At 49.9% G+C, this 283,751-nt stretch overlaps 6 protein-coding genes and 1 long non-coding RNA gene across 14 annotated transcripts; 4 read left to right on the forward strand and 3 right to left on the reverse strand.

The window, feature by feature from the left end:
* The first annotated feature begins 6,968 nt into the window (after positions 1–6,968).
* SLC19A2 (solute carrier family 19 member 2) lies at positions 6,969–24,830 on the forward strand. The gene is made up of 6 exons (XM_053915603.2): positions 6,969–7,356; positions 13,654–14,274; positions 18,966–19,188; positions 19,942–20,134; positions 20,701–20,842; positions 22,685–24,830. Exons 1-6 carry the CDS (start codon positions 7,159–7,161, stop codon positions 22,811–22,813), a joined length of 1,506 nt encoding a protein of 501 aa, XP_053771578.1. The 5' UTR covers positions 6,969–7,158; the 3' UTR covers positions 22,814–24,830.
* Positions 24,486–27,382, reverse strand: LOC139440376 (uncharacterized). Its single transcript, XR_011650585.1, has 2 exons — positions 27,274–27,382; positions 24,486–24,778 (listed from the first exon to the last, which is right to left on the reverse strand). It is a non-coding gene; the product is annotated as an uncharacterized lncRNA (long non-coding RNA).
* A 104-nt stretch (positions 27,383–27,486) lies between these two features.
* On the forward strand, positions 27,487–42,771 carry CCDC181 (coiled-coil domain containing 181). Of its 7 annotated transcripts, XM_045189812.3 has the most exons (7): positions 27,487–27,611; positions 32,246–32,385; positions 33,468–34,079; positions 34,356–34,406; positions 37,059–37,205; positions 40,409–40,563; positions 42,365–42,770. In XM_045189812.3, the coding sequence occupies exons 1-7, from the start codon at positions 27,581–27,583 to the stop codon at positions 42,525–42,527; spliced, it is 1,299 nt and encodes a 432-aa protein (XP_045045747.1). In that variant the 5' UTR covers positions 27,487–27,580; the 3' UTR covers positions 42,528–42,770. The 7 variants fall into 7 exon arrangements, with proteins under 7 accessions (XP_045045747.1, XP_024409408.2, XP_024409400.2 ...); XM_024553640.4 differs by having other exon boundaries at positions 33,468–34,406; positions 40,412–40,563; positions 42,365–42,771; XM_024553632.4 differs by having other exon boundaries at positions 33,468–34,406; positions 42,365–42,734.
* A 5,035-nt stretch (positions 42,772–47,806) lies between these two features.
* On the reverse strand, positions 47,807–62,811 carry BLZF1 (basic leucine zipper nuclear factor 1). The gene is made up of 7 exons (XM_024553681.3): positions 62,464–62,811; positions 61,215–61,290; positions 57,643–58,064; positions 56,200–56,399; positions 54,368–54,496; positions 51,962–52,181; positions 47,807–49,162 (listed from the first exon to the last, which is right to left on the reverse strand). The coding sequence occupies exons 2-7, from the start codon at positions 61,243–61,245 to the stop codon at positions 48,977–48,979; spliced, it is 1,188 nt and encodes a 395-aa protein (XP_024409449.2). The 5' UTR covers positions 61,246–61,290; positions 62,464–62,811; the 3' UTR covers positions 47,807–48,976.
* A 142-nt stretch (positions 62,812–62,953) lies between these two features.
* On the forward strand, positions 62,954–161,001 carry NME7 (NME/NM23 family member 7). Of its 2 annotated transcripts, XM_053916041.1 has the most exons (12): positions 62,954–63,101; positions 84,795–84,902; positions 85,573–85,739; positions 86,551–86,661; positions 89,241–89,291; positions 92,129–92,336; positions 98,643–98,748; positions 113,607–113,671; positions 116,377–116,445; positions 119,568–119,669; positions 134,681–134,788; positions 160,681–161,001. In XM_053916041.1, the coding sequence occupies exons 1-12, from the start codon at positions 63,099–63,101 to the stop codon at positions 160,711–160,713; spliced, it is 1,131 nt and encodes a 376-aa protein (XP_053772016.1). In that variant the 5' UTR covers positions 62,954–63,098; the 3' UTR covers positions 160,714–161,001. The 2 variants fall into 2 exon arrangements, with proteins under 2 accessions (XP_053772016.1, XP_053772017.1); XM_053916042.1 differs by lacking the exon at positions 89,241–89,291.
* Positions 160,776–179,242, reverse strand: ATP1B1 (ATPase Na+/K+ transporting subunit beta 1). The gene is made up of 6 exons (XM_024553694.3): positions 178,689–179,242; positions 174,491–174,619; positions 165,757–165,912; positions 164,220–164,404; positions 162,667–162,747; positions 160,776–162,186 (listed from the first exon to the last, which is right to left on the reverse strand). Exons 1-6 carry the CDS (start codon positions 178,783–178,785, stop codon positions 161,923–161,925), a joined length of 912 nt encoding a protein of 303 aa, XP_024409462.1. The 5' UTR covers positions 178,786–179,242; the 3' UTR covers positions 160,776–161,922.
* Positions 179,243–219,291: 40,049 nt separating this feature from the next.
* LOC123479024 (uncharacterized) lies at positions 219,292–277,915 on the forward strand. Its single transcript, XM_071220108.1, has 8 exons — positions 219,292–219,457; positions 219,785–219,836; positions 220,408–220,566; positions 220,920–221,112; positions 221,234–221,326; positions 270,294–272,186; positions 277,114–277,602; positions 277,747–277,915. Exons 1-6 carry the CDS (start codon positions 219,292–219,294, stop codon positions 271,200–271,202), a joined length of 1,572 nt encoding a protein of 523 aa, XP_071076209.1. The 3' UTR covers positions 271,203–272,186; positions 277,114–277,602; positions 277,747–277,915.
* The last annotated feature ends 5,836 nt before the right edge of the window (positions 277,916–283,751 follow it).

Below are 283,751 nucleotides of genomic sequence, written 5' to 3' on the forward strand. Positions count from 1 at the left end.
AGGACACACCCTGAACCCTGGGCCACAGGAACTCTAGTTCTCAGAGAAACACCCACCAGCAGAGCTAAGACAACCAGCACAGCGCTGGCAGGTTTGCTCTCTCATGAGTGAGCCCTTCTCAGGTTCGCACATTGCTTAAGCCCCGCTAGAGGGGCATCCCCACATCCCCACCCTCTCTTCTCTTCCATCTTGGTGGGAGCCCAGCTGCTGGAAGGCTGAGCGAGGCAGCTGTATCGATAGCAATGGGAAAGCAAATGGGATCTGAAGCCTGGGTCCAGGCTCTGCCAGGTGCCGGACTGTGTGGCCACATCCTCAGCGTACAAGGTCATTGGTGCTGAGAGACAACGCATTCCTTTCCCAAACTCCATTTATTTTTGCCACTTGAGTACATTCTCCCAGCTGAGTCTCCTGAGGGAACTTTACAGCCGGAAGGGCTTTTGGAGATCATCTAGTCCCAGTTCCCATGCTAGAGGAACCTGAGATGCAAAGTGCAACCATTCATCTGAAGTCAGTATCCTGTTTGTAGAAAAGCCCGAGCCAGGACTTAGGGCTGCTTATCCAGTGCTCCTTCCTACTACAGTGAGTTTTATCCTAGACTGGCTCCTAGAGGGTGGGTGCCATCCAAAGGCTCCGGTTGCCAGGCACTGCTGTAGAACGGCAAACAAAGACAAAGCCACTACTTTTCGGGAAGTCTCATTCTAGGAAAAAGGATAGTGCACCAAAGAAATACGTAATATCACAAGTGGGGACGCGTACTCGGGTGTCTACAGCCGGGTAGAGGGGCAGGGTGGTGCCAGATGAGGGGATGTGCTACTCTAAGTAGGATAAGGTGAGAATTAGGCAGAAACCCGAAAGTAGTGAGGGAGGACAGCATGCCAGTTTCTAGGAAGAAACTGTTCCGGGGAGAGAGACTGCAAGTGCAAGAGCCCTGAGGTGAGTGCCTGGTGCCTCCAAGGAACCCCGGGGAAGCCGCGGTGGCCGGCCCAGAGGGGGAAGCTGCAGAGTCATAGGCGATGAGGTCAGAGACACCCTGAGGTGGAGTGAGCAGACCAGGCAGGGCGGCCTTACAAGCCATGCTGAAATCTTAGGATTTAATTCCAAATACAGTGGGAAGCCATTGGGAGGACAGGGATTGGAGCAGAAGAACGGCGTTATTTGGTTTAGACTTTAGGAAGACCACTCTGGCCAATATGCTCATAGACTATAGTGAGGAAAGGCTAGGGTCAGAAAGACAAGTTGGGGGCTACTGGGGTATCTCAGTGAAGAAATGGCAACAGCTTGGGCTAGGGTTGGAGTGATGGAGGAGATAAGATATCTGAGCAGCATTTTGGGAAGTTGGTGGGCACCTCGTGGCTGAGCATAGGGAGTGTGTGGGCCGGCAGTGGAGACAAAGGCTGAAGGGGTTAGCAAAATTCAGAAATGTGATTTGACTTTATTCAGTAAGCACCCCAAATTCTTAAACAATCCGAGGTAAGGACGAGGGTCATATTCAACCGTAGGAAGATTATTCTGATTGTTCTATGGAGGCTGGCCTGAGCTAGGAAGACCAGAGGCAAGAAAACTACAATCAAATAAATGCAAGTCAGAGAATGACCGTAGCGGTGTAACGGCATCTGAATTGTCATCAGCAGTAGGTGTGTTCTTGTAGGGCGCGCCTTTCACAGGATGCAGTTGTTCAAGACCAGCGAGCAATCGCCGCATATTCCACTGCAGATGTCAAAGGAAGGCAGAGACAGGGAGAGGCGGGTCAGAGGATGGCTTCCATGAAATGTGTACTGCGCAACCAGTGCAGGGCTCTTTTCCAAAGGGCCCCGATGGTGTGGCAATGCCTTGCCTGTGTGGTCTCACATTCCCAGCCCACACAGGCTGAGTAGGCTGACGGGTAGGCAACCCTTTCGACGGGCTACACCATGACCCAGCTTACGTGGGGTGAAGTCTTGATGACTACATACAAAAATTCTGGGTCAAGCATTTAAGAAATGGGGAGGAGGGCCACATGTGATCTGACTTGGCCTTTTACTGACCAGCCCAGGACAGTCACTGAGTTATTGTCAGGATACAACTTGCTTCTGTTTGTGACAAAGGTCACCAATGTAGGGGCACTTCAGGGGCACAGCCTAAAGTGGGACTTGGATGACTGATTCATCATATGAGTACCCAGAGGTTGGGGGCTGTCTTATTGTTTTCCTGTGGCATCAAGAACCAGACCTTGGACAATAGGCACTCTATAAACTCATGGTGAGGGAATAAGTGTGACTTTGAAGGACTGAGATTCCCTATCCCTCAGGGTTCTCATCTATAATCTAAGAAAAAGCTCTGTTTATGCCTATCATTCTTGTAGAAATAAGAATAGAAGTTCTAATAAATACATTTGAAAGGCATTTCAATATTCTGCTTTCCAGGGGAACATCTTCGTGGTATATTATATTGAAAAATAAAGAAATAACAACAACAAAACCCAAACAATCCAATTAAAAAATGAGCAAAGGACCTAAATAAGCATTTCGCCAAAGAGGACAAACTGATGGTCAACAGACATAGGAAAAGATGCTCAACATCACCAATCATTAGCGAGATGCAAATCAAAACAATCAGATAGCACCTCACACCTGTCAGAATGGCTGTCATCAATAAATCAACAAATAGCAAGCACTGGCCAGGGTGTGGGGAAAGGGGAACCCTCGTACACTGTTGGTGGGATTATAAATTAGTGCAGCCGCTATGGAAAATGGTATGGAGGTTCCTGAACAGATTAAAACTGAGCACCGGCCAGTGTGACTCACTTGGTTGGAGCACCATCCTGTGCACCAAAAGGCTGCAGGTTTGATTTGCAGCGTGTGTGGGAGGCAACCAGTCGATGTTTCTCTCTCTCTCTCTCTCTCTCTCCCCCTCTTCCTCTGTCTCTAAAATCAAAAAGCATTTTTTAAAATTGAAAGTAGAATTGCCATATAATTCAATTAAATGGTTGGCCAAGGACTTGAATAGACATTTCTCCCAAGAAGATATGAAAACGGATAACAAATACATGAAAAGATGCTCAACATTATTTATCATTAGGTGAATACAAATCAAAACCACAATGAGATGCCACTTTACACTCCTTAGAATGGATTTTTTTTTAAAAAAAAAGGAAAATAACAAGTATTGGCAAGGACGTGGAGAAATTGGAACTCTCATCCATTGCTGGTGAGAATGTTAAAAGGTGCAGGGTCTGCGGCAAATAGTTTGACAATTCCTCAAATACTTAAACATAGACTTATAAAGTGATCTGGTAATTCTACTCCTACACACCACAAAGAATTGAAAACAGGTGTCCCAAGAAATACGTGCACACAAATGTTCACAGCGGCACTCTTCCCAACAGTCAAAAAGCAGCAACAACCCAAACATCCATTAGTTGATGAAAGAATAAACAAAGTGTATTATATAGATGGAATGGAATATTTTTCCGTCATAAAAAGCAGGGAAGTACTGATACATACTATAGTGTCAATGAACCTTGAAAATGTTACTTTAGATCAAAAAAGCCAGACACAAAAGGTCACATATCGTATTGTTATGGTAGAATGAGAGGCCAGAGGGGAAATAAAGGCAGGGCCCTCACCTTCGCCATTTAACGAAGAACTTAATACCGGAGGCTAGAAGCAAAGGCTCAACCGTTGACCCAGTGACTCAGTGATTCTGGTCTGATAAGGCTGTCAGGTGTCCCAAACAGCAAAATAAACTATCCTAGTGCAGCGGGGGAGCCCTGGAACATCTGTGTGTATCCTCTCTGCTAGCCGGGAAAAGGAAAACCTTGAGACTGTGTATTCGTCCCAAGGCCTAGAAGGGGAGGGGGACCACAGTGCCCAAAGAAAACTCATAAACAACTTTGGGTAACTGCGTGCCCCCTGTCAGTATGCAAAAGAAACAGAATCTGGAGCAAGATAAAGATTAGGGCTAACAGAGCCCCACATATACCTACATTTGGGTAGTCACGTATCCACTGGGGGGGAAAGATGGCACCACCTTTACCCGCCAATCAGTATGTAACTCCCTCACTCCCACCCCGCCAACTGTGTAAGTCCATGGAATAAAGGACTCGCTCTCTTGGCTCTTTTTGCTACACACAGGAGTCCCCTGGCCATTCGGCCTCTGGCTGGGGGGCCTCTAGCTACCCAGGTGCTGACCACCCGGCCTCTGGCCACCCTGCTTTTGCCTCCCTTTCTTTTGCTTTCCCATTACAACTTAGCACTAATAAACTTCACTTGCCTGCTAGTAGGCTTGCTGACCTGTAATTCTTTGCTGGCATCAGCAAGAAGAACCAAGTTTCTGGGAGTTTTTCCCATGATGGTATGATTCCATTTGTATGAATTATCCAAAACAGATGAATCCGTAGAGGCGGAAAGCACATTTATTTGCCAGGGGCCAGGGAAAGGGGAGAATAGGGGGTGATTGCTTCATGGGTACGAGTTTCCTGTTGGGGTGGTAAAATATCTTAGAACTAGAGGTTGCATGACATTGGGGGTGAACTAATGCCACTGGGTTGGACACTTAAGTACATTTAATGGGTAATCTCATATTATATAAATATTACCTCAGTATGTAAAGTATATTCTACTTGCCTGTTAGTGTCTTATCGCTGCATAAGTTAACAAACTTGTAAGTTAACAAACCACAAACTTAACATCACTAAAAAAATTATAACCACAATTTTACTCATAGTTCTGCAGATGGGAAGTCCAGGCGGGCTTGGGGGGCTTCTCTGCTTAGAACTTCACAGGCAGAAATTAAGGTGTTGGGCTCATCTGGAAGCTCTGAGGGAGAATCTACTTCCAAACTCCTTTAGGTTGTTAGCGGAATTCAATTCCTTGTGACTGTGGGACCGAAGTCCCCGATTCCTTGCTACCCGTCAGCCAAGAATCAGTCTCCACTGCTACAGGGGGCCCACGTCCTTGGTACGAAGTCCCCTCCAGCACCAGCACTCCAAGTCTTTCTTCAAGCATCTCTCTGACTTCACTTCTGCTACCAGCAGAAGAAAGTTCACTGCTTTTAAAGGGCTGGTGTGCTTCGATAGCCCACCTGGATATTCTCACTTTTGCCATATAATGTAACAACCACAGCTGTATTATCTCATCAGATTGGGTTCACCCCCCCACACACACACCAAGGGGGATTGTACAAGGGCAAGGGTCATTCTTAGAATTCTGCCTACCTTGACCTCTTAGAAGAAAATAGTGAAGAACAGTTTCTACCCAATTCAAGATCAATTATTTGTTAATGCCCAACATTGCAAAGGAGATTTGAGGTGCCTGAGTGATTTATACCAAGGAAAATGTTGACAACCAGTGATGAACACAGTTCAGGCCTGCAAGCCTCAGGCAAGGGACAGTAAGCCTGAGGCCTGTCCTGGTTTTCTTTTTCTTTCTTCTCTTTTACTAAAGCACTGAACGTTCATGCAAAGCACTGGCCAAGAGGACCGCCAGCGTTCTTGCCGTAGTCGAGATGAACGTTCTACGTAATTGTATTATGTATGTTAGAAGTTCTCACTTTTTGTTCTTAAGACTCCTAGTTTTGAGGCCTTCATTTTTGTGAGTTATATCTATTGATAAAGGCCATATTAGAAATTAAGTCTGGAAAGTTTTTAAACGCAAAAATATACAAGCACACATTCTCTGAGCCTCGAGTGATGATGCTATCACACATCACGTGGTTTCTAGAATGGACAAGGAAAGTCTTAGAATTATTATGAAAGGAGCTTGACCTTGAGGAACTCTGAAAATGTCCCAAAGAACCCCTTGGGCTGCCTAGACCACATTTTGAGACTCATTGCTAGATGTAAATACCAACAATTGCATTTCTTTAGCGAATAATCAATTCATATATTTTGGTGCATTCACTTGTACAGCAATCTTCTTTCCTTTTTACCAGCATTGTTCCCTCTGGGAGACTTTTTTGTGATTGATTTAAAAAAGTATCCTTTTTGCAAAAAAGTGTCATTTGCTTATGAAGGAGAAAAATTAACCTAGATGGGTTGTAGTATACATTGAAGCAAAACAGAGTTCTAAAGCGTTTTGCGTGGGCTTCTGGCAGGATCTGTTACTATGCAAACACTGCGCTGAGAAAACTGCTTTAAGTGCTGCAGCCTGTGGACGGATTGGGAAGGAGTCAGGCTGTGCGTCAGGCAGAAGGAGCCTTATGGAGAAATGAAAGAAAGAACTGGGGCTTCTTGTCATGCTTTGCCCTTGAAAACTATGCAAAGTCTTCTTTTTTTTTTTTTACGAACAGATAGGTGGCATTTCACAATTGCTTTACTGATTTAAATTTTCCTTTTAAAAACAGCCTTTAGTATCCTGCTTGCAAGAGACAACATAGAGCAAAATCCTTTTAACTAGCCCTCCATTAAGGTCCTTGTGTTCAAGGACTAGCTGGCTCATTCTTCTCACAATATTTTATGTACCTCCCTTTCTTCGGTTAGGTCTCTTGCTAAACGCTCCGGGGCTTCTAGAGTCTTTGTGTGGCAGCTGAACACTATCTAAAGCCCGAAAGCTGCCGCGGGATAGGTTAAGAGATGTTAAGGTCAGGCCTTGCCCACTAAGTCTCCGAGAAAGGAGAATCTGAATGGGCGTCCGGAGGGACGGGGACGGAGAAGGAGAGACGGGGACGCCTTCTTTCGGCGGGGATTCGACCCACACGGAGCATCCCTCCCGGGCGAGCGGCAGCAGGGACTGGGAGCAAGCCCACCGCGAGGGCAGGCCACCGCCCGTCGCACCCCCCCCCCGCCCCGCCCCGCCCCTAAACCCCTCGCCCTTGCCGCCGCCGCCAGGGCTTTCCGCCCTCGTCCAGACCGGGGGCGCCGCCACCGACCAAAGGAAAAGGAGCCGTATCCAGACGTCTTCTGTGATTGGCTCCCAGCCTGGAGGCGTTGCGGGGCGTCACAGGAGGGCACGCCCCTTTTCTTTTTTTTCTCTTTTGACAGCGCGCTGCGCTCGTACCCGGGAGGCGCTCTGCGCGGAGCAGGCCAGCGAGCCTCCCTGAACTGCAGGCCCTGCCAGGAGGAGGTGCCCCGCGTGGCGATAGGCGCGGGCGCTGGGGCAACATTTGAACCTCACTCCAGTTGGCGGAGGAGGAGAACGAGGAGGAAGGTACCGGGCCGGGTCCCCGCCCCTCGCGCCCCGGATGGTTGTTCCCGGCCCGGTGTCCCGGCGGGCGACGGCGGCCACCATGCTCCTGCGCACGGCTCGGGTCCCCCGTGAGGGCTGGTTCTTGCCCACCTCGCTGCTCTGCTCCTACGGCTTCTTCGCCAACCTCAGGCCCTCCGAGCCCTTCCTGACCCCCTACCTGCTGGGGCCCGACAAGAACCTGACGGAGAGGGAGGTACGCGGCGGGCGGGCCGGGCCACGTGGGAGCCTGCGGCCGGCGTGCGGCGGGGATGCGGATAGGGAAAGGGGGAGGGTGGGTTTGTGACTCTTCCCAGTTGGAAGGAGTCTCCGTGCCGTGCGCTAAATGAATTCAGGCCGTGTTTCTGTCGTTTGGTTTTACGGGGCGCGCTTTCTGCCAAGGACTCGAACGCGGGTCCGGAGCCCCGGTGCTGCCGGGCTTCAGGGTGGCGATGCCGTCACGGAGCTTAGACCCACTCTGCTCAGGCCGGTCCCGCAGTTCCTGCTAGGGGCCGGGGGGAGGGCAGGGGGACACGGGGGTGTATTGGGATTAAAAAAAAAAAGTGAAAACAGAAAGCTGTACTTTGGACATGGTAAAGGTTTAGTAAGTATTTATTGATTGAAAGTAGGGAACCAGATGCTGTATAACCCCTGGTTTTCTGAAAGGGTCCGCTCGCCCCTCCCCCCCACTGCACCCCCTTCCTTCTCACATCTTACTTTACCTTTGACGAGATGGATGTGCTCAAGCGGAACCCATCGTCTGAATTTGGCTTGATTCTTAGTTGGATGAGGCTGTGTCCGAGGATATGCTGTCCCCCAACCCCACCTCCCGGGATAAAAGCAGATACTTAGATGGTATCACAGAGTTGGCGTTTAATTACAGTTTTTCTTGCATGGGAATTGTTGCTTCACAGATGTTAGTTTTGCTCAATCACATGGCGAGATCTTGCAAAGCTCTGGCCCTCTGTGATGTTCAGAGTAATTGAGAGCCCACAGGCCATGCTGAAGAGCTCCTTGCTGGTGGATTTTCCTTAGATGGGGGTGTATGAGGACTTCAGAAGTGCACTGTGTACTTTAAAAATGTGTTTAACTCTTAAAGCTTATGGGCAATTGCAACACCTTGCTTCTGAGGCAGAAAGACATAACTGAAAAAGGAACTAAACTCAAGGTGCCCCCACCACAAAACCAAAATAAAGCAAGGTCAACGTCCTCTTCCTAGAACGGGGCAAAAGCCTGACAGCTCAGGTCTGGTGTTCTTCTCTGGGACGCTGCAGAGGGCGAAGGCTGAGTGGGCACTTGTTTGCTGGCCCTGTTTTCTCACGCTCTCTGTTCCTCCCGGCTGCTGTGAAATGCTCCTATCTAAACCTTACTCTTATCCCTGTGATTAGTCACCGATTTGGAGTAGCGACTCCGTGTCCCTGAATAACAGGTCAGATCAGGGTGTAATTACTCACCGCCCACTTTGTTGTTGCTTGGCTCCTCCATTTTCAAGGTCATTTCACAGGGAGTTGAAAGCTGGTGAAGGTTTCATTTGAGTTTCCCGTGTTGTCTCATCTCTAGCAAGTGTATCGGGGACTTTTCCTCAGTGTTGGATCTTCTCTCAGTCTTATGCCCCACTCCACAAAAGACTGTGACAGTTATTACACATTTGAATTTTAGGATTGGTAGTGAAATGGAAAGGTCTGACTCTTGTGAACAGAATGATTTTACAAGAAGAAAGTGACCGTAGTAAATGTGGAAATGATCCTGGACGCCCCACACAACCTAGGATCAGAGGTGCAGCCACAGGCTGAACTGACACCGCTGGGGAGCTGCCGGCAATTAAAGTTTCATGCGACCTGTGATGTGATCAGCGTGTGCACCTTGCCTGACTGAGAAGCGCCAGGGGGAGGACATTCTCCCAGGGTTGGTATTTGAAAGCTGATCTGTTTTGTCACGTGCCCTGGGCAGAGCTGCTGCGGGATGTTCCGTCACGCGCCCTGTCTTACCAGAAAGCTGCACAGGGGACATGGGAGTAAAGCACAGGTGCCAGGCCCAGGAAACACTTGCCGACTGTGTAACAAAAACACAGCGCATTCCTGTTCTGCAGAGTAGGTGAGGAGGGGGCAGGGTTTGAGGAGGAGGGAGAGTCTGGGAAAGGAGTGTCCTTGTCTCTGCGGGCTCTGCAATCAGGGCTGAGTCTGTTGGTTGTGGGCAGTGTGGCTCTGCCCGCCCTCTCTGGAATCCTAGGTTTTTAAAAATAGTCTGATAATGGAAATAAACAACAATTTGCTGTCCTTCCTGGCTGAGTGCGTGCTTTTGCCAGTGGACAGTGAAATAAAAAATACAAGATTTTTAGGCAAAGTGAATGTTTAATCATGGTCAGTGATATTTGTGCTGAAGCTTGTACTTCCCCCGAGAAGACTTCAGAAGTGTCAAGTTGGATCCCCACTGGATCGCCTTAAATAGAGCTATTGTGCCCCGTGCCCGGAGACAAAGGAGAAAAAGGATGGACAGACTCGCAAAGGATTTTTTTCTTAGACTTCAGCAAAAATATTAACCTCTTTTAGGTGCCACTTTTTAAGTTTTAAAAAGGTTAAAGTTTCACTGTATCCCCGTAGCGGAAAGCCCAACATTGAATAAAATAGAGCTCTTTATCTCCAACATCGTTTATCTTTTTGTCTTTTTTAGCAAGTGGTTTGACAGGCATTCAGTACTTTTCTTTGATTTTCTTAAAAAAATATACCCCCTGCTCTGCCTGATATTCAGAGCTTTACAGAATTTGGCTCTTACTTCCTCAACAGCCTTACCTCCCTCTCCCTGCATCGTCCTTCCACATGCCCAAGCTCCCTCCACATTCATCTCACAGTCGTAAGTCCAGCGTATTCTCAGGCTCATCCACTGGCCTGGACTGGAAGGTGACATCTCAGCTTGTAGTAACCCTCCCACACAGATCTGTTGATAGCTCTCTGTTAGCCTCCCACGTCCTCACCCTCCAGGGCCCGTCTCACGGAAGCAACTGCATGTTCCCTACCTCCCTGGTCTGTGATGTATGTGTGTGTGTTCCTCACCAGGCTTGGAGAACAGGCTTCATTTTCTTCCTCTTCGTTGTCCTTGTCTCCTCCTCCTCCTCCTCCTCCACCTCCTGTTCCTCCTCCTCCTTCACTCTCCATACAGCTTCAAGGCAATGTTACACAAATCATTGCTTATTAACTTGTTTAATTGCAGTTTGATTCTAAAACAAAACCTGAATCTGGATTAGAAATTAAAACCAAATGTGTTTCCCCTTGACTTTTTTATCTCAGAGGAAAGCACAAACCAGCTCTGATCCAAACGGTTGGGAAAGCTTCCTTAGGGTAGAGTGGGTTCCTTTTGCTCACGTAGCAGATTTTACCCGAGGTGAGGTGCTGCCCAGGGTCTGGACAACAGTCTGTAATTTGTCCATTTTTGCTCGTGGGAAGTTTCCCTTCAAGATTAAAAGTATCCATCGAAGAAGCATTTTCTGGTGTGACAGCTTCTCCTTGAAGCCACGGAGAGAGAACACTCCTCTTTTGGAGACCCAGTGGCCAGCCTCCGGAGGTGTGGTCTTTATCTCTCCATGAATGCCCTGTCAAAGCCCCCCAGGGCAGGTTGAAAAAGCTGCTGCAGGCATTAGCAGTAACCCTGGAACAGGTATGGGATCCATACAGTTTATCGATCGGAGAAGTGGGGCATCCAATTGCGGTGGATTCAGAATACCTGGGTTCAGTTCTTCCCCTGCCAAACCGTAGCTGTGATAACTTGGGACCGTTCACTTAACCTTCTCTGAGGCCGAGTTTCTCAGTTGTAAAATGGGGATGACAAGCATTTCCCTCCTAGGGTTGCTTGGATTAAATGGGGTCATGTCGGCAAGGTGAATCACACAGATATAGCCCCTCGGCAGCGGCAGAGATTTGCTGCTACGGTGCTGGTCATCCTGGGAGAGGGACACTCACCTTCGGTGGGTCCTCTTGCTTAGAGTAAGTCACTTAGAGCAAGTTAGAGAGAAGCCCTCTGGTTTCTTCCCCACCTCCCCACCTCCGCCCACTGGCCTTTTATTTTTGTTTGCACTTGGCATTGCAGGTCTGGCAATGTGACTTTTCCCCGTCTTCGTTATCTATGTTGTGGATTTGTATTAGGGGTAGAAACAGACTTGTAAGTATCGACACTTTAAATTGGTGATTAAAAGGATGAGATTTATGTAATGAAAACTTGGCAGTGAATCATTTTGGGACAACTATTATTGCTCTCAGTAATATGATGTGTCCCAGCACACTGTGCTACTAGAGTGAAGAAGTCAGGGACGGAAGGCACGAGGTGGGAAACAGGAAGGCTCTTCCGTCACAGAGGGTGCTTTAGAAGAATGGCGTGACGGCTCATACAGCTTTATGGTGCTGTGCTGGGGAGACGTGTCAGGGAAGTAGGCATGTCGAGCCAGACCGAGGAGGCACTTCCAGACCTAAGAAGGCTGTAGGAGAGTATCTGTAAACGACAGGCACGAGCAGGAGTGGGGAGTTGTTGATGGAACAAAACTATGAAGAGTCTGGAGGGAAGCCTTCACTGCGCCAGCCTTCATCTCAGTGTGCCCTTGGCCCCTTTGGTTTCCTACTGAGAGACCATCTTACACCGCGGTTCACCCACTGTAGTGCACTTGTTTCTCATCTGCTGCAGTGTCCACCCTTCGAGTAAGAATCACTTTCACAGTTCTTGATTATTCTTCCCTGCACGTGTTCAGGTGCCAGAACACTTCCTGATCCAAGTGACTTCCAAACACTAATTAGATCAAACTTCAGGAAGGCGAGGCCGTTCGAGGAGTCGCTTCTGCTGTTCGGCCAGTCAGAAACAAATCGAGTCTGGAATGTATTTCAGATTGTGTTGTACTTTTTTAGTTGTGGTATGCACTGGCAAAAGATTTTACAATAGTCGCTTACTTTGTTGTTCCTCTAAAACCTTAAAACAGCCCATTTTATACCTGGGTGAACTGAGGTATATGTAAGAGTTAAAAGGGAAGTCACCCGCAGACAAAGAGTAGGGTTACAGTGCTCCACTGCGAAGTATTTAGCTTGGTACCAAGAGTACCAAGCTAAAGGTAAAGTATTTAGCTTTACCTTTCGGAAAGCACTTAAAAATTGGGGCCACTGGTGCAGAATTTGAAATGATCTTTAAAAACTGGTCTAGACCATGCTAGACACTGGGCATGTATAAGAGTAGGGAAAAGTCCCCTAAAGGACTGTCATTGCAAAAATGGGGGTGACAGTTCAATTAATGTAGCTAATTCATTTTGTTCCAAGTGGTCTGTGTGTTCGCTTCAGACCAATGAATAAAGTGGAGTGAGTTACACGTATTCCCTCATTTAATCCTTAAAACAGACAACCCTCTGGTATTGGTCTTATTCCTCTTTTACTGATAATGCAGGTTAAGTCTGAGGAGAACTCAAAGAAACTTAGGATCACACAGCAAATGATGAAAATGAAATTCCAGCTGAGGTCTTAATGGTTTAAAGCTTGAAGATTATTTTTATTATATCTCAATTTTAAACATACATTAAAAAGAAAACAGCCAACACTGCTATTTTTTCAAGCAAAAAGAAGGATGTGGAAGTTGCCCATAACCCCGCGGCCACAGGTATCCCGTCAGGATTGTAAACAGATTCACCATTTTTTCTCTGGGCTCCCAAAGAAATGAAACTTAAAATCAGAGGAATTAAATCAGCCCTAATCAATCAAGCAGAGGGATCAAGGCTCCCTACACTGTGGGTAGAAGAAAGAATTGATGAGGATTCCAAAACATTTGTTTCCAAGACATTTATTGAGCCAAGTGTCTCCTAAACAGTATGCTGGCTATTCAGTTGTGCGGGTGAGTCACCCTTAAAGAACTTACAAGGCAGCGGTTCTCAGCTCTGGCTCATGTTAAAATCTCCTGGGAGGCTGTTAAAAAATGCCCGGCTAGGCTAGAATTTTTAGAGTCCCTTGGGAAATGTGCGCCCATGGCTGAGCACCAGTGCAATGGAGGCAGCTGGGGAGGTGACACACACACAAAGCAATAATCCAGGACAGTTCTGCAGGGAGGAGGTTGTGGTGGAGGGAACAAGTCAACAAAACTTAACTCACAGATACAGATAACAGAGTGGTGATCACAGGGGGAAGGGGGTATGGGAGGTTAAAAGGTAGTGGAAAAATACAATAAAAAATAAACTATTAAAAAATTAAAAATACACTAAAAAAGTAAAGAGAGCTTTGAATGTTGTGGTACAAAGACTGTAGCTCTGGCTGTCTTCCAGGATGAGGGAGCCTATGAACTAGGCCTTGAGGAATGGGGAGGATCTTAGGAAAAAGATGATGGAGTGGAAATGCGGAAGTATATTCTAAACAGTCGTCAGAACTGTTGTCCTGATTTCTCTGGTTGATCAGGTGATGGTTTTGAGGTGTCGGTAGGTTGTTTTATAAGAATAAATTGTTATGAACTTTCCAGGTCCTTTGATATCACTAATGGGTTTTTATCCTTCTTTTCCTGTCAGGTCTTCAATGAGATTTATCCAGTATGGACTTACTCTTACCTGGTGCTGCTGTTTCCTGTGTTCCTTGCCACAGACTACCTCCGTTACAAGCCTGTCGTTCTGCTGCAGGGACTCAGCCTTATTGTTTCGTGGTTCATGCTGCTCTATGCCCAGGGACTGCTGGCCATTCAGTTCTTGGAGTTCTTCTATGGCATCGCCACAGCCACTGAAATCGCCTATTACTCCTATATCTACAGTGTGGTAGACCTGAGCAAGTACCAGAAAGTCACCAGTTACAGTCGAACGGCCACCTTGGTGGGCTTCACAGTGGGCTCTGTCCTAGGGCAGATCCTCGTCTCTGTGGCAGGCTGGTCCCTGTTCAGCCTGAATGTCATCTCTCTTACCTGTGTTTCTGTGGCTTTTGCCGTGGCCTGGTTTCTACCTATGCCACAGAAGAGCCTTTTCTTTCACCACGTTCATCCCACCTGCCAGGGGGTGAATGGTATCAAGGTACAGAACGGTGGCATTGCACAAAATGGTGGTATTATTAATGATACCTCGGCTTCTCACCACCTTCCTGGCTGGGAGGATGTTGAGTCAAAAGTCCCCCTGCACGCGGAAGAGCCTCCCACGGAAGAGCCGGTAAGTTCAGCCTTAAATTAAGTCTTAAGGTTTCTACTCGGGGCCAGACTCACAGTGAAAGAACGGAACAGACAGGAAGCCCCTCTTGCAGGATGTTGTATTCATGTGGATTCAGGTTTTATCAGGAGTTGGTTGGTTGGCTGGTTCATTCATTCACTGATTCCAAACAAGGCTGATTTAGATTAGCCGTGGCAAATGTATTTCCCCAGAGCGAATGACCTTCAAGGTCAGACTGGCACAGCTTTCTGTTGTGTTTGCGTCAGAGGTGTCTCAGAAGCCATAGCAAGGGCTGCCTCTCCTTCATCTTTCGTTCCCCAGAACTTGGCATGGAAACAAAGCACTCGGGACATTTTTGCTAAATGAATAGATGAAACGATTCCAACAAATGAGAGTATCTACTTCCAGTTTCTGAATTGAAGCCCAGGTATTTAAGGATAGGTGGTGTTACCTTCCTCTTCTGTGCTAGAAATATCTTGATTTTAATTTCGAATACTTCACTGAAGTGGGATAGTAATGGATAATACAGAAGAAGAGACTCAAAAGGAATATTTAAGAAGGCGAAATGAGTATTAGAAGGGTGACTATGAAATTGCCTCCTGGAAGAGAGGTATGGCATCAGAAGAATTCATCCATGCATTCTCTCCAGCTGGGAAGATTCACTGCCTCCCCCCCTTTTTAAAAAAAAAATAAAAGCTTGTTATCTTCCTATCAGATTATAAGCTGTGAGGGGCAAGATTCATTCCAAACATACTGAATCAGTCTTCCCTGTCCTGGGACATGTTTGGACATGAGGCTGTTACCATTCCAGCTTTGCAGACGGGCTCTGTCAGACACGAAGCCGAGCTCCAAGAGCTTTGTAGGCTGGTTGTGAGGAAGAGACCCACAGGAATAGAGTCTGGCTCTCCTCCACCTGGAGTTAACCCACATCGTTTCGACGTGGCATCTGATGTCCTTATTGAAAATTATTCTGTTTGGCCTACCCACGTTCTTCACTTCTGCTGACTAGTGGAAATTTAGGTCATCATCCCAGAGCTTGGGTCACACTGCAGAGCCTGGGCGACGCTTACCGTGAAATGCACTCCGATAAGTAGGGCACATGTGGGCCGCTCAGTCAGGTTACTGGGGACTAAGTCGAAATGAAATGCTGATTCCCTCACAGCTTGTTTGGTGACCTCGGAGAGTCACAAAGGGTTGACAAGGGAGGGAAGGAAGTACGAATAATCATTTGATCGGTCTCATGTAGAAGAATTGGCATAAGAACTGTTTCTAAAAATCTGTTTTAAATGTTATAATGGCTTTAAGCTAAGATTGGTATGTATATACATACCTATAAAATATGTATTTTTAAATATTGACATATAGGCCATAGTTCTAAAGATTTTATAGACCAGTGAGTTTTAAACTTTTTGAACACAAACAGAAACCTGCTTAGTAAGAAACATTTTATACAGCAGCCAGTACTCAGCTGTGTGTATTGTGTGCATAACTGAAACAAGGTTTGTACAACGCAGTATTTTATCTTGATATATCCCATTCAATTTTTTTACAGTGCAATCATCACTCACTAAATTGATTTTCATTACCCACTGGGGTGAAACCTAAAGTCAGCTGATGATTTGAAATCTGTCATCACGGAGAAATTTGATATTTGTTGCTCATAGATATGCAAAATGCCAGTACTTGGCATGCTGAACAATTATAAAATTTCAGAGTTGGAAGTGATTCTAACCACAGGTCGTAGAACAATCGTAGCATCTTAAAGTTACAAGGGACTTCAGATCTCCTCACCCATCTCATTTTAGAGATGAGGACTGGGATCAGAGATGCAACTTGGGCAGAATCACACAAACACCCGCGTAAACAGAACTGAAGAGTGTATGTGAGGCTCGCTCCATCTCTGCTCGGCTCCGTGAAGTCTCTCATGGGGGACGGCGCGGTCAGAAGCATCACGTTGGCTACAGTGCGGCAAAAACCCGGTTCGGGTCAGCTCTGTGCTGTCCTTGGCTCTGCTGCCGACACTGTGACAGGCAAGCAGTGCTGCTCGGCTGCTGTACCGCCCTAAACACTCGTGTTTTTCTTTGACACGCTCGAAGGAAAGTCAGAATGTGGGTCCGGGAGATTGCAGTGCCATTTGACGGTGACAAAGCCCATAATTGAACCATAAATCGTAACTGCAGTAATTATGGTAAAGAAGAATATGTAGGCAGGTAGGTGGTTTGAACGTGATTTTATAGAAAGGGAAAATGAAGTAGGAGCCAAAATAAACAGCGTGATGGGCTAGCAAGTGACAGGTATGGAGAAGCAATGATTGCTAAGGGTAGGTATTGAATGGCTTTCTGAAAAGCTGATGTCTGAATTGAGACTTGAGTGACAATAAGGGACCAGCCATGAAAATCAGAATAAAGTACAGTCCTGACTGGTAGAACCATATTTTGACAAATAATAAGTTTGTCAAACTTACTCTCAAAAATTTCCATTGTAGCCAATGGTTTGACTGGGTAAGTCTCCCTGCGCATACAACTAAGCGGAGCAAAGAATGGCATTTAAACACCTCCCTGCACCTTCTAAAGGTTCTGTTTAAAGAAGAGGCTACGCGTTAACTCAAACTGGATGGAGACTTGAATGTAAGAACTAAAACCATAAAGTCTTAGAAGAACACGTAGTTAGTAAGATTCCCAACACTGGTCTTGGCAGTGCTTTTTTGAGCCTGACACCAAAAGCAAAAGCCATGACAGCAAAAATAAGCGGAGCTACATCAAGCTAAAAAGCTGCACAGCGAGGGAGACAATGAACACAATGAAAAGGCAGTCTGCTGAATAGGAGGCAATACTTGGAAACCATGTATCCGACAACAGGTTATAAAGAACCAATACAACACAATAGCAAAAAACCCCAGTTAAAAATGGGGGAATTTAAAATAGAATAAAATAAAATAGGGGAAAGATCTGAGTAGACATTTTTCCAAAGAAGACTTACAGATGGACATCAGATACATGAAGACATGCTCAACATTTCTCATCACCAAGGAAATGCAGATCAAAACCACAATGAGATATCGCTTCACACCTGTTAGAATGGCTGTTCTCAAACAGATAGCAATCGCAGGGCGGGCAAAGATGTGGCGAAAGGAGACCCTCTGGCACTGTTGATAGAAATGTGACTGGAGCGGCTGCCGTGGAGAACGGTGTGGAGGTTCCATAGAAGCACCATGTGACCCAGTGATCCCACTGCTAGGTGTTTATCTGAAGAAAACAAACACGCTAATTGAAAAACATCTTCCCTGCACATTCAATTCAGCATTATTTACAATAGCTGAGATATGGGAGCAACCTAAGTGTCCGCAAGTGGATGGGTGAATAAAGAAAATGTGCTGTGTATACATACATTGGGATATTACTCAGCCATAAAAAATGAATTCCCGCCATTTGCAACAACATGGGTGGACTTTGAGGATATTATGCTAAGTGAAATCAGTCAAAAAGAAGAAGACAACTACCATATGACTTCACTTATGTTTGGAATAGAAAAACAAAACACAAAACCACAAGCTCATAGATGCAGAGAAGAGATTGGTAGTTGCCAGAGGCAGCGATTGGGTGATAGGAGAAATGTGTAAAGGGTATCAAAAGGTACAAACTTCCAGTTATTAAGTAAGTCCTGAGGATGTAATGTGCAACATTGTGGTGACAGTTAAAAATACTATATTGCATATTTGAAGGCTGCTAAGAGAATAGATCTTAAAGAAGTTTGTAACTATGTATGGTTACAGAAGTTAACTAGACCTACTGTGGTGATCATTTTGTATTGTATACAAATATTGAATCATGTATACCTGAAACTGGTATGTTTTAGGTAAATTACACCTCAATTTTAAAAAGGATAAATAAAGGTAAAGGGGCTGACTGTGGGAAGAAGTAATCTTTTAACATCTGGAGGTTCTGATGCAAGACATGTGGCCGCCCACCAGGGGGGGCTGGATGGGAGGGTTGGGCCAGGCTGCTGCCATGGGATCATCGCCCTGTAACATGGCTCCGGTGGCACATCCTGGCGCCTGCGTGCCATGTGTGGTCAGCTTCCCTTTGGTCCCTTTGCCTCTGTCATTGTGCCTGTCCATGTTCACCGCCTAAGTAAAATCTCCTGTGCTCCGACCAAGGCTCAGTGATACGGCGCGTAGATGGGGGAGACTTCGGTACAGCTGGAGGGACCTCCCAGGGTGCCTGGGACTGCGTGCTGACTTCTTGGTCTGGGGATGGTGTGTGGCTCAGGAGTGTCTGACTCACTCAATTATAAGAGATAATAATCTCTTATATAATAATCACTCAATTATAAGCTGATAATAATCAGCCCTTGCTGGGCTGATTACATACAGCTGTGCTGACTTCCTAGCGCATTCAGAGCAAAAATTGTATGGAAATGTGTTTTTTCCCCCTGAGAAGATAAATATGTAATACAGGATAGGGCAAAAGTAGATTTACAGTTGTGAGTGTGCAAAACACAGAGCTTATTTGTATATTATTTATCATTGTATAACTTTCCGTATGAACAACTGTACACCTACTTTCGCCTCACCCTGTATATGTGTTTTCACAAGGAAAAAGTAGTATCTGTTGAATAGAAAATGGAGTCTGTACAATTGCTTCCTGTCCACTTGCTCTCGTGGTGGCTGAGCTTCCTTCCCCTCCGCTGTGCAGGAGCCCCAGGCAGACCGTCTCCTGGTGCTGAAGGTGCTGTGGAGTGACTTCTTGGTGTGCTACTCCTCTCGCCCTCTGCTCTGCTGGTCGGTGTGGTGGGCCCTCTCTACCTGCGGCTATTTCCAGGTCATCAACTACACACAGGGCCTGTGGGAGCAGGTGATGCCCTCTTGCCACGCTGCCATCTACAACGGAGGCGTGGAGGCCGTCTCCACGCTGCTGGGTAAGCAGTTAACGTGATTTATTTATTCTGAGCTCTGATTTCATGATTTATGGACATTAACTCAGTCCTCGCTGAATTCCCAAGGTAGGTGCAGTTACCGTTCCCATTTTATAGGTAATGAAATCGCAGAGCTTTGTGAATGACTTGCCCAAGGTCCTATAGATGGTAAGTACTAAGGTCAAGATTTGAACTCAGAGCCCATGTCATTGACCATTCTAATTTGTTGACATGTCTCGTAAGGTTTTTGGAAGGGTTTCGGAAGGCATTACGTGACTTCTGTGAACACTTAGAACTGTGCCTGGCACTGAGAACTCCCCCCACAGACTTTAGCTGTTGTTGTCATTGTCACCGTTTTACCAAAGGGCAGAGGTGCCCTTTTGCCACGTTCTTAACGGCTCCTCAGTGAGGAGAGGTGACCCGTCCTGCCGTGGTGCCCAGCTGGGAACAGTGGTTCTTTTGGACATTGCTTCTGCCTTGGCCGCACTTCCTTAGCAGCATCCCAGGGTCTGCGGCCTCCTTTACCATCTCATTGCCAACTGCCCAACCTCAGTCTCTCATCCTCACACCGACTCCATAGTATTCATGCTGTCAAGGCCGAATTCTCTGCCTGATTTCCAAGGCCCACAGTAATCTTGAGCTATCCTCTTTATAAATTCACAGCTTTTAAAATGTTACAAGCTGATTTTAAAATTATTTTAAAATGGTATTTATTTAGCAAAATAACTACATTATTTCCCTCTTTCTGTCTTGTAGGCGCTGTTGCCGTTTTTGCGATTGGCCACATAAAAATACCCTGGTCCACCTGGGGAGAGATGGCGCTGTCTCTGTTCTCCCTCCTGATCGCCGCCGCGGTGTATGTCATGGACACCGCGGGCAACATCTGGGTGTGCTATGCGTCCTACGTCGTCTTCAGAATCATCTACATGTTACTCATCACTATCGCCACGTGGGTATTTCACTCAAGGAATTGTTAGGAAGGTTTGTGATAGCATAGACCTTTTGGTCTCTCTACAGAGAAGTTAAAATCCCTGTTAAAGGAGCAGAGGGGGGAAGGTGTTGTTTTCTCCTAAGCAAGCACTTAGGCAGGGTTCATTTATTTCCTTGTTCACGTGTTCCTGCTATTTCCAGATGTTTGCATGAGATTTACATCATTTAAAGGTTTTATTTATTCATTTTTAGAGAAGGGGGAAGGGACGGAGATAGAGAGGGAGAGAAACATCAATGTGTGGTGGCCTTTCACACGCCCCCTACTGGGGACCTGGCCCACAACCCAGGCATGTGCCCTGACTGGGAATCGAAACCGTGACCCTTTGATTTGCAGCCCGTGCTCAATCCACTGAGCTGTACCAGCCGGGGCGAGAGTTCTATCATTTAGCAACAAAATACTTTTCACTTGGTTGGGAAAGGAATTGACAGTAGCAAGAGGGGGGTACCCTTCTGATTTACAGGTGGAATTGTAACTACCCAGGAAGAAATTCTCGTTTATTCCTTCTTCTTCCTTTATTCTTTAAGTTTTCAGATAGCCACCAACCTCAGCATGGAGCGCTATGCCCTGGTGTTCGGGGTGAACACCTTCATTGCTCTGGCTCTGCAGACGCTGCTCACGCTCATCGTGGTCGATGCCAGTGGCCTTGGCTTAGACATCACCACTCAGGTAAGGTCTGTTCTGGCCCTGGAGGCGTTAGGATTTGGTCAGGGTGGCAGAGTGGGGGGTGCCTAGTGAAAACAAATTCCAACAATATAGACAGATATAAAGTAAAAAGTTAGTGTCCCCTCCCATCAGCCATCTGCTGTCAGTGGCTCTTAGCTACCCAGAGTGTGTTGGGGCGATCCTCTTTTGATGAGGCCCTGCTTTTTATCTCAGCTAGGTCTCCTCCCTTCTTTATTTAATACCCCCCTCACGCAGATACCAAGGTGATGACTTGCTGTGATGAACAGCATTATGATTCTTAACACCTGACCTATTGAGAAAACACCTGCACAGACGCCCAAGACTCTGAACACTTTTCTTCGTTGAGGAATCATATGGTTGCACGGGCCTTTATGCATTGTGTTGATAGGTGGGGTTTGCTCTGTACTTTGACAAAACGGGCAGTTGAATCAAGTGCCTACCACTCCCCCAGCTCAGGCCAGATGACTGCTTCTCCGTTATTCCCTCCATACTTAGGCACTTGTTTTCTTAGAATACAAAGACCCAACGCACCAGCGGGAATTAACTTTATTTTTACTGACGAGATCTAAAAGAGAAAATAGTAATAGGTAAAGGGCACTGAGTGCTTTCTGAGCGCTGGGTACTTTGTACAGAATTCTGTAGCATTGTCAGGATTAGGGCTGAAATGAATCTGAGAGGTCAGCAGTGGTAAGATCACGGAGTCAGCTATAGTGTGGCAGAGCTCAGGTTCACACTGGCACCTAACTCAGAAGCCTGATCGTCTCCCACTGCATCGGGCTACCTCAGGAAGGGGGGGAGGTGGAGAATTGGGGTGGTGAGCTTGCTACTTCCTGTGAAAGTTTCCCAGTTACTACCCGCACTGAAGACCTGGAGTAGACCTCTCAGGAGTGAGGTGCTCACATCAGGGACGGAGGGTGGGACAGAAACGACGTGCCTGTTCTCCTGCTGTAGAGACTGTGGGTTTGACCGCGGGATGATGGAGTGCTGTGGGCTGTGCCAGCACTCCAACTGCCGTGACTGTCAACAGCTTTCCTATAGGAAAATGTATCCACATTTTTTGAACTCGGCTCAAAGACCTCTTATTGAACCCATGGACCAGCTTATAAGTATCCAGTAAGTTATTTTAAGAAGAATATGGTGGTGATGTTGTTGACAAACTATACAGTCACGTTAAAAATTTGGCTTAGAGGAGATCCATATAAAAAGTAACCCTATAATGGAACACACAGGGTGGGGCAAAAGTAGGTTTATAGTTGTGAGTACTCAAAACACAGTTTATTCTTGTCTTTTTCCATATAAACAACTGCAGAGCTATTTTAGCCCTACCTTGTAGTTGACCTTCTGTGCCCCCTTCTAGGGAAGAGTCAAAGTTCTTGCTCTTCGGAACTTGGACTGTTGGTCATACCCAGGTATTGCTTCTATCTGTCACCGTGAGGGTAGAGACCACGACCCTGACAACAGCCACAAAAGTGCCAGTAGTAGTATTGACAGCATCAGCACTGTTAACAGACACTTACATACCAATCTCATCCCTTCCCAACAACCCTTTAAAGCAGAAAACACAACATTACGAATTCCATTTTGTAAGGAAGTCAAGGTCACACAGCCAGTCAGGGACGTAGTCGGGATTTGTACTCAGGCTTCTGGACCACCACGCTCTACTGCCTCTGTATTTTCAGTGCCTGACACATGGGGTAAGCACACCAATTTCTGAAGTTTTATGGAGAAAATGAGTTTTAATTTTGAAGTATGTTTACACACATGTAATAAAACAGCTCACCTTCTTACTGATAATTCTGTAAATGTCTTCTTCTCCCGCTTTAGTTCCTGATCTACGCCGGTTATTTTGCACTTATTGCTGTGGTTTTCCTGGCTAATGGTACGGTCACTATTATGAAGAAATATAGGAAGCAGGAAGACCCAGAGTCAAGTTCTCAAGTAACCACTAAATAAGACACCGCCGACAGGCTGCTGCTTACAGCGAGAACTCCGCACAGCCACGGTCTCTGGATGTATTCAGTTTTTAAGGTGTAGACATGTATTGGTAGATGTGCATTTCACGGCTTCAAAGCAGCTAGCTGACTGTACGTGTGCTCCTAGAGTAACATAATAGTGTTCAGAGAGGCAGAAGTTTATTTTGTGGATTATTTAATGACTTTTCTGATTCAAAAGAACTTGATTTTGCAAACCAAGTTGTCGCAAACAGTCAAGCATCACATGCTGTTGTGTACTTGATAACAAGTGAGTTTGGTGTGTCATAGGTCAAGTACTTCTGTATCTGATGAGCCAGGTTGGCCCAGTGGGGACCAGGGCTTCACAGGGACCACAAGATGTTACAGCTCGAGGTAGAAATATGTTGTAACAGCACCTGCCTCTGTTCAACTTAATCCTTGTTTTGTGTTGCTCATGTGCGTTTGTGTTTCTACAGATGACAGTTCTTATCACAAGCAATATTTGCTCTGGTTAAGTGTCCTGTCCTATAAGGAGTATGTGTCATTTCTAATAAGTTATTTTTTAAAAATTCATTGTATGAATTCTCAGTTCCCATCTTGACAGTTATGTATTTATGTAGATTTTTGTTAGAAGTACATGTTTGCATCATTCATATGCTTCCCAGAGAAGCTCATTTAGTTAGAAAATAAGGCAAGTTTTGAAGCCTGCTAATAAGTTGAATGAAGAGACCTAATCCAAAAAAGTAATGTAGGTTTCCTCGTCTTTTATTCTTCAGTATGAGGGGCTGTTAATTCCTTGATGAAAAGTTAGAATATGGGCTAAAGATTCAACTAGCCCACTCTATATTTGCATTCCCTTTTATTTCCTAAATAAAACGAAAAAGTGTTTTTTTAAAGTAACTTCATCTCCTTTTAGAGCTTTTATATTTGTCCTTCACATCCAAGATAAGGGTGTCATTAGTGGTTGGATTATTCCAAGGCCTTTTCCACAAACTCACCCTCTTTTCGATTACTTCAATGGGACAGGAACCGGGATAGATGTGATCCCTGCATTTTGTACATTCAATCTGCCTTTGCTTCTAAGAGTGGATCATCTTGAATGTATGCCTAAAGTAACAACTGCTAGTGATTCCATTTCCAAGGTACTTGAACAAATATTATTCCGTATATATTTAGTCCTCAACTCAGTCTACCAGGTGGCTGCTAGAGTATGAGAGACATGAACACCTTTTTTAATTTAATATTTATTGTTTTTTTCCATTACTGTTTAGTCCCCTTACACTCCGCTCCCCTCTGCGATCACCACACTGTTGTCCATGTCCACGAGTCCTTTTCCCTTTTTGCTCAATCCCTCTATTTTAACACTCTTTTTATAGACTTTGTTGCCTAATCTTGAAAAGAATCTAGGTAGCCGTTTTCAGCTGGGGGTGTTAACTTGTTTAGAATAACACAGCTAAGTAGTGTAATAGTGACAAGACTGCAAAATTGATGTATTTATTTGGTTTAAGCGGAAGCTCTAGAAGCAGATGAATAGGATAAGAATTGGTCATTTTCCATGCACCTCTTTGCAGATACAGGGAAAGGAAAAACACTGAGGGCGGGAAGGGGATGTAATGTCATTAAAATGGCAGACTCTAAATTTATATTTTATCTTTCATTTTATTTTGCAACACAGGGAATTGTTTACTCAGAAAGAAATGGAAAAGTGGTATTCAAGGGTTTTATTTAATTTTGTAACATAACATGGACTGTGGTTCCATCAAATTGTCCGCGTTACCAAAGCATCCTTTGGCTGGAACCGAAACCAGAGTTGGCGGCACACAGTTGGAGTCTTTACGTAAGACACTAGTAGGTTCACCTCTCGCTGTGTGGCTGTACTTGTAGAATGCTGAACCCCATTTGCAAGGTGTCCTGTATGTAGTTTTGCAAATAATTGGAAACAATTTGTTGTACTTTTTGTTCAATTCTGTATAGATTATAAAATTATTTTTATTAAATGAATATTTTACAGTATCTTTCCCCTTTTTCATCAAAATTATTTTAAGTTAATAATTTCTCTTAAGTCAAATTTCATATTAAGCCTTCCCCTCGTAATTAACCTTGTATCCTGTTAATTCTTCCATTGCTTTGTGATCATTACCTTTGACTCTTCTCCTTATTTCTGTTGTTTTCCTAATTTTTCCTAGAACTACATTGCACTGTTTATTTTTCTTGATTTTGATACTTCTCACTTGTTTTTAAAGCATTCTCCCTTTTAGAAACCGAAAAGACCCACATTGCCTTTAATGTTAACTGGATTCTAAAAATAAAGTAAATTAAATCAAATCAAGGGCAGAAGCTACCATCTTGTTTTTGTTCCAGCCCCAAATATGCTGATACCCAGGGAAGCATCTTCTTGCCATCAGTCAAGAATCATTTGTTCATCATATCCCGGAAACCAAATCAATTTTTCCCCACAATACCCAAATAAGCACCTTCCCTTTAACACCCCTTTCCAAAACCTGCTTCATTGAGGCGTAGCATTGATTATCACCAAAAACTTGGAAGCTTTTAATGTAAAAAAAAAAAAAATTTAAGATAAAACTTTCTGTTCCTATAGTTTTATCCCCTGTACCTTAAAGCCTTTCAGATCGTATGCCCTCTGCCTAGGGGCTGTGTCTTATTTTTTGTCTTTTGCTGCAAAACACATCCACATGAATAACTGAGTTATACAAATATGTAATGGGCTCATTATAGCCCACCTGCCAGTGCACTAGCTAAATGCCTATTATTCTTTAAAACATAAAACATTAAGATCAAAATGCCTACCAATAATCTCCAGTCCACTGGGTGATTTATTCAAGGCACTGGGCCCGGATGATACAAACTGTTTCACTTACTCATGGCATCCTCATAATTAAACACCTAACATTTGTTTAGCATGATTTAGTATGGGAAAGGCATTTCGGGACATTGTCTCCTTTGTCTGGAAAATGATCTTGTAGTAGTCCTAATTCCTCTATTTTCATTAATGTGGATGGGAAGGAATTCAAAATGCTAGGTTTTCAAAAGAGTCAATTTTTAAAAAAGCAAATCATTGCCAACTTCCCGGTAATTTTGACCAGTATTTCTACTTCCTTCCGTGCTCAGGTTGCAGGCCAGTTACGGCTGAGCCCCTGACACACGTTTGGCTCACAGGACAAATCTAATGCCCCCTTTCATTGTACGCTTTGAATTTCTCCCTAATGTCTGGTTAACGCCCCCGAAAGTAAACCTCAATTAATGGAGGTCTGCAAAATACCTCAACAAACACAAAGGTATGAAAATACTGTATCTGTACAGGCTAGAAGAAACAGATGATACACTTAACTTGCCCAAAGATGGTACTGATTTGGATGGGAACGTTTATTCACGGGTCATACTGCAGTGGTTTTCACGACGTGTTTGAGGTATCTCAGAGGCTGCCGCGGGCAATCAGGGACAGACGGCATTTTAGGCCACCCCTTGCATGTTTTAAACCAGCAATTCTGAATCACCTGAAGATCCTGGGGTAGACTCAATGCCTCCATGCCTCCACAACCACTATCACCTGTCTCTACAAACAACACCCTGCCTGTCCTCTTGAGTAAGTCATTCTTCAGAAGTCAGTGTTGTCACATTTTTCAAATTGGTCCCTCCTTACTTTTTTGAGCTAAATGCATGTGTATGCATCACCCTGTGTTCCCTTTCCTTTTAAAGTGAGTTCCTTCGTGCAGACATTAGGAATATGTCCTAATGTTTCTCTGCCTTCTTAAATGAATGATGTGCAATAAGCCTTTTTCAGTGGCTCAGGTGTATCACGACAGACTGTACAGCAGGAAAACTATTAAGCTAGGAGTTCTGAAAACTAAGGTCTACTCCAGCTTTGGTAGTCACCCCACGTTCAATGAAGGAGATTTGACTAAAATTCCTTTGCCCTTCTGTAGTCAAAAAAATGCATTTTTATTTTTATTTTTATCTTTTTCAAGTGTGTGGCCTCAAAGTGAGTCCTGCAGCAGAAGAAACATTAGGTTACTCCAACCTAAAGTGCCACACGGCACCTAGGGAGTGCACTCATTACTGCCATTCATTTTAACCTTAATTTTTTAAACTTAGTGTACAGTCTGGATGATAATTAAAAATCCAATTTTATATTGCCCTTCTTTTGGAGAAACAGTGCTCTATTATATCAAATGATAAAAATCCTAAAGAATTTTTTTAAATAATCTGAAAACTGGATTTTTAAGTAATCTGAAAAGTGGAAAATACTTAATTTCTCAATTTCTCGTTTTTATTTATTTCTGGCGGGGAGTATATCATCCTAATATCTTGTCATTTGTCAACGCAATCTAAATTCAGGCCCCAAATCTGGTAACTTATTAGGAATTTGCCTATGTACTAGGGAAAACAAAATATTAATAGGTTTTGACGTTAACAGCGAGAAAATAACATACAGAAACATACTCGTAGATGTTCCAACAACTTTCAAACACTGGCGTGAGACAGAGGTACCCGCGGAAAATCAACCAGGAGAGGAGAGCAGCCCTAGGCCAGCACCCAACAGCTCCGACTTCCCGTGGGCGCCGCCGGAAGTCCGCGGTCGTCTCCGTGGAAACCGCAGAATGGCGGGTCCTCTGCGGACATTTAGAAGCAGGAGCTTCCGGGAGCTGTGTCGGTGCCGCAGGCTGCCATCTGCGCCTGCGCGCGCCCAACGCGCACCGGCTCCGGTTGTGAGACGCCCGCGTGGAGGACGCTGTGACGCGCCGTTGCCATGGCAGGGGTCCTGGCCGCCTTGGTAACAGGTGCTGGGTTCTCTCTCACTCCACCGTCAGAGCTTAGAAAGAGGAGGAGAGCATTGCTCCCCGGCCCGTCTCTGTGACCTCAACCGCTGCAGCTCACACAGGCAGGAGGGGCAGTAGAGGGACAGAGGGAAGGGTGGTGGGACTCTTTCATGGGGGGTGGGCAGCGAGGGGGGAGGGGGAACCGTCGGGGACCAGTGGGAGGAAAGGTGGGTAAAGATGGGAGGGAAGAGCCTTCCTGTTGGCAGCACATCCTTCCCAGGGTCGGGTCCGCGGAGCCCGGCGGCGGCTGGCTTAGCTTTGTGCGTCTGTCCTCACTATTGTCACATTCTTTCCCGTCCCCACGGTCTCCTGCCTGGGACCGGAAACGCACTCGTAAGACGTTAGCTTCCAAGCACTGAGGTCTTCATGGAATCGGTGGTACCTTGGATAGAAGTGAAAACGATCACCTGATGTTTGTTATTTATTTATCGCCATGCTTGGTGGCAGACATACGAGGGTTTTAAAAACATTTGCTCACGGGAAGCACAGTCTTGGCAGGCTGCAGCCGAGAGAATGGGCCAGGTGGTCTCAGGAGGTGACTACAGGTTCGATTTTGCTTCAGTACTTATTTTCTATTAAAAGGTGTTTCCTTTGACATTTTTTCAACTTTCTTAGCTTTTGGACAAGCATATGTTTAAAAGGTGATAAGACTAGAGTCAATGAATTAGATGAAACGATTTGAAAGTTCTGAATCCTGAAAGTTATCGAAAGTGTGTACATCTCTGGACTCAGCTTAGACTCAACACTAAAACATAAGCAGTCACGTACCCACTTAGGAGTTAGCAGACACCCAGGGGAAGGAGTTGATTTCTGTCCCTGCAGTTCTCTATGAAGGAGGTGGTTCTGGTCCAAGCCAGTTGCATGGATTTTTACTGAGAATAAACGTAGACATTTAACTGTGTGCAACTCACAAGAAATCAGCACTAAGCGATTTCGTTGTGTAAGGTGTGTTTTTGTTCAAGTGTTGACTGTGTACCACACGGCCAGTTCCCTGGGATGAAGATTAAAAGAACTGAAGGGGATTGAATATCCTGTGACGCATTTGGAAAAGGCTTAGGGGACTTGATAACAAGAGTTTATGATTCGTGTTCTTTGTTTACTTGGGAGCCAGCAATGAGCTTTCTGAAGTTATAGGAAAATAATAGCACTTCAAATTTGATGCATCTTTTCATTTACTTCTGAGTCACTGCAGCTCTGCCTTTCTTTTTAAGTAAGGCATGTTAGTGTGATTTCTTAACACCTACTATGTTTAATGTGTAATCATTTTTCTTTATTATGCTTACGCTATGTTTTGGTTTTAAATTTGAGGTTTCGCATGGTTGCGATTCATTGTAAATAATAAAGCATATCTATTAAAGTCTTCATGCAACCATTTATTTACAAGTTCAACTATGTTTATTAAATTGAAGGGAAAGCACTGAAGAGCTCCACAGAAATTTTATTCTAACGGTTATGTTACTTAAACATCTCGAAATAGTACATTTCAAGATCCCTGGTCTGGAAAGAAAGCTGATTATTGTAAGGCATTAGTGACTGTGAAAAAGTAGGATTACTTATGTATTTTGGATCACACTGAACTTTAATTTATTCAACAGGTCCGTGGCACCCTTATTTTAATTGGTAGGTGAGGAGACATAACAGTTAATGAGATTTAGCCTCTCTTGCAGGTAGGCAGTAGTAAATAAACGCACCCTGAAATAATCGATTTGGTTTGTTCAGGTCACCTCAGAGTATTATTGCTCTCAACCTCTGATTTACAAATTATTGTAGCTTTACTTTGAGTTTTTTGAGAAAGTCCATTTTATAATCTTAATTTAAGATTATGAACATCGAGAGGGAATTACAGTGTCAGGTGCACGTTCCACAACACATCATCTGTACACTGTATTGTGAGTTCACCGCTCCAGGTCAGGTCTCCTCCCATCACCGTGTATCCCCCCACCCCCCAGCAACCACCACAGTGTTGTCTGCGTTCGTGTGGTTTTTTCCTATCTCTTTTTTTTTAGTTTTTTGCTCTATCCCTCCACCCCTGTCTCCCCAGCCTGCCCTAACAGCTGACAGCCTGCTCTCTGTCTACAATGTTTTTAAATGTTGGACTTAGTTATTCCGACACTGATTATTTGTTTTGAAGATGCTTCGTCACGGTACTGTGGATTTGCTTCTACATTCTCTTGCTTTCCATGAGTTGGCAGTTGTTGGTTAATTTGCATCTTCCAGAAAAGGTTAAAAGCAACCTTAAGAGTCATCTAGCTCAACTTTTTCTGGAGCTACAATCTCCATTAAAACACTCATCCCTGCTCATCTTCTGGGCCCTTCAGCGGTCATCTCATCTCACTTCAGCACAAGTTTCAACATGGGCGTTCTCGCTTGCATTGTATCCAAATTTGCCCCCGATACTAATTTTACTACGTGAAGTGATACAAGTCCAACACTCTTTCCCACGGAGACCGTTTAAATACTTACAACTCTCGTTACCACTGCCCCATGTTTTCTCCAGGCTGTCATTCCCAGGAGGAGTTCAGGGCTCCTCAGTGGCTGGCTTTAAGGCATTTTACTCTCCCAAACTGCGGCCTTCTCCTCTTCATCTCTTTTGTCCATGCCTCCTGACTCGCTGGCCTGATGTGTCCCAGCTTGTCTTCTGTTCTTTAAACTACAGCAGGACAGGAAGCGGGGTGCAGGGTTCATGTGTTGTCTGCGCATCACCCACAGTTTCAGCCTTGGAGTTCATTCACGTTTTGAGTGTCTCCATTATTTTTAAACTCGTTTTGGACCCAGTGTTCATGAAAACCTATTGATGTGCTTTTTGCACGTAGGGCTGAAAAGCCTTAACACTTAGCTGGTACCAGTGGCAGCCGGAAGATGTCCACCCTCATGCTCCTACTATCGTCCATGGGCGAACAGTGGGAGGAACACGATAAATCTCACTGTAGGAAAATTGGCACCAGGCCAGGTGATCTGATCCAGTGTTTGGGGAGAGAAGAGTGAAGCGAATGGCCGAAACAAAGTTCGTGGGTAATTTATTAATTCAGGCAAAATAGCTCTCATTTGACACCTTTAAAAATGGGTCTGGGTCTCTCCAGTTCCGGACATCTGTACATTCTTCCAGAGAGGGTTTCAGGCAACTTGTTCTTGGTATAGGAGCCAGCGAAGGCAGGTAGGAGAACAGGCTCCCGGGTGTTTGGAGCCCTGAAGACAGGTTCCTACAGTTCTTTTGAAGGTGGATCTAATACTCCCTGCACGTGTGGAGAGCGTGGCTCTTTGTGTTTGTTCGTTTGTTCGTGTTTGTGTAAGTCAGTAGGGGAAGTGTGTGGAATATTGCCACAAAGTTCTGGCTTTGGCTATTTTGTGACAATTAAATCTACATAAACCATTTCCCCTCAAACCTTTTCTTTTTGGAAAGGCGATATGACATCAGACTGAACCCTCCTCACCCCTTGCCAATCTTTCTTCAGGAACACGTTTTTGTTCAGTTCCGGGCTCAGCTGCGTTTGTTTGCTCCTCCTCCTGCTGCTCTGCGAGTCAGGAGGAGCCCTCGGACCCTCGGACTTGGGCTCCGAAAGCCCTCTCAGCTCCCCGTGGCCCTTCCAGTTTCAGACTCCGTTAACGGCTTCTTTAATTCTTCCTGCCACAGGCCTTTGTACGTACATGTAGTACATCTGTGTACATTTTGTTTATGTTTTTTTCTACATTTTTAATGTATGTGTTGTGTTTATGCATGCCTTCTCTGCCGACTGCAAGCCCCTCGAGGGCCGCGGGTGTTCAGTGAATGTTGAGTGAATTGTACGTGTACGCTGTATGGTATACTCACGCGCATATGCGGGCACATCATCGGCAGAGAGTTATATGCTTCCTTTGTTTGAAAAATTATGTGCAAAAAAGTGTAGCCATGTTGGGCACTGAACTCAATTTAAAAATAACTTCAGCTTAACTCTCTCAAAAATGACTGAATTTATATACCATTTCACAGACTTTTATTAACTGTCATCTGACGTCCCTGTTCATTGTTACTGTTTTCTGGTATTAGGCATCAGAGTTGGCTTTCTTAATGAAAAAAATGTTTTATTTAGAGTGGACAATTGTCTGCCTTTGGGGAAGTCAGCATTTACCATAAATGAGAACCAGTTAGTACTCAGCTAAAAGGCTCTCAGACCACAGATTATAGTTACACCATGTAAATGACTAGCTCCTCCTTTGGGAAGGACTGAGAAGCTGAAGGTGGGGATTAACACACCTGTTTCCATTTGAACGTGGGGAAACGTGAGTGACTGAGACAAAGAAGCCAGTCGTGTGCTGTAGGGCAGTTTCCTGACGTGCAGGAAACCCCCAGAAGCCTCAGGTGGTCTCCCTACCTGCCTCCTCTGGTCTTCTTATCAATTTGGGTTTAGGAACTGCGGGGATGGGATGGTGGTTGGAAGTTGTATGCTGAGAGAGTGTCTGGCCATCGTAAGTCTCTTTTGGGGTGTTCAGGTACAGGTTAATCTGAACGCCCCAGGTTTTGTGTGTAGGGGTCGATGCGCTTACCTTCAACCTTAGTCTTTATTCACACTGCCCCTGAGTTGGACGTAGTACAGACCTTCTCTCTCCTCATCGTGTAGCATCATTCTTTAACACACGGACAATGGAGGGAAGCGGAGGTACCGATTCCAAAGAAACTGAAGAATATGAAGATGACTTTGAAAAGGACCTGGAGTGGTTAATTAATGAAAAAGAAAAAAGTGATGTCAGCATAATAGAGGTATATATAAATGCCAAAAGCCTTCATAATAATGATGTTAACTGAGTGCTTTGTAATTCTTGAGAAGTTTCATGCTATCTTATCTAAACCTCTCAAGATTTCTTTAATATTCTTTAATATGCATAGAACAAGTGATGTCATCCCTGCCTTGCGGATGGGAAGTGAGGCACAAGAGTTCCAGTGTTGTGTCGTAAGGCATCGGGCTAATTAGTGAGATGACAGGGGTTAGGGTAGCACTTAATAAACCTAAAATTATAATTTAACAATTGTATTTAATTTATGTAATATAAGTAGTATAATTAATTGCATCAAAAGTAATAATGAATGCAGTTTATTTCTGCTTTGTATAAACGGGTGAAATCATGGGGTTACACTCAATATAAATGAAAAATAAAGCAAACCCTCAAAAACATGGTCTTTCAGCTAGTAACTGAAACCTTAAAGAGAGATGAGCTCTTCAGGTTGAGAAACGAGTATTGAGAAAAAAGCAAAAGGTCTTTTACTTTTTTATCCTCGAGAAGATCTAGAGGTAAAAACTGATTTGGAATTTGGACTTGGCTCCTGCAGAAAATGGCAATAATAATCTCAAGAGATTCTAAGAACCTCAAAACAATTAGGACTTGACCAATGATAGTAACTTTAATGGTCTTGGGAATAAAGATGCTGTTTTGAAGAATACAAGTATTACCAAGATAAAACATTTAAAAAATATTTTCTGAAAATGTAAAGGGACAGAAATTTTATGGAGGGGGGAATATTAAAATAACATTGTAGTATTTATAGTTATCTTTTCATACATTAGCATAAAAATTTTAAATATCAATATAGCATTCAGTAACATCAAATACAAATTTAGAGTTCGATTTTTCCTGAATGTTGATGTCCCATGCTTTTCCCCTGAGGTGCTCACAAACATGAGTTAGAATATAACGAGCTAATTGAGCAAGAAGTACGTACATTTTCCCTTTTCTAAAATAAGTTGCATGAATCTGAAAAACCATTTCAGATTTTTTTTTTTTACATATAAATAGACAGAGCGTCTCATTTTTCACTGAAAAGAGGACCTCCTTTCTTTTTTTTAGATGGCTTGTGGGAACGAAGAGGACATCTGCCCAGAACTGCAAGAGCATGAAACAGAAGCAGAGCACACCACACGGCTTTCCGACCCTGGCAAAGCTCTGACGGATGAGGTGTCACCCAGGAGTGACTTCATTTCTGTACCGAGTAGTCAGCCTTTGGATCCCGCGTCAGATTCAGACAGTGAAAACTCTTTCCAGGAATCCAAACTGGACAGCCAGAAAGACCTGGAGGAGGACGAGGACGAGGAAGTAAAGAGATATATCATGGAGAAAATTGCGCAAGCCAACAAGCTTCTACAGACTCAAGAGCCTGTGGATGATAAAAGGGAGCGCAAACTTAAGTTCAAGGACAAATTAGTGGATCTAGAAGTTCCTCCGCTGGAAGACACTGACAACTACACATATTATTTTGAAAGTGAAAGCCACGTGTCTGGAAAACTGTCACAGCTGCGTATTTCCAGTGAATCTGGACGAGACAGTGTGCTCTTGTCAGTCACTGCTGGAAGTTGTGAGGAAAGCAAGGACAGGAAGATACTCGTCGAGAGAGACGGGAAGTTTGAGCTTCTGAATTTACAAGACATCGAGAGTCAGGGGTGTCTGCCCCCCATTCATAAGGTCAGTAGTACAGAAAATGGACCCCAGCAGTCGTCACCCAGATCTTCCAACTCACCTGTCAATGGTGTGAAGAAAGAAGAGCCCATAGCAAAGATCCACGGCTCATCAGCAGAGGAGCCGTGGGCTTCCATCCCTCAGCCCCTGCCCAACCCCAAGACTGCTCCGAGCTCCGCTGCCAACTCAGATTCGAATAAGGGCAGTGGGAAGCCTGATCACAGGACACAGTCTGCGAACATATCGCCAGTGACCTCAACGTATTGTCTTTCCCCTCGACAGAAGGAACTGCAGAAACGGCTAGAACAAAAGAGAGAGAAGCTGAAGAGAGAGGTGAGAGCCCAAGGGGGCGATAGTCTGGAAGGAGGACATGTTTTTCTGTCTTACAGGCTCAGTAGGAGTTGAGACGGTTCCCCAGAGCCTGGATATATTTGTGTGCTTGTTTCGTTTTCCTAGCGTTGAATTTGGTGGCTGAGCGTTAAGAACATGTGTTGATGGAACGCGCACCATGACCACCTGGGTGCTTTCGGGCACGGCCCACAGGGCACGGTGACGAGGCACTTGCGTTAGGGCTGGAGTAGGTCTCAGTGGCCACTAACCTGGTGCTTCCACTTTAAAGGTGAGGCTCGGAGAAGTTAGGTGACTACGGAAGGCGAGGAGGTAGGTGAAAATCAGACGTCAGATGGGAGAACGAAGGCGAAGTTGTTGGGGTTGAGGAGCAATGGGTAGAATGGGATGATCATTCTGGGATGTGTGTGTTTATATACCTTCCATCATACAGTTCCCTGATTTCAGGAATTTTAGTTTCGGATTAAGAATAGAATCTAATAAACTTAAGGAAGTGTTTCCAGAATGCCTAATGGAATCCCAAATTATTATTTTGGGTTTTTTTTTTTAAATAAAAGTAATTTATAATTGAAAAGTCCAGGTATCAAAACTGGTGAGTTTTTCCCAAATTACTGAAATCAGTGCCCCAATTCTCTGTTTTCCTGGGTACCTAATGGTATTCAGCTGAACCACACAAAATGTCTAAATACATGCCAAACCTCAGCAGAATCACAGGTTAAGTAGAATTTTACAGTTACAATCGCTTACAGAACATGTTACTCATAGGCGAACTATAGTGTTGAAAGTTTAAGTAACTTTACCAAAGTCATTCAACTTGTTTGCAGCCAAGTTGGAGTCAAAACTCCCAGTTTTCTTGGCATTCGATGACAAATGGTACATCTTCTCTTTGTGCAGGAAACTATGAGGGGGATTCCTGGCATTTATTGGGAACTCACATTAGCAGAGGAGGTGCAAAACAAAGTTGGCAAGAACACGTAACCCGTAGCACACGCAGGCTGGAGTCTGAAAGGACGCACACTTACCATTTTACTTGCTCGGCCACTAAAATCGGAGCTGTGACAGTCCGACCCAGTTCAGTCGGTTCACGTGTCTCACAGTACTTCAGAGGCTGTGTTAACCCAGCTTCATGGCAACACCGTGACCAGTCGAGAGTAACTGAACTGCGGGCCGAGTGCGCACATCCCTGTGCCTGTGTGTCTGTGCGTCTGTAAGAGTTACCCGGGAGGCTTTCTGTAGTCTCAGTGTCTTTCCACCAAGGAACGAGTGGTGGCTTTGACGGGTGGCCGGCAGCTGGTTCCCTTTCATCTTGATCCTCTTTTCTGGGTGCCACACTCTTTGTCAGCTCCATTGGGGCTTGGAAAATAGGCATTTGAAAACATACTTTATGCTGTTAAGAGGATAGAATTTTTCCTTTCCTTCCTATACTTTTTTCAACCAAAAGAAATGAGAAGGAGTTGCTATACTGTCAAAATGATGGAAAGTGCTCTGAATTCCATTCTTTGAAGAGAATTTGAGCATGGATTCTGTCATCCAGTTTATTTCAGTGACAACACTTGGATAGTGGAAGAGACTGAAGTTGTCCAAACTGACACAGTATGGTGACAGTGAGGTGGTTTCGCCCAGCCTGGGGTGGTTTCCGTGAGGCCATGCTGCTTTGCCCCAGGGACTGCTTTGTGGCCATGAGGAGCTGGGCCTCAAGGTCAGGCAGCTCCCGTTACAGCATCAGCTGGGGGAAGGCAGATTAAAAGAATCATTTTGTTCTTGCAGTTAACCAATTGTCTAGATGTTTCTTCTGTTAGCAAAAATGTTAACTTATGAGTATACACTGGCTGAAAACATTTTCAAACATAATACAAAGTTTTGAACACATGTAAAGGTACAACTAACCTCTGCCTCCCCATCACCCAGATTCCAAAGTCACTGAGATTTTGTCATGTTTTGGCTTCATCCTTCCTTTTTTGGTTGGAGTATTTTTTAAAGCAAGTCCTAGACAGCACACTTCAAAATACAGGGCTAGGGTGGGCCTCTGTAAGATTGACAGGGAGGGAAAACTTCGTACAGTGGCTGGTGGCAGTTGTGTGGCGGTTAAGGGCTGAGTCTCGGGCAAATGACGTCATCGAGGAGTACTTTGAGTGTAAGAAGTGAACAAACAAACTTGGCTTTTTGTTTTTCAAAAAAAAAAATACAGCTTTAAGCGATTATAGCATTTTCTTTTGCAACCACAATGCCATTTATCACAATTAACAAGTGTATCAGTAATATAAAAACACTGACATGCTTTAGTGCCTTTATAGATGCCACAGAGTGCTGCTTTTGCGTAGCTGCGGTTTGAGGGCCCCAGACTAAAAGTGAAGGAGGAAGCGGAGGGAGAGCCAAGGAGCTCCTGCGTGGTGTGTATGCCTCGCACATGCGTGCAGCCGTAGACTCCATCTCTGCAGTTAACTTACCTTGAAAACCTTCGCTTTCTTCCTAAGCAAATTAGAGGCCCTATTTTGTTGTTTTTTAAGAAGCCCCGTATTTAGATGGAAAGTTTTAGGGGCAGGGAATTCTAATTTTAGATCTCAGAATATCTCTCTCTAATAACTCATGTACGATCTTAAAATCCTTCATTGAGGCCTTTGACACTCTCCCCGCCAGGAGGAGCAACGGAAAATAGAGGAAGAGAACGAAAAGAAAAAGGAGAACGACGCGGTGTTCAAAGCGTGGTTGCAGAAGAAACGAGAGCAGGTCCTCGAGATGAGGAGGGTTCAGCGCGCGAAGCAGCTTGAAGACATGAGCAGCAGAGTAAGTAAAGCTTCCCTGGGAGACAGGTCTCAGACAGAGGGGAGCGCTGACTGCCAGCGGGGGGCGGTGTCCGGGAGCCGCCCTCGCCCAAGATGTGCCACGCAGGCAACTACCATCACGTTCTGAGAAGCCTTGCAAAAATCAGAGGGTTCCAACTCCACTCAGACAGTCACAGTGCCGAAAATGGAGAACTACCGATATCTTTAAGGTAGTGTGACTTTGACATTCAAATGAGGCAAAGGCAGCGTGCACACGCAGAGTATCCCCTACACCTGCGTGAGGAAGTGTGCGTTCAGGTGGGTCTATTTTTGCCAGTGTGGTAGGCGGGAAATATCGTTGGATTGCAGTGCTGTTTTCAGTGAGGCTGAACATCTGTGAGCTGTTTGAATAGTCTTTTCACAGAAAACATTCTTTGCCAGCTTCTCTGTTGGGAATAGTGGTTCATTCTTTTTGATCAGTGGGAACTCTTCATGCATTATGAAAACTACTTCTTCAAGAAATTCGCTGCATTAATTTTTTCTCTTGTTAATTTCCTTGTTTTGCAGTGCAGAAATAGGTGATTTTATGTGGTTGGATTTATAAAACTATAAAAACAGTCATTTAAAGCGCAGTATAAAACCCTGCATTCAAGCTACGGGCAGATGTTGTCAATTCTGTCTTTAGATTATACCGGAGTCCCAGCCCCCTGACCCAAACCACTGCCCTGTGTTGCCTGAGCTGCTGCAAACACCTAATCACCGGTACCCCCTCTTCCACCCGCTGCCCCCACCCCCCCGCTCCACTCCCCCTGGCACCTGAGCCAGCCCTCTGATGCACAACAGAGTGCGTCAGGTGGGCTTCGAAGCCTCGGAAGGAGTCCGGAGTTCCCACCACCACCTGCGAGATTGTAGGTCATCAGATCCCTGCTGCTTCTGGCCTCGTCTCCTCCCACTTGCCGGCCCCTTCGCTGCAGCTTCATTTTGGCATTTACTGAGCGTGCAGAGCACAAACCCGCCCCAGGTGCTTTGCTGTGTGGCAGTGCTCGAAACGCCCTTTCTCCAGGTGCTTGCTGCCTCACTGTCCAACTACCATCCTTTCTCCCCCGCATCCCGTGACTACTGTCTCTCCTTACCACACTCGTCTTTGTGTCTGGCGTATCAGTCAGTCAGTCAGTCAGTCATCCATTTTTTTCCTCCTCATCTGGAACAACACTGCCCAAAGCAACTCTCTGTGATGGTGAAATGCCCTGTGTCTGTGCTGTCCAATAAAGCGGCCACTGGCCACACTGTGGCTGTGAAGCACGGAAAATGGAGCTAATGTGGCTGACGTACCGAATTTTAAATTTTTCTCTAATATACGTAGCCACGTGGGACTAGTGGCTACTGTGTTGTGCAGTGCAGACTTAGAATGAATGGGAGAGGGGCCCTGTTTTTCCATTGCTGTGACCCAGTACCCACGTGCCTGTAGATGCTCCATGTAATAGATACCCTGTAGATATCTGTTAACTGAATCAGTGGACTGAGATTCCCATCCATCCTCTTCACCCCTGAATTCTTGACTCTTGATCTGTGATTCCAGATTGAACACTTTCTTGTCACCTGCAGCCACTCCCAGATTTCTAGGTGTTCGCGGTGGTCCTCGAGGCCCTCTTCACCAAGGTCCACGTGGTATGTCGGAGGCCCTCCGTTGCATGCAGTTTGCAAGTTAGACCGCAGTGCTCTCTGCCATGGGGTGCAGACGGAGGAGAATGCCAGGGAGAAGGCCTTCCCTGTCTCAGAGCTCATGTCCGGGGAAAGGGTCAGATGAGCGCCCTAACGGGGCTCCATGTAAAGGCTCCACATCTGTCCCTTTGCGCTCTCTGCTCTGCTTCAGCTTTCCAAAGCTCCTTGAAGACAGTGTCTGTTATGAGGTTCGGGGAGCCACATAGTACACTTCTCCCACCGCTGCTGCTTATGACAAAACCCTCAGGGCGGTGATGAGAAACCTCCACGGCTGCAAACGCTACAGCCACTGTCCACAGCAGTAATGACAACCTGGGACGTGGCCAGGCAGTCTGATGCTCCGAAGTTAGAATCCAAGAGAAAGGCTACATCACGTTAAGTGTTGAATGGTTGATTTTCAAACTGGTTCTTGGAGCTCCTTCAGATTGCCAAAAAGACCTCAGCTCTGCCCACACTGCCTTTCTCCAACCAGTCTGTGTGTGCCGTTGTGCGAACCTATTTTCCTTGTCGAAGGGTTCAGCTTTGCAAAGCTCGAATATCACCACATTTACACCGTCTTCATTTGTTGGTGACGGTCATCCCTCAGTATCCCTGTGAGATTCATCCCAGGATCCTCTGCGGTACCAGAATCCCTGGGCTCTCAAGCGTCTTGTCTAAGTGGTGCAGTGTTTGCGTGTAAGCTGCCCAACCCTCCCGTCTTCTTTAAATCATCTCTAGATTACTCGTGGTACCTAATATACTGTAAACGACATGTCCATAGCTGTACTGTATTGTTTCCGTCCACCTCTCCTGTGTGCGTGTGCACGTGTTTGTTGCTGAGATGACATTGGCTAGTAACGTTAGGCAGTCTCAGGGGCGCACAGTGTAATTGCATGTCTGTGCGCACTGCGGCCTGCTCCCCACGCGTCACCACGCCGTCGATTCCCTCATTCTGCCTTCTCCCCACTCCCCTCCCCTCCGGCACCCACCTGTCTGTTTTCTGTATCCAAGACACTGTCTTAATTTTGTTTTGTTGGTTCATTTGTTTCCTTTTTGTTTTACATTCCACACATAAATGAGAGAAATCACAGTTTCTGTCCTTTTCCACGTGACTTATTTCACTTATCACAACACCCTTGAGACCCATCCATGGCGTTGCAAGTGGCGACGTTTCCTCTTTTCGCTGAGTAGTGTGCCGCTGTACACACCTGCCGCCGCTGTACACACCTGCCGCCGGACCCTCGGGCTGCTCGCACGCGTGTCCTGGCTGCTGTGCGTAATGCTGCAAGGGGCAGAGGGGTGCTGTGTTCAGGAAGACTTTTGGAAGAAGACAGGTGGCGATGGATTCAGTGTTGAATTTTCCGGCAGAAGGGTGGTCAGCGTGCGGATGCAAAGGGGATGCGTTTGGTTTGGACCGAGGAGTGCAGGTGACGAGGTTGGCGTCGATGAGTGGGACATGTTCTTGTAGGGGCCCCCAGACGTCATCTTGGCTTCAGATGAAGCAAAGCTTGTTTTTGTAATCAGCAGGAAAACAGAGACCCACAGCAAGCTTTTCGACTGTGGCTGAAAAAGAAGCATGAGGAGCAGCTGAGAGAAAGGAAGACGGAAGAACTCCGGAAGCAGGAGGAATTCTTGTTCTTCCTCAAGGGAGCCGCAGGCCGTGACAGGGCCTTCAAGCAGTAAGTCAGAGGCCAGGTACTCCCCCATCCTCAAGGGCATTTTAGAAAGTGGTACAATCAATACAGCTTGGAAAAAAGTACCCAAATATTTGACCTTTGATGCTGCATGCCCGTTTGGTTTTAGACCCACACGATAAAGGTGTTGATAAAGGTGTGAGAACAGTCTTTAATGCCCATTCGCACAGTGTCGGTTCCATTCTTTCAGGGTGGTGTCCACACTGAAGTTGTTCCTTATGGCGCCCCTGGGACAGCCTACCATTCATTCATTCATTCATTCATTTGTTCATTTATTCGAGAAGTGGGCCAAAGGTTGGTTACAGCTTCTCCTGCAGAGTCCTCAGAAAAACAGAATAAAGAGTTGCATTTGCCTAGAAATGCTTTTCTGTAAGGAAATGCAGTCAGACGAGGAGGAAGATCTCTGTAGGCCAGATGAAAGGAGACTTGGGCACGTAGCCTGGGGGTTTGAGGCAGTCCGGACCTCTTCTCAGCTATCTGGGTGGGACCCCGTCTACCTGCTGATGCTGAGGAAGCACACCTGGCTTTGCGAATGGGCCAGTGAGCCCCATGGGGATCCTGGTGTTTGAAGTTTCTTTCTGTTTCTTTTTTTTTTTTTGCTCTATTTCTCTTTGTTTCTCTGCCTCTTCCTTCTCTCCTTGCTTCCTTCCTTCCTTTCCTCCTTCCTTGTTTCCATGTTTCCTTTTTGTAAAACATGTAACCCTTTATCACAGAAGCAGTAAATGTGCCTTGTGGAAATGGAGAGGAGAAATCACGTTTCCATCACACAGAATCACTATTGTTAGGACCTTAGTGCATATTTTTTAGATATTTCTTGTATTTATAATTTAAAAATAGAAATTGAGATCATACTCACAGACTGTCCTGCAACTGGCCTGTTTCCGTTAATGATCTCATCTATACGTAGCTCGTAACCATTTTTTTCCACTTGGCTCCCAAAATGGCTACAGTTAATTTACTCAAACTAGTATCGAATTCAGGACCACACAACTTTGGGTGATGATGCTTCTTAAGTCTCTTATTCTAATATAATTATCTGGTTGTTTAAGTTTATTTCTTTAAAAATCTTATGTATGTATATAATTTAATATGTGTCTATACATGTATTGTGTCTGTATACATGTATACACCCAGATATACACATATTTGTATACACCCCCCCACATACACACTTATACACCATATATGTGTGTATACAATTATTTTTGACGTTATTTTACCTAAGCAAGATTTATGGACTTAAACTCGCCAGCCCATGGCCTGTCGCTGTAGCTATGTTGGTGGTGTCTGTGCGCAGGCCTGTTTCCCACTTTGCAGAAAACTGTGCGTGCACTGGAGAGCAAGGGCCCTGTGATGTCCCCACCAGGGGGCCAGGCGACACCGATGCCTGTGTGTCGTTAGCCTGCTTACGTTTTAGCATGCAGCTGGTTGCAAAAGAGAAGCTATTTGGAACACATTACATACTTAGTTGCTTAAAAAAACATTTAAAAAAAAGGATAGGACCTATATCACACAAAAAAATAGTGTTTATCACTAAAACAACATTTTTGTTGGCAATTTCATTGTAAGGCAAACTTAATTTCAAACATTCCATATCAAGCGTAACTATGCTCTCTCGTGTGAGCCAAGGGGATAAGCCTGAAATTTTTCAGTCAGTGCTTCCATTTGTGTTGTGCCTACAGCATTTCCTTGTAAGAAATTGAGTTTCTTTTCATTGTCTGTAGTGGTAACTTTGTAGCGTGAAAAGCACGTTCAGGTTGATACAGATCTGATGATGTCTCTACAGGTGGCTAAGAAGGAAGCGGATAGAAAAACTGGTGGAGCAGCAAGCTGTCAAGGAAAGGGCCAGACAGCTCCGACTAGAAGCCAAGCGCTCCAGACAGTTGCAGAATCAACTGTACAACATGTCCGAAGCCCAGTCTTTTCGTTTCACCGACTATTACAGCTGAAGGTATCTATTAAATGCTTCACTTTGAAGCCACTATCCTCAGAATTTTGGATATCTTTTATGGCCCATGAGCTTTGGTTGTACTCTAAATTATGGAAATGGTATGTACTTTTGGTGATGTTGATAGTGATTTACCTTTTTTTTAAAAAAAAAACTAGAACAAAATAAATATTTTCTTGAAGTGTTGAAATGTGTTATATCATCACTTAGTCCATGCAACAAATTGAACTGTGAATGAACTCTGAATTCTTTATTCCCTTAACTTCTAGATTATTTGAACATTTCTAGCTGGAAAGAACCACAAGAAAAACACAGATTTCTATTATCATGAAAAAAATTGCAGTAGAACATTTCATAAGGCAGGAGGAGTGACCCCTTAAACAAGCCTTAATCAAATTTCTGTTTCCATCAGCTTCACATTGGAATGCCCGTGGCAAGCAGAAGTGGTTGGGTAGGCCTACTTCTTAAAAAAAGAAAAAGTAAAAATTATGCATAATGCTATTTTAGGTATGTTACAAAATTAGCCAGCTCTTAGTTTATCATGTACCTGGCATTGTTGTAAATACTTTATATAAGTCACTTGATATAATTCTCTTTTAAAAAATATATTTTATTGATTATGCTATTACAGTTGTCCCATTTCTCCCCCGTCACTCCACTCCACCCTGCCCACCCCCTCCCTCCCACATCCCCCCCCTATAGTTCATGTCCATGGGTCATACATATAAGGTCTTTGGCTTCTACATTTCCTATACTATTCTTACCCTCCCCCTGTCTATTTTCGACCTACCATTTGTGCTACTTATTCTCTGTACCTTTCCCCCCTCTCTCCCCTCCCACTCCCCTGTTGATAACCCTCCATGTGATCTCCATTTCTGTGGTTCTGTTCCTGTTCTAGTTGTTTGCTTAGTTTGCTTTTGTTTTTGTTTTAGGTGTGGTTGTTAATAACTGTGAGTTGGCTGTCATTTTTACTGTTTTATTTTTTATCTTCTTTTTCTTAGCTAAATCCCTTTAACATTTCATATAATAAGGGCTTGGTGATGATGAACTCCTTTAACTTGACCTTATCTGAGAAGCACTTTATCTTCCCTTCCATTCTAAATGAAAGCTTTGCTGGATAGAGCAATCTTGGATGTAGGTCCTTGCCTTTCATGACTTGGAATACTTCTTTCCAGTCCCTTCTTACCTGTAAGGTCTCTTTTGAGAAATCCGCTGACAGTCTTATGGGAACCCCTTTGTAGGTAACTGTGTCCTTTTCTCTTGCTGCTTCTAAGATTCTCTCCTTCTGTTTAATCTTGGGTAATGTAATTATGATGTGCCTTGGTGTGTTCCCCCTTGGGTCCAGCTTCTTTGGGACTCTCTGAGCTTCCTGGACTTCCTGGAAGTCTATTTCCTTTGCCAGATTGGGGACGTTCTCCTTCATTATTTGTTCAAATAAGTTTTCAATTTTTTGCTCTTCCTCTTCTCCTTCTGGCACCCCTATAATTCGGATATTGGAACGTTTAAAGATGTCCTGGAGGTTCCTAAGCCTCTCCTCATTTTTCTGAATTCTTGTTTCTTTATCCTTTTCTGGTTGGATGTTTCTTTCTCCCTTCTGGTCCACACTGTTGATTTGAGTCCCAGTTTCCTTCCCATCACTATTGGTTCCTTGTACATTTTCCTTTGTTTCTCTTAGCATAGCCTTCATTTTTTCATCTAATTTGTGACCAAATTCAACCAATTCTGTGAGCATCCTGATTACCAGTGTTTTGAACTGTGCATCTGATAGGTTGGCTATCTCTTTGTAGCTTAGTTGTATTTTTTCTGGAGCTTTGATCTGTTCTTTCATTTGGGCCATTTTTTTTTTTGGTCTTGGCGTGCCTGTTACATAAAGGGGTAGAGCCTTAGGTGTTCCCCAGGGCGGGGTAAAGCTGGTTGCTTCGCTGTGACGCTGTACGTGGGGGGGGGGGGGTGCCAAGAGGGAGCAATGGCGCTTGCTCCACTCTGCTGGCTCTCAATTACTCCCTCCGCTACCCACAATCAAATTGGGTCCCTCTGGTGCTGATTCCCAAGTGGGTGGGCTTGTGCACGCTCTAGGCCCCTGTGGGTCTCTCCAATGAACTCTCCTGTGAGGCTGGGAGTTTCTCCTGCTGCCACCTCAACCCCCACGGGTGTTTCTAATCAGTGGTTTGAGGCTTTATTTCCCTCCACGCTGGAGCCCTGGGTTGCACGGTCTGTCACCTGGTCCACCAGCTGCTGCCTCACCAGCCAGCTGCAGCTTTGCCCGCCCCGCTCCACAATCCGCCACCTTGCTGGGTCCGCCAGCTGCCGCCTTGCTGTGAGTGCTCTCCGCCCCTCCTACTGGTCTGATGAATGTTTCTTCTTTATCTCCTTGGTTGTCGGACTTCCATACAGTTCGATTTTCTGTCGGTTCTGGTTGTTTTTTGTTTTTAAATTGTTGTTGTCCTTCTTTTGGTTGTCCGAGGAGGCCCAGTATGTCTACCTACGCCTCCATCTCGGCCAGAAGACACTTGATGTAATTCCTATAACAACCCTATTAGTCTTGTTTGGACGATGAGGAAGTGATAGAGGCAAGTAGTTTGCTCAGACTCTAATCCGTACGACTGCAGAATCCTTTTGCTCGGTTACAAAGCTTATATGCGTTGGTGGGCATTTGGGAAGTATCTAAGGCTACATCGGAGTTGGGGTGTGGGGGTTCTGTACCCAACACTGTAAGAGGTTTTAAGAGGCGGAGGACAATGGTACCCATACAAGTGCGAGGGAAAGTGGAGCATCTTTGTAGGAGTTCCGGTGAAGCTTTGAAACACGAGGTTCTGGTCCCCTGCAGATTTGTGCTTTAGTCACTGGATCCTAGTCCTGTCTCGACCGCCTGCAGTCCTCTCTGCAACAAGTGAAATGGTCGTGTGGTTTTGTCCTTTGTTCTGTGAATGCACTACATTGCATTGGTTAATGATAAATACCACTTGGTTGTGGCGTGTAACCCCTTCACTATGCTGTTGCATTCAGTTTGCTAGTGTTTTGCTGAGGACTTCTTTCATCTACACTCAGGAGATACTGGTCTGCAGGAGTCTTTTCCTGTGGTGTCTTTTTGCAGTGTTGGTGTCAGTAGTACTGGCCTCAGAGAGTGAGTTGGAAAGTGTTCCCTGTGCCCTCCCCTTTTATGTACTTAGGTTTTTGGGTGTTTTTTTTGAGGATACTGAGAAGGATCGGTATTAATTCTTTAAGTAGCTGGTAGAATTCATCAGTGAAACTTTCTGGTCCTGGACTTCTACGGGAAGGCTTTTCTTTTTTAGTAGTCTATTTTTAAGAGCAGTTTCAGGTTCACAGCAAAACTGAGCAGAAAGTGTGGAGTCCTCATATTTCCCCTGCCCCGCAACCTCCCCCACCATCCCTGCATCTCTGGCCAGCATCCCTGACCGAGGTGGTACCTTTGTTACCATCCAGGAACCTGCGTCGGTACACCACCACCACCCAGTGCCCGTGGCTTACCTCAGGGTCCACTCCTGGTGTTAGGAGGTGTTTGATTACTGATTTAATTGCTTTTGTTGTTACAGGTCTGTTCACATTTTCTGTTGCTTTTTGAGTCAGTTTTGGTAATTTTTGTGTTTCTAGGAACTTGTCTGTTTTATCTAGGTTATTTAATTTGTCAGGCACAATTGTTTCTTTTTTTTTTTTTTTTAATCTATGAGGTTGGTAATAATGTCCCCACTTTCATTTCTGATTTTAGTTATTTGTGTCTTTTTCTTTCTTTGTCTGGCTACAGATTTGACAATTTCATGAATATTTTCGAAGAACCAACTTTTGGTTTCTTGATACTCTCTTGCTCTTTTATTCTCTATTTTATTTCTGCTCTAACTTCAATTTCCTTCCTTGTGCTACCTTCTTTAGTTTAGTTTGCCTTCTTTTTCTGGTTCCTTAATGTGTAAGGTCAGGTTGTTGATTTGAGATCTTTTATTCTGTTTAGTTCAGTCAAGTGTTAACATTATTGTTATTATTATTGACACTCTTAAATCAACCATCACATAAGTGTGCTGCCAGTTTGAGGTTACAAGTGGGTACAATTTTTTTTTTATTATGGTAAAATATACATAAATGTACATAAAATGACCATTTTTAAATGTGCGACTCAGTGGCATTAAGTACATTTATGCTGTTGTACGGCCACCGCTGACTTCCATCTCCAAGACTCCTCGCCATCCCAAGGGGAGCTCTGTGCCTGCCAATCAAAAGCTCTCCCCTCTATCTTCCCCTGTCACTTGGCAACCGCTGCTCTGCCTCTGTCTGATTGGATTATTTCAGCTGCCTCTTGTAAGTGGAATCATACACTGTTTGCCCCTTTCTTTCTGACTTATTTCACTTAGTGTAATGTTTTAAAGATTCTTCTATGCCCTAGCAAAATCAGATTTTCATTCTTTGTTAAGGCTGAAATTCCATTTTATTTATACACACACACACACACACACACACACATTTTGCCCGTCCATCCAGGGACACCTGTATTACTTCCACCTTTTGGCTATTGTGAATGCTGCTGCTGTGAACACTGGCGTACAAATATCTGTTTGAGTCCTTGCCTTCAACGATTTTGGGTACCGACTTACATGTGGAATTGCTGGGTTATAGGTAACTTTGTGAACTTTTCTGAGGGACCGCCACCCTGCCTTCAGCAGTGGCTGCACCATTTTATATCCCTACCAGCAGTGCACAAGGGCTCCAGTTTTCTCACACCCTTGCCTTGTTATTTTGCTTCTTTGAAACAGTCATCCTAACAGGCAGGAAGTGCTCAATTTGCATTTCCATAATTATTAGTGATGTTGAACATCTTTTGATGTGCTTATTGGCCGTTAGTGTATCTTTTTAGGAGAAATGGCTATTCATGTCCTTTGCCCAGTTTTTAGATTGGGTTGTTTGGTTTTGGTTGTTGAGTTGTAGTTCTTACTTATTCTGGATCCCGGACTCTTATTAGATATGTGATTTGCAAATATTTTCACCCACTCTGCGGGTGCCTTTTTATTCTGTTGGCAGTGTCCTTTCATGTACAAAAGGTTTTCATTTTGATGAAGTTCAGTTTATCTTCCTTGTTTTTTTTTGTTGCCTGTGCTTCTGGATCGATCTCACATGTAAGAAGTCACTGCCAAATCCAATGTCATGAAGCTTCTCCTCTCAGTTTTCTTCTAAGTAAAACTAGAGGGAAGGCTGAAGAAGCGGTTGTAAGTAGCATAAGCTAGATGGAATTTGAACTGAAGCACGTCATTCTCGGGGAAAAAAGGCAATGCTAAATAAAGAATACAGAGAAATTTATTGCCACTCGAAGTTATAAATATAATTCAGATGAATGAGACCAAAAAACACCAAAACCATTGGGTTGACATTAAAATGTATTGTACTCTGACCAGATTTGTTTCTTGAAGGTTTCTCTGTTGATACGCACTTCTGTAACTAAGTAGTGTGATTTGGTACAAACATTTTATGGATAGTTTTAAAGGCCTACAAGAGGGTGTTTTGTGATTGTCCATCATAAACAAATAGTAACAGGTATTACATAATGTGAATTAATTGATGGGTTGCATGTTCGAGTTTGCACAGTATTCCACAACTATCCTACTGGCTCCACCACATTCTGTAAATACCGAATTGGACATTCCGGGCGCGTTTGTCAGCGGGAGCTCAGTTGTCAGGATCTGTGTCTTCCACACACGTCAAGGTGTGCCGCTCACACTGGGGGCCCTGCACCAGACCGGCATGAGAACATGTTTGCTGGGGCACTTGCTCATGTGGCTGTAAGATACTCTTAGTTTTCCCAATACACAGCGTTTATTTTAAAACCTTCACCTATATAGTATTTCCTAAGCCTCCTTTGTAGCCCCCCAAAAATCACCAAAAAGGGAAAGGACACTCCTTCCCCCCAATATTCCCTGCCAACTACTACTTTACAGTAAGGGTCAGAAAACCAGGAGGAGCGAGATGGTCAGTATTCCGGGCTTCGTGGCCCTGTTCCGTGTGCTCGGCTCCGCGGTGGCACTACACAGGACGCGCAGACGGCAGTAAGTGCTGGGTGTGGCTGCATGAGACCCGGGCTGTCCTGTGCCCATCCCTGTCTCCATGACCAAAATTGTCTGCTGACATAAAACACAGAGCAAGATAAACAGTGACTTAGAGCCTAATAGAAGGTATGTAACTCCTTTCCTGTTAGATGGAGGGAAAGCATCATGTCACCTCTGGGCAGCATTTCGCACTTGAGACATATCTGCAGCTTCATTCTTTCCTGACCCTGAGACCGTTGTTAGGGAAGGGTGGTCTGGAGTCTAGCCCGTGGAACGTCTTGGGGGGCGCGTATTACTTAAATAGGAAGTGAGAGCACTTCTAGCATGGTAGGAGCCCCGCTCCCTAACAGTGACAGCTGCTGGGGAGCAGCGCATGCCTGCGGCAGGCTGCCCACGCTGACGTTCGTTACAGGACAATGAGCTCTCCCTGGCAGCGATTGCAGCAGTTGAAAGTGATATTTTCGTATCGAGTGTAGGGATGAAATCGCCCAATGTTTTTCTTGGTAGCGAGTAAGGTGGTTGGTGAAGACTCAGAAAATGGATTATCAGGTGGGCTTTCTGTACAGGTAACTGGGTCCAAGTTGCGTAAGACCTAAGGAAAATACGAAATAATGTCAGATGGATACAGTGGCGACTGTAAACCCCTGGGTTTTATTGAGGTGTAACTACCCATAAAGTTCCATTTCACTAATATATAACTACCATAGAAATCACATCTGAGTAACAAATCTGGCTGCAAGAGACCTTACCCTGAGAGAACTTAACCCTCTTCTCAAAAAGCTCTAAATTTAACAATGATGTGTAATTATTACACTACCTAGTTTACCTATTTTTAAAAAATGAAGAAATTACTGTTCTATGGATGCTGAAGAAAAAACATGAAAACACAGAAGGCATGGTTGTATCGATTCTACTTGATGTTCATTTTTACCCTACACCAAAAAGTTCCCACTACCTTCCTCCTTCAGCCTTTCCTTCAGCTGCGTGGAATCAGGATTCCACCTTGATTCCGGTATTGAAACCCTACGTCCCAGTTTTGATCACTTACAAAAGCCAGCTGTGCTTCCTCTCTCTCTTCCTACCTCATACGCAGCATTGCACGCTGACCGTCGTGCTCTGGTGTCTTGGGTTTCACGGACACCCTGCTCCCTCCCCTAGTTCTCCTGCTGTGATTTTCTCCATTCTGCCGCCTTCGCTGAGGCCCTTGACAGGAGGAACCCTTGGGCAAAGGTAACATGAAAGCGCTGGCTCCTCGTTCTGCTTCTCACGCTCATTCTCCCACCCGTCATCACGTGAGGAAAATGGGTTACAGTGCAGAGGCTGCGGGCGGTGCAGTTAGGAACTGCGGAAAGCCCTGGCTCCATAGGCAAGGGGCGCGAGTGCTTCGAGAAAGGAGCAGTCAGTTCTACCAAACACCATTGGCGGTGCACAACTTCCCAGGGAGAACAGAGAAGCAGAATGGAAAGGATAAAATGACGAGTCTGGTTTTAGGTGCTGATCCATTTACTAAGCAGCTGAGTACCTACTATGTGCAAAGGACTATACCAGACCTTGAGGACACGTAAGACACAGCCCCTCCTTAAAAAACCTTACAGCTTGGGTGATGGAGAATCAAACAGTTGTAATTTTCCATGTTAAAGAGCTATAATAAATACAAGATGCAACGGAGCCTTGAAGAAGGCACATCTAGGTTTGCCGGTGAGGTTCTGGAGCAGGGTGGGGCTGATTCTTCAAGGTGCAGAGGTGCTGGAAGGGCAGTGGAGGCAGCAGGAGTAGTAGGCACAGACGTGTGAGATACAGTGGAATAAAAAGTGGTTAACTACTGGAATGTGAATTGTGTGGGGGAAGGGCGGGGAGGTACACCTGGGAAATGGTCATTGAGAAGGGAAAATGGATAAAGATTATGAAAATCCTTTTATACAATATAAAGAATTCAAACTCCACAAGGGAGACTGGGAGCTGTGTCAACAGGAGCACGGAGATGAATGCACTGACAGTTTTGAGGGGACGGTGTTTGTGAAAAGCAAGGCAGGGAGCTATTGGTGAAGCGACCATTGCAGCAGGCAGGTTGAAGGTCAGTGGCTGAATGTGGGGGGGAGGAGAGATGAGAAGGACCTGACAGGATTTGTAAAACCAACAGGATTTGGGGGACGAAGGACATAATAAAAATGGTACCTATCATTGAGAAATTATGCTATATTGGAATCTGCTGTGGGCTTTATATGCATTACTTTATGCAATCCTCAAAACATCCCTATATAGCATGTGTAGTCCACAATGATCGGGAGTAGTGGAAGCAGCAGATTGGTTTTCTTCTTTTTTTTCTGTATGGGGGTAAAATATAAATGCTACAGCAAGAAGAAAAGACATGGTTCTATTTTTAGCTGTCTGTGGGACAAATACATGGAGAAATCCCATGGAAATGTATGGGAGGCTGGCTGCCAAAGAGACAGGTGTGTGGATAGCAAGTGGGACTTGAGGGAGTGTTGTCCTCTGCCCTCTTTCTCTTCTGTGTAAGGAACTAGACACCTGCTGGGGAGTGGGATGGGCACAGGAACAAAGACGGCAAACAGCTGAACGGATCGGGGCTGGAGTCTCCAGGGCTCCGAGACCAGGGTGAGAGGCAAAGGCGCTTCAGAATGGGGTCCAGGCGAGCCGAGGCGAGGAAGAGAGCTAGGGGAGTGGCTGATGAGAAGAGAAAATGCAGGGATCAAGGGATAAAAGTGGTGATGTGACCCAGGAAAAGGGATACTCAGGACGAAGGAGTCAGAGCTGGGAAGAGAGAGACACGGGTCCCTGCAGAGGTGCTGGGCTGAAGATTTTACAAGTGGCGCAGTCCTAGCTAATGACAGCCTACGATGGGAACCCGAGAGCTGGATACAGAAGTGGAATGGAAGTGAAACTGGCTGTGGTCGGAACTGAGACCGTGGTATTTGGCAACTCACCGACATGGCCCTGACCTCACCGACATGGCCCTGACCTCACCCAGGACGTGTGTGCCAGGTCTGCACTGTATGATTCCACAACATCTGACACATTCACATCTACATGTGGGAATCAACAGTTTCTAAGATCAGAGTAATCTATTATCTATTCTTGATTATTAAATTAGAAATTCTACATAGTAGCTTTTGTACCAAAATGAACTCAAGAAAAAGACTAAAAAATAGGCCCTCTTTCTAAACAATTACAGTTTTCTCCTTAAGAAGAGAATAATCACATTTGAGAAAATTAAAGCTCAGAGAGGAAGAAACCGTTTTCTCCAAGATGACCAGCTCATCTGCATGAGTCCCGTCTAGATCCCATTCTTTACACTTTCCCTCAGAACACGCCACCCTTCGGTAAGAGGGCAGCATTAGAGGTTCCACAGATCGTGCAAGAAACACTTCACCTCTTCAGCCATTTTTTCTGCTGGGCTGCTGCAGAATTCAGCTGTCGATGGAATCTTTTTCTGACTGTTGGTTCCAACGTTTCCCAGAAGATGAGAATTCACTGCTTTGGCCAACTTGTGATTTGTGAGTGCTAGTCCGGCGGTGCTGTGGGGCTGCGCGCGGGGGTAGTAGGTCTGCTCTCTTCCCCACTGCAGGGAGACTAGGAGCTCCTCCAGCAGTCTGCAGAGAACACACAGGAACGCCGACTGTTAGCCAGAGGGTAACATGGGACAATCGGGAATGCGCAGTGACTGAGAAACACTTCTGAAATCATATAATGTCTTTCTCCGCATCTCTCTTTCAGAGCTCAATAAATCAGTCTGATAAAGTAAGTTAGATTACAGAAAGCACTTATCAATTTATAGGTTGTTATCGGGAAATCACTAACAGTCCTTTTTTCTCATATTTTTAGATGGGTGAAATAAGCTAGTATACTCATTTAGTCTTGCACCTATCGAGATGTGCATATGTATGTCTTTTCTGGGAGTAGCATTGATTTTTGATGACATACCGACCTACAATTCCTGGGCTACAGTGTCCTTGGACAAGACGTGTAAACAACCTTTTTAGACAGTCATGCTCCCGTAATGACGGGCCATCTTCTGAGCAGTGCGTCGTTTGACAGCTGCGTCATGGTGTGACCGTCACGGAGCGCCCTCGCACACACCTACGCCGTGCGGTCTCCGGCACACCTGCGCTGCACAGCACAGCCTGCCGCTCCCGGGCCCCAAACCGGTACAGCAGGTCAGTGTACAACATGGGGTTACAGCAAATATCGAGAAAATGACGCAATCCGGAGACAGCCGCCGGGTGCGGCTGCTGCTGGCACAACACGCCACACTGTCTGACAGCACCGTTTTTCCCCCAAGTGGCAAGAGCACACTCTGAAACAACAGAAAGTATAGCATAGGAAACATAAACCACATCGTAGTCACGTGTGATTACTGTCAAGTATGCGGACTGTACGTGCTGTACGAGCTCCGCTGTACACGACTGGCAGCTGTCAGTTTTCACCGGCATCACCGCAAACACACCAGCCCACCCCGTGCTGGCTGCCACACCATTAGGGATGGGAATGTTCCAGCTCCGTCACAATCTCAGGGGACCCCTGTGGGTCCTCCATTGGCCAAAACGCCCTGTGCAGCGTGACTGTATACGGGTGGATTTGACTCATTCACACTGTGAAGGGGTTTCTGCATCTCTGTTCATGAGAGAGATGGGGCCGTAGTTTTGTTGCAATCTGTCTGGTTTTGGTATCCAGACAATGCTGGCCTCGTAGGACGAGTGGAAATTGTTCCCTACTTCTCTACTTCCTAGAAGAGTTTGTATAAATTTGGCTTTATTTCTCCCTTAGATGTTCACTAGGATTCACTGGCGAATAAGTCTAGGCCTGGAGTTTCATTTACCGGAAGGTTTTTTAACTATAAATACAATTGTTTTAATAGGTTACGCTACTCAGGTCATCTGTTCTTGAGTACCCTTCGGTGGGTGGCTTGTGTCTTTCAAGGAGTCTGTCCATTTCACTCAGGCTGCTGAACGTATGGGCAGAGAGCTGTTCCCGACACCCGTTACCTTTCTCACGTCAGCATACGGCAGTGCAGCCCCTCCTCATTCCTGACACTGGCTCTGCGTATCTTTGTTCTCCTGATTATACTGGGGTTCTTAATTTTACCTTTTCAGAGAAGCAGCATTTGGCTTCTTATTTCATTTATTTCTGCTCTCATCCTTATTGTTTTCTTCTTTTTGCTCAATTTGCTCCTTGTATGTCTTATGGGGGAAGCTCAGATTACCAAGGAGACCTTTCTTCTTTTCTAAACTAAGCATTTAGTTATAAATTTCCCTCTAAACACTGCTTTAGTTGCCTCCCGCAAAATCTGACATTTTGATACATCGGGTTTTCGTTCTTCCAGTTTCCCCTGTGATCTCCTCTTTGACCTGTACTGATCTGATTTGCAATAAGTCAGTTGTGTAAGAGTACAAGCACTTTTAAGGAAGACCATCAGTTTTGATAGCTCTGGAGCATGTGGCCACGAAGGTAAGCTCTCACACGCTGAATGGTCCTCAAAAGGATCCCCTTCCACAGGAAGGGCAGGTACACTCCTTGGCTTCTAACAAAAGTTTTACAAAAGTGCTACAGATACCATCAAAACTGACTCTTAAATCCAGAGATTCCTTCTATTATGGATGTGCTAAGAGGCGTATCTTCTGGTTTTTTAGTCTCCCTCCCTCTCCTGGGCATCTGTTTCAAATTGCCACTCCAAGTATGTGCTCAGTAGGTTACTCAGCATGGCAGCGCTACAGAGCTGTCACAGTGGCTGAGACGGAGGGGACAGCAGAGGCCTGCGCAACGCGAACACGGGCCGTACTTCTGGGTGGCTCCCATCTCCTGGCGAAACTGTTCCCGCTCACTCAGGAGATCCTGTATAGCGCCCTGCGCGTGGCGGTGCTGACGCTGTAAAACTGCTCGGGAGTTGGTGAGCTCGTCTGCCAAGACCCTGGAAGAGATTAGAGTCACACCTATAAATTCTCTGACGACAACACGGTGCAGAGAAGTTAACATAGACCTTGGTGATTCTCATTTTCGAAAGCTTAACCAAGAAGAATTAACATAGTCAAATTAATTCTCAGTTTCTAAACCTTCAGTAAAAAGTATTTAAAATGTTTACAAGCTGAGAACTCACTGAAGGGATTCAATTAAAACATTTACAAAATGACAAAGGAAATGGACTTATATATAGTGACTTTTAGGATATATTACTCAATATTACTCCAGATTGATCAAATTTTGAAAAAAAAATTACATTAACCAAATATTTTAAATAAAAAACATTTTAAAGGAAAATAAAAATGCATTATTTTCCTACCATCCCACTTACCTCTTTGCCTTTAGAAAAATGTTAAACTAATGTAGAAAGGCTTCTATAAAAGGAAAACTAAGTCTTCCCACCTACCCAGCACCCCCATCCTTCTTTTATACATAACCAATAAAGTTTCTTACACATTTCCCAGAAAAAGTTATGTACATTCAACATAAAAAGTATGTGTTAGAAATACATATATTCTTTTTATTTACAGAAAAGGGATTATTTAATACAAACTTTTCTATACTTTGCTTTTTTCACTGAATAGTTTATCTTGGCGAGTTTTTCATATTAGCACACACAGAGATTCTTACTGGCCTTATCGCATTACTATAAAAAGGGATGTTAAAAAAGGTTACATATTACTATATGCCTCTTAAACTGTTCAAAGAGAACTAAATTTCATTCAAAGACAAGTTCATTTCTCCAAACAGCATCTAAGACTAGCATAGTTAGAAATCAAATTAAGGACTTTAAGAGAGTAGTCAATTACTAAAAACTATCACAGATGTTAAGACATGCAGAAACACTTTCCCAAAAAGTTACTCCTGACAACCAGCGGTTCTTAGAGCACAGCCTGGGAAGCTTTGGGGTTTTGTAAGAGATCACCAGGAGATCAGATTTAAATCAATGGCTCTTCAGCATATTACCTGTGAAACATAATATATGTTGGCCAAGTAACTTGGCTAAGCACGGGGAGTACAGCTGGGTAATGGCCAGAGCCCATTCTCCAGCAGCTCAATGTTGGAAGGAGGGGGTAAACAGACAAAGAACCGCAATTTCTAGCCGAGTCTCCTGTGTGTTTAGGCCAGTGGGGAGCAGCTGCGCCCCCCCCCCCGCCCCCCCCCCCCCCAGTGTGCTGTACAAACGTCACCCGTTCCCTCTGTGCGCAGACAGAGAAGGCCAAGAGGCTCTATCATGTGGTCACATACGACGGGAACAGGGCATGGGGGACAAATGATGTTATCTTACAGAGTGGCAGTGACATTCGAGTCCTCCAGAAAAATAATTTAGTCTGCTTTTTGTGATTTTTGTGTTTACCAGATGTCTGAGTTGACCGTTTTGTTTGGCATTAAACACTGCAGCTGGAGTGATTTCTCCTACAGAGCAGTGACCTAGAATTCTGGGATGAGGGGGGTCTGCACGATGTCCCTCCCCATTTGGGGAGGCTGTGCTTCCATCCACAGGAGCAAGAGTCCACATCTTAAATAACACATGACGTACTTCAACAACCAACTCAAAATTTTTCACACTACAGTTGACTTCTTGCGTTATGGGGTCAACAAGCCAGCAGGCCGGAAACTAGAAAATGAAATACTGTGTAAAACGGAAGATACCTGCTCGCGAGGAATTTGCTTCGCCACACGTCGCACTGTATCGACATGCGCTCCAACTGTTCGGCCAGCTGAGCTGTGTTCCGACCCAGGGCCTCGTTTTCTAACACGAGCTGATTTTTCTCACGGGCTAGACGTTCAAAGTGATACTGAAGGTCATCCCCAACAGAAGCCACCAGCAACTTTTTTAACTCACGATTGACCTGGAAGAACACGTGACCAATGTAACAAGCAAGGTGGTGTCAGTGACGATAATGTCGCAAAATGAACAAAAGAGAAACTTTTAATTTGGACCTCTATTACTTAAAATATTGATCAAAAATGATATTAAATATTTAAGTTTCATAATATACATATACTAACTATATCTTCCTCTTTTTGTATCTATACTTATAGTCCATGTGGTTATAAAGTGAGCCTCTTAAAATAAGAGCACAAATCATTATCATAAAAATAACAAACTGCTTCAGTCAACACTTAAAGAAGAAAAATTAGAAAACTAAACAATAAGTTTTGTTAAAAAACAGGACAGAGAATGTTTTCTGTGTTTTTTGAGCCTTACTCAACATTTAAAAAATAGTTTCTTTGTGCCCTAGGATTTTTATTTTTAAGAATGCAAGCAAAGGAAGCAGTTCAGGATTCTCCACAAGGGCACTCCTTATGTTGTCGAAAGCGCAAAGGCCAAAACATCGACGTCCCGCTGCAGGCACGGGTTCACGGGCAGCCACAGGGGAACACTGCTGCCATCTGTAATGGGCTCTCCGTGACATAAGAACACACTCGTAAGTGAGGTGGCACTGTCTTCCCTGTTTTTGTTTGTTTTCCAAACAGCTACAAATTCTAACTTTAGAATTAGTGACGTGTTGAGAACCTACGCAGATGTGTTTGGGAAAGGACCGCCAAGCACCGTGCCGCAGGGACCGGCGTCCACGAGACACGCCATGGTCTCCCAGGGGAAGAGCACGGAGGCCTCAGCGCCGCGGGCCGAGGTGCAAAGGAGGAGGAAACACGGCAGACATCGCGGACTGCCTTCCGCTCGCCATCCCACCGTCCTCTTTACCCTGAGCCTCGTGTGTGCTGTGCACGGGCAAAAACGTACATGGACCTTGTGGATCCTCGAAACACGGTTTGCGCGCCAGGCGCTCTCAAAGCCGGACTCGGCCAGTCTCCGGCCCGACGTCCAGGGTTGGAACCTGCTTCACAGCTTACAGGCCGCCTGGCCCAAAGCACCCACGCCCCGGCTTCCGCGCGCTTCCCGGGGCGTAAGGTCTGACGCACTAGCTCTACTGGCGGCCCGCAGAGAGAACGTGGTATTTGCGAGGAAGCCACCATGAGAGGTGACAAGCCACAGCGAGCGACACTTGTTCTCCAGGAGGAAGTGGCTGCAGGCCGAGCAGGGGGTGCGTTGGGCACTCACTGAGGCCCGGGGCGGCGGGCTGGGCTTACCTCCGTCTGCACCCGCAGCTGGTTGGAAAGGCCTTCCTTGTCCTGGAGCAGCCTCCGCTCCGAGTTCTTGAGCTTCTTCAGCTCTGTGAGCCCCTCGCTGGGCTCTGCGACCCCCTCCGACCGGCCCAGGCGCTCCCCCTTCCGACGCCCCACGGACTGGGCCTTGGCGCTGCCACGGGGCGCAGCGTGGGTGATGGCCGCCCTGGGGACCACTATTCTCACGGCCTCCACCTCCACCGCCTTGTCGTCGCGCGCCTCTCCCAGCCGAAGGACACCCGGGCTCTCAGCTGCTTTCCTCCTTGGACTCCGGAGGGCGGGAGGTCGCGTCAGTGGGGCTCCCGCAGGGACCTCCATGGAGTGAGCGGGCTCCTCGGTTTCCATTCCATCTCCTGCTCCTCGGACTGGGGCTGAAGCCAGGGTGACTGAAAACGGGACAACGACACGGAAACGACTTACTGAAAGGCAGTACCAGGAAAGGCCAGGACAGCCTCGCCCCACATTCAGAATTACTGGCACTCAGAAGAATGAAAAAATTCAGAGTAAAATTAATTGTCAAAACCACCGTGTGCCCCAAAAGGTGAACAATGTCCTTCAGGCTCACGCTTCCTTTATGCAAGTGGTTTCTCTCTCAGCAGAAAAAGCAGGGGATCTGGAATCAGGGCACTCGGTTCTGATTCTGCTTCCTCGTGTGACGCTGGGTAAGGAATTTAACCCTCCACAAATCTCAGTTTCCTCGCCTGTGAAATGGACACACTAGCAACTGTGCCAGAGGGTGGTGGCAGGAAAGAACACAGTGAGGTCAAGAGCCTGGCACTCCATGGACACCCGATGCTAGATGACCATAAAAATAAGTATCAGCTACATACATGCGTATCTGAAACCGTCTACTTCAAAACCGGTTTATCTGTTTTTTTGAACTCTTGGCAAAGAGTGCTTTGCACAAACTTCCCAGCTGGATTATTCAGTACTCTCTCTGCTATGCCTCTACTCAGGCCTTTGTTTCTGCTAGGTCTCCTCAACAGCTTCTTTTGCCACTCTCTGTGGTCCTCAGTTATCCCTCCGAAGCCAGCTTCCCCTCCACTCTTTGCACTAAGCCCTCCCATTTGCTCCAGCCCACTCTCCGAAGAGGCCTATGGCACTTACTGTCCACACTCAGCTCGAAACTTAGTCACGAAGCACACTTGTCACTGTAGGGGTCTCATGCGTGCTAACCACTGTCCCAGTGAGTCTGCCAAGCACATTCCGAGCAGGCAGGGCACCCTGCACACGTGCAGGGCACATGGGGTTAGAGAAATGTCAACATTTAAATGCCTCAGACTTTCCTGTTTGGTTTACTTTCCCTAAACTGTCTGACTTCAGTACCTTTGGTTTAAATTTTAATCTTGTTCCCTCAAAGAAGTTTTGGATTCAGATTCCAATCTTCAGATTGCTCCTATTTATCGCATGTCCCCCTTTCAGAAACAGCCCTGGCAGCAAGGACACATCCCTCGTGCAAGGGTATTGCTCAAACTTCCATGGAAAGTTCTGGCACCATACGCCAACCTTGCTGCTCTTCTGAGGCGTTAGAGGAAGTGCAGACAGCTGACAAACTTGTCACAGAAAAGTGACAAGGGCACTTTTTCTCGGGCTCTGCAATTAGAGTACTTTTTGTTCACTAACACCAGTTAACGTAAATTCAGTAGGAACCGGACACCCACTGAATTACCTAGCGTACTGTAAAAGTAAAATCAAATGAAACGATGTATGTGAAAGTGCTTTAAAACTCTAATCCCTATCACAAACAAGCAGTAACAATGAAAATAATTTAGTTTCACAGAGGCCTTGCAAATGATAACATTGTATTTAGTTTCTGTTTTTTACAAGCATCATGCCACTTGCTCTCACTTTAGTTACCAATTATTTGATCTTATTTCCCATTAATCCCCAGTATTACTTTCATTATAGTCTCTGATTTGCTTATCCTAATAATATAAAAGTCTTCTGGTGACTCTGAAACACTGTTACATGCAACTGAATTAAATTCATTCAATATTTACTGGCATGATCTTCTCTCCCTTGCTTCCTAAACATATTTAAACCCCCTTTAAAGAGTTTGCTGTGGAAGTCAGCTTGCTACAAAGTTGGCTTCCAGAAAATGGTTTCCCCTCTCACACTGAAAGCCCCCCCCTCCAGAACTCACTCTACCCAAGAATGACCTGCCATCAGGAGGAGTTCACCTTGGACACGCTAAGACTGTTACCGACATTTAAGTGAAGATGGGTGGTAGGCAGCATGCTATAAGGGTCTGAATCACAAGGGAAGAGATCGGAGCTAAAGATAAATTTGGAAGTCATTCTTATAGATAATTCCTGAAGCCTTGAGAGAAGAAGGGAAAGCCCCCTGAGAAAGCAATATGTAAAAGATAAACCAGAAAAGGAGGATAAGACAGAAACAGAAGCTAGAGCCGCGATGTCCCACAGAATCTTCTGCAATGATGGGTATATCCTAGTTCTGCACTTTCTGATACAACCACCACCAGCCACATGTGGCTACTGAGAACCTATTGTGTGGCTAATGTGACTGAGAAACTAAATTTTTAACTTTTAAAAGTATTAACTTAAACTCAAATAGCCACAGTTGTTGGTGCATTGGACAGTGAAGGGCTACAGAGAAGGCGGAAACAAAGATGCCGTGCACGTCAAGGACAGGAAGTATTTCAAAATGTGGGAATGACCAACGGTATGTGGGGCTGCAGAGAACAAGCAGGGCAGGACTGGAACGTCGCTCCTGCAGCTGGTGCTACGACGTGAACCCTGTCTCCCCAGACGTTCGCATGCGGGAGTCTGACTCCCCACGCCTCAGGATGCGACCTTACTTGGAAACAGGGCCACTGAAGATGTAATTCGTTGAGCTCATAGTGGAGCCGTGTGGGCCCCTAATCCAATATGGTTGATGTCCTTATAAAAAGGAAAAATTTGGGCACAGAAACACACGCAGGGAGAATGCCACAGGAACGTAAAGTAAGATATCAGGGTGACCAGGCCAAGGAATACCCAAAATTGCCAGCAAACCACCAGCAACTAGCAGAGAAGCTTGGAACGGATCCTTCCCCAGTGCCCTTAAAGGGAGCATGGCCCTGCCGACACCTCCGTCTCGGACTCCTAGCCTCCAGAACTGCGAGACAATGAATTTCTGTGGTTTATGCCACCAGTTTCTGGTACGTTCTTATAGCAGCCCTAGCAAACCAATGCAACAAGAGAGAGATCTTTCATACCTACTCCCTGTTTGCCCATCTTCTTGTTTAATCTTGCAGTGGGGAGAGGACATGGCTGTAAAACTCTGCTTTTACACTAAATGTTTAATAGCAGTTGCCGCCCAATAAATAAACTACTCCTGATGATGTTAACATTCAACTGTACACATGAAGCACTGAAATGTAACCACCGCAGCACAAACAAGCGTGAGGAGATCTGAAACCCAGGTGACTCCCGAGGGCTCCCTGAGACAGACTTACCCGGCTCAAACATCCCTCCGTCCTGTCGTCGCAAATGTCACATTCTAGAAACAATTATCACTAAGAGAAAAAGACTTACCTTTAGTTTCTAAACTCTCAAGAGTGGTCATTTTTTTAACTAATGAAAATGCACCCCAAGACTTCCACGGCAAAACCTAAAAAAGTATAAAATGAAGGAATTAAAACAATACGGTATAATCACATTCACTAAGTCCCTGTAATTTAAATATGATGTTCTACTTGCTTCTGTATTTAGTAACGTGAATTTAGAAAGACAGTGTTCCATATCCTTTAATAGGTGATAGTGTTAAGCCTACCCAATGTCTCAAAAAACATTAAGGGTGGTATTTCTGCGTCCCTGCCCTCGGCACTAACCCTAAACTATCGAAGGAGTGTCTGGAATTTTAGCTCAGAAATACCACTGAGGCTACCGTGGTCTTCTGCATTATTAATATGACAACAGGAATTGTAAAGTAATTAGGGCAATTACTTTCTCAGGAGACATTAGTGACACTAACTTATTCACTAGGTAACCAGAGAGGAGCTTCTGTTTAGGTGCCTAGCAAACAATAAAAACATTCACGATGACTCAATTTGCATTTTCTTGACAATAAGACTAAAATGGCATAGCTCATGCTTTCAAAAATGCATGCATGGCCTTACAGGACAAAGATTCACGGGAGAACACGAGCAGAAAGGTGATCCTAATGCCTTGTTAGTAAATGATGAAGTGTACACGAGATGACAACTGGCTTCACCACAAAAATGATCACTCTGAGTACTCGCCGTAACCTGGCCCCGGGTCTTCCGGGACTACCTTCCTCAACAGTCACGAATCCTCCTTTTTAAAAATTTTTTTAAAAATTTTAAATTTTTATTTTTTATTGTTGTTTTGTTACGGTTCTCCCGATTTCCCCCCGTTGCTCTCCGCCGCCCCGCCCCCCGTTCCCACGGTCAATCCCTACCCCGTTGTCCATCTCCCCAGGGCATTCACAGTGCCCTTCAAGCGGGTCTCCAAAGTCCCTTCGATTGAGCAGTGAGCCCTGAAACCGCGCTGGGGAGACGCAGGCGAAATGGCCAAACACCGCGGGCGTCTGCCGGCAAATACGGGGTGAGAGGGACGGCGGGGGGTGTGGAGTGAGTGGGTAACAGGAGGCAGGGGAGGAAGCGACGCGCCTGTCAACTTCTGCCGTCCCGGGAAGTCGTATTCGAAGTTCTAACGCTGTCCGAACAAGCTCTGGATCCAAAGGCATTCACACCAAACTCCCACCTAGACCTCCGTCGCCGTCGGCATCCCCTTGGTTCCACCAGCTCGTTCTTGGACTTACCTCTAAGACCCTCACTCTTCCTAGTCCAGGGGACTGCCCCGTCGCGGTTCTCCGGCTCGAAATCACCGGGCTGCCTGCTCCCGACAGTCCCTTTCCGTCCCGAGCCGCCCCGCCCTGTCCAGGTCTTCCTGACGTCAACTTCTCGCTCTTCACTAATCACTTCCGATTAATCAGTCAGGGTTTCGTTTCCGAACACGTTTCCGAAAGAAATAGGTAAACGCATTCTTAGTGCGTTTAAGTTCAAGTAACACAGGCCATACGGTGTAAGGCTTCAGTGACTGAAAACTGGACAGATGCCTATTCAAAAATAAATTGTAGAATATTCGGACCTTAATAACCGGCCAGTGGTTTGAACTTCCGGGTCACCTGTCAACCAAACGGAAGTAATGACGCTAAAAAGAGGTAGGCAGTGTTCCGTCCCACAGAGCCACGGCGTCGAGGGGCGTGTCTGTCGACGTAGTGGGCGGAGCTTCGATTACTTCCAGCCAATAGGGACGAGGGAGCGGGGCAGTGACTTCCGCGCAGCATCCAGCAGTAGGCGGGGCTCTGTTGCCGGAGTAACCGGGCGTCAGTGTTGGTGCCGGTGTCTTCCTGTCAGCTCGAGACCTCTTTCCCTCTGCTGAGCTCCTGAGACTATGGTAAGTGCCAGACGGCTCCGGGGTCCTGGTGTCGCAGCGTCCCCACTCCTGGGCCTGGGGCTAATGGGCACTCGGGGCGTGCCCGGGCCTTGCACCCTCGCCCCATTGTCTCTTTAGTGCTGCTGAGCCCCTAGAGTAATGTAACGGAAAGTTTTGGGATAAAACACTGAGTCTAACAGCCGGAGGTGAAACATCATTCCGAACAAGCTTTTTAATTGTTTGCATTGTCATCGTTGCATTTTTCAAGCTCGGCTTCACCTTAGCTTGCTTCATGTGAGAGTATATAGTGGTGGGTACGTGACTGTTCCAGCCCGGCTGCGGGTCTCCCTGGATTTTAGTCTTTGCTCCCCCGGGTGGCGGAGCCCTGTCCCGCACCCCGTCTGAGGGCCCCCTAGTAGGATCCAGTTGATTCCTTCTGGGTCCGTTCTTTTTTTAACAGGAATGCCCCCTCTAGGTAACTTGGAAAGCTGCTGGAAAATTCACTTGCTTGAGCTACGGCCCCAGAAATTCTGAGTTAATTGGAGTGTGGCTGGGGATTTGCATTTTTTTAAAGGCTTGCAGGTGATTTCAATTCACTCACCTGTTTGAGAACACCAGGGTTCTACTTAATTCACATAATTAGCAAATTGTTAAACCTTTGCGAATAACGGACTGGCGTATAGACAGTTAACTGTTGTCGGGTGGGTATAGCTATGAATTTAGCAACAGAGCCCCACTCAGCCCCCCCTCTTTCTTGGTTTTTGTTACCCAGCCGCCCCGCCTTTTCCCCCAGAGCGCCATTCAAGCCTTCACTTCGCAAACCCCGCCCCTGCCCCTCCTCCTCCCTCCATTCTAAGCAGAGGACAGAGTCTGACAGTCAATTTCTTCAGCCTCCTGCCCCCAACCTATACACTGATCTACAGTTTTGTCCTCCATTCAGTATTGTGTTTCTAGTTTGGAGAAAGAAGTGCTGAAGGGTGACACACCCATTATATATATTTCCTCAGATCTCACTCCTTGCCATTCATGACAATACTTTTTGCTTTTCTCTTTTTGTGTGTGATTTTAGCCTTTTTCTCTCCACTTCCTTCTCCTCGCTGTTAAAATCATACATCTTAAGAAAATGAAATAAAACAAAAACACACCCTCCGTCTTGTGTTTCTCCGCAGTTCTTCCATCTACCTACCAGTAAATTGCTAGAAAGCATAGTGTTTTCCCTCGCTTCAGCTTCTGCTTCTTCACTTCCATCCTCACTATTCTGTTGTCTGACTTCTTCCCTAATGGCTTCGGGGAAGTTCCTCTTGCTTAAGTTTCTAATGGCCTTTTAAGTGCTAAATCCAGTGATTCTCAGAATTTATTTAGGCGCTCTGTGACAACGGAAACTCAAGGGTATCCATTGCGCCTCCCCGGGCTTTGCCTGCTTTGTACGAGCTATTCTCTGAGACTCATTCCGTAATTAATATCACTTCCTAGTCTATACATTTTCCTTGGGTGACTTCAAGTACACAGAGTTCTCCTAGTGCCTAAGCTTTCGGGCCTCAATTTCAGTGTTCCTCCGAGACCTGCTGACGCCTCGCCTAGTCGTTTCCTGTTCATCTCTACCTGGTTGCCACGAAGGCCCCTCAAACTCAGTAGGACCCAAACGGAACTTGCTGTCTTTCCACCTGGTTTCTCTTATTTCCCCACATTAGTGAATGACACCACTATAAGATAAGGTAAACCAGAAACCGGAGTTATCCTGCATTCCTGTCTCTCCTGCTCCAATATCCAGGTGGTTAGTAAATCCTGTTTCCTTTGAGATCTCATTTCTTGCCTGGACTATTGTAATAGTGCCTTTCACAGTCTGGCCCGACAACTCCCCAAACCACTATTTTCTCTGCCACGAGAAGGCATTTTGTAGAACCGAAATCTGTTGATCTTACTCACCTCTGGAAAACTCTAGGCTCCCCGTTTCCTTTTGTATAAACTGCAAAGTCTCTGGACTGGTATTCAGGCCTTCCATGACCTAGCACTTACCTGCCAGCCTCCTCCCATGCTCCTCCCTTCCCTAGACGTTCCTCTTAGCGCCTTGCTTTTGAGCGACTTGCCTTTCACTGAACATACCAGTCACTTCAAGCCGGCGGTGAGCTTGTTCCCTCTCCTTTGCACGTGTGATTCCTGCACCCAGAATACCCTCCCCCTTGTTTGCCTGCCAGGCTTCTGTTGATGCTCCCAGACCCTGTGGAGGTGTCTCTTCTCTTGTGATGCCTTTCTTACCGACTCGAAGAAAATTGACACTTCATTCTTTTTTGTTACCGCCTTACATCCTACACATCTCTGTTACTGTGCTTACCACGTGCACCTGAACTTATTCATGTATGGATTTGTCACCCCCACTATGCTGTGAACTGCTAGAGGGGCGGATCTTCGTTTTGTTCACTGCCATTGCATGGACCATAGTAGGCGCTCGATACTTGCTGAACGAGTAAAAGTAGTAAGAAAATGGAAGTGCGCTGGGAGGATGCTTGGGAGTTATTGGAGGGAGGATGGCCCTCGCTTTTCAGTCAGAAAAACGATCCCGAAGCCAGTGGAATCTAGTTTTAATAGCTAGAAGTCAGTGACCTGCGCGATGGCACAGGGAGGTGGAAAGTGACATTTGCTGAGTACAGGGTTGTTGTGGGGATTTTTTTGTTTGTTTGTTTTGTTTTTGTGACTGCCTTCCATTTTGTCATTCAGACCTCCCGACATCCCTAAGAGCAATGAACTTCTCCCCTACCCTCTGCCTTGGCCGGAGTTGTGTGTGTGGCTCCTTCAGATGGGGTGGTCAGCGAAGGCCCCTCCGAGGAGCGACTTTTGCTTGAGGTCTGCAGGGCGCGGTGCGAGGGCCTGGAGGAGGTCCTGGGCAGCACAACAACACGAGCAAAGGCCCCAGACAGCACGTCTCAGGAACTGGCCTACGAGTTCATGTAAAAGTGAACGGAAACTGGGTGCCGGCAGCAGGGGGAAGCCGGGCAGAGGAGAGCCTGGGATGTGACCAGAGAGGCGGCGCAGGCCAGCCCACGTGATGTCCTGCAGCGGTGTCTCTCAGACTGCAGACTGCAGGCCCTCACTCCCCTGGGACATCAGTGTGCGGTGTGTGGCCAGCATGAAAAAAAAAGGAGCCTAAGCAGACACAGCATTGCATGTAGTGAGGGAAACTTCGATGGAACTTTTATTTTAGCTTGCACGTACGTGGTGCCTGCTGGGTTCTGCCGTAAAATAGATTTCATGCTGCGAGTCATGAAACCTGAAGTTCAAGACCTAGTGTGCTTTGAATAATATGTCCTTTAAAAGGCAAAGTAGTTGCAATCTCAAGGCCTGCGTATTTCTTATTCCTCCTTTGACCTAGTGGCAACTTTGTGTGTGTGTGGCAGGGAAAGCTCTGAAACCAATGAAAAGCTGCAGTTGACTAGAGGAGAATTGTCAAGCTTCTTTCTGCATCCAGAGCTCCCTTCCCTGTCAGGTGTGGTCAGTCCTTTACGAGAAAGAACGGGCCTTTAGAAAAAGAGAGAAATGGCGTTCAGTCTGGCCACGGCGTGTGTACTGGATGAAAGGCTGGTAGTCTCTCTACAGGCAGCTGAGAGTGGGGTTCTTTTTGCCCTGCCGGCATGGCTTCTTGACCGTAACAGTTAAATTATCTGGTCGGCTTCCGCCTGCATCTGGCTTGTTACAGTTGGAACGTTCAGCACCAGAGTCAGGTTCTGCCTGCAAATTCTAGAACCACCTTTATCTTCTTCAATTTGGTACGTCTCACACCCATGGCGTTTAAGAGAAAGAATATGCTAGAGTCGTCAATGTATTTACGTTTTTGCGTAAAGAGAATAGAGAGGATAATGCTAAGACTCTTGTGACTGATACAGTGAAATGAACGTTACCCATCCTCTAAGATAGAGGGTTGACCCGAATACTGTTGGCCAAGGCGAGTTGCCAGTCTGAGGTCTGTGACGGTTGTGAACTGTTCCGCAAGAACTAGACTGAACAGACGTCTCCAGGTTGTTGTCTTGAAAGAACCTTCAAAAAGGGTTTCATGATTGCCAAACAGAGAACAGGATTTTGTTCCATGAAATGTTTTTAGGTTCCAGCTTTATCATGTTTCTTCTAAACAGGTTTACTGTTTTATTTTTGGCGGGGCGGGGGCGGGGGGGTGGTGCTGGGGCACATGCTTCTTACCCATCCGGAAGTCCTTCTGTTACTTGACCTGATAACTTGCAGTTCCAAAGCCCCGGGCAGGATATCATTTGCTGCAACTGAAATTAGAAATCGGAAACTTAAACAATAGTTTTACATATATTTTGTGATATTCTTCTTTAGCAGGGACCAGTGCTATTTGCAAACTAAACAGCAACTGGTTAATATAATGCCCTAATTCTCTTCATACGGAGCTCTTTATCTTTTTCTGCCTTGTTATCCCCCATCCTTTTTTACTTTTTTTTTTACCCAGCTTTTGAAATATAATTTGCATATAATGTTGTGCAACTTTAAGATGCGCGTGATTGGACACACGACCATATCACAAAGTGACAGCCTCCGCAGCATCGGCTCAGCCCTCCGTCACGTCCCCAAACGACCGTGTGCCTGCGTGTGCATGAGGAGAACAGGGAAGACCTGCTGTCTGAGACGGACTGACGGTTGCCTGGGGCGGAGGGGCTGCTGTGAGAAGGGTGGAGGGGATCCAAAAGTGCAAAATCCCGGTTCTGAAATAAATAAGTCCTGGGGATGTGATGGGCAGCACGGTGACTGTAGTTAATAACACTGCGTTGTGTGTTTAAAAGTTGCTCAGTGAGTAGATCCGAACAGTTCTCTTTACAAGGAAAACATTTTTTAAAACTGTATGTGGTGATGGATGTTGACTAGACTTCCTGTGGGGATCACTTTGCAATACATACAAATACGGACTCCCAGTGTTGTAGCCTGAAACTAATACAATGGTACATGTCAGTCATATCTCCAAAGACACTCCAAAAACAAACACAAGAAATCATCTTAGTAGGACCCAAAATTTTGAAAAAAAAAAAACCACACAAAACACTATAAATTTGTGATGAAATGCTCCTAAGGACACTTTTGCTATTGTCATGCTCTTAAAACAGCGTGAATGATAAATCCTCCCCACAAGGGGTAGGAACGCGGGACCAGGATGGACGTGGTGGGAGAAGCTCAAGCCAGTGACAGAAAGGCAGTGTTTGTAATGGGACGAATGACAGACAACGGCTAAGTCAGCCCGGATGCGGCCATGCTGGCAACAGTGTATGGCATTTGCAGAGACTGCGGTCGATCTGTCTGTACCGACCCAGACAGATGGCGCTTTAAAGTGAACCTGGCTGCAGAGTGTCTGTGGTTTACCATTTATGTAAAGAGTCGTTGCTGGGATCGATCGATGTTACGGAGCTTTTCCCCTAAGGTTTCTAGTTTTCTGGCTTCAGAAAGATGTGATTTAAGTCTTGAATCCATTCGGAGTTATTTTTGGGGAGTGAGGTAAGATTGAGGTTCGGTTTCAACACCCTTCCTTCCTGTTCACCAATTATTCATTCAAACAAGTATTTAGTGTCCTCTCTCTGCCTTGCACTGGCTATACACTGGTTGATCAATTAGCACACGGTAGCTCCTACCCCGTAGAACTTCTTGAGAGAAACAGATATTAGGAAAAAATTACGAGTGTAATTTGGGTTACAAAGGAGAAATTACAAGGTGAGTTAGAAATGTGTAACAAAATAGAGCGATCTGACCTCACCTGGGGTGGCCAGGGAGGGCCTGCTAGACGCCATAACTTTTTAATTCTTTTCTATCTCCTACTTGGGAGGACGTGCAATGCCCGTAAACAGACACGTGAATGCGACCACTTTGCATGTTGCCAAGCACTGTGAGGAAGGTTGGACCAAGTCCTGTGATCACAGCGGCCTCCAGGAGCAGGTGGTCTTATGTGGGACAGTCAGGGAAGGTCCTCGTGAGGAGGTGACTGTATTTATTTTTTATTTTTTGAGAAGGTGGCCTGAGAGCTGAGGTCTCAAAGAGCAGCTGGCCGGGTAGCGGTCCAGGAGAGGGGCCGCCCAGCAGGGGCTGCAGCAAGGGCCCAGGCTTGGCAGAGGGATGGGGGGGGCGGGGGGGGGGGGGTGGCCCGAGTGGCAGGGCCGGGGAAGGTGGTGAGGACGGGGGACAGGAGCAGAGCAGGTCTGAGAGGCTTACGGGACTTGGGAAGGATTTTGGATTTCATTCCAGTGCAGTGGGATAGTGCATCTCACACGGTTTTCCTATTCCATCGGGACATGTTATTTTCCTTGCATCCGCCTCATTTAAACTCTAGCCATAGGAGATGGCCTTTCAGCGCTTATTTTCATTCTGCCTGTCACATTTATGATCTTATAAACTTTGGAAGATATTTTTCTGTTCTCTTATCTTTGAAGATCAGTGACTCCCAATTTCTTCCTTAAATTGTCTTTTCACAACTTGATCTCCCCTTTCTGGGCCTTTGGTTTCCGTAATATCTTGTCCAAGGTCTGGCAAGCAGGGCTGCACCCCCCAGCAGTGGAGCATCATCGTTTCTACGTGGGTTGCACATGTTTAGCCGTGATTTCACCCGAGACCTTTGTGGACGGTGCTGTAGCCCGAGACTGAAGTATCTTGTTGTCCAGAAATATCTCCAGTGCTTCCTATGGACCTTATATTCATTTCCCTGCAAAAACTGTGCAAACCACCTCGCTTTCAAAAGCTGTTGACATTTAAAGATTCTCTATTAATTAGATGTGAGAAATCGTGGCTGTTAAAATGCACTGCTCAGTCCAAGTTTATTTTGACACCAAGCACTTTGTCCAATTAAGTCGCTGGTGTTTTCTCTCCTGATGCATCCTATGTGCTGTGCCTTTTTCATATCGCTGTATTTTTTAAAATGTGTTCCACATGCATGCATAAAGGCTGTAGATTCTTTGATATATGTAAATTTGAATTTCATCCTCTGTTTTCCCTAGTTCCTATACAAGCTAAATATATATGCGCTATATACATTTTATATAGTATATACATTAACTATACTATAAAATATATGTGTATATTATACATAAAACACATATGGCATGTATATATTCATATCTACATCAAAAATTTAACTTAATTCTGTTATAGAGATATAGTCATTTTTGGAGATTTGAAAACAGAAGTAAAAATATAATTAAATTCATCTGAAATATCACTGAGTATATATAATCACTAATAATATGTTTGTATAATATCCCGGTCACACACATGTAGATATGTGTGACATGTATTTATACACACACATACATGTATGTATCTTTTAAGATGTTTCTATTGTGTACATTACTTACACATCTGTTTTTTCCACTTGATGTATCTTATACATTGTTCCAGATAAGTTTTAAGAACTATATTTTATTCTTTCATTTGCTGTCATTTAACCATCCCATTTATTACTGTTGTCTTTAACACTGTAGGTAACATGTTTCTGCAGATACATTTTTACACAGATCCGTAGTTACTTCCTAGGATAAATTAGAAATGGAGTAACTGGGTGGGAGGCCGTGTGCGTTTTTAAGGCTTTTTGACGCACATTGCCGGAACACCTCCGGGACACTGCTGCCGCCCGCACGGCCGCAGTGCGCAGTGGCGCCTCAGTCTCCGAAGCTCTCACCTGGTTTCTATACGTTTCCTACAGCCCTCCAACGGTGGGTTTGAACTCCTAATAAAAATTTTACGTTCCTTGCCCAGGGTGTTGAGAAAGATTAAAGTATACTGTGTGTTCTGTAGATGAAAAGCACTATTAAGACTTATCTGTAATTTTTATTTACATCTTTTATAAATCATATAACCTGCAGAATTTAGTGCCCGAGTCTACTCAGAAGGTCCCAGTAACCAGTCCTGAGCCTCCACTCGCAGAGGGCGCTCCAGCCCCCTGCTGGCTGCCTGTTCCGGCGCCATGGCCTGCTGTGCGCAGAGGGCCTGGTGTGGGGCCGGGGTCTGAGCTGCTCCATCCTCACTCCGGCCTCGTGCGTACTTACTGTGCCACGTGTGATCTCTGGGGACAGTTTTCTCATCCCTCAAATCAGAATAGTGATTTCTGTTCAGAATACTTGAAAGCGTTTCCGTGAGGCTCGTCTGAGATAATGTATCTGAAAGAAGTTTATAAACTGCAGTGTCCTGCTGCCTAACGAGAAGGCAGTTGGGGAAAGTGGAAGGATATTAATACCTAAAACAAGTTTTAGAAATAAGTATTTGAGGCTAGTGGTGTTATTGTCCAATTTTGAACAATTGAAATTTATTTTTATCTGTCAAATTTCTTCTCTCTCAATCACTATTATAGTTCATTTTCCTAATGGAAACAGTAGAGGTCAGGGAACAGGCAGAGAAGGAGGGGAGATGGCAGGAATAGTTCTTGAGACCTAAGCATGTCTAATCATGCATTTAGCAAGTATTAGATCTGAGATTAATGCATTTCTACTCAGCTTAAATGGATTAGCTGGGAGTCTTGAAATTTTATTATTTGGTGGTTTGATTGTAAAAGTACAGTGAACCCATTCGGCTTGTCCGGCTCTTGCCCCCGGGCTCAGAGGTAGGGACTCGGGAAGAAGGAAAGTTCCTCCAGAAGGCAAGTACAGATCTACCATTTTTGTTAAACTATCTTGCTTTTAAGTTTCTGGAATCTTACTAAATGTGCCCAGATCTCTGAAAGGTGATTATTTGTATATTTAGGTATCTGAATAGTTTTCATAATCAAAAAATTTTAAATTTTATATCCAAAGGGAGAATGGCTCCTACAATAATATCGTCACTTCCCCCCCAGCATTTCCAAGGAAAACCTACTAATGGCTTTGAGGCTTTCTCTCGTCTCTCAGAACACACAGAGGGCGAGGCGCACAGCACTAGAACATTCTCAGAGCCAACATTAACGTGCTGAGCACTCCCACAGAAGTGGGCGGAGCCTACTGACGCGGTCTTGCCACATGCTCTGTCTCCGAGACACCGGCATGCACAAGACGAGCTCTCGCTCTTGAGGAGCTCACGATTTGGGGGGACGAGGGGAAGGGGAAGAAGAGGGAAATGTGGTAAACTTTATACTCCCTTGGAGAGATTCAGTGTCCCCATTCCTAAAATGAGCGTGACAATGAGAGCAGCTCCATCATAGGGGTGGTGGTGTGATTAAGTGATTGCTTATGGGGTCAGCCGTTCTTGTGGCCCCAGCTGCTGCTCTTGACTCTGCGCTAAAACAGAGACTTGCCGAGTGCAGGAACACAGAGGAGAGGCTAATCACCCTGTAGGAGGGGCCACCAAAAACAGCAGCATCAGTTACGTCAAAGCTTTTCTGTGCTGTTTTTATCCACTGAGTTTACACACACACAGAGACATGTGCAACATCAAACTTGTTAGCACACTAATGTTAGCATCGATTCCCTACACTTTCCGGAAGATGTTTGAAAGCAGGTCGGGAAACAGTGTCCCATGGTTCACTGTACATCGTAGTGCGTTGTACAATTAGGTGCTTAACAAATGCTTTCCCCCCATTCCAGTTCTGCTTCATGGCCCTCTTCTACGCTGTTTTACTCTCCTTCACTTCCTCTAAGTATCCTTTTGTTCCTCTAGGAAAGAAGGCTATCTGAAAAGAAGAGAGAGAGGGGGAGGGAGAGAAAGATTTCCAGGACCAAGACAGAAAGGGACAGACATCCAAAATGCAGGAGGGAAAAGAGAGACACACCCAAGGCCAAGTGAGAGAAGGAACTAGGGACATCTCTGTTCCTGCCTCTCCCTCCTGCTGTCTCCGTGTCCCCTCTGCCCCTTTGCCAGGGCCCTGCTTAGTCTCTGAGAAGGGCAGTGCTGGTGGAGACCAACCGGGTCTGTCTGCTTTGGAAGACGGGCACGGTGTCAGGAATTCACCGCCCACCTGCCTTCTGGCTTTCCCTCAGCCCCTCAGCAGGTAGCAGAGGACAGGGAGCTCCTACAGCGCAGGGTTGGTTTCTCATGGTCCTTTGCGTTCCCAGGCCTGGCCCACAGAGGCCCTCAGGGACAGATTGCTCAAAAGACTATCCAGATTGATGCAGAGAGCTGTCAAGAAGAGACTGTTCCTGTGTGTTATGGCTAAAGTTGCTTGTACAAATAATACATCTGTAACCTTAAAGACAGATTAGGCTCAAAACAGATCCAAGTTTGGAGAGTTTGCAAGGATAAGTTAATGAGATTAATCCAAGGGATAAAAAAAGGTTTTACACACACACATACACACACACACAGAATTAAACCATTTATGTCACGAAGAAGATATTTTTCTTTTTTTTTTAAAGGTTTATTTATTTTTAGAGAGAGGGAAAGAGAGGGAGAGGAACATTGATGGGAGAGAGAAACATCAATTGGCTGCCTCTCTCATGCCCCTGACCAAGAACCTGGCCTCCAACCCAGGCGTGTGCCCTGACCGGGAATCAAACTGGCAACCTTTCAGTTTGTGGGGACAACCCCCAACCCACTGAGCCACACCAGTCAGGGCTATTCTTGAAATAGTTTAACAGGATTTTAAAAAACTCGTTATTTTTGATGTTTAAAACCTGGCTGAGCAATTTATTGGGTGTTAGAAAGCAGGAGAAGCACACTCATCTTCCATGGAGGAGCTGATGGAACCTGGGAGTTTCTTCAGTGGCTAAACCACGCTTTGAACTTATTTGGTTTTTTTTTTTTTATTGGGGGAAGGATGAAAAAACCCGGATTAGTGTTCTTTTTGTGCAAAGGGTCAGAGAGAAGTGAAACCGTTAATCGGCGACTGCAGAGGGATGGATTAAACACCAAAAGAAACACTGACTTATAAATAAGTATGGGGAATCTGTTTTTCTTAGTAGCTAATATTTGTCATTTATTGAGTACCTGCTTTGTATTAAGTTCTTTTCATAGAAGGAAACAGCCTCAGAGTAAACACACACACAAAACACCCAGACTTGTGCTGCTAGTACGTGATGGAGCCTGGATTCGAACCTGTGTCGCCTGGCCCATGCTCCTTTCAATCTCCTGCTCCTGGGGGCGAGATGGTTCTTTATTTTTTTAGGAGTCATTCTGCATTTTTTGTGGCTATAGAAAGAAGTGAAAACTTTCCTTCCTTTTTGAAAATGGAGTTTCTAAAGCATATGAGTAATACAAATTCTCTTCAGAAACCATAATTAATATTTTGATACTCAATTAGAACTTCTGCAAAATTGTTGTGATTTAATATACAATTACAGGTTTAAATCGCGGGGTGTTTGTACAACAGCTGAGGCCCGGATGTGTTGGGATCCACATTGAACACTAGGTGGCACCCTTCCACCGCTGGCCACATTTCTTTCTGGCAAGAGGTCCTTTACGGACTTGAGTAGTTGCTTGTTACTTTCAGTCACATCCATGGGGCATGTGAGTACCTTTCACCGAGAAAGCACAGCGTACACAGTATCACAGATTATCTCTCATAAAGCCAAAGACACAGACTTCCCCTTCACAAATTAGAAAACTGAAGCCTCAGTGATTTAAAAAAAAAAAATTTAAAAAGCCCTCCTTTGGGATTAAATTTGAAAATGTTTTTTAGAATCTTTTACTCAACCAAAAAATATTCTTTATCTTATTTAAAGAACATCCAAAACAGTAAATTACTAAACTAAACTAACCCACGAATCACATGGCAAAAGTATTCCAAAAGGTGGGAAAGATCACCCTCATTTGGAGCTCCTCAGACGCGGTCTGGTGGTCAGCGCTCCCCCCACCACGTTGGCAGAGGCACATTCAGAGCCCCTGGGGTCTGCACCCCCGGAGGATACTCTGAGATGCTCCGACGCCTTCCTCTCTCACCAGCTTTGTACAGCGTTGTAATGCAGGTTCTAGCCATTGCATTTAGGCGAGGGAAAAAGAGAAGTCCTCCAGATTGGATAGGAAGGGGTAAAACTCTCTCTATTCACAGGTGATATGGGCTTAAATGTAGAAAATTGTAAGGAATCTAAAAAAACCCTTATGACGTGTTCAGCAAGATTGCGGGACATAGGATCAATATAGAAAGATCAATTATATTTCATAGACTACAACGAACAATCTGAAAAGGAAGTTAACAAGTCAGTTCCATTCACAGCAACATGAAAAGAACAAATACTTAGGACTGTTTTTGGCAGAAGTGCAAGACTTACACCGAAAACTGCAGAGCATCGTGGGGTGAGGTTTAAGACCTCGGCACACGGCAGCATCTCATGCTCACGGGCCGAGGAATCAACACTGTGGTGACGGTGGCTACTCTCTCTCTCTGGTGGTGAATAGACTTAGTGCAGCCCCGGGAAAATCCCAGAAGACATTTCTGCAGTAAGTGAGAAGCAGACCCTAAAATTGATATGGGAATGTGAAGGACCCAGAATAGTCAAGACAGTTTTGAAAAAGAACAAAACTGAAGAACTTATGCTTCCTATTTCAAAACTTACAGTAAAGGTACAGTAATCAAGGCGATGTAGTGGGTGGCGTAGGGCCAGATATGCAGATCAGGAGAACGGAACGGAGAGTCCAGAATGAGCCTTGCAAGGTGAGTTGACTCCCCACAGAAATGCCAGTGCCGTACAAAGGGGAAAGAGACGTCCCAGGAAGCGGTGCTGGGACCAGTGGGTGGGTGCCTGCATGCAAAAATACAAATTTAGACCCTGACATAAAAAGTGACTCAAGATGGATTATAGACCTAAATGTACGAGCTAAAACTATGAAGTTCTTAGAAGAAAATACAGACGTGAATTTTTGTGATCTGGGGTCAGGCAAAGCCTCCTTAGTATGACAAGAGCCCCAGCGACCAAAGGCCAGCCTCCCACCCCACACACTCGAGGGATGAAACTGATCTGGAAAAGCAACTTGAGGCAGCAAGTACCTGGATCCCTGTCCTGGCAGGAAGGTAGATATGGCCTATGCAGCTGGGATCCCTGAGACGCTTACTGACCAGGCTGCATGCAGAGGTGTGGGCGGAGCTAAGAGGGGCTGGCAGCGCTGGGAGCTTTTACTCCCCTACACAGCAAAGAGCGCCTATCCTGGAGCTGTGGTCTGTGCGGGAGGGGAGCGACTGACCAGTGTGGTCTGGCAGGGATGGAGTGTGGGGGGCGGGAAACTCATGAGCTGCTGCTTCCCATTGGCCAGACCTGTGGGTAAGTCCAAGGGCAAGAGTGCCCTTGCTGAAGGCAGTGCTGGTGGGTCAGACTCCAGGCAGGTAGAAGAGCAGAGGGAAGGTCGGCGGGGAGAAGCGGAAGATGGCTGGCGCAGTGGCTGCGGGTGAGGTGTGACAAGAGTGGTTCTGATGGAACCAGGGCCTTGACGACAGCTTTTGGGTTAAAAAATAAAACTTACAGATACCATGTATATTGTCATCTTCTGCATTACGAGAATGACGTCCAGCCAGTAATAAAGTCAGTTTTCTAGTTGAACATTAAGTGAACAGTGTATAATTACCTAGGTATTCTCTGGTCTGGCCCCCACAGGGTAGGGCAACAGCAGGTTAACAGGTGTGAGTACGTGAACACAGAGTTCATTCTTGTGTTATTATTGATTGATTGTATTGTTTTCCGCACGAACAACTCTAAGCCTACTGTTGCCCCAACCTGTACCATTAGACCCGGGATCTCTTTTTCAGTTCAGAACCGTTTCTCTTTTTGGAGCATTAAGGTTCAGTTAGTCGGTGACAAGTGGCCCCCGATGGATGACTCTAGTGCTGGAGGTACTTAGTACTTTATCAAGTATGCCTTCTAGGGTGCTAGTCACAGAAGCCATACCTACCCCCAAAGGTAAAACAGATGTCCTCTTTCAGAATCTTTCTGGAAATAGAAGTTAAACAGACATACAGAAGAATGAGTGTTGGGTTTTTGGTTTTTTGGTTCTGAATTTTGGAGAATGGATTCCCGACGTTTTATCAAGACCTGATGCAGGACGTGTGTACTTGCTGCCTTCGGTTTTTATCGTGGTGGTATTTATTTGATTTTTCTTCCTAAGCTCTCAGAACTAGGAAGGGGACTTTGGAGTTTCAGAAGAAATAGATGATACGATTTCTGTCCTCCAGAGGCTCAGCCAGATGGAACCCAGGGTTTCACAGTGGGAACAGCCATCTGGCCGTGGAGAAACACGGGTGTTTGCCGAGCGCTGCTGCGTAACAAGTCAGAAAACGCCCGCCAGTCACCTGACTTATGTGACCTTCGTTTCCTCATCAGTCATGTTCTTTTGATCCCTGAAATTCGGTGAAAATCAAATGCCAAGTACAGAAGTATCAGATGGCTAGGCGGCCTGGGGAGACCTCACGATAATTGCGTTTTCCGTAAGGTGTCTAAAGCAGAGCCCCGCCTGGCTTTCCAGGGGCAGGTGTCCCCTGGCAGGCAGGGCACGCGCTAGTTTTCACGTGGTAACATGCGGGTTTAAGTTTACGGTCGTAAACACAGCGGCAGAAGTCTGAGAGGAAGGCTCCTCCAGGACTCTCAGCCCGAGCTGGAAGAGGTTTCAGGGGCCCTCTCCTCCCTGAAGCGGGAGGTGTGGCCCTGAAATCACTCCACCCGGACTGGGGAGAGGGCTCTGTCCCGGCACTTCTTACCCTCCGTGTTCCAGTTCCTGCAGCACCGACCAGTGTTCTGGGAAAGCCCCTCGGCGATGCCTTCAGTGCCTGCACTGTTATCTCAAGTGACTTTTGAAAGAGAAAATACCATCTTGGAAGTGTGTGGGCTCCACATTGAGCATCATGTTTTCACAAAAGAGAAGACTTTTGGCTTTAAAACTGTACTTTTTTAAAAAGAGAAAAGTGATTGCAACAGTTTTACTTGGTTCTTAAAGAATTTAAGTGCAGTGGGGTAATGAACTGAGTTTAGTAATTGCCCTGCCTTTCCTCTGGATATAACATGTCTGTCGGACTTTGTGAGTGAGAGACGCTAAGCTAGAACTCCACATGAAGCCCCTTTTCCCTCCAGCTCCCCTTCTGCTTGCCTTTCAAGGGGGTTCACGAGGGAGCAATAGCCCTCTGAGAACAATCTGACAGGCTTGAGATCACTTGCGGCCACACCAGAGTCAACATTTGACGCAATCCGATGCATGAGAAATCCTTGATCCTTGAAAGGAGCCCTGGAGGAAGACCATTTGGTAAAGGTTTGATGCAAAGCGAGTTAACGCGTGAAGTCTGGTCCGTGGTAACGGGGAAGTACAAACCTTTTGGTGGTTGTCTTCTCGTTTCCATGTACTACCGCTGCGCATCGAAGCAAAGCACTGGGAATGGCTCTGCGTATTTATTTACCTACTGTGTCAGGTAAGAAATCTTCAATGAGCCACCGTGTCCTCAGGACGTTGGAGGTGACACGGAGTTTGTTCCAGGGAAGCCACCTTTCACTGACCCTCCCTGGGAGCCGCTGGCTCGCCGTGGCAGGGTCTCGCTCTCAGGTTCTGTGGGTCTCTGTCGAGGTGTCACTCTGGGTGGCTGTGCGTGCACAGAGGAGGCCTGGTGAGGCCCGAGAGGCCGGGGGAACTGTCGGCTTCATCCTCTGTCTGTGTAGCTTCTTCCAGAACGCTAGAGTCAACTAACAGCTCCTCCTGGTGCAAATTCTGAAAATCAGGTTTCTGGTTGGTTCAAGACTGTTCTCTGTGATGTGGCACATGAGTCCATTTCCCTGTAACTTCAGCAAGGGAGCACTTTTGCATGGACAAAATGTTTCGTTGCCTGCTGTGAAGGAATTTTTCCTGAAATGTAGCATCCTAGAGTGTAATAGACATTTTCAACGCGTGGACAGAATTCCAAGTCTGACGGGTGTGGCCTGGTTTTCACCGCGGTTGTGTTGCCTCCGAAGCTCTGTTCTAACAGGAAATTGGGTAGAAAGGGCTTCATTTGGGGTTCAGGAGACCCTGCGAACAGAGCAGCACGTGCCTCCCAGAGTCCCTTCTCACCAGTCTTGGGAGAATGGTTTGGAGTGCGGGGCCTGGAATCACACGTCTGGGTCACCTCTTCATAAGCTGTGTCACTTTGGACACTTACTTTTTTTAAACTAACCTGAGCTGTAGCTTCATCATCTTTCAAGGGGAGGTCACGCTACCGTCTCCCTCACCGTGCCGTGTGGGAAACACGTGTGAGGTTCAGAGCCCCATGCGTAGCACACAGCAGGCGCCTGACAGAAGGCCCTGGCTCTTCACTCGTCACTGTGTTGTTCTCGCAATATCGACCTGCCGCGATTTGTTTGCACACTTGGGTTTTATGTGGCCGACCTCCTTCAAGTCGGGGATTGTTCCTCGGAATTTACAGAATGTACCGCAGAGCTGGGCCCCAGGTACACGGCCGATCGCTATCTGGCGAGTGAGTAGGTCGGGCAGGAGCCGAGTGTCTCGTCGTCTGTGGTCTCTCTTCCTGCCCACTGTTTTCGTTGCAGTACAGGCACAGCATGAAACATGTCATCTTTACGTCCGTGAGCGTGCAGCCCAGTGGCAGTGAGTGCACTCCCGTGGTTGTGCCCCCGTCCCCGCCCTCCACACCTACGGCCCTCGAGTCTTGAAACCCGGAGTCTCTATCACCAGTAAACAGAACTCCCACTTCCTTCTCCCCAGGCCCTGGCAACCACCAGTATACTTTCTGTGTCTGTGCTTCTGACCTCTGCAGCGGCCTCCCTCGTGTAAGTGGAATTATGCAGTATGTATCGTTTTGTGCCTGGCTTATTTTATGTGGCAAAAAATGTCCTCAAGGTTCACCCCCGTGGTAGCAGGTGCCAGAATCTCCTTCCTTTTTAAGGCGGAATGATGCTGCATTGTGTGTGTATACCCCATTTGGTTTATTCATTTCCTCCATTAATGGGCACTCGGGTTGCTATTAAGAGGAATGTTACTTAAACATTAGTAACATGCTGATCGTATTTCTCCACTCGGAATGTCCACCAGCTCAGCGACTCACTATTTTCATTTTGTGTTTAAAATGTGAGCGTATCTCTTACCAAGCTGGCAATGTCCTCTTGAGAACACTGTCTTCTCTGGCTCACAGGGCACCTGCGCCTGCCCCCGGCTCTGCCCTTGCGTGGCTTTTGTCCTGGTGCCCGTGGGAGTCACTCTTCTTCAGATGCCTGCAGTTTCGTGGCTCGCAGTCTGTCTGGAGCGTTTCCGTGTTGCATTTTTGCTGCCGTTTCATGCGTTTTGGTCTTTATCTGTCCACTTAGGATGGTTGCCAAGGACCTGAGGGGCAGGATTGTTATCTTGACCTCTGCGTGTGCTCCTTCCTCCTGCCCAGGACCTAGGGCCGGGCCTGGAAGGGCGCTGCTTCTGTCCCCTATCAGTTCAGTCTGTGCAGAGCCTGCTGAAGGTCACCCCAGGGGAAAGGAGCCCACACGGTCAGCATGGTTTAGAGACCTCCTGTTACGTTACTAAAAACAGGGTAAGGGGTAGCGAGTGCCCTGTGGTGCATGTCTCTTCCCCTCCCCCACCACGGATGTAGAGGGTGGGTACCACCTGGAGGGGATGGGCCAGGTAGGAGCTTAGAAAGGACTACGTTGTTTGTTCATTGACTGACTCAACTTATGCTTGTCTGAATGCAAATATATATGTTTTGACTGATGTACCTTAAGAAACTTGTAAATATGATCATGACAAGCGATGGCTAATCACCTTAATCAGTAGATAAACAAAGCAAAGTTTTTATAAAACTGTAAAGTGCTAAAATATAGAAATACATAAACAGTGAGATGCTTTGTAATCTTGCAACAAAAGGTAAAACCGGCTCGTACATGCTGTCCTAAGTGTCGCGCCCACAGCTTCCAACAAGGATTGGTTCCCTCGCCCTGGCCGGTGTAGCTCAGTGGATTGAGCACACGCCTGCAAGCCAGAAGAATTGGTTCTTATGCGAGTCTAAGATTGTAGTGTTGACTGGTGCCGATTTGTGGCAGACTCTGGGTAGGCTCTGTGGGGAACATAAAAATGAATGATCGCTTCAACTCTGTCCTCGGGAGGTTACATTGTAGTGGAAAGATACAACATGTATCTAAACAACCACAAATGTGCTTCGGAAGGCTCAGATGAAGTGCCAGACGTCTTCAGACTGCCGAGAGGTGTCTGTCTTCCAGGAGGCTCATGGAGGATTTTCTCGAGTAGGTGGAATTTGAATGGTGTTTTGACAAGAATAGAATGTACGTGAAGATTTTGAAGGAACTGAGAGCAGGCACTCAAAAGTTTAGCAGAAGTCCCGCGGATCACAAGGTATGTGGTACACAGGATTGATGCAGGTCTGCAGAGTGTTTGAAGGGTTATTTCAGCAGCGTTCAGAACTGAAATGTGGTCCTGTGTTGTTTTGTTCCTGGAAAACCCAGAGAGACCAGACACGACTCACAGTCATTCGGGAGTCGGCCGGTACTCACCTGCGCTCGTAGCCCAGAAGGAGCCCGCCAGTTCTTCCTCAGACAGCGGCGTGCACTTGGCCCCGTCGGGCCCATCCTTGCGAGGGAGTGGCAAGCCGCCTCACCTGGCACAGGCAAAGCCTGTGAAAGCGTAGCTGCTTAGACGGCCCGCCATTTCCTGAGGGGGTGGGCTTTCATTTTGGCAAATTTGTGTGATAAAGATTTTCTTCTCCTTAAAAAAAAAATAGCTTTTGCTCAGTGCACAGAGGATTCGATTAAAGGCGTTTTATTTTGTGTCGGACTTAAACCCTTTGGGATGAGGAAGCGGAGTGGAGAGGCTGAGGCGGTGGGTGGAGTAAGGTGGATGGTGTGGGCAGTGTTACATCGCTGGGGCTGCGGGCCCCCCTTTGCACAGATGGCCCGGGGCCGGGGGTCGCTCCCTGCCGTCCAGGCCTGGGGAGAACTAGGGGGTTCGCACTTTTGCCAAAGTGTACCTGTCCCTTACAGCCTGTGGTGTCGTTCGTTTAAACAGTGGGGAGAGTACTTTGCTAAACTTGTGCTGACTGGCAGAAGACGCCCGAGTGGCGGGAGGCCGTTGGAAGCGCGGAGACAGGAGTGGGAAAATGTAATGGCTCGAACGCCAACGCAGTCCCAGCACATCTGATTTTTTTTAAGTCACCAAGTACTTCATTGATTGGTGGCAATGATAAAACTTCCAAGTGTCCAAAAATACAAGTAAATAGTCAAACAATGTCCACCTGAAGCTCGGTGTGTAGCTCTCACCCTGTGCTGTGGGAGTGGTGGCCCTTGCCGGCTAGAGGACATCGCTACATCCCGGTGAGGGGCGGGGTGGGCTCTTTGTGCTCTGCTTAACTGCAGTAATTTCAGAAGTTGTGCTTCTTTTTCACTTCCTTTTTTTTTTTTTTTTCCAAATGAGAATTTAAAGCAGTGTGACTCTTGGGTCCGCGCAGTCCTGGCCCTGGAGCACCGCGGGCTGCATCCTCACAACCATGTGGATGTGATCGAAGAGCTCACATGTCCATCTGTCTGCTCATGACCTACAGAGCAGTGACTTCCCCTCCCCACCCCCAGCCACTGCTCTGTGTGCGGGAGGGTGGGTCAGCCACCACTGTGAACTAAAACGTCCCTCAGAAACACTGTCCTCCAGCTCTTTGGAGATACAATGCAAATAAATTCAGCATTTATTTCAGTGACTGAGTTGCTTGGCTCCAATAGGGAAGTATTTGGAGGGTGGTGGGCCTCAGAGGAAAGGGGTGCGTGGGTGGAAATAGAGTGTTTTCCAAAGGTTTTCATCTTTTGCAGGTTACAAAATCAGTGTAGTGCGTTTCCATCAGTGTGTTTAGAAACAGTAGTTTATTTTCTTTGTATTGAAACTGTTTCTGGATAGTGTGTTTGTGCAAAATTTGACCCCCTGCCTCAGAGTTAGCGGGTAAGGGTCAGTTTTGTGGTTAGGCTGCCGGGACATGTGAAGTGCCATGGTTCCTGGGTTTTCCATCTGCCTAACGACCCTGCCCTTTGACCTTTGGTTACAAAGTGCCTCGTTGCTTCCGCTTTGGAATATTACGTGTTTATTGTAGTGAAGGCAATAGTTTGAGCAAACCTTTGAGTGAATGGATATTTTGATAGAGATGGTGAAAAATTTAATAATTACCAATATTCAAATTTTATATTAAAAGGGGAGTACTATACTAGAAAACACAGTGAAACCTAAGCTTAAAAAAAGCTATATTCATAAGAATCAATAAGAAAAAAAGAATGAGAAAAAGCTCTTACAAATGGTATCGTATGTTTCATATTTTACTTTTACTTTGTCTTGACTAATAAGCGTTGTTTAAGCATGTCTTTTATGGATGATTGTGGGAAAAATAAAATAGTGTGTTAAAAACTGGCCCTGGCTGGTGTAGCCCAGTGGACTGAGCACCTGCTTGCAAACCAAAGGGTCACTGGTTCAATTCCCAGTCAGGGCACAAGCCTGGGTTGTGGGCCAGGTCCCCAGTAGGGGGTGTGCTAGAGGCTACCTCACACTGATGTTTCTCTCACTCTCTTTCTCCCTCCCTTCCCCCTCTCTAAAAAAATTAAGTTTTTTAAAAAAACTACCTACCTTATAATTTGAGTATAATCATAGACACAATTAGGCATACAACCTCTACTAGAAGAATTTATAAGTGAATTATTAGCCTCCATACACCCTAACCAGAAAATAATCCAGAATTAGCAGCAAGACTCCTAGATTCCTTTTCCCCTCCATCTTCTTTTTGCTATTATAATGAAGGACTTCGGGGGGCTAAGATATATTTAATAATATATGTGATGGGAAATCCTCCTTAATCTGCCTAATGAGGGGGCCACACTTTGACTTATTTTTCTCATTTTCTCCTCTGTGTTAGCTGTCAGAATGCACCTCACACATCTCCAACGACAGGTAACCGCAATGACCAAGGGCCCTGCTCCCGTGCTCTGAAGCCCAGGGCTGCTCTTGCAGGTGGGGTGCAGGGCACACCTCCCGCTGCGGCTCCCAGCCATGGCCTCAGAGGAGCAGGGCTGCCCGGGAGTCGGGGACCCCTCAAGGGCTGAGGGCTGGAGCACTGTCCATGCGTGATCCCACTGAGCCTGCCTCCAAAGGCACAGCAGCCCAGGAGGGCCCCCCCACCCCCAGCCACCTGTCCTCTGTCTTTCATTGGGGTCCCACTTGTAAGTGCCGAGGCCTGTCAGCTTCCCCGGCTCCGCCCCTTGGCTGGGCAGGGATTCCCCTCGCAGAATTTCTCTTGCAGGAATGGAATTGTCCATGCTTGCTCCTGTCTCGGCATCTCGTCTGCCTCTCAGGGGACCTAGACTTACCCATTCTCCTACGAGTTCTGTGAAAAGACACCATCCTGCGAAGTTACTAAGGAGAGAAAGGGTGTTTACTGTGGTTTTAATGACAACAGAATTACGCTAATTCTGTTAGATGCTTAAATTTAGGAAAGGTGAAAGTGTGTGTAGTGGAGAGCTGGCCACCCAGACATTTTTCCAAGGCGCTTTGTCGAAGGTCCGTCGACGTGTGAACTTGCTTTCGGCAGGACGAGCTGGTATCTAGTCAGATGCGGAGCTCGCGTCCCAGGAAGTGGTGACCTTACTCAGGAGGACTGGCAGTATTGAAGAGTTCTTAAGTCACGTTTGCGATATCGAAGGGCATTTAATAAGAAATTTGCAGGACATACTTGTCAGAGTAGGTTGACAACTGATATCTTTAGAAAAGGAGAGGAATTCAATCTGGTAAGTGTAACAGATGGTTCGTTGTACCTATTTGGTAAATCTAGCTTTCAATTTGTATGATTTCTACAAGAGTGCTCATACTTCACGTTAGTGTTAAAAATCCTTCTTTCTCTTGCAGAATCACAGTGAAAGATTCGTCTTCATTGCAGAGTGGTTTGACCCAAACGCTTCACTTTTTCGACGTTATGAGCTTCTGTATTACCCAGGGGACGGATCTGTGGAGATGGTAAACGGGCCTTTCTTTGCGTGACAGTTGGCGAGGGAGTGAACCTGGGACAGAGAGAGGAGTTGGGCTGCACTTTAGATACGTGTTTAAAAATATTTTTACACATATACTGTTTTAACGGGAGTTCTTTAACTGAAGTGGGGTCATTCAAGTTTTGGACTAAGCGGTAGTCGGTACGCAGTTATAGATAAAGATTACCCTAGTCATAAATACGTCACCATTACCGAAAGCTGTTAGCTCCTCACAAAGCCGCACTGAGGAGGACTGAGCTGAGGCCCTGCTCATTCCTGTGTCCCTTCATTGGAGACCCGTTTTATGGGTGCATCTCTTTGGTCCCGGGGCTTTGTGGAGGCAGGAAAGCAGAATTCGGCATGCCTCTGGGATTTCAGAGGGGCTAATTTGCTGAAATGATTTGGCAGTAAACAAATCTTTACATTCAGGAATTCTAAGAAGTATCAAATTTGTAAGAATTTTTTTATGTTATTACTGGAGTAGCCTAGGAAATATAGAAGTTATAAAGGAAACTATGATTTGCATTTACAGCCAAAACGAAACAACATGTAACCTATCTTTTAATAAAGCAGAATTAAGAACTTTTTGTAGTTCGTGATAAGATTAACATGCCCTGCCTGTGACTGTGTGTTCATTGTAGTGCTGCCTTTGGTTCTAGCACGACGTGAAGAACCACCGCACCTTTCTGAAGCGGACCAAATATGAGGGTCTCCACTTGGAAGATTTATTCATAGGCAACAAAGTGAACATCTTTTCTCGACAACTGGTGCTAATTGATTACGGGGATCAGTATACAGCCCGCCAGTTGGGCAGCAGGAAAGAAAAGTAAGAAAACAATCATATATGTGTGTGTGTGTGTGTGTGTGTGTGTGTGTGTGTGTGTGTATACACATATATATATATATATTTTTTTTTAATTCTGAAAACGTTATGTCCTGCTACCAAATTCTAATTTTTTTGTTTCTATCTTTGGATATTTTTCAGTGACCCAATTCAGTGTTAGGAGATGTTTAGAATTTCGTGGACCAGATTCTGTGACTTGCTCTTCTCTTGGCTTCCACAGTAGTGAAGTCTTAGGCAGTGATTTCAAAAATACAAGCTTTTTATACCCTCTCAGCAGTCATAGTAACATGCATCTAAGTGGAAACTGAGGCTATTTGAGTAGAAAAAGTCTTGGCATGGGGGATAAATATGGTTTATGGGGAAAAAAGTAGTACTTTAAGCTCTAGACTTTCATTGGTAAGATTAGTACGTGTACGTTTATTTATGTTGTTATTGGTGTTTTTGTACATATTTTTACCATTTTACTGCTTTGCTGCTTTTGTTGTTGTTGTTGTTAGTTGATGTATAGGTGTTTCCTAATTCTGGAATATTAAAATGACAATTTTAACATATTTTTCCCTAAGCTTTATTATTATTGTTAGATTGGGTACCTTATTTTGATTTTCTTGGGGAGAATATGTAGTTAACGTAGTTGGTAGAAGTTTTTAAGAGACCTTCAGTACACGTCTCCTTATAATTTATTGTGGTGTTTGATGACACAGGATGACTAAGGGAATGAAACAGTGCTTAGGAATTGAAAGTAAAATCTGCTGAGCTATTTTTATTTTCAAACTTATTCTTTACTTCTTTTCAGAACATTGGCCCTGATTAAACCAGATGCAATTTCAAAGGCTGGAGAAATAATTGAAATAATAAACAAAGCTGGATTCACTATCACCAAACTAAAAATGATGCAGCTCTCCAGGTAGTTTATTGTTAATTTTCAGTTGTGCAAGTCTGAGTCCCTTTTTTAAAAAAAAAAGAATCATCTTTTATCATTCATGCCATTGTTTAAAATTTAAAAAGGCAAAAAAAATAGACAAAAAACAGAATATTAATCTAATCAGAATGGGAGAATGTAAGGCAATTGGTAATCAGTAATTGAACTCTGACCAATTAGCTGTCAGATCGTGCATGCCCCATTCCCTGCGTGTTATCTCCTATCACCCCATCTGCTTAATTTATAACTCCAATGTGTGATCATTGAAATCTCTTAGTGTATCAGGGTAACTCTATATAAAAGTGGTAGAAGAAGAAACAAATGTTGCATCATTTCCATGTGACATGCGAGTGTTATTGTTGAGCTTTTCAAAAGTGATGCATTTGGAACTGTCTGGACTTAGCTCCTCCCGCTACATGTAATTGGGAAACACACCTGTTTACTGCTCTGGAACGCATCCGTCCTATCTTACCAGGTATTTTCTAAGTTACTCAGTGGAAACCAGACTTGCCTGTAGTAGGGACCTTACTGTGGCAGTGAGGTGGAGCTGGCTCCGGCTTCTGTCACCGCGCTAGTGTTTTGTTTGTTTGTGGTCAGGCGTCTTCTCACTGCTGCCCCTGGACCTCTAGTGCACAGAGCAGCTGCCCTTATCTCTCCTGAGCACTGGGGCATGGGTTGCTGTGGACAGCTGACGTCGCTTTGACAAGTCTGATCCCTGGAAACCTTAACAGAACCCCCTCCGTGTAACCCCAACAATGACACACACTTAATTTGTATTTTTCCCCTCTGTGAGATCTCCCAGTTTTATATTTTCTGGGAAAGCAGGAGGCTTATATTTCAAAACACAGAGTCTAGAGCTAGTTTGCTTGTAACCGTGCCCCTTACTAGGCGTGTGACTGTGAACAGTTCACCTCTGTGCTTCAGTTTCTTCCCCGGCAAAGGCTGGTTAGCACGGCGCCTGGGCAGACAGTCGTGAGGTGAAGGTGATGGGGGTTTAATGTATGTACGATGCTTTGAGATGCCTGGCTCATAGTGAGTGTGTCTCGTTGTTCACTGTCAGTAGTACAAGTGGTGGGGGTACTAGTGATGCCATGATTATTTAGTGGAGCCCAAGGCCACGACCTTTATAAGTGGTTAAATTTGCCCCATTTCTGTATGTATTGAGAATGCTTGCTCTTAAAGCAGGCTGTGGAACTGAATTCTGGCGAGATAACTTTGAGTTGTTTTAGTGAGATGGAGCATTTTTTACGTCCCTACACTTTCACTGCCTGATAATTTGGCTTCAAACTTCCCTGCTAGAGATGCTCAAGAAAACTGTGTCTTTAATTGTTTATACCTCCTCATGCATCTCTGTTGCCATTACTGTAGAGTCTTGGGCTTTACCCAACTTAAAAGCTAATGAGCTAGACTGTGACTCTTTCAGGGATGCTGGCAGAACTCTTGTGGCACAGCACGCAGCACGTGGTTCCCCTGGCCTCTTCATGTCCCCTGGAAATAAGGGCATATGGGTGGATGTTGCGCTTACAATCGATTGCATCCCAGCTGAGGAGCACTGAACTTGGGCTACGCACTGTTTCATTAGCAAGCAGTAAACAAGCCTGCTCTTTGTCCCAGAGAGAGACATGACCTCATCTCTCCATGTTCACCACCATCAGCATAACTCTGAGGAGTGGCGGGAACAGAGCAGCCAGGGCCTTGTGTTCTTGGCATGTGCAGTAAGGCGTGTTCACAGCACCAGAGTCCCACGTGTAGCGCCTCCCAATGCTTAAGTCTTTCCTGCTCCGAGGTCAGTTCCCCCGTTATTGTAGTATCCTAAAGGCAGTCGCTGAGTTTCATCTGACTTTGTAGTTCTGGTTCTTGGATCAACTCAGTAGTTAAGGTAGGCACCAAGATAATATTTCATGAAAGGATAAATGGTTAGATCTTTGTGAGCGAATGGTGCATTTCTTTATAAAAACAACAGCAAAACTTCTCTAAATGGTGATGCACTTCTTAGTATCTCTTGCCATCTAAACTTTTAAAGGTGGAACCAGAGAAGAATGATGGAAAAATTCATGTCCTCTCATCCCGGTTTCGGTTTTTAAATTTTGAACGGAGATGGCTGTGGGGCCAGTGAGAAGAGAACAGCGAAGCAGTTTCGGTAGTTTGTTAAGATTTTTTAACTGATGCTAAAGATTACAGTTTTTCTCTCTGAGTAGTTGAGCTGCGTTGAAGAAGCAGAGCTGGTCATTTTGTGGTCTTGCTGCTGCCTCTCCTGACGCGCTCCACCGCGAGTTTCAGGCCTGCGGTTTCGCTTCGTTTCAGGCTGTAATGCAATGTGTTCATCTCACTTTTGTGAATTCTTCCCCTTGCCCTCCGGAATTTTATTTTCTAAAGTTGGTAGTAGAAAGGGCATTAGCAAAAAAAATTGAAAAAGAGGAGAGAGTTGAGCATAATATTTGGTAAAAAAAAATCATTAATTCAAATATAGATCAAGTAGAGGATTTCATTCTCATTTTATTAATGCAAACTAAAGTAATTTTCTTATGTGATTGTTAACTACTGTCATTTTGATAACTTTATAGGAAAGAAGCATCAGATTTTCATATAGACCATCAGTCAAGGCCCTTCTTAAAGTAGGTACTGAATTGGGAGCTAATGGGGTATAATGAAGAAAATCTTAGGAGACCAGAGAGTCGTGATTTTACAATTAAAAATTTTGGTGCATGAGAAAAATCTGTCAAAAGGACCACAGCAACATCTTGCAACTGCAGAGAAGTTTTTTCTAAGAATCTGTTTGGCTGTCCTTTTATTAGATAAGAATCCTTACCTCGTCATTAAATATCTTAAAAGTATAATCAGAAGCAAATAGGATGATTTTAAATTATAGGGAGCAGAGCTTTCTTTTTAGACTTCAGTAGATTTAAAGTGGAGTGGTTATTATATTTCATGTTGAATATTTATTTTTGCTATACTTTAAAGCTTTTACTTTTAGCATTCTCATGTATATAAATCAATGTTCATTGAACCTGTATATTTTAAATAATGTGATATACATTTTGTTCCTTGAAATATAGTAGAAGGTATGTCTTAGAAACTGAATCTATGTTCTAAACATTTGGGTGGTTTTTAAATTTAACTGCCCTTGTGCATGTCATATTACTGTTGACAAAGGAGTGCTTACGTTTCTAATCAATATGGAATTTCCTCAGAAAACTAAAAATGGAACTGCCCTTTGACCCAGTAATTCCGCTGCTGGGATTATACCCTAAGAACACTGAAACACCAATCCAAAAGAATCTGTGCACCCCAATGTTCATAGCAGCACAATTTACAATAGCCAAATACTGGAAGCAACCGAAGTGCCCATCAGCAAACGAGTGGATCCAAAAACTATGGTATATTTACACAATGGAATTCTACGCAGCAGAGAGAAAGAAGGAGCTTATACCCTTTGCAACAGCATGGATGAAACTGGAGAGCATTATGCTAAGTGAAATAAGCCAGGAAGTGAGGGACAAATACCATATGATCTCACCTTTAACTGGAACATAAGCAATAGAAGCAAAAAGCAAACAAAATATAACCAGAGACATTGAAGTTAAGAACAATGTAACAATAGCAAGGGCGGGGGTGGGGGGTGGGGGCGGGGACAGTGGGTAGAGGGGATTACAGGAACTACTATAAAGGACACACGAACAAATCCAAGGGGGAGGGTGGAGAGGGGGGAGGGAAGTGGGTTCACCTGGGGTGGGGTGAAGGGATGGTGGAAAAGGCATACAACTGTAATTAAATAACAATAAATAAATTTAAAAAAAAAAAAAAAAAGAAAAGAAAAAAAAAAAAAAGAAGGATGTTAGCCGAGCTGCTGAGACAGACCTGCTACTTGGCATCCTGCATAGAGTAGTGTTTTCATTTTCAATTAAGATTTTATTTACTTATTTTTAGGGAGAGGGGAAGGGAGGGAGAAAGAGAGGGAGAGAAACATCAGTTGGTTGCCTCTTGCACGTGCCCCAACCAGGGACAGGGCCCACCACCCAGGCCTGTGCCCTGACTGGGAATTGACCCTGTGACCTTTTGCCTTGTGGGACGATGAGCCACACCAGCCAGGGCCAGAACAGTGGTGTTTAAAAATGTTTGATGTAATAAATTTATTATGTTATAGATCATTTTAGGTTTATGGGATAGCGCTCCAGCCAACTGAGCCACACCTGCAGATCGTTTCAAATCAAGCATTACGAACTGTTCCCAAACCTCGTCAGGATGGGCTTATATAATTTTCCTGGAGGTTACTCTTTGTTATGTAGTCTTCGTAAATGTTTACAGCATCTATTGCGGCTCCGGATGTAATGTCCCACGTGCGGTTAGGGTGTGGTGCGTTGTATCCCGTGGATGAGTTCACTGGCTTTCACACTGTGTAAAGAAAGACATGACGGGCTGCAGTGGCAGGGCGGTTTCACAAAGCCACGTCTGGTGGCCAGGCGCGGCGATCCCTGCGCCAGTGCACGAATGCTCACATGCAGTTGCCCAGGAACAGTCTTCAACACGAAGTGACTTAAAAAGGCATCACTGCAGGGGGTCGGCTCACGGAACAGGGGTCACCAGGGAAGGTGCGTGTGCCGCAGTCAGGAGTTAAGGGCACAGAAGGGCTTGTCACACCAGGCTCCTCTCTGTCGATTTAGATGAGAGGCAGACATGGGCTTTGCTTGGGAAGTACGCTGCCCCAGCTCAGCCCGGTCGGGGGGAGGGTGTCGCCCTTTTCACAGTGAAACTTTCTGTCGCTGCCTCACACACACACACACAAGTACAAAAAGAGGCTTTGTTTTGCACACCTGCGGGGCTGTGATTCAGTGCTGGGCTCTCCGTCAAGAGCCAGTGGGTAGGCTCCGACAGCTTAGGGCAGGAGCACGTCACAGCGGCTTTTATACTAATAAAAGGGCATTTCTTGAAAGCCTGTTGATTTCTGTTTTTTATAACTAGACCAACTAAATGCTTGTTGATTGAAAGTTGCTTGTCATTCTTTGAATTCTTATAGTTTTACACAAAGTAAATACTGCAAATACGTTACAAAACATCACTCTCATCTTATGAAATTTTATTTGACTATAATAACAAAGCGCATGAAAATAACAAGGAAGATTTTTCTGTACCTTTCAGAGCAACAGGAAAAGCATAGATCAACTGTATGCATTTTAAGTCGTGAAATAGTCTCAATTCAATGAAAGTGATGCTTCTGCCAACAGTAATAGCTTTGACAACACTGGCAATTCATAGTGAGTCAGGCCACTGCAAGAAACTCAATTTATGAAAAATTGCATCTTGTTCCAGTCAAATTTACTATATCCAGTAGTTCTGAGGTTATAACATCCATGTATGTGTTGAAATACTCAAACCGCACTGTATCTTTATCGTGAAGAGAGACACCCAGGTTGACAGAGATGTGAAGCAAATCCGTCTTTTACCTGTTTCCTAGTGAGCTGATCCAGTTTATTACAAGTGGTCCTATTATCGCCATGGAGATCTTAAGAGATGACGCTATATGTGAATGGAAGAGACTTCTTGGAACCGCCAACTCTGGGGTGGCGCGGTCGGATGCGCCCGGGAGCATCCGGGCCCTCTTCGGAACCGACGGCATCCGGAACGCGGCTCACGGCCCCGACTCCTTCGCCTGTGCTGCCAGAGTAAGGTGTTTTACAGATACTGGGATTCTGCTGTGGCTCGTTAAACGTTTGATGTCCCAGTGTCGTGTTTCTGTCACTGCTGCCTTGGGGCGGATTTATACAGCTATCTTGTGTAGAAATCACCTGGGGCCTCGTGCCTACTATTACAGTGTTTCAATGATCTGCCCCCCTGGTGAGCTGCTAATGTGGTCACGCCAAGATACTCCATTTGAAATACTTGTCCCACTTCTTCTTCCAAAGACTCATTACTGAGGCTCATCAGTGTTTGAATTATTGAGTTTATGTACGAATACCAGTTTATGGACTGTGAATAGTCAAAAAAAGAAAAAAAAAAAAGGCATTACTTGATGTATTTTTTCCTTGACTCCTAACACTCTATTGTCAAGCTTAACATCCTTTTCTTTTCATATATATATATAATATACATATTATATATATATATATCTGGTGTTTACGAAAACGTTGTTCTACAATTATCTCTTACTTTAAATCCATACAAATAAGGTGTCACACTGGGTTCACACCAACGTGGAATTAACACAGTGCAGGTTTATGCTCTCATCGTGAGAGGATTCTCAGACCACACAATGTGCTTTTTAGTCTGGTCATGTTTGAAGTGAGATAGCATTAGACGGTTTTATAGTAATTGATTTTTCTTTTCCTTACAACTCTATTAATTAATTTCTTCAGCTCGCCTTTCAAATTAGACCTGAATCTGATTGCTGTGGTCTCAATCAATGTTATATTTGTGTGGACAACTACAGAAGCCACCTATTTCTTTTCTCTTGTCTGCTTATACTCAATTTATGAAAATTTTACCTTGCCCAAGCAAAATGAACTGTGCCCAGAATGATCATTTTTAAACAAATTGTATTAACAATTCAACTACTGAAAACCCTTCAGGGAATTGTCGTATCTTGTGGAGCAGCCTCCAAAGCTCTGTCTCACCAGGCCCTGCCCCCTCTCCAGCTTCTGCTCCCACAGGTCTCCCCCTGACTCCCTGTGTTCCAGGCGTACTGACCACCTCTGTTCCTAGAAGAGCACGTTTTTGCCTGACTCACTCAGTGAACAGCAAAGGCAGCCAAGTGGTTGGACGGGAGAGGGAGGAGGACTGGAGAGGTCGTGGAAGTGGCCCTGTGGTCCTGCAGGCCACGGCAGTGCACGGCAGTTGGCCATTTCTCTGAGGAAGACGGAGGGCCATCGCAGGTTTTGATTGGAAGATGGACGTGCTTGGCTGGCCGTTTAGAGAGAGCACTCACTCTGTCCGCTGCGTTGAGAATAGACTGTAGAGGGGCCAGGGCAGCAACAGGGAGCCCAGGGGAGAGGCTGTGGCAAAAGTCCAGGGAGATGGTGGCATGGACCAGGGTGGTTGCAGTAAGAGGAATCTATAGATACAGCTTTAAATACATTTTAATGGTGGAAGGTCAAATGATCGAGATTTCTTTCCAGGTTGAATATGGAGAGTATGAGAAAAAGAGATGTCAAGGATTACTCCAAAGCCCTTGGCCAGACCAGCAGAGAGGCAGGCCGTGGCTGGGGTCGGCTGGGGTGCGCGAAAAGTCAGAGGTTCCGAGCTCACACTGCAACTCAGCACACACGCTGGTTGTCCACCTAGAGATGCCAAGCAAAAACCGTGTCCCTGAGTGTGCAGTTTGGGAGAGAAGTCGGGGGGTCTGACATATGGGGGTCACTGGCACAGCGATGGTATTTGAAGCCATGAGCCTGGGGGAGGTGACCAGGGGAGAGTATCACTGGAGCAGGAGAGAGAGCAAAGGGGCAGCCTGTGTCCCTGTAAAAGGTTAGAGAGGAGGAAGCAGTGAGGGAGGGGGAGAGAGAAGGAGCCGCGCATGAGGCAGAAAGGAAGAACTCGGAGGTGATTGTGTCCTGGAGGCCAAGGGGCAAGCCTGTTCTAGGGGAGAGTGACCGGGGAGTCACCTGAGGGGGGGGGGTCACCTGAGCAGACCTGTGAGAGGAGAAGGGTGCTGACACCTGACCGTTTTGCATGTAGGGGTCAGTGGTGAGCTTGGTGACATCAGTGCCCATGGCGAGCTGGCAGCAAAGCCCTGCTTAGAGTGGATTTAAAAGAAAATTGGAGGGTGGGAAGGGACACGGTGAATGCAGACCACTCTTTGGGGGGAGTTTTGCTGCAAAGATGAGCGAAGAAATGAGGTGAGGAAAAGTGGTCAAGTGTTTTTTTAAGAGGAGAAGAGTTACAGGCGTGCTTGACCACCTGCTCACTGCGCGAGCTGGGAGGGGCAGCTGCGCAGTCTCTGAGACCGCGGAGGGAGGGAGATGCTTCTCAGAGGCTTTGGAACCTGGAGAAAAGAAAACCTGCCCTCAGTAATCTGGCCAGCAGTGTTGATAGCTTCCCTACGTGTGGCGTGGTCCGTCCAGCTCATTCCCTTGATTATTTATATAATCTGCAAAGTAAACGCCATTTACACAGTTTCAATTTAATTTGATTCTTTCTTCACTTAATATTATAACATTTTCTGTGTTACTAGATTACTGTCAAAAAAGTAAATTTTAATGGCTGCAGAACACTCTCTTGCGGGGGATATCGTGACCTATTTAAGCCTTCCCTTTTGAACGTTTTGTTAGGTTTGGGGGGGTTCACGTTTGTAAATAAGGGAGCATCGATCATGTCACTTCATATTTCTCAGTGTTTGGGATTATTTTCTGCTAAAGGGTTTCTTATTTGATATTAGGAGAGCATGTAGAGAAAAAGTTCTGGATTTTTAAATATTATAACCTGGGTCATTTACAAAAATGATATTTATGTAAAATTACTGTGTAAAAGTTTGGGAGAAACTTTTAACTAGCAACCATATAGTAATACCTTTATTATTATTCTTACAGATATAATAAAACATATAATAGCGGATTTGTCAAATGTTTTAGTGGTTATCATAGGATTTTATCAGGTGAAATTTATGAAAAAGTGCAACTATAAACTTGACAATTTGTTAAATAAAATGTAGTAAGAAAGCACTATACTTAAAGTTGATCAAACTGATTTTATTAGGGGGCAAAGTTCCATATCTTTATCCTTCCTACGGGCCAATGCAGGGACAAGTAAAGGCCGATGAGCCAGCAGGGTGCTCCCGCAGATGTGAGAGCGGGCTGATGGGAGGGACAGACAGACAGCCCACACAGGCAGTGGGGGAAAGCGAAGGCCTGAAACAGAATTGCCCGCACTCGCCAAGAAGACATGTCCAAGCAGAACCTCTACATTCCTTGCCTTAAACACGTATTTCTTCAGCACATGTAAATGAGTATTTGGATAGCTGATATTTTTATGCTTAAACATTGAGTGAGGAAAGTTGAGACAAACATAATTGGCCAAACAATTGGTGAAACTAGAGGCAGAAGATTTAGTGTGGGTTTTCACCTGTGAAAGGCATCTGATGCTAGGAAGGGCTTTGGAGCCAGCGGGACCCGGGTTGGAAGCCTGCCCTGGCCACTCGCTCACTTGTCAGGCTTGTTACTCAGGCTTCCTGACCGCCATGTTTCTCATTTCTGCAGAGTGGACAGAGAGAGGATTTTGTTTAGCACATGCAGAATTCATACATTTTTGAATTTCAGTTCCTCCCAAGTATTGAGAAGCTACGAGAAACAAAACAAAGTCCCGGCTCGCGTGGAGCTCACATCTCTCTGGAGTGGGGGGGAGGCGCCAGATAATAATGGGCCATAGGACACGTCAGGTGGTGAGTGCTGCGGAACAGACGGAGCAAGGGAAGGGGCCAGGATGAACGGGGCAAGGAGGAGTTGTGTGTTGAGTGGAGGTGTGTGGGACACACTCTTCAATGTTGGGCAGCCAGGGAAGTCCCTGCAGTCCTTGCTTTGAGCCAGACAGGAAGTGGGGGAGGAAACTGTGTAATTGTCTGGGGGAAGAGGGGTGAGGGAAGAACAGGAGTGATTCGTGCAAAGATTCTGAGGCAGGAACATACTCGCTGTGATCAGGGGACAGTGTGACAGCAAGGCCAGGGAAGAGATGTGTTCTGCGGGCACAGGAGGAGAATTTGGAGGGAGAGCTGGGGGCTGGAGTGGCTTGGGCCTTGTGGGACATCTAGGGCTTTAAAATTCGTTCCAGAGAACACAGGTGGGGGGGGCCCACTGGAGGGTCCTGAGCAGAGTGACACCATCTGAGTGGACAAGGTTCATTCCCACTGTTGTGTGCGGGTAGATCCGGCAGGGTGGGGGTGGGGGCGTCGGGGGAAGAGTTGGACTGGAAAGCCCTTTTGACGGTTATCACAGTAGTCAAAGGGAGAGTTCCTGGTGGCAGGGCCAGGGAGGCAGATGGGGGGGTGGCTGGATTCTGAATATGTTTTCAGGGATTTTCTGATAGATTGGATGAGTGGAAAGAGAAAGGGCACCAGGGATCACCCTAAGGTTTTTTGTTGTTGTTGTTTTTAAATTGTTCTGGGGGCAATGGGAAGGCTGGGGGAAAACAGGGTGGAAGTGAGAAGCTTTACGGGAGCCAGTGGAAATCAGGAATCCTGGTTTGGATGTTTTAAATACGAATCATCTCTAAGTGTTAGTGACATAGGTAGGGCTGTGGAGTTTAGGGAGGATGCTCACAGATGACATTGGAAGCCATGGGACTGAGGCACTCTCCGGGAGAGTGGCCATAGGTGGAAGGTGGCAGAGCCCTGGGGCTCTCCAGCACTCAGGGTCCGGCCGAGAGGGACACCATCCTAGGGGACCGAGAAGGAGCCACCAGGGAGGGCGAGAAAGGCCCATGGTGAGGGCATCCCCGGAGGTAGGCAGGGGTCAACACGGCCCTGTCAAGTCAGGGTGAGGGCTGAGAATTCCCCCCGGGGACTTGGCAGTACCAAGGTGGTTAGAGATGCTGCTGATGAGCAGCTTTGGTGGAAGGGAAAGCCGAGAGCCGATTGGGTTGTGAGTTTAAGTGGGAATAGAGGAGAGGAAGTAAAGACAGAATAAAGACCTGTCTTTTGAGGAGCATTGCTGTAAGGGAAGCAGAATGGGAACTCTAGAAGGGTCTGCAGCCCTCCCCCTCCTGTCACACAAGGGTCACGCCATTCACTCATTGGTTACCTGGCGGGACCCAGCAGGTATCTGAGTTTTCACCTGTACAATGCAGGTTGTCTGAGATTATGTCATTGAGGCATCTTGGGCAGGACTAGAAGCTGTATTTCTTACAGTGTTTAATCCAGAAGAAGAATAAAGACAGCAATATTACAGAAAAGTCATCAGTGTCTAATGAACAGAACATTTTATTCTAAAACGTCTTAACACTGAAGTAGCTCAATATATGTGCTACTATTTTAAAAATTCTTCATCTTCCCCACTGGTTTATCTTAAAAATGTATGTCAGTGTGGTACCATTGAAAATGGTACATTTTTGAGTTTTTAGATCCAGTGATGAGTGAGCATTTACTTCGAGCCATTTGGTTTAGGTACTAAAGACCTGCAAACCTATGCGAGTTAGCCCATATCTTCAAATTTGTAATTTGGGGGAGACACTTACCCGAATAAGCACGTCTGTGCAGGAAGGAGCGCTGGGTGCCGGTTGGGGCATCAGGAAAGGCCTCCGGGAGGAGGCGATATTCGAAGTGGTCCTTGCCACGTCGGCAGGGTCCTCTGGAGCTTGGGACAGAGGGCTCTATAAGGAATCGTAGAAATAATAGTGCTAAACGCTTCGAGATGGGGAAGTGTGTTTCAACAAGTAAGAGAACTGAGGAGTGTGCCCATCTGTGATGTGACGACTCCTCATCGCTGGGCTGTTTCGGTGAACCGTGCGGAAAACAGCACAGCCAGAACCCAACTGTGGGGCGTGGTTCAGCCGATGCGATTTCAGCCCAGGCCTGTAGTCAGCTAATCAGTTGTAACCAACTGTGATCCTGATTCTCGAGTACTAATCTCTCTTCCTATAAAGATTTCTCAGTTTTTGGTTTTATTTTACATATTTCGATGAAATGTTGAAAACTGGACTTGGGTCTCATGACTTAATGCTTTGGGGAAAATAAGAACCTTATATCGGTTACTTCTAATATTCAAAATACCTTAAGACATTATCAGTTTCAATCACGGGTCAGAAGGATACATATTCTCATTGCTCTAAGTAATACTTCTTTGTATGGTCTTTTGATTCTAAGACTTTCAACAGGATTTAGTTCATTAGTGTTAATCAGTTAAAATCATTTTTAGAAAATTTGAAGTGAAGAATTTATATTACCAAACTTTAAATGTAAATGTACAGTTCTTCCTCTCTCACAAAAATATGCTAGGAGTTCAAGAGACGAGATTCCATAGGCTGACGTCATTTCTCTCTGTTTTTAGGAAATGGAGTTATTCTTCCCTTCGAGTGGAGTCTGTGGACCCGCGAGCACGGCTAAATTTACCAACTGCACCTGCTGCGTCATCAAGCCCCACGCCGTCAGCGAAGGTCAGAGCTTGTTGAGAATGACGTACACGATTCATTTTATTTGTGAGAACTTCTTTGGCTAACGTCTATTTTCTTGATGTATTTTACATGTGGAAATTAAAGTATACCTGTAACATTGCATTTATCGTTTCAAAGGCACATGAAGGTGCCTTTGAAAATATGAGGGCCGGATCTGTCTAGATCTACATTTACCTTTATCTTTGCATCCGTGTGTTTTTGGAAGGTACTCCTTGGGTTGCCCATCACGGCCATGCTCACCCTGGCAGGCCTGGGTTCCTGCCCTTGTGGCCCGTGTCCTCTTCGCCCAGCCCGTAGCTGTGGCTCGGTGCCCTCACTTAAGCGGCACTGCTGATGTACAACCCCACCGGCGTCTGCCCCGTCTGCAGTCGGCCCCTTCTGGGAAGGTTGAGGAAACGTCCCTCTGTCCTCAGTGTCTACAACAAAGTTGGTCGACTAATATACAGTATGCGATATTAAATACGTATACACGCGTATGTATATGACAGCTAGATAGATAGTTGTGTATATGTGAATGTATACTGAGAGTTTGCAAGTTTTTCGTATTTCTTTTTTTGTCTATTTTAGTCTGTTGTATATATTTTTGTCAGCTATCCCAAATCCTTTTGGAAGTGAGATGGGATATAGTTTAAAACTCACCCTTAAAAAATTAGAATATACTAAATAATAAACATAATTGAATGGATTAAAAATTTTTTTCTGAGTGTTAAAGTAATTCAGGTATACAGCAGGAAATAACAGAAATTAAACAAGCAATAAAAGTTACCTGGTTTTCATCGTCTGGAGGTAGTCATTGTTGATATTTTGGTATTTCCTGTGAATCATTTCATTCTGCATGTGTGTATGGGCGTGTAACAGATGCACACGGATGTAATTGTTCACATGGTGGAGATGTGGGACTGTAGGCTGCGGGTTTAATTTAATTTGGGGAGCATTTTTGGCTGCTCTTAATTCTTCACGAATATTTGAATAGTTGTACACTATGCAACCATATAATGCAATATAATATTTGGATACTTAGAGAGTTTCAAGTTTTTGGATGTTAAAATGAAAGCTTTGAAGAATATTTTTATACTACATCAATATTTGACACTATCTCTGATCATTTCCTCTGGCTAGTTACCTAGTAGTAGAATTATTGGCTGAAAGGAAAAGATCTTGTTGCATAATTAATCCTCCTTTAATTATTTAGGACGTACTTGAATATCTTTTAGATCTTTGGGACCATAATTCCAGGGAAGCAACATGCATAATGGGTAACAAACATTTATGGAGGACTCACCACTGTGTGCCAGGTGGTAGACTGAGTACCTGTGCATTACCTCTTCATCTCAGCAGTTCTGTCAGACAGGTGGAGAATATGTACACACACACACGTATACATACACATACATACATATATATATATATATATATATGTATGTATGTCATTCTTTCCCGGATAAATGAGGCTCTCGGGGAGCAGGTCATGTCCCCCAGCTCAGCGCAGGGAAGCCGGCGTAAGCCCTCCTGTGGCCTCCATGTGGTCCCTCCCCACGTGCCCCACAGAAGCACCAGCAACCCTCACATGGTCGGCGGCACTTCCACGGGCGGCAATGGTAGCATTTGAAATGGCAGGTGTTGACGTTCTGTGAGGAAAAATGAGGACTTTATGTTACACTCATTTTTCTGACCTGGACACAGACACACGCACACACGCACGCACACACACACACAAGACAGACATGCATTTTCATCTGATGAGACAAGCTCTCGTTAAAGGCCTCAACTGGATAAAAAGCTTAAGTTTGGCATCTTAGTACATTCATTTTGATCTTAATCTGATTTAATTTTTTCTAGGAAAAAATGTGCATGGAGATAGAAATAAGATAGAAACTAGATGTAGACTTTCATACTTGCACAGATAAGTACCCCCGATCTGTTAAAAATGACTATATGAGTGAAGGTGATGTCAGGAAGACTAACTGCACAGGTTTACACAGGTTTGACTCACTCTCAGAGCTTCTCTTTAAAGATTAACTGGAGTTTACATATTTATATTTGGTGCATAACATTTGAGGCAAGCGAGTTAAAGAAATCTTTGTGAAATTTAATCAGATGGCAGAATAAACTTTGTCATTTGAAGGCTTTTTTTTTCCTTTTATTTCTAAACTTCGATTTTAGGGACACTTTAACACCATTTTGAAATATGTCACTAACCCATGAGCTTGGAGTTAAACTGTGGCTACAGTAAAATACAGTCTGAAGTCTCACATTGAATTTATCACTCGAGTCGCTCAGCCCCCTTTCAGTGGCTGGTTTATGTTTATGTTTTTCTCTAACGACCCCATTCCCTGGCCTGTTTCCTTTCACCTGTGGTCTGGTGCGGGGGCGAGCGAACACGAGATTGAAGAAAACATTGCTGATGAGAGAGCAGCCGGAAAGGGACAGGGCCGTTCGACCCCCAGCTGCCCGGAGAGGGCCAGAGTAGCAAAACCCGGGCATTGCTCATCACCGTCCGCAGAGCACCCCTGACGGAGCGGCGGTAGACTTCACAAGGGAGAGGTCATGGCAGATTGCGTGTAGACCTTAGGAGTGGGAAGGTGGGCCTGTCGGTGCAGTGAGCTGATTGAAACCGGGCAAAGTTCCTGATGCCCCAGTTTAGGGTCAGGGGGACGGTGAGGCAAGGGTCTCAATCAGCTCTCGTGAAGGCACAGCTGTTTGGTGAGTGAGCTGTGGACCGAGTTGAGGGGACGTGGTGAGAAGGGGACTGTTTGAGCGGTCTGCTGTGGGGCGAGTGCACTCTGGGGAGTTCCTGACACGCACAGTGAAGTCACGTACTGATTCACAGCCTTCTCTTCGTGCCCGAGAACTTCTTAGCACAATGCCAAAGTCATGTGGATGGAGCCGCCTCAGTTCTTAGTCCTAGAGTTCATCTATGATGGATCCAGTGGTTCTCGCCTCGCTTCCAAGAGAGCGAGAAAAGGGCTTAGTTTGTGGGACAGGTGGTGGAGGAAACAGTACTACGGCAGACTCGGCATTTGCGGTTGTGTTAGGTATGTAGATTGAAATACAGGGTCCGGCACAAATAACGCCCCCTTTTTTATTACGAAACCTTTTATTACCAAATCATAAGCATGCAATTCTGCACCATGACAGTGTCACACTAGAGCACACCGTATGACATTTTAGGTGATATGTTCAAGTTAAAACTATCAGTTGTTGCACCCAGTTTATGACCCTGCCGAGCACAGGCAGGCGGGCCTCACTCCTGCTGGACCCTGCATATTTTGTCATTTGGGAGACTCGGGTTTGAAAAGGGGAGGGAACCGAGGTGCCTGTCTCTGTGTTCCTGTTTCTTTTTTAATTTCAAGACTATGCAGCGTGTTCGTTTTGATGGCCTCGGTGTTCTTTATATGTAGTTAGTCTGATTCCATTGATAACTGAATTGTACTCCGAAAGCAGGCTGCACAGGCTTGCGTTCTGGCTCCACTACCTAGCTACCAGGGTGTTGGATGAACGCGTTGGCCCCTTTCTGCCTTGTTCCCTCATCTGCGTCAGGACAGCAGTTGCACACCTTCCTCCCAGGGTCACTGGGAGGAGTCAGCGCGTGGCAGGTGACAGCGAAGTGACTGCAGGATCAAGTAAACGCAGGGGTCAACGGCCTAAGCCTGGGCCCGGCGGAGGGCTGTACTTGTGGGACCTTACTGTTATCGCGGTCGCTCTGCTTCTCCCACTCCCATGACTACCGATGTGTCATTGTCTTTCCATTTTTCAGTAAAGCTGAATGACTCCTTATAACAAAGCGATAGCCTAAAATGCCAGCGAAACCCAGTCTTCGCATCTGTCATCTGCAGAAGGAAAGAAACTCCTTAGCGTTGTTTAAGAAACAAAGCGCTTCATCGTTTTCCTCAGTTGCAGTCGGGGTCCAGTGGCTGCCCACGAAGCGGGTTATTGCTCGCCCTGTGTTGCCCCGGCGGCCATCCTCCGTTACCTGTCCTGACTGCCCCTCAGGTGGGCACCGGGCAGGAGGAGGTAGCCAGATCCGGGAGAGCGGCCTCCGCCCTTGTCATGGCCCCAAAAGTTCACCTTCTGAAGTATTAGAGGGGGGAGTTTAGTCCAGCATTTTTTCTCATAACAGATTTCTGCATTAAACAGCTTTACGGCATTGTTCGTAATGTCGTCCTCTCTGAAATTTAGTCTCTTCCTCAGGAAAGTGAGTCTAGGTGGTTAAAAGTTTCCTCTTGGCTTTTAATCCCAGATATTCTGTTACTTGTAAAATTGTGCAGAAAATTCTTATAAAAAAAAGTTGTATTCTGCATCTCAGCGTTGTGTTTTGGCTGTAAAAATTATTTTGTTTCATGGAGGCTGTTTGAAAGCAATGGTAGATTTTATTGTAAAAAAGACATATAATAGAGACAGTTTTGGGGTTGTCTGTTTGCATTTCATTTATTAAGAAGCAAATTATTTAACAGAACATTGGCCAGTGTGTAAATGTAATGCCAGAATTGTCTCGATATGTAATTGAAACAGGACTGTTAGCAGCAAAATTATCTTTATCAAGTTCCCCACTTCTAAAAACCGGGCTGCTCTTCCTCAGCACCTCTTTCCGAGTTTTGGTTCCCTCCCCGAATGGCAATTCGGATGCGAGGCAGGCCAGCAGCCCTGCAGAGACCTGCCACCTTGTGGAAGCCCCCAAATTTGGGCTTATCGAATTGGTTACATCCCAGCTTTCTCCATAGTTGATTTTATTCAGGTGATTCAGCTTCTGGGCTACTGTGGAAGAGACGTGAACCTTTTGGTGTAAAGAGATTGGATTTAAACATTGTAAATGCGATTCAGTCTCAATAAAAATTCTTGGAGTGGGCCAGCTTTGCTTAGCATGACACAGTTTTGGAGTTTTGTGGTGGTTTTATGTGCTATCTGAAATCGTGAACAGTAAGGGAATTTGTAACAGATGCACCAGGTGCATTGAACTACATGTAACACCCTGACTTTGAATGTGCAGAGCTTGGCATGCATTTCTTTCTTTCTTTTTTTTTTAAGATTTTACTTACTCATTTTTAGAGAGAGGGGAAGGGAGGGAGAAAGAGAGGGAGAGAAACATCAATGTGTGGTTGCCTCTTGTGCGCCCTGCACCAGGGAACCTGGCCTGCAACCCAGGCATGTGCCCTGTCTGGGAATGAGACCGATGACCCTTTGGTTTGCAGGCTGGCACTCAATCCACTGAGCCACACCAGCCAGGGTAGCATGCATTTCTGAAACACAGTTTATAGGCAATGAAAACAACTCGTGAATGTGTACGTTATGGGAGCTTGAAATGAAATTCGTGATTTAGCAATTAATAGGGAACCTCAGGAGTTCTGCTAGTCCCTAAAGAAGAATCTCAACACCCGAAATTCTTCTGTAAATTAGTTTTGGCAGAACACAGCCTGCCATTTATCTGTGTATTGTCTGTGGCTGCTTTTGTGCTACAATGGCAGGGTTGAGTAGTTGCAACAGGTAACGGTATGGCCTGCAAAGCCTAAAATGTTAACTCTCTGACCCTTTACAGAAAGAGTTTACTGACTTCTGCCCTGGCGTTTCTTTTTAATTGACCCTACCTAAATTTAGCATGTGTACCTAACTCTAAATTTTATTAATACAATTTAAACTTGTTCACACTCTCCAGATTTTTTCTAAGACAAAGATTTTAAAATGCTTTAACAGCCACTGAAATCTCCTCCCGTCTTCCAAGTCATTGATGTGAGAATGTTTATTCCCCTTCCTTCAGACTTTTTATTGAGCTTATTGATGTACAATTTACGTAGCGAGCGTACGTGCACACATCAAAGTGTGCGGGTCTGATGCCGTGTTGTCGTGTTTCAAGCTCTCAGCCCAGGCACCAGGCCCTTCATGTGCAAGCTGGGTCTGCTCTGATGTCTCCTTGGAGGCACGTAGCGGAGGTGACCGAGCGAAAGGAGGACTGACGGGGCCTTTCGCATTAGAGGGTCTCTGTCCGCGACACATGACGAAGCAATGAAGAGTCACCCTGTCTTTTTTATCTTTGGAAGTCAGGACTTGCTCCTCACACCTGACAGGAATGAAGAAGCATCTGTTGCTAGGCAGCCACGGCACTAGCACCTAGCAACTGTGCAGTGTGCTGCAGGAACTAGTGATGGGTATTGCTGGTGAGGGACCTGGACAAGGCTGCCTGAATTAGAAGAAGCAAGCCTCTAGACAAAGGAATGGCCGACCGCCCTGTGAAAGTCCCAGGCGAGGGTGCTTGTAGGACATAGTGTTCGGAACGACGGTTACCCTTCCATGGCTTGGCCCTTGCTGGTTGTGACCTTGGAGGGATTTCTGGGCCTCGCTAAAGTTGCTTTTTTTTTTTTTTTATCTGCAAAATGAAGGTGACAGAACCTGCTTCATAAGCAAGTTAGTACAAGTGATGTACTCAGAACAGTTTGCGTAGTGAATGTTCAAGAAAATGTTAGCTGTTGATACAGTAATTGTAGAAATTATATCATGTGATACATTTTTTAAAACCCTGATTCTGCAGTGTTTCAGTTATCTATTGCTTTATGAAAAATCATGCTAAAACTTAGTTACTTAAGAAACGTTTTATTATCAATACTTCTCACAGTTCTGTGGATTACCGGGGCTCACTTGGCGATTCCGCTCTGGTGGACCTGGGGACACGTGTGTGACTTCTGAGATGGGTGTCTTGGAAGTCAGAATGCAGCTTTACACTTTTGTAACTTTAGAAGTATGAATGTTGCCAACTTAAAAATACCCCTTGCAAGCGTAACTATTTAAATTTCTTTTATAGTCCTTCTTTTTATATTTTGAAAAATACTTAATTTTATGTTTTGGTAAACATTTTAAAAAGAAATTTATGTAATAAAACTTTCAAATAGCATTTTTTTTACGTATTTGTGGCATGTATCTTCTAAGTTACTACAGCCCGCACTGAGACCTCTGGGACATCCTGTACGTCGTGTGTCACTTAAGGGACCGTATTTATTGGAAGGAGTATTATTTCATTCGGAAATAGGTTGGAAACTTCATTTTCCCCTTCCCTTTCTTTACTTTTTTAATGCCCTAGGATCTAGTAGTCGCCGTTCATGGGGTGATGTTATTGGCACCTGCCTTTGAGATGCAGACCTTTAACCACTGGGACCCAGGCACACCCAGAGAGGTCTGGGGGCACAGGGTCAGTGCGCCTTTCTGCGCAGAGCTGTCCCGAGGATGCACACACCGCTCCCCTTGCCTGTGTTTCGTCAGTCACGTGTCTGTTAGAGGACCAAGATCCAGGCTCGTGGGAACAGATCTGAAAGAGCTTGTAGCGAAGGTTGTGCAGCCCCATTCCCGCCTCAGAGGAACCCCAGGGGCTAGCCTCTGTGCCTACTGCTGAGCCCTCCTCTGCAGAAATGCACAGTGACCGAAGAAGGACAGGCCTTTCTTCCAGGAGGCTGAGGTCCTGCTCTTCAGGCTGCACCCTTCCCCCGCCCCAGGAGCTGGGCGCATCCTTGTGGAGGGGAGGGGCCAAAGATGCGGGGCTCGTGGTGTTACTTTATCAGGTCGTGTTTTAAAAATGAAAAGCTGCCGTAGCGTGATCTCACGCTGTTCAACTTTAAAAGATGATTCAGGTTACACGGCGGATTATAAATGCTGAAACGCTGACAATATAATTATATCTGTTCCTTATGAGGAAGAAAAACAGCACACATCTAAAAAAAAATGGTACCTTACTAAAGGTCTCTGAAGAGCTTGGGTTTCCAATGACACATACAAAGCTAGGAGGAGCCAGCACTTCAGCAGAAGGCTGAAGGGGCACAATCGCTGCAGTTGCATTTGGAGTGGGTTCAAGAACAGTCCTCTGCTCTGCTACACCGTCACTCACCTTTTTTCTCCGCAAGGCCTGTGGTCCAACGCTCCTACCCGTTTCGGTGGTGAGTTCATTTGTCATCCATCCCAAGTTCCCGTCTAAGCGCCTGGCCGTGTGGCCACGGGGTGGCCTGTGTCTGAGCAGAGTGCACGCGGCTACCCTTCTGGTCTTTTCTGCAGGACTGGTTTCCTGGTGATTCTTACAGAACAGCCCAGGTGTCAACGGGGAGGCTTGTGGTCTCTTTCAGTTTTGTATCTCAATTACAGTTTATGTCCGAGCGTATTTTGTATTAGTCTCAGGTGTGCAGCAGGGTGTCCAGGCAGTCACATACTTTGTGACTGTCACAGTGATTCCCCCCATCGTCCCACAAACAAGGACAGAGACTCCCTCTGGGCTGGGGGGAGACTGACTTTCACCACACACACATTCCTTCCATTGTGCATGTTTTCCAGTGAAGAATGGCCTTAAAAATTAAATGATAGAGGGTAGGGTAGAGACAATTAAGACAAAAATTCAAGAGTGAAGAATTTCGCACACTTGATTTTCTTGTTCGAAGTAATGGCATAAGGAACAATGCGATTGGAAGTGGAAATCGTAGGCTTTTCAGGCGACATTAGCCTTTCTCATGGCTGGGGCAGCGGCCCCTGCTCTGTCGTCCTCAGACCTCGCTGGCTCGCTGTCATAGTTCTCAGACGTCAGTGTGCGCCCCACTGCAGAGTGTGGACCCGGCCCCGCCTGCAGAGCGTCTGAGTCCATCCACGTGCACCTCCAGCAAGTTCCCAGGTCACGCTGGCACTGCCTGTGCAGGGCCCACACCTCGAGGATGGCCGGACAGCGGAGTACCCCCACGTAGACCAGGCTGGGGAGAGAAGAAACCGGAGTCGCGTCCCAGGGCGAGCTTCCAGCAGGCTGGGGGAGCAACAGTGAGAGAGTCTGTGGGTCGCGCAGCCGCATCCTGTCTGTTTTGAAGCCCATCTGTGAAGGGCAGTGTAGGTCTTGTCAGCTGGGGATATCAGAGCCATTAAAACCCAGAGAAGAAACAGTGTTCATGAAATCAGGGGCTGCAATTTGTGGGTAACTGTGACCTTGAATAGCTGGAGTAAACAAAAATCAATGTACCTATTAAAAAATTGCAAAACACTACCTTTGAGACTCTCTTTATAGGTTTGGTTGTTTTTTTTTACAAAAAAAAGACAAATAATTTGAAAAAAGGGAAAAGCTTTATTTTCTTTGTTTTGCTGATGTTGGAGTTCATGGATCTATGGTTTTGAATTACTTTCCCAGTCTTTTTTTATTTCCGTGTTTGCCTATAAAACCAACAGACCTCCACGAATGGGTTACAGCACGCAGAGCACTTACATAATTATGCTCACGAAATTCTAGAGACGCGAAGTCTGCTTCTGAGGGGACTTGGCTTGCGCCACCCTCCCTGGCCTCCTTTAAGATTCGGGAGGGTCTCACCCTCCCAGGGCCCTGCGGTGTGTGAGCTCACCGTTCCTCCGACTGTGTGAAGCCTGGTTTTCGGGAATAAGCCGGCAGTGACTTGGGACTTCTGACAACCCGTGTGCCTGATATTCCAGAATGTTCAGTCTCTGGCCGGTCTCCTCCACCCTCTACTTTGTTTTTGTTTCCCGTGGACTGTCTTTGTTTTAAATTCGTGATCTTATTTCCACTGCACTAGCTGATCTTGGCTTCTTGTGCTCTGCTGAGCCTGTCCTTGTCTTCCCAGTGAGGAGGAGACTCTTGACTGCATTTTCCTAGGGGTTTCAGATCCTGTGGGTGTCCTCTCCTGTCCTGCACTGGTGTGGAAGCTGCCTCGACTATTTGCTACTCACTTAACGACACTACAGTAAATTTTAATATGTGGAGTTACCGTGTGGGTACATCTGTAAAGCTGTGTTGGTTACCCTTAATTGCCTTTTGAGGAATTTATGGAATCTGTGCTTGTTAGGGTGTTGGTAAGGAAAGAGGCATATTTCAGGTCCAGGTGGGTGGCGGAAGTGGAGATTCAGCGATGCTGCTCGATGAACCGGGTCTGTCTTTTGTAAGCCTGTTTGCCCCTGGAATGGATTTTGTGCTTGGCTGATGGGGGAGTTTGAGATCCTTGAAGACCTCCGTTTAACGGTTCTGCTGACTCCAAAGCTCTCGTCTGCAGGTGATTCAGTGTGATCGGACAATAATTTGCTCACTAGACGGCGGACAAGCGCAGGCCTTTGCAGCGATCTGATCTGTGGGTTTACCTTTTCATCTGTTGAAATTCCTGGATGGTCATCCGTGAAGTGGGATTGCCTGGGTGCACGCAGCTGTCTGGGAAACAGCTTGTCCACCTGGTTTTGATGCTTACGGTTATTGGTTATGCATTTTGCCAGGATTAGTATTAAATTCCTTCTGTTGAATTTAGCAATGCCTGTGATTTCTTTTGTATTTTGGCATTGAAAATTAATCTAAGTGCCTGTAATCTCTAGCTTTGATTTGTCTCAACATTAACACATTTTAAATACACCCCAGCCCTATTTTTTTTAACTAAAATACCTTTTATTTCTTTTTCACTAGATTTACACTTTAAAAGAAATCAAATTTCTCCAATTTGATTTAAATTGATGGTTAATATTAAACGTATCTTCTCACCTATCAGTTTTGTTAGTTCATGCTCTCTGCACTATATCAGGGTTAAAAATTCTCATATAGGTTTTTACCAAACAGCACGTGAGACTTCTGGGCTGACATTGTTCCATTTCTCAGCTCCGTTTCTTACCCCCGCTGTTTACTGTCTCTGCCAGGTTACGGTGAGTTTCTCGTGTGATGGCCTGGCGGCCGCTTCAGAGTTACGTATCCTCAGTTGTTTTGCTCACCAGAGTGCTCTTTTCACGGGCTCTGATTTCTGAGTAGGGTTTTGTTTCCATCTATTTATATCTGACTCTCGCAAGGAGTAAGTTTAACATTCACGGTAAAGGAGTTTTTCATTTGTTTCGTTCTGATTTAGTTTTTCCAGAGTTAAGGCTGGGTTTCTTGGCTGTGCGGTTTTTTTCAGCTGTTCGGGTCACTGTACAGATGTTATGGTATCAAGGGAAGATATTAAGACTCCAAGAAAGACCTTGACATCAAGATAAGTTATTTCTGCAGGAAGTATTTTTGACATAGAGACTTGTAAAAAGATTATAACTACTAGATTTTTAACCTTGAAAATCTATTTTGTCATAATTTTGAAGAATATTGACCATCTGCTCTGTTAAGGACTTAACTTTTAATGATTTTTCTCTCTGGAAAACAGTTTCTTAGAATCACTAGTAGATGGTAAAACGATGATCATTTCCTGTGTTTTCCTTCAAATTTGATAAGCATAAAATGGTAAGAAGGAGGGAACCTTAAACTCTAAATAGTCAGTACATCGGGTGAAGATCTGAATGGTTCAAAATTTGCTAGATATGCATTCTGTATTCTCTGTTACTGATTTTGTAGTGTACATTAAGAAGATCAGAAAATATAAGTTGCACGCATATAATAATGTATATTTATGCCAGGCTGTAAGGGAGGTCAACTTTTATTTTTACCTCTTAGAATTTAGGGGGTGGGGGGTGGCCTGAGAATTAAATTGACGTATGGTAGATCAAGAGGAGAAAAGCATACAAATTTATTTATGAGAAGTTTCACGTGGCACAGCAGCCTTTGTGAGGAATGAAGACCCATGGAAATGGGGAAAACCTACTTGCCTTTTATAGTAAGTCGAACAAAGCGAGGCAACTGGGCCAACTGTGGAAAAATGACTAACCTGTGCGGAGAGACCGAAGGTGGTAAGAACTATTCCACCGGGGTCTGGCTGTGTAGAAGTCTCTCTGTCTCATTTCTCGTCCGTGAGGGTAAGGTTGCTGCTTGCTGCCTGGGTTAGGGAGGACGTCTTTCACGTGGGGTTCCATTGCTTGCTTTTAGGACAAAGAAGGAAGATCGGAGTGTTTTTCTCGTATTTGCTCTTTGTGCGGTGCCTTTAGCTCCAAGTCGCCCACATACCGCAGCAACATATCTCGAGGTGGCATGTGCCGAACTTCTTCCACGGGCACGACTTGTTCAATGGAATGACATGCCCAAGGCAGTTAAAGGTTCTGGCTAATTTATCGTGAGGTGACCTCAGATTCTGGGGGCACGTGGAATTGGGTCTAAAACGTACCTCTGCCACTTGCCAGTTGTCAGGGCATGTCATTTGTGCCTCGAGTGTCAATGTCTGCAGAGCGCGGATGACAGTGGTGCTTCCCTCTCAGGGCTGCTGTGGGGACCGCATAAAGTAACATGGCCAGCACACGCCATGCGCCCCAGGGAGCAGACCGGCTGCTCCCCCACGTTGGTGTGGACTCGCCTCTGGCAGGTGGCTGCCCTGTCAGAGGCCGCACTTCCTCCTCACTTCCTGGAATGGCTCTGTCACCGGCTTCGTTGAAAGGCCCAGCTCGCTCCTCCATTGAGTTGCTTCTGCACCTTTGTCAGAAATCGGTTGGGCCTACTTGTGTGGCTGTTCCTGGGTTTTCTCATCTGTTCCATCGATCCATGTGTCTGTTGCTCAGCCAAGTACCACACGGTCTGGACTGCTGTAGCTAAGTCAGGAAATGGGTAGATTGATTCCTCCTACTTGCTACTTGGTTTTTTAGAAATTGGCTTTGAATTGTTTTAGACATTCTAGTTACTTTTCCGCATAATTTAAAAATAATCTCATCTACATCTACAAAATTTCACGCTGGGATTTTGATAGGAATTACGCTACATATATTGTCAGTCTCTGAAGAGCCGACATCCTTACTGTGCTAAGTCTTCCAGGCCACACACACCGCCTGACTCTCCGTGCGTTCAGGGCTGCTCGCCAGCAGCCTGTCGTTTCCACGCCCGAGTCCGGGGCTGTGTCGTTAGATTTACGCCCAGCAAGGTTTCCTGTCCGAGGGATCGTGGATGGTACTGTGGGTTCAGTTTCAGCGCTCACACGTGCACACTAGTAGATGGATGTGCAGCTGATCTGTAGATATGGAGCTTGTATCCTGCGGCTACTGACACCAGTTACTACTTCCAGAGTTCTTGTAGTTTTTAAGGATCTTCCACATGGACAGTCATGCCATATGCGATAGAGACGGCTCGATTTCTTCCTCCCTGGTCTGTGGCGTTTTCTGTTTCCTCTCCTGCCCCTGCCCTGCCCTCCCCCTCTTACTGCCCTGGCTTCAACTTCCAGCCCCAGCCTGAATGAGAACATGCCAACGGGCAGCTTGCCTTTCCCCATGAGGCACAGTGTGAGCTGTAATAGTGATGATGATGATGATGATGATGATTGTTATTGGTAGATGGTCTTAATGAAGTTCAGGAAGTTCCCTTCTATTCCTTTTAACGTTTGAGACTTTTTTGATCATGAACAGGTTTTGAATTTTTTCCAAATTGTTTCTGCATCAGGGTTATTTTGATTTATCTTAGCCTTTTCGTGTAGCAGTTTATACTGACTGATTTTTTAAAACAATGAACCAGGTCTGCACCCCTGAAATGCACCTCACTTTGTCATGGTGTATCGTTCTTGTCATATATTGCTGAATTCTATTTGCTAATATTCTGTTAAGGATTTTTGCATCTGTATTCATGAGGGTTATTGATTTGTATTTTTACTTTTTGTATTGTCTGGCTTTGGTATTAGAGTAATACCAGTGATACTAATACTAGTTTCATAAAATTAATTGCAGTTGGAATTATCTTACCGATGTAAGTTTATATCTACCTTTTCTAACCTAACATTGTAGTTTGATTTTTCTGTGCAATTAAATAATTTTTGAAAACATAATTTTGAAGTCTGAATAACAGGCAGCTGTAAGAATGTGCTGCTTTTAATCTAACCTTTTCTTGTTTCATTAGAATTTTTTTTAATTTTTATGATTTTGTGGTTAGCATTTTCCTATATAAATCATTGCAAACATTTAACCTTAGAATAATTCAAGAAATGGAATCGTTATGTCAAGTGATAGGAACATTCGTAGTTTTAGGTGAACCCCCCTACCCTCAGACGGAGGGCTCCAGGGAACCGCAGGCGGGACTGCATCAGCAGTCTGTGCCCCCTTCGGCAGGGTTTCCCTTTGGAGGAAAGAGGAGTCCTCGTTTTGAGTGGCTGTGTTGTTATCCGGCTTTCACTTGGTTACAAATGTATCCTTTGAGAAATAGGCCTATCATTTGTTGTCCTCCCTCAGCCGTTGCAGTGAAAATAGCACTGCTTGGCCGCAGTCGCAGTAACTGCTAGATGAAGATGCACACTCAGCCACTGAGGCTTACTGGGGTTTAGGTGAGCATCCAGAAAATGGTGTGTGTGTGTGTGTGTGTGTGTGAGTGTGTGAGACAGAATTCGATTTGACTTAAAACAAAACTTAGAATGTTTTTACAGAAAATGAATGGCATCTCAAAATCAGTCCCCGACTTGCAGAGTTCACAGACCCCAAGACCAAATCGCTCACGCTGCTCCCCAGGGTCTTCATCTGTCTGGGTTACGTTTCTCTTCCTTTTCAGCATTTTTTTTCTTTTTTGACTTCTTATTTCTGTGAGAACATGCTCGCTTTCCCCCAGATTTGTGTGACGCTTGTGCCTACCTCTTCAATTATAATTTGATTATTTCTCTTTCAAACTCTTCCTTTGCATCCTTTATGTATTTAGTACTTTGGAATTTTATTTTTTGTAATATTAATTTTAATTGTTTGATTTTCATATTCTCTATATCGCTAAAGTTCAGAGCCCTGTAGGCAAATAGTATCTTAAATGTTTCTTAATCTTCAGGATCAGCATTGGAATTCCTGAGTCACTTACTAAGTAAGTCAAATAACAATATAATACTCTCGATATTAAGGATTTAGTTTTCCTTGCAGAAATATGCTATTTCTTCATATAGAGTGTAAGCAAAGTAAAGTAATTTGATGTAGGAAGCTTATGTTTCTAAGGCACTGGACTGGCTCAGGAGCTCTGCACCGTTCACCCGTTCGTTCTGCATTTTCAGGGCTGCTGGGGAAGATCCTGATCGCAATCCGAGACGCGGGCTTTGAAATCTCAGCTATGCAGATGGTACGTAGTCTGACACAAGTTACAACCCACTGAGGAGGCTTTTCTGCGTAAGATTTAAAAGTGTTTGACATTGAATTTTCTCTGTGTGCTGAATGCATCAAAATACAAAAGAAATACAGTTACTGAACTTGATAGTCTTATAATCAAAAATGTTTTTGAAATTATTTGACCCATTATAATCTTTCACTGAGAGAACTAATATTCAAATAGTACTCCTAATTTATCAAAGCTTATATGGTAGCTTTATATGATTCTTGGAACTTTGCTTGCAAATATGGACTAAAACAATGTATTTAGTTTTTGAAAATGAAAAATAGAATTAAGCTAGCCAGCCTGCAAACCAAAAGGCTGCTGTTCGATTCCCAGTCAGGGCACAGGCCTGGGTTGTGAGCCAGGTCCTCAATTTGGGGAGTGTGAGAGGCAACCAATCGATGTTTCTCTTTCTCCCTAAGTTCCCCTCCCTCTACAAATAAATAAATAAAATCTTCTTAAACAGTAGAATTAAGCTAAGTAGTTATAATGAATTTTCTGTTGCCTAGATTTGTGATTGAGAAGGAGGGAAGAGAATCATTTCAGCTTTTCCCCTGACCCGGGCCTTTTTCTGGCTCCTGGATTTTCCCTCCAGCATCTTTTTTGGAGTTGCGACATTTCAGCCCCTATGTGGGCGAACTGCCCCGACGCGTTCCTGGGAAAGCATTCATTGAAGAAACAGCACCCACTCCTGTGGGGCTCGTGCCTTTGTGCCCCCCGACCAGAGTATGTGACAGGAAATTGGGTACAAGTTGTTAGAGGGATGAGGTATGTGACATGGGATTTACAGTGTTTGAGGGCCGGCAAGTGTGTGCTGTTAGGGCAGTGCAGTGCTGACTCTGGAGCTAGGAACTTTATTACCAATCTAACTCGTGTCCTCTTACTCCGAAAAGCAGGCTCAGGATCACCTAAGAGCCCAGGTCAGGTGCTGAGTGAGGTTCCACCTGCTTTGTGTCCCAGATTGGTGGGAAGGCCCGTAAGCCAAAAACGGTCAGAATTTGGAGAGATTTGCAAAGTCTTCAGGCAAAACATGGAGATGGATGGAAAAGTTGATATTTGAAGAATCTTGCCTGGGACTGTAAAGAAATTGTGAGCTAAGACTTTCTCAAAGTAGCAGCTTGGCAATGGACCTAAGCCTGCTGGGAAAAAAAAAAATCACGGTGGAAATTTTAGCTCTAGACATTCATCTAGGTGTAGCTAGATCGACCTCTGGCCTAGCTCAGCGGTTGGCCGTAATGGGTGCTCAGGGACAGCAAGCAGAATGCTAAAGAGGTGAATTGAACCTGTGAGGGAGGCACGGCGATTCAGTGATAGTCACAGTCCTTGATTTTGGGGGCCAGAAAGATCTATTTCTGGATCACGGGTCAGCTGCTTTCTGGGTGTGGGACCTTGGCCAACTTTCAGGCAGTCTTATCTGCAGTGGTATCAACCAAGCAATGAGAGTGTCGTCGTTTGCTTCAGTGGATTCAGTGAAATAACCCTACCTAATGGAAGACTTTCCTTTGCAAGGAAGGTGGCATTTCCAATGCAAATTACTAGGTATTTAACACGTTATATTTCCTGTCACTGCTTTGTTATATTAATAATGCAGATTGTGTGAACACAGGATTAAAAAAACTGAAATCAAACAAAATTCCCTCCTTGTACAGTTACGTTGCTTATGAAAAGTAAATCCTCCTAATTGGAATTATTGTCCGAGTAGGCGGAAATTTCTCTGTAATCGTCAGTCCAGGCAACCATAGGCTGTGTGTTCGGTGGAATGGGAAATAAAATTGGAAATTCTGAGGCGATTTTAAGGTCTTAGTTTTTGAGACACTGGAACTTAGTGAACTTTTCTTTGTAACTTAGTTTGAATCCAGCTTGGACAAGAGTGAGCCTTCATAGGTTTATCTTGTAAGCCTATCTTACAACTCTTTTTGAAGAGTCGTGGGAATTCCAGGTGACTTGTGTAAGGGCTTTGCTGTTAGCCAGACTAACTAGGAACACTTTTCTGAATGCTTGGGAATGAAAGGGATTGTACTCAGCCCTCTCGGCAAATCTGAAGTACTTTTCTTCAGTAATATTTCCTTCCGGTGCCACTACCTCATCAATGAACAGCACGCATTGTGTATGTCTTTTTCACAGTGTGGGGTTGGGCCTTTATTCCAAGAGAGGCGCCCTGTGCTGGGTAAGAGCAGGTAGGTGAGATTGGACTGAGACGGAGCACAAGCTGGTCAAGGTCGCCGACCCTCTGCGTCTCAGCCTCCTCTAACCTGGGCTGTAACACTGCTCAGCAGCTGGCCAGCACGTGAGAGGCTGCCTGTGCAGGACGGAGGACGGTGCTCCATTCATTAAGCACTCTGTAATTGTTACACATTTTTATTATGGGTGAGCTAATCCTTGACAACACTTTCTTCTTCAAGGAGTATTTAGTAACTTATGCAAAGTTTATTTTTTTTAATTTAATTTTATTTATTTTTAGAGGGGAAGGAAGGAGAAAGAGAGGGAGAGAAACATCAATGTGTGGTTGCCTCTTATACTGGGGACCTGGCCTGCAACCCAGGTTGCCTCAAGGGCACAAGGTTTATATTTGAAAGTAAAAAAAATATATGTCCAAGAGATCACAAATGTCGAGTGCTGAGTGTGACTCATTTCCTTTGCTTGGTTGACTTATGTTTTTGGTTTTTTTAATGCAGTTCAACATGGACCGAGTGAACGTCGAAGAGTTCTACGAGGTGTATAAAGGAGTGGTGTCTGAGTATAACGTGAGTGTCCAAGTCAGGGGAAGCTCTGGTTTGTGTCTCGCATACCTTGGGGGTCTCGGTGTCAGCTTTAATCAGCGAAGTACTCCTTAAAGCACCCAGGGCTCTGCCGGTTGCCAGCCGATGACACCCAGTACCTGAGGCATTCTCACCCCTGAGAGCCGCTGGCTGGGTTTTAAAAACGTGATACTGTTTCATTTCTGAAACAGAAATCCACAGGAATGAGAGGAAAACACACTTGCTGGGATATTGACACATTTTGACATTGTCTGTGATGTTTAGAACATTCTCTGGGTGGAAGCCTGTCCCAAATGCTTTTGAAAGTTAAAAGCGACTAGTTCTTAACATGAGAGCAGAACTCTGTAGCAGTACTTACCTGCTTTACCGATAGAGTATGAAGTATAAAGCAGAGTAGATAAAGTGTCTACTTTATTGACAGGGTCGTCTGAAAATGAGACTGAGACTGGAGAAATACTGAAAGGGAGTCATTCAGGGAGTTGAAAACAAGTGAATAGATTCAAGTAAGCCAAGTAGTTCCTTAAAATAACACATGGAGAGCCCAGGCTGGTGTGGCTCAGTGGATTGAGCATGGGCCTGCAAACCAAAGGGTTGCTGGTTCCGTTCCCAGTCAGGGCACCTGCCTGGGTTGCCGGCCAAGTCCCCAGTAGGGGGCGCATGAGAGGCACATTGATGTTTTTCTCTTTCTCCCTCTTTTCCCCTCTCTCTAAAAATACATAAATAAAATCTTTTTTTTAAGTTGCTATAAAAAATAAGTAAAAGCACATGGTAGATATTTAATCAGGTTAGTTTCTGCCCCCTCTTTGTCCAGTAATCTCAGGTACACGGGTGCGGTGCACAGCCCCAGTAGCCAGTTGTTTTAGAGAGAGTTGTGGCTTTTCTGTTTGCATGAAGTTCACTATCGCTGACAATGAGACTAGGTTCTGTCCCCTCCCTTCCCGAGGCCCTTGCCTTTCAACCTACCTTCAGAAAGGAGAGCTCGCGGGATCCAGGACTGCTGGAGCCCTGGTCTTCCTGGCACCGCCTGGTCCGGGCTGACCATGAAGCATCCGGCACACAGGTCAAGTCCACCCTTCTGCCGAGGACCCGGAGGGCCTTTCGTTCCCTGTAGCTCACCGAGCAGGCATCTCCTCAGCTTCCTCGTCTTAGAGTTACGCCTTCTCTTAAAATGGAAGAGATTTTAAAGTCTGTTCTTATCTTAACCTCATTTATTCAATCAGTGGCAACTATTTTCCGTTTCTTTTCCGTAACATTTTCCTTCTTTCTTTTGTTCCATTTGACTTTTAAAAAATGTTCCTAAAAGCTACAACCTTCATCAGTTTGCATTGTATGATAGTTTCATTGTGCACGAGGTCAAGAGACCCGTGGGGACCTGTCCGCCGGCAGCCCTGCCTGCACCTCCGTGACGTTCTTGTAGAACGTCGCTTAGCACGGAGTTTGCTACTGAGTTTGCCACCAGTGGGTGAAGGCACTAGTGTTCTGTGCACGTGTCTGAGGCTGGCTGTAGTTAGGCAGATGGGCCCTTTTTGTTTTGGTGATTTCTTAATTACAAGATAATTAAGCATGAGAATTTGGTTGCGTCCATTTTTTAAGGAACATGTAGTGCTTTTCACGGAGTACTTTTTTCCACATTTTTTTCTTTGCTTCCTGTGCGGTGCTTTATCTCTGTGTTTTGAATGGTGTTTGGTGTCAGCACCGAAAGAGAAGGTATTAGCACGATCGGATTGACTCCTCTCTCTTTGGATCGCGGGTCCACGCCTCCTGCTACCCCTGCAGAGAAGCTGGCTCTTGACATTTAAGTGCAGGCAGTACTTCCGCAGCATGCGACAGAAAATCAGACTCCACATAATTACCCATAAAAACAATTACTCGTGACCTTTGCAAGATAGCAGAGTGTTTCAGGGGATACAGTTAGGGACCCTAATGAGCAGGGTTCTGGGGACCATGCTGTGACATCCTCTCCCTCCGCTTTAACTTCTGACATTTCTATTGGATATGATGACCAAGTCCAGATCAATATTTAAATATTGTCTTCTAAATAAAGTAAAATCTTTATTTTACTTCAGCACTGTGTATCCTAAACCCTGCAAAGTCATTACCATGGCTTCCTCAGCCCTGTGTGGTCTGGCCTCACTCAGCTCCTAATGCCCTGGCTCCTTGGTGAGCCCACACACACCCCAGAAGAACTTCTTCCTCAAGTCATGGATGGTGCTGATGCCCCGGTACCCTCTGAGGGCTGGCCTCACGACTGGGGGAGCGCGAGCCCTTCTCAGCTCTGTGCTGTCTCTGAATCCTTCCATGTTTGCTTCTTATAGCACTTTCTTCTCTGCCTTGGGTGTACCCTCTACACTTACAGACTCTTTGTAGCCAAGGACTCAAGTGAGCCTCGCGGCAGATCCCTGTGGGTCCCTCTCCCACGGCTCCCACCCCCTGCAGCGTCCCGTCCTGCCAAGTCAAGCTGCACTGGCCTCTGCGAGCCCAGCCTTTGTCTCCTGTGCTCAGAGAGCATGCTGGGCTCTGTGTGCTTCCTCCCCCGCCCCACCTTCGGGAAAGCGCCCAGGAGCAGTGAGCTGCGGCAGGCGGTGTGGCTCCCCTTGCTCGTTCCCTCCTCTTGGACGGCAGTACGGTGCTCCCTGTCATCAATGTCTGAAGACATGGGTTTCATATCGATCGTCTGGTTTCTAGATGTTTAGTGGGAGAGAGTAAACCTGGTCCTTGTTATTTCTTGTTGTTGGAAGTCATTATGATTTTTGAAAGTGTCTTTGGAAGGAACTCTGTGGAATTTACATCTTTAGAAACAAGTGTTGGGCAGGAGTGTGTCTGACAAGAATCAGTGCTAGAAGATCATTTCAGGGAGTGCAAGGGCCCAGGGGTAAAGCAGTGCATTCAGAAGGTGGCGGCCGTAGGCACGGAGAGCCGGGAACACAGGTGTTTTCGTAGAAAAATGGACAAAATTTGGCAACTGCTTGGCATGTGGGGCACAGGTGGGGAAGAAGTCAAAGGTAACTTTAACATTGGGAGGCTGGTGGAATAGCGGTACAGTTAAGAGAGGAGCAAACGATTGTTAAGTCGTATTAATTTTTAATGCTTTATATTGCATGTTGCAGGAGATGGTGACAGAAATGTATTCCGGCCCTTGCGTAGCGATAGAGGTTCAACAAACTAACCCTACAAGGACATTTCGAGAATTCTGTGGACCTGCCGATCCTGTGAGTTGTTATTTAAATTTTAATGAATTTTGTTTTATTCATTAACTAAATATCTTGACCAGTTTGATAGTTTTACTTTACTCTTTAAAAGAAATAATACAAATATGAACATAATAGACAAAACTTTTTATTCAAAGTAGCATTGCAAAATCATTTATTTTTTGTGTAATATACTCTAAGAAAAAGTGACCTTTTATTAGACTGGGCAGAGGCATTTACTGTGGCATTTTCTTGTATCGTTGCTTCCTGCTGAACTGTCTGGGTAAGTCAATGCATCGAACTCAGTGGTGGAAACTGCCTCAGGTATTAACTATCCTTTGACACAAGGAGGCCGTGTGAAGCTCTTGGCGTGAAGACTATTGATAATGGTGGCCCAACTCCAGACCGTAAATAAATACGAGCAGTGGGACTCGGTGACACTTGATGTTCTCTGGGATCCCTGTTGGTTGTCTTGGGCTGTCTTCAGGTGGACATTCAGTGGCGAGGCTCAGAGAGGGACTGAGGAGCAGAAGTGGCATTAGAATACCCGTCAGAAGTCCCCACGCAGATGTGGCCAGCTGGGCGGGGCCGAGGGAGGTGCTACTGATTTTTAAATGCCAACTAAAACTTAAGGTTTCTCTTCCATTTCCCTGTCACTTGTAAACAGACACGAGAGGAATGTGGCCCTGAGTGGACTGCACACAGGTCATCTGCTTGTAGAGTGAAAGCTAGAACAGGGACACGGGGGGGTTGCTGTGCTCACAGCCCCTCCGGGCGGCTTGGGCGCCTCCAATGCCAGCGAACGTGAAGGGTTACGTGTGAATTTCAGTGAGCGCATGAGTTCGCAGGTGCAGACTCCCTGAGTAACGGGGGTTGACCGTAGCTCCTACATCTTCTCCTAAGTTGGAATGACATTTATAAGCGAAACATAAATTTTAAAAAGAATTAGCAATGCCTGCCTAATAAAATTCCCGGCTAAAGAAAATAATTTGTCTTGAAGAGTAGATGGCTGTAAAGGTCTGATGCAGTTAGCGCGAACAAGTACCAAGCACATACCAGAAAATTCTCGCATTTCAGAGTAGCTGTTTGTCTTAGATTTCTTTTGCTTTGGTGTTAAGTAACATTAGGCCCCAAAACTTGACAAAGATAATAGCTCATTCTGGGATTATAAAAGATAAAACAATGTGACCTAATAAGAGTAACAGAGAGGCAGTTGACATTAAAGTGCAGAATAAAACAGTATTTTATAATATTGTTCCGTGACAAGCCAAACAAAGCTTTATTCAGATATAGCATCACTGGTTCAACAGTGATATTTTCCCAGAAAGGCAGGAGATGTAATTCAAATGTACGAGTAAGATTTTTGGAATTTTACGTACCCTCTTCTGGTAACATATACATTTTTCAACTACATTAACCTACGATGAAAGTGTTTCTCTCTCTCGGTTGTTGTTCCAGTCACTGAGTCTCAGGACTGGGATTCAGACCCGTGTGTTGTCGTTCCTGATTTCGTGCTTTTAATCATCACAGTGTGCTGTCTTATTACGCTACTGGGTGCCAATAATACCGGGGCATAAAGCATGTATAAATCAAACGTCTTTTGAAAAGTAGATATAGAAGTACTTTTCTCTTTATCCAGTTTAAAACTAGACATGTGTAACCTTTTGCTGAGTGACTGAGCTATACTGACCCCAAAGCCACAATACAAATGAGTCTTTGCTTCGTATTGCATATGTCATAGTTACTTATATTATGGATAGATCGGTCAAAACCTAAGAAAACCTCACACCTGTCAGCATGCCTGTTCCCAAAAGGATGAGAAACAGCAAGTGCTGGCGAGGGTGTGAGAAAGGGCCCCTCGCGCACCGTGGGTGGGAGGGCAGCCTGGCGGGGCCAGTTGTTATTTAGCCACAAAGGAGGAGGAAATTATGCCGTTTGTGAGACAGCACGGTCAGCCCTGGAGGGCCTTGTGCTAAGGCAGACAGAAAGACAAATGGCCAATGGTCGCACCCGACACGTGGGGTCTAGAAGCAAAACAGACAAAAACAGACGGACTCACAGACAGAGAACAGCCTGGGAGTTTCCAGTGCGGGGGGCGAGGGAGCCGGTGAGTGGGTGAAGATGGTCAAAAGGTACAAACTATTAGCTAAAAAATGCCCAAATCCTGGGGATGTCACCTGCAGCAGGGTGACTCTAGTTAATGATATTGTATCGTGTCTTTGAAAGTTGCTAGGAGATTAGATTTGAAAAGTTCTTATCACAAAAAGAAATTTGTAACTGTGGTGATGAAAGTTAACTAGACTCACCGTGCTGATCATTGTATCAAATCACCCGAAACTCATGTAATGTCATACGTCAATTACACCTCAATTTAAAGAAAAGAAGTGAGACAACTGGTTTTAGACAAATGCAAAATTACCAGTGGAAGGAGAAAGACGAGATACAGACATACATTTCACTCTCTCTTTCTGCCTCTCTCTCAAACACACACACGCAGAAAAGATTATTATAGCCGATTTAAACAATAACTTGGATCTCTGACAATTTTATCAGGCCATGCAATTAAAAAGCCAGTACTTGTTAACCCTCCAAGGGAAAAGAAAAAAAAAAAAAGAATGATTTTTCTAGAGGATCCGAAACTACCACTGAAAGAATACCGCAGCCGCAAAGTGCGAACGCAGTTTCCTTCAGACGGGTGCCGATGCACCGGTCCCCAAGGGAATCAGGCTGCTCATGTGGAATCATTTTCTCACGTTGGGATTTTCTCACTCCGCTTAGGAAGCAAACTTTGGGACACTCTCTGGGTCAGGCCATGCACTTCTGGAATGAAGATATGTGTGTGTTGTCGATATGGTTATATAATTGTATATCGTTTATATATTTTTTCCCAGCGTCATGGAGAATGCAGGAAAGTCTCCTCTGTGAACAAAGGTTCCAGAGGTTTGCTGTGGGTAGGCTCAGGGTTTACTGGAAATGAACTTGACTTGAACAGAGTACTGCCCTCACACCTCCATTCTCGCTGGATTGAGAGTATTTTGTTCCGTTCTGCTGAAATGATCGCCTGCTCTGTGGGTGCGGGTACCGAGCCTGGGAGGACTGACGCTGGCTCTGTCTCGTGGAACTGGAAGTCTGATGAGGAGTGTGGCGGTTAAACCAACGGTTACACGAGTTCGTGTGTGTTTCAGCCACGCTCGTGTAGAGTGGGCTCGTGATTGGGCATGGGCTTAGAAAACAGGCAGCCTGGGGTTGGCCGAAGTGTGGGGATGCCTGGGATTCTCGTCGGGACAGGGCAGCCACATGGGCAGCCTCAAGGCTGCGGAGAACCCAGCACATTCTGGGACTTCAGAGAAGTCCAGACGGGCCCTCACTTCCAGTGCAAGGCGACCAGAGAGGGAGTTTAGGGCAGGCTGTGTCCCCCTACCAGTGAGTGAGATGCAAGCGCGTGGGAGTTCCGTGCAGAAGTTGAAAGGAGGGATCGATGTGACTAAATGTGTTTCAGAAGACCACAGTGTGGTCCCTTGCGTGTGGGAGATTGCCTGGACCTGCGTACAGTGAGTCTGGCTGCACACCAGGAGCCGCTGCGCTGGTGGCCGTCACTGGACGCGGCAGTGGAAAGTGGGGGACGTTCTGGGAGGCGAGCTTGCACAGCTCGGTGACTCGGGTGTGGGCGTGAGCGACCAGGCGTTCAGCTACTCTAGATAAACGAACTCGTGGTAGAACAGGCTGTTAAACTTTGGAAGGAATACAGCTGACAGTGATTAAAATACCAAAGCCTCTTTAATAGTCATTGTTTAACTGTTCTTCCTGAGCTAGTGATTTAAATTGTGGGTACAGAGACATTGCTTTTACTCCCAGAAGTAGAAGTTAGAAATGGAAAGAAAAAAACCACATTCAATTTTGAGTTTAAAGCGTGTCACTTAAGCACCGATCAGCTTTCGGGAAATTTGGAGCCTTGGTCTTTGGTGGGAAGCCCTTGAGCCTGCCGGTCTTCCCTGTTCTCGGAGAAAGCAGTCTGGCCGCAGCGGGCCTTCCTCGGGTCCTTCAGTTCCTTGTAATTTGGAGACTCTTTCTGAACTCAGGCTCTGTGAAAACGAAAATGCTGTACGCCACCCCGCCGGCACCAGCGGGTGGTGCTTCTTGTCCTTTCAGCTTTGGGGACGAGGAAGTGGGTGGAATTAGTTGATTAGGACCCTAAAACAGATGGTCTCTGAAAAAAAACATTCTTTAAACCCTCACTGAGTTGAAAACCAACTAATATTTTTTTCTCCTAAATCTGTAACTCTGCGGGTATCTTTTTACTACTGTGTTATTTCCTACAAATGCGATCCAGCCCATTAAAGGTTATCTTTAGAGGCTGCGTGGGCTTGTACCCAGGTTTGGCCTTTAAACCTTCCTATTAAATACCAAAATTTGCTAGGGATTGTGACACTTACTGACATGTCACATCTAATCTTGCACAAAATGCAAATGAAATACTGGTTGACTCTCTAATGACACCATCTCCCTAGTTTCAGAGCTACAGAAATTAAAATAGAACCGCGGCTTCCCCTCCTTCAGGGAGGTGCCGCCACCATGCCAGTTTAAGTGTAACTGTGAACGTGGACTTTCCTCAAGAAGCGCACTGATCACTGATCCCAGGCACCGTTCCACTGACGTTCCTCCTGCTGCCGATCTAACTCAGCAGGCCTGGCCGGTTCCGCGCTTGCTGCAGAGGTGCCCCCAGTAACCTTGACTCAAGGCATTTCTTTCCTCCTCTCCGAGATACTCACTCACCCAACCACTCAGGCCCCCGGCCAACCCACCAAGCAACCGAACACTGGCAGACCCTCCAGGTGCCTAGTCCTCTTAGGCGTGGGCAGTGAGAGGGTGGAGGACCCACCTTCCCTGAGCCCGAGGGGCTTAGGTCCCAGTGGAAGGGGATCGGTAATTCTAGTGAGGTCCTGTAGTTTCCGTGATGAACATATGTATCAAATGGGGAAAAAAAAATTTACGGTCAAAGACTGAGACGTCGAGGGTTAAATCAAGTCCACCCAGTTTCTGTACCCGGTGTCCTGGATCATGCGGGCAGCCGAGCATCTCCAAAGAGGGCTTCTGGGAGGAAGTATTTCCCAAGTTTGCTGCCAGAAGTTAGAGATGACAGGATAAGAAGATTCCAAACCATAATTCTTGCTAAGCGGGCTGTGGGGAGCGTGAAGAGACCATAAAGAACTTTGAAATGGAGCTTTGACCTTTTAGCGAGGAGGGGAAGATAACCCTAAATTTCAAATCATTTCTCCTGAACCCCAGCCTGCTGAGGCGGCACGCGCCCTCCCGGGACCTTTGCATGCACACCGAGACCTCTGTGCTCACGGCTGCTCCTCCGTGTTAGGAAGTGAGTGTCCTGATACCGGCGCTTCCTCGTAGTGGAGCACAGGAGCTTGCTCGTAGGCCATCCGGTAATGACAGAGGAAAAGCGATCCTCTGCCCTTAAAGGCGTTTGGAAAACCAGTTTTGTTTTTGTCGGGTGGTTTTCTCTTCCCCTTTCTGGTGCTGAGGGAATGGAGCGGCTCTTGGTTTGGAGATTCTCCTTCCCCCTTGGGTACAGCCTGAGCCTAGAGCAGGGATTCCTGCCCTGGTGCCTGCAGTCCCCCAAAGTTCAGAGGAATGAGACTTAGGAGTCTGTGAATTTGGATGGGGGGGGGATCACATACTGTTTTCATTGATCTCTGGCTGAAGATTAGAATTCCCATGAATATAAGCACTACTCCATGGCAGCAGCTACCCCTTGACTCTACAACCAATAAACATTAGATTTTCACACCCCATTTCAGCTGTAAATAGCTTAAAACATCGCTCAGGGTCATTTCTACTTTAAGGGTCTGGGGCAGTTATTGGCCCAGCTGCCAGATGTTAAAAGATGACATGGAGCTGGTTTCCGGAACTTCCCCCTTCCTTCCGCTGGCTTCCCCATTTCCAGGGCACGTATGTGCATGATCCTCGCAGAAAGTTTTCCCTTCAAGTCCCTGTTTCCCTCTCCCGTATTTTCCATTTTATTAAAAAAAATATTCCTCCTTAGTGATTCTTTCACCTCCCTTTGGCTGCAGGAACTGTTTTCTCCCAGATGATACTGTTTCTTCAAGGTCTCTCCATGTGATGTTTCACCTTTGTTTCCCTCTCCATTTACCCTGGGTTCACGGTGAAGATCACTTGCTCAGACTACCTTGGAAAGTAATCATGTTCCAGTCAACCAGACGTGCCCGTCCCAGGCAGAAGGGGGAGCTCGGGGACGGGGCAGAGCCACCTGCCAGGGCTGCGGCCCATGTTGGAAAGTCCCTGGAGGCTGCAGCCCCCGCAGCGCCAGCCCTGCCTCCCCGTGCACTCGCGCTGCTCGTCAGCTTCAAAGGTCAGCCCCACCGCAGTTCCTGGAGACAGCAGGAGGCTTTGTGTTCAGGTTGGAGGAAAATATTCCTAGGCCTTCATGAGACCCTGAGAAGTTGCCGTTTTTGGACATGAAAGAGCCTGCCACCTGACCAGTCGGTCACTAGGTAGAGGCCCCGGGCCCCAGTGCCAGGTGTGGGCCCAGGATCAGTTACAGCTGGCACAAAGAGCACTGAGCCACAGTGTGCCCGGGAGGCTGCTAATAAGGCCTTTTATTTATATCTCAGTGAGACAGTCCTGCCACTTCCAAAGCCAAAGAAAGGGATTTCAGGGGCGCTTAAATGTCACCAGGCAGGCCAGTGCCACCCTGTCATCGTTGTTTGTTGAGTTTCGATTGGTGGCACAAGACAGCAGGACGATTGTCACTGCTCCTCTGTAGTAAGGTCAGGCACGGTCTTTTGAAAGCACTTAAAGTATAACAAAAATATTAACTCACAGTAATTGATTTTTTATATGATACTTTAAAAAATCTCTTCTTTCCAACAGAATTCCTTTCAGTGGTGCTCCCCAAACAGGTTTCCCTGCATTTTAGGGAAAGCCCAAATGTAACATGTAATATAAGAAGTAAAGTGCATGGAAGTGGGGCGAACAGCCCGCCCTCACTCACAGCAGGCCACCCAGCCCAGAATACACCGGGTGCTCTCTCGAGACTCCTCCCTCCGTGGCCTCCAGAGCTCTGCTTCCTGACCGTGCGCTCTGCTCAGGCAGCCTCCTCTCCTGACCGCACTCACTCCTCAGCGCCCCGGCGTTGTCGGATGTGCGGCACTGCTGGAGAGTAAACTCATGCAGGGGAGGGTGAGCTCGCCACCCCCCAGTCTCTCTCGGTCTCCACCTTCCGTCCTGAGGACCACACTCGCTGCCCCACCCTGGAGCGACTGTGCCTTCCGTCAAGCCCCGCACCGTCGGTTGTCTACACCAGCAGTTGGCGTGTGCCCCTCGTATTCGATTTGCCCTTCATGACTGTCCCCACCCCCTGGTCTAGTTACCGATTACACCTTTCAGGTGTCTCCAGTGCCGGAAAAACACTAACACAGAACTCCTTCAACTTCCATGAACATGGGAAAGCCCTGGCACCTTGTCGAATCTACATGATACGTCCATCAGTGTTGGCGGGGGCTGGAACTCTGCATTTATGACAAACTCGGGCGATGCGGCACAGACGGTCCACAGACCGCACTTCCAGGCCAAGGCTCCGGCAGACGTCCCGCAGCTGTCTCTTGAGGATGCTGTTTGTTTCAACAACAACCCTCCCAAAAAAGGACAAAAGATTTAAATTGTATTAAATGCCTCATTTGTCTACAATATAAAAACAGCACTGAAAAGTGAACACAGATTTAAGTCAATTTCTGTGAATAATGGGAGGTGTAGGGTGTCGTTTTTGTTTTTCCTCATTTCTTTTTCTGATCAATGGACTTTTGCTTATTCATTTCAGTAGTTATGAGACTAGATGAGATTCTGTGTGAATAACTTCTACTTTTGGCTTCACTAGATTTAGGCTTAAAAGCATAAGTCTTTATAGCACTTTCCAGTCATCTGAATTATCCAGTCTTTTTCTAACTTTTGCCCTTATTTGGGACACCAAGCTTTAAGGAAACTCAAATTCTATGCGTATCCCATTTAAGGGACAAGAATTGCGCATACACGTGCTGTAAACCCTGTACAATCTTGTCCTTCCCTTTTTTGATGAGACTCAAAGGTGGGCCACTTAGAATGATCAACAAACAACGCATCGGAGCTCCCAGGCTTCGGGGGCAATAGAAGCTCCTCATTCCCGGGCAGATTCTGACCCCCTTGTTTCCCCACGTAGCGAAGGCTTTAAAGGTAACCCTAGGAGATGGTGCGTACTTCTAACTCGGACTGCCAGTATTAAAGTACCCCAGTAGGGCTCTTATTTGGGGGGTTTTGGTAGGAACTGTCCTTCCTCACCAGCCCCTCCCCACGGTCCCAAGTCCGCTTCAGTTCGGCTCCTCGCCGGTGAGAGCAGGTGAACTAACCCTGCGGACCTCTCTGTTCTGCAGTAGTGAAATGGAGCATTTTAACTTAATTGTCATTGTTTTCTTTCTAATTACTGAATTAGTTCATGTATTACCCCCACCCTCACACCCCCAAAAAGCAAACAAACAAAAAATAAGGAAAATTATGGAGGAGAACCAAGACCCAACAAAACAAGCAAGTTTCTCTACTTCCCAGAAATAAGCACTGCTAACTAACATTTCGGCCTCAAACCAAAATGGTTTTTTTTAATGCATATCATAAAAACAAGACCATGAAATGTTTACTTTTTGCAGTATCCTTATTTAATTAAAAATATGTTGCACTCTTTCTCATGTATTAACTATACTTCTGTAGCGTGGTTATTAAAAGCTGCATAGTATTCCAGCATGTGGGTTGGTTAATTGCTCCTCTACTGTTGATTTTTCAAAAATTCTGTGTACGAGGACGTTGAGGAAGACAGATTCGAACAGTAAATGTTCGCACGAGTTTTTTATTACTATCTTAGAGTAAGTTCCTGCAGGTGAAGTTGCTGGGTCAGGAGACAAATGATGTTTATTCATTTATAATTTGTTTTGTCATTTTCTTTCTAAAACTACAAGACGGGGTTTACCAGTCTGTGACTTCAGCAATTACACGGTTTCCTCTGTAAAATTATTTCCTTCAAATAGCAAGACCTCAGTCAGTCCCTGAAGTGCATTAACATCCATAGGAGTTTTGTCTCATGTGGGACACTCAGCCCGAGGACACAGTGATTGGTGGGCACTGCAGGAGCCGCGCTTACCGGCAGGCCTGCCGGTGCCCACTGCACAGCCCAGTCACGGCCCTGATGCAGGCTCATCCCACCCGACAGACATGCTGTGCCGCGCCCACAGCGCCTGAAACACTCGCGCCAGAGCTGTACCTGAGATGAAGGGCCGCTTGCGGAGCAGTGACCTCTCTGGGAAGTCACACTTCCACACTTAACAGAGTTTTATCTGGTAAACACGCTGTACGCTGAGTCACCGCAGCCGCAGAGCAAACAAGAAAAGGGGAGCCGGGCACCTGTTTCTGCTCTTCCTTGGAGTGCTCGGGCTGGAGAACCTGGGCAGCTGCTCATCCGTTGTGTTTAAAAGCCAGCCTTTATCACGTCTTAGAAGCAGAATCCCATACATAAATGACTGCATTTTGAAAGTGGCTGAATTATATATACAAGCCCACGTTCCACCCCGCTTTCAGTCAAGGACGCCTTTCGATGTGGCTTGTTAACTAACTAGAGCAAATGGTCGTACGTTGTGTGGATTTAAATCCTTTGATCAAAGGAACTCAACCTTTCACAAAGGGAGCTATGTAGCACACGAATTGGCGGCTTTGTGATCTTTAAAAGTTCATTGTTTAAGGATGTGCTCAGTCACATATCACTATAATATCAGGATATCTGTTGACATACATATACTTGTATTATAACTTAACTGTATATTTCTTAAAAACCTACAACAAGGCCATTAATATATTCATTTATTAATCTTAAATTTCCCATTTTCAGTGAAAATTTAAGGCAGTTTATAAAAACAGGCAATGTAATGAGAAATGAATTAAACAGCACGAGGGAAATGGCAGTGGGCAGGGGTGGCAAGGGAAGGTCATCTCCTGGGGACTTGTGTCTGAGGCCCGGGCAGAAGGCCAGGGCCGGGGGCGGCCCACGTCCGTTCCAACTACTGCCGAGTGCCAGGTTTGAAATTACTTTTTCTGTGGTTTCCTAAAGTGCTTAATCATACAGGCTAGTTGAAGTCCAAAGTTATCATTAGTCTTTATAAATGGCTGCAGCCCAACAGTGTGAGAGAAAGTGGAATCTCGGTAATGCGTTCTGGATGCGGCTTTGGCGGGGACAGCGCAGATCAGAGAGTCTGGAAGAGAACGGCTGAGGAAACAGAGTGGGTTTCAATGAGGGAAAGTGTGTTTCCAGGGGAAAGTCATCGTTTACCGTTCTATTAGGCAGAGAGAATGAATTTGGGGGGAGGATAAAGTTACCTTTTAGAATATAACTCCTGAAGGAAAGAAGGTTTTTATTTTTAAAGGAGCTATTACTTATAAAGATGAAAGATGAGAAAAAATAGCTTCCTACAATAAAAGCTTGGGGAAGGAAAATTAGATACTTTTGAAGGTAACAACTTTAACCTTGAATTATCTAGACAATAGGGTATTCTCACTTATTAAATGTTCTCATTAATAGAACAATTCAGTATATTCTATACACAGATGAGTGCTTTAAAATATATATGTACATATACGTATATATGCACACACATATATGTCTCTCCAAGAAAATACGCTTGACTTTGCACTGTGCTGCACGGAATTTACCCGGTCCTTTGTAAATGAGGACCTTGCCTGAGGGTTATAGTACGTGAGAATGTGAGTTATTGCATCCGAGAGGTATAGAGGAGGACATACTTTTAAAATAGGAAATAAATTCAACACATGTGATGCCAGGTCACTTAGTCTCATGTGACCTCTCCTGTTGAGAGCCAGTCTGTCTGCCCTACATGGCGGACGGTCACCAGGGGGTTCGGTAGCCTGCGGGGGCTTGGCTGTGTCTCAGTTCTCACTCACAGGCACCGCCTTAGGGGTCTAGTGCCACTAGGCGGGTTGCTCCCACGTCACCCGTCTTCTCCCCGCCCGTCTTCTCCCCGCGGTGTTTCGTATCCGCGATGAAGCAGTGATGCTACCCTCAGCCAAGGTCCAGAGCAAGTCACTTGCAGGCACATCTGAGGAAGGAAATGCAGCCGAAGGGCCCTGGACCTGGCGACCAAGAGGTGCATCTAATGACGTACACAAGTGCGGGCACGTTAGCCACTGCTCTGGTTTGTTTACTGTCGCACACAGTCGTCCTCATCACTGTCACGCAGCGAGTCTTCCACAAGCTGTCTGTGCGCTGCGTGTACAGAGGCCCCAGCCCTTGCCCTCACGGGATTTCCGGACTGCAAGACTAAGACAGATGTGTAAACAAGTAGGTGGGGCCAATTTCCGGGGATGGAGGCAAGGGGCCTGGTAGGAGACCACTCCGACCTGAACGAGATGGGAGGGTGAGCCGTGGCGGTCGGTGTAGATGTGGAAGGAGAGGAAGGCTGCTGTGCTGGAGAAGTGGGCCTGATGCCGGGCTGGAGGAGGGCCCTGAGGCCGAGAGACAGGGGCCTTGGGGTGGCTCCCACACTCTTGGCCTAGACAACGTGGGTGACAGGTGGTGTAATTCATGGGGAGAGGCAATCGAGGAGGAGGGCGTTTGGGGGGAACGTAATGAGAGTTGTTGGGGCAGGGTGAGAGTCCTGAGGGACGACCAGGTGTCGCTGGTGAGGCAAGGGAGCTTTCCAGCTTGGGACGCCGGACGGAGGACTGGCTGCGTGACTGAGAGTGGGTGAGATCGTCCAGGGAGAGCCAGCTCTGGGCAGACGGCACAGAGGGAACCCTGGGGGCGGGAGAGGAAAGCACAGGAGTCTGAGGAGGAGGGACCTGGCCCCTGGCGTCACGTGGGCCGAGTAAAGGGGCAGCTCCTAGAGTAAGGGAGTGGTCACTTGGAGGGCCAAATGCTGAAGAGAAGTCCAAGTTCACAAGCCAGATGCTTTAATGAGTCCTCCTAGGTGAACGATTTTAGTAAAGGGCATTCCCTGTGAATTCTCTGACAGCTCGTTCCGTGAGACTGACCCACAAGTAGTCGAGTTTAATTCTGCAGTTCCTTTTCCGAGTCCTATCATAGGTTCTAGAAGGTCCTTAGACTTACGGAAAGTAGCCTTTTCACCTCTTCTCCGTTTTCCTTCCCACTTCCAGTTCCTCCCAGTGTCTCATTATCTCATTGTGGTCAGGAGTTATTCTGAGGTCGCTTCTCTCCCAGGAACGTAAAATCGCAAGGGCCTTGGTCACTAAGTCAAAGTTGCTTGCAGACGGGCCAAGCTGTTTGAGCCTCAGCTTTGGTAAGATGTTTTTGAGGCTGCAGAGGAGGCAGGGAGAGGACTTAGCGTGTAGTTCTTAATATCACAGGACTCGTCGTGAGGAGTACCAGCGATGGCCAGAAACACGGCCTTTCTTTTTCAGTTCTGCTACCCTCGTTGCCTGGAAGCGCAGCCAGTGGCTGCAGCACCATCTTCTGTTTAGTTGCTCAGCGGTTCGGGGGCCTCTGGGGCTGGAGTGGGCGGCTCCTCTTCTACTGGTTCACCCACTCGTCTGTATCCCTGGGGTCTGGGTCCCCTGTGGTCTCGGGAAGATTTTGTCCCTGCACTTAGAACTTTCCCCAAATCAGACTAATGACCAGTGTGATTATCCGCCACATGCCACTCATCTTATGGATGTATTCAAAAGTTGGTCACAAAGTTGTCTTTCTTAAAAGTTCTGTAATCAGCACATTTCATGAATCTCTCCCCAGCTTAATTCATTTCTTACATGAAGGATCGTTTTTAATCTTTCATCTCTCCCGTATTGTGGAGAAGTGAAACAGAATGGCTTTCTATGGAAACAATTTGTTTTCTTTGTCCAGATACACAGGGTTTGGCACAAGTAATGCCACTTTTTCATTACAAACTCTTTTATTACAAAATCATAAGCATGTAGTTCTGTAAAATAACAATATCACACTCAAGCAAACCATGTGATATTTTAGGTGAAATGTTCAAATGAAAACTATACATTATTACACCCATATTATTGCCCTGCCCACCCTACTCAAGCAGGCCCCACTTCTGCCGAACCCTGTATTCATCAGCCTGATAGACCTGTCATTTAATAAACAATAATATTCTTTTTAATGCTCGTAGCAGCAGAATAATTACATAAACTTTCTCTTCCTTGTGTTCAGCATTTTGCTAATGACCATTCTACTTAGTGCATTTTCCCACGTCATAGCTTTAGAGGTCAATGTCTAGGCCAGACTTCCTCCTGCTTCAGGGTCACCTGAGCGGGCCCTTCAGGGCTTGTGATGAGCTGGGCAATGACCAAGCAGGCCAGGTGGCAGTGGGGCGCGCATGTGGCCACCTGGTCGGGTTTGGGAGGCTGTCCAACCCCCTCCCTCACACATGCGATAATTTTTTTACAATCATTTATGGTATTCGATGAAAATTGCACGCTGGTGCTTTGTGTTGCTGTTCTGTATCGGATGCCCGTTTCGGCTGCATCAAGGGAGGGGACTGTGCGTGAGGACAGTTCCACTGTGGAGTCCCAGGAGGGGGAGGGGCAGGCATCTCCCAGGAGCCACGAGGCAGGTCCTGTCAGGAAACAGGGGGAATGATCGCCGGGGATCTGATGGCTTTTCCCTTTTAGTTTTTCAGGATTTTTGCCTTTTCTAGATGTATATTTTATTACAATCAAAAATGAAACCAAATATCAATACATTTCCCCAAAAGATGATTATAAACGGAAGCCCAAATCCTCACGGCAGCGATGAAGAAAATAGTAGCTGTTCTGTGCCCCGACGGCTGAGGGCACACGTTACGACCACGTAAGAAGAGTGCTCAGTGAAATCAAATGTGCGTGTGCCCTGCGATTCCAGACAAGTCCCCCGTGCATTTGCCCCACCCCTCGCACAAGGATGCTTGTGGCAGAACGGTTTGTATGTGTGTGCAAACTTGTGTGTGCGTGCCAAAGTACGTGTGTGTAAGAAATACAGCGGGGCGGGGGGTGGGGGAGAGGGGAAGAAGGAGAAGAAGAAATTAGCTGGTGTCCATCAAAGGGAAAGGGGTACAGTCTGCTCTGTTGTGCTTTGGCGCCTGTACAGTAATGAAACAAACGAACTGCAGCCACACTCGTTAACGTGGACCGCCTGAAAAAACGTGTTTTGAAAGCTAATGAAACAAGCGGGTCTTTAGGTAAAATTTAGATCCGTGGCCGCTCCCAGGTGGAACAGGGATGAGACAGAACGAGGACGGGCGCGCAGGGGACTTGGGAGTTACTGTAGTATTATTTTAACGCAGCTGTGTAGTGGGTGCACAGCTGTTTCCTTCCTCGGTATTTTTAATAATTCACATATGTTAAATGTCCTTTCACACAAAATGTATATGACGTACTTGAAAGTTAAATTAGAATTTTTGAAAAATTTTAGTAGAAAGACTATTAAGTAGGTCCCCAAAACTCCCACATCTTTAATGTTTCAAAACTCTTGTTTTTTTCACTCACAACTTTCTGAGTTATTTGTAACCATTTCCCCCTAAATGTGAGCTAGTACTAAGTTGACACAACTGTAACACATTTAAAAAAACATTTTTAAAATCAGTGCCATTGAACTAGTTCATTTTAAATCAAGTGGTTAGATCTCTGTTGTCTTTATGAAATGTTCAAACGAATCCCTCACAACCATGAACTGGGTCCATACCTGTGTGATTCCCATGATCCGCTGACAGACAGCGATGTGATTCCTGTGCTCTCCCGCGTGGATGGCAGTGGACTTGATGCTGGGCCACAAACAGAGCCTTAGGAGTGACGTGAAAATTTCCCTCGAATCTTTCACACGCTCATGCTCTTTCCAGGAAAACTCAGTGTGCTCGCGATGTGAATTAGCTCATGCATTTCATGAACAAGTCGCTCAGGTGCTCCATAGCGCTGGCGATTTCCTGGTTGACACGGTGGCTGACTCAGTCTCTCTGCGAATGTGTACTTCACAGGAGATCGCCCGGCACTTGCGTCCCGGAACCCTCCGAGCGACCTTTGGGAAAACTAAGGTCCAGAATGCTGTTCACTGCACTGATCTCCCCGAGGACGGGCTGTTAGAGGTGAGGTGTGAACACCCTGTTCATGTGTCAAGGTCGTGCTTGATCTCAGCAGTCCCCATGGGTAAGAGCTGTCTTGATGTGGTCAGGATGCACTGTTCCCTGGCCATCGATAACCTCAGACCGCACCTTTAAAAGACCAAGTGGTAGGTTGTTGTTTATAACAGGATAGTCTTCAGGGAATTAAGATATTTTTCTGATTGGCATAGATTATGGTTTAAAAGTAATTTAGAAAGTAAAAGACTATATATAACATTGTGAAATTTGTTTTAAAGTCAAGTAGAAAATGCAGACAACTGGAATTTAATAACAATAAAAATAAAATAAAATAAAATAATGCTTTAAAAAATAAAAATATATATCAAAAAAAAGTCAGGTAGAAAAGTGTCATTACCATACGTTGCTAGTCATGCAAATGTATCAGTGAAATTCAGAAGTCTAATTGATATGCAGTGTAATAGATTAAAAGCTATAGCCACCATTTATCAACTCTTCATACATCAGTCTTTACCATGATAAATGCTTTGTGTAAATTATTTCGTGTAACCTGCACGGCAACTCTGACAGGTTGGTGTTACTGTATCTGTTTCATCCGGGAATGAAATCGACACTCAGAGAGGCTGAGTAACGCCCTGGAGTCAAACCGTTCATGCAGGACAGAGCCCTGCTGTGGCCTCTCGTCCATTTAATGACGTAAAGTAAGAACCAACGAAAGAAGTACGGGAAAATACAAGTGAAAATTGATCTGGTTTGGTGTTAAGAAAGTCATTTCCAGGCCAAAGCAAAGAAACTTTAGAGAAAGGATTGATTTTTTTTCTTACAGTTTTTAAAATTTTTATGTGTCAGAAGGGACTAATGGAATGAAAAGACAAAAGACAAATTTAAGATATTATAGTATAAAGAACAAAAAAGTGATTGATACCCATAATATGCATTTACTTTGGTATTATTTGTTTTGTCAAATTCATCAGTCCTTTATTTTAGTTCTGCCTTAGAAATCGTATGGGGAGAAGCCGTCCCCATTTTGCTTTCGTTATCTTGCCCTGAAGTGTTCAGCACAGGAATTTGTTTTGACATGTGGTGCGGGCCTCCACGAAGACCCAGCCAGCTCTCACGGCCTTGTTGATTAAGCCCTCCCTTTCTTTCCTTGTTACTTCTCGTGCGCTGAGTGCTTAGGCTTGCCTGTGCCCGCCTCTGAACTTTCAATTTTGTTCCGTTGGTCTGTGCCAGAAAAACACCATCTTAATGATTGTAGCTTGTTTACCCTTTAGGAAAGTTTTTTGGGTTATTCTCTTAAATTTATCCCTGCACGTGAACTTTGCATGAGTTTCTCAAGCTCTCTGCCCCACCCCCACAGGATGCAGATGGGACCCAAACGTTGCGACGTGTTATGAATTAATGCGGTGGTGACATGTCAGTTGTAGTGGGTCTGTTCAACCACATAAATGGCAGGCTTCGCCTTTTCTGCCAGTAGAGTCTTTTGTTTTTATGTGGGTCTTGGGCGTAGCCTATAACGTATATTTCCACCAGTTTTTGTTCTTGTTGCTACAGAGAATGACTTCGTTAGCTCCACTACGATTTTCTCCTAAAACCCGCAATGCGAGCTTGCTGGAATCGTATCTCAGCTGTGTGCCCTGGTAGGAAATACTGGCCTACTTGGGAAATTAACAATGTCACCCACTTTACCTTTTAATTATCCAAAGGGTCAAATGTTCATTTACGATTTTCACCTGTCTTATAAATACTGCCTTCATCCTCTGATAGCTCAGGACCTACCCTCTAGCTTTGAATACGAGGGAGAGCGTGGCTCTGCGGAACTGAAACACTATCGGTCTTGAAACTTTGCCCATTAAAAAATATTACCCAAGGTACGCCTGTGACTTGGCTCATACAACTTAAAATACATTATTGCTGCCTGCAGTTTCCAAAACCATTTATTGAATGATTAAAATCTTTCTAACCTAACTGCACAAGAGATCTAATTGCAAAGTAATGGCTGTGTGGGTTACAGAATTAATTAAAAAAAAAGAAGGAGTTGGTGCTCTGACAGCCTCCTCTCCCGTGACTGATGATTTACACTTGATGTGACCTTGGCTGAGTCACTTTTTCTTCCCACGCCTCACGCCTCTTACCAATAGAACGGCACCAAGAATTCTCATGTAATATAACCAAGAAATGCTCTCTTAGTTAACGAACTATTCGCAGATCACTTGGCTTAAACAGTCAAATATTATAAAAACACTCAGATGCCAGAAGAGTCATCTGCTCATAGGTCTTCAAAGTGAAAGTCAGGGGCACAAAGACAAGTTCTCTGGTCAGGGAAGCGCCTTGTAGTTCTTGTACTCCCGTCTGCTAGTCCTCAGGGGAACGTTGCTTAGGTGTCGGGTGACCGTGCATTTTATTGCCCCATGCAGGACCTTTCTGAAAGGCGGCTCCAATCAGACAAGATGCCAGGGCCAAGGGCAGACGCTGGTACGGTGCTGGGCATGGTGAGAAGGGAGGGGGAAGAAGTCGCTTCCCCAACCCGTTCCCCCTTGTGATGCTTACTGAGCTAAGCTCACATCCAAAGTTCAGAAGTATGGCTTCAGTGTCTGTTTTGCCATCACCCACGAGTGTCTCTAGTATGCTTATAACAAACCCTTAAAGAGAGTGTTTTCCTTACCGACACTGTGACAGGGTTTCAGAATCAACTAAGACATTTCCCCTGCTCTCATTGAGCTCAGACTAAGTTTTAGGGGTGAAGGATCTTAGCAGCAATCCAGAAGTGTGATTTCTTTGGATGTCTCCAACTGTGGGACACAGCCACTTTTGTGGGGATAGGGACAAGTGGCAGCATCTGTAGCATGAGACGTTCGAGGATGTTACTTTGGTGGTGCCGTTCCCTGATGCTCTGTTGGTGATCACCATGAATATCTTAAATTTCTACCTAAAGAACACATTAGTGGAAAAATTTTTGGCTTAGCTAGTAATAAAAGAAATACTAATTTTCTACTAATGGCAAAGTTTTAAAGTGTCAGTGCCCACGTTGGGTAAGGCCGCAGTAAAACAGGTGCCGGCTAAGTGGCGACAGGTGTCGGAAGCCATGGGTTACTCCGTATGATTTGTCCCAGAATTCTGCTTCCCAGACTCTAACTGGAGAGGAGGAGGGTGGGGGGACTCAAAGGGATACCTGCCAGCAGCCAGCCATCTGTCCACTAACTACAACCTGGTCACCAAGTGCCAGTTCCCTTTTGGGGTAGTAACTACCCAGTAGGCATTTGACGTGCTCTTTCACTCTTAAATTTGTTTTTCTTAGCCATCTTCTTATAGAGCACAAAAGTGTTTGTTGTGGGCTTACAATAAGTATGTAATCATTGAATGAAGACAGTTAAGAATCATAAAGGCACCCAAAGTCACGAACTAGAAAAGAGTTAAGACTGACTCATCCCAGAACTATATTATTTAAAACTAATAAATAAACATGCTCACCAGGGCTCTTATTTCTAATAATCCTAGAGTTTCTGGCAGAACTTCCAGAATAGCACTGGTGTGGTATTGACTATGCACACAGGCGTCCTGTAAAAGGAGCGAGGTACCAAGCCCAGCAAGGGTGGGGACACAGGGCTTTGTTCCCAATCTCGGGTCAGGAACCGGGTGCCCTTTGAACCTGAGAATCTGTGACTCTTCACCCAGCACTTCTGATAGTGCGCCCACGCTCCTACCTCCCAGGGCGGCCGGTCCCGTCGTTGCCCTGACTCTGAAAAAGTGAGGACGCTGCCCTTTGCTCTCTGCAGTTTGACCCTGAACCCTGTCTTTGGTCTGCACGCCGCTTCGTTTCCCAGCCGGTGATTAAGCATGACCTGAGTTAATCAGTAACTCAGGTGCCTGGAGGTCCTTACAGAGGGCGCTGGGAGGAGCCTTCCCGGACCTAATCAAATCGTCCTCTTTTTCATTCATAAAAGACTGCTGCTGCGCCTACTGGGTTTTCGAGTCGAAGTTGCTGAGCCCACTAGGCAGGTAGGCAAACATTTCTGTACTAACGAGGGAGAAAGCAGCGAATGTCCAACAGAAGGAAGATAGCAGGCCCAACGTTTTCAGAACAGACGCGCTAAGAAGGTTTTGCAGGTTAGGCAAGGCCTTTAAAGAAACTTGATAGAACTTTAGTCCTCAAACGTCAGATACCTCCACTACTGCATAATTTTGCATAAGCAATTTTCAGCGAGACAGTTGTGAATAATTGTGGTAACAATAGCTATTTCCTGTTCCTCTTTAAGCTGAACATGCCTTTAGCCATAAAGGCAGCAGCTCGATGACATCTCGCAAGTGTCGTATCCACAGAGTCCACACATGCTGCACTTGGTGCCGGTACACATGAGGTCCAGGCTGCTGCAGGTGCTGCCCGCAGATCTCACGCGGGGCAGACGTTTACTTCACACAGGCAGGAGCCTGATGCCGCCATGTTTATGGCTAAGTTTACAAGACAGCCGCGCTGTCAGCTGGGTTCATAGTAACTCCTTCGCGTCGCCTGCCGATGACTTTTGCATTGTTACGTGTGTGTCTGGGGGAGGGATTGACCAGCTTTCAGGCGCATACCACGTGCCAGGCATTGTAGCCAGCGTGTCACATACCGTCACATCTGTGGCTCTCAGTGAAGTGGATGCCGGCACCCTCCTTGTGGGCGAGCACCTCCCAACATCACACAGCCAGGACACAGCGGGATGGGGACTGGGCCGTCCAGCGCTCACACTCGCTAACCGCGCCTCCTTTCCAGTACGATCTGAACGATGGCGGCCACCGTCGTCCCCCAGAGCCCGGGACAGTGGTGAGTGAGGGCCGGCGGCCAAGCTCGGGGAAAATCCCACAGAGTGCTGAGCCAGGATGTTTGGCCTCTCTCAGGAGTGATTAGGATGATTGGATATTTACTTGTATTTTGTCCTTATTAACTTATTTTTTTTCCATGAACTTGTCCCCCTCAGTTTAGATGAAAAACATAAAATTATTCGTTCCTCAGAAATCTCTCAAGCAGCTGGGCCTCGGCTGTCCTCTCAGTGAGCGCAGGTGTGGTGACCGACGGGCACGCCCATCTGGCTGACTTGGTGCAGAACGCCCATGTGGGCCACCCCAAATCAGGGCCGCACCCAGATCTCTGCCTCACCGTGCACAGACGGGCTAGGAGGTCTGCCTTGGGAAGTTACTGCTGAGTCTTGAAGAGCCACAGACTCGTTTATTGTTTGAGACAAGCACACAGCCCTGGGTTTTTGCTTTGGCACCGCCGAACACGGGGTGTCCGTACCCGCTGCTTCCTTTTCTCCCAGTCTCGTGTCCCCCACATCTCCCCACATCTCAGCTCATACTGCTCTCTTGTTCACTGTGCACCCACAGCTCTGCTGGGCTCCGCGTTTGTTTCTGAGGGCTTCACAAACTCTTTTTTTCCTACACAATTCAATTAAAAAAAAAACTCTGACCAACTGAGATGGTACTTCCACCTGTGTGGTGAGTGCGGTTTCGGTCCCCAGTGCGGCCCTGTAGTTCCCCACAGCCCCTCCGTCCGCAGCCCCTCCAGTTCCCACAGCAACTGGAGTGGGAACTGGAGGGGGCATCGGGGCTGCAATGCAGCGGGCTGGCACTCAGCCGGGGACTCTCAATGGGGCGCAGTCGCCTGCTGCTCTTCCATGGAAGTGCCTGTGAGTGCTCCCGGGCCTGCACTGTCACCCACCCCCAACGTGCTCCTGTGAGCCACCTGGGGATGGCAAATGAGCCTGGCGTAAGAGAGGGGTTCTGGAGCCTGCAGAGCAGAAACAGTGCAGGGGCCAACTCACTGGGTCCCTCGCCGGCCCCAGGGCCACGTGCGTTACGCTAATTGTCAGTTGCTCCGTGCCTAGTAATCCCTCCTGTGATAGCTACACTCGCCTTTGGCACCAACTGTAGAATCACAAACAGCTCAATCTGCTCGGTCAGGTCAATGAGTAACCACGGCAGGTTTAAAATGGCAAAAATAATGCCTTTGCTTGGAACATCAGCGTATGTAACTTTCTGTGCAAAGTTCTCCTCTTGTTACACATTAGCTTTGGGTTACTGTGCCATCACCATCTGAGAGCTAAAGCCTGCGGCTTACTCTTCACAGGGCGACAAGAATTGTAAAGCGTTGTACAGCGGGGTGGGGGGCTGGCATGCAGCGTGGTGCTGAGGCTTTCCTTCCCCGGGGCATCATGGTGGGCTACGTTTTCTGGGGATAGCCTTCCACCTCTCTGCACAAAGAACCTGCTGTTCCGTGTGCACCATGATTTTCTGTAACACACCCATACTGACGTTGATACCTTCGGCTAGACTTCTTTTCAGGGTAAAAGGAGTCTGTGTGTCTTCTGTGTTGGCGTTTGTTGACAGTGACCCATTGAGGACATTTGGTTTATTTGCTGGCATTCCAGCCTGTCTTCTCACTTGAGGGATAGCACCTATGGATTCTCTTAGCTCTTCCACCATCGTTAATTTTGGTCCTTCGACAGCTCAGGCTAGCGTACATTTGCAGAGGGTCTCTGTGCCGCACTGCTCCCAACACCGAAGGGGACTCAGAGGTTTCATGTTCTCCAGGGAAGACTGTAGTCCAAACAGACCATTTGCACATCAGGAAGTACACCCTAGGAGGCCGATGGTCACTGGTTATGTGGGAGCCCCTCCTACGAGGCACCCCCTTCCCAGTACGGAGCCAGGTGAGGGTCCTGGAATATGTGAGCTTTGCTCTGAGCACCGGAGGATGGATTGGAAAGTGGTGGGAATGGCGTTCCAGGTGGAGGAGTTGCTGTGTTTGCTGGGAAACTGCACAGAAGCTGATTTATTACAGTTTAAAATAATATTGGAGAATGGCAGATGAGCTCGGAAAGGTAGCTAAGGATCAAGTGAGATGATTGTTTCGAACTATGTTTAGGAGCTTGAAATTATTCATAGGGTTAGTCCATGGACCGTCTGCCTGAGATTGTTTGCATATGTTGTGAATATATTCATTTTCTTGGAAAAAGCATTCAAAGCTTTTATTAGATCTCAGCGTGTCACAGGATGCAGAAGTTGCTCAGCGTGTTGGCATTGGGAGGTTCTGAGTGGATGAGCTCATAGCTAGAACGAAGTGAGTTAGAATGAAGGAAAGTGCTCGTCATTCGTTAGCGCGAAGCGAAGTGTTGCGTGCCCGCACTTCACATCGCAAGGACTCCGGCACACAGGGCTGTTCCGCTTCGAAGGTTAAAGTTGCCAGGAAGACTCTGCACAGCGAGTGCTCATGTAATGTCCTTTCACTGCAGCGTTGCCGTAGGAACCTCACTTTGTTTCCATCACGTAGCCCGTGGGAAAACTGGTTTCCTCTCCCTCAAAGCTGCAGAACCTTTCGACCACGTTGGGTGAGGATTTGCTGTGGAGCCAAAAGCAAACTGTAACCACTCATTGGACAAGTGTGTACTTGAACCGTCTTGCATCCTCTGTCCTGGCACCACGAGTGTGTCAGGCCTGTGCAGTGGTCCCTCATCATGGGGCTGTGGCACTGGGGAGACAGCAGTGACCAAGAGAGACACTGTCCCCACTGAGAGCTGGGAGTTTAGTGAGGAAAGTGGGCACACATCCGACAGCCACAAAGCGCCCCAGTCCCACCGCCACCAGTGCTGCGTGGTCAGGCCGGATGCGATGCGGTGGGGAGCCTGGCCGAGAAGGGGACTAGGGGAGCCTTTCTGGAGGGAATGACATTTCAACTGAGACCTGAAGAAATTAGTTAAGTGTCACCTGGGGAAGGAGGTAGAGACCCCAGATGCTGAAGCCCTGACGCAGGGAAGTGCTTGGTGTGCTGCGGGGACAGAAGAAGGGCTGCCAAGTACCGCGGGGAGGCCCTGGGAGGCGGAGGTGGGGCCGAGCAGGGCCTGCGGGGCTGCTTCCATCCACAGCGAGCATGGGCTGCACCCTGGGCACTGCCGTGGTCAGGCCTGAGCCCTCCCTAGAGCTCCCTGGTTGCCGTGTAGAAAGTGGACTGGAGGGGACGAGCTGGGAAGGCGTTACCAAAGTGCATGCAAGTGTGGCGGCTGAAGACCGTCGGTGCCCGGGCGCTCCGAGACCAGGGCCTCTCCTCCAGCCCGCCCCGCTTTCCTGGCGTCTGCTGTGTGCTGTGCAGGAATCCAGTTCCCTTTCTCTGGGCTAACACTTCGGTTCTAGGGTTTGAGGGGCTCCGATTCATGTGTCACCCCCTTGGTGTCCCAAGGAAGATCGGCTGGCCTGCGATCGCCTGGCATGGGGTGCAGAACAGCGGTCTCCACCCAGCGGCGCAGGTCCTCTCAGGTGCGTTCTGCCTGCGTGCCCCGCGTAGTCAGGTGGCCGGCCATTGTCAGGATGATGGGGGTTGCAGGCGCTTCTTTCTCCTTCCCTTAGTTATGGTCAGAAGCACCGTTTATTCTTTTTTGATGACTGGTAAAAACGTGTTGTGTGGAGACACCAAACATCTCTTGACTAAAACTTGAAGCTTGTAAACTTCTGAGGTGTGGCTCTCTAGGGAAGCTAGACTTCTTATTTTAGTCTGACTAAGCTGAAAACATTGCAAGTCCAGCGTTCCTCTTGCTGTCAGTCCAAAGTCTGTAAGCTTACAGAGGTGGTGAGGAGAAAGAGGAATCAGCTGAGCTTTTCATAACTCATCTTTGATTTGCACTTGAGTTCAAAGGTAAATCAAAGTTTGGAGTTGAATTTGCATCTTGCCCTTCCCTGGAATCCGACGCCCAGGGCAAGCCCACGACCCGGTGGTGCCATGATTCTGTGCCCCGGCTCCGGCCAGGTCACCTGAGTCCGCATCCCCACCTCCTCTGCCCACCACTTTGTGGCTGAGGAAGGAGGACCTTTCTTAGACTCACTTTCCTTGCTGGCGGGATAGAAAGAATGGCATCTCACACTGAGATCAAATCATCTGTAGAAAAGACTAAATCACCAGAGTTCGGTCTAGAACATAGGAAACCATGCTCGGGGCCTCAACAAGAAAGAGGTTTACTCCAGGGGAGGTCAGCAGAAGGGCGGGGCCCACGGGGCCCTGACCTCACACCACAGGACGGTCATGGGGATGCAGAGGGCCGGCCACTGCTGTGGGTGTCACCTGGGCCACGGGTGCTGACGCGCCTGCCTCCCACTGCCCCGAGCCTGGCCCCTCTCATCCCAGTTCCATGTGAAGGTAGCTAATTGGCAGAGCCTGATTTGTAACAAGAGCTGAGCTGCGAGGGAGTCTGGGAAACGTGGTTTGTAGCCTTCTAGCTACCACACAGAAGGAGGCCAGAACGGAAATCGAGATGCCCAGTCTGAGTATCAGCCGCGAGGATGTAGCCCACAGTGTGGCGTGCAGCAGGCGCCACTAAATGACGGGTGCTGTTGGTTTTGCTGCTGTCGGTGTGTCGGTAGCACACATGCAGGTGTCTTTTAACGTCAACATTACTCAGTGTTTAAACTTCCATTAACCTTGGGGGGTTCATCTGCTGCTGTTCTTAGAGAATGCACCAAGGGCACAATTTAACAGAAATCTCTGTGTTGCGAACACATTGATTATAAGACCCCTTTCTCCCCATCATAGTGGTGGTGCATAAGGAAGCCAAGTTCATGTACTGTCCAATTCAGTTAGCACAGGAACCGAATTAGAATAACAGAACTCACCTCAGTTCGCCATTCAGTGCCGGGATGGGCTTTAGCAGCGGTGGAGTGTGGGCAGCTGGTCGGTCTTAGCTGCTGAGGCTTTGTTGAGGGTGTTCGCCTCTCTGCCGTTGCTGTGTGATTTTTTTCCTTGTCGTGGCCCTCTGGTTTTAGTATCACAATAATGCTGGCCTCCTAGGGTAAGGCTTCTCTGTCTTCTGAAAAAGATTGTAGAGAATTGGTGTAATTTCTTAAACGTTTGGCAGAATTCACCCATCCGAGCCTGGTACTTTCTGAACAGAACAGTTATTTCGTACCAAAGACCTCAGTGCAGGTTTGTAAGATCTGCTTCCGGGCAGTTTTAGGTGGGCAGTTGTCTCTGCCCAGTGGCGTGGTCGGCACGGTAATGGGATCGGGTGGTAGAGTATGGGCACTGGTGTCGCCGCCCAAAGGCCGTCCCACAGAGCACCACTGGGCTCGGCACCAGCATTGTAATCTCTGATCCAAATAGTTTAAATTAAACCTACGGCTAAGAGATGTTCACTTTTAACCCATGCCTTTCTAGTGCCATCAAAAAAAAAGTTTTTAAATTAAGGTCTCAGTATAACGTCCCTTTTTCACTTTCTTTTAAACTTTCTTTTTCACAGATAATACATTTATAAGCTAAAGGGAATGAAGCAAAGAATTTTTTTTTAATTCAAATTGACATGGAGGGATTTTCACTAGTTCTTTGGGAGCAACAGCCGGTGAAATGTAAGCATTTCACAGCCAGAGCTTCTGTGACTGGTCCCCACTCCGGCCGGATGACACATTCGCTCCTCTCCTCCCGAGTGCTGCCCTCTTGGCCAGTCAGGAGCTGTCTCCGCGGTCTCCGGGCGCTGCTTTTCTAACACAGTCAAAGGTGGGGTTCGGGAGCCCCACCTGTCAGGCGATGCCTCTCATTTACGTCAGTGACTCCAGACAAAACCAATAGAAATAACCAAACCAATAGGAAGGTAGAGGTCGATACTGTTGACTTATTAATTTGAGTGATTTCCAAATTAGAAGCATGGCCGAGTTTCAGAGTGTCGCTGAAGAGCCCAAAAAGTTCCTCCTGTGACAACTAAGCCCACAAGCAGAGAAACACGAGATTGGTCACAATTACAAAACAACACGGCCCAGTCATTCATTCTCCCGATGTTTTATGACTGTGACGACCACCAGGGCCCCTTCGAAAGCGTCCCGATCGATTCTCAGTGCCAGGGCTCTTCAACCCTTGGCTCCTGTGCAGCGCTAAGTTTTAGACCTGGGTTCAGTCTCTCTGTGATCTGAAGGACGTCGCTTTTAAAAGGAAGTTTAAAACAAAGGTGACATTAAAATTGTAGATTTTTATGGCTTGCTTTTGTTCATTAAAAAAAGCTCCGTTCTCATTGTCTCCCATAATTTAAATTAAGGTCTCAGTATAACGCCCCTTTTTCACTAAAAGAGGTTGTTCTAGAGCTGGCAGGGTCGCCTTGCCACCCCGATCCTGTGTTCATAGGGATGAGCTGTTTTTAACGTCATCACTGTGGCTGCCTATGGGTTTAATCTGCTTGTGCTGACTCTTAAGACTTGGGGTCCCCCTTCAGTAGCCCCCCAATCCGACTCAGTTCCCCTGCGTGTGTGTCGGCAGCCCAGGGGCCCGCCGATGGTGCAGACGGTGTAACTCTGTGACAATGTTGCCAGCGTGGACGATCAAACAGCCTGTGGGCTCGGCCCAGCAGTGTAAATAGTGAAGCCCCGCTCCCGAGTATTTTAGTCACTCTGACTCACTGCACAGTCAGGCCATTTATGAATTACTGTCACCAGGACCTGACACTCCTGTTGGAGAAGGCTGGAAAGTTTTCCATGATGCTGTGACAAATGATTCCAGAAGGTGGTGTTTTATTTTACGCATAGTTGGCGTTTTTATCCCTACCTACCCGGTGCAGCGACGGTGCCGGAACTCTGCTGTCACCTCGGTTCCACGGCACCGGCCTTCTCGCGGGGACTGGAAGTGCCACGTTCTGAATGGCTCTCTCGGAGTGTTGACACTACAGACGTCATTTACACGAGCGGAAGAAGAGGCTCAAAACAGCAAGTGTTCCCCTCCTTAGTTGTCCTGTGAGAGTCATTAACACTTTGCAAATGACAGAGGGCCCCACGTGACACTTTTCTTTCTTTGGGCTTTGGTGAAGCAGCGAGGTTTCCTCTCGGTGTTCAGGTCCGTGGGTGACCTGTTTGCCTACCAGGCTCAGACGTGGCCGTCGCGCCTCCCTCCTCTCTTCTCCTTTCACTAAGTGGTCAGTACGACCTTTCCCGCCCACTCCCTTCCACCTGCGATTCGTAAGCCTGTCTCGTGGACCGTAGCTCTTCTCAGGGTAGCTGTATGAGGTTGCCAGGGCTGTCGTGCCACAGCGCCCAGACGGGGCAGCTCAGACCTCAGAGAGGGGTTTCCTCAGAGCTCTGCAGGCGGGGTGGCTTCTTCTGCAGCCCCTCCCAGGCTTGTAGCCTGTGGTCTGCCCATTTTCACATGGTCCTCCCTCCGCGTGTGTCTGTGTCCTAATCTCCTCTTACAAGGACGCCAGTCACGGGTTAGGATCCTCCCTAAAGACCCCATTTAAACACCATCCCCCGTTTGAAGATCTTTTTCCAAGTACAGTCACATTCTGAGATACGCCAGAATTTGGGGTGGGGGAGGGTCCCAGTTCAGCCTGCGACAGAGCCCAAAATGGACAAGACAGCGCTTGGGCTGCTGCTCCAGGACAGCAGACGCTGCCAGGCCTTCTGGAGGCTGAGGTCAAGGACCGGCACGGTGTCCCTTCCGTCACACTAGCTTGGCTGAAGTGAGTGCCGGGCCAGCCCATGTAGAGGGGAACACCCAGGGCCACAGGTACTAGGTGACGAGACTCCTGAAGGTCACCCCTTAGAGACCGGCGACCACATAGAGGTTGCTGAAGAAGAGAAATGGGGGGCTGGGGGGGAGGCACTAGCGGAGTATTAAACATACAGTGATTTCTCAGTGCAGGATCAAATAGAGAGATGGCTTTGAAGCACATTAGTGCTTTTTTCCCCAAAACAATGAGTGTTTTTCAGAAAATACCATTTAAGTAATACCACAGAAAGAACTTAGATGAATGGGCCTATTTAATCTTTGTGGGAAGCAAGGCACCCGAGACAGATTGGACCTTGGCCCCGGGTCCCTGCTGTGACGAGAGCCCGCATGGCCTCACATGCGGACTGAGGACCGGGTAAGGCACCCGTGTCACTGGTGCCAGGCTCTGTCCTTGCTCTCCCCGGGCGGCAGCTGACAGGGTTTTGTCACTGACCGCGGTTAGGTGGGTTTGGGCTCCTTCTCTAAACCAGTCAATTCAAAGGGAGGGAGGGAAGAAGAAAGGAAGGAAGGAAGGAAGGAAGGGAGGGAGGAAGGGAGGGAGGGAAGAAGAAAGGAAGGAAGGAAGGGAGGGAGGGAAAGGAAAGGAAAGGAAAGGGAAGGAAGGGCGGAAGTAGGATGGAAGGAAGCTGCATGGAAACAGAACGAAAACCTTCCACGGTTCCCAACAACACGGTGCGTTTGTATCCTATTTGGGTTCATCGAGTGTAATCTTTAGCACGTAGTCTAGGTGTTCAGCACCAAGAACTGTTGAATGACATAATGCACATTATATCATTTACTCAAGTATGATCCATAGTCCATACCCTAAAATATTAGCTTTCATGCATTTTTAAATTGTTTTTAATTAGATATTTGGTGAGACGTGTGAAGACACCCCACAGGGCAGACACAACTTCTGACAACAGAGCTTCTCTGGGTGCGATCGGGTTGATTTCGCTGCGTGTTACTGTGCTCTTGGGAAGGGGTGTGTGTGGCCGGCTAGAGCGGTGTGTGCTGTTAGACCCTGCAGAATTTAGGCGAGGGGTCACCAGACCATGGCCCAGTAGCCACATGGGCCCACTGCCTGGTTTTGTAATGAGGTTTGATTAGAGCACAGCCCCACGTGTTCACTTGCACAATGTCTGTGGCCGCTCTGCAGCCACGGGCGCAGCGGTGAGCGGTTGCGGTAGCGGGGTTTGGCCCCCAGTGTCCACAATATTCGCTACCCTATCCCGGGACGGAAAGGTGACCCCTGATTTAAATGGTCAGTCTGTCCACTTACCAGTTTTGTGAACTCCACAGAATTTTTCTTTGTTTCTGTTTGCGGGTTGCCTGGAGGCTTAGAGTGGAGCTTCGGGGCCCCGGGGTGCAGAGGCGGGGTGGGAGGAAGAGGGCTCGGGAAGAGCATTGTGGGCAGGAGGAGCGGTAAGTCTAGAGACCCGGAAACACAGCGAAGGTGGGGTGTTGGAGTGATCATTCAAAATTAGAGTGTCTGTAGTTTGGGATCCGAGAGGAACCAGTGGTCGTGGTGGAGTTAGGAGGCCTACTTGAGGTCCAGGTCGCCACGGCTTGTGTCTGGGGCTCCGAGTGAGGAGCAACAGAAGGACGCTGGGGTGGCCTGGAGAACGCACCAGAGGAAGGCCCAGGCTGCGAGGACGGGGCCTCCTGTCGCGAAGCGCTGGGTGGCGTTGTGAGCCTCTCGCTTTACACGCCCCAGGTGGGAACTGGAAATGCGGACCATCACCCTCCCTGTCATCCATCTCCAGGAAGTGGAGACGGCACGAAAAAGCGAAGCGAAGTAGTCGAAGGGATCGTGCAGCTTCTCGCAAGTCTCTTTCAGTCTTTCAGGCCTTACTTTCCGTGGCTCCGATTCTCCCAACTGCTCAATTAACCTCATAGTAGGCAGTGTCCTGGAAGGGCTCTCAGACTTGATGTGGCGTCCAATGGGCCCAAAGGGAGGCTGTGGTCAGAAAGGCCGTGTCACACTTGGCAAAGGGCCTCTGTAAGTCCTCTAGGGGTCATCGCAGGCAACTTCCAGCTGTCGGATTTGTTTTTGTTTTGTCCCATCCCAGGCAGGTCCCTGCAGGGAGAGAGCCCCGCCTGTGTCAGGGGAGTCCCGGGTCCCCGGAGGCGGGCGCGGCCGGCGCAGCGGGCACGGTGGGTACACCGAGGCAAACACACTGAAACTGCACTAACGAGCTCCCTGGGGACAGGCTGCTGTGATGGGGACAGGCCGCGCAGACCCACGAGGACCCGGCTCACTCCAGGCACCTGCACACTGGTGGGTGCGACTGTAGTGCCTGGCCGAGTGTGAGGATGCAACAGGCCACAGCAGGAGGCGCCAAACGCCCACGGGGAAGCCTTTCCTCCTGGGACTGTTTGATCTGACTCCCTCTTTTTTAAACATTAATTCTGTGTGTTTTAGGAATTTTTTAATTGACTTTATCGGGGGTGACATGGTTGATGAATGTAAGTTTCAGGCATGTAACGCGACCTCTGTGTACTTCATCATGTGCTCACCACTCCAAGTCCAGCCTTCTTCCATCACCGTGTACTTGACCCCACTGACCCCGCCCCCCTCGGTAACCACCGTCCTGTGGTCCATATGTGTGAGCTTGCTGGTTTGTTGGTGTGCTGTTGTTTGTTTGATGTCCCACAGATGGGTGACATCACACAGTTCTCGTCCTTGCCCTTGTCCTTCCCGTCTGACTTATTTCACTTAGCACGATACTCCCAAGACTCCCAGTGATGTTGCAAGTGGCAGACTTTTAAATATTTTTATTGATTTTAAGGAGAGGGGAATGGAGGGAGAGAGAGAGAAACATCGACATGAGGGAGAAATGTCCATCGGTTGCCTCTCATTCATTGACACCCCAACTGGGGACAGAACCCACAACCTAGGCACATGCCCCAACCTGGAATCGAACCCGAAACTCTCAGGGTTACAGAACGACGTTCCAGCCAACTGAGCCACACTGGCCCGGGCACAAATAGCAATAGTTTATCTTCATACGGCCGACTAGTTCCCATCACACATAGGCACCACATCTTTGTCCCTGCGCTGCTGGTGGATGTAAGCTGGTGGAGCCTCTGTGGAAACGGTGTGCAGGTTCCTCGGGAACTTCAGAATAGACCTGCCATGTGACCCAGCACCCCCCCTTCGGGGTTTCTACCCGAAAAATTTGAAGGCACGTTCATAATGATGTAAGTACCCCTGGGTTCGCTGTAGCATTAGTCACAATCGCCGAGACAGGGAGACCACCAGGTGTCTTTCAGTGGGTGATCAGATGACGCACAGGTGTCAGGGGCCTCCCCTGGAGGTGCGTGAGTTGGAGGTATGTGCCTGGCATAACAGAGGAGAGGGGTAGAGAGTGGCACATGGGACCGGGCTCCTCGCAGTCCCACCTGACTTCGCAGGTGGTAGAAGGCGGACACTCAGCGAACACCAGATGGCCGGGACTCAAACCCCAAGTCTGAGCAAAGGTGGGGCCTGAGCCTCAGTTTCCTCCGCTGTCAGACAAATGCGGCACTCCCAGGTCCGCGAGCACGGTGAGGGTGGGGCGAGACGATGAACCAAGGCACCTAGAGCAGTGCTGCCACCACCGTTGCCATCGTGGTTGCCACCTATGCCCTTCAAGAACGGGGCTGCTGGGGGCAGAGATGCCAAAGGCAGAGAGAGTCAGCCGTTTTCTCATTGTGCGAGAAGCGGTGAGGAGGTAGACGATGACGGGCCCTGGTTCAGCAGCCCAAGGAGTTGGCCCCGAGAGCAATGTGGTACAGTGGACTTCCCTTGTGTGACCCTCAGTTCCAAGGTGGCTGCTGTGTCTCCTGCATCACATGCGCATTCCAGGCAGAAGGAACTGAAGGGCCAAGGGCGAAGGCATGCCACCAGCTGAGTGAGCCTGCTTTTCCTGGAAGCCCCACCTGACAACTTTTGCATATGCGACATGGGTTAGAAATTAGTCACAGCCCGCCCCTTCCCCACGTGTAATGGCAGCTGTGCTCTTGGCTGCCCCAGCAAATCAGAGTTCTCTCTATGAGGGAGAAAGAGACCCCGAGGAACGGGCAGGCTCGTTATTTTCGAAGTTGTTGCTGCCATTCTTGTTCCTCTCTTGGAACCCGGCCATCTTTCTCTCCTGCAAAGTTCCCAAAGACAGAATCCACAGAAAGAGAGTCCCTCCCTGTTTGAAACACTTCTTGGCCCTGGCTGGGCGGCTCAGTTGGTTGGGGTGTCATCCCATGCACCAGAAGGTGGTGGGTTCGATTCCCAGTCAGGGCACACACCTGGGCTGTGGCTTCAATCCCTGGCTGGGGCACCTACGGGAGGCAACCAATCAATGTCTCCCCCCCTCAGCCCACCTCCCTCCCTCTCACCCTCTCCCTCTCTCTAAAATCAGTAAACATATCCTAGGGTGAGGATAAAAAACAACAACACAGAAACGACTTCTGGAGTCAGTCAACGTTAACCCCGAAAATCGCTCCAGAGGCATATGCCCGTAGAGGAGTCGCCTCTATTTCGATTGGCTGGGCCCTGTTTTAGCCTTGCATTACCGTTCTGTAGTGTAAGAGAGCCCAAGACCGTAATGAAATAAGTTATCTAGCCTTTGACGGGCCGGGGCGGAGTTATACCATGCAAAGTAAGGCCACGACTGGGCACCCAGCTGCTCTAAGTGAAATCTGATAAGGCTTTAAATAATTCACTGTTCTCTGCTATTCCAGAAACTCAAGGAACTCCTGGAATCTTTATGGGTCACTGGTGTTCTTGTTTGAAAATAAATTAAGATTAATTCATGATAGAACAAGTATTTGTCGTACTTGTTTCTTTCTGGAAACCTTATTTCCTTTCCGCTTTAAACAGGAATGTAGGCGCTCATTCCCTGCCCTCCTGGACCCCAAGTTGCTCATCGCACACCCGCCCTGGTCTTTGCTGGCCAAGGGACAGAGTCCCGTCCATTCTGTTCACTAATGTCCTTGGGGGGGGGGTGGATCGCAGCAGCACACAGGGCAGTGGAGGGTGCGAGAGACGCTGCTGGGAGTGGCGAGCTGCGCAGAGGAGGAGAAGGTGCCGGGTGCGAGAGGGCTGGAGAGCACAGGTTGGACCGCAGCCTGGCGTGCCCGCCACCCACTGTGTGTGCAGGACGCAGGTGCAGTGGGGAGCCGGAGAGGGGGCCTCCCTCACCCTGTCGGGGTCACAGCTGCAAAAGGAAGGACATTCCTGTGGCAGAGGCCTTTCTCTGCCCTTGAGCGCCAGCAGAGGAAGAGAGACTTGGGCCAAAAGCGAGCTGGGTTGGTGGGTAGCAGCGTGCTTCCCCCGTGAGAGCCACACGCTCACGGTCAGCAAAAAAGTTCGTGTGGGTTTTTTCCGTGAAATAAAAAACACACTTTTCACTTTTACCAATCACTTTATTAATTTGGATATTTTGAGTATGTTACCTATCTGCCACTATTGGCTTCTAGTGGGTAGAGGCCAGGGTGCTGCTAACCATCTTCCAGTGTGTGAGACAGCCCGCAGCAAAGAGTTATTTGGCCAAATGTCAACAGTACCAAGAAACTTCACAAACCACTTCTGACACATTCGGTCAGTCACAGCACCTTCTCCACACACTGCACAGATCTTTTTTGTGTGTTTCAGTTGTGTTTTTACCTTTCTTGACATAATAAAGCACAATATGCCGGAAATGGTGCATATCTTCAACTTCAATATTAAAATGGCTGCACAAAAATTCACCAGTTTTGGTGGGGTTTTTTTAATGCAATTGATAGGACAGCTGTTACAATACAGTGTAACAAAATTGTTTCAAATGAAGTTAAAGACGAGTAAGTGCTATTAGAGCCATCCTAGGAAAAAAGCCAAAAGCCAAACGAACTCTTTGGCCACCCAGTACAGAGGAAAGCAGGACCACCGGGTTCTGAGCAGGGTCACTGGTGCCCCGGGGAGGCCACACAGCGTTGGGCAGTGGCGGGGGGGGGGGGGGGCGGGGGGGATGGGAGCCTCCCCTTCTGAGCACTCGCTTGTGACCACACTCCTCTTCTGTCCCTGGGCACACTGGCCACCTCAGCTCAGCGCCGTTGTCCCGAGGCACCTTCTCCAGGGATGGTGGTGCATAATGGGAAGCTTGAAATCTCACTCTCGTACTTGGCCCACTGGGGGCCAGTGTATAGAAAAATGGGGCAATGGCCTCTGATGACCTCGCTATCAAAGACTAAGGCTATCCACATCGCCAACGTGCCCTTCAAAAGATAGCATCAATGGATGATTCTTACCATTTTGACCTGACATCTTTGCTCGTAAGAAAGGTTTTTTTTTTTTCCTTAAATCTTACATTACATTAACATTTGCTCCCTCAGTTTCTTTCTGGGAAAAAGTTCATCCCAACTGTTCCCGTCATTAACTATAAATTTCTGATTATACATCCTGCCGGCTTTGATATGACTTAAGAGCTTTTCTTTACATTTTTAATGTTTCTTTATAAAAGTGATATCCAGTCTTCGAAATGATTTCAGTTACCTTTTAGAATCGAAAATAATTCGATTATTTTCCTCTTGGAGTGTTTTGAACTGAAGTTCATGTATGGGTACAGCAACAAGAACGGCCCCAGAAGCTCATACCCTGTGGCACTCTTCTGGACGGGCCCTGTGACCCCTTGTGTTCCACCTGCAGTGGCCCCTGTGAGGCCAGCCGGCAGTGATGGCCGCAGGGACGCCGTTGCCTCCGCACGCCCTGTCTCCAGGGACCCTCAGGCCGCTCTTCCAGATACTTTTGCCGAGTCACTGCTGACAGCACTCACCCTGTGCACCTGCTCTGGTTTCCTCCCTGCGAGTACCCGGCCACCCCTGCGGACATCCCCTGCCTGCTCTGTGCCCACATTCCCATTTCGTGGTGCGGGGCCCCGCCCATCCCGTGGCACTGTGCCGATGTCAAGGGCCTGCCATGTGCCCGGAATGGCAGCCAAGGCACAGGGGCTGAGAGATGGCCTTCCCCCCTTCAGACCACGCACGCAGTGTCCGAAGGGCTGCTTCCAGCCCTGCTCTCGGGGCACCTGCCTCTGCCCATCCTCGAGGGCAGCAGTAGTTCACCCCCCAGCAAGCATCTGAAGCACCGAGAGGTAGGAGGGAATTGCTTGCATCTGCACGTTACCGTACGTACTTCAGCGCAGACTCCCTAAGACACAGGTTTTCTCTGCCGTCACCGCGGAGCAGCTGTCAGAGATCGGGAAGGTACTCAGCACGCACAGGCCGCACATCCGCAGTTTCCCCACAGGCGTCTTTGTAACGGAGGAGAAGCAGTGTTTCTGGACCAGGGCCCGCTCCAGGGTCCCATGGTTCCCTGTCTCCCCGGCCTCTTTGGCAAGGCCGTCAGTCAGCCGTTGTCATCTGTGACCTGCTGACCCTGTGGGCTGTCCTCGGAGGGGCTGCGGCTGTGTGGGCACACAGCGGGATGGGCCGAGGCACGGTGGGGCCGTCAGAGGGCCGAGAGCCACGACGTCCTCACGGAGTGCTGACTGTGTGCTGGGCGCACAGTCTGACCCCTGTTGTCTTTGCAGCAGCCTGGGGGAGATGGGTGTTGTTGTCCTGTAGACATGAAATCTGAGAAGCCGAAATGACCTGCTCAAGGTCACGTAGCTGGGAAGAGGAGCTCGAAACCAGCAAAGAGAGCCGGGCACTAACAGTTCCGAGCCCTCGGGCAAGCAATTAGCTGTAAACGCCTCTGTTTCATCGACTGAAATGTGGGACTAATAATATTTACTTTGTTAATTGTGAGAATTGTACATGATAAGCTGTTAAAGCACTTAGTGTGTAGCAAGAGTAAGTGAAATTTAAAATGTAAATATTGAAAAACTGGCGTGACTCACACTGAGATATTGTAGCTCTCAGAGAGCACTTTTGTAACCTTTGGGGGTGGGGAAGGAAGGGGACTGAAGCTGCAAACATATATTCGTGGTTTCAGATTTTGGAGGGGGCTGGGCAGGGACTGGCGACAACCAAAGCCGCCTTCGAGGCAAACGAGGCCAGATGAGGAGTCACGAAGCACAGCTTTAGAAGGAAGCTCTGGAAAGGGTCCCCCTGTCCCTAGTTATATTATTAGAAAAGGTACAGAGTGCCCGTGAGGAGGAAGGTCAGTACCACTCTGGGGCACAGAGTCGGTGCCCCCCGCTTCAGGAAGGGCGCCCCTCTCTCCACGGCGACAGGAGAGGGCGTGGTGGTTGCAGGACTGCTGAAGGGGCGATCATTTTAACTGGAAGTTTTTGTTCAGCCTGAAAACACGGCAGGTACGGCCCCGTACCGATGGGGCAGGCAAGCACGCAGGAAGGAGCTACTCGTAGGCTTAGCCCAAAGTTTTGTCGTCTGTAAGAGACTTGGGGGGGACAGCCACTGCCCGGGGATGTCGGGGCTCTGTGGCTGTGATGGTGGGCAGGGCCGCATGTCCACCCTCCCAACCCCCCCCAACCCCCCCCCCATCAAGGCCTGGATGCGTCCCCCCAGCCCTGTGTCTGGGGAGCCGTGGCCTTCCATTGGCTGGAGCACTTGACCCACGGGCTGGTCAGGTACTGATGGTGTTGGGCACTGGGGACGGGGGGACAAGGGCCTTCCGCTGCCCCACAGCCCCTCCTAGTCACTCTACACAAGCCCTGCACTGGAGGGAGACCCCCGTTTACCTGGGAGCAGCCGTCAGAGTCCCAACTCCGTGACAAGCAGGCTGGTTACGGCTTTGTGGGGAAGCGAGCCAGAGGGCCTGCGCCCCAGTGTTGTTACAGATGCGGCCTTTCCTGGGTGTGGGACTCATCTGCAGCCAAATAAAATAGCACCGTCTCTGCTGGGTAAGAGTCGGCGCCTGAGTGAGACACTTCGTTTCTCAGAACGCGCCAATGCTGGCAGTCTCCGAGGGAACCACATGGAATTAAAATGTGCACCAGGGTATCGCCCGCGCCCACCCCATCTCCCAGTGGGCAGGATGGGTGCCAATGGGATCATAGCAGGCCGCATGCCTCTCTGCTTCTCAGCGCCGAGCCCAGGGCTGGCAGGTGTCAGGTCTGGTTGGCACTAGCCCCTCTGAGAGAAGAACAGAGGGAGGCACATTTTCTCTGGAATTCGACACCAAGATCACTTCACTCGCTCCATTAAAACTCTTCTTGCCTGCTCCCGGCATCGTCTCCCTCTGTGCTTCTCATCTGCAGTCCCGAGTTTTCAAAGCGGACTCGCTTAGTCCCCCACAGGCCAAAGGCACAGATGCTGAAGCGTTACTAATCCTCTAAGAAGCCGGGACTCCAGGCGCTCAGTGGATTCTGAAAGCCTCTGATAACTGGGTTTCTGTCTCAGATCACTGATAAGGCTTTTAATGTGGACTTGGAGCAGTTCCCTGGGTAATGAGGGCGGCTACTGTTCCAGCACCGGGTCAGCTAGAGAACCCAAAACCTCGGCGTCTCCTAATGCCACTCGGAGCAGAGGCTCTTAAATCCCAGTCAGCCGTGTGTCCCTCTCATGCTTTTCACCGTGACTGAGAGCCCGCCGAAATGTTATTTACTACCTTTCTTTTAAGTACCTTCGTTTTTATACTTAAGTCTATTTTACTGCCGTAACTGGAAAACGAGTATCACCTGCCCTTAGTTGGAGGTAATAAAATAAACACAACGTAAACAAGTTATTAAATTCTACCTGGATAATACTGCTTGCCAAAGGTGCTGAGCCCGGGCTGTCTCCTGTTTCCTAATGGAGCCCTTCTGATGCCTTTGTGTCCAGGTGGGACTTGGCCCACCTTCGGAGACCAGGTCCTTTGGAAAGTTCCTTCCCCCCATTCTGTGTCAGGAGCTAAGTGTTTGATTGAGTGGACTCGTGTGAAGACAACTCTCCAGGATGTGCTAAGAATGCCATGAAGGAGGGAGACAACGCTGTCCCTACACCCAAGAAATGGGTGACCTACCGAGGGGCCAAGTGAACTGATGAGAGGGGGCATTGGTAACGGAACAGAAGCAGGCCCTGGCCAGCTGGCTCAGTTGGAGCATCACACCGTACACCAAAAGGTTGCACGTTCGATTCCCCCCCTTTCAGGGCACGTACCTAGGTTGTGGGTCTGATGTTGGGGGCCTGTACAGGAGGCAACCCATAGATGTGTCCGTCTGTCTATCTCTCTCAAATCAAAAAACATATCTTCGGGTGAAAAATTTTTAAAAAGCGCAGAAGCAGGAGTCCCATTTATTTCTATCTCATCCCCCAGCTCCCTCCACTTTGGCAGCCATCAGCGTGCCCTACCTTTGGGTCGTTTCTGTTTTATTTATGCATTTCTTTAGGTTGCACATACAAGTGAGACTGTGTGTATTTGTCTTTCTCTGTCTGACTGACCTCACTTGGCAGAGCATCCTCTGGGTCCATCCATGTTATTGCAAACGGCAAGACTTCTTCGTGGCTGAGTAATATTCCATTTGTGCATGTACCAGTTGTCTTTGTCCACTCACCTGCCGACGGGCACCTCAGTCGCCTCCCTGCTTGGCTGTTACTCTAATGCTGCAGTGAGCGCAGGGGTGCGTGTACCTTTCTGAACTAGTGTTTTCGTTTTCTTCAGATAAATACCCAGAGGTGAAATTGTTGGGTCATATGGCAATGCTATTTTTTAATTTTTGAGGAATTTTCATACTGTTTTATTGTGGCTGCCCCAGTTTACAATCCCACCAGTGGTCACAGGCCTTCTTTTCCCTGCGTCCTCGCCAGGACACTGTTTGTTGATTCATTGATGATGGTCACTCTGGCAGGTGCGAGGTGGTAGCTCATTGGTGGCTTTAATTGGCATTTCCCTGATTGGTGAGGTTGGGCATCTTTCTGTATGTGTCCTGGCCCCCTGTACGTCCTCTCGGCAGAGGTGTCTATTCTGGTTCCCCGTCCATTTTTAAATTGAAGTGGTTGGGGGGGGGCGGTTTGGGGAGGTGTTCACTTTTATGAGTTCTTTACATATTTTGGACAGTAACCCTTTGTTGGACATATCATTTATGAATACCTTCTCCCATTCAGTAGGTTTATCTTTTTGCTTTGTTGGTTTCCTTCACTGTGCAAAACCTTTTTACTTTGATGGAATCCCATTTTTTTTTATTTCCCTTCCCCACGGAGACATATAACAAGATATTGCTAAGAGTGATGTCAACGAGTTCACTGCCTGTATATTCTTCAGGTTTTATGGTTTCAGGTCTAACGTTGAAGCCTTTAATCCATTTTGAATTTATTTTTGCATATGGTGCAAGAAAGCGGTGGTTTTATTTGTTGCATGGGTCTGTCCGGTTTTTCCACCATCACTTGCCGAAGAGACCGTCTTTGCCCCGTTGTATCTCCTGGCCTCCTTTGTCATGCAGGAACTGACCGTGTAAGTGAGGATTTATTTCTGGGCTCTGTATTCTCTTCCATTGATTTATATATGTTTTTATTGCTAGTACCATACTGTTCTGATTATTGTAGCTTTGTAGTATAATTTGACATCAGGGAGCATGTTCTTTCCCACTCTGTTCTTTCTCAAGATTTCTCTGGCTATTCAGGGTCTTCTGTGGTTCCACATAAATTTTAGGATTATTTTTTCTAACTCTGAGAAGCATGGCATTGCTATTTTAACAGGGATTGCATTGAATCTGTGTATTACTTTAGGTGGCACGGGCATTTTAACAGTGTTAACCCTTCCGATCCGTGAGCAAGGCATATAGCCTTCCATATAAGGTGTCTTACTCACTTCCTTTCTTCAATGTCCTATAGTTTTCTGAGTATAGATTTTTCACTTTTTTGATTAAAGTATTAACTGCATTATCAAATAAGCCCCAAGATTTAACTGGCTTGACATTAAAAGGTTATTTCTTATTCAGGGTAACATGGTTGAAGCTACAAGTTAGGAGGTGGTTTTCCTCCCAGTGACATTTCAGGGCCCCTGTCTTTGCTTTCGTGGCTTCGTCATCCCTAGGGGTCAGGTTGTGTGTGTCCAGCTGGTGCAGGGGGGGGGGGGGGTTGGGGGCAGCAGCGAGAGGTCCAGAAACATGCAAGTCCCTACTGCTGGGGTGTGAGCCACAGCGGGAGGAAAACAGATCGGTGAGCTTCGCCCACTGTGGGTCTCTCCCTCACTGTTGGACGTGTGCTTGGCACAGAGCAGGCAGCCTGCGGAATCCACCCATTCCAAGAAGACCACCCATCCCCGTCTCCCAGCTGGGGCTATGACCCTTAGGGTCGCAGGTGGGGCACAGGCTGGCCCAGTGTGAAGAGGGTACAGGGAAGCAAGACTGGAGAGAATCCCAGGAGAAGTGATAGGCAGACACACACGTGTGCACACACACAACAGCTCAGATCGGAAGGTGCCTGAAAGGGAGTCACGTTGGTTCTGACCCAGGTTATGACCTTAGCACAGCCTCTGGAATGCAAACCACCCTTCCCTCTGAACAGATGCTGCCCTTTCCCCAGGCCTAAAGCCATTCCCCTCCCTATTCATAGACGTGCCGTGTGCCAGACGCTGCTGGGCGAGTTGTTTCAATGACGCAGACCCCTCGTTTGAGGAAGGGTGCCTTCCATCAGCATCCCCCCCGGGTGCAGCCCAGCCCAGCTGCCAGTGTGTGGGTTTTGCTGTCTGTGCTCGGTCGTGGCGGAGGCTCCGTGCCTGCCTACGGTCGGTCCCCTTTGCTGTTTTGTTAAACGGAGCCATTGTTCCTCTGGTATTAATTTGCCATCACGATTTGCTGCTCTAGATCTGACAGAATCTCAGGTGATATTTCTAAACAAAAGCAGCTGATCAGGACTGTACCTGGGGGCAGCAGGTGGGAACTCAAGCTGCTGCTGCTATTTCTGGCCTCAATGAAAGCGAAACACTGTCTCCTCCCTGCGGCAGCTCGGCTTCACCCCTCAGGTGCCTCTCAGGACCCGCCGGAGGGCACTGGGAGAGTTTGTTTGGTGTGCAGGGGGGGGGGGGGGTCTCATTTCCAGACGGGGGGGCCACGGCTTTTGTTTGGGCATTTCCCGAACAAAATACTAAAGCGATACCAAATCTTCAGCTCAATTATACCTGATAAAAGTTTTTCAGAAGCTCTTTTTTTGTCATCTTTCTCAGGCTAATTTTTAAGTACCGCTAAATAAGGCCTTAGGCCAAACCATGAACCAAAAAAGCAAGGTATGAACCGTCTTAATTTACCAAACCTCAAACCTAACCTCATTTTTTTTTTAAGTGTACTACTAGCAAGTTGGACTTGTTTTTTAAACAGATAAGAAGCACCAGCAGGAATTAAAAGTTTGTTTTCTAAACAAGGTGAAGTGGCACCGCAAAGTGTTTCTGAATCTGAAATCTTCAGGGACCGGGTCTCTGCCTCCCCTCCGCCGCCCTCCCCGCCTCTCAGCGTGCCCGGCGGTCGGAGCCCCGGCGCCGGCCCTGCGCAGGAGCTGCAGTGCCTTCCTGTCTGTCTTTCAGGTTCAGTACTTCTTCAAGATCCTGGACAACTAGCAGTGCGGAGACCCAGAGGCCACGGAGCGGGGCATCAGACGCGAGCGAATCACGCACGTGAGGAATGTGTTCATTCTTTTATTGTCCGTTGTTTTCACCTGACTGAATACAAGGTCAGCGAGAGCACTGCACTCCTGGCAATTGTTACATATGTCAGAACATGGAGTTTGCACTGTAGACAACATTTAACACCAGTCTATGGGGTACTGCATCGCTTTTTATAAAGTCCAAAATAAAGATTTATTTTTCAAACAAGTGACTTTGGTTTATTTCATACATTACACTTTTTCTTGCAGAAAAAAATAAAATTGTACAACTGCATAAATATAAAATTCTTCCACCATGAAAATGGTTAAAACATTCATGAAGACACAGCACCAGCACGTGATGCCTCCCAAGAAAGGAAGAAAGGAAAGGAAAGGAAATGCACACAGCAAATCAACTAGGCAAGCTCACTGGCCCCGGCCGCGGGCCAGCTCCCCTACGGCCTCGGACGCCCTGGAGGACTGGGTCAGAGACGGCCGGACCGCGTCCCGGACAGAGCACAGCGCGACCCCTCAGCGTTCTGCGTCTCTCTGCAGTGTCACCAGAACTTCAAAGGGCAGTTCCCCCATGACGTCCCCACACCCCCCCAGCCCCAGGGAGGGGAAAAGAAAAAAGGAAGACCTAACACCACAGGAAAGACTATGGAGTGTGTGACAAATGCTCGTTGACGGGTCGCTATCTCTGAAAGAGCCAACCCCCCTCCCCGGACAAGTACCATGCCAGCGCTACCCCCTTGCCTATTTACACCTTGGGCAGCAACCCCCGCCCACGCGAAGTAGAAAACCGAGACGAGAAAGCAGGGCTAGGACGATGACCAGAGTGTGCACCCAGAGGACTACACCGGAAAAACGCACACGGCAGCAACACCTAGGGGCCAGAACACTGCTCACTACGCGTCAGTAATGGAATCATAATTTACAGTAAAAACGGGCACGTCCCAAGGCTCAATTTGTATTTCTCTGTTGTCATTTACAGTAGAATAAATATTTTGTTGCTATTGCTACACTTTAAATTTACATTCTAACCTATTAAATGCGGAAAGCTAGTGTAAAGCGTATAGATTAAGTGTAGGTCCCATACGTATGACAGTTTGTTCAAGACTAGTAGGTTTTTGTATCTTTTTTAACTTTTTAAATGGCTAGTGGGAAAGATCTGTGCTTGTGATCAGCTCCTAACTTCGATTTTTACATCGAAGCGTCCCTGAAAGCGGTCCTTCTCGCTGTACTGGATGTTCTCACCGAACGCCCGGCACTCGATGCGCACTTCCGTGTCCAGGGTGAGGTTGGTGAACTGCACGGCCAGCAGGGGCTGCAGGTACTTGGGCTGCAGGAGCTTGCCGTAGTAGGGGTAGTACTGCAGGGGGAAGCCCGGGTAGCCGCCCAGGCCGAAGTACTCCACGGTGCCGACTCGCTCCTTGTCCTCGTCCCGCTGCAAAGGAAGAGGCAGTGAGACGGCAGACCCTGCGTCCCTGGCCCCGCAGAGGACCGGTGCGGGGGTGTGGTCACCCCCTAACCTGCCCTGCTCCACCCGTCCCCAAGGAGATGCACTTTGACCCTGGAGGGCATGGGAGACCTGAGGCACAGGAAACACAGGCACTCAGGCTTGAGAAGCAGCCTGGAGAGACAGCCGTGAACGGAGGCCACTCTCGCTGCACAGACGCAGACCAAGGCCCGCCGAGGGTTTCTGCAAGCCACCCCCCCAGCCACCGCCTTCACTCCTCTTACGCCTTTCTGTTTTGAGCAGTTTGACCCAGTAGGCTACGGCTCAGCTGACGGAGAATACTTCCTGGAGGCAAGGTTTCTTGTTTCCACCAATAAAACTTTACCTCTAACTTGAAACAGCCCCCACCCCCGGGACCCCCTCACCTCACCCCCCACGTGCCCCCAGCAGCTCCCGAGGCCGCCTCACCTTGCCGGTGCACTGGACAGGCAGCACATAGGGGTTGTACTTTGCCACGAGGGCGTTCTCCAAGGACTCGTTCTTCGGGGGCTAGAAAGGAAATGCACCTCGGTCAGTGAGTTTGCAGTGTTTAAATTTCTGAAAGATAAAAGGAGTCTGTAGCCCAAACAAGTACACACTGGTCACGGCAAGTGGACTGAAACCATGAGACAGCTGCAGGTGGCAGATGAGTGAGTCCCCTGACTGGCCGAGGAAAGGTCGTCGTGATGCTGCTGAACTTGAACATGCCCAAGTTATGGGAGGCAGCCTAGCACCGAGCGGAGCTCCTGCCAGGAGCCCATTACAAGTGTTACTCACGGACCCTGGGAAACAAGAGCCCCCCAGAACTAACAGTCCTCGTTTGCCGAGATTGTAACAATTAGAATAGGCAGTCAACACTTCTGTTTCTATAATATTTGGCTTGCCCCCCGAGCCAGGAATAACTGAGAGACACGTCCTCCCTTTCCCTCCAGCATGCCGCCTTCAACCAGACCTCCCCTTCCTGCGATGTCCACCAGGGGCCCTGAAATTTGGGGAGCATTTCTGACTGTTAGGGAGGCCCTGTCTGCAAAGAGATAAAGGGGGCACTGCCCTAAACGAGTGCACTTCGAACAGTACCACTGCAGCGAAGCAGCCAGACCCTTCCTTCCTGCACCCCGGGCTCAGCTTGACCTCACACGAAGGGGAAGAACACCCGACCGGGTGGGAGGCCGCCCCGGGCTGGCTGGCAGCAGCAACAGCGACACATGGTCTAACCAGAGCCAGACCAAACGGGCAGTTCTCTGGCTCGGTGCCTGTTCTGTTTGGGAACAGCAGCAAATAATGATCTAGATGGAGCTCTCTGGGAACTCTCTGCCGGGAATCAATGCATCTTTGAAAATATGAAGAGGGGACTGGTGAACCAAAGAGCCAGATTCCAGAAACAGCAAGTCATGTTCCTACAGCTCAGCGCACCGCGCCGGTTCCTCTCAGGACACCACTCACGGTGACAGTGCCCACGTGGGCAACGGTGGTGGTGGCAGGGTGGGAGGACGGACCTGCTAGAAGAATCCACGCTTGGGCAAAGGCCGGCATTCTCCACTCGTCGTCTCCAAGAGAGACAAAGTAACTAGTTTCATAAAAGCAGAGACACCACCTGTAAGCTTTCCCTTTTGTACAGAGCTGCTGGCATCTTCCCAAACGGTGGCTCTGCCGTCCTTCAGTGCCCTCCAGAAATGCGGGCCCAGTGTGAGTGGCCGTGAACACCGAAGCCCACAGGACAGCTAAGTTCATCCTAGAGCGCAGTTAACTTCTAGTTCTGCAAGGACGTCCTCACTCAGATCACCAGTTAATTAAAAAAAAAAAACCCAGCGCTCTGGCTGGCCCCAAGAGTACCGACACCAGAGTGTGGCGGTATGTGCAGGTAGTTCTTACATTTAAAAGTATCTTTTTCTATTTTTACTTTGAAAGAGTTCACATTATGTGGAAGCGCCGCGTCCGGCCCTGGCGGCCCCCCAGACCCCGCGCTGTGAAGCGCCACTTGCCTTGGGTCTGAAGCCCAGGACCCGGTTGAGCTTGATGATGACGCACGGCTTGCCCTCCCGGTAGCCGTAGGTCTCGTCGTGTAGCCCGGAGCAGTTGCCCAGCCACTCCAGCCTGAACCGGCAGACCTTCCGCTCACCTGGGTCGCTGTCAAAGCCGCCTCGGTCTTTGAACTCGCTGGGCACACCTGCAAAGGCAAGACCGTGTGTGCACCGTTCCCACGATTCCCTCCAGCAGGGGTGTCCAGCTGGGGGCCCCACACAAAGTCCTACGTTCACTGAAAGCATTATGAATTTCTTTGTGGTTACGTGTCACAATATATTTAATGTGTGGCCCAAGGCAGTTCTTCTTCCAATGCGGCCGAGATGCCAAAAGGCTGGACGCCCCTGCCCAGCGCCACGTGAAGAGAGGACAGGCGCTTCCCCACCCCCGTCGTCTCAGCCACCCGTGCTGGGGCGGCCAGGCGCCGTCTGAACGCAAATCAAGGGATTAGCAGCCCCTCTCAGAACCGGGAGTTTTGGTCAGAATTTCCGGGGCTCATCCTCTAATTAGCAAGTTGAACAGTCAACAGGAAAATAATTTTTTTTCCTTTTCAACTATCATTCAAGGATTTTTTTTTTTTAAATTTTCTTTCAGACTTGAGTTTTTGCCTTCCAAAGCAGTGAGTTCTTACAAGCATTTGTTCAACTGAGAAATTTTACTGTAGCATTTTTTATTCCTCATGATAAACCCAGAAAAAGAATAAAAGAAACGGAGAGGTCAAAGGCAACACCGAACATCCCGGGGAGTGTTGGAGTAAATGTACTTTCTATGTAATTTCAAGTTCACAAATTAACCGTTTTCCCTTCCAGCGGGAAAGTGCCTCAGTTCAATCCATCGGGCCTTCTAATTACTACAAAGCTACAAAGCCAGACAAGAACCTCCTTTAAGTTCTAATGAGAAAATCTTGGTGAGACGTTCCTTGTAAGTCAGTCGGTCTTTTCGACAGGACTTAAAATGGCACCTGAGGCCACATTATGGCCAGGGAACCATCTGCCGCAGAAAGATCTGGGGTTGGCAAATGCCCGAATGCAATCAGAAGGCCTAACACCCCCAGTAACTCCGAGGGGCACTCGTCCTGGTGGGAAACGCAGGGCGGCCCAGACCCCCTCGCCCAGGGGCCCTTCTGGGGGAAGGCCCTGCACCCCCTGCAGGGAGAGCTTGTGGGCAGAGGCACAGACTTGGGACTGCAAGCAACTGTGCTCACAGGCAGTGGACACCAGGAACCAGAACTGAACTAGGAACTGACTGCAGTAAAAAGACCTGTCTAGTTTTTTAAAGTAAGACTTGTGGCTACATTGTTTCTTCTATTGCATCCAAGCCTGAGCCATCAAAAGTCTTCCTGCTTCAAAAAAAGGTGGGGAGGGGGGGGGGCTCCTCTCAATATGGCCAGAGTTCAATCTTTCCGTTATTTTAAGAGTATCATTCAGTGATGAAATACCAAAAAGAAACGGGAAATGTGAATCGACTGGACACAAGCACCCAAACGAGTCTACTCACTGCCACAGTCTTCAAAAATCATGTCATCCCTCTGGGCCCCGTCCTTGTACTTCTCCAGGAAGCGAACGATGTTCAGCACATAGGCCTCGTAGCTCTTGGGGTCACTGGGGCGGAAGGAGATCTCGGTCTTCTGGATCTGGGGGATCTGCGTTAATCCTGGACCAGGCAGAGGCGAGAAGGAGCACATCAGTGGCGGGAAAGGGGTCAGCCCCGAGACCTCCACAGCGGACTCTCCGCGTCCAAACCCTGCTCATCCCGTCTGGCTGAAAGACAGGCCGTCCTCACATTCTTCGGGGCACCCACAGAGACAGGATGACAAGGACACAGTGGAAGTGACCGCAAGGGCACAGCAACCGCTTCGCAGCCCTGTTTGCGAGGTTTGAAGACAGGCTTCAGTAGGGCCGGGCTAACCGGCTGTTCCGTTTTCGAGTGACCCAGGGGGGCTTTGAGCTTCAAACGTGGGGAAGTACCTGAGCCTGGCCTGGGGGCTGGCAGAGGGGGCCACTTTGCCCATAGCCACAGCTCTGCAGAGGGATGTGAGGGTCTGGGGCCAGGCAGAGGGTAGCCCGAGACCAATGTCATTAGGGGTGACATTAAGAGTCACTTCAAAAGGATGATGTGGAGCCTGAGCAATCCTGGGGACAGTGATGCGCAGCATCGAAGGGGAAGTCAGCGGAAGTGACCCGTAAAAAAACCCTCCAATGAATATAAACAAAGGTTACTACAATGGAAGCTTTTCAAATGCTCCCAAACCATAGAAAACTGTGCGACTAAGGGCATTTAAGTGGGCCCTGAAGGACCCTTCCTTGCATGGCAGTAGCAAAACCGGTACTGTGGTCACTACAGCTCAACGGGCACGGGGTGAAAACGACAGAGACCCACAACGTAAACCAGCGAGGCGAGCCCAGGTGGGGAGAAGCGCCCCCACCCCGGGACCTCGCGCTGGGGCAGTAGGTGCCTGGGCCCCACCCCGCTGCCAGGGCAGGGCCTGCTAGGGGACTCCTAACTGCCGTGAGCTACAACCAGACACCTACATCAAGGTGACCTGCCTGGACCTGCGGGAAAGGCAGAGGCAGGCCGGGGGCAGAGGTGGAACAGAACTCAGGGGGATGGGGGACTTTTCCCAGGACACTCCTGGAGTGGGGAGAGAACACAGCCTTCAGGGATATTCACACAGGCCGCGGGGAGGGCTGGCATGCGGGTGCCGGAGAGCTCGGAGGCGATGCCTTCATCTCTGCCAGGCAGGGGGTTCACTCTTCCAGGTGTTGGGGGGTGGTAATGGGGGGACAGACATGGACAGAGGGAAGATCTGCAAGCACAGGCTGGACAGTGGCCCCAACTGGGGAAAGAGAAGGCCGGAGACGGGGAGGAGAAGGGACGATCAGAGCAGCAGCTGTCAGAAACCAAGGCCCAGTCTCAGGGCACCCTCAGGAAAGCAGAGGGCAGGGAAGCCTGGCCAGCTGACGGAGGGAACTTCAGTGTGACCAGTAACAACCAGGCCACCGCAGGCCACCAGCAGAGCAGGTGATACAGCAGAAAACAAAACACGACATCCCTGAGCCTGGCATGAGACTTGGGGGGTCTCACTCAACAAGCCGGAAAGAGGAAAGCGAACCCAGAAGGTCACGTTGAAACTAACCCTGGCAGGTCCCAGAGTGCGTGGTGAGTGTCCCCCTGGTCCTTGACACCTCTGGCTGGCCTGGTGCCAGCTCCCCACCCCAGCGTCTGCCTCTTTCTGGCTGCTTGAGGTCCCACCTCCCGGAGACTCCCGTTCTCTCAGGCTCTCCCAGACAAGAAGGGCAAAGACAGGGGCCCACAGAGCGCTTTGCCTTCCCCCACGAGGCCAGGTCCAGGGTCTCCACTAAGAGACCAGGTGGCCCGTGTGACAGCCCACAGTGCCAGTGGCTCCCACTCAGCGCTGTGGGCCTTCACCACCCAAAGAGGACGGGTAAGTGCATTCTCCAGACGCCCAGGGCTGTGGTCAAAGCCAAGTCCATGCTCCCCCAGACTTACTCAGCCTTTCTGATTAGCAAGCAGCTCTGCTATTAATCATGGACGATCTAATTTATGCAAATTGTAGACATGATTACATGCAGAGCAGTGCTAATGGCCCAGAAAAAACAGTGGGCCTCACATCTCTCTACACAGGGCAACGAAGAGACAATGAAAGCCAAGCAATGGAATCACACCACCCGATTCCCACCTGAGCACCCGACTCCCTCAGGGAGCAGGCTCACCTCCGACCCCGCCATGCCGGCACCACAGGAGAGAGATGCAGCGGGGAGAGTCTTGAAGCATCTAGACTTTGTTTGGTAGAGAAGCACCTGAACCTGGTGAGGCCAGGAATGCAAGAGGTGACATGTGCAGCCAGGACTGGGGCCGGGGACGGCCCAGCACCAAGCAGGTGTGCGCTGGCAGGCTCCCCGAGACCACCGCAGTCTTTGGCTTTGGTGGGTGTGTAGTAGGAGGGGAACCCCCAAGTAAGAGAGGAAGGAAAAGAAAGGAGGAAGGAGACTTTTCATTAAGAAAGAAGTATTTTGTTTACAATTACGTTTATAAAATGTAGAAAGTTCACAACTTCTCAATCTGCTTATGAGTCTGAAGTATTTAAAGAGAACCAGCTGCTTCAGCCTTGTAACCGAGACTCCATGAAGCCCAGCACACCGAGAGGTGTCCCTGCGGGCAGTACCTCTGGGAGCCCTTTGCGACCAAATGCGGCTGACCCTGAGGGACACGGCTGGAGCCGTGCAGGTCTGCTTGTGTGGGGGCTTTTCCAGTACACTGGAGGTTTTAGTTTGAAAAAATCCAGAGGAACTATATAGCTTAGAACTATAAAACAGAAAAAAGTATGTCACGAATGCATACAATGTAAGTACATATTTTCTCACACCTTTTCTCTACTGTAAGAACACGTTACACACGCCACATAACACAAAACGTGTTAGTCAGCTGGTCCTGTTAGCAGTACGGCTTCCGTCCACAGCAGGCTATCAGTAGTCAAGTTTTGGGGAGTCAAAAGTTGTACGTGGATTTTCAGTCGCGCAGGGGAGTCCGCGCCCCCGACGCCCCCGTTGTCCAAGGTTCAGCGGCCTTGCAGATGAGCCTCATTTCCCACAGAAACCTCAAGGGGGCGCCCACGTGACCACCAAGGGCACACAGGCAAAGGGGTGCTAATCAGTGTAGGGGCCACACACTCGACACCTGCCTGCTGTGTCTCTCCTAGACACTGCGAGTCGAGAAATGATTTCCATGAAAAATGCAGGGGTATATTTTATACACACAGACATTAATCTATGTACAGATACACACCTAAACACACATGTACGTACATTCCTATGAATGTGTGCACATATACACGCATGTCCACACACAGACAGTTTCTCCCTTTGAATGCTGCTAAGATATTTGTGGGTTTTGTTTGGGTTTTAACTTTTGTTTTGCCTCTGCAAGTTCAGTATCAATTTACCTAGAAGCACAGGGAGGGCGTGGGGGGAAAGTACCCCCATGCTTTCTGGGCACCAGCAGCCTGGGCCTCACCTCCCACATCAGGATCGGGCTTCGACAGTGCCCAGGGGTAGGCCAGACGCGACTGCCCCTCGGGGAGCAGGAGAATCCGCTCCCTCTGAAAAGTCCTCGAAAGAGGGGCTGCCAGACCTTCTCTGCACCCCCTGTGGATGTTCGACAGCCCTTGGCAGACGGAACCTCTTCTCCCATCTCAGCTAAATGCCGTGCGCATGGCTGAAGGCCAGCACCGCCCTTCCCGTGGCCGGCCATCCCCTGGGCGCGCACCTTCGTCCCGGGAGAGCCTTGGGGAGGGTCTGTCTTACACAAGCACATCTGGGCACCTCGTGCGGCTCACACTGTCTCTCCCAGAGGAAGCACGACTTCCGTAATGGGAAAATAGACACAAACCGGCCAGTCCTCGCATTCGGCATTAATTACGTGTTTCTGTTCAAGGCCAGAGAAGGACAAGCACAGACAGCGCGTTTGTCCTGCAGACACAAAACGCGACATTTGCTCAGTGGCCGGCACCCTGAAGCAAGACACCACGTCAGACCTGAAGTCTGATGACGCCTATTCAGGCGTGCGTGTGGGAAGAGGCACATGCACTGCTCTGGTTGGAGGCCACCACATACTACTTCCCTGTCCCCTTCGTCTGTGTCAGAAGGGCCCTCAGGCCACTGGCTTTCTGGGATGAGGGCACTGAACCCCAAAACATGAAGCAGTCACCCCCACTGCATTCATTGTACCATCTGGAAACGGAGACCCCGAGGCCTGGGCCCTTCCCTTCTGAGAGCAGCGGAAAAGCCCCAAATGAAGCTTCGCAGACTCAGTCCCCTCCCACCCCCGTGGGATGGTCACCTGGCCCTACTATCAGAGCTCGCTGCTCCACTCACACTTGCAAAGGGGCCCACAGAGCAAGACCCTGCTCTGCTTTCCTGTGGCTCCGAGAACATGGTAGAGTTGATTACCAGGCTTCCCAGGCCCCCGAGTGGACTTATTAGCTGCATCCTTGTCTTTAGAAATGAAGAAACAGCAATGTGGGAAGGTGATGAAGCCACTGAGGCTGGGGACACTAAGGGACAAGAACTGGAGTCGGCCAACCTAAAGCCTATCCACACGGAGTCTGGGCAGCAGCTTTCGGAAATCCACCTACCCTGTGCCCGCCCACCCGCCCGCGCCCGCAGCCTCGAGCTCGGAGAGGGAGCTCGGGCGGCTCCGAGGGTTATCTTGCCTACTCACAGATACAAGATCGGTGCGGTCTCATCAGAAGCGGCAGGAAAACACCTTCCTGGCACTTTGAAAAAACCAATTCCTCCAAAGCCCAATGAGCCAAATAGTTCCAACCCCCCCCCGGAAACGTGAGTGCAAGACAGCTGCGCGTGGTGCAGCCTGAAAGACGACCAGGCAATTCCGAGAGTCCCACTACCGCTGGGACTGGAGCGGGAATGCCTCGGACCCTGATGGATTCTGAGGCAAGACGCCCCCTCTGTCCGTCCAGATGAAACCCAGGTCCCTGGAGGAGCTGTGTGGTCTGCTGGCTTCGCCCTCCCGACCCTCCCACCTCGGCCCTGGTGGCTGTCGCATTAAAAACACGACCGTTTTAAAAACGAACTCCTCCAGCACTTCAGCGTAAAACAAAAGCCGCCCCAGCCTTACGAGGAAGGACCAGCACACACGTTCATACCTGCTTAGCAGGACGCCAGTGAGCTGGCACCTCCCCTGGACACACCGAGTGACATACAGCGACCTTCATTCATTGCGCTGTTGCTCAGTGAGCGGGGGTGGGGGTGGGGGCCACTCAGGTGGAAGGGCAGGCAGCAAGAAGCGAGCGTGAGCTGGGTGTGCAGGTGTGCCTCCGGCCTCCCTGCCCAGAGCCCACGGCGGTCGCTGAGTGAGAAGTGACCCGGCTGCCCCCGTGAGGACTGCCCTGAGAGGATCTGCCTGAGAAAGGCTTGGCAGGGGCCAACCCCACGTGCGTGGGTATTTTAAAGAAAGACTACAGAACAATGTCATTTAAATGTACTTAAATTTTGAAAACGTGTTTCCTGATGCAACCGCTCCTAAAAACTTTTCACAGGAAGCCAAGGGTCTATCACCTTAATGACAACCTGAGGGCGCGAAGCATGTCTGCTACAGCACCCAACACGCAGCCCGGACATGCCGAAGCTGGTGCGCACGGGGTGGAGGGCAGAGGTGGCCGAAGCTGGTGTGCACGGGGTGCAGGGCAGAGGTGGCCGAAGCTGGTGTGCATGGGGTAGAGGGCAGAGGTGGCTGTTAACAGCTACCTTTTCATGCCACTTGGCTTGTCTTACATGTACTTACCTCATCAGTCCTCCCAGGGCGCCAGTCCCATTTTACAGATGAGGAGACTACAGCGTGGGGAGGTGAATAGTGCAGGGGATGCTGGGGATTGTGCCCGATGCCAAGGCCCCCCTTCCTCCTCAGGCCCATGTCACTATAAGCTCACGGCCAATGCTTGGGTGCTCAGGCCCACGTCCAGATTTAGGTTGGGCGACGTGAACCTGCCTGCCAGCAGGCGGCCATGTTGACCCACGAGAACAGCTACTGAATATGTCTCAACCTAGTATCTCCACCAAGGCTCTAGCCCTGGACCTCAGGCACCGGGGGCAGGGGTGTCCCGATGTCCCAGCGCCTCGGGGCTTTGTAAGGGGTGTCCCCGGCACCTCGCTCAGGAAACTGGACCTGTCATCCAATTTTTCTTAAATTTCACTTTCATTTTGTAATTTAGTCCTGACCCTTTCCTGCTTAGCTGCTGGGCTTGAGAGACACACACACCCTTAGGTTCTGCACGACTGATTAACCCAGACACCCTCAACGCCACTCCTGAGCAGACATCTGGTCACAAGTACGCGCAGGGCAGCCAGAGCCCGCTGGCCAGGCCTGCGCGAGAGCCTTGTCCGTCAGTAACGCCTCCTATAATAAGCCTTTCAGCCTTCAAACACTGGGCCAAGCGTGGCTCCCTCATTAGGTATGGGTGACTCAAAAACAGGATTTTCCCTCTTTATCATCAAAGTAGAGGCTCAGAGACACTGAGCCGAAGCCCAAAGACGGCTAGACTTCTCCTCCACGCGCCGGTACAGTCTGCAGGCTGGAGGACAGTTCCTGCCCATCGAAGACACGAACTGTTGCGATACACTCTGAAGGAGGCCAAAAGGAGGGATCACTCAGGGATGGTCCCCGGGCAGCACACCGCTGGTGGACGGCGCTCAGCCCACCTGGCGCCTCCGTGCGCCAAGGCCGGCGCGGTCTGCACGGGAATGTCACATCCTTTGGAAAGGCAATGGGTAAAGGGGGCTTGGCCTAGGCTCCCCCAGCACAGGGACAGGTGAGGTGACGGAGGGGAGAGAGAGAAATGACAATGCAGGTGACAGGATGGGGAAGCTGGAGGAGGGGACCTGTGACTCAGACCAGAGGACAGGGACGCATATTTCCAGGATGAGCCACAGGCGTTCCTTTGGACAAGCGACTCCAGTGGCCGCAAGGACACTAAATATAGGGACTGAGAGAGTGTCCCTAGGGGCTGGAGGTGGGGGGAGGACCCAGCATTGCTGCCGCCGTGGATTTCCCAGCAAGGTCACCTGCAAGGTCCCCACTGAAGAGGCAGGCACTCTGGCCACTGCCCATTGAAAGTAAACGTCCGTTTCTGCCACGGCCACGGAGGAAAGTTTACCTCCCATGAAAGGCTGACTCCCCGAAGTCTATGTGGCCAAGGACCATTTTTTAAACGTGGGAAATGAAAACAAAATGCTTGACTTTCTGGTCAACTGTAGCTTTTAGTTAAGAATTATTGGAAAATAGCATCACAATTGAAAAATAGCTTGTAAATGGCAAAACACACACAAATTTAAGTCACGATGACTAACACTACCATAAAAAGCCCTGACAGAAGAGGACGTGAGAAGCTGCCCCACTTTGTGGGCACAAAGGCCAGCGGGCAGCATTTCCCAGGCTTCTCCGTGCCCAGAGCCCCCCTCCGGCCCTCCACAGACGCGCTGCGCCTGTCTTCGGGAAACAGTGGCTGGAAACAACGGCTTCTCAAAAGCAAGTTTAGCCCATTTGCTACACTTCCACGTTGTCTTTTTCCACTTCCAGCCTCCTCTACCCCAGCACCCAAGGTCTCTGGAAACACTGGGGGCTTTCCTTACATCAGAGACCACCTGACTTGGAGCCAGAAGGCGATATTCGCCACCTCCACGCTTGGAACACTTTCTCCCCAGAGTCCATCCCACACCCAAGGAGGTGGACATGACGAGTCTGCGGTGGCAGCCGCGTGATCACAGGCTGGTCAGTGCCAGGAAGACGGCCTCAGGATTGTCACCTCCATACAGCTGTTACTCAACAGCTGCCCGGGGAAACCCGAGAGGGAGCGCGTCATTGCCACCCCCGAAGGTCATTTATAAGGAGAGAACCCGGAAGTTATGCAACCTCTCCCCAACCCCTAGGGCCTCCCGACCGTGACTTTTAAGAGGCAGATGGTACAACCACACTGGTGGCTGCTCTGCTGTCCGGGCCGGTGGGGACACGCACCACCACGCGGACAGTGCCAGCCACTCAGCACCAACCTAGCGGCACGCCGGTCCCAGCAGGGCACGCGTGTGGCGCCCAGTGTCTCCTAGAACCTTTGTTAGCCCGGCTTGCAGAGAGAAAGGAGACAGTTACACTGTGGAGCGGGTCCAGAACGCCAGTGAATCAAACTCTGAATAAACAGCTATAAATACTGCAAACTGAAGAGTGTGCTTTTGTTCAAGGTCAAACTACAAGTCAAAAGCAGTTGGGAGAGTGGACCCTGAAGTCCTGACTCTTCTCCCTGGGCGAAACCAGTTCACCTTCAAAAGCAGGAGCCGAAGCGGTGTTTAAAAGGGTTTTTGAGTCACAGTCCCCGCAAGGAAGTGAAACAGTGTGTGTGAGCTGGCAAGGCCCTGGAATGGTCCCAGTCTTACCCCTGTGGGCGTCAGGGACGAGGGGACTGAGGCAGGCCATCACTCGGGGCAGGCGGGGCGGGGCACAGGGTTTGGTGCACCCTCACTGCCCCCCCATCCCGCACCCCAGAACTGAGAGATAACACGTTTGCAGCCCCGGGGCTCTGCCAACAGAAAGGAGCCCCTGCTTTTCCTCTGGGGCTTGTGTCCCGCATTACCCACAACTGTCAGAAGACTCCCACCCACCCTCCCTCGGGAAGGACTGAGTGCACACTCCACATCCACGTCACCTGGCGGGGCCACTCGGTCCTGATAGGTGGGCTTGAACTCGCTGATGGTGAGCAGCATCACCTGGATGGTTCCGATGAAGATGCCAGCCAGGCAGCCGTAGAAGATCACGTAGAACAGGAGGATCTTAACTACAAGGAGAGCAGACACAACACACGGCTGTGAGCCGGGGCAGGCCGAGCACACTGCTCCCCACGCCCTCCGCAAAGGTGCGTGTCGGGGGTGGGGGGGTGAAGGGCAGGGGGCACGTTCAGCTAGAACTAAGATCCTTTATGGAAAAGAATTTTGTTCTCTACATTACAAAAGAAGTTCCTGAAGGTCGCCAGGGAAATCGAGGGCTGCGTTTGCGTGCTTCTGCAGTGCGCTGCCCACAGCAGCGGGCCCCACAGAGGCTGCCCTTTGCTTTCCTCGCTCGTCCGGACACGCCAACCTCACAGCCCAGCCTCTCTGCTGCCTCTCCAGGCGCACAGACGCTGGGGCGAGCCAGGCATGCCCGACGCCAGGGGGGCTCTCCTGCTTGGCCCTGCCCCCCCCTTCGGCGCTCCTCATGAAGCACCCGGTCTTTCCATTCGGGTGCCCCAAGGTGGGGGGACTGCTCTAGTGAAAATGGCTGCCACATGTTTATCACATCATCTGAACAACGGCTGCCGTGATGGGCTGCAGATTCTGTTTCCTGGGACAGCAGAGGCTGAGGGAGCTGAGAGAGCAAAACACCCAAACACCCAGGGGCCCCGGGACCGACCGCGCCGTCAGTTCCTGGTCTGCAAGGATTATCTCCTGCTCGGCTGCACAGTGCCAGGCTGTGCCAGGCAGCGCCCGCAGCCCCGCGCCAGCCAAACGAGTAGATGGGAATGCAGAGGAGGAAGAAGTGAGCCCTGAGGGTAGGAAGTCCCCACATGACTGCACACAGGGGCCTTTGGGGCCATCCAGAATGTCAGACCCCATGCATTAGTTGCTGGGGTCCTTGGAGGGAAGGCTACGGAACAGAAGTGTCATTGACAAGAAGAGGAAGAGGGTGCTGGGAGGGGTCTGGGGGGGGAGTGGGTACATAGTGCGGGGCATCAGCCTGGTCTCCATCTAGTGAAAAGCCCAACTTTCCCATTAGCAAATAATCACGCTAGAGGGTTGTTTAAAAAAGCGAAACATACGTAAAACCGCACCAGAAAGATTAGTTATAATCCTTCCAAAAGAAGGGGAAAGGCAAAGAAAGAAGCAAAGGCTGCATGTCCCAGAACTCCAGCTGCCCAGCTCAGGCGCCGCCTCCCAGCGGGGCAAGGGTTAAGCGCTTGCTGCCTCTGGTATCCAGGCAGCGGCAGGCAAATGGCAAGGCTGTGACGTCAAGAGATCTGGAAAATTTTTCCAGCGACTGCTCCTAAGAGGTGCAAGGGCTGGTGCAGCACGGTCAGAGAGAGAACGGCTGTAACCTTTTTTTTTTTTTGATGCCCCCACCCCATCTGGCGCTCTCAGCTCAACCACACTGGCGCTTCCGACCACATCCAGGGCATTTCTGTACTCAGCCCGGGACTCCACACATCTAAGGCTAATAGCACAGGAAGGTGCCTAACCTAACGGAGGCCACCGTGGAAAACACACACACAGCCATGGAAAAACTAGCCACTTGCCAAGCACACTGGTTACATATAGGAAGATGCAGCCTTGCCAGTCTGCCCAATGCTGGACCCTAAGAGAAGTGAGCAGTTTTCCTCTTTTGCTCTGAAAAATGGGCCCAGGTACTGAGGTGAGGTCACTTGGGTGGCAGGGAGTGCGCAGGCCACCAGGGGCTGCTCCAAGGGAAAAGGTGGACAAATGGTACCAGCCAGCCAAGGGGGGGGTCAGAGAGCGAGCATTAGAGGTACTTTCCCTTATAGAGGTTTTCCAATTGGCGGAGGTGGGGAGAGGACCCTCAAAAGGGCCACAAGCAAAAGGAAAACAAGGCGCCTGGGCCCAGCAGTAAACAAAACCTACCAACACCTGTTACCACAATAGAGCGGTGGGTGGCACAGGTGGCCTGTGTTAACTCAGAAAGGTGGGCAGCCTGGGTGATCTGCTGCTATGATTTCTCCAGCAGGTGACAGGCCAGGCTCCCTCGTTCATCTTGGTGACAATCGACCGACAAGCAGAAATGAGCCAAGGGCGACCTGCCTGGGCCCAAGGGCACGGAGCTGGGCCCAGTGCTGGGAAGGTGGCGCCTTCCCCACCGGAGGAGCGACAGCCGCCACCTCCTCCGCCTACCAGAGGCTCTGTCCTTTCTTACGCTGCCAGGAAAGGGCGGACATATCAGCACCAAACCCAACCTGGATTGCTAGGCCAGCAGCTGCCCCTTGGAAAATGGAAGGAGAGGCGAGGAGGGCACACCAGTGTGAGGTCTGCAGCCACAGAGCATACTGCCGGGTGGGGGCCGGAGACATGTTAACACATTCTCTCTCCCCCTCTCGTGTGGAGGTGACTCTCCATTAAATGTCGGCTTAAAGAACAAGTAGTCCCACACAGCCTTACCCTTTAAAGCAAATATTATTCTGGAACTAGAATGAGGAAAGAACTGTATCTTATGGGGGGGGTAAACACTAGAGGGCAAATTTCACAACAGGCCTGGAGTCAGTGCGACCTCGGCCCACGCCGAGGCAGGTCAGACCACCTGGGCAGGGAGGGCCGATGGGCTGGGGACAGGGGTCCATTCCGCAGTGCACCCCCCCACCCCCCAGCCCTCCTGGGAGTCTGCAGCAGCTGCCAGAAGACGGCCCTGGCTGGGAGCTGCTCACCCTGCCCACACCCGGACTTCCAGGTTTTCCCTTCCATGCGGAGCAAATGCTGGGGGCTGTCCTCGTGCACGAAAAACGAGGACAACAGTCCCACCGGAGGACAGCGTCCTCCTCGTAAAATGAAACATGAAACGCCAGCTCAAAGCCATCTCTGCGGAGACCTACACGTACCATGGCTCGGGGACACCTGTGCTACCTGGGATGAGGTTTCACCTTGACTAACCTTGAAGGTGATGCATTATTAACCCTTCCCTTTTCAGTCAAGAGGGGCCCACGCTAGAGGCGGTATTTTTTCCCCCTTACAAAAATCACATATTCCGGCTTCTTCCATTTCAAAATGTCAGCCAAGCACTATTTCCCTGACTCATTCTGCTGATGCCCACAGACCCCCCCAATCAGCAGCCTGCCTCTTCCCCTCTCCAGGGCTCCCTCAGTGCTGCAGTGGTGGTGCAGGGGGTGTCCCTGATGATGGTGATGAAGATATTGGCGGGGGGGGGCAGTGATGCAGGAGGGGGGAGTTCCCTCCCTCTGGGTTGCAGGCACCAGTCACGACTCAGATTTGCCTACAACTCTGCCCTTCAACATGACCTTTAAAAAACACCTCAGCCTTCAGGTGTAGGGAGCAGAAAACAAAGAAGGTATCCCATTTTCAACAGGGGTGGGGGGTGGAGGGGGGGAACATATCCAGCCAAGCAACAGGCTGCCCCAAGTCTTATGATGACCAGCTTCTGTCTTTGTGCCACCTCTTTCTTACACTAGCCCTTCGCCATAACCAACCCAAGCTACTGATTCTGCTTCTGTCAGCAGAGACGTGGAAATCCGCCAGACTTTGCCAGGTTCCCGGGCCACGGCTCAGAAACGCGGCCTGCCGTGGAGCTTCATGGGCCATCGGGGCTGTGATGACTCCGGGGGAGGCCGCGGAGGTCTCTGGGCGCCGCTCAGACACACTGCGGTGTGGAAGGACTCCCCTGCCCCGCGCCCGGGGGGTACATATTTAGACTAGAAGGAGCTTACAGCATGCAACCTCGCCTGCATTAGATGTGACTACCCCCACGAAGTTCTCTCATCCTCAAATCGCATTTTGTTTTTTGCCTTTTTTTTTTTTTTTTAAGGACTTGGGGCATGACCCTCGGGAGAGGCACATCTAGTTTCCCAGTGGCTAACCATTCCCGGCAGGGAAACGCTCAAGCTACGCTCGGGTAGGCTGCAAATCACCAAGACCAGACCGTTACAATACAGCACCCTGTGCCTGGCGCGCTCCGGCCCCCACCCTGCGCGCGTCCCGGGGACTCTGCATTCCGCACAGGAGATAAGCCCGGCTGGCGCGACACCCTCCAGACTCGCCAGCGCGTGGGTGTGGAGCGGTCCGCAGACCCTGCGCAGGGGATGCTCCGCCTGGGAGGCAAGGCGCTGGGGACAGAGCTGTGGACCCCGTACTTACACCAACTGCCACCGGTCCTGCCCAGAAACTCTTTCTTCTCTGAGTTCCAGATGAATTTCTTCCAGCTGCCCTCCTCCTTGGCTTTTCCTCGAGCCATGGTGGTGGGTCAGCAGCTGCCGCGGGGGCTGCGGATGGTGACTGCGGCGTGCGCGCTGGGTCCTCTCCGGCTCCCCGCCTGGCTCTGCGCAGGCTGCACCCGCCGCTGCCGCTGCGGCGCTCCGAGTGCCGGACGCGCGGCGGAGCGGGAGCAGGAGCAGGAGGGGGAGGTGGCGGGGGCGGAGGGCGGAGAGAGGGACGGCGCGGGCTGGGCGGCTCCGAGCCCCGCACCTATTGGTGGGCACGCGGCCGCTCGCGGGCTCTCCTTGGTCCGCCACGCGCTCCTCTCGCCCTTGCGGTTCCGGGGCCCCGCAAGCCCGCAGTTGCCAGTGGGGACGCGCGCGCGGCCCCCGCCTCCTGTGACCTCTGCAGAGACAGGCCGGGGAAGGAGAAAGTCAGAGGGAAGGACAGACGATCGGGCTGCGGGCCTAGCACACGGGCGCCCGCCACACGCTGAGCGATTGGCGGACAGCGCACGCTCTACCTTTATTTTATACCGCGCCGCGGCGGCACGAGACCCCGCCCACCAGCGGTCCGGATGGCCAATCGTCGGCACGGAGGGGCGGGGCCTCAGGCCCGAAGGGGCGGGCACAGGCCGGCACAAAGGAGCCGCGGCGGCGGGCTGGCGCACGGGGGCGCGGAGAGGGGCGGCGGGGACGCGGGGAGCGCGCAGGCGGCACCGCACAGCTAGCTCCTCGCTCCGGGCCGTGTTCCCACCAGCCCCTTCTGTCGTAGGGCGTCCTACGCCTGTGTCGCTCGGCGCCCGGGAGATGCCCTGGGACCCCGGCCGGACTCTCTTCATAAAGCCCCGCCCCATCCTGCGCGCCCGTTTTCCCCGCGCGCTCCCGGCCTTCCTCGGCCGCAGGTTCCCCCAGTCCTAGGCCCGGGCAGGGTGGGGGAAGGTCACTCCGGGACGCCCCGAGTCGGGGACTCTGCCCAGCTCCGCCCCGCCACCTCCCTACCCCCGCCCCCGCCCCGCTCCTGCACCTGCCGGCCCCTCCGCGCTGCCCGCCGCTGCGGTGGAAGTTCCGGCCGTTCCTCTCCTGACCGACTGGCTCTGCTCCGTGCGGGCGGCCTGAACCACCTCAAACAGGACACTTGCCAAACCCACCCAGGGCGGCAGCCGGGTCCCGAGACTTGGGAGGCGGCCCACCCCGGCGAGTCTTCCCTTGGAAACCAGTCGCACTGCAAGGCGGTTCGCGCTAGTCTAGACCCCTGGCGGCCACGTCTGCACGTGACCCAGCCACCGAGGACTCTCCCTGGTACCTAGTCGGTGGCTGGTGTTCTCACTGACGTGCTTTTACGCCCCCTTGGGGGGTACCGACCCCTTTGTCGGGCTGTGAATACCCTGGAACCAGAGGGATTTGGGAGACGCAGTTCAAACGGGAAGACTTCCCGGGGCAGTGCTGGGCATGCGCCCCCCTCCCATCCCTCTCCCCTGTTGCTGGGAAGCCAAACTCCTAGGTTTCATCTCCCTCGCCGCTCCGCGGAACCCCTGGGCGGCTTCGCGCGTGCCTCTCTGGGCAGTGACACAGCAGAAAAAGGCAGGATGCCTGTGCGGTCACTGCGGAGAAGCCCCATTCCAGGAGGCAACACAGCTCACCTGGGAAAAGCAGATTTCCCAGCCCCGTGTGCAGCGATTACCCAATAAAGCGATGCTTGTCGGGGCCGCCTTAGTGTGTCCAAGGTCAACCGTGCAGATCTAAGCCTGAACTGAATCGCGTGCCCTCTTTCCCACTAATCCTTCTCTACGCCCACCTGCAAGCCTGGGGCATTCCTGAAAATACCTGAAATTTAGGAAAGCATCAGCCACCTAGCCACCCAGCCCCGGAGGGGCTGCTGCTCGCAGGGCTCCCTCAAGGGCAACCTTGAGAGCGGTGTGTTAAGACAGGAAGCCACCTGGCTCTCCCCTGCAGTGTCTATGTTGGCAAAGCCCACCCCCACCACCCCCGCTGCTGAAGAAATGCAGAAGGAGGCTGCACCTGCCCACAGGAGGCTGGTCCCCTCCCAGCAGAGGTTACCTCAGGGAGGAGTTTCCAGCAGGTCAGGTCACTTGCAAGGGCACGCGTTTATTGGGCACCAACTACCTGTAAGAGGGAGGAAAGCAGGTGGGTGGGCAGGATCAGCAGAAAAAGACGAGTGGGTGGAATAGGTAGGGAAGGGTGGAGGGAGGGTGTGGGCTCAACCTGGGCACACTCTCCCGACTGCCCTTCCATCCCCCACCGGTGATTTCTGTCTGTCTCTCTGCCTCTTTCTCTCTTCTCCGGCCAAGGCATGGTAAGATGAAGTATGTGGATAAGGGCTCAGAGAGACAGAGAGACCCATTTTGTCTGTAAAAAAGAGTCCTACCTTCGCTCTCTAGGGCTATAGCAAACACCAAGTTGACCAGGTCTGGCCAGGCTGAGCTTTCTCTCTCTCGTCCTTGACCTACTGTCTTCCTCTGGGGGACACTGCTCCCCCTCCCCCCACTGAATTTGACTTCCCCACTTTGCTCACGCTCTCTCCCCTGCACAGGAGCTCTGACAAAGCCTCAGGGTGGCGCCTTCGCAGCCAAAGCAGCCTCTCATTCTCAACCAGCCCCTGCTAGGCTTCCTAGGAACCTCCCTGCTTGCCCCCAGACCCCATATTGCAGCTGGCGAACATGATCACAGCCCTGTGGGAACCAGCGGTGGACTTCCCAGCCCTCTAGACCACCCCGAAACGGCGTCGCCCACCTAACCGCATCCCACAGAGAGCCACTGGGTGGAGAGCAGGACAGGCCTGCATTCACACTCCCAGAGTCAGAACAAGTCAGCTGCGTGACCTTGGGCCAGTCACTTGTTCCCTCCCAGGCCATTCCCCTAGCTGTAAAAGCGGAGTGCTGGCGTGTTGGAGGGTTAAATGGGAGATGCAGGGGGGAAAGTGCCTGTGCATAGCAAGAGCTATTAAGTAGCTAGCTTAATTATAATTAGCTGTTTCCAGCTGACCTTATCGCACCTTGGGGCTGTCACTGTGACTTGGCCACCTTCCCCCCTGCCTGGACTCGGGTTCCCTGAGGGGCTCACCCTGACTCATTCCCCACCCTCTCTGCCGCCTTCTCCCTGGCCTTGCAGCGTGCTCCCTGCTCCGTGACCTCCTAACTCTGGTAATGAATAACCCAAGCACACCGTGTTCCTTGGGGCTGGGCCGGGCCAGGCTGTAGTGTGAAGGGTGCTCCAGCAGCGGGTTGAAAGCGGAAAGTGCAAGGTTCTCTGGAGGAAGGGGGCCTCTGGCAGGTGGAGCATGCGGCTGGGGTGGGTGGGGGAGGTGCGGACCGCGGGAACCTGGAGAGCCACCTACGGAGATCCAGTGTGTCTCTGCAGAAAGGAGGAGGCAGGAGTTCAGAGGCTCTGGGGGGAGAGAACAATTTTTACATCTCTTTTCCTCTGCAGGCGAGGGAGGAGGACTGGGTCTATGGGATTGAGGCTGGTGCCCTGGATGGAGGGCAGCCAAGAGCGGGAGTGACAGGGAGTTAGGGACCTCTGTCCAAGTGGGGATGGCAGGTCCTCAGCCAGGAAGGGGACTAAGATGGAGCTTCACTGGCCTGCAGAAGAGGGGGATGACTTGGCAGGCTGCAGGAGGGAGATACGGATGTGAGAATCAGACCCTCCCACCGCCCCCCACCCCTAAGTTGTCGGCCTGCGGCTCTCTGAACCCCTTGGCCAAACACAAGGCAGCCTGCACTGCAGAGGCCTCGCAGGGCTGAGCCCTGTTCAGGGTGGCATCTCGCTCGCTCTCGCACAGAGGGGATCTGTGTGCCGAGCCGAGCGGGGGAGGGTGCCTATGGCAGGGTGACTCATCCCAGCAGCAGGAAGTGTGTGCAGTGCTGGGGAGCAGGGCTCCATGGCAGGTCTGTTCAGCTGCTCTGCAATGGAGGGCAAGGGCTGGCAGCGGCAGGGAGCCGTGTCACCTGGCGGGATATGGGTGGAGTCCTGGGGAGCGGCGCCTTCTGTGTCCACAGTGGACCCTGCATGTGATGGGAAAGCATCGTTCTCTAGAGACCTGGGGACCTGAGGGGGCACAAGTAGAAATACCCCTTTGTTAGCATCACTCTGGCACTGTCCTGGTTCCCTGGGTCTGGGTGAGAACGCAGCGTGACAATTAGGAAGGGAGGTGGGGAGCTTCTTTAGAAGGCCCCCTGGGTAAGGCGGACTATTCCTGCCCGAAACGGAAGGGACAGGTTGCCTTCCGGTCCATCGCCTGGATCACCAGGCCGTGACTGGCAGACTTCCGGAAGCTGCTTCCCACTGACCTCTCTCCTGTCCTGTAAGTCGAGAGATTTCGAGTCCAGAAAGCATCCATGGCAAGGTGACACGGGCTGGGGTTTCTCTCCTCATCCTGTCCTTTGCCAATTTGTTACGAGGCGTGTGCCTGGTGGAGGTGACCACAGTGGGGGGAAGGGGACACACGGAGGGGCCCGGGCTGCCCTGGGGTTGGCCCTGTCACTCACGGGTGGTAGAAATGAAGGGCGGGAGGGGTGAGCTGCATCCACATGATTGTTAGTTAGACTGTCCCAGCCAGCGCGCCTCTCCTCTGCGCTTCCTCGGCACGGATAAGAGGTGCGGTTTGCTTGTCCCCTGGAAAAATGTCTGGTGCCAACCAGCACGTCCTCCAGCCAGGGGTGTCTAACCTGCAGCCCGTGGGCCGCATGCAGCCCAGGATGGCTGTGAATGCGGCCAACACAAAATTGTAAGTTTACTTAACACGTGATGAGACTGCTTGTGTGTGATTACGTGTTGCATGTGTTTAACGGGTGGCCCAAGACAGCTCTTCTTCTTTCCCTGCGGCCCAGAGACGCCAGAAGGTTGGACACCCCTGCTAGGCTTTAAAAATAAACTCCTTTTGAGAACTTTCTGTCTGCATAACAGGTGACAAGTGGCCACCCTCTGAGCGGCCCAGCCCAGTGCTGGAGTCCCCTCCCAGAGGGGCACCTGTCACTGGCCCCGGGGGCAGATGCAGATGAGATTCTGGGGCATCTGACTGACCCTTTTCTTGCTGGACCACTTAATTTTTCCAGAGGTTTGAGAAGCAGCGGTTGGCTGGTCTGTTTGATTTTAGCTCCCTCCAGCCCTTCGCTGAGGCCCCCAGGTGGTGGGTAGTCGCTGTGGATGAGCTCACTGTGGGCAGTGCAGACAGTAGCGTCCACCAGCTGGGTCGAGGTCAGCCAGCCTCCAGTCGCCTGTCTCCAGCAGCTGTGCACCCCCTACCTTGCTGGGAAGCAGCCCACCGTGGGGAAACGGAGCCAGAAGTTAGTTCCTCTGGACTGAGGCTCAGTCCTCCTCCTCTGCTCGGAAGAACACGCACGTACGAGGCTGCTGCGGGCCATTGGCTCTCCGTGGAATGGGCCCATGTCTCCTGCCGCCCTAATTTTCACCTTTCCACGTAAAACACTCCCGCTGTCTTCAGCCCTCAGGAGAGGCTGGCTTCCAACGGTCCCCAGCACGCTCCGCCCCTTTGCTCTGCACAGTCTCCCATTCACTGATGCAGGAACCCTGGTTCCAAGGAGGGTGCAGTCCAGGGGAGCTCAATTTTATGGGTGAGCTGGACACTCCTTTCTATCCATCACTACCCTCCCACCACCATGCCTTCGTGGTTTTCTCGAGGCATCCTGAAGGCTGAAGCCTGATAAATGTAGAAAAGGCTCATGCACTCGGGAAATAAACAGAGCCGGCCCCTCCCCCTGAGGTCCAGCCCAGGGAGGATGGATACGCAGGAAGCGTTCAGCGCAGGGACGCGGTCCCTGGGATCTTGGACAAAGTGCTGCGAACAGCGGCCTGCAAGGGGATGTGCTGGGGGTGCTGCTGGCCTGGGGTGGCTGTTCTGGGTCCGCCCCTGACCTCCTCAGCTGTCCTCAAGGCCTCGCAGGCCTAAAAGCAGGACAGCCGGCCAAGGCTCCGAGGGGCCCGCACCCTCACGGCCTGCGGCCCCAGCCCCTTGCTGACTGGCCCAGGCTGACCCTGCTTCTCTCTGGATCCAGGTGGAAGAGTCAGACGGGAGCAGGTCCCTCCTCCACAGGTCATGGGTGTTGGGAACCCTCCACATCGCATCAACTGAGGTGGCCTGGATGTGGCTGGGCCAGGGAGGAGGGAGTCCCGCCGGTCCCGTGGCTGCGGAGCTGTGGCGCGTACAGGACACGCGATGCTCAGACACTGGGAGGAAGATCACGGCCCACTGGGTAGCTCCAGCCAGCTTCTCCTCCCGCTGAGCTCCTTTAGGTCCCCATGTCCTTCTAGAAATACTGCGTTTTAATGTAGCCGGTCTGTAGGAATCAAAGCAAAGAGAAGGAATGAAGAAAAGACTACTTTGCATTTATTTTACTTTGGGGAGGAGCTGGGAAGCAGAGAAATGCAAAAAAAAAAAATTTTTTTTTTGCATAAACTGGATCACAACTTAATTTATACTCATCTCAGTGTGGTAAAGAGAAGGGCGTCATGCTCTAAAGGGGCAAGTCCTTCAGAACTGGTTGTTGGCAGCCTCACTGCTGACCGTCCGGTTCCCGCCTTAATACCGGCACCGTCCGCATTTCCCACCCGCGCTCTGCGAGACATCGCACCCCACCAGCCCACTGGAGGGCGGGCCCCCTCTGCAGAAATTGAGGGAACGCATCCCGAGTACCCCACGGCCTTCTCTCTGGGCCTGCGGCCCACCACTACCTGCCGGGGCCCTCAGCTGCCTGGCTCTGCACGTCACCAGTGTGCCCCTCCTCACAGTGACACGCCAAGGTCCAAGCCCGCGTCAGTGAGCAGAATGACGGGGAGACCAGGGTCACTGCACCCTGGCTTCCCCGCCGTCACAGTAGAATCTGCACCCACGGACGACGCCTGCATCGCGCAAACACTCGAAGCGGACGCTGTGCCAGGTGCGCATTAGTGGGTGTGGTTTTTTTTTTTCCTGTTTTCTATTTTGCATTAATTACCTTTTTAACAACTTAGTAACGAGAGGTCGGTCCGTGTGCTGGTTCATTTCGCGTGTCACCCGTTCTGGGATGAGCGGTGCCCAGATGGCTGGTGCAGTCTGTCTGCAGGGGTGCATCTGGAAGAGATTAACATTTGAAAGGGTAGACTGAGTAAAGAAGGTGGCCCTCCCTGGGGGGCGGGCATCAGCCAATCTGTTGAGGCCCGAACAGAACGAAAAGGCACTGGAAGGGTGAGTTCTCTGTCTCTGCTCTGGCCCAGCCATCTACCTCCTGCCCTCGCACACCGGCGCTCCCGGGTCTCGCAGACGCAGACTGGGCCTTACGCCCGCGGCCCCCCGATTCTCGGGACTTTGGAGTTGCACTGAGTTATAGCGCTGGCTTTTCTGACTCCCCGGCTTGCAGGCGGCAGATTACGGGACTTCTCTGCCTCCACAACTGTGTAAGAGCCCTCCTATAATTAAGGAAGATCGATAGGTAGGTAGATAAGTAACAGACAGATGATAGGTAGGTAGGGAGATCTCCTATTGGTTCTGCTTCTCTGGAGGACCCTGACCAGCACTGGCCTCTCGGCATTGTCCTCACTTCGTCCTGCAAACGAAGCCACCAAGTTGCCCCCAGATTAAATTCCTACGATGAGCAGGAGGAAGGCCACACTCACACCACCCGGCCTCACCGCCTCGTCGGCAGGAAGATGTGCCCAGAGAGAGGCCGAGGGTGGCTCAGGGTGCCCCGTGCTTGGCGGTCAGAGCTCTTCCAGGGAACATAAGTCTTCACTGGGTCGCAGTCTGAAGGACCACTCGGCCCACGTACTCAGCCATCGCCACTCACCCATCCCCTTCTGTGTGCGCAGCATCGCCTTATAAACCGAGGGAGGGTCGCACAAGACCCAGGTGCCACAGTCTGGACCTGGTGACGTCCCACAGGGGACGACACCACAGAGGAAACAAGAGGAGCTCGGAGAAGAGAGGTGCCCCTCGTGGGGGACTGGGGCCTGGACAGGACTTTGGTTTCTAAGAGAACCTAGAGGCAATTTTTCTGATGAGGAGGAGGCAGCTCGGGGAGGGGAAATGCCCCCTCATCCAAGTTCATTCCCATCCATGACTCCCTTTGGGTTGGCCTAAGAAGCAGCCACCAGGCAGCACCTGGCTAAAAGAGAAGCTGACAAGCCCAGTCTTTGTTTGGGACACCATGGGACTGGGTGACAATTAGAGGGTTTGTCCCTGTCTCTGCCACAACAGTGCAGGGAAATCTGACACATCGTGATTTGTTTTTGAGTTAGTATCATCCAGGCCTTTTTCAAAATACAAATCCCAGAAGGGGTTCCATGATCTGACATTTGGTTGTCGGATGAGAACATCAAATCTCTTTCATTTGCAAGGAGAAGGACAAGCTGTTAGAAGAGGAATTCGTTAGCAGAGTCCAGGCCCCTGGGGCACGCAGCGCTGGCCCTGGAAAAGGCGGGGCTGGAGGGGACCTTGAGGGGGGACAGGACCAGACGCAACCGATTCCGGGCACCATCAGGACCCAGCTGCCAGGGCTGGTTCTGTCACACCCCTGCGGCCCAACACCGCTTCTTCCTGCTACTTCCCACGGTCACGTGGGTTCGGCATCCACCAGCCTCTTGCGGGGCTTGTGGGACTGAGACAGCCGTTGCCTCATCTCAGTGCCGAGGTGGCAGCACAGGGCTGGTCAGCCACCCCTGCCCAGCAGGCCGGCTGCCTAGCCAACGGTAGCACGCTGGCCCACGATGACTTGTGGGAGCAGCTCGCGTTTGGTTGTGAGTGAGTCTCTGGGAGAACAGAATTCTGACCTGGAATTCTCCACCGCCCCTAGCCCAGGGCCTGGCACACGGAGGTTCTGAGAATTACCTATCGAATAAATGATTAAAGTTTTAACCAGGGACCTGCTGGAGTTCAGAATAAACTTCTGAACTCAAAGAAGCAGTAACTTCCCCAGCCAGAGGGTCAGGAGTTGTGACCGCTGTCCCCCCCGATCCTTCCCAGCCACCTTGGGGGCTCACACTTGGAGGTCCCCGATCCTTTAGGGAAGTTTCCAGCTCGTAAGAGTGACAGAGAATTCCCTGGATGACAAAGGGTAGGGCGTTTCTGCTACAAGTCCCTCTGCAGGGTCAGCCTGCAGGTGTCACGATGGGAAGTGCATGGGGGTGGGGGACGTCGCTGTCCGATGCCGTGAGTGACTTATCTACACAAGACTCAACTGTCTCATCTTGAACATGGGAATGAAGACACTGTCCTGGTGGGAAGTCGAGGTAACGAAAGTAACGGGCTTAGAACATGACAGAAATTCAGTAAGTTGGCGTCTTTCCCCACTTGAACTGACGCTCTGTTGGGACTGGCATTTTTGTCTGCTTCGTCGCTGTTGGCTCCCAGGGCACAGAACACTTATTAGCATGTGTTAAATGAATGATGTATTTGTTTATTTAGAAAGTCACAGGCTGGAAATGCATCCTTGCGTTTTGACAATACTAACACAGCACGCTGCTGCGCTGGCCGCGTGGCTCAACGAGTGGGAGCGCCGCCCCACGCACCGAAAGGTGGCAGGTTCCATCCCCAGCTGGGGCACGTATGGGAGGCAACCGATCGATGTTTCTCTCTCACATCCATGTTTCTCTCGCTCCAAAAAAATCAATAAAACTATCCTTGGGCAAGGACATAAAGTAAAAGGAAATGAAATAAAATGAAATGAAATAGTCCGTTGTTTAGTGTTTCGATTAGGACTGGGTGTGGTATGCCAGCAACAGCTGTGTGCTGCTCTCAGACACGCGGGGCAGTAGGTAGTTACTTTGTATCAGCAGATCTTGGAGGGTGGTCTCCAGCACCACCTGGGAACTTGTTAGAAATGTGAGTTCTCAGGCCTCGCTCCAGACCCACTGGCTAGGGAATGCGAGGGGCAGGGCCAGCAATCCGATCTCACGGACCTCTGGGCTGACTCCACTGCGTGCTGCAGTCTGGAGCCACGGTAGGAGCAGAACTCTCCAGTTCTGTGAGCAGAACAGATCTGAGCATTCGGGCTGGGAGCAGATGCCCCACCCCCAGAAAACAGTCCCCAGGAAATGTCAGAATGTGATGCTTAAGAACTGATATCGGCCCTGGCTGGTGTGGCTCAGTGGATTGAGCACTAGCCTGCAAACCAAAGGGTCACAGGTTTGACTCCCAGTCAGGGCACATGCCTGGGTTGCAGGCCAGGCCCCCAGTAGGGGGGCGCGTTAGAGGCAACCACACACTGATGTTTCTCTCCCTCTCTTTCTCCCTCCCTTCCCCTCTCTAAAAATAATGATAATAATAAATAAATAAATCACACACTTATTTTTTTTTTAAAGATGATATCGTCCAGGTAGAGGACTTAGAGGACTTTCAGGAACCTAAACTGAGTGGCATGTTGAGCTCACATGCACATTCGTCTTAGCTGGCCCCACGCTGGCCCCACGCGTGGTCCGTGGATGTGGGCTGCGAGTACTGCCTGAGCTGCTCTGCTCTTGCCCCGGCGCCTGTCAGAGCCTGAATGTTTGTGCACCCCAAATCCATATATGGACGTCCCACCCCCAGTGCTAAGCTCTCATGAGGATGAGGGCATGAGGGTGGGGCCCCCTGATGGGGTTAGCGCCCTTCCTAGAAGAAGAGGTCGGAGCTCAGACTCAGCCGCATCCTGCAAGCCAGGAGGGGGACCTCACCTGACCACACTGGCACCCCAACCGTGGACTTCCAGACTCTGGAACTGTGAGGGAGCACACGTCTGATTGTGAAGCCTCCCAGTCTCCGGTGTTTTGTTAGAGCAGCTGGGGGCTGGTTAAGTCAGTGGCCCTCCTGCCCAGCTCTGGCGGAGTGGACTTGTGTGGCGTGGAGGCTCAGGGAGGCTCCATCTATGGGCTCACCCTAAATTCTCGGTTCGTCAAGATGTCCCAGAGACCCCGAGATCAAGGTGCTCAAGAAGAAGAGCAATTCCTTTTTCTTCCAGGACAGCCTGGAGGAGGCCCGGGCAGCAAGGGGCCCCATGCGTGAGGCCTTCGCATGCCCAAGGCCAGTCCACAGCATGGCTCCAGTCCGTCCTACTGCAAGGAGAAGAGCCAGGGCAGAGGCTTCGACTCCAAGAAGATGGGGCCAGGTTTCTCACCTCACTTCCATCGGCACCCCCTCGCTCACATGGCCAGCCCAGCTGCGAGGCTGAGGTTGAAATAAACCCCATTTCCTTCTCCTGTTAGCCCCCGATGTTCAAAGCCTGGATCGCACGAAGCTGTAGGACAGACGGCCCAGTCGGGCGCCCAGGGAGGATGCTAATAAACCGAGGGCAACCAGAAGAAACCCTTGTTGGGATTTCGCACGTTCAAAGTTGAAAACATTGAAGATAAAGTCCATGTTTAGACTCAGCTCATTGCCTGTCTTTGGTGGCGCCTCTCCTGGGTTCCCCAGCTCTCTCTGTGGGGGGTGCGCCTTCCCTCGGGCCACGGTTTTCAGTGGAATCACGCGTCTGTCCACGGCAGGCTTTGCAGAAGGCACAGAAGGAAGACGGAGGGGAGGGCCTGGGCGCAACACATGATAAAGGACCGTGATGTGCTGGCTAGATGCTCCCAACCCTGAAATCCACTGCACAGGAATTAATATCTCAACTTTGAGCAAACGAAGGTTTCAAAAGAGTAAGCGATTTGCCTAGATCACTAATAACTAGTGAGTGGTGGAGCCAGATTCGGAACGAGGTTTGGCTGGTTTTGAAAGTTTGTGCTCAAAATCGGCCTCTGCACGCCAATGTGAAGAGTCTTCGGTTCCACCCCGGCAACAAGCAAAGGTGTGTGACTCACGTTAATTGTGTTCCATGTCATCGGACGGGGTGGGGAGGCAGAGGGGAGCACGGAGAGCGGATTCAGAACTATCCAGAGGGGCAGTGTTCTGCCACAGCCTTATCATTCAACTCCGGGAGAACCTACTGTCTTCTCTGTGACTTAGTTTTACTACCAGATTTTTAAAAAAGACGCTATTTTCAGTGTTGAAGGGCTCGGTGAATACCGAAGTGGAAGACCAGACCACGCCAAAGCCCGAGCGGATGCGAATCCGTGGCTTGGCTTTGCTATGGCACTAGATTTAAGTTGCTTAAAGGCAGGCCCCGCCCTTGTCAAGGAACCCTAAAATGTGAGAACCGAAAGGGACCTTCAGCAACATCTAGTCCAGCCTCACCTTTGGCTGGAGAACACCTCTTTTTCTGCTTCCCGGACACGCCCTGCTGCCTTGCCTCATCCACAGCAGAGGGTTATTAAGTAGCAATTGAATAAATGGTCAAAGTTCTTTATATGCTTTGTAATGGGACCTTACCCCATGTCCCTGTGAACAAGGACACAGGACAAGCTGGACCTCGGGCCGCATTTTCTGCTCACCCCTGTAAGAGCGGACTTGTTACCCTGAGTGCTCCCTCCACCCCACCCGGGGTGACCTCCACCGTGCCCGAGGTTGGCTGGCCTGGAACGCGGACTCGGGGTATTCGAGCGTTTCACAGAGAGCATTCCTGCATCCCCCGCTTGTCTTAAACCTGCAGCGACAACACAGACAGCATTTGGGTGACGCTGAAACTGTCAGTCCCCCTACATCACCAGCGTGAGCGCCTCCTCGAGGCCGGGAACCATAAGCCAAGCTCCCCTCCGCCCCCCTTCTGGAATTCTTAATTGTTTAGTAAGTGGCCCCCCATGTTTGTTCTGCACTGGACCCTGGGACCCTGCCAATCCTGGAGCTGGGCCTGACCCCTCTCTCCCCTCGGGCCCCACCCCCTGCTCAAAGGCAGGGCCATCTGAACTCCTGCCAGGCCCCGGGGATAAACTAACCAGTGCGCTGTCCCAAACGGACTGTTTCTTTGTGGGGACTGCCAGACTGCGGGGACGGAGTGACACGTGACTCACTGACTGGCGTGAGCCTCCCCACTCCCCGCTAGGGCTTTGCATGCTTATTTGATGGTCGCCCCACACGGGACAAGTGCCATCCTGGGGGACGAGGCTCGGGGAGCATGTGTCAGGGCGCCCATGTGGAACTTGGAGCTGTGACTCTGACAGCCACTCCCACCTCCCCAGCAGTGGGCAACTCACCCCTGAGGTCCTAGCACCACCAGAAAGGACAGGAGGACTGCCCGCCTTTCCCACACCCTCCCCTCCACACAGCGCCTCTCCCAGCCCCTTGGTGAACAGGTAGGATGCGTTACTCCAGACTCCCAGGCTTTGGGGTATGGAGCCAGATCCCCCAGACCCCCCATGACGCTAGTAGTGAAGTGTGGCAACATTGCCTCCCGAAGGGGGGGTGGTGCAGGGAGAGGCAGACAAGCTGCTGGCCCATGGCCCTGGCGGTGCCCTGGGGCGGGGGAGGGACCTGAGACCCAGCCAGCACTGGACAGCGTGTGCCTTACTCAGCACCACTTTTGCTGTGTCACAGAAAATAGCTGCCATTTGCTATTTTTTTTTTTTTTTTGCACAAACCTCTGTCCAGCATTTGCTCCGCACCAGGCACTGTCCTAGGCCCTGCAGAGACAATCAGGAAAAATAAACAAAACCAAGCCCCTGCCTTCCAGAAGGTCACAGACCGGCAGAAAGGGGCAGACGCTTGTCCTCTTCAGCCCAACATTTCTCCATCCCTGGTGCTGAAGCCGAGGAGTCGGGACTGGAGCAAACCAAGTTCGAACGTTATCTAGGAGGCTGACTGGAACTCTCTCTTGCCTGAACCTGGTTACATTCAGACTGGCCCTGGATAGGGGTGGGGGGGAAGCACCCCCATATGGGTCATAATTTGCATCCTTGAACTAACAGGTGACTCTGGCCAATCCCGTCCCATCTTCTGCCTCAGCAAACAGAAGCACAGGGTTTGAAAACTGACATGAAGAAGAGGTGAGAGCGAAGGAGTTCTGCCCTGAGCGCCCACCCCCACCTGGCTGCAGTGCTTCTCGAAACCGCTGGGGGCTGCAGGGCCTCAGGACGCCAGCTGGAAGCCAGCTAAGGCAAATTGTGCTCAGCAAATGCAGGAATGAAGCACCTCCCGGTGAATGTTTCCATGGTAACAGTGATAACAGCTTCTATTTATAGAGCCTGTATCTCTAAGGAGCGCAAAGCACTTTACAGACACATTATCTTCTATAGCAGAGAGAGGGAGAGAGGGAGAGAGAGAGAGAAGAAAGAGGAGGAGGAGGAGGAAGGGGGAGGGGGAGGGGGAGGAGGGAGGGAAGGACAGGCTGTACTACCATGCGCATGTCACAGATGGCCCAGAGTGAGGAAGTCGGTGACCCACGGCGGCACGGTAAACCAGTGACAGATGGCGGACTGGACGGGTCGGTGGCGCCTCTGACTCCTGGAACCCGAGCTGCTGGCCTCGGGCAGATGTCGGGGCTGGGCTGCGTCTCCCAGTCACCTGGCTCTGTTCAGCGTCACCTGGGCCGTCAGAGGACTGCAGGGACGTCAAAGGCTGTTTGGCTCAACTACTGCTGACATGAACACGGGCAGTTCCTCCATGGAGGTTTGGGGACAATGTCCAAAGTCCTCGGAGCCAGAGGAGCCAGCAGGCCGTCCCAGGCGGTGTTCCCGGGAAGGGGAGGCTTGGCTGTGCCGAGAGCCTCAGATGGAGGAGAGGCCCGCACACTCGCAGGGGGTCCGCAGGCCAAGCCCGCCTCCGAGTGGCCCTCAGGCCACGGGAGGGAATGCCCCTCGATGCGTCCCCCTGAGACGCACATCTGCTCCATCAGACGCGTGATGTGACTCAGGGTTACTCTGCCTCTGCAGCCTGTGACATGAAAAGTGCGTGAGTCCCAGACCCACTGTTCCCGGTATAAAGTCCTGCGTGCGAGTGACGCCAATATCAGCCGGGGGCCTGAGCGCCAGAGCAGACGGCGATGACTCGCAGGCTCCCCGCCCGGTAGCCACTTCTATCCCCTTCTTTTCTGAATGAGAGGTCTCGAACCCAGCTCCCCACACCTCACGCTCACAGACCTTCTCTCCCCCTCTCTCTGCCACCTCACTTCCCTTTTGGCCTCTGGGAAACAGGATCTGTTCTCTCTGTTTAAAAAGGGTCGATGTCTGCAGGGCACCCAGGTCACCCAGCTGCCCATCCCCATGGCAACCCGGGGGGGACAAGGTGCTCCGGGCTGCAGGTCTCAGGGATCTTTAGGAACAAACCAAGGACCTCAGGCTCCAGCCGAGATGAGCTTCCAACCTGCCTCCAGCCGTTTAGGCGGTGGGGGCACCGGGGTTGGGAGTCAGGCGTCCAGGTGGTGAAGCCACAGGGAAGGTTTACAGGCTGGATTTACACACAGGCCTCTGGCCCCCAGCGCAAAACGAAGGCAAGTGAAGGTCAGTGTGAAGGAGAGAAACGGCTCCCTTCGGGCCTTCGGGCCCCCAGCTCCACATCAGGCACTTCACGCGTGTCCCTGCGCTCACCAACCCCCCAGAGACTGCGTGGGACCCCCCTCTGTCTGCCTGGCGATGGGTGTCCTGTCTCTCCAGAGAGACACGGCCCTCTGGCCCCCGTCCGTGGGCTCCAGGAAGAAGGACCCCTGTTCTGCTCGCCCCCAGCGCCCTGGCCTGCGGCTGCAGCGCTGACCGTTTTCTCCAGTTTCCCTGCCCACCCTGAGGTCCTGGTCCGCACGCCCACAGGCGCGCCCTGCCTGTCCCCACAGGGCACGCCCCGCGCGCTGTGACACCTGCTGACATTCCCCGCAGTTTCTGGATGTCATCGGGAGTGTCTCTGTGTGTGGAAAACATTGTTCAAAGGTTTACCTTTTGGATTGAAGAGTGATATTCTACCTATTAAAGTTAAAAACGGAAGGACAGTTTCAGTTCAGCTTACAGATGGGATCATTCTGTTTTAGTCGAGCAGAGCTCAGCAAGACCTTCTAAAGGGCCTATGAGTAAAGTCAGTTCATTACCTCCAGACATTTTAAGCTGCGATTGATTGTAAGTGTTATATATACACACACGTGTACAGACACCACACGCGCACACACACACACATATTTGAAGCTTTCTGGAGCATTTCAATACCTATTTACGTTAAAGCCTTTAATTTATATGTGGGGCCCTAAAGTTCTCTGACATGTTTCAATAAACTCAGTAAAAATTCACCTCAAAACCATAAAGCTCCACATCAATTACTCAATTCTATTTTATTAAAAAAAAAATCCTCACCCAAAGATATGCTTATTGAGAGAGAGACAGACAGACAGACAGACATCGATTGGTTGCCTCCCATATGTGTCCCAACTGGGGATCGAACCTGCAACCTTTTGGTGTACAGGACAGTGCTCCAACCAACTGAGCCGCTGGCCAGGGCTAAACTGTATCTTAAATCAGCATGTCAAGGCTATCATTCTAATTGGCCCACATATCCTCAAATTAAAAAGATACAAAACACCATTTTCTTCTTAATACGGAAGCATTAATACTATGGTACGGCTCTCTCAAATCTTTGCGAACTTCATTCTCAGGCTTCCTGGTCCTGAGACACACCTTCCCTTTCCACTTTCCAGAAGGAAACCATGTTCCATTCCGGTTACTCACGAGCAGAGTTCGGGCCAGGACAGGGCTTGTCGGCAGCTAGGACTTAACAGGCCTTACTTCACGTTTAACGAGCGTGAGTTGCAGGCTCACCCCGAAGAGCTCGGTCTCCGGGGTCCCTCCCACGGCACCTCATTCTTTGTTCACTTAAGGGAGTCCGCAGCGCTCATCCTTGATCACGTGACTGCACTTTGCATTTCCTGGGCACCCTAAGGTTTGTAAACAGATTTACAAGGCCCTTGAAGGGGACGGAACTCTAAGATTTGCAGACACTGCCTTGCGCTTGCCCTGGATGCGGTTTTCCATTCTTCCCCGTCGTCCAGGTCACACCACTCCCAGGGCCGCTGCTCAGGAGCCTCTGCTGAATTCTCTTGGTTTGCTGGACCCTTGAGGTCCTCCTCCCTGCTGCCCCTCCGCCTCCTCCATTAGACGGTGAGCTTCCTGACCTCGGGACAAGCTGTTTAGTTCAGCACGGTAAGCCCAGGGTCAGCACGCCGCTGGGCCCAGAACAGACCCTACTGTCCCTTGGCCCTGCAGCTGAGGACCGCGGGAGCGCACCTGGAGGTTAGGCTGGTGTGTGTTCGGTGACGGGCGGTGGGTGTCATGGGGTGCCTGTGCCCTGCCTGAGTCAGAGGCTGCAGGAAGCAGAGGAAGCGATGAGATGGGGGCGCTGAGTCATCCTAAAGCAAGGGCCGGTATTCGCGCTTCAGCACTCTGGTTTTGGTCTGGTTTCATCCTGGTCACAGGTGTCCCTGGTAGACGCGTGCATGTGACGGTGGTGCTGTTCCACCGCACAGCGACACCTGGGTGCGTGTGCCCAGCCGGCTGGCAGCCACCCCGAGGCCGAGCAGTGGGACCCTGCTGGCTCCAGCATCCCTGGGTCAAGCCCCCAGGGCCCTGCCTTCAGGTTCCCTGGGCCTTGGGGAGTCGCTTGTAGGGGAACTCGGTGACTCTGTACCTGCGTCCTCGCTGCCCCTGCCCCAGCACCTGTCTCCAGCATGAGCCCTGATGCAGGGCGCTGTGCCTTGGAGTCGGGTGAGCCGGCTGGGGGCTGGGTGCCCAGCTGCCCAGGGGGCGTCTGCCCTGCCTTGTGTGGGCTCAGGGCTACCTGCTCTTGCTTCTCCTCCTCCAGCCCATTCCACCCCCCACCATCCACCCCCTGGCTGCGGGAGTCCAAAGAGCTGGCACAGACCTGGCTCTCAGCCCCCTGCTGTTTACTTGCCAAAAATATTTCTGCAACCGGAATTCGATGTGGAAAATGTCTTACAAACAGAGCACCTTGGGAGACTGTTTTACTTCCACGCATGATGTGCCCTCCTGGGTAACAGCTCCCGCTGCCTTGGGAATGAGATGCTGACGGGTTAACCCTCATCCTGGGTTCCACCCCAAGCCCTTAAGGTGCACAAAGCCAGCTGGGGCCCTGGCCAGGCAGCTCAGTGGGCTGCAGTGTCCTGCCATGCACCCAACTCTCTTAAAAAATCAATAAACTTGTCCTTGAATGAGGATTAAAAAAGAAAAAGAAAACTAGTAAGGACCCCAGACATACAATGAGAACCCCTGGTGTGGAAATGGAAATACTGAAGTTTCTGCCTCAGGGAGCAGGTTCATTCTCCAAGGCCCCTTGACCTGGGGGGAGGGAGGTGGGGTGGGGGAGGGCGGTTCAGGGCTGGGTGGTTTGTGTCGTTTACTCTCCAACAAGTAAGTCCCCCTCGTCGGCTCTCACCAGCCGTGCAGCCACTTGAAAAACGTAACTTTTGAAGAAATACTGAAATATTTGGAAGGCAAGACGGGATTATGTACGGGGGGAGTGGGGGGCTGGCACAAATGACTTCTCTTTTTTATGACAAAATCAGAAGCACGTAATTTTCTGTAACAGAACAATATCACACTCGAGCACACCATACGACATCTTAGGGGAAGTGGTCAAATTACGACTATAAATTATCACACCCGTATTATCACCCCACCGACCACGCCCCAGCCTTAATGACTGCGTACTTGCAGGCCTTCCTTCCGCCGGGCCCTGCGTGCGTACGCGTGTCTAATCACATATTTATTTTTCCTTTACATGTATCTGTAACTCTATACATGCATGTACAATTATACGTGTGCCTTTCTTTCTCGCAAAACTGGTGCTGTGACTGAGTTGGTAATGATGACGACCTTCTTCGGGAGGGCTTTTTCAGCCTCCGGGACAAAGACGGCTTCGGTCGCTCCCTGGTTTTTGAATTCAGGTGCAGCGGCTCTTTAACCAACAACCCAACGGACCCACCCAGACACCCACCCCTTTCCTTAAAAGGGCTGTCACACTAAAAAAGGAAACCATGAGGAAAAGTGGGAGAAGAGGTAAGACTTACGGGTTGGTGTACCGTTTGTGAACATTGGCCTTTCACAGACTTGAGTTCTAAGTTCCAGATTGTCAAGGGCAAAAGTACAGAGTCCAGGGAGGACCCTGGTGTAGTGGAACATTAACTGTTCTGCGAGTCAGGAGGCCGGGATTCCAGCAGCACCTTAGTTGTCAAATGCTGACCTTGAGCAGGCCATGAACCCAAAAATACGCGGATCTCAGTTTTTACAGAATGAGAGGAATTATACTAGCTGACTCGGCAGGTTCCTTGCAGCTTAAATATTCCAGATTTTGTCGGTACAAATGCCTTTAGCCAGTCAGGTAGTACAGGAAGCTCACCAAAAAAACACCTGAATTAACTACTAGTGCACACTGCCACAGGGTGAGGGAGATGCTTTGTCTGAAAGTCAGGTGCTCCAAGGGAGGCTCACTCCATACCTGCACTGTATCAGAAATGTACACACACTCCCGCCTTTCACCTCCTTTAAAGCAAATATTTGTTTAAACATTAAGCTCAGCCTTTACCGCATACTTGCCTGCCAGGGTCACAATCCGCCCAGGGGCTGATTCTATATTGCGTACACATGCTCTTGGCCTCTCAGCCAGGGCTGGACCCCTGTGAATAATAACACAGGGCTTGCCCGCACCACGACGATGCTGAGCTCCAACCTCAGCCAACCAGAAAAGAGTTCAAGCCCTGGCTGGTGTGGCTCAGTGGATTGAGCGCCGGTCTGCAAACCAAAGGGTCACCGGTTTGATTCCCAGTTGGGGCACATGCCTGGGTTGCAGGCCAGGTCCCCAGTAGGAGGTGCGCAAGAGGCAACCACACACTGATGTTTCTCTCCCTCTCTCCCTCCCTTCCTCTTTCTGAAAATGAATAAATAAAATCTTAAAAAAAAAGAGTTCAAGATCCCCGTTTCATTAGGTGGTTACTGGAAACGTAAGCTTTATAGCAAGATTTTTGGATAAGGAAATTTTAGGTCGTTTTCTTAGTAACATCTTTTACTTTAAAAACCTGCCTAAGAAGTGAACTGTTTTAACAATATCCTATCTGAAAAGAATGGTTTATTTTTATTTTTTGTGTGCTAGGTGATTAAAATAAGAATACACGTCCACGAGGGTTTTCCATAGCATAAAAGCGTTTAGGGAGAGATGACCCTCACCCTCGGTTTGGTGTGAGGGACCGACACTCGACCCTGTGACCTTCGGCTCCCGGAGGCCGAGCCCCACAAGAGCCCCGGAGCCTGCTCAGGCACACACGTCTACCGTCCTGACTTTGGCAACCGGTCTGCCTGTCAGGCCAGTAAAGTCGACTGAAGCTGAAGACGGGCCGATGACACCACCCGGTTTTCTCTGTCCGCTCCGTCTCTTGGGCCGCACCATAGTGTGGCCTAACCGTGGCAGAACCCTCTCCGCCCTCCTGGCTGGGCCAGGACCGGGCAGCCCCTTCCCCGGGGAGGGGATCACTCTTCCTGGCTTCACACATCCACGGGCGTCCCTTTGATAAAATTAAACTTCTATTTACTCTGCAAAGCGTGTTCAGTGGTGTTCGGTCTACAGACACGTGGGTGCTGGTTAATCCAGTTAGGCAGAAACAAACAGGCAGACAGACAAGAGGCAGCCACAGGGGAAACGCTTCAGCACTGACGTGGCCAGCTCAAGGGACATCTTGGCCTCGCACACTCGGAGGTCCCAGGACAGGTGTGCAAAGGGAACTGTGGACAGAGGGTACACAGAGGGGCAGGTGCGCCTGCAAGGCCCAAACCTGCAGGGACAGGGACGCAGACGCCACAGGGTGTTTCATCTGCAGGGACCACGAGCATTTTCCAGGGGAGTCTCCTCGTGTTACAGGCAAGAGGCAGAGTCCCCGAGAAAGGGTAGGTGCCTGCTCAAGGACACGTGGCTAAGTGACAAAGCCAAAGCTGAAGAACCCTGTTTCCTGACTCCCAGTGGGGTGGTCTTTTCGTCACACGCCCCGGTCTGCTCTGCTTACTAGACCTTCTGGGCGCCTTGGGGAGACAGGGGTTCTAATCCCGGCCTCGCCCCTGAATCCTGGCACGATTCGGGCAGCACCCCCTCTGAGCTTCACTTTCCCTTCTGCAGCACCGGCCCAGGTGGCCACAGCTGGAGCTCACAGCTGCTCTCTGGAGAATGGCGCGCTCCTCCAGGTGTTTCAGTTCAGACCAGAGCCTGTTGCAGGCAAACGAAATCTGACTGCTTATGTTCGTTCTTCAGAAATAAACCCAATTCTCTAAGCACGTGGACCCCCCCTTTAAGGCTCTCCCCAGGCTGGCGGGAACGTAAGCAGCTGCACCCTGTGAACCGGGGAAGTAGGAACACAACGCAGACCGAGCCCTTCCCAACACGGCCGAGATCACCGATTTGACCGGGATAGGACGAGGCAAAAATGATTTGGGTGTTTTCTGCTGGGAGCACGTCTGAAAGTTAAAGCGATGCGAACAATGCTTTATGTTCCTTGCAGACTTCTCTCCCGGTAGCATATTGGAAAATGCAAGCCAATCGGCGCACAGCTGCGGCCTCACCGAATACTCAGAACCCCCTCAGAACCCAAGGGCACCACATCTGTATCAGAGTCTTGCTGACCCCGGGCCTCCTCCATTATCGACTCGTTGTAAAGATTTTGGAAATAAAAAGAATGTATCTTTTGTAAAAGGCGCATGTAACTATTATGAAAGGGTAGAAAGATACCCCCATTACCCTACCGCCAGAGAGAGGGACGGCATCGCCTCGCTGCACGTCCTCATGAGGCTCTCTGCAGCACAACACGACAGAACATCACAAGCACTACGCAACAATCCCAGTTATGCGGTCTTCTGCTCATTTTCTCTAACCTGCTCTTTCCTAATCGCACGTTGTGAACAGCGTTCTCTGTTGATAAACATTAACCTACAACCCTGTTATAATAGCTACAGTTTGAATGCACACGCACGCACCTTTTCTCCACCAATGCGCTGTGGCAAACCTGGAGTTGCTCCGGACTTTTATCCATTATAAATGACACGTCAACCCAGTGGACATCTTTAAAATGAAATATCTGTGTATGTTCTCCATTATTTTCCTACAGTAAGTGTCTAAGTGGAGTTGCTTGGCCAGAGGGCATTCTTACTCCAAGGCTCTGGATATAAGGGTGCCATCAAACTGTCCAGGGGAAAAGTTGTACCCAGAAATCTGTGAGTGGTTGTTTTTCTCTGCGCCCCAACAGCCGTGACCATGAACTTTTCTGAAAAGACATTATTTTTTTTTTTTCAGAGCAGTTGTACGTTCACAGCAAAATTCAGAGGACGGGACAGCAATCTCCCATGGCCCCCAGCCTACACACGTGCACAGCCTCCCCCACCAGCAACACCCCCCACCGGGGCAACATTTGTTACAGCGGGTGAACCTAATGGCACACCGTAATGACCTCGTTAGATAGGACAAGGGTCTCGAGGCCTGGGCAGTTCTCGCTAAATGTTAAAATGTAGCCCAGTATTTTGCAGATGCAGCTGTAACTGGATGAGCAGACAGGAACCACCCAGAGGAAAGTAGCCAATTGTGCGAAGAAGAAATCAGCATGTAATTGACCAAATAATGTACACAAGCAAGGGCTCAGCCTCCCTTCTGAGGGTCAGCTCTGGATGTGAAGCCTCTGTCTCCTTTACTTGCTGCAAGTAAATAAAACTACCTTTTGTGACAACCAAGTCTCATTTTTGAATAGAACACCCCAAGGCGCAAACCTTGAATTCGGTAATAACCAAAAGTCCTTAGTTTACTTTAGGGTTCACGCTTGGTTGGTGCGTCCCCTAGGTTCGGGCAGATGTGTGACGACATGCATTCATCACACCGTACCTCGGAGCACTCCAACTGCCCTAAAAATCCTCCATGCTCTGCCTACTCACCCCTTCTTTGCTCTCCTTCACCCCAAATCCTGGCAACCATGGAACTTCGTCTCCATAATTTTGCCTTTTCTAGAATATTATATAAGTGGAATCACACACAGTATGAAGCTTTTCGTCCGTCGTCTCAGGTGATTCTAGAACTTACTTGATGAGAACACTCACATTTACATAGGTAAATAAAGTTGGCCAAAGTCACAAAGGTAGAAAGTGGGGAAGTCAGGATATTATTTCAAGAAAACAGTTAAATGTACCAAAATTGAACAAAGAACATCACTGCAATTATAATCGAGTAGGAAGACATGGTTTCATTTTTCAATATCAAAAGGGAATCTCTTTAAATACAGTTTTGTGGGCAGGGAGCTCCCCCAGAACACTCTTTGAAGGCTGATCCCCTTTTTCCTCTGCTCCTTTGCAGATGACAGCTTTTTACCACCACCACACTGTTTTTCAGGCATATTACAAACCTCACCGAATTTATACTGATTCTAGTGGCTATTATTTTTTCCTGGCCTATCTCAAATCTAATGTAACACCGTGAACACTTGGGAGAGCTTACTGTGCGGCACGGTCACAGCGAGTTCAGTAGCGCTCCCGTAATTTCCTTTAGGGACGCTGCAAGGAAGGCATTTCAGTGGTTATTGTCTCCATTTTACTGAATGAGAAAACGGGCTCATGGAGAGAGGTGAAGACCTTGTCCAAGTTCATGCAGCTACGCCGTGGGGAGCCAGGTGTCGAGCCCGCTTGGCCTCACTGGAGAGGCTCGACCACGGAGAAACCAGCCGGAGCCACGGCTCTGGTTTCACACCCTAGGAAGCTTCTGGACCCGGCCGGGAGCCTGGAGTCCCTTCACCTCCGGTCAGGGACAGCCCCACCCAGCTCGCCCGGCCGCCAGTCCTCTGGGGAGAGCTAATCTTTCGCTCAGCCTGTTTTGTGTGTTTTCTGTCCCCCTCTCGTTGCCAATATAAGTCAGTGCCAATAACAGATCACCAGATTGTGCAAGAGCCGTCAGTGAAGCTGCAATGGGAAAATAGCTCCTCTGTGCTCCGCTCAGCACCTGCAAACCTTCGAGCGCCGTGCAGGCTGCAGGCGCCTGCGGGTCACGCTCATCTGGGAGACGTCACCTGTCAGGGAGGAAGGTGAGATGGAGGAGGACGTCTCAAAGCCCGCCTAGGGCCGTATACCGAGCTGACCAGCCATCACGGTCAGCCTCACCTCTGTAAGGACCACGAGACAGGTGCGGGCCAGCCCTTGGGGAGGGTCTAGGACGAAAACCTCTCCCAAGCTCTGCCGAGCCTGCGGCAGCCAGAGGTGGTGGGAAAGCTCGTTTCGTGCTGGAGCCCGTGGACAGGGGGCAGCATAGATAGCCAACAACCATCCGTCTCAATGTCCGCCTCAATGTCCGCCCTCGTGAGACGGGCACAAAGCAGGTAAGCGCCTGTCTGCAGGGTTTTTGTGAGGACGGTGAGGCAGGCTGGAAAGAGGATGAGCCACGTGGATACAAGTGCCCGGTTAACGGTGCGTACATGTAAAAATCCCCATGGGAACCAGCCCCCTAATGTCAGCCCAGGCTCTTGGTTGCAGAGGAGGAATCACACACAGGAAGAGAGAGAGAGAGGCATCTGGTGTTCGGGGGGACAGAGCCACGAGCAGCTGTGCTGTGGTGGCAGGTGTGTGAGTCACAGATAATTCTGTGTTACTATTGTCCCTAGTTTATTAGTGAAGAAGTGAAAAGGCAAGGCATTTGCTCAAGGTCAAGTGGAAAACTGATTTTAACTCGGGCCTGTCTGACTTTCCAGGGTTTCCGCCGCGTGGCATCGTGTCTCGGGCGTGCAGTTCTCAGACGCGAGACCTAACGGAGACGAGAAGCTTCCAGGAGCTAACCATGTAGCCCTACCGCACCCCGCCGCCCCCTGCTCCCCCAGTGTCGGCGTGCGAGTCTATAAAAGCAAGTGGGAACTTCACACGCCTGCAGGGGCCAGGCAGGGGGCTCTCACAGACGCAGGGCGATGAGCAGGGCGAGCTGGAGAATGAACAGCGGAAAATCCAGAGCCCGGGTGACGGGGGACCATGGTGAAGACTGGAGTGAACTGGCCTGGGTGCCTCCAAGCTGGAGTTACAACCACCACTGCGCCCCAGCCCTATCGGCCACACGTGGGCCTGATCTTGTGATCTTTTTCCCCCAAAGAGGAATATTTAGGTTTTATGTGAAATTACATTCAAATGTTGTTAATTCCCCCTTTTTATTTTGGAATAATTGTAGATTCACATGCAATTCTAAGTAATAACGCAGAGAGGCCCGTGTAACTCAATGGATTGAGCGCGGGCCTGGGAACCAAAGGGTCGCCGGTTTGATTCCCAGTCAGGGCACAGGCCTGGGCTACAGGCCAGGTCCCCAGTAGGGGGCGTGTGAGAGGCAACCACACATTGATGTTTCTCTCCCTCCTTTCCCCTCTCTCTAAAATAAATAAATAAAATCTTTTTAAAAAAGAAGTAATGCAGAGAGGCCCCTTCTGTCCTTCCCCAAGTTTCCCACCATGGTAACATCTTGGTACGGTACAACCCGGAGAGATACTGCTACAGCCAGAACCCAGCACACCCCCCATCCGACAACAAGGGCTACATGAGGGGTCCTGTAGCCACGGAGGGAGGGGAGGCTGCCGCCCGTCTTGGAGAGTGGAAGTCCGGCTCTCCACCTGGCCACCTCTGACACCACCCTGCTGGGACCACCGGTGGGGAGACCTCACTGTAACACACAACAGTAGGAGGTGAGGGTCCCCACCGGCTCTGCGGCGGTGGGTGGGGCGCGGTGGAGCAGAGAAGTTACTGCCTAACCGTTCTCTGTCCTATTAGGCCGCCCTGTCTGCCCTTTGCCAGGAAGAGCAGGCTTTTCTTGGGGCCTCCTAGTCTGCACCTGCTGGCGTTTGTAGACTGCCGGCTTCTTTGGTCTCAGGTCTGGGGTAAACGAGTCAGAAAACAAAGTACCAGGGAGCCGGCGGCGGTGCTGTTCCTTGGTGTCAGGTAGCTGTCTCCTCTTTTCCGAGCCTTCCGTTTGTTTCGACATAGCATCCAGCGTGGCTACTTGTGCTTAGTGGGAGGAATGGGGAAAAGTACTCTCACTTCCTGGATGTGGAAATCTGTCCTCGTTTTTCAATGGAGGGTAGCTAGTTAAGGATAGAATTAACAGAGATCAGGGGAAGGGCGCAGAGCTCGGGGGACCATGGGCCTGGCCTAGAAGGCAGGTACCCACGACACACAGCCCGCAGCCTGCCTCCGGAGGGCCAGCCCTGGCTTCTGACGTGGCCTTTGAGTCCTTGAAAGTCCCCGTGTTTCCCCGTGTACCCATGGAGGTACTTACTGCTTTGGAATTCTTAAAAAATTACCTACTTAAAAGAAGAGTGTTTTCTGATTTTAAAATAAATATGGTTTTGTGTGGAAAATTAGCAAAACTCAAACAAGGAGACAGAAGGAAACGACACTTCCCTAAACCCTTCATCTAGAGACCCCCAGGTGCCATTTGGTGGGCTCCTGTCCCGTCTTTGTAACTGCATGCTCATCCTTCCGTGCGGACAAAGTTGGGGCTGTGCTTTTTGTACACGTTTAACACCCCCCTCCCCCACTTTAATTCAATTACAAAGGTATTCCCGGGTCACTGAAAAACTTGGAAACTGTGATTTGATAACTCCCTCGTGTCTGATTACTTGAAATTTAGCAACACTCCCACTGCTGAATATTTTCTTGTTTATCATTTCTCGTTATTACGATAATAGCGCTGTGACGAGAGTACGTGAAGACTCGTCAGTACTACGCAATCCTGGAAACCGGGACACGGAAGTGAAGGGCATTGAGGACTGTGATGTCATCGGACTTTGCTCCAGAAAGGCCACCCATGTGCCTTCTTGCAGGTGACGAGTGTCATTTTTAAAATCTTCGCAAGTTTGAAGGGAAAGAGGTACCATTTTGTCACCTAATCTGCATTTATTTTATATCTAGTGGTCTTCAACATTTTTTTTTTTGCTTTTTTAATTTTTGTCTGATAATTGCTTTTTGCTGTGTGCACTTTTCCCCTTATTTTCTTCTTAACGGTTTGAGGTTGGAGGTGTGACGAGGAACCTTTCTGGTCGGCACTGCCTTTCCATCGGTGCGACGGCAGCCGGCAGACAGCAGTTTGCGGCGCTGACCTGCTCCTCGTCCATCCTGATGCCCATCGATCGAGCGCCGGGGCTTCGAAGTCCCTTCTCAGCCTGGTGTGTTCATCTTTGGCTGCATAACAAACAGCCCCCACCCCCATGTTTAATGGCTTCAAACACCAATCCTGTTATTGTGTTCTGTAACTTCTGTGGGTCAGGGAATTGGGCAGGTTCAGGTGGGGGGGTGCGGTTTCTGCTTCACCTGGTGTCAGTCAGCGGGCTGACCCGGAGGGCCCAGAAGGACGTGTCCGCAGCCTGTGGGGACGGCTGGAGTGCCGTGCTCAGCAAGGACTGTCCACTGAGTGCGTGTGTGTGGCCTGTCGGGCGTGGAGGCTTTGGGGGCAGTCTCAGGGCTCCGAAAGTGAGTGTCCCGGCGGAAAACGGCAACGTGGTCACGTCCTATGTGACGCAGCCTTGGACGTCCACTGCTCTGTCATTCAAAGCCGTCTCCAGCTGCCGGACTCCACGGGCTTCCCGGGAGACGTAGCTTGGAATTTGGGGCCCTATTTCAACACTGCCACGCTGCCCCGGGAGAAGTTAAAGGCTCCCGTACATCTTCTCCTGGCTGGTCGATGCTGCGGCTGCTGTTCTTCCTTTTTATAAATGTTAAATCCTTCCTCCGTCTAGAAAATGGGTGTGTGCAGACTTATAATGAGGGTTAAGTCTGAGCAGTCCCCCCGATAAATGAATTCACTGCGACATTGCTTGAATTACCCTCTCCTTTCTGAGGGCGGCTAATGTTTGCAGACACGAGGGCCTGTGTGACTGTTTTGTTAGTGGAGGAAAACTACCCTTCAGCTTTCTCTTGACGTCCCCACACCCTCTTGTCCTCCCTACGAGAAGTGGAACCTTGGGGTTAAGTCTGCTTCTCCATCTGTAAAGTGCACCAAGCGCCCCCGTCGCTCGGCTGGTCGGACCGCGCCTTTCCAGAAGGTGTCTCCCACAGGGAGGGCCCGACCTGGGCCTGGCTGGGGGCCTGACTCGGAGGGGTTCCTATTTTTCAATCTTCTTTTCACCACAGTGGGCCGTCTCCCGCCCCTGTAGAGCCGTGTGCCCTGGGCTGCCGCCTTGGGTGTGTCTGCGGTGGTCTGTTGCCTGTCACGGTGCCTGGGGGACTGTGCTTGTGGGGGAAACGCCAGTCACTTCCACCAACGGTCTTAGTTCAGCCAGACAGGGGAACTCTGGTGCCGGGGCTGCTTCTTCACAACACCCCCTCTATGGTGAGGCCCTGTCCCTCAACATGCCTCCACCCCTGGGCACCCCTGACCTGCGCCCAGCATCCTCCTCCACGAGTCTACGTTCCCCTCTACCCCACAGAGACGCAGAGCCCAGCCCTGGGTCACAGCCTCACAATGCTGGTCCCTTCTGGCTGGTCACCCACTGTACTGACAACCACCTACACGCGGCTGGGGCTGCCGCCGCCCCCAGCTCCTTCTGCACCCACAGCCTGGCTTCGCTGTCTGATCGGGCTGAGCGTCACCAGCAGGTGGGGTGGGGGGCAGCTGCTGCTTTTCCCGAGGGGATGGCAGCCCTGGTGCTAGAAGCAGGGCAGCAGGGATGGTACCCCAGCCAGCTGCGGGGTTTTAAACCCTGGATGATACGCCCCACGTCTCTCTTCTTCCTCTCCAGCGCCTAACTCTGTGTGGGTCGGGATTGCCACTTCTCTTCCCTGAAAAAGGGCCGACCCCACGGCCGCAGGAGGACACCTGCCTGAGGACACGTGCTTCTGTCTGGCAGGGACAGCAGAAACTCCCACTGAAGCAGGGAGCTCAGTCTGGCAGACGAGGCACGGCAGAGGGGCCGGCGCCTCCGTGGACCGGCCGCCCTTGGAAAGCTCCTGGCGGTTTCCTCAGGGGTCGGGGCGTCTGTGTAACTTAACTCCATAGTCAGACGACTTGTTCTAGAAGAAATCTGCTTCTGTGGCCGGAGCCAGGACACGCCCCAGCCCTCTCTGGAGAGACACGGAGTAAGAGAAGGAAGGGATTTCATAATGGGGAACCTGAGAGTTGCTTTGCATTTATCGTGGGTGGAGGGAAGGCCTGCTGTGGGAGCAGGAGGCACTCAAAAGGAAGACTTCCTGGAGGGGGTGGAGGGAGGGAAGCAGAGGAGGCTCCTGACCCTTCTGAGAACAGCAGGGTGGACACCTGGCTTCAGCACCCAAGGCCCTGCCAGGCCCCAGAGAGCAGGAATCAGAGAGAGACCACCGACCACACGTTAAACAAACGAATGTTGAGTGACCGGCGCAGAAGAACTTGTACACGTATCAAATTGTACACTAACAGAAATTTCACAGAGGAAAATTTATAGTCAGGCCTCTGGACTCAATATATTCCTGACCTGTTGCTCTTTGTAGAAATACTACATCTCTTTTCACAAGGAATTAGAAGATTCTAAGTTTCTCAAAAAGAACCTTCACAAAATCCCCAGCAGGGTCTGCGATGAAGTGGTATTTCTCATCCCTGAAATAAGTGCCGTTTGTTCCAGGCGGTGTGACGCTGTCCCTTAGGCTTCCCACTGTAGTGTGGCCCAGCCAGGGGGCTGCACCCTTCTGGCATCACCTATGACGCCAGCCCCTTCGGGCTCGTCTGAGTGAAAATCAGACCCGAGAAAAACGTGAGAGAGGGTGCTGTGCTTGACTGATTCTGGGGCAGAATTTGTAGGACCGCCACACCCCAGAACGCACTGCTGGACTTTTCTCTACACAAAGGCACGGCTGGCGCCCATGGTCCACTCTCAGGACAGCTGGGGCCTGCCCGGCGGGCTCTGTTTCACTGGACAAAACGGCAGTCCACAGGGGAAGCGGGGGCCCCTCGCCATGGACTACGAGTTGTGACCGACGGTGCACAATTATCGGAGTGGTAAGACCTCTGCACCTGGGCTCCTTCGCTCACTACTAGTGTGTTAAATGAGGTAACTGATTTGCATTGAAGTTTCCTTTTCAATAGAACAAATTTAGTGTCTATGTACGAGGGTGTTAACGAGAGTCAAGTGAAGTGAAAGACAGACGCTCCTTGGTAAACCCACTCCAAGTTCACACAGTCAGAAATGGGGTTAACGCATCTAACTTACTGAGCATCAGAACCCTGTCCCATTAGCCTACAGCCGGGCAATTACCTCCAGTTCCATCTCTGGAGTAATTGCCTCCCTCAGATGCAAATGGGCATTTTGTAAACACGATGGAATGCAGACACCCAACACCCAAAAGGTGCAGGGAGCTCAGCCCACAAGTACACAGGGGTGGGAGGGGAAGTGTTGGCAGCTGGGACCAAGGGGCTGACGCCCGCTGTGGCCCACCCACCGCCCACCTCGAGAGAGAGCATCACACACCGGCCCAGGAAGGGACTAGAATTCAACGTTCTAGGTATGGTTCCTACCGAAGGCACATCACTTCCACACCATTGTCAAGTCAAAAACTCCTAAGTCGAGTCATCGTGAGCGAGGGGCCACCGGTGCAGGGGAGACCGGTAGAAAGCACAGCGTGGACGTGAACTAGCCCCAGCAGACACACTCGCAGGCAGGCAGGCGGCAGGGGTACGGCTGCCTTCCTCCACTCCACTCCCACGCTCCCTCGACGCGGGGTCACGGGGCCCAGAGGTCCCCAGTGTCTCATTTTGCCCACTTGAGGCCGTAGGCACAGGGCCTCAGGTCGAGCACCTCACAGGGCCCATCAAAATACGTGAGACACGGGGAAAAAAACATCAACTCCAAACACAGAGAGAAAACTACACTGTTGTAAAGAGGAAATTAGTATTTAAGCAAATGTCTAAACAATGTTTCTTCCCATTGGCCAACTGCAACGCAAACTCACTCCTGCCGAGGGCAGGTCAGTGACTTGTCTGGCATCATATCCACGTTCATATCCTGTGCCACCTGCCTTCCTTTGGTGTCCTGCCTTGGCAGACACCTGCCGGGTATGAGAAGGTCTCCAGTCAGCTGGGCCTGAGCTGCCGTGGACAACAGGCCGGGCCCTGCCTGCAGCTGCACTATGGGACCAAGGGGGTGGCGGGGGAGAGGCAGCCCCTTGCCTGTCAGCTCACCTCCTGCTCCTCCACGCGGGGAGACCCATGCCGAGTGCAGGGAGGGTGGGTGACCAGGGACCCAGCGCGCACGGGCTGCGCTTCTGACTGCCCGTGTCTTTTTTTTTTTTTTAACCCAGTAAGGTTTTTATTTTATTTTATTTTATTTATTTAATTTTAGAGACACAGGTCAGGAGGGAGAGAGGGAGAGAAACATGAATGTGTGGCTGCCTCTCATGCGCCCCCTACTGGGGGCCTGGCCTGCAAGCCAGTTGTGTGCACTGACTGGGAATCGAACCTGCGACCCTTTGGTTCTCAGGCCAGCGCTCAATCCACTCAGCCACAGCAGCTGGGGCTGCCTGTGCCTTCAACTTTGAAATTCATGGGACATTTTTATTCTATTTCCTAACATTTTTTCCTGTCACATATAACTAATATTTTATCTACTCTCCAGTTAAATGATTTAACTGACCCCCCCCCCCCACTGTCCTGTAAAGCAATTGTGCACCAACCCCCCCACTGCCGCAGGCCCCGCCTGCTCCCAGCAGGAGACTGTGGACAGAACCTGCCCAGGGCCCCAGGGCAGCTGCTGCAAACAGGAAAGGGTCTGAGAGAGAGGATGCACCTGGGGTGGGTGCAGCGACTTTTTCTTCCTCCCAGTCCTCGGTCTGGGAAGTCCAGGCAGCTGGTGGTGACAGGCCCAGCGCAGCCCACAGCCCTGCCTCAGGGGAGGTGTGTGTGGGCGAGTTCTCAGGGTGCAGGAAGGGCCAGCTCTGCAGCCCCAGTGACTCACTGCAGGCCATCACTCAACACCAGGGACAGCGTCTCCCTTCCACCCGGCCTCAGGAACCCTGGTGGGTCAACAAGGTGCCAATGGACACATTACCGACCTGATTTGGGTCGAGTTCTTCCTGCATCTCCCCACCCAGACGGGTTCCTTTGTGGTGAAATCTCAACTCTCCTTGCATGAAAACCCCCAAGAATGTCAATGCTCGGAGAAGCCAGGGACTTGGCCTGTCCAGGTCCCTGCTGGCTTCCCAGTGCCCAGGCCTGTGTCCTGCGCGTTTCGGAATGACTGACCGTGAAGAGGTTGACTCAGGAGGGCGCTGAAGGCCACACAACAGTAGGGCAGAGGCAAGCGCCTGGTCGCTAAGAAGATGGACTCGGAGGGCAGTGAAGGCGGGGGGGCGGGGGGGGGAGCGCTGGCAACCAAGGGCAGGCCTCAGCGGGTGGCAAGGAGGGGCTGCTGGGGAGGCAGGGGGCCCCACTTATGTTCTCACGGACCACTTGGGAGAACATGGCTGGTCTTCACTCTGTGGGCACTTCTGCCGGCCCGGGCCCAGGGTCCAGGCCACACACAGCTCTGTGGGCCCAGGACAGAACTGGGCCCCGTCCCCTTAGCGCTCTGCCCGTGGCCTGGCCAGGGCTGAACCTGATGACAAAATTGTCCTCAGTCCCCGTTCAATTACCCAGCGAATGTCCAGGGTGGCTTCCAGATTCTGGAGGAAAGGTGGTGGGGAAGCCCCGGGATTATTCTCAGAGAGGTGGTGGGAGGTGCTTGTGTTAGACGCTGTTCCTGGGCCCCCTGTGCTGGTCCCTGGCTACCTGGGTGTCTGCGTGGGGCCCCTTCCTCCCTGGCAGTTTCTCCGTCAGCAACTACCTGGCCCTTCTCTCTTGGGACTCAAGAACCTCTTGTACTGCGGGGTTCTGTGTCACCTGCCTCGCCGGACACGTGACTCTCAGCTACAGCACCAGGGCGGGGAAAAGGCCTGGGAAAGGCGGCACCGTGGCCTGCTCCTGTCTCTCAGGACCTGTGTCTTTGGAGGAGCCTGACATCTGGAGGGAAATGATACATTCAAGACCGATGGTGTGCTGGTCCTAGAGTGAGTGGTTTACTAATTTAATCTCGACAGCGACCCTATAAAACATGCCTGGCTACCTTTGTAAGAGACTGCACCTAGGGAATGAAACGAAATGCTTCGAGTTTACACAGGATGGGCTGGTGCTGCGGTTTTAACCCAGGTCAGTCTCAGTCTGGAGTCCACAGTCGGCCGCCCCCGCCCCTGCCTCTCCAGCGTGCTGGGCCACAGACCCCCATGAAGAGGGCTTGGAGGCCGCAGGGCCGGCAGAGGTGAGCTCTGCCTCTGGAGAGGCCCGGGGAGAGGGTGCGAGGCATCGGGTCTCACAGCAGGTCATAGATCTGGGCTCTGAGGGATGGACAGGAGTGGGCAGTTCGAGAGGGTGCTGCGGGCTCCCTGCAGCCCAGTCCCACACCCCTGATTTGTCAGTGAAACACGTGTCCCTCAGCTGAAGTCGGAGGTAGGGAACTCGAGACTGTCGAAGACTCTCTCCCTGCAGGCCACTGTGCACCCTCATGGAAACTGCACCTTTCTCTCTGCCAACCAGGGCCCTTCCGTACAGGCTCTCTGGTCACTGTAAAGCCAGGGGTTCAAATTCTACAGCCAGGGGCCTTCTTACTACACAGCATCATGCCCTGGGCCTTCCTCTTTTCCTCAGCCCAAATAATCCCACTGTTTACTTGAGACCCCATCAAGTCTCCCCTTTCCTCCGAAGGGACCCATAGTTGCCTGTGTTCATAAAGATGTTTTGTCCTTTGAACCTATTGCTGGTACGTGATTATAACCCCACTCAGGACAGGGACCTTGGACACCTTTCCCATCTGCCTTCCCCACTCTTCTCAAGGCCGTGTGGTATCGCATTATTCATATAGTAAACTGTGTTCAGTTCACACTGAAATTCTTCTACTTTGGTGTCACATTTCCTGTTACAAACAATGCTGTAACGATTGTCGCGGTATTTGATGGAGATGCCGGGTGAGCCCTCCCTGAAAGCTGCTGGGTCGAAGGGCACGGCATCACTTTTTTTTTTATTCTCACCCGAGGACATGCTCACTGATTTTAGAGAGAGGGGAAGGGAGGGAGAGTGAGAGAGAACATCAATCTGAGAGAGAAACATCGATTGGTTGCCTCTCGTACGCGCCCCAACCAGGGATCAAACCCACAACCTAGGCATGTGCTCTGACCTGGAATCGAACCTGCGACCTTTCTGTTTATGGGGGACACTCCCCACAGCTGAGCCACCTGGCCAGGCCACATCGCGGTTTTGGTACCTAATGGCAGTTGTATAAGACTGTTTCCCCACACCCAGGTGTCGTAAATATTTACACGAAATTTATTTGGTTTACATACGTTCTGTTAGACGAGTACGCAGCTAGCGGGGCACCTTCGTCTTTTTTCTCTAGAGAAAGGACTTTCTGGCTGCGGGGACACCGGACGAGCGTCATCTCCACGCTTTCTCACATGAACGTGGAGTGAAGAATAGCTGAGGGATATTTACAGAGGTGTCATGATGTAAACAAAGAACTCGACACTTAGTGGCGGGAGCTGTCTCTGTGTGGTCCATCTAGAGCCCCGGACATGCAATGAGAACAAGGTGAGCGAGCGGAGTTCCTCCTGGTACCCAACACCCGCTGAACGCTCTTTCCTTACTGGCTCATTCACTGCCCCTCTTTCACACCAACTTAATGAAGTTACGGCTCCATCACTGAAGATGTGGACCCGGATTTAAACCTACGCGGACTGAACGCAGAAAGGAGTCCCCTTTCTGGAAACCAGATGCCGTGCCACGGGTTGCCTACCTCTCCTGCATCTCAGGCCAACATGCTGCCCGCCTCCAGAGCCGCCCCCTCTCGAAGGCTGGTCTGCTTCCTCCCAGGCGTCACCTTCCTCCCCTGGCTGCGACATCACATGACCCGTGCTACCTGCAGTGGGTCAACAAAACTCCATGATTAAAGAGGACAGCAGAGGAAAGCGACAAGCATGTTTATGTCAACGAAGTCAAAAATAATAATAAATCACGATTTGCATAATGCATCCAAAGACCAATTTGAATTGTGCAGAATAGTAATTGAAGCCTTGCATCTGAAGATAGGGCTCAGCTGGCCCTCTGACCACCCGACTTGGACACCGGCCCTTTGCCCATGCGCCTTTCCTAGCTCATGGGCGTGTCCGTTTTCAGGTGAGCGTGCACAATGGCATTTGAAATAAGTATAATTATTTATGGTTTGGCTGCACTTTTTATAACTCCCCTGCTGACATCAGCAGGGGTCCATAGTAAGAACTGTGCAACCCTGTGTCCAAGAAGAGCCTGAGGCGGTCGGGGTCGGAGGTGACTCAGGGCGGGGAGAGCAGAGCTCAACTCTGGGAGCCCAAATGGGGTTGCATTTGGTTCACCTGCGAGCCGGAGGAGGCACTAACCTAATGCCTCCAGCAATCCTGCGTCCTCAAGGGCATGCAAGGGCAGATGTTTTTTTTTTTTCAATTTCAACAGAATTACAGAGCAGCCGCTCCTTTGGCCCTGCTGGGGTCCGGCTGGGACCACCACCCCACTCTGCTCTTTTGACGCTTTTAAGGCACAGGGAGACTTCTCAGAGCTCACCAGCAGACCTTACATACAGGATTGCTGGGATGCGCAGGGGACAGGGGCACTTAGGTGGTAAACGAGAGGATGGAGAGCCTGGGAGTGTGAGAGCTTGGGAGTCCACACCAGGCTCTGCCCCAGTGACCCCCGCACTGGTGGCCGGTGGTGGCTATTCATAGCAGCGCTAATCTCTCCTCTGGTCTTTCCTGGCCAGACACCAAAGGGACGAGAGGAAGATGCCAGAGTGTGTCAGCCTGGACCCCGCCGCCCCAGCGCGCCTCCTCTCGCTTCGCCCTTGTGCTCTCTTTCTGAACTCGTCTTTCCCTCTGCACAGCAGGGGAATTAATGTATAAACAGGAAAAGACCCTTCATTTGAACTTTCCTGGTTGGTCAAGGGGAAGGAGATGTTTTCACGGGAGTAACCAAGTTCTGGACCTTTGGAGTCACGTGTCTGAACCTTTGGCTCTCTGGTTTCTGCTCATTCGCCCCTCCTTGACCTTAACGCATAATATTTAACTCTTTGTGTCCTTGGGGGAGGGGGTCTCACCTCCCTGTGCTTTGCCTAAAGCCAGCACTTACAGGCTGGGCTTCAGCCTGCAGGGAGGAGCGTCCGCTACATGTGGGAATGTGGGCCCGAAGACGAGGCGTGGGGCATGCTACTAATTCTTTGGAGTTGTTAGTATTTCCCCCAACTTTTAATGTTTGTAAAAATTCAAACCTACAGAAAAGTTGTGAACCCAACACAATGAACACTCATTAATTGAACTTTGTACCTAGATGCAGCAATTGTTACCATTTTGCCCCAGCTGTTTCATCTTTCCACACCTGTGCATGTTCGCACACGTATTTCTGGGGACGGTTCAAGAGTTCTTTCCCCAGAGAACTCAATACTTTTACCCATGAGGACCTAGCCCATGTCTTCTAAGAGCAAGGAATTGTCCCACACTGACAGTGATACGAAAATCTCACTCGGGAAATCGAACACTGACAACACAATATAATCTGACGCACAGACCAAATTCAAATGTCCCCAATCGTCCCAATAATATTTTCAAAGGTTTTTTCCAACCCATAATGGAATCTAGAATTATTCATTCCATTAGCTATCTTTTAAAAATCTAGAATTGTCCCCGAGCCTTTAAAAAAACATCCGCTTACCACCTTGATGTTTTTAACGAAAAATTATTAATTTTGTCCAGATAAAAATAGCTACAAAAATTCTTTGTTGCTGGGATGAGCACTTTTGAGATCTCCTCTCTTTATGACCTTCCCTACCCTCTGCCACCCTCCTGCGCGACCCTGTGTGCGTTTCCTCCCCACGCTGCCTCTGCCCACTCCCTGCTCTGGCCCGAGAGCCCCGGGCTCCGTGGCGCTGGCTCGCCGCTGGCAGCCGGATGCAGAGCGGCCGGGGCGCTGAGCTCCAGGATCCGGGGAACGGAGTTCTGATGAGAGCGAGCTGTGCAGGCCGCACCTGGGGAGGCCAGGGACAGCCTCCGGGCCGGACGCGAGGATAGGGATGAATGCCAGGGATGCGCGAGGTGGGGCGCGGATTTATGGCACCGGGGGATTCCACGAGAAAGTCCATCAAGGGCCCAAGGCTGGGCGGGGCGGCCCAAGGGCCCTGCCTGCACTCCTGCCCCGCCCTCCGGGTGGCCCCTGTCGGGGGCGGGGGCTGGCTCAGGACCGCTGAGAATTCGGTGCACCGCAGAGTTGGCCCTCACCAGACTCGTTCTCACGAGCTCACTGCGCCTGCCCCGAGGGGCTTCTGCTCCTTTGTCAGACTTCTTGGGAAAGCAGTGAACGTGTCTTGCAGGTGAGGAGCCCGGAGCATGTGGGAGCAGAGGATTTCGTCAGGGGCGCTTTGCGCTCACAGGCGCAGGATGCCAGCGGTGAGTGCGTCCGGTTTGTCCGGGGAATCCCACGGGCCACAGTCCAAGCGCCTGTCCCTACGTGTGAACGCACGTGCGCGTGCACTCTGCGTGCTGGCTGTCACTGCACTGCTGTTAGGAAACAGTCCTACGTCAGCCACGGGCGCCCCGATTTCCCAGCAGGGCCCGAGATCGGGGGACCTTGGGGGCCTTGCACAAGGAGGCCTTTGTGCCAGAACACCTGCAAGGACAACCGGAGGCCGTCCCTCCCTCCCCAGGGAGCGCAGGTGCGACCACTGGGTGTGGGCTGGGCTCCTCCCAGACCCATCCGGCTGTCCCAGCACCTGCTGCCCGAGGTGTGGCCCGTTCCTTCCCTGCCCCCACCTGCCGGGGCAGGCAGTTGTACTGGGGATTTCCTCCAGAGGCTGTACCTGAACTTTCCACGGCCTTTGCGAGCTTCTTTCTAGAGTCACAGGGTGAGCCTTACACGTCCAGTCAGCCCTGGGTGCCCATCTGCCGCCTTCCGCCACCACAGGCGCCACGTGCTGGCCACTCCTGGCCACCCGGGCTCCCATCCTCGCCGGCCTTTTCTCGCGCTTTCTTCTTGGCTGAAACCCCCAGCTTGACCCCCTCCACCCCCTTCTGGTAACTTGCCAACCTTCCCCAGTCCAAAAGCTCCCAGGAGCCTCCCCTGCAGGCCCTTGCCCCTCACCCCCAAGTCCTCCTGAAGGCTAGCTGTAGGCTGTTTATTAGGCGGCTGTGATCACTGCAGCGCTGAAGACATGTGTATCTAGTGTTGGGGGGCCCTGTTTCTTTGAACTCTGGCAGGGGGCTGCAGTGGAGGTGCCAGAAGTCTGGGGGGTGGATGAGAATCCCAAGGGTCGTGGGGGAAATAGGGACAAAATGCCGCCTACTGCCCAAAGGTTTGACCTTCATGAAACAGACCAATGTAGACCAGCAGGCAGGACCTGGAAACAGGCCTCGTTACAACTGTACAGGGAGACACGGGGACAAAAGTCCCCTTCGAGTTATTGACAGGGTCACATTTCTGCATGCCACCACTGCACGTTCTTGCTGTTTGGGTCGTTTTGCTGCTTGACCCAGCTCACCAGTGATGGGGATGGCCTTGTCATGCTGGCATTTCTGTACATGTGGGTGACAGGTCTGCACAGGGTCTTCCCGGTCTCCCTGGGCTGGGCATGGGGACCCCCTCTCTCTACCGCAGCTTCGCCAGTGAGGACTTGTCCCCCGAAAGCACCCTGATGTCACCTCAGCTGTGAAGTGCTCGCCAACCCACTGGGGTAGAATCAGTGCCCTGGACTGTCTCCTCCGCTGTGTCTTGTGCACAGTTCCGTTCAGTGTTGCGAGAATGGAAGCGGGGATGAAGGAATCCAGAATTCTTACTCATCTGCGTAGTTCCAGAACTCCGCAGCACCTGACCCAGGAACCATAGCATCTCACGATGACCAAAAGGTATTGACTGGAGTTGGTGGGGACTTCCGACAGCCTCCTCTCCATTATGCTGCTCAACGTAGAAATAATCAAAATTCTGCTGGTGAAAAGGCCCAGTCAGAGAAAGACAAGTAGCATATGATTTCACGTATACGTGGCACCTAACGAATGAGAAGAAACAGACTCACAGACACAGAGAACAGACCGACAGCTGTCAGAGGGGAGGGGGTTGGGGGATAGGGGAAAACATTGAAGGGATTAAACCAAGGGGAAAAGTTCTCCTACAGGCAGACAGCAGGATTAGCAGAGGGAAGGGGGTGGGGGAGGTAGGAGAGGGTGAAGGGGGGAAATGGTGGTGGAAGGAGACTTGGGGTGGTAAACATACAGTACAATATACAGATGACGTGTTACAGACCACTCCCCGGACGCCTACTTAAGTTTATTAACCAGTGTCACCCCAGTACGCTCCATAAAAGTTTTTTAAAAGTTAAAAAAAAGAGAGAAATTCTCCACAGAGCAGGCTTCATCGTCTCTTTGACCATCTCCCGCAGTGGGACAGGCACTGGTTCATCGGACAGCGTGATTTACAACCGCTCGGGTTGCCAGCAAAGTGTTCTTTCCCGCTGAGCTGGAAGCTGCCTCGCTGTAACTTTTACCTACCGCTCTTATTCCCCACTGCTTCCCCCAGCCTGGAAACTGTCTCAAATAAGCCTGACTCCCCCCCCCCACCCACTTTGGCTGCCCTCAAGCATTTGAAAACTGCCGTCACGCTCCTTTCAATGCCCTCTCTTCCCCAGTCCGGCTGTCCGGTGCTGTCTCTGCTCTCTCAGGGACAACGGTCCCTCCTGCCACAGAGTGGCTAGTTATCCTCCCTCCAGTCTTTCTTCTTTGACTTCCGGTTCTCCAGTGTTGCTTCTTCTGCAGAGCACCCAGGGAAGGTACTACAGTATTAAGAAGGTCAAAGTCACAGGGAGGATTCCTGGTCGCATTTCTGAGCCTTCCGAATGCCGGCGGTGCCGAGGGCTGAGCACCCAGAGGGGGTGGGCCCGTTCTCAACAGCACGGGGGGACCAGACGTGTGTCCCCCTGGAACCCTGCTCTGAAGCCCTCGGTGTGCATGTCCCCACAGCAGTGACCTTGGGCCTTCCTCAGACTCCCAGCTTGGACACAGGGGATTCTCCCTCCGGTTGGTCCTTCTAGGCTGAGGTGGGCCAGCAGGAATGGCGTGGGTGAAGGGGTGAGTGGTCGGCGGCGACACGTGGGGCTCTGCGGTCACTGCCAGGGACTGAGGAAGCTGGGAGTGAAGGGAAGTGGCTGAGCATCAGAGCCAGGGGACCCCGTGCTGATTTCTGAATTGGGCCGAGAGCTCTGAGCTTGGGGATTGTCGCCCTCAGGCTGCAGGTGCCACTGGTTGCAGCCGTGCGGGGATCTGTGTGTGTCCGCTAACTGGGGACATGGGGTGACCTGCAGACAGCAGAGGTGCCAGGCGGCCAGCGCTGAGCATTAGGAGGGACCAGGGCACAGCTCTGTCCCTCGCTCGGTATCGGTGGTAGACGCACAAACACTCCGAGGGCTGCCCAGGCCAGGTAAGAGCCGACCCAATCAAGAAATGCTTCCAGAAAGGCCTTCCCTCCTTCCCAGCTTCCCGAGGAGTAGGGAGAGGGTAGGGGACTCGGCCTGCCGAACATCCAGCTAAACCCAGAGTGCAACGCTGGCCTCCTCTGTCTGGGGCCCCTTGTGGAACATCAGGCTGCTGCCGTGGGCTGTTCTCAGGGATGTTTGCAGTGGGTGACATGTTCCCCAACTCGGAGGTCTGCCCCAGCTTCAAGAGACGGCACCATGAGAACCCTCAAAGACCAAAGCAAGGTGACAGATGCAAAATGCAAACAGGAAGACGGAGCAGGAGACCGGAGGAAGCTGGCCGTGCTGAACGGCGGTCACTTGACCAGCACAGAGCACAAAGAGGTCATGAGCTCCGACAGCTGGGCTGGCACCGTGCCCAGGGGTAGCAGGCCGGGGTGCAGGAAGGCGGCAGGACAGGGCCGAGCTGGGGCACGGACAGAGCTGCGGTGGCAGACGTGGTGGTCATTCTCCGCGTGTGCGGCACCGGAAGGCAGAGGCCCTGAGTGTGCGGGGAGGCGGGGTGCTGGGGGCCGCGGGGCCGGGATAGGCTGGCCGCCGCACTTAGCTCCACAAGGTGCAGCTAACCGTAACGTGGCTGGTGACCTCCGGCCAGAGCGAAAGGAATCCTAATTTCAAGTAAAGGTTTAGGAAAACAAAGATACAGTACTTCCCCCCCACCCCCCACCCCACATGCCACGTCTGTCCCCAGGCCCAGGGGCTCCAGGGGAAGACCCCTCTCAGGGAAGTCCCTTCATCCCAATGTGAGGCCAGGAAATGAAAAGTCCTCCCCAGATATTGAAAACATGAAAACCTCCTGCAAATTAGCAGGAAAAACCCCAAGAAATGGATGCGCCAAGAACAATAAACAATGAGAAAAACTTGAAGAAAAATCCAGCTCGCAACAGAGGAGCAGCAATTGGCTTTTCTGGCCTGTTAAATGAGCCGGGATACAACACGCAACCACACAGACCTCGAACTTGGCCCCGGCACGTCTATTTCCACCGCAGCTTGCATTAAAAATGGACACAGTTGTTTTGGAAAACAGATCTTCAATTATTCACATTTCTGACTCAATAACTTATTGAATCAACTACAATTATTATCTTTTAAATGCTAAACTAATACTTTTCTCACAGGACTAAGATTATCCAGACCTTAAAGGACCCCCCTCCTAGGTCACGTATACCAGCAGCTCTGTCACTAAGAAAACCTAACATGACCCAATCTCAAAATCATAAACATAACAAAAGCCACCACATTGCCCTGTATATGCTTAAACCTTACAGGGACTAACGTCTGCTGACCTGTGGTTTGAGTCCTCTGCGCCCTCAGAACACGCCTCCCCGCCCCCACTCCCCCCGCCCCACTGCAGCATGACCCCGTGGCTGCAGAAACCGGTCACAACGAGGCACCACAGGGCCCCAAAAGGGTGGCAATCACTCTTCTGAAGGCCAGTTACCGACGGGGGATTGACGGATGGGAGAGCAACCGGTAACCATTTCTGGACGCGTGTGCTGGATCCAGGCTCACGGAAGAGTGTTTTCTTGCTAAAGATACACAGAGCTCGAACGTGGTGGGAGAGAACTTGAATGGTGCTGTTAGAACCCAGAGCCGGGGGCAGCCCCTGTCACCCCCTGGCCTGAGGTATGACATGTCTCTGGAGAGGACGACCCGTAGGGAGGAAGGTGAGGCCCACGTCGGTCACCTGGGGTTGACACCGTCGGGGAAACAGACTTTGCAGAAGATGAGGGTGAGGCCGAGACACACAGCTGCAGAGGAGAAGCTGAGCGCTCAGGGGGAGAACGCACGTGTCTCATTTAATCCGATTTTGTGACACCTTCCAGCGCCCCAAAGTTCCAGTGTGAGTCTTCTGCAGGCACAGAGACTCTGGCGGCGGGTCCAGGGGGCAATGGGGGGGTGCTTCCTGGCCAAGGACACCCCCAGACCGGGAAGCGGTTTGGGGAAAAGCAGAAATTCGGGGCCAGGCTGATCAGGGGGAAGTTCCTCCCAGAAATTCGAGAATCCAAGGAAGAGCAGGTGAGGAGTTTCTCACCACAAATGACCGGGATTTTGAGGGATTGGCGTCTGACAGTTTAAGGTCAGCGTGGCTCCAGCTTACGCGTGGGCCGCACATCATCTATGTCTGTCGTCTCATTAGGTCTGCGACCTACACAAGGTCAAGTTAAAGTGTTTGTTTCAGCGGCCAGGGAGCATGGCCAGAAAGAGCTCACCTGGCAACTACGGGCCCCGGGTGAGGACCGCACCCCTGGCTATGTGGTGGATGGGAACCAAGGTCAAAGAACATTGGGAAAGAACAAAGGTCGATGTTTATGGAAAAACACCCCGCAGTGTTTATAGGCAGCATTTGCTTCCTCGTGCATCTTGCCCTTTTGGAATTTCGCGTTTCCCAAAAGGAAACCGTCCTGTTTTTGCAAAACAAACACACTCCCGCACAAACACCAGAAGCGACTGGACCAAACCACCCCCGTTCCCAGAGTCACTTCCAGTCACCTTGGTGACCAATGAGAAGACGCAGTGAAGAGTGAAGACTGCACCCTGGTGGGGGGCTCAGCTGGTTGGGTGTCATCCCATAACAGAAAGGTTCCAGGTTCAATGCCTGGTCAGGGCACATGCCCAGGTTGCAGGCTCAGTCTCAGGTCAGGGTGCGTATGGGAGGCAACCGATGGCTGTTTCTCTCTCTCTCTCAAATCAATAAACATATCCTTAGGTGAGGATTAAAAAAAAAAAAAAAAAAGCAAAGACTGGGCCGTGTAGTGCCGAGGGCCCCCATAGGAACCTGTCCGCATTTTGCACACCTTGGGTTTGGTAAACTCGTTCTCAGCACGAGCTTCTCAGAGAAGCTTCCACTTGCATCACGTTCGGGCGGACTGACAGGCAGACTCGGGTGAGCCTCCTGTTACCCAAGGATCTCAGCGACAGAGCTGCCTTAGCTGAGAGGTGACCCATGCAAAGGGGGGGCGGTGACCCGTCAGGGTGTGACTCCAGGGCCGTGCCTGGACTGGCCGGCAAGAGTTGAATCCCCTCATTTCCTCTCTGCCACAGTCTAAGTTAAAATTCCTGTTCTACCCAAGTGCTCCGTGTGGGCCTGCTCTCCTTCCCTGTCTCGGAGGGAGTCCTGGCCTCGGCCCCGGGGGAGAGGGGAGAGGGGAGCCAGCCAGGGAAGAGGGCACCAGCCCCCTTCCAACACGCGGAAACGGGAGTCTCCACAGAGCCCCTGGTCTTCCTGACCCTGCTTTTTTCCTCCACACGGCCACACACAAAAGAATGTTCTTCTTCCTTCTCTCTCAGAATGCAAGAATGGGTGAATAACTGTCTATGAGACCTCTTGAGTCTCTTGAAGAAAACTTCTGTCCGGATATAAAAGGGAACGTGCTAGACAGCCGTCAAACTCAAAGCAAAGGAAGTCGCAGACTGCGAGGAACTTGCCAAGCGAGACTTAACCCTTTGGAACCAAACCTGGTGCAGCTCACAAAGTGGCGTTTCTGGAGGTCAGGAGACCCTGTAGAGCCCAGAGTCCCCTCTACAGTAACAACAGCCGCCCCACGAATGGTGATTAAGAGTTTGACAAGCACACTTGCGCACATGGTCTAGTGTCTCATAAATGAGACACACGTGTGAAACAGAGACATTGTGGGAAAATAGCTCTTCTTCCCGTCATTTAAAACAAAGAGAACCTAAGACTCAAGGAGGATCCGTTTTAATCCAGTTCCCTCAGCTGTTAAAGAGCAGAATCAGCAACGGAATACAGGTCTGTTGGTGCCCAAACCCACGCCTCAGCCACCGTAGGGGCCCACTTCTGCAGACAGCCAAACCACCCTCTCCCCTCCGGCCTCCTGGGCTGGTGTGGCCGGTCCACCGACAGACACTCCTCTTCAGAGAGGAGGGAGACTGTGGGTCACCAAGCCAGCCTAGAGTGACCCACTGGCCCAAGGCGCAGAGACTTGGGAAATGTCGTTACTGAATGCTGTGGTCAGGGGGTCAAGTCCAGAATGTGGGATTCCAGAGTTTGCTCTCGCTCCTCCTTTCTCCCTGAAGACCCTCTGCCGCGTGGTCCTGAACCGGGACGTCGGGCTCACAGCTCTGCCCACAGCCCTCACGCGTCCATCTTGATGGACATTCTCGAGGGGACACATTAAGAAAACCCTTCACTCGGGGCCTTGTAATGAGAGGCAGACTACATCCTAAGATGTTGCATCGACTGTGCTAGGCTTTATCATGTAGACAAGCCGAGGCTTTGTCTGGGAGAGCAGGAAGAAGGGCGGAGAGAGGAAGTAAGTGGCTGCCAGTCTGGGGAATGCTGAGCCCAAGGCATGCCGCACAGCCAGACTTCAGGGCGGCCGGAGGAAGAGCGGCCGGCACGGTCAGAGGCCCAGCCCCCGAGGACAAGGCAGGGGTGTTCTGCAGAGTTATCCAGAAAACCTTCCAATGCGCACACACGAAGAGGGCTCTCCCGTGCTGTGGTCCGAGTCCCTCTGGCTACAGAGGCCGGCAACAGCCAAATCTCTCTTTCCCATGTCATTTCGAAATTCAGTGCCATCATGCCTCCCAGACACCCTGGCCCTGTGACGGTCTTTTCTGACGAGCCCGAGGGGGCCTGCACGGAGCTTATCTGACACGGTCACATCTTCACTTCAGGCTGCGTGGGGCCGTCCAGCTCAGCAGCATCCTGCAGGTCCATCCAAGCCAAGCCACCGGGTTTCGTGGGCAAACGAATGGACAGGATAGTTTATGGACCCGAACAGGCAGGCTGGGCGTCGATAAGACCGGGCTCCCTGCCTGCAAAGGAGCGACTTGGTGGAGCCTACTGGCCGCGCCTGCCTCAGCAATCTGGGAGCTCTCCGGGGTCCCAAGGCCGCTCGGGCGTTCCTTCGGAGCCGGGTGCACTCTGGAGGGTCAGTGTGTCCTCACCCCGCCACCCTGGCTTCCCAACAGCCATCCCTCACAAGCGGTGGCCAAGCAGGGTTTGCGACCTCCCCCCAGGGGGATCCCCGAATCTGCGCAGGCTGCTGAGGGCAGTTACTGCAGAGCTGGAGATCCAGAAAACAGAGAGGTGCCGCCCGCAGACCCTGGCGACCCGCTGGCGTCTCTCGTCTGAGGACAGGCTGCCTGGACGTGGGCCCCCTCTGTGGCGTAGCGTCAGGAACGCCAGGAAGGATACAAAGCCTGTCATGCTCTCAGAACTTCCTCCTCCCGACTGCCACTGCTGAAAACTCCTGTCGCCTGTCGTCGGAGGAGTGAATGTAACTGGAGATGACCCCTCCCCCAAAAAACCTAGGAACAGCAACATCTCAGTGTAAATTCACTTCAGGCAACATTAAGGGTCCCATCCTTCTGAGGGGCGGGAGTCCTGGGAATAAGGAACAGGAGCTGGGGGGGCGTTCCCTGTTGCTGACGGAACCCCCCAACTCAGAGGCTTTGAACGGCACACGCTCACTGTCTCAGGCCTGTGGATCAAAAGCCTGCAGACCCTGGGCCCCGCTCGGGGTCCCACACGGCCAAGCTCTGGGTGCCCACAGAGCCTGATCCTTCCTGGAGGGTATGGGGAATAGCCCACTTCCAGGACCTCCCAGGGTGTTGGCAGAACCCCCTTTTTGAGTTGTAGGACTGAGCCCCCATTTCCCTGTTGACTACTCAGCTCCGAGAGGCCACCAGCATGTCCTGACTTATGGTCCCCTCTCTCCACGTTCGGAGCCAGCAATGTGGGGTGAGTCCCCGAGCTCATCTCTCTCACCTACCCCCTGCCTCGCTAACCCTCCCCCTGACCCTGCCACTGTGGCTTCTCCCACTGCGTCCCCCCCACTCCAGCTGGAGACCCTTCTCTGCTCCCAAGGTCAGAGTGGTTAGATTGGGCCCATCTCATCATGCAGGATCATCTTCCCGTCTTCCCGTCTTCCCGTCTGCCACCTGAACGAGATCGGCGCAGTCTCTTCTGGCCTAAAATTTAACCTGGTTATAGGACCCGGGGGTGGGGGCGTGGGCATCGTTGGGAAGGGGGGGCCATTGTGTGGTCGGCCACCGAGGCAAAGGGAAGAAGTCACACATGTTGTTGTCTCTTAATCCTCACGGTTACCACGAAGCAGCAGCAGCTCAGAGACCCTGACCCGGGCGGAGGTGCTGGGGCTACGGCTGGGCCGCGCTGAAATCTGAACACAATGTGTCACCCACAGACGAACAGGAGGCCAGACCTGGAAGGGGCCGTACAGGTGATCTAGACCGGGAACTCGCGCCCGGGCCTGCTGACGGGAAGTCCAGGGACGCGTGGGAGCGCGCCTGTTTTCTTGAGGGCTAGTGTCTACGGTTTTCATCAGAACCCCGCGGATCTACCCCGAAGAGGACTAAGAAGCCCCAGCCCCCTCCACGCTTGGTTCACTGTCTCTGTAAACGTCGCCGGCAGCCCACGGCGTGGCTGTGACAGACAGACCACCTGCACTCCCACCTCCACCGGCAGCTTTCCTTCCGCTCCTAACGTAAGTGCAGTTACCAACGGCCCTCGGGGCCCACGGGGAAGGGCTGCTGGAGCACTGGGGCTGGCCAGAGAGTCCGTCTCCCCCAGGCCTCCTCTGTCATCGTCGAGCAGAAGGATTCCTGAGCAGGGACTCTGGGGATGCCGGGGGAGGAGGGAGGCATGGGAAAGGGCAGGGCTGTGTGGCCGTGACCTCAGCATGCAGAACTTCTCTTCCAAGGGTCAGCACTTTTAACCTTGTCCTCACCCGAGCGTCCTCAGCTCATCTGCCTCGCTGCTCCGTGGTTTTCTAGGCCGGCCTCCCGCCCTTACCGCACGGATTACCCGTCTGCCCCCACCAGCTCCCAGTTTGGGCTCCCTCCAGGGGACACCCCCTTCGAGCCAGGCACGGCTCTCAAACTCCTGAGGACAGACAGACATGCGTGCGTGCCCATAGGGCTTACAGACTGATGCTTCCAAAAATGTTCTTTCCAACTGGACATTGAACAGGCGATATGCCAAATGCCTATTGGTTATATTATGATTATTGATAATAAAGAGATTGACCTGAACTGCTGACCAGAGATTTCGGCCGTGATATTGACGCAACATCATATTTGAACTATTGCAGCTAAAGAGCCCAGCATAATTATTAAAATAATTTCCTGACCAGTGAGACAGAAACAGGGGCCGTTTTCTATAATTGTCCAGTTATGGAAACAGAGTGGGAAATAGTAAAATGTTATGGGCCTCACCACCCAATTTCAAGATAATGGTATTTACTAAGAGAATAAAAGTAATAACCAAGTAGATTTTCTTTGGTTCTTCTTTTAATTGAGGCAGAATAAAATGGAAAGTAAACAATGGGAGAAATTGCCCTCTGGGAGACATATAAAAGTAAGAAGGGTGCACGCCAAAAAAAAAAAAATCTATTCAAACAAAGTCACCAGCCACTGGCTTTGCCCAGTGGAGACAAACAGAATAGTGCGGCTTTAGACGAGCAGCTTCCGAACTCGGAGCTTCCAATTCTCCCATCTGTAAAATGACAACGGCGTCTGCCTTACGGTATTTTAAAGCATACATTTAAAGACGAAACGATACTGTGTGTATTTATAAGTCATTGCTGTTTAATAAGAATACATATGCCATAGTAAAACACCTTGAAAACAGGGGTAGGGCCCTGGCTGCTGTGGCTCAGTGGACTGAGAGCCGGCCTGAGAACCAAAGGGCCGCCAGTTCAATCCCCAGTCAGAGCACATGCCTGGGTTTCAGTCCGGGTCCCCAGTCGGGGGCACATGAGAGGCAACCACACATGGATGTTTCTCTCCCTCTCTTTCTGCCCTCCTTCCCCTGTCTAAAAATAAATAAATAAAATCTTTAAAAAAAAAGATGAGAAAACAGGGGCAGGTTTTTTGAAAGGGTTAGTTATGTAGCTGGCATCGTTTCTTTAACACATCGGTGACAAGGCAGCTATGAAGGACCCGAAGGTATCATTGTTCTTGGGGGGGTGGGAAGCAAACACCACGCAAGGCACCTGCATGAAATTGTCAACACAGAGGAACCGTTGTTTTTTCAGTCTCCCTGCGACTTTCTAAAGGGATCTTTGTCGCTGGGGACGTTGGCCGTCATTTAACACACACGTGTGTCCCCCATGATGATAAGGGTCCAGGCACAGAAAACAAGCAATTCCCTTCAGGGGGTGAGCGGAAGGGGCGGCAAGCTTGCTTGGAGCATGGCGTCGAAGCCTGGGGACCGATGGACCCAAAGGAAGGGCCTGCCATAGAGCCTGTAGAGACCCTCCCCTTCTACCGCCACAGCGGTGACAAAGGTGATAGCCCTGAAGTCTCTTGTGCCTGTGGAAGGGTGACTGCTGTCCTCGTCACCGCCACCTCAAGGATTAAGCTCTCCTGGGCATCCCTTTGCAGAGCCTGTCTTGTTCCTAACGTGTCCCCGAGTGGAGCAGGTCTCCATAGGTACGTAACGAGTGTATGAGTGTCTGACTCGGCTTCTATGGAATCACTTGGTTCGGATATGCTGAAACAATCCCCACACAGCCACTGAGCTGCACAGGGCTGCGTCTGTCCTGGGCTACGGGGCCATGCACTTGGGCAGTGTAGGCTGCGCCGGGCAGGGCATCGACCCTCGTGCGCCTCTGGCAACTCGAGGCCGGCTGCTTTACCCACGGAAAACACCTTGCTCCTCAACTGAACCTTGACTCTGTGCCATTTCGGAGGAAAGAGCCTTGGAGGGGGGGGAGGAAGAGAAGATGAGGGGAGAGGCCAGCTGAGCGCAGGGTCAGTGTGGCCATAGAAATGCTGTGCACCCTGTGTACAGGGAAGCGTGCCGGCCTTGCTCTCTGTCTCACCATTGCTGTTCTCCCCGCAGACTCGCACGCGCCTCCAGGAAGCCCCCGGGCGGGTCCAGCAGCCCTGGGTTCTACAACCTGCCGTGGGCGCGCCAGGGCGAGTCGCTCTGCCCTCCCGTTTCTCCACCGGCCAGATGGGACCGTCAGGTGCAGCAGGGACTATGGGGAAGAAGCCAAGCAAAGCCGAGCTTCCGAGTGAGGTCCCAGCCTGATGCTGCACGGGAGCTGGGGGCACGTGTAACCCCGGGGCAATTAGTCATCGCCGAGGGGGTGGGAGAACTGAGTCACCAGCCGGATGTGGGTCCTCTGAATGGGAGGTGTGAGTGTCTGGCCTAGCTCCGGCTCACACTGAAGCGGGGGCGGGGAAAGACAGAAGCAGTACAAAGCGTGTACACGGGAGGGGCAGTGGGGCGGTGGGGGGGGGGGGGCAGATCCGAACAGACCCAGCAGGGTCGGCCTCGGTCTGCTTGGAAGTTAGCTGACGTGAGTAATGCCCCCCACCCCCCGGGGTAGAATGTGGCCCGTGGGCGCACAGAGGGCGCACACACTAGGTGTTTGCTACTGTAACTGTTGTCTTCTCTTCTCCACCGCATGAGTCACTGTTCCCACGGCTTCCTCCCCAGCTGAGGTTACGAATGCAGGTGCTTTCCGGTTGTGTAAACTGGCGGGACTGCCGGGAGGGAAGAGCAGGGCGGTGTGGACGCAGCGGCACACCTGCGGCCCATCACACGTGAGGCTTGGAGGACCAAGTGTTCATTAAAACATCGTGCACTCAAAGTCCAGCCAAAGCCAAACAAAAACACCTGTGATGGGCCCCAGTGCACCGCGGCTCGTTTCGACTCTCTCACCATCCCCACCCGGCCAGGTGCTCAGTCCCAGTGGGGAAGGATGGCACTTGGCTGCCAGGCTTCCTGGAAGCTCACAGGTCCTGGGATGAGTTTTCCCTGGGTCTGCTCCCTCTGTCCTGGCCACAGCACTCCCCCTGAGCTTCTCCCCCTCCAGAGGGCTCTGAACTTGACAATGGTACAGAAACAGTGGCCCACCTTGCTTCCTGGGTTCTCTGGCCTGAGCCAGGGTCTGTGATGTGACTGGACTCTAGAGGGTGGGTTTTACTTTTTGTTCATTCAAGGGGTATCTATTGAGCACTACCAAGTTCTACACTAGGTGCTAGGGATCCCTATGGGAAACTGTGTGTGTGTGTGTGTGTGTGTGAGAGAGAGAGAGAGAGAGAGAGAGAGAAAGAGATTTCTTTCAAATTAAAATGTGGTTCGGAAGATCCCCTCGCTTCTCTCCCAGGGAACACAAGGTCAGGAACGCACAGAAGTTGTGTGTCTGTCCCTCTCTCCTCCTCTGGGGCCACCTGACGCACGCCATTCCCAGCACCTCTTCATGTGCCCTCTGTCCTCACGCCGACCCTGGCCCTGCTGGACCCACCTGCAGCCTTTTACTTGGTGAGTGTCCAGCTCTAAGCTTAGCAGTGCAGGTGGGGGTGTGTTGTGAGCAAGAGAATAAGAGCCTGTCCTGGGGAAACGGCATCCAGAAAGCCACCGGAGGTGACCATGGGTGAGGGGCTGGTGACTTGGGAGGCGGGACAGTAAGTGCTGGAGGAGAGGGGAGAGACGGGCGAGGAGACCTCTGTGGCGGTGGCCTGCCCTCTCCCCGCACTTCCGTTACACGGCTTTCACTATTTGCACTTTGTTACACTAGTGCCCCTTTCCTGATTAAGATTCAACGTGTTCCTCGTAGAAAATCTGAAAGAAGAGACAATCCAAGAAGGAATTAAAAACTACCCGTATGACCCAGGTGTAGCCACAGTTAACATTTTGGTATTTTGCCTTCTGCATACACACATTTTTACTTTACTGGGACAATTCTACTTGGAAACGTGCTTTCCCCCCCATTTAACACCGTATCCTTGAACTTTCCAGGCATAGGTAAGTCCTCTCTGACAACACGCTTCCTAAAGGCTACGTAATATTGTGTCATGTCGACGTACTGTGCTTCATCTGAGCAAACTCTCACTCCCCCACCCAGCTCCCTGCCACACACTCCAGTGGGCGCCACACTCTGGAAGCCGCCTTCAGGCCCCGGAAGCCACATAGCTGGTCTGTGCTATTCCCTCCCGAGAACCTCACTGGCCTGCCAGCGAGGCCCGCTGCCACGGCCTGTTCCACAGCCAGGGAAGCGACACCTCCGGGGTGGGCGGGAGCTCAGGTGGGGCTGGAAGATGAGGACATCCAATGGCCAGGTTGCGAGTGGCCCGAAACCCTTCTCTCTCAGGCCCCCTTCAGAAAGCAGCGAACTCTCGGGCTTGTTTTGAACGGGAGGCGAATGGCACATTTGAGGACAGAACCCGGGTCCATTTGTTCGGTGGGGGGAGGTGGGCGGCTTCAGCTGCCTGGGCAACGAGCCCCGAATCTGCGCTTCCTGGAATCCCTTCTGCTCCCCCCCGAACGGCTCCCCGTGTTCCCGAGAAAGGACTCTCGGGGGCTGGCATCTGCGAGCCGCAGGGTTTGGCAGCGTTCCCTTCGGTGCTTCACGTTGTCGAGCTCCTGTCCCCTCAGAGCTTCTCCCGGCCTCTGTCTCCGGCCCTCGGGGCCTCCCTGCCACCTGCCACCCTTGTGCGTACTTTCGTCTCATTTCCAGTCCCAAACGGAAGCTGGGGCGGTGAGGTGGAGCTGCACACACAGCATCGGCCCGGGGGCCACGGAATGCTGCTCGGGAAGGGGAGCAGGATGGGAAGGGTGTGGGTGCCGGACCAGAAGCGAAATGAACATTGTCGTGACACTGGGCACACGGTCGAGACCCCCAAAACCTTGGGCTGAAAGAAGCGAAGCTGAGCCTTACCCCGCCTTTCCCTTCGTCCCCGTCCGAGGTGCAGGGAGCACAGAAATGGCAGAGAATTCATTCATCCAATTGTGTGTGCGGGATATCTTCCTTCGGCAGCCGGTGCCCACCTACGAGAACCTAAGTACCTGTAGGTCGACGGGAGAGCAAACTGAAGTGTGGAAAAGCGCAGGCACACGGCGGCATTTTACCTGTATTAGCAACAGCTCACTTACTCTGAGCTCTCGCTTTGCCCGGCGCTATTCTAAGCATTTATACATCATAACATATTCAGGCACTCAAACAACTTTTGGGGATACGTTATCCCAACTTCACAGGTAAGATGACGTAAACACAGATAGCATTAGGGACCGGTCTAGGGTCGAACTGAGACCTGGGATGCTGGGAACACGGCAGTGAAGGGTCATCGGGAGTCAGACCGGCGGGCTGGAGCTCCGGCTGTCAGAGCTCCGTGCTTTCGGGCCAGTCGCTAAGCTTCCTGGAGCCGCAGGAGACTAAAGATGTTGTTCATGGCACAGAATGGTTACAACGCTCCATGGAGAGAATGTGTGTGTGTGTGTATTTTATATATACATATATATATATATCTGTTAGCGTCTTACATGGGTCACTGCGAGATAGCATATACCTCTAAATGTATATCTGTGTGTATACATATGTGTGTGTATATGTAATGTATGCATTATATGCATATATCTGTTAACATCTTACGTGGATGACTGTGAGATAGCGTATACCTCTAAATATATATATGTGTATATACATATATGTGTGTGTGTATGTATACATGTGTGCACAAAAAGTTATTTATTGCAGCATTCTTTATATTGAAAAATTTTGGAACTACCCAAACGTCCAAATCTAGATTCATTGAGTAAACTCTCGTACTTTCCCACAATGGAATGCCATATAGCTGGGACGGGGGGGGGGAATGTGTAAGGAAGGTCTCTATGAACCGATATTGAGTGATTACCAAGAGATATGGTTAAGGGGGAAAAAAGCAAAGTACCAAAGAGCATATAAATACAGGGTGTTACTCTTTGTGTGAAAAAGAAGAGGGAAAAAATTTTTAAATATGCACAGATGTGTTTATCTTTATAAGGAAGAAGCAGGAAGAATCCACCAGGACACTATGAAGCTGCCATCCACACAGGTGTCGGGAGAGGGGCGTGGCAGCAGGCCATGGGAGGGCGTGGCCATGGGAGGGAGTGGCCTAGGGGGAGTGGCGTAGGGCCGTTCTTAGAGAATACCAGGGTCTCTCTGGATATTGTTGCCTTCGGAAGCATGTTCAGGCTCTACATATATAAGGAATATAAATAATTAAATCAACAAGGATGCGAAGGGGGAAAGAACCTAACGTGGAAAGCAAACAGAAATGCGTGAACCTCAAGGTAGTTCAAATGAATCTCAAATTGCCCGACCGACCGCGTGGAAGGGGAGCGGGCCTGAGCAAGTGATCCAGTTTGAGTGTCTCACGAAGCTGGTATTTAATCACACACCCTCAGTCCCTGCTTAGTCCTCCTGCAGGGAAGGGCTGTATCCCCCGCCCCCAACGTGACCTCCTCATGTTCCCGGGGCAGTGTTGCTCCCGTGGGTCCCGGCGCCGAGTGGGAGGAGGCCAAAGGCAGAACTGCCACAGAGCTCTGGGCCCAGAAGCATGACGCCGTGTTTGGCAGATGGATTTTATGACAAAAGAGAGAGAGAACTTTCAGAAATGTGACCTCAGAATTCCAAAGTTCTGAGTATGGGGTAAGATTTTCCATGACAGACTTTGTTTTTGAGGGAAGCGGAGATAAGGCATGGACTCTCGAGATAAACAGGTTCCCAAGCCTCTGTCCCAGGCGGTGGAGGGGATGACCGATCTTCACATGGGACAACGGGACATGCAAGTTCATGGCTGCGCGGCCTCCACCTCTGAACTGATGGGAAGGTCCCCAGCAACCAGCCCCGGGGTGGAGAGGCCAGTGCCCGGTCTGAGTTCCCAGGCTGGGTCACTGAGACCCGGCGACAGCCTAGCGGACGTGCCATTAGGAACGAGGGCGCCGTGCCCCACTCTGGGCTCTGCCAGGCCAGCACAGAAGAGCGAGGAGTGTTGGGACGAAGTGAAAATCTGCCCCAGAGCCCGCTGCTTGTGCACAGGGGCGGGGCGGGGGTGGGCGATGGAGACAGGAAGAAACAGAGAAAGAAAGGCAGAAAAAGGAGGAGGGAGGAAGTTTTATGTTAAGCTCTGTCAACATCTAAATTTGGTGTCTCTGTGTAGACAGCCAATAATTTACTCCCAGGCTGGTGAAATCACTGATGCTGCCTTGTTGTCTGTGTGTGTGAAATCTCTCTCTCTCACACACACACACACATACATACACATACACGTGTGTCAGAGAAGTGGGTCGGATGACCAGGGGGGCAAGGGCAGAGTCTAGCCCTGGTCCTGGGCGGTGGTGGCGCCCGTATTCCTGTGGAGGAAGTACTCCGGGTAGCAGTGATGTAGCTGGGAAAGGGCGGTAGGCTACATGCTTGCACTGAAATTGTGCTTGAAAGCAAACCCGTGCGTTCAACTCAGACGGCGTGCTTTTCTGTGCTGGGCTGGAGGGGGACCGAAAGCCTCCAGGGTTTTCGTGGCAGCTCTCCACAGGGACCCCTGCCACAACACTGCCCAGCTGTGAGAGTGCCCCTCACAGCCTTGGCCGGGCTGGCCAACAGGACCCAGGGACACACTGGCCGCGGGCTGGCCCCCTTGCCCCCAGCGCCCCTAGGATCCTTGCAGGCTCAGCATCCCTGCTCACCTAGTCGCCCGGGGCCCCATTCAAACTGCCGCCTTAATTTCTGTTTTCTCCCTGGTTCTTCAGCAATCTTTCCACCTACGTAGGAACGTGCATAACCTGAGCTTTTTACGACACGGGTCACTTAGGTGATTTTAAAAGGCCCCACCACCATCTACATTGTGCTGAAGACCATGGACAGTTGTCATCGACTTTGTCCATCCCTCCAGCATCACGTGCTGCAGTAAAGCTCCAGGAAGCATGGCCTCTGGACCAGCAGCCCTGGTGTCACGCAGGTGCTTGTCAGAAATGCCACATCTGGGCCCGCCCCGGATATGCTGAATCAGAATCTCCGAATCTGGGATGCAGGCTCCTGTGAGTTTTAACAAGTTTTCTAGGTCACTTTGTTGCCATCCTAAAGTTTGAGAAACACTATCCTACAGGACTCCATTTGTTACTTTGTATTTTTCCCCCTTTCTCTACTGGTTATTACTGACTCGAGCAAGTTTACCCACAGTCCCTCACACCACCCCACCAAGGGGCATGTCTCCATGATGATGTCTGGAGACAACTGTGGTGGTCGCTGCTTGGGCAGGATGGGGGCATTCTTGTCATCAAGTGGGTGGAGGCCAAGGATGCAGCTGACCATCCTACCGTTCACAAGGCAATGCCCCAACTAAGAATTATTTGGCCCCAAACAGTGTTGAGGTTGAGAGACCCAGCATTAGAAGCAGCTGTGACCCACAGCCCTGGGTTCCTCCAGGCCTGTGTTCCTGTTCCCACCGCCCTTCTGGGCCAGTGCTCAGCGTCCACGCCTGCGCTGCAGGACGCTCCAAAGGTCAGAAAGTCACCACCTTCCAGAGAGGACAGCTGCCTCCTTCATCGCTACTTCCCCTGGCCGGTGAGCCGCCTCCATTTCTGATAAACATTGTCTAGGAGCAAACAATGACCCCTTAGTCTCTATGCGAATGTCAGAGCCAAACGGCTGTCTTCTTGCCAAGAAATGGTGGCACAGGAAATGGGCTGTGACCCTCCCATTACAATATTATAATTCTTCTTGGATTTTTGAGACGAAGGTTGCAGGGCTCTGCAGGATGTCTGATGTTATCCTTTATGATCATCCTTCATGAGATAACTTGTCTGCTGTTCTCACCCCCAAAACATATGCCTGTCCTAGTCCCCTGGACAATTAAGAACACGGGAAAATATGAATCCTCTCTAAGGAAAGACAACACCCCTCCGACTGCCATCGTTCCACCAAGATGTGCCTGCCGTGAGTGAGACATCTCACTTATACCCCCGTCAATCTGACTGATTTCCACAACCACCCTGAAATGTGGTTGCTCATATGTAACAGCTGCAGAACTTGCCTACGGAAATATACAGCTAGTGTTGGCGAAGGCACCAAAAGTTCTTCTACCAGTTAAAGAAAACGGTCACGCCTGGCGTTTACACTGTGTTCTCCAAGGTTTTAAGTATTTGGTTTTTTAACGTACATCATCTAAGGGGCGCTCACAGCTCCAGTGCTGTGTGAGTTCAGGGAAGCTATGCGATGTTTGGTGTGGTTGGGGAGTGCTTCCTAAAGAGTTAGGGTCATCTGGTCCCCGAAGGTGACAGGGGTCTGAGAGGCTCTGTGGGTGTCACTGGTGGAGGCAGTTGGGGACTGCTCACTCTAAGCAGAAAACGGGAGCAAAGGCCAAGTCGAGAATGAGGGGCCATGCAGGGGAAACACGGGACTGGGCTAACTCTACAGGATCAGCTGGCTCGTGATGGCAGGAAGGGGCCTGCCTGGGCTGGGAAGGCTGCAGGGTCCAGGCAGCGGAGTCAGGGTATCGTGAAGCAGCCACTGAGAGCTTTTTGAAGTTTGTAAGGAAGGTGAAAATGTCGTGTCCTTCTCAATGTCACCTCAGAAAAGCCTTATGCAGCCCCCGACGATTGCTTCTGGTGTCACTTTTATGGTTTCTTGGGCTTCCCTGGCCACAGCCCTACTAGACTGTGAGCTCTCTGAGGACAGAGCTGCTCTAACTTCCTCTTCTTCGTGTCCCCAAGGCCTGGCACGCAGGGAGCTCTCAGGGCCTGAACTGAGTAATCTTGAATGCACCCGACTCCTCGGTGCCGCCTGGAGACGCGTGAAGAAGAGAAGGCTGTCAGGCAGGCCGGTGCACAGATGGAATCGCAGCGCTGGCTCATGGAGTTCGACCGAGGAGAGCACCGCTGGAGCAGAGAGGACCTGAGGTGCTCCCAGGTGTGGGGACAAGGAACGTGGATGAGAATCACCAAGGCAACCAAAGTGCCTTTGAGAGACGTGGCCGTCTTCACCTATCCCGAGACTCGGCGTGTGGCAGACGCTGGGGACAATTAGGCGTGGCTACTCCTGCAGCGCATGAGCTCTGGGCTCCGGGAGGAAATGAAGCAGCCACCCACTTCATCTGAAAAATGGAGACGTGTCCTTCCCAATGCTTCCCCCTTCCTGCATCCTCCGCCGCCACCCATCCACGTGAGTCAGTCACATAGGAACTGGAGCCTCTTCGAGCAGATGCCACTTGAGAAAAACAGTACTGCCCCACCACACAAATCTTCCCAATAAGGCCTGTCCTGTAGCAATGTCACCGACATAAAGAAAAGGGGTAATTTGGGCGAATTCAAAGGAGATAGGATTACTGTAATTATGGGGGACTGCTTCTAAACAATCTCTGACAAAAGAAAGGCTGTTTTGTGTGCATTCAGCTAGCGGAAGGAGGAGACAGGAAGCCTGCCGAGGAGGAAGGAGGTGGGAGACTGGTGCTGTTCTTGTGGCTGACTTACCCGGTCTTGGAGCTCTGCCCCCAGAGGAAACAAGGGCTTTGAGGGTCACCGGGAGAAGGACCCGAAGGGTTTGCCCAGAATAAACGACCACCCTCTGTCCTCCCAGGCTGCCTCGATCCAACCCTTCTTTCTCAAAGCCTTGTGCAAGCCCTTTCCCTTCTGGGAGACCACCCCGTTTCTCCCCAGCCTGCAGAACCCCACCTCCTGAATGGTGGTGCCCATCCGAGGGCCATCGGTTAGGGTGAGCACCCAGCACATGCTGGGAACAGCAAAGCCACGGATTCTCCGGAGAGCCTCAGCGAAGGAACACACCCTCCCATGCCCTGATTCTAGCCCAGGGAGGCCTGCACCAGCCTTCCGACCTTCAGAACCGTGAGATAACACATCTGTATTGTCTTAGGCCACTAAGTGTGTGTTAGTTTGTTACAGCAGCAACAAGAAACTAATACAGCAGATCCCCCTTATCTGCGGGGGATACAGGCCAAGACCCCTGAGGATACCTGAAACCGTGGGAAGTACCGAACCCTGGATATACTCCTTGTTTCCAACACATAAATACCTGTGATACAGTTTAATTTATCAGTGGGTTGTTGCAATCACCGCCTCCTTGCCAGATTTCACCCACCACACAGCACACATGATCTCCCCACGTGTCAGTGGTTTATTTCTGCAGCTTTGTATTTAATATTCTCGGCCCACGGTTGATCGCGGGTAAGTGAAACCGCGGAGCAGGGGGAGCTGGTGTGCACCAGGCAGCGGTGAACCTGTGCCCGTGTCTGTTACAACTCAGCTTTGAGGAAGAGAGCGGGAGTCCACGGAGCTTAGATTGCACGGGGAGAGAAAGGAAAAGAGCGGCCAGGACAAAGAGCAATAACCAAACACGGGCAGAGTGGAGGTCAAGGTTGAGGATGGGGAGTCCTGGAAGGCAGGGCTCATACCCACAGGGCCCCGCACAGGGCCTGGGGCCCAGCCGGCTGTCCTCCAAATATCAGATCAGCAGGGAGGAGGGAGGGAGGGAGGACGGAAGGAGAGAAGGAAGAGAGAAAGGAAAGGAGGTGAAGGTGTGGGGGGTGAGGGGCACCCTCAGAACCTTGCGAGATTCTCCCCAATATCAACACCGACTGGGAAGTTTCTCAACCCCTTATTTCTCATCTATTGTTACACAGAAAATAAGTGGACCAAGTAGAAACCCGATCCTTTCTATGACAGTCGGAGGGGAGTGTTTACGACCAAAGGTTCTGTGGGTGACGGACGAGAAAAACAAACGCGATGTTTCTCTGATGTCTCCACCCTCGGCACCAGTGAAACTTCATTCCAGACCTGGTCTCTGCAGGAACAAGGGATAATCCCCTTTCACTTTGGCTGTCTCCACGAGCCACCTTCTCCCATTGGAAAGCTTGGAACGTGATGTTAAAAGCAGGCTCCTCGTTGCTAATTCTTAAATCCTCTCCGTTCCCATAAAGCTGGAGACGAGCTCCCCCAGTCTCACAGTGTCCAAGCCCAGGTGTTACGTTCCCCGCCTCTCAGCCGCCCAGCCGGGACTTAGAAAAATGTGGACGATGTTTGCTGACTTGAATTGCAGTGTGAAAACAGCTCTCCACAGACCCGTTTTCTCTGAGCACCAGAAACATCGGTTACGTAAGCGTCAGGGTCTCAAGTTCAGGATATGAAGGATGCTAAGTACTTCCTCCTTGTTATCGTCTTCCTCTTCAAGCCTTTCTCGTTCTCATTCTCCTCTTTCATAGACACGTGCGCGCACACCCACACACTCACACCTACCGTGTAAACTCGAACCCGCCTGCATTAAATAACCCAGTTACAGGTCATCTCATCCACTCCCCTTCGACAGAGGCTGAGATGACATCAGTGGCCAACAGAGAGGAGAGGTTAGCGAGAGCGGGAAACCCAAATCCAGGCTGCTTCCGCTCAGACGTCTGTGTTTCCCTCTGTAATGAGCCACTTCCAAGTGCAAGGTGGAAGAACGCGGGTGATGATGTTGGCGTTCTGCCCGGGCTCCAGGTGTGGACGGAGAAGAGGACCCTGCTCAGCCTCTGTTTCACTACTGACGGCAGCAGGCAACCGGACCTCTCTCCTCCCTGGTCTTTGAGAGTCTCCTTGAGGACAGGCAGTGTGGTGCAGAGGACAAAGGAGACCCAGTGCATGTGACAGAGTTTAACACAGGGTTGGTGCTCGGTGCGCGCTGGTTCCTCGCCTTCCCCCAGACGGCCGGTGGGCCGCTTGGTCTCTGGACGGCTTGATGTTTATAGGACAGCAGCTGTGCCATCTGTGGCAATTTGAGGCCAATTAGGAGCTCAGACAAAATGAAAGGCACAAATGCATGGCACAGATTTGGGGTGAGATGTTTTTGATATCCCAGTTTTGTTCTGTTTCAGGTTTAAAAATAAAGAGGTTTTGTTCCAATAAATCTCGCAGATCTTTCATTTAGGTGGTGGCAGAGGGAAAAGATGCCTTCTTGTTAGAATGAATATCTCTTCATTTCACTCCAGTCTTGGTGCACGTGAATCTCTTGTTTAAATCCCTCCCTTCTTTATATCACACACACACACACACACACACACACACTCCTTAGTAAGTAGACTGTCAAAAGCAAAACCAACTAGTTTTCCCATTCGACTGGTGCCTCTTCCCTACAATGGTCTCTGAACCAAGAGGAGTGATTATCTTTGATGGAGAGAAGCCCATATAACTTTGTCCTGCTACATTTTTGAGAGGTGAACTAGCCAGAGCCGGGCTGCATGAGGCCTCAGCAAAGACGGGTAAGAATGGCAGGTGTCAGGGAGGCCAGCAGTCATCAACCATCCTCACCTGAGGGTGGACACCTTCCCCACGACCAGGAAGTCGGGTCGATGCCACCGCCAGACTGCTTCTCCTGGGCCTCGAAGTCTGGGACCTGGAGCCAATCACATCGCCTCTGGAAGTGTTAGTTTCCCGTCCACCACCAAGGATTTCTGGGAGCTCTTCCAGCTCTCCAGTTCCATGCTTCCTTGAGTATGAAGGTGGTCATGCAACAAAAATCACCTGCCGGGAACGGCACTGGAGGCCACGCAAACTAGCCTGAGCGCATGAAGGCAGCAGGCTCACCGGGGATCCAAAGGCAAAGGGAAGTGTTCTCTGGAGCCTGGGAGTGAGCCAGTGAAGAGGTGGAGGAGATGCTGGTTCAGCAGAACAACACAGAGTTGGTGAGGAGGATCCTTCGTAATTGCCTCTGCCCTGGCTTTGGGTCTCTGCGTGTTACTCTCCCCCTACCCCGTGCTCCAGAGCACCGCCAGCCTCGTGGGTTGCACAGGAAGGTGAGTGCTGACACGCTAACACAGGTAAAGGACCGTAGAGTGATGAGTATGGGAGCAAGGACACTTTCAAGTAGGGCAAGTGACGCATGTTGAGGCAGTCGCTGTGGACGGCGAGGAGGCACCCACTAAGCAGAGCACAGTCAGGAAAGATGAACTCCAGAGCACAGAGCCAACGCCACAGACCTCTTCCTGTAGAGAAAGCTGGGAGGTGCTGGGGAGAGTCACAGAACACACGGAGTACACGCTACCCTCACAGCACCCTGCCAACGGCAACTCGGCCAAGGGTGTGTATGTGCGAGCGCGTTTTCCTGAGTGGGGCGGCATCTCCATTAACAAGGATCCTCCCACTCCCCACACAACTCTCTCCGTTCTGAGTTGATCCTGGCGGTCAGGCAGCTGTTGCTTCCGTGAGCTGAACTCTGGGTGCCCGTGGCCTGTAGCCATCGGTCCTCACGGTGTTTCCCAGGCTACAGAGGCTCGAGCTCACTCTCTGACTCTGAAGAGAGCTGTGAACCTTCGGAACCCCTCGTGTTCCTTTGGAACCTCTCTTTCCCCTTAACGGTCTGCTATCCCCGCTCCTTCCCTCCTTTCACCAGAAGTGTCATCGCCTACAGCTGGCCTTCTGCAGAGGTCCCTTGTCCCCTCAGTTCTGTCTTCATGGGTGTGTCTGCCCCAGGCTCTTTGCTGGGGTTGCAGGTCCTTGTTTGGCTCTTTGATCACGTGGTAAGAAATGTTTACATGCAGACACTCGCAGGCTCAGGCAGTAAGGCCCACCTCTCGGGCTGGAGAGTGGATGAGGTCTAAGGTGCCCACAGCTTTCTTCTCGAAGAGTTCATGGTCACCCACAACCCTGACACCGCCCAGCAAAGGCCAGCCCTCCATCCCATGCTTGTTCTCAACACGTCCATGACTGGTTTGGCTGCCCAGCCTCATACAACAACCGCATCAGGTCCCTGGTGCAGCCTTAGACTCTGGGAAGAAGACTCAGAAGGCCTTATTAAAAGCGAACTTGTCAATATATTGCTTAATATATTAAGTGGCTTAACAGAGTAGCAAGACCACGGACCTGGAATCAGGACGGACTGAGTTCGTATTACGATGCTGCCACTCGCTCTCCAGTGACCTTTGGCTTTGGGAGATTAAATTGGACAATGATGCTGACATATCTGCACCCCTTTTCCTGGAAACCGATCCTACACTGTATTTCCTGGGATTCTTTGGAAACCCCGAAGCAACACGTTTTCATGTCTTCATCTAAAATACGATTTCCTGGCTAAGAAATACACCCTGCCATCCAGGACACTGGCCTCTGTGTGCCCTTCCTCACAGGTGCGAGGACTGACTCTGGACCCCTCGGGTGGGATTTGTCTTCTCTGGGCGCATCGTCGGTCTGACTGCCCCACTGCGCATGTCACCAACTCCCACATTGAATCACCTGGGTCGATCTCGTGACTTTGAATGAACTGCAGTGGGTTCAACAGAAGGTTGATGGGCATCTGGCTGGGGCTGAGCTGGGGCTGCCAAACTCTCTGAGTTCTTGCAAATGAAGAAAGCAAGCCAATGCACTTTTTGATAATGTTGGAAATTGGGAAAAGACCACAAAATATTTTAGTTTAATATCTTTATGGTGGAAAAGGATGAATTGTTTCATGTATGTAGCATCTTGCATACCTACCAAGCAGTGTTTCATGAGGCCCAGTGTTCTGCCTTTGCAGCACAGAGACCAAACCAGACGAAACTAAGGCGGTGATCTGCCACCACCAACCACTGCACTGGTACCCAGCCTCGTCCTGGACTGTAGTATGTGGGCAGGCAGCACTTCAGTCGCCTCTCACGAGGCATCAGCTCCGCGCTAGCTCCTCCTCTCCGCCAGGGGGTCGGATGTGGTAGTGGAGACAGACACTCCAGAACCTGTTCAGCAGGTCCAAATCCTTCTCTGCTGTGTGAGTTTGGGCAAGTAATGCAATCTCTGTGCCTCAGTTGCCTCGTCTACAAAAATGGGGTTAATAACATTGTGAGAATTAAGTGTAATGTGTCTGAGATGCTTTGAGTAGTGCCGGGTGTGTGCTCACTTGTGGGACTGCCGTTATGGTGGAACGGTTAAAAAAATAAAAATAAAAGCTCTGCTAAAGTGCCGAAGCTCAGAAGGCATCACTGGCTTCCCTTCCATGACTGGATTACTCTCGTTACAGAACGGTTCCTTGTCATTTTTATTAATTGACCAATATTGTCGATAATTAAGGGTGAACAAAGGCAGTTCATTCTAGCAAAGTCTGTGCTCCCGGCACTCAGAATGTGTCTCCTTGTGAACTGCACGTGCCGGGGTGGTTTGCCACACAGAACGATGCTGGATGCCCGCCCTCCCTTTTCTGTGCGGCTGCAGCCCTCAGGTGGGGATGGTTCCCACTCTTCAGCTTGTGTTTTGAGATCAAGCAGGTGCAGCTCCTTCAACTGCTCCCGACGCGGTGGGTGATTTGCAGCTGTGTTCCTGGAACGCACTTGAACCAAGGTCACCCTGGGGCTCCTGCCCCGTTCTGGGCAGTCCTCCAAGTTCTACTTGACTTCTCTCTTGACCTTCTTGCTTCTGCGCTAGAATTAGCTTTCTCTCCCCGTGCCTTTCATAGGACTTTAGTTCATGTCCATTCTCCAGCTCTTTCCGCTCCTGCTTGCTTTGGTAACATCCAGCCACAGGACCCTACTCAGACCCGACCCTACTGTCCTCACCTCAGCTTCCGAGCTGGGCTCTGTCATAATTAGCAAGGGAACTCAACAAGCCTGCTGATGTGATGACTCCAAGGTGCTCTGATGGTAAGACGCACCAATAAATTTACGTACCGCCAAAAAGCGTGGCCACGCGAACACGGCTTCATGCTTGCTTCTCACTTTGAAGTGTTATTTGGACTTAACACCCAAGTCCCATCATGTTGCAAAAGCTTATTTTGACCGGTTTACATGTGCACATCCATCAAGTGTTTTCGGGGTCAACCAGTGTGGTTGGCGAGATAGGGCTCCTGGACTTCGTCAGCCGGAGACCACCCTCTCAGTGTCCTCAGCACGGCGACATCCCTAGAGACATGTCACCCTCGGGCAGACAGGGTTACTTGCAGCTCACAAGGCTCGGCATTTGGGGTTCCCGGCTGGCATGGGCCCCTTTCTTTGTCTGTGCAGACGGTGACATTACAGGACCCAGTCATGAGAACAGGCAATCCGAGACCACGCAGGGAAACATGTGAAAACGCCAGCCAAGCATCGGATTGACAAAAACACTCCCTTTTTTGGATTATTGTATTTGTCAGCTTTTTAAAAATTTATAATTTGTCATGAATTAGTCTCTCAATAAATATATGCCATTATGCCTAATTTTTACTTATATGTTTGCATTCTTTTTCCTAGAGAGGTTCTGCAATCACACAGATCTAGGGGCCCATAGGACCTGGATCTGCCCCATCCTTAGCTACAATTTTTTTGGCTTAAATTTAAAGCCAGCGGCACCACTAGGCCACTGGTCATATATGTGCCATCAAAGTGATTCGCCGATGGTTATAGCGCCCGCTTGTCATTTTGATGATGGGCTTATCTCGAGGCGTGATGAAGGACGCACGGCTTCCTTAGCACTTCCTGTTTGGCTGAGCTCCTTCTGGTTTTTTCCTTAATGGAATCACCTGTTGGTGGAAGTGCAGCAGCTTCGGTTCCAGGCCAGCTGGGAACTTCTGGTGTAATTGCTGTTCAGCCCGGCTCACAGACCGGTTACACCAGCCTTCCAGTTCCTTTCCTGTATTCCCAGAGATCTGGGCATTTTTTCCTCCCTGGCTGTAGTTGACACGTGACAGCCAATCATTTTTAACTTCTTACTGTTAATAATTTATAGAAGAGTAGCAAACCTGGTGGGCTACGAAGGTTAAATCAAACTGATGTGGGTTAGTGCAATGTTAGGTTATTGTCACGCGAGAACATGGGGAAATGGTGAGGCAAGGTAGCTGAAGTTTTGGCAAGACAGCGACTCAAGTGTTGGGATGTGGAGTCCAGGCTGGGTAAGATGCGAAGACACGCGTGGTCTTTGAAAGGGAGAGAAGAACTGGAGGGGTTATGAGGACGGAGAAGCGAGCCCTGGCCGGATAGCTCAGCTGGTTAGAGCGTCTTCCCAAAACGCCAAGGTTGTGGGCTTGACCCCGGGTCGGGGCACACACAAGAACCAACTGATGGATGCGCCAGCGGTAGAACAACAACACATCGATGCCCCCCTCCCTCTCTCTTTTCCCTCTTCCCTCTCTCTCTCTCTCTAAAATCAGTAATAACCAAAAAGAAGAGTAGGCAAAGTGAGAGCGACTGAAGGAGAGAACCAGGTGGAAGGGAGCTCGTGTCTGGGTAGCGCGCGTATCCAAACCACGACGTCACAACTAGAGTGACAGGTGGCCACAGGTCCCACCGTGGCCGTGGGAGTGGGTACATTCAACGGGGCTGGGAGAAAGCCTGGGAGACGGTGAGAGCCTGACCACAGGGGCGCAGAGGTCCTTCTGAGCGACGGAGGTGCATCAGTAGGAGGCAGAGAAGGGAACTATGAACTACTTCTTGTTTTTGTTTTTCTCTTTTTCAATTTCAGCTGACGTTCAATATTATTTTCCATTCGCCTCAGGGGCACAGGATAGTGGTCAGGGATTTAGACAATATACAAAGCGATCCCCCCCAACAAGTCTAGTGCCCACCTGACACCGTGCATCCTTATTACAGTATTTGAGTTGTACACTTTAAACAGGTGACCTGTATGGTAGGTGAGTTGCATCTTAATAAAGCTATTAAAATATTCACGACCACTTACAAGGTGCCAGGCTTGGTTCTAAGCATGTTACCCATACTAAGGCATTTGAGCCTCACTGTCGCGCCATGAGGTAAGTCATGTCATAGGAATTTTACTCCTCTTTGCAGCGGAGGAAACTGAGGCAGAGCTGCCCACGGCACCAGTCTTACCCTCTTGCAGCCCACGAGGAAGGCAAGGCACCGCGTTCAGGTGCTGTGCCTGAGCTCACCCCCAGAGCACACGAGGGAGGCAGAACTGTAGCCACGTGCCAACCCCCATCCAGGCCACTCACCGTGCTGTCCCCGAGGTGAAGGAGAGGGTCCCTGTCCCCGGGGAGTCACCAGCTACCTGGACACCTAAAAGAGAAGGACGCCCAGGAAGCGCTGTCTGGGTGACCGTCTCCACGGCTCCCCGCTGAGACTGCAGGCGAGGCTCCAACACAACACTTCATTCTATCGCCCACTCGCCGCCCCGGGTTGGCTGGAAGCAATTCCAGTGACTGGTATTTGTTTGAGCCCGGAGACCCCGTGCTGCTCGGCGGCAGTGGGCACGGTTCCCCTTCCTCGCACCTGGCCTGCGGTTTCCTCAGGCGAGCACGAGCAATCATTTTTTGACTCTTCATTTTAAACATTTTTTGGCTACACAGAACATTAGAGAAAACACATATATACATCAGTTAGATTTAATATTTATAAATTGTCAAATTTGTTTGTTTCTAAGTACAAACAGACAAAATGGCTTCTCTCCCTAAATATAGAACTATGCCTATTTAACAAAATGATGTTTTCTCACATGAGCACAATACCACCTAGAACTTTAACTCTAATTCCCTAATACCAGCCAATCACAGGTCTCGCTTTAATCAGCCCTGTCATTGGGGAGGGGGCCAAGAGCACCCAGTGCCCCGCCTGTTAACGGGACCTCTGTTTTCATCGCCTTCATCAACAGGCAAGCGACAAGACAAATCCCATATTTCACGGGATACAGGATTTCCCAAAGCTCTTTCAACCACAGTAACTCCTGCTTGTGATTTCGTGCTAGTCAGAGGCCCAGGCTGGGCAGGACAGACGTTGATTCTGTTTGACTTCAGCAGAGAAGGAACGTGTGCAAATGGGGTCTCATGCCCCCCACCCCTGGGGGGGGGTGAGGGAGGCCATACACAGGTGACAGGGAGGACCAGGCAGGACCAAGGTGAAGGAGCGGGGGACCTGGGGAGCTTGCTGCTCTTCACCCGCAGACCCTTCTTAACAAGGACAACATGGGGCTAATGCTTAGATTTCTACCTTGTTCTCAGGACAAAAATGGGCAAAGGTTGGATATCTGGATTTTTAAGATAAGAGAAACTTAATTCTTTGCCAACCAAACAGGACGTTACAGAAGTCCAAACCCAGCCTGGGAACCGCCCCCACCCCTGTTTGGAACCTCTGATCTTCCATCAGGAAGATCGGTGGGAAAACGGCACAGCAGGGAAGGGAGAATTAGAAGATGGTCGTCCCCAAACAGGTGGGTGTCGAAGGAGCAGCTATTTGCTCTTTTCAACCAACGGATTTCAGAGCGGACGGGAAACGTGTTAGGGGCGGTGACTGACGGTCTAAGATCTAGCGGTCCTTCGGGTTCTCACCATGCAGACTCCATCCTGCATCGCTGCCCTCCCAGCGTCCTTCCGCGGGGAGGGAGGTCGGTGCTGAGGGAGTTCACGTGGTTCTCAAAGCCCCTTTTCACACATACCCACGAGGCTTCTCGACGGTCCCGCATTCTGAAGTTAGGTAGAAGGTTGCAGTTTTCACACAAAGCACCCCTGTGAGCCCTGAACCCCTATTCTATTTCTTTCTGTCCCTTTAAACTGATCAAGTCTGGTTATCGACTGATTCAACCCCTCGGGTTTTCGCAGACTTTATTCGGGTGCCTCGAGGATTACTGGGGGACGGGGTGGGGGAGGTGGAGGTGCCTGGAGCCCCGAGCCCTCTGTCCTCCCTTCTCCCTGCTCTGAGCCGTTCCCTGTTCTGTCCTTCTCTGTGTGATTTGACTTGGTGCCGCCTGATTCCAAGGTTTAAACAAAATATTTGAACACCATGCATCTTCCACATCATCGTTTGGCTGTGAAACATTCCCAGAGGACTCCGTGTAATTCCAAATATCTGATGGCCCTGAAGGGCCCTTCCCATCTGAACGTTTCCTCCCACACTGTTTGGCCCTCGTGCATTAAAATCCAATTAATTATGTAATTCCATTTCACAAATAAAAGAGACAATGTATTTTTTGCTTATTTGTACTGCAATCACAAGGGGCTATGTCTAGTACCAAGAAAACCCCAGACCAGCTCTGCACTTTCTTAGGAATTTGAAAAAACAAGCACGGGGCGTGGGATAACATATTATCAAGCATGGAAGTTTTAACGAAGGAAGAAAGAGAGGCCACGGAGTTGGACACCGTCTGGCTTTATTTTTTGTCATTGCAGCGGCTTTGAGCTAGGACACAAGAGGAGGAATCCAGAGCCGTTCAAGCTGGGAGTCCAGTGAGGTCGCTGTAATTCTGATGAAGCATCATTTCCCCTTTGAAACTCCCCCCTCCAACCCCGCCCCCCCGAGCCGGGTGCTCCACAGACGCGATTTCCCTGCAGATCCCCTGCGTGCAAGGTCGATGGGCTTTCCTCATTGGCCAGCTCAGTTATCCGAACGATAGGGCTTCCTTTCGTCCTTCATCAACAGGCCTCGTTTGTTTGCATGATGGACAATGCCACTGGGATGCCGCATGAAATAAGCCGGTCAGCGAAAGACAGATGCCATAGGGTCTCACTTATGTGTGGAATCTAACGAACAAAATAAACTGGCAAACAAAATGGAGGCGGAGGGACAGATGCACAGAGCAGACGGACAGCTGTTAAAGGGGAGGGGCCTGGGTGCAGGGAGGCGAAGGGATCCGCCCAAGAACACACGAGCATCACCCACAGACACGGCCAGCAGTGGTGATGGCCCCAGGGAAGGGCGTGGGGGATGAGCACAGGCGGGCAAAAGGGGAGAAAAATGGGGTCATCTGTAATAGTGTCAACACTAAAAAAAATAATAAAAATTTTGAAAAACATGATTAACCAGGAAAGAAAAAAAAAGAAAATGCCATTATCCAAATATTAACAATTTGGTTTGTTTCTACTAATTCTGAATTTTAAATATTTAATTTGAAAAAAGTGCAATGGTTGGAAAAAGATGCTTTAGCGTGTTGCGTGTGTGTGTGATTCACCTGCAATTCAATGCTTTGCAATACCTGCGATTACTGAAATACACAGACAATACAGAGCTATCAGCTCATCGACTGCCGATGAGATTTTTGTGACGTCCTTGGGGTCGGACCCTCTGGCCTCTGCATCACCCAGCCTGCGCAGCGGCCCCGACCGAACCACCGACTGGTCGCTCTTCGCTCGCCTCTGTTTCTCCTGCCCCCCACACTTCATTAGTAAATCACATTTACTGGTTATATTGGCCTCACTCTGAGAGGGGCTGATCCTAAAAATGACCCACTGGGAACCATCTTGTTGTCGGAGACTTCTGGTGTTTTTATTCCCTAAAGTAAACACGATTCTACAATATGACTATATTCAACCTGGGGCTTTTGTGTAGCCAGCTTTCTGTATATCATCGATATGTCTGTGTTCTCTGACAATTATTCGTAAGCCCCTTGGTGGTAGGAGCCCAGGCTTGACACCGGGATGGGCCACACAGAGTCTGGTTCGAGGTTCACATTTAGCCGTTGGGGTGGGCATAGTGAGCCACGCGTGGTGTGTGAAACGTCACTAACACGAGATCTTCCTGGTCTTCGTGGTTCAAAGAGATGGAACCACAGGGAGCATGAACTGGTCAGCAGGCAGAACTAGAGCCAGGAAGCACAGAGGCCAGGCACAACTTGGCCCCGGGAACCCTTGGAGGGGGTAGAAAGGGATGAAGCCAAAACAGGGCCAACTGAGAGGGGCCTGCAGAGGGGACTGTGGGCTGTAATGGAGCCGGAGGACCCGGGAGTGTCGTTCCCAGGACGAGCCTGGGAGCCAGGGCCTGAAGCTCCCCAGCTGCTCACAGGGGAAGACTGGGTCTGTGGGGAGGGGGGTGGGGCAGGCAGGGGTGACAGAGAAGTGAGAGCGACCAAGGAGAGGGGCCCAGGGGAAAGCGGATCTCCGGTGACCCTGCAGCTGCAGTCCTTCCTCCTCTTCCCAACTGCCTGTCCCCAAGCCCGGAGGCTCCCGGCAGGGCCTCCAACAAACGCACGTTGTCAGATGCGGTTTCTGCTTCTGTCTCCGGACCGGACCGGCTGCTCCCACTGGCTTTCTCCATTACCCTCTGCGTTCTCTCCTTTGACCCGGCCCCAAAAATACAACCAATATGCCATTCAGGTCGTTAGTTACTGTCACAGATACCACAGCCAAGAACACGACACCATGAGACTCGGCAAGCTGCGTGAAAACCAGCAGCCCAGAATGCAGGGCTGGACCCAGGAAGACGGCGGAGGGAAGAGGAAACGGAGAGGGAAGAAAGGCCACTCGGAGAGGGTGCCCGACGGACTGAACCGCCGAACTTCCGAGGGGCCAGGCACCAGCCTGGCATCTCCCTGAATATTAACTCTAACTGAAGTGGTGCTGGAAGGCAGACGTTATTACATCCGCTTCTAAAATAAGGAAACCGAGACTCACAAAGGTGAAGGAATTTGCCCAAGGTCACACCGCTCGGTGGGCAAACCGATATTTAAGTCTGGGTTTATAGCCTTCATCTGCGTCTTCTTAAGAGGAGACTCTGGATTGGAAGTAGCCATGCACCTCTGCACCCGACGCGGCCAACCCCCTCCCCGCGCCCCGTGCCCTGACACTGCTGAAGGCACAGCTTTTACACGGCCGTACGCACTGACTCCTGGCCATGCTCTGAAAGCCTCTAGAAGCTTCCTTTCTTGACTCATTCCCTCCTCCGGTACTTTAATATCACAAATGGAATAGCACAAATGAATAAAACCATTTTTTGGTGAAAAATAATGTGACTCAAGCAGCTTATGTAATTGGCTTTGATGACAGGGCCTGCTGCTTCCTCGCTGGAGCTGCTGAGAGTCTTAATTGCCTTGCACATACAGAAGAAGTCACTCTGGCCTGCCTCTGGCTACCTGCTGTTACCAGGAAGGGCACGTGCAGACGTCCTAGCTCCTGCGTTGGCAGGGTCAGCACTTTGGACGCTGCTAGCGATCTGCCAAGTGCTGTGGAGGTGGTTTCTGCGCCTGATGCAAGAGGCTGTTGACTCCCGGGGCCCAGACCTTTCCGGTCTCAGGAAGTACAAGTGATCTTTGGCTGAGGTCAGTGCACCAGAAGAAAGTCCAAAGAAATTATTCGGAATCTCATTTTGAAGGCCCCCACGGTCATACAAGAACAGCTAAGCGCTGCCACTGTGTGTGGAAGGAAGGTAAGGCTGGGATAAAAGACCTCGCCATCCTGGTGTCGTCTGCTCCGCCTTCTGAGCTGTGCGGGCGCGGGGCGTGGGCTTTGCCGGGCAAGGTGTTCAGCCAGCGGGTGATGCAGTGCTGTGGGTCCCGCTGGCCTCGCAGGCTTGTACCCTTCTTCCCCACAGAGTGACTTCTTGGCCTTCTGGTCTTATCCATTTAGAATACAGCCATTCCCTCGCTGAACAATGGAAGGTGAGCACCCACTATGTGCTGGGCTTGGGGTAGGGACGGCGAACACAGTGCAAAGCAGAAACACACACACTCTTACACTCCATGATCTGACAGTTGAGGGAAAGGAAAACGAGCATTGCAGAACTACATAATTTCTGCCCGCGAGTGATTCGGAGGAAACGACCCGGTTTTGAGTGCATGCAGCAGAGCTGGGGCAGAGCGCCCCGGGCACCACCGTGAGAAAACGGGGGCTTCACAGCCCCCGCGCCCCCCGTCCCCCACATGGAGACTGCCTGAAGGCCAGGCTGGGACAGGCCGCCGGGCGAGTGCACACAGCCAGCAGCCTGCTTGGGTCTTGCCCTAGAGGCGGCAGCATGTTTCGGCAAAGGAATTCGGAGCCCTGCCTGTGCAGACACAGCCTCCACCCAGAGACACCCACTCCTTCTCTGCAGGTCCCCCCTGGACCCCCGGCTTGGCTCGTCTCAGCCAGCAGCCAATCCCTCCGTTTGTTTCAGCCTGTCGGCCGGCCCGCCAGCTTTCCCTTAAGCCTCGTGTTTCCTCCTGGACCGCTGAGCGGCTTCCACCACAGGCTGGCTTCCTCTGCACATCCCCACTCTCAGCCTCACCACCCCAGCCTCCTCCTTTGTCACCCTGGTCCCCACCGTCCCTCTCTCTTCTGTCATTGGCTCTTACACATCTTCTGAGACTCCCAGGTCCCCGCTGAGACCACAGACAGAGCGACGAGAGCCATTCCTGGGCCGTGGGCCCCCACGGTTACAGGAAGAAAAGCGGGCAGCGCAGTAGCATTCTGCGGGGTGTTCTCACCAGACACCACCATGCAGGCACTGAGTCACTCAGGGAGAGATCCGTGCAAATCCGCCCCTCGGTGCGCTGCCTTTACCAGGGAAATACGTGCCCCAGGAAGCTTCGGTAAGAGGTCCATGGTTTTCTCCCTGTACTGTGTTTCAGGCACGCAGGCCGGGAGAGGAGGCTTCGTGAAGACTCCACAAGCAGCTCACAGGACGGTGCTGAGAGCCCCGTCGAGGGCGCTCACCGTCTGTGACACGTTCAACTGCCACCTGCTTCTCAGAGAGAGGGCCGCGAGTCCTCGCAAAAAGTCTCACTGGAACTCACAAAATAGCACGCCCCCCAACGACGGGTGATGCCAGGAGAGTGTGTTCCTATTCTGTCGCTGCTGCAGTAACCGGTGAACATTTTGTGCCTACGAGGGAGCGCTCCAAAGTCGGCGGCCCAGGACTCTGTCCTGCAGCGCCGTGTCCAGGGTGCCCGGCACTGGGGAGCTGGGGGTGCCAGGGCCTGAGACTGCCAAGCAGAAGCAGGGGCAGGAGGCCGTGAAGGAGGAAGAGGAGAGGGTCAAGGGGCAAGGAGGGGGGGAGGCGCGAAGAAAGAATTTTCTATTCACCCTTAAGGTTAAGCTCAGGGGAAAAAAAAAAAAAAAGAGAGAGACTAAATCCCTGTGTTCTCTGTCTTTTGTAAACGTTAACCTTGCAATTTTAGAAAATTACAGGGCACGGGATGCGTTAGGACAGCGTCAAGACTCAAGACCAAAACCAACTCATACCAGGCGGAGAAAGAACAACACCGCAAATTCTCCTTTGGTTTCTGACTGAGGGCAAATGGGACTTCACTGAAATCATGCTTCCTGGGCACCCCTCCCCCTCTGGCCCGTCCCCATTCCCACGTTCCTGAGGGACGTGGGAGCACGTGGGATGTTCTGGCCAAACGCAGGCTGCCCCTTCTCAGGGAGAAATTCCGTCCGAACTACCGACGCTTGGGAAGGCGCGCTCACGGCTGGCCATGGGGCACTGCCCTCTGCAGATGTCGCCCAGCCACTTCCCTTCTCATAAATCCCCCCCCCCCTTTATTCTTCAGTGACACGAAACTTCTCAGGGTTCTCTCGTGTCCGGCCCTTAGCACAGGCGGATGTGTCCACCTTGAACTTGAATGTGTTCCCCTTCTTCTGGTACTCTCACTCGCAACCAGCCTTTTTGGGAATTCTCACTCCCTCCTTGAGACACTCTCCCAGACAGTCCCAACACCATCCTCTGGACCCCCCTGACATGGCTCACCCCTCGCAGTCAGCACCCGTCCCCTGGAAGCCATTGTATAAAAGTGGGGGGTGTATTTTTTCTGTTTCCCCGATTCGTCATGCTTCGTCACGCTAACCTTCAGGAAGGGGACCAGCTGTTATGCATCTTTGCTTCCCTGGGTCCCACAATAGTTTTAGAGACAGTTGGTAAAAGCTCCTTGTAGGCCTGACGGAAGGAGCAACATCCTATCCCGGCCTCCTTTGCCACCTTCCTACCTGGTCCTGGGCACTGAAGGGGGGCACCTCCCCAAAGGTGTTCTTCTCTTTTCTCCTTGGAGCCCCCAGCCTTCACTCTTTCTCTCTCTTCTCCCTCCTGCCCTGGTCACCGGAGGGGGTTCCTGAGACTCTAAGCGGATTTTTCTAAATCCAACTTGAGAGCAGCCAAGAGTCCAGGAAGCCTATAGGCCAAGGTCCCCCTCTGCCCAGCCTCAAGAGTTCACTAACAGATTTGGGGCCCCTTCCAACGTCCCTTCGTCGCCCTGCTCAGTGGAGTCTGGGAGCTGGGGCGGCTTCGCTGGGAGCCGAGAGAGCAGACGGAGTCTCTGGTGCCCACTCGGTCCAGGGTCAGGCATGATTTCAGCGCCCTTGCAGCTTTCCTGTGTTAGTTCCTACAGGTAGGAGCTGCCTGCCCACACGTTCTCTGTCCTTCCCCACTGCCTGTCGCGAGCATCCACGGTCTTGGCCACGCCAGGTGGACTCTGTGAAATCCAAACACCGTTGCACACACTAATGGCCAATGACGGTGACTGAGCCTCAGCCTAGTAGATAGGCAGCGAATGGCAGTACCCTACTGGTGCCGAACTGGGGCCGATTAGTTCCCCCGCCCTCTGCTTTTCCCTGGTACCCGTGGCATTTATGGGACGGAAATCCTATAGCAAACACGTGGCTTCTTTATTTCTGGATTTGTAGCAATCGGTGACAGCGAGATGCAAGGACACAGAGAAAGGACCTTACCAACCAGCACGTATCCGTTAGCCTCTGAACTTCATGCCCTGAATTTTAGGGACGCTTGCAGACGTCGTGTGAGAAGGAAGGGGAAGGCATTCAGATTTTTGTGTTTTCCCCGTTTCTCTCTGAGTAAGGGGTGTCACATCGCTGAGTCAGGAAGCTGCAGTCCCCCGTGGGCCTGACCGGGACTTCAAACATGGGAAGCGGTGTGACGAGCAACACACAAGGGTCACAGGGACGGAGGGCTGGTGTAAGCAGCTGCCTCCTGGTCTCCATGACGGCCACGAGGAGGACGATGACAGCTGCTGACGTGTACTGGCACTGCTGTCCTCAGCGCTTCACCGGCATTCTCTCATCTAAGTCGGGGGCTCTTAGGTCTGAAGTATTATGACCTCCAGGCGAAGAGGCTGAGATTCATTGGTTCTATAGCCTGTCTGAGCAGATAGTGGGGGCGTGTTGGAGCCAGTAACTGGGGAGGGGGGGCATCGAGTACTCAGGGACAGGCGGGGGACTAGAAGACCTGTGTTTATGCAAAAGATACAGTGAGGATGATCATTTACACAAAAAGATGGAACACTGTTACTTTAAGGAGGATGCTCTCCAGTAAGATACAAAATATCAATTGTTGTAAAGATTCACATCATGTATTTTTTTTTTTTTTAAATAAAAGCACTAAAAGCGAAACATGCCTGGGTGTTAGTATTGGCTGAAGACTCAGTTTCATGAGAATTGTATCCTGAAGCCATTTTGAAATTGTTGCTCTGTTTATACGACATGTTTTGCTTTATTGTGATAATTCAGCTACATCGTTCTGACATTCTCCTAGGTTTCCTTTGTATATTCTATAGTTTGGACTTGCCAGAATATTTATCTGTATCTTGTAGCAATTACAATATGTTTCTCATTTCTCTTCTTTAAACAAACATATGCCTTGCGATGGTTATAATACTGGGACGTAAGTTTTACCCAGTTAAGGATCTGCATGGGACACTGTAATTCCATGAGTCGCTTGCCCGGATTTCATCTCTGTAACTGGGCCACCTACCTACCTACTCGGATTCAGGTTCAGTAGATGGTTATGGAGCCCTACTGTGTGCTTCTCCTTATGCTACCTCACCCCATCCTCACTCAACTCCTATTTTACCGATGCCATCTGGCAGACGGGAGCCTGAGGCTCAGAGAGGGGCAGTGCCTGGGACAAGGTGACATTGGCTGCCGAGGTCCCAACGCAGATCTCACAACTTGCACCCAGAAGGGTGCTTTTCATCACATCGGAGCCCCTTCCCCGTTTTCCAATAGATGTGTCTCTTCTCATTTATCTGGAAACAAGTCAGTGCCTGGCTCCCGGGACCTTTAGAAAACAGTCCCGTGCCCACAGACCAGAGGCTACCTGATTGGTACGGACGGTATTTACCTCCGCCCTGACATTGGGCCTGCTGGGCTCAGTGTCTGAGTGTGGAATGAGGAGACTGCTGGGGTTCTAGCAGAGAACGAATTTGGGGGCGGAAGGCTCTGCCACGGCCCAGGCCCCCGATCCCTCGGAGCCCCATAATTATCCCTCTGAGTAATTGCTTTGTGCCCTTCGGTGGAGAAAAACAGTAGCCAAATTGAAATAAGCTATTTGTGTAAATGATGGTGGGATTTTTAAAAAGGTTTATTTTTACCTTTTGTTTTTTGAAAAGAACACATTTAAGAAGATTGTCTAATACTGGGGCCCACGTTTGACTGAACTGAAAAGCTACCCAACCAGAAATAGTAAAATCATGTCAAACTCTTGTCCTTTCTCTCTCCTTTTCAGAGTCTCCGGGACCCAAGGCGCTGTGGGCAAGGCAAGGCCCCCGCAGTGGGGGCCGCAGGGGCCGAGGTCGGGGCGCGAAAGCAGACTCTTTGCAGGGCTCCCTCCTGCGCTGCCAGCAGTGAGTGGGGACCTCCTTTGAATCCTGGGGCAATTTGATCTGCAATTTGGCAAACAACACAATAGAATGTGCAAATGAACAGCACTTTCTTCTCCATTATACGAGTTGCCGGGCAACTGTTTTCTCTTTGGCACACAAACTTGAGGCCCCTGCGATCTTGGCAGGTGCGCCCGACTAATGCACGGTGCCTGCGAACAAAGCCAGATTTGTGAACTTGATTCCTCCACGGGCCACTTAGCTTGCTTTTTTCTGTGCTGATTTGCTTCCTTCCCAAATCTCACGACTGGTCACCAGGCTGGCCAGCTGAGAGCCTCCTGGGGGGCACCTGCCGGCGTCTCTCACTGCTACAGCAGCACAAGGAATCTGTTGACCCCCCCGGGGTCACTTTGTGAGGACGAAGAGTGCGTGCCTTCAGAAGCAGCTCACCGCTGCCCTGGACCTCGGTGAAGGGCCCTAGAGTGTCACTCGAGCTGAAATATAAAGTACATGATGTCCTGTGCCCACAGCCCTGCGTCAGTAATTGCAGACTTATAACCTTGGCCTTGTGTTGGACTCACGGGCTGCCTTTATTATTCCTGGAACCCTGCCACATGGGGGCAGTACGTGTGGGGAAGGGGCTTTGGACCGGAAGAACTCAAGTACTGTTTGGCCATGGAAAGGCCTGGGTTTGAATTCTGGTCCCACCTCTTTCTTCGTTAGTTAGCATGCAATATGGGGCAAGTCTCCAAACTTTCTCAAGACCTCATCTTCCTTATCTAGAGGCTCAGACAAGTATTCAGTACCTGCCTCAGAAGCCTGTGTTAAGGACAAGACAATTCCTGTAAAAGCACTCGGCCAGGCCTTATAAATAATACACGTGCAAATAAATGTAAACAATGACAACGATGTTAATTTCTGTCTTATGGAAGGGAAAATGAGATGTGGCGATGAAATAATTTATCAAGTGACCTTTCGGCGCTGGAGCTGGGCTCATGAAATATTAAACCGGCGTCAGCATGAAGGAAGGCTCACGTTCTGCCGGGGAAGGCGGTGGAGCCCACTGCTTAAATAGCACATTGAATGAATGCGGAACAAATGGGAAAAAGGAGCCGGGACTGTTCACGTTTCATTTTTATCTTAAACTTGTTGGCGAGAACCGCCCCCGCCAGCAGCAGGCAGAGTTTTCTCGGGCACCAGAAGGGATCTGAAGATGCCTCATTCTGGACAGATCGATGCCCGGCCAGGGGCTGACGGGAGTCACTTTCTTGCTCAGAACAGGTTTCCCATTGAATGAGGGAGAAGGAATCTTAGTTGGCTGGGTCCTCACGAGGACAGAGCAGGACGATGCATAGGAAGCCGCTTCCTAGCCCACAGAATGCTTTAGATCAAGTGTCGCTGCTACTCTGCGTGTGATTGGTTCACATGGCTGAGAGTGGAAGGCCAAAGAAGGTCCTTCATTCCCTGACCACAGTCCAAGGTGTGGCGGTGGAGGCCAGTGTGGGCCCGGCTCTCCTTCCTCTGGATCCTTAATGTTGACGGCTGTGGGGCCGAAGGCACTGGGTGAAGTGGTCGTGTCTAGTGACTGCACGTAGGCACTTCCTTTTTTCTGCACCCCCCACCCCCAGCCTCACTAGCCATGCAGGACGGAGCTGCTCACAGACTGAGCCTTGCCTCGCTCCTCCCTGTGGGCATTTTCCACGGGAGGCGTCTCTCTCCTCAAGGAACTTGGATCCATTTCTTTGTATGGGACTTACATATCTTGTTGGGGGGGAAGATCTATTTGCAAAGAAAGTCTTACAACGGAAAGGAGGAATCGGATGGCGAGATTGCCGCGGGTCCCTTCGGGAAACGCAGCTGCCCTCTCACAGACAGGTGGGTGAGCGCCCTCGCTGTACTTGTTGGCGACTGTGAGTGGAGTGGAGTGTCAGCTGAAGCTGGGTGGGTCTTCCTTCTACAGTCGGGCCGTTTCCGTTTTGAAAATGAGAAACCTGGGGCCTGCGGCACGTTAAGCCTGCCACTTCCATAGCCACTTCCGTCTCTCACCACATCCCAGCTTTCGGCTTATGGGTTTTTTGTTTGTCTGTTTGGTTTTTAAGCTATACAACATCTTCCTTTTAGTCCATGCACGCCCACACCTCAGGGCCTTTGCACATGCCATTTCCTTGTCTTGACAGTCTCTCCCTACCCCACCCGCCACCATTTCATGTCACTGTAGCTGCTCTGGAGTGACTGACGTTGGTGACACTTGGAATTTATCCATCTGTCTGTCTGTCTTTGTCACCAGACTGAAAGTCGAGGAGAAGGACCGTGTCACCACTGCATATTCCTCATTACAATCCCTTCTCTCTGCCAAGGGCCCGGCTCATGTTAATGTTTGATAAGTGTCTGCAGAATGAAAAAGCAGAGGAAGCTATGCCACCCCTTCAGTGTTGTAACATTTCCATCTCTCCTGGTTAATCGGTACTTTTCCTGCCTCCCTCCATCTTCCCTCCATTCTTCTTTCCCTTTCGTTCTTCCCCCTCTTTTGTTATTTTTCCTTCCTTCCTTCCTTGGACCCAAATGGGGTCCAATCATTGCATTTGATTGTCATGCCTTTTAAGACTGTTCCATCTTCAGCAGAGCCTGCTCCTCTCTCCCCTTTTTTCTGGCCCTTGAATGTTGAATAGACTCAGTTGGTTAGTTGTCCTGTAAATTGTACCAAATCTGAATGTGTCTGTTTACTCTCCTTCTGCCCTGCAAACTAAAGGGGAGACCTAAATCTTGATTAAATTCAGGCTTACCATCCTTTGGGCAAGAATAGGTCCTAAGCGGGGCGGTGCGTTTCTTACGGCATTACGTCATGCACTAGGTGCCTCGCGTCTGGTTGGCTGGTTCTGAGACGCGCCACGGTGCACCTGCGGGTTCGCGGGGCGGGGCCTCATCTTTCCATCGCCCAGGTCCCTGACCCGCTTTCTGTGATGGCTTCAGCATCTGCAGACGTTCACTGCCAGAATCAATGATTTCATTAGTGGTTGTGAGCTGTGATGTTCCAGTTTGACGAATCCTTCTGCATTTACTAACTACGACGCTTTTCGACGGGAAAAACGTTCCTCCTCAGCTACGGCTTTTCCGGTTATTTGGAAATATAGTCACACAGAACAGGTAAGACAAATGCACAGTCCCCAATTTTGTCTACTCTAAAGTCCTAGAAGCGATGGCAAACCCGGGGCTGGGAACATCTGTGGTGCTCGGACGGTGGCCTCTACGTCACATTCCACCCTGAAAGGAGCCAGGGCTTCAGGGACAAGGGCTGATTCCAAGTCTGAGGCTGCACATGAGCAAGACGGTGACAAACCCCGAAGTGCCAGGAAGCAAAGAATCTCTCTCTCTAAAAAAAACAAACAAGCAAAATAAAATAAAATAAAAGGGGCTGTGACATAAAGATCCCCAGCAGTTAGCCGAGTCCCGCTTTCTCAGTGCATGATGGGCGACCTGAGCGTCATGCCAACAGCAATTGCAATTGATCGACTCACACGGACTATATTTTTAAATCTTGTGAATTAATAATGATGCAGACAATAAGTAAAAACCATGGGAGAACCGCAAAACCACCAGCTGAAGCAAAAACAAATCCATCAGCAGTCACCGCAGGAAAGGGGGACACCAGCCCCTGGCGCTGAAAATTAGTAAATCAAAGAGAAAGGCTGGTTATGTTTTGCAAAGATCACCGTGGCCGCTGCATGGAGAAGATTGCAGAAGTCAAGAGTGGAAATAAGGAAGAGCCCGTCCTGATCCCCTGGAGCTCACCGCCCTAGTGACCCCACAACAGCAACCAAGTGGGACATGCAGAACAGGACAAGCCAGGGGCCCCCAGAACACGCAGGCAGGAAGCTATCGAGCTACCCCTGGAGGGGGCCAAGGCAGAGGAGACAGTGGCGGGGCCGAGTCCCTCGGTGGGGGTAAGGGAGGTCAGAAAGAAAGGGTGTTAGGGTGCTTCCGTCTACGTTCTAAAGGGTAGCAATCTGCAGGGGGGTTTTCTCATAGCGGATTTTTCTGGTTTGGGTTGTAAGGTAACATAGACCTCTTTAAATGAGTTGAGACATGCTTCCTCGTATTCTCTGGAACAGTTTGTGTAAAATGGCCATTTCTTCTTCAATAAATATTTGGTAGACTTATGCCATGAAATCAACTGAGCCTGGAGTTTTCTTTGGGGAAGGATTTTTAATTATGAAGTCATTTCCTTCACAGATCAAAAGCTATTCATGCTATCTTTTTTGCTGGAGTGGGCTAGGGTAGTTTGCTTTTTCAAGATTCCCCCCACTATTTTGTCTAAGTTATGGAATTTATTGGCAGAAAGCTGCTTATATTTTCTCACCACTACCCTGATGTCTGCAGGAATTTCAGCGACATTTCTCTTCTCATCGCTGGTGTTGTCGGGGGGCTTCCCTCTCCGTTTCCTGAGCCATTTGGCTAGAGGTTCATCAGTTTTTATTGGTTTTGTTGTTTTATCGATTTTCCTCCTTCTATTATTTTTATCTTTATTATTCCATTCTGTCTACTTACTTTGGGTTGCTTTGCATTAAAACTTGCTTTGCAGTTTTAATCAGAAGAAAAACATCAATAAACAGAAAACAAATACAGCATCCAAAGCACACTGAAATGATCTCTTTTTAGGTGTTGCAGGGAAAAGTTTCAGTTTGGATAGAAGGTGGAGACTCTCCCGGTCTCCAAGGGCAACTAGCAGTCCAGTTAAAGCGAATCAGTCACTATTTGCTTTTCTATAGAAAAAAACAAACAAACACGCCACCGAGGCATTGCCATGGGCAAAGGGGCCAAGAAAAGGAATTTATTTTACTTTCTCCTGTCAATTCTTATACTGCGTGTTCTCCATATACCTCACGAAAGGGCTCTGCTTTTCTCAATTCAGGGACAAAATGGCACAGAAGGGTCCTCTTCACTCCCCTGCTGAGAATGTCACGACCAAAACGGGTCAGCAAACCAAACTGCCTCGCGAAGGCAGCTGGGAAGCGTCGTTGCCAACACGCTAATGAAGCATTCACCAAGAGCGCCAACAAATTGACAGCGAGAGTCTCCAATTTACCTAATAATTACTATGCTTCGTAATTGAGATGCTCTTGTCATTGTCATTGAGAGCCACCGATGTTTGCAGAACGCCTGCCTGCACGGGGCCTTGAGCTGGCCACGCGCTCCCTGCTGTCAAAGGTTCGCCTTTTCCCTGGGCGGCTGAGGTGCCCGTGAGACACAAGTGGTCCAAGTTGTCGGCGCGAAACGCCGGGTAAGTGCTGCTGAACCGCGGGAATTCAAAGGGTCACAGAACAGAAAGGCAACGACCTCAGATCAGGGCTGTAAAGGGAAAGTCCAACTGAAAAAAGAAAAAGGACAGAAATGCCCCTCTGAACGCAGAGGGATCGGAGTGAGCAAATGTGCAGAGAAAAGAATGCTTAGGATGAACCTGTGAAACCAACAGGAAAGTTACACCTTGGGAAACGGAGTGCAGGAAAACCTCAGCCTCTCACCAGCCCCTGGAGAGTCTTACATGAGAGGTGGAGCACGATGTCTCTTTGAGGCCCGGGGAGAATCACACTAACCCACAGCAGAGAGGGCTGGGCCGCAGACAGGCCAGACCCCTGCCCAGATGCCGAGGCAAGAGAGCAACCCAGTCTTTGAGCTCAGCTCCAAGCCGCAGTCAGATCGGCCAGGACCTGGGAAAACAACCTGACGGAATTTGGGTTTTACTGGGAGGGCAATGATGCTGGCGTGCGCTGCTGGTTAAATGCAGGGGCGGGGGCGCACAGTGAAGTTCCAGGAGGCCAAGCAGGGCAGGATTTTGCGGGGTGAATTGCAGAGGGGAAGGAGGGGAAGAGGAGGCAGGGAGACGGGCCGTGCAGTAAGTAGCCCAGGAGAAGCTGAGTGGAAGCAGCGAGAATGAGAAACAAAGGCATGAAACACCCCTCCCTCCTCAACCCAGGACTTGGAAAGGCATGGTTTCAATGCACTTTTGCAAACAAAAACTATTATTGATCTTAAATAAAAAGACAACTAGGGAGGATTTTGTGTGTGTGGATAAGGAACGTGAGGGAGAACGGAAAATAAATAATGATTCCAGTATGGGAAGACTGAGGAGTTGAGGGAGCAACAGACAGAGAAACCTGGCGGGGATGGACCAGGAAAACTGGGTGCGGAAAACGATACACTCACTTATGGGTGAGCTGAGTTTGACGAGCAGGTGAGGCCCAGGGGGCGATCCAGCACCCACACCTGTGTGAGTAACCGTGAAAGGAGCATGCAAGTAGAGGTCAGGGTGAAGAAGACTTTCGGGAACTCTCCTATGAGAGCTACCCTTTCCAGAGGAGTGGTTTCGCCCTTCACTGCTCCACAGTTAAAGACACGTCCATTATAATGATGCTCTGGAAAGGTGATGGAAAGTTTTGGAAAATCAAACTTATCAAGGATGGTTTTACAACAATAGCCGAGATTGGTTGAATACTATAAAGGATTCGCATGTGGCAATGCTTTGGCTGCTCAGCCTCATGTGTTGACAGTGACCGATGGGGCGGATGGAACGATGGAGGGCTCCTGGGGCAGAACCACAGAATGAAAAGGACCCTGAAGACGGGGTCGACTGTCCGTTTTAGAGATGAGGAAATGCGGTCCCTGGACGGGGACTGACTGACACTCTGAAGCTTGAAAAAGTATCTTCCTGTTATTTAGAGTTCATCCCTGTCGTGTTTAAAGCCAGGGAGAGGGACTGTGCACCATATGAACACCTTTGGGGTGCAGGTGTATGTTGGAATTGCAGTCAGTAGGGATGAAGGATGACTTCTTAGGTGCGGTTCCATCCTCTGCCCTCCAGCTACCCTTGGGAAGGACTGGGAGGGTGTCGCCGAGCACGGGGCTCCTTCCGCTGCCTTGCCTGCGACCACAGGGATCCCCCATCCCTGCTCTCCCAAACAACGAGCAATTCTCTCCAGACCCCTTGGTTCAGGAGTGTGCAGCCTATTTTTGATCTATTAGCTCTACTTCAGCTTCTTTTTCCTTCCAGATTAACACTGCCCGGACTAACTGCTGCTCCAAAGAAAACCTTTATTTTTGGAAAGTTCTAAAGAAAATGTGTTCAGCTCTTTTTCAGTTTTCAGAGTAGGAAAATTCAAGTTTAATTGCTGCTAAAAAAAAAAAAAAGAGAGAAAAAAAAAGAAAAGAAAGAAAAGTTTAAGTAGTTTGACGCGTTGGATCCCCAGATAATTAAAAGCTGTCCTCTCGCAGAGAGTTGTAATGGCATGCCTGCAGTTCTCAGCAAAAATCAGCCCTCTGCAGAATCTGACAACATTGCTCCTGTTTTAGGTTCCTCCTGCCACGTAACAATTACCACCTACTTTACTAGCTCCCGGACTCCGTGGGTGAGGAGCTGGGGCACCGCCTGGCTGCATCCTCTGCTCTGGGCATCGCAGGCTGCAATCGAGGTGTAGGCTGAGGCTGGTTCTTGCCCGGGGGACCCTCCTCCACAGTCACGCAGGTGGCTGGCAGAGCTCAGTTCCATGTGATTCCGTACCTGAGGCCCCCGTTTTCTTCTTTTTTTTTTCCTTTTCCCGTTTCCACCCATCCCCCAACCCCATTCCCACATGGCAACCATCAAAATGTTCTCTGTATCTATTAGTCTCTGTTCTGCATATTTGTTATTTTGTTTTTTAGATTCCACATATAAGCGACATCATCTGGCGTCGTCTCTCTCTGTCTGACTTACTTCACTCAGCACAGTTATCCTCCAGCTGCACCCGTGCTGCTGCCGGTGGCGAGAGCACATTCCTTTTGCGGCGAGTCTCGCTCCACAGCATACGCGCACGGCTTCCTTACCAGCCGTCCCTCGCTGGGCGCTTCGGTTGCGCCCGCATCTTGGCTGTTGTAACTAATGCTGCAGTGAACATGGGGATGAACACGTGTCTTTTCGATTCAATGCTTTGCGTTTCTTCGGGCAAACACAGAGAGGTGGCGAGGCGGGCCCTTCTTCGTCTCCCCTTACAGTTAGTGCTTGACAGTCTGTTTGGTCTCATACAGGTATTGCTCCCCCCCGTTTTGTTTTTCTTTTGTTTCCAGTTTTATGAATGTTCTTCCCATCCCTTTCCTTTCAGTCGGTACGTCTTCCGCTCTGACGTGAGCCTCCGGTAGGTGGCACAGGGAAGGGTCTTGCTTTGTCATCCACTTGGCCCCGGAATATCTTCTGATGGAAGCATTTAATCCATTTGCATTTCAAGTAATTGTTGACAGATATGTATTTATTGCCATTTTGTTATTCACATTTTTATCTTTTTTAATCCTTCTTCTTCTTAAAGAAGAAGACCCTTAAACATTTCCCCCAGTTCAGTGGTAAGGAAAGCAGGAGGCCAACGTTTTCTTGCTGCCTGTCAGCCAGGGACCGCGGTCAGCGTCCAGGGACCACGGTCAGCGTCCAGGAACCCCTGCCCTGCTCAACCAGCAGCTCACAGCATCGTTTCTTTCTTCCCTCAAAGCCACCCAGAGACAACTCTGCTTTGAAAGGCTCGGCTGAGAAGGTCACCCCTCCCAGGTCAACTCAATGGCAACCTGGGTCACAACCGCAAGATCCCTTGCCCACATAATGCAATGTGATCGGGACAGGGGTATCTCTTCGTAATCACAGGTCCCCACCGCACTCACGGGAGGGGACAGCACAAGGACGAGGGTCCCTGGGTGCCGTCTCAGAATCCTGCCTACCCCAGGTCCTAACGCAGAGTTGCTTCTGATGAGTTAAACACTGTCATTATCTATGTTCTATGAAGTCCTCTATCAAAATATTAGAGTCAGAGATGATTGCCAAGCTGAAGCAAGCCACAAGGCATCAGACCTCTTTGTGCGGCTAGAAAAAATAAAAAAAAGAAAGCTGTGACATATATCAAGAGCTCCTTGCCCCCTCCAGCCCTGCTATCCCTCCCTCCCTTGGGGCACCATCCTAATTCCCGTGGCCCCATCTTTTCTGCAGCAAGCGAAGCGACTAAGAAGAGGATCTCCCCAGGATTAGTTCCTTCTGAGTGTTGTTTCCGCAGCTCCTCCTGAACGAGGGCTGCAGAGCCACAGCCCTGCTGCACTCAAAGCAATTCTCCATGACAGAATCTCACCCCAGGGGAAGGAGCCCTTCCCGCATGGGTTAGGAAGCTGCCAACTCATCCCGGGGGGCGGGGCCGCTGTGCTGTGATGACTGCATGTCCCTGTGGGGGAGGGGGCCAGATCTCAAAGCCCACGGCCTCAAGGACAGGGGCTGGCCAAAGGGACAACTAAGCCACATCCCCTGACAGTGGAGCTTTCTGGTTACCACACAAATTGGCCTCATCTGGAGTGAGTTTGTCCTTCTTCTCTTTAAAACACATTCAAACTCTTTTCCTTGGGTTCAACCCTCGACACTGAAGTCATGATGAGATCCAGGAGGGCCAGACTCAGAGTGTGCACACCGCTTGCTCTAGAATGTTCTTAGGTTAAGGAGCTGAGGACCCCTCCCACGTCTGCACGGCCCAGCCTGGCTCACCTGGGCTCCATACAAGGGCTCTGCCACGTAAACCCTCATGGAAGTAGACAGTGTTGGGACCTGCCGGGGGGCGAGCACTCTGCAAGTCTCCCCGTCGAGTCTGCATGAGAGCTACCTGATGGAGGCCCCCCGTTTGGGGAGGTGGCTCTCTTCCTGCCACTCTTTTCCCGAGGGGCACGCCTGAGACTGGCTCATGTTCTAATCTTACATCTAAGGCCTGTCCTAAGTGGGGTACAGGGTTTGAAATCGCCTTGGAGAGTGTCGGGCATGTGGCTATGCTTTGCCTGCTGGGGTTGGAGGTGACTTTCAAGGCGCCCTCCGCCCCCAGGGGGACTTGTTTCGGAAGAATCAGTGGGCAGGGCTCTGTCCCCTTATTCTGTGTGCGTGACATGTTGCGATCTTCTGTTAGGAATCTAAAGGTCCCCTCCGAGGTGCCAAGCTTTCCCCTCTGTCCCTGGTGACAAATTCTGAGTAGAGAGTGCCTGCCTCCGTGTTGGCTTGGTCACCTTGCTACCTTTAAAGCAGGAGCTGCATTTCTGACGGGGTGCCGGTGGGAGTGTGTGCCCCTGCTGCATCCGCGGGCCTGACGCTGGGCAGGGGTCTTCCATGGTCCTGGCCCTGCACCTCCTTCACTTGGACGGACAGACCTAGGTCAGAGCCTCCACCGTGTGTTAGGTGTGGGGGAGATGCAGAGGTTCATAAGAGATGCATCCCCGGCTTCCAGGGGTTCCCCCGCAGATCCTTCGTTCTACGGGTCAGAGCAACTGCTGTAGTTTTCTGGGGAGACCAGAACCCTCTGCTCCTCGGGCCTTATCTCATCTAATTCTCTAGTTGAATCACAGCTGCCTCTCAGGACAGATATGAGTTCTGACACCCGCCCCCCATTTTATAGCTAAGACTACTGCAGCACAAGAATCCATCAGCACTTCGCTCACAAGTCAGCAATGATACCACTGAGTTAAACTTTGTCTGTCTGCCCATCCTGCTAGGCTACAAGCGTTGGTAGGTAAAATAGTGTCTTACTCATTTCAGCGTCCCTCAGCCGGAACGCCAAGTGGCTCACAGACACTTGATGTTAACCGTTGTCATAATGGTTACTACTGGTGTTGGTTGTAAACATCACTTCCAAACTCGTTGCATGTGTGACTCTCGATGCGGTGTCGCCCGGGGGGTTCTGTAGAAGGACTGGGTAACCTTTCGGCGACATGAATCCCAAGGGCAGACCTCGCTGATGTCAGAGGGTCTTCCCGCTGTCTCTCCCATCTCCACCGCCACACGCACTCAGGGTAATGCCTGAGCTCTGGCTGGGAGACGTGTAGCTGAGGGGGTGGGGGGGCCTTAGGAAAACAACTGGAGCTCTCCGAGACTCAGTCCCACTGACGGCTGTGCCTGCCTCTGAGCTTTATTATTGAGGTTAAACGGGCCTGTGACTGCAGAGAACTCATGAAAGGTCCGTCCTTCCTCCAATGCCCCTGGCCTGGAAGGCGGCAGGTGCCCTGGAGATTTGTACGGTCTGCTCCCTGTGGAGTCTGTTTCCGCAGAGAGCGGGTCTGCCCAGGCCAGGGCTCAGGCCTCGCTCCCACCTGCACACCTGGTCACTAGACCGTGAGCTTCTCACGGGCAGGGCCACCCTGGCCCCTGCAGGGCACAATTCCTGGCTCCGCATCTGTGCTCAACACACATTTGTAACTGAATGAACTTTCCTCTGCGCCTTTCTGTAAGCACTGCACTCACAGTAAGTGTTCAATCACATGAGCTATTGATATTATCATCATTATGTGACAGGTTCACGTGCACGCAGGTGCTGGGATGGAGGCTGGGGGAGGAGACAACTATTCCCTGCATCTACAGAACCTGCTTCCTCTTCTCCCTAGGCAGAACTTCCAAGGTTTCCTTCTCCTCTGCAGCCACCCCTGTGGGCAGGGAGGCCTCAAAGTCTGCACCGCCTACTTCCTGCTTCCTGCTGGGGCCATGGTTTCAGCTCACTGTGCAGTGTGGGGGCGGGCAAATGGTACTTTCAGTTTTTGCCCTTCAAATGATAGCCTGAATTCCACATGAAACAGGGAATGTTATGACACGTTAGGTCGAAACCTTGATCCGTTCAGCCCAACCCTCTGTCCCTGCTGCTGTCCCCAGGGAAGGGTTGGGGCAGAGCCTGGAGTTTCATGGCACAAAGTTAAAATGTAAAACAATTCTTCCTAACCGTTCACGGATGCGGCGTCATGGGTTCATCTCAACGCTGGCTGAGTTTCTGTTGGGGAGTCAGGTTGTCCCTAGGCTTGGCATCCGGCTGGCGTTGTTGCCGCGGTCTCACTGGGGCTGCCCACTCCGGCCTCCATCAGCACAGGGGCCAGTCCGCACAGGGTCAGTCCGCACAGTGGCCAGTCCGCACAGTGACCAGTCCACACAGTGGCCGGTCCACACAGGGTCAGTCCGCACAGTGGCCAGTCCGCACAGTGACCAGTCCACACAGTGGCCGGTCCACACAGGGTCAGTCCGCACAGTGGCCAGTCCGCACAGTGACCAGTCCACACAGTGGCTGGTCCACACAGGGTCAGTCTGCACAGTGGCCGGTCCACAGAGGGTCAGTCCGCACAGGGTCAGTCTGCACAGTGGCCGGTCCACAGAGGGTCAGTCTGCACAGGGTCAGTCCGCACAGTGGCTGTCCTCGGCTTTGGGTGACTTCTGTGTGTGATCTTCCGTCCCCTTGAACACTACACCACTTTTGCAGAACCTGCCTCCCTGGGAAAGAGCCACAGACTTTTTGACCCAAGACGTCCCTTCCTCACGTGCAGGAAAGCTGTTTACCTCCGAAGCCAGAGTCAGCAGCGCCCCTGAACTGTTCTCCCTTGGGAACCAAGTCTGAACCTGGTGAGAGAGCCGGGCGCAGCCGGGCTGGGATGTCCGCATAAACACCTCCCCCCGGCCTGGGGCCGCCTGACCTCTGGTCGGGAAGAGGAGGATGCTGCAATATTCTTCCTTTCTCAGTCACCACCCGCCCCCGGGCCCTCCCCACTGCCCTTTTCTGAGCCGAGCTGGAGTTGGACGGGGCTTTGTTTTGTGCCCTGGGCAGAAGTTCTGGGTCAGCTGAGGTCAGTTCTCATTCCATCTAAATCAGTTGGCGCTCCCTCGGTCTCGGTGGAAAAACCTCAACAAAAACACATTTACACAGGAGACTTAGTTTTCATGGGGCTCTGGGTTGGCAGAGGCGGCCAGATCCTTATCTGTGCAGGCACTTAACCTCTTAAACAATGTTTGATTACTTTGTTCCAAAGAACTTCTACTTCGTCATGAACCAATTGGCTTCCCTGCTTCTCAGGCTGACTCCTGAAGCTTGTGGACTCCTGACGTTTCCTACAATTTGGATGCCGACATTGTCTCCAACACAACGTGAAGAGGCTGTACCGCAGAACGGGGGACAGAGGACTGGGGGTCGGGAAACCTGGCTCCGTGCCCTGAAGGTGCCGCTAGGTGTGACCTCGGGCAAATTCCTGAACCCCAGGCCCCTCATCTCACCAAACAGGGGATGGAATACTGTGTAGGGCTTCTGAGACTCTGGGGTTTAATGATTCGGTTGATAGTTGCTGAGTGCAAATCCAGGACCAACAACGAATTACAGAGAGATACTGGACTTATTTCAGAACTCACAATTTCCTATGCGGTTAATGAGAAAGGGTCCCTTTTTCTGTAGTAATCAAGACTTGAGTGACGCTGGGGAGCAATAGGGGGCCTGGAGCATGTCAGAGCTGGCTTTCCTACCTTCTCTTTCCCTTTTACAGATGAGGAAACCGAGGCATGGAGCCAGCAGTGGCTTGCCGACCACTGGCTGAGAAAAGCCACCCTGGACTGCCTCTTCGGCGCTCTTCCTTCACACAGCCTCGACTCTTTGTGCTAGTCCCTACAGACGGTCGTCACCTTTAACCAAAGGCGGTTAGTGTCGTGGTTTACATAATTTCAGTTCTTAGAAACTCCCTGTTGAAAGCAGACCCATTAGGCCATTCTTTCTCTTCCCCATTGGACTTGTCACCATAAAACCAAAGGACAGGGTGGTCACCGATGGGTGGCCCATGTGTCCCAGGGGTGTGAACACGTAGCTGGGGGATCTGAAATGCTGCTCTGTGTGAATTCACGGATTCTTGTCTTCCGTCCACTTTGTAGTCCCGCATGTAATAACTGTCTTAGTATGCAAGCCTGAGAAGTACTTTCTTGCCGCAATTGTCTGAAGACTACGCTTCCCTAAGGTAGCTGGGTAGCTGAAGGCTATATTTATTTTGGAAGAAGGAAGGATCAGAATTGTTGGCTTTGGGAAGTTTATAGATGACATTAAGATTTCCCCCACCCCTGGCTTTGTGCTTACACAGTCCTCAGACACGAAGGACAAGTCACCCCATTTTAGCAGCGGTCACTCTAGTGTCAGCTGGCCAGCCAGCGAACATCTGCCCTTCCTGATAAGATCTCACTTCCTCCACGGTCGAAGGGGTGAAAACCATCCCATACAGGATTTTTTCAAGCAATTAGTGTCTTTACAAAAGCACGATGCTCGTTTTAAATGGATACTCTATGGGGGGATATGTGAGAAAGTATGTCTTTTTCCAACCCCAGAGTACACGTTTTTACACGTTCTTCCCGATCAAGTTCCGCTGTGCACATCAACCGTTACACTGTCTTCATCACACAGGGATTGCCTCTGGAGCTGTTGGAGCCCCCGGGGCCGCCGGCCCCTGTGTTTGGGGGGCAGGGAAATGCACGACTGGATTTTTGTGGTCCTCGTGCTCATGGTCTGTCACCTGTACGTTGTCCTACCACGGACAACGGGACAATTTTTAGGAGCCCCTCCCTCACCTCAAACGTACTGCTTTGGGTTTGAAACCAGACGACCAAATTGTCATAGCCGTGCCGAGAACGAGGGAGAAGCAGGCGCCGGGAGCGGTGTGTGAGCCTGAGTGCATGGAATTTTACCGCTCAAAGGCCTCTTCTATTTACTTTAGCAGTAATGAGATTCGGGGAGGCATTTTCCCCCGGGGCTTACAACCATATATTAGTTCCCTAGCTGAAGTTTGGGGCCAGTTTGTTTACATTCTTCTAAAGAACAGAAATCTACGTCAATCGTGGATGTGGACGGGGTATGAATTATGAATGAGTGGATAAATAATTAAGTACACAGAATTCAGCCCAACACAGCACATCCGCCCACAACCCGCGGCATTTCTGGGAGGCGGCACAGCGCGAAAGTCAAAGAGAGCCCGCCCCGAGCCAGAGCAGCCGAGGTGGGGGTCTAGGGTCAGCACGTTTCGCTCCCACTCCGACGGTTCACTTAACCTGCATTTTCCTCATCTGTATAACGCATGGGATGACAGTACCTTCCTCCTATTTTGTGCAAATTAAGTGGGACGTCCGTGCAGAGCGCTCAGTGTGGTGTCTGGCTCGCGGCACAAATTCAACCTTGTTTCCCTGTGCACCTTCCTCTGGCTCCGCAAACGCCTCTCCTCCCTCCCTGACAGTACGGCCCAACTGCCCCGGGAGCAGCACGACCTTCCCGGGCTCGGTGTCACGCACGTCCGTTTCTCACTCCCACGAAGTCCACCCACTCTGCTGCACAGCGTCACTCGGAGACCCGGCTCCCTCCATCTGGGCCCTCCCTGTTTCCCTTGGTCAGGGCCTGGGCAGTTTTTACATGTTTAAAGTGGCTATATTTTAAATGGTTATTAAAAACCTACATACCTAACATCCTTGATTTTGTTTCCTTCCAAGGCCCTAGAATCCTCAGCCGGATCCTCTGCTTCGGGCCATCGAGTGAGGGGACGCGAGACGCGGAGGACCGCGGGGCAGATTTTCACAGGTCAGATCAGGAAGTGCGGGCGTCGCTCCCGCCACATCTCTTTGGCCAGAGCTCAGTCACACGGCCACCCCGAAGTGCAAGGGAGGCAGGGGCACGTGGGCAGTAGAGCGCAGGCCCAGGAGGAAAAGTCGTGGACGGCCGCGATCACGGGATGGTTCTGCCGTAGCTCCCTGAACGCACAATTCCCTCCATGCGGCCCCCACGCCGTCGTTTCCCTGCTCTTTCACCCCGACCCGATCTTCCTCCTCCCTAGGTACCACCAGACTCGCCCCTCCCCTCCCTGGAGCCCCTCTGTGGCGCCCCCCACAGGGCCACTCTCCGTACTGTCCCATTCCTTCGAATCGTGTGGGTCTTACAGCCCCTCTCTTCGCCTTTCCACAGCGACATTAACGCAACAGGCCTCCTCTTGGATTTGTTCTCTGCTAGACACGCTGTGGCCGTCACCGCAGTTACTCCTTCCTGCTTTCCTCCGAGACTCAGGCTCTCGACTCTCCTCCGGACAACGAGTTCTCATTATTCTATCCACCCTTCTCCCCAAGCACCACCGGCCTTCGCCCTCGTGGGTCTTCAGGCCCAAGGGGTCCCTCTCTGTCTCACTGTCTTTCTCCCCCTCTCCCCGTCTCTCTTGTTCTCTCTTCACCTGCCATCCTGCCAGGCCTGGTCCCAAGGACCAGCCACGTGAACGACTCCTCTCAGGGCTGCAAGGAGCCCCGCCCAGCCCTGAGTTTCCTGCCTCCAACATCTCCACACCTGGTCAAACACATCAGCACTCAAGCACCCCACTTCTGTTCCGAAGCTGGTGGGTGCTGCAACATAAGTGAAGCGCACAGGCGAACTGCCCTCTTTAAATACTCCCTCCCTCCACCCTCAGCCGGGCCCCCAGACACTGAGCGATTCCTTCATTTGCCTCCACCTGACAGCCCACCGCACACCTCAGGTTTGCCGTTCGCTCAGATCCGTGTGTCTCCTTCACCCGCCGCTGTCTCCAACGCATAGTCATTGCAGGCGACTTGCACTCACTCACATATAAGTAACTCAAACGATTCGCTCGTTAATCCCATGCATGTTGACTGAGAAACAATTAGGTACTCCATTACGCTTTTTTAGTCTAATTTTTTCAGGCCACGTAATGTGAGGGTTTCTTCTTGCCCTTGACTTCAAAATGCTTGCGTATCTCCGCACGTATCTCGGCGCCTGTGCGCCCTCTCAGAGGATGAGGAGCTCCCCCTTCTTCCCGAGGCTGGTGCATTTCTCTCTTACCTTTCTTGTTTCAGGATGTTTTTTGGTTTCTGTCTCTGACTTTCTGAAGTTTATACATGAGGTACCAAGGTTTTCTTGGCTCTTCGAGCTTTCCAGACCTGTGATGTGTCCAACACTAACTTGGGGGAAGTTCTCCATCACGATTGTTTCAAATATCGCTCCTCTGTCTCTTTCTTTTCCAGCTGGTATTCCCATTGTATGTCTATTACGCCTCGTATAGTTGTCTCGGTTCCTGGATATTCTGTTGTGTTTTTCAGTCTTTTAGCCTCTTTGCTTTTCAGTTTTGGAAATTCCTATTGTCATATCCTGAAGCTCAGCGAGGCTTAGCCATGTCCAGTCTGCTAACGAGCCCGTCAAAGTTATCAGCCACTTCTGTTGCAGTGTTTTTGATCACTGATATTTTTATTCTTTCTTAGAATTTCCATCCCTGCGCTAACAGTTTTGCACATTGTCAACTTCTTCCGTGAATGCCTTTGGCATGTCGGTCGTAGTTTTTTAAAATTCCTGGTCGGATAATTCCAACGCTCCTACCATATCTGACTCGGGTGGGTATTCCGTTCTTCAGGCTGTTTTGGCATTTATTTTGGCTTGTGACGTTTTGCTGGGAGTTGGATGTGGGGCATGGGGTGAGAGGAACTGAGGTAAACAGCCTGCAGTGGTGCAGTGGGGACCACTGGGCGGGGAGGGGAAGCACCGTCCTGTGATTGGGTCTCAGTTTCTCTGTGAGCCAGTGAAACGGGGGACGGGGCCCAGTTATCAAATAAATACAGCAGGAGGAGGCACTGCACAGGCGAACTGCCTACTTGAAAGTTGCTAGGAAAGTAGATCTTCGACATTTCATCGCAAGAAAAAATTTTGTAGCGTTGGTGATGGATGTTAGCAGACTTACTGTGGTGGTTATTTTGCAATGTATTCAAATATCAAATCTTTATTATACACCTGAAACTAATATCATGTTATCTGTCAATTATACCTCAATTAAAACATCTGTGTACATTTAGTATAATTTAGGGTAAAATTTCTTTATTTAATATGCATTTTCTATGTTTAGTTATTTATTTCCGGCTTTTTTTTTTGCTTTCACCTGGATTGATCAAACATTTTTATTACTTCCAATTTTCTCCCCTTAATGTTGCTAGTTATATGTATATATCTTTACTATTCTTTTGGTGGTTACCATAGAGACTACAGCATATATTTATGACTAATACAAATTAGTCATTTTACCAGTTCTCTGAGAATTCAAAGACCTTAGAATACTTTACCTTTAACCTTTGCCTCCTTGATGTTACGATTTTAGTTACATATGTTTTATAAGACATGACATTTATTTACACATATTAATTATACATATTTCATACAGCAAATACTTACTGTAGTCACCCAATATTTCCCTTTTGTATTCCTGTTTACTCCTTCATGTATTGCCTACACTTTTACCAGGGACCATATCCCTTTGTCCTGAAGAACTGATTAGCATGTATTTCCGTGCGTACGCCCCAGTCAGGGATAATCTGAGACTGGGAGGCGGGGCAGCACAGGGAGGCAAACCCTTCATCCCGCCCTCAGTGTTGGAGGGTGTGTTAGTTCCCTGGGCACCGGATCCCAGGGAAGCTGTTGCTCAGCGGCGTGAAATACGGCATCATTATTATTGTGGAAAAGCCAACCATCTGTGCAATTATGCCTCTTACAAAGTATTGTCTTCACTCTCTGGCTGCCATGAAGATTTCCCCGTAGTGGCCGGCATGCGGCGGGTCTCTTGTGCAATGGCTCTGTGCATGTGTGTTTGTATGTGTGAGTGTGTGTGTGTGTGTGTCCTCTTGGGTTCTGAACTGGCTCTTGAGGGTGAGCTTTCACTATCGGTAAGGAAGTGGCTTTCAAGTCTCCCCCCTTTGAGTAGATTCTCCAGTTTGTGAGCAGGTCATCTGCCCAAAACGCCCATTTAACCACGTAATTACCTTTCAGACCTTCCAAACCCATGTAAGATGCAGCCCAGGCTGCTCTCCAGGTGTACGGCCCCTGACCTCACTCCACCTACCCCTGCATCCTCCTCTCCTGCTCCCTCCTGGTCCTGCCCGCCCCTGGATGCACCCGGAGGTAAATATACAAAATCCCCTCCCCAGCTCACATGCCTCTCCATCTCTGCTTTGCTACTCTCTCTGCACGGATGCGCCTTCCCTCATCTGCCTCTGTCCACCCATGCCTCTCCATCCAGCTAACCCTGGACCACCCTTCACAATTTATTCTGCACACCAACTCTTCCAGGCAGCCCCTCTAAGGCCCAAGCCTGGATTGTCCCTGGAGCGCCCTGCACGACCCCCACCGTAGCTTTCGGACTGGGCACCGCAGTTGCCTTTGGGAGTACCAGCCCCTCACCGACCACGCCAGACACTAAGCTGCTCAGAAGTTACAGCCACAGGTTACTCATCTTGTATCTCATACCGCCCGCTGCTTAACCCGGGGCCAGTCACACTGTAAGCGAGCATTTGTGGAACGAGTCAGACGAAGTCAGGATAACTAGGCTCTGAGGCATCACCACTGACTCGCAACATTCACCGAGTCCTTCCGGCGCACCGGGCACTGAGCTGAGTGCGCTACATACACATGATGTCCTTTAACGGCAGCCCTGGCAGAGAGGGACTGCGATCACCCCGTTTCACAGAGGAAGACACTGAGGCCCAGGGAGGTTAAACTCCTTGTTCAAAAGCACCCAGGCAGTAAAGGGCAGAGCCAAGCTGCCAGCCCAAGGCTGGGCGTGCGTGCGGATCACAAAGCCTTGTCCACAAGCTCACTCACGGGCCGACCCTCTCAGCTGCCAGTCCTGGGCCGCACCCCCTCCCCAGCCTCCCCAACACTCCCCAGATTTCAGTGCTAAGTACTGCGTTGTCCCTGACACAAGGCTGGTTCCAGGTCATGGTCGCCTTCCACGGAATGCTTATCGAACCATTAGAAGGTAAATGGGAAAATAAAATTTTCGCCAGGTCCGGATTTAGCAGGCTTCTTTGAGTGGGCCCATACCCCTGGGGCATTATGAGAGTTAACGCAAAGGAATGTTCATTCAAATTCTCCTCAAGATCTATGTGTGAATTAAGAGTCTTGGAGACGGAACCTGGGCTATTTTCGGCCACACGGGTAGGAAGTTTTAAGCGAATCCTTCATCTCCTGTAGCTACAAAAAGAGCCGAGAGCTAAGCACGGTGGTTTCCCTTCTCTGCAAGGACCACGTGGACCAAAGTCCACCACAGCCTGAGGCGGTTCAGGAATCTTCCAAGGAACTTGACGTGCAACCAGAGTGCAGGGAACCACAAGATGGCAAACCCGAGGGCAGTGTCCTGGGCGCAGAGTCTGCCCGTACGGGGCGGGGCGGGGGGGGGGGGGGCGGGGGGCAGGGTTGGGGGGAAGGCAGGGTCACCCTCACTGGCAGGCACACGCGTGATAGGCTGATAGGCTTTTGTAGCTCAGCAGGGCCCCTGAAGCTGCTGCTGGGCAGCCTTTCCGAGGCAGTCTCTCCGCTCAGTGGGAAACACACTGAGCTGCAGAGAGCAGAGAGCGGGAGGGGCTGGAGCTGGAGGGGCCCCTGCAGGGAGGCGTGAAGGATGTCAGAGGGCTGTGTGCACGGGGAGAGGCTATGCAAATAGAAAACATCTCCATGTGGTGTGTTACCCTCTGAGGGTGAAGGCCGGATTGCAAAGCAATGACCCATGGCTGCCTGGGGCCACCACTGAACCACGCAGACGAGCCCTGTTAATGTCACAGGGTTTAAGAAAACACAGAAAATGAGACCGCGCCTGGAGGAAATCGGACTAAACCTAGGTTTGGGGGTTGGGAGGAATGCAGTTTGGTGCTTGGTGGCTGGATGGGGTTCCTGCGGCTGACACCCACAATCGGCACCACAGGCTGACTTTCTGAGAGCCCTGTAACACGTCCATCACCTGAATGGATCCATAAGGAGAGGAAACGGTGTAATCCAAACGAGGACACAGGTGTCCAGGTGTCGGTCCCTTGTCCACGGGGAGCTTCATTTTGTCACAGGCATCATTCCGGGCAGCCGCGGGTCATTCCGCGGCGACTGAGGACCCACCCCTGAAGCGGCAGCACACGGCGCGGTGATGTTTTCTGTTTGCACAGCCTCTCCCCGAACACAGCGCTCTGCGCTCACCCCGCTGAGTCCGGGCGAGGCTGGGGCCTGGGATCTGCTCTTCTGGCTCCAAACCCTTCGTCTCCCTACTGCCACAGGCTATGACGGTGCTCTGAGATGCCCCCGTACTTGGAACATGATCTTCTGATAAATCCCTTTCTTTCTGCCGTGTCACCCTCCGGACAGCAGCGGAGTTGGGGGAGAACTGCAGGAAGACACCCTGCAGGCGTGAGGGGCTTGTGCAAAGTCACCTCAAGTCATTCCTGGGATTGCACCGAATCGGGATTGTGCGACCGCAGGTGCACCTGGAGCCCTGAGCCACAGTCTTTCCTCAGAGGCGGGTGCTGCCTGTCACTGGGCCTGGCCCACTTGGTGCAGCAGATTTTTGTCACCAGCTGCACCGTGGGCACCGTGCTGGGCACCACTGGGGGACAGAGTAGACATCTGCTAAGATCCTGGCTCCCCAGAGCCTAAAATCCAGGTGAAATAAATGCACCCCCAAAATGTGTGCACTGCCAGCTCTCCCTGAAACAGCACTTCAGAGAAAGGGGAGACCAGGGAGAGCAAGTGGCTGCAGGTGCCACAGGAGGGAGGTGTCCTTTACAGCCACCAGGGAGGTGAGGCATCAGACGGACCGATGGGAAGGCACACAGGTCCAAGGGCAGGGACAGTGTGAGTGACACTCAGAGGCCGGAAGGGCTGGGGTACGTGTTGAGTGAAATTAGTGAAGAGGCCATCCCAGCCGAGGCCTGAGGGCAGCCCACTCGCTTAGAAGGAAAAAGCCCGAGGGTCAGGCCATGTTGGGGGACAGGAGCAAAGAGAAGAGGGTTGGCTTTGATGACGGCTTAGCGGGACTCCAAGCTGTCTCTCTCAATCTCTCTCTCTCTCTCACTTAACCAGGAGGCCCTCAGCACGCCTCCACTCAGTGTGGCTCTGATGTTTTAAAGGGGGCCGTGTGGGGAGGCAGGAGGGAGGGGAAGGACCGCCGTGGGGCAGGAGGGGTACAGGTGTCTTCCTGGGCGCACTGTCCCACCAGGAAGGCTGTTCCATGGGACAAACCTCCTCCCTCACGTTGGCGGCCTGCTCCTGACAGCCAGTTTCCTTTGCTCTCCCATTGCCCACGGGGTGCACACTTTGTCTTCTTCTAGCAGATTCTGTATTTTTAGGCCAGGCAGTTGCTGTGGCAACCACTAGAGCTGAACATTTTGTTTCCCAAGAACAAATGCCACGTTTAAATATTCAAGCTATTTTCTGTGGTTCAAAGGAACTGAGGTTTCACAAGCATATCATTCAGACCACATGAGAGAAATCGAATTTTCTCTTTCTCACCTGCAGGGTCCCGTTCCCACAGTGCTCACACCTTTCCGGGGTGGGACGGAGGTCAAGAAGAATGGTCACAGCAAATGGGGACGTCTCTTCCAGAAGGGAGACTAAAGAATAATTGTATTACGTTTCACTTCTCCCATCATTGTTTCAGAAGACTTTACCCATGAATGCTCTAGGCAACGGTGGGGAGCTCCTGTCCTCCCTCCTTCTGCAAGAAGACGCATGGGGGGCTCTTCTCCCACCTTCCAATAAAGAGGGGCCGTCCCGCCCCGGTCCAACCTGTCCCCGATGGTGCTGGCACCGAAATATGGCCATTGCTCCATCCTCTGGCTTCTCCCTCCACAGGCGACACTGTAGCCGTCGCATTTACTATGTCTGAGTATTTTTTCCCTCACGAGTACGGCACATACCTATTATAGATCGTGGATTGCCAGCGCGCCCTATTTTAGGATCCGAGGTTCTGAAGCTTATCTCAGCCTCCAGATTCCTCCCTCCCAAGTAAGTACACTGGAGGGTGAGAACGGCCTCCCACACATCTAGATAAGGAGTTCTTAACCTTGGTCCGTGAACTTGAATGGGGAAAAAATGACATCATTATTTTTGCTATCGTCTCCCTGAGATTATCGCTTTGTTCTGTCACAGTTACAGGAAGCAAGCCGCAAGTCACCACCAGAAAGCCCACCCACCACGTTACAAGGGTTGAAGACTTATATCAAAACTGTGCAGACTCATCACTACTCTGGAATTGTGGTTGTTACTGGATACACAGTACAGTCCAACGCTGTGACTTCTTAGTTAGCAAATAAATACAATATTCACTCATAGCACCATTTGATTTTTAGTATTTTGAGTTGCTTTTCTTGGTAATATTTAGGTTGCTTTCCTTTGTAACAAATATTTCATTTCATGCATTTAAAACATTATTCTAAGAAGGGAGACTGAAGGTTTGCCAGGTTGCTGAGAGCACCCATGGCACGCGAAAGTTTGCCAACGCCTGCCCTACACGCATGTGGTCCGGTGCTATGGTCTCCGCGCCTGCGACTACCTGTGCGTTAAGGAAGCAACCGGACCCAGATCCTTCGCTTTACGCGTTCAGAGCACTTCCACGTTGAGCCACGCTGCTCAGGAGAATAACTCTGACCTTGACAAAGAAGGCCGGCCCTTTCTGAGAGCAGCAGGTGAAGCCCCTGGGGCGGATTCCCCCTCACCTGGAACACGCCCTGCACCCGCTCACTGCCTTTGAAAGCCACAGGTGTGACTGATCGTTGAGGAGCAACCTGCAGAGCAAAGCCCCTGTCAGGGTGGACTCAGGAGTCTACACCGTTCTGTGTACAGGGAGATGGGTGGGACCTAGTACGGGAAACTGGAGGCTGGGGCTGGGGGAACAAAGGTCAGGGAAGGTGACCGTTGGTTTTCCAGAAATCAGGAGCATATGGAACTGCAGGAAACTGTCACTGATATGTTTCGAGGCTGCAACACCCAGGGGCATGACTGGAAGAAGGACGCCTGGCAGCTGCCCGACCATGCACACCACTTTCTCCCGAAGTCCACACCACTCACTCACACACCTGCCTCCTGCTGTCACCGAGATGCAAGGTTCTGCTCTCCTCTGCTTTCCAGGCTCTGCACCTGCCTTTCACGGTTGTAACCGACCCCATGACCGGTAGGGATTCTGAGGGGTGCAGAGCTCAGGTTGCCAGCCTCTGGAAAACCGAGGCAGAATCAGGAGGGGGGAGAAGAGTACAGAACGACAGCAGAACGCATCACGCCCGTGGGATGGAGGTGTGGCGGAGAAGAGGCAGGTTGGGCTGGGTATCTGCGCTCTAACGCTGGCTGTGGGCCTCTGGGGACTCACACTCGTCCTCTCTGGGACCCGGCTTTTACATTCACAAGGGCCCCAAATCCCAGTGGCTCGGGGAACCCGGCTCCGTGGTGTGAGAAGATCAACTTCGTGGTTCACGAGCACTGGGGAGTGAGTGCGTCTGTGAGCGGAACTGACGGGGAACGGGCTAGGGATTCTCAAAGGAGAATGGGCTGGCGTTTCTCTCTACAGCTTAGGTAACCTACCAGCTGGAAAGCTGAAACTAATCCCACAGGCCACGCCTGAGGGCTCGATGGCTTTACCCGACAGTCACGTCACTTGTGTGCATTTACAAGGGAGTGTTTTGGAGATAATTTCTCACAGACCCAGAGACACTTCTGTGTGACATCAGCAGCCATCTTGCCGGGTCTCCCACTAATCTTGTTCCTATCCTCCTTCGCCACCTCCCCCAGGCACTCCATGTCCCCATGGTCTTTACAAGTGTGGAAAAACAGTCAGAGGACACAATGTCTCTTACACCCTGAATGGGTCACAGCCATGTGGGCTGGACAAGAGGCACCCTGTTGCTGCTTCCCAGGGGCTCTGGCGGAGTCTTTCTAGGGGAGTCCTCTTCTCCCCCACAGGCAGGCGCACTGCAGGCCTGGGCCACCTGACGCAGAAGGCTGAGCTCCTGGCCAGGGACCCGGTGGCACAATCCGCCCGAGGGAGGAGGTTTCGAAGAGAAGAGCCGACAGTAATGCTCAGAGCTTGTCCCTCCCAAAGCGAGAGCATTAGGCGTAGCTGAGAGAACTGGTTCAGCAGGAACTTTTGGGAAGGCTGGCACCTACTCTGGGACTTCACGCTCGACCGGGACAGGCTTGGTTTCCACACCCTGTCACCAGTTCCATGCCTGTCCTGAGCGTGGGGAGGCCCCTGGGCAGAAATGGGGCACAGTCAGAGGCCCCTGCGTCCTGGCCCCTTTGGCTCTGTGGGGAGGGGCTCAGCTGGCCTGAGGGGGGATGGCACACAATTTGGAGGATCTCTGCTTCCCACTGCCTCTTTTCGGCCCTGAAGTGACTGAGAGAAAATCAATGGAATCTGCCTTTAAAAAGCAACTATTGATCACCAATGTATACAGCTTAATTCTGGAGCTACTGGCGCCGCAGGGATGGAAAGCCCACGGTTGTCGGATTGCAGGTTTGGTACCCAGCCGGGGCCCGAATGACAGGCAACCACCCGAGCTTTCTCTCCCTCACTCTCTCCCTCCCTTCCCATCCCTCTAAAATCAATAAACAGGTCCTCGGGTCAGGATAAGAAAAAAGTACACGGTTGCTGACTTCAAGATTTCATAAGCTGACTGAAAGGAACAACGCGTCTGAGTAACTTCGGTACAACTCTGTGATGAGCGCTCAACGTTTGTTTACAAATACCCTGCACGGGAGAAAGAAGGATTTCTTTCTCTCTAGATACAAGACGACCGAAAGACACCAGACTTGAGTGGGCCCCGCAGGAAAGGGAGCGGTGTGATCAGTCAGCAGTGGAGAGGATTAGCAAGGGGTGGGGGGGCGGTTTGCATGGGAGCCCAAACTTGAACCTGGGGCCGGAGCAGAAGTGTGAAGGCCACTGTTTGAGGACTATGGAGTCACCTTAGATGAATGCCCTGGTTGGGGTGGAGGGGGTGGAACGGCGCAGTCAGAAATCAGCCTGTGGAAGGCTGGGCCGCGTGGTTTGGAGTGTGTCCTGTAAACAGAGAGGAGTCCCTGCAGGTGTGTGGTCGAGTGGGTCGGACGGTCAGAGCCGTGTTTAAGGAAGAGGGTCGTGGTGGAAGTGCTCGAGCTGAGGATTGGGTGGGGTGTGTCGAGTGGAAGCAGGGAGTCAGGCCGAGTGGGCAGCCCAGAGGACCGGCTGCCAGCCGTCAGCCTGTCCCATCTTGAGTTTCTGACATCCGATCAACCGTGGAGTCGCACGCAGGCCTGTTGGTGAAACACTAGCGCCGACACAGTTTTAGGGGTCATCTGGTCTTTGCTTTATCTTACAGGTAAACTCGGACTCAAAGAGGTCCAGTTCCAAATCGTAATGTGTTTCAGAAAAGAGCTCAACTCTTCATGTTAACTCTTCACATAACCCGGGAAGGTGGCTTCTAATTCAAAATGTTTCCCATAAGTGCTTCGTAAAAGGCCAACGGGAGCATGAACAGGTGGACACGGGGCTCCCAAGCAGATTCCAAGCAGGTCCTCAGTGGGGTGGAGGAGATGCCACGGGCTCCCTTCGACCGCACCCTCTCCCGGGACGGGGACAGCTCAGGCTGACATTCAGACAGGAAAAGCAACCCAACCTTCCCTCCCACTTGCGTCCCCTCCCCTTCACAGTGCCCGCTCTTTGTTGTCTGAGCGTGTGCTTCTTTGTCCTGTCAAACGCAATGAGGCAAAACCTGGTCCTCCCTGTCGTGTGGCCCAATTAATTCCAGATGTCGGTCTCAGTGGGGCCCAGCCAAGGAAACCGGGTGGACAAAGACAAGGCCTTAAAGGAGATCTGTCCAGCAGGCTGAGGACATTAAGGCCGATGACGTCTAAGGATTCTCCCAGAAGCCGAGTCCTGTGCTGCTGTGATGGTCAGACCGTCACTCATTACCTCCATCTTCTGAGCGCTGGGCCTGGCTTACCCGTCCTCGCCCCGCATGCAAGGCCAGCATCGGCCAGGGCAGCCGCGTCTAGATCGCACCGCTTCGGGCTGTCCTAGGAGGGCTTTGCCGTGTAGTTTCAGTCCTGACACGGGTGATTCCAGGCCCAGCTCGGATGCGTGTGGAACTAACAGGAGCAGCTGCCACATCAGCAGCTTCTGTTTGGGGGCAGACAACAGGGACAGGGACATTTTGGCTCTTGGCAAAGATGGATAAGAGAAAAAAAAATCTCCTATCTACGTTTCGAGCCCAAGAAGAACACAAAATCTAGAGGCAGAGAGACCCGGAGAGAATACGAATTCTAGGAGACGCCCAGCTCTGTGGCACGGCCTCGACGAGCCTGACAGAGCAGCACAGAGGCTCAGAGATGCCCTCGCAGGTGGGACACCGGTGGCTGAGCACGATGCCAGGCACGATGCTCAGTGTCTCCCCCGTTTTTCCCCATTATTTTCTCTTTTCCAGGTTTACTGGGGTGTAATTGACAAAATTATAAGATAGTAAAGTATAGAGTGTAACGATTTGGTTTCCATATACACCGGAAGGATTCCCCCATTGAGTTAATTAACACCTGGTTTTGGTGAGACCATTTAAGTTCTACTCTCAGCACATTTCAATTATCCAATACGGTGTTCTCAGCTGTGGTCACCGTCTTGGACATTAAATCCTCTAAGAGTTTCTTAGTCACCATAGCAAGCCTTTTAGGGAAGTTTTATTAATGTTCCCATTTAACAGGCAAGAAAACTGAGGCTTGGAGAAGTCAAGGAAATAGCACAAAGTCGTAAACGGCCGAGATGGGGTTTGAAGCCAGGCCGGCTGACTTCAGAGCCTGTGTCTCGAGCGTTCCCAGACCGCGTACCATCTGGCAGGAACTAATCAATGAAGGAGGGTGAAGTGTTTTGCTCTTGAACCAAGCCTGTCTCGCACATAGCATAGCGATGAGGCAGGACTCTGAAGGTTTGCCAAGCACAGTGAGTCTCTACTGTTGACCAAGTCTGTATTTTCCAGTTCACCTGTTTGCTCAAAGGTGTCTGTAACTCCGAAATTCACACTCATGCTGCTTTTGTGGTCATTCCTGAGCATGTTCAGAGCAGAGAGAGAAAAACTGAACCACCGGCACACACATCCCTGGCTCAGGTCACCTAAGGCAACACACTGGTTTCAGCTTCCATACTGTAAATGCGGCCTTTTTACAGTCCACGTAGTGCCAAGTCCTTTGCATTTTTGTGTGTTTTTGTTGGTGATTTCCCTGTTGACGATGACTCCCAGGGCATTTAGACCAGTGCAAAAGCGCTGTCCAATGTCCCCGACCACAAGAAGACAGTGACAGGCCTCACAGACAGCATGCACGTGTTGGGTAAGTTTCGTGTAGGCGTGAGTTACCGAGCTGTTGGCCATGAGCCCCGTGTTAACAAATCAACAACGCAGATTTAAAAAGTTGTCTTTAAAAGGAAGTATCCCGAAAGCAAGGGCACATAAGTACCGCTGGATGACAATGCTGGACCAGAGGCTCACAGGAAGCTAACCCTGCATCTCTTTCCCTTCGGAGCAACGGGTCAGGGGTCAGTGATCCAGGGTCTGTGGAGACGGAGAACACAGCTATGCTGAGCAATGAGAATCAACTGCATTTGTCACCCTGGGCTACGGGTGCATGTAACTACTGTGGCACTATGTGTCAGGCGTTGTCTGAGGCGTGAGGAACACAGGGGTGACAAAGACAGATCCAAACCCGGCCCCTAGACCCAAACTGCTCTCAGGGAGTTATCATTGCGGGGATGGCGGGTTCTAGTCGACTCATTACAAGAGCGATGGGTGTCACGAGAGGGAACAGGTGGCATGCTATGAGGACACTACAGAAGGTCCTAACCTCTGAGCAAAAACTATGATCCTCCCATGCACGAGGACTCAGTTCCCGATACCTTTTCCCACTTTGCTGACAGCCTCTGGGGGCGCGAAACGCTGGGAGGCAGCAATGATGAGGAGTCTCACTCTGGAAGGAACCTTGATAGGACTGAGATTCCCTGTAAGTGCCACAGCCGAGGTGTTCAAAAGTGCCGAGGGTCACCACACATGGGGACAGACAGGAAGGACCAGCGCGAGTCCCCCCAGCAAGATGCCAGGCAGTTTTCTAAGCATTCCGTACATAATTCACTACCTTCAAGCAGAAAT

This window comes from Desmodus rotundus, chromosome 12 (assembly GCF_022682495.2).
Source record: "Desmodus rotundus isolate HL8 chromosome 12, HLdesRot8A.1, whole genome shotgun sequence".
Taxonomy (NCBI): domain Eukaryota; kingdom Metazoa; phylum Chordata; class Mammalia; order Chiroptera; family Phyllostomidae; genus Desmodus; species Desmodus rotundus.

What these genes read in the sequence shown, in the direction of transcription:
- CCDC181 (XM_024553632.4), top strand. Translation starts at nt 27,581, where the DNA reads ATGGCAGGGGTCCTGGCCGCCTTGGTAACAG. An exon ending in GTGATGTCAGCATAATAGAG is followed by an intron (nt 32,386 to 33,467) that starts GTATATATAAAT and finishes TCTTTTTTTTAG; the next exon opens with ATGGCTTGTGGGAACGAAGA. An exon ending in TTGAAGACATGAGCAGCAGA is followed by an intron (nt 37,206 to 40,408) that starts GTAAGTAAAGCT and finishes TTTTGTAATCAG; the next exon opens with CAGGAAAACAGAGACCCACA.
- NME7 (XM_053916041.1), top strand. An exon ending in CAGTCAAGGCCCTTCTTAAA is followed by an intron (nt 89,292 to 92,128) that starts GTAGGTACTGAA and finishes CCTGTTTCCTAG; the next exon opens with TGAGCTGATCCAGTTTATTA. An exon ending in CCTTCGCCTGTGCTGCCAGA is followed by an intron (nt 92,337 to 98,642) that starts GTAAGGTGTTTT and finishes CTCTGTTTTTAG; the next exon opens with GAAATGGAGTTATTCTTCCC.
- LOC123479024 (XM_071220108.1), top strand. Translation starts at nt 219,292, where the DNA reads ATGAGAACCCTCAAAGACCAAAGCAAGGTGACAGATGCAAAATGCAAA. An exon ending in GGCTGGCACCGTGCCCAGGG is followed by an intron (nt 219,458 to 219,784) that starts GTAGCAGGCCGG and finishes GTCTGTCCCCAG; the next exon opens with GCCCAGGGGCTCCAGGGGAA. An exon ending in GGAAGTCCCTTCATCCCAAT is followed by an intron (nt 219,837 to 220,407) that starts GTGAGGCCAGGA and finishes CTGCGCCCTCAG; the next exon opens with AACACGCCTCCCCGCCCCCA.
- ATP1B1 (XM_024553694.3), bottom strand. Translation starts at nt 178,785, where the DNA reads ATGGCTCGAGGAAAAGCCAAGGAGGAGGGCAGCTGGAAGAAATTCATC. An exon ending in CAGGACCGGTGGCAGTTGGT is followed by an intron (nt 174,620 to 178,688) that starts GTAAGTACGGGG and finishes CTCTCCTTGTAG; the next exon opens with TTAAGATCCTCCTGTTCTAC. An exon ending in GGACCGAGTGGCCCCGCCAG is followed by an intron (nt 165,913 to 174,490) that starts GTGACGTGGATG and finishes TGCCTGGTCCAG; the next exon opens with GATTAACGCAGATCCCCCAG.
- BLZF1 (XM_024553681.3), bottom strand. Translation starts at nt 61,245, where the DNA reads ATGACCACTCTTGAGAGTTTAGAAACTAAAG. An exon ending in AGCTGCGGGTGCAGACGGAG is followed by an intron (nt 56,400 to 57,642) that starts GTAAGCCCAGCC and finishes GTGTTCTTCCAG; the next exon opens with GTCAATCGTGAGTTAAAAAA. An exon ending in CAGAAAAAATGGCTGAAGAG is followed by an intron (nt 49,163 to 51,961) that starts GTGAAGTGTTTC and finishes TATTTTCCTTAG; the next exon opens with GTCTTACGCAACTTGGACCC.
- SLC19A2 (XM_053915603.2), top strand. Translation starts at nt 7,159, where the DNA reads ATGGTTGTTCCCGGCCCGGTGTCCCGGCGGGCGACGGCGGCCACCATG. An exon ending in AGAACCTGACGGAGAGGGAG is followed by an intron (nt 7,357 to 13,653) that starts GTACGCGGCGGG and finishes TTTTCCTGTCAG; the next exon opens with GTCTTCAATGAGATTTATCC. An exon ending in GCTTAGACATCACCACTCAG is followed by an intron (nt 20,843 to 22,684) that starts GTAAGGTCTGTT and finishes CTCCCGCTTTAG; the next exon opens with TTCCTGATCTACGCCGGTTA.